This window comes from Hevea brasiliensis, chromosome 17 (assembly GCF_030052815.1).
Source record: "Hevea brasiliensis isolate MT/VB/25A 57/8 chromosome 17, ASM3005281v1, whole genome shotgun sequence".
Taxonomy (NCBI): Eukaryota; Viridiplantae; Streptophyta; class Magnoliopsida; order Malpighiales; family Euphorbiaceae; genus Hevea; species Hevea brasiliensis.
In genome coordinates, this window is record NC_079509.1 from 29,267,896 (window position 1) to 29,556,253 (window position 288,358).

The 288,358-nt window shown below is 35.7% G+C and overlaps 1 protein-coding gene and 1 non-coding gene across 2 annotated transcripts; one reads left to right on the forward strand and one right to left on the reverse strand.

Moving 5' to 3' along the window:
* Window positions 1–17,278: 17,278 nt before the first annotated feature.
* LOC131175732 (small nucleolar RNA R71) lies at window positions 17,279–17,385 on the reverse strand. The gene has a single exon (XR_009145921.1). It is a non-coding gene; the product is annotated as a small nucleolar RNA R71 (small nucleolar RNA).
* Window positions 17,386–29,552: 12,167 nt separating this feature from the next.
* On the forward strand, window positions 29,553–30,399 carry LOC131175411 (DNA-binding protein RHL1-like). The gene has a single exon (XM_058139643.1). It carries the CDS (start codon window positions 29,609–29,611, stop codon window positions 30,296–30,298), a length of 690 nt encoding a protein of 229 aa, XP_057995626.1. The 5' UTR covers window positions 29,553–29,608; the 3' UTR covers window positions 30,299–30,399.
* Window positions 30,400–288,358: the final 257,959 nt, after the last annotated feature.

Genomic DNA, 288,358 nt, shown 5'->3' on the forward strand with positions numbered 1-288,358 from the left:
TGTTTCAGTACTAAATTAAACTGTCTCTATCGATGGTGTTTGGTAAATAATGCACTGAACTCAATTATTCACTTAATCACCTAATATACCGACCCTCGCTATGCTTTTAGGTAAATTAGGTTTTAGTGTCGTTAATATGTCACATTCGATAGGGTTTTAGGTTTGGTATGTTTTACCAAAGTCATTTCCTTGCTTAGTGCACTTTAATGCAAATTCTTTGGATTAGGGATACTGGTTTGACCTAGCCGGACGGCCTAGTTCCCTCGGTTTTCGGGTTTCGTTCAAAACTACAAACTTGTAGATCTATGTCTTATTGCACGCGGGGCAAAATTTCAGGTCAATCCGAGTTAAGTAGACCAAGTTATGGTCATTACACTATTGCTGGTCAATTGGCATCAAATTAGGTCAATTTTAGGTCAATTTGGTCAACTTTGGTTCGGCCAGTTTTTGGACCCGAACTTGTGCAAGTTGTTTGACTTGCCTATGGTCATTTCTGGGCTTTGGTGTCCTCATAAGACTTGTAGGTATGGGTCTTAACTATTCATGGTTAAAATTTCAGGTCAATTGGACCTGGTTTGAGTGAGTTATGGCCTAAACACTCACTGCTGCCCAATTGGTCATTTTTCAGGTCCTAATTGCACCTAATCCGAATTGGTCATTTTCTTAGGTCACCTTGCAAGCAGAATTTTGGTATGTTTTCTCAATGAAAGTTGGCACATTTTGTGCCTAGTTCCACCTCCAATTGGTCTCATACCAATTGAGGTTACACATTTAAAGTTATAGGTCTATTTGCACACTGTCCTCTATATGTCTTTCAAACCCTAATTCAAACACACATATACCTTGCAATTTGGTTCACTTCCCTACCAATCTGTTTTGGTACCTTACCAAAAGCATTTTCTACTTTACATTAACATTACTTTGGGCAGATTACAATTACCCTCAACACACCAAATATAATTCACATTTACAAGTTCTAAATACCATTACATACACACCTAACCATTACAAATCTTACATACACTTTACAATATCAATCTACATACATATCCATCAATCCTTCTAGGTCAATATTCTGCCTATACTTCCATCAATACATACAATTATGCAAGGGTTCCCAAGCTGCCGAAATTGTCCTTCAACACCACATTTCCCTACAATCCATCAATTCTCATCCAAGTGCCAAAATCACCATATATATGTGAAACAATTCATTAGGATATTAATTTACCATGATCAACATTATTTCTCATCAATTATATGCATAATAAATCATCAAATGTGTGACCCCATGGCTGTCCAAAAATGGCTATCTCAATAACTATTTAAACTTCAAAATTTCCTTCACAAAACTAACACCCATAACATAAACATAAAGTTTAACAAGGAAATTCTCAAAAATGTAAACTTACCTTTATTTGTAACTTGCTAAACCTTCACCAAACTTCTCAAATTTGGTATCAATATCTTCCTTGTGATGTGTAGACCATTTTTTATGAAGGAACTTAAAGGATTGGAGTTGAAAATGGGGAGGTTAAGTGAGCTCATGCAAAACGTCAATGGTGGATTCTTTCATCTTCATTCACGGCATGGTTGAGCTAAGTGAGGAAGATGAGGTTTGAGTGGGAGAAATCTGCCCACTTATGAGTATTTTTAATCCATTTAATGTTCTTAGTGGTCCACTAAAAAAAATTATATCATATAATAAGCCAAATGTGCATTTATTCCACATTAACCCATGATTTTAGCTATTTGTATTAGGTACCACTAAACTAATTTTTCATTTCATTTTCTAAGTGTAATATTATTTATTTTTAATGGACATTTAGGTCAAAAGACAATTCGGGATGTCAAATGACCATAATGCCCCTGTTCGGGTTACGTTCCCGATTTTTCGATATTACTGGCTTTTGTCTGTTTTTCGATTTCTCACTTTTCTTTATACTATTTATTTAATTTTTCTTTTATATTTCTAATGATATTTATTCTTCAACAAGGGTCTATTTAAGTCCTAAAAATGTTTTCCAGGGTTCCCCGCAGTCCAGGGCTAGTCAACGGTTCACGCCGTGACTTCCTATGATCACCCATCGCTAGGTTTCCCGGCTCGCTTAACTTGATCACATTTCTTTGCTATTATTTTTCCTTTATTTTTCTTGTATTTTCTTTTCTTGTATTTCATTATTTTATGTCTCCTCACTCATTTTGAAATGTAGTTCTAGGCATCCTAGCTATCCGGACAGCACTGGTCACTGGAACAGCAGAACGCACTACCGAACTTAGGGGTGTTACATGCTGGCTCAGATGCAGGCCTCTGTGATGGTCCCACTGCCTCAGATTTGCCAAATTTCCTACCCCTTTGTGGTGCAGGAGCAAGTCTGTCTGTTTGTGTTGGAGCAGCTATAGTAGTTTTGCGTGGATAGTTCCTCAGCTAATGCTCTGTTAACCCACACCTTAAGCAGGCACCAGTCATTCTCCAACACTCCCCCTTATAACACTTCAGGCAATGTGGACATGCAGAAGATGCTGGAGCTAGTCCCTTGAACCCCGTCCTTGGAGAGCTGCCCACAAATGGTGTGGACTGACCTCTCCTAGGGGTGAATTGTGGCCTGGGCCCCTGAGACTGACCCTGACCTTGAGGTTGACTTGAACTCTGTGCAGATGGACCTTTGAAACTTTTTCTTGGTGCAGGAGATGAGCTAGACTGACCCGGGCCCCTCTTCTGCTGTCTCTCTCTTCTGGTCTGCTCACTTATTATAACCTTTTTAACTTTTATTGTAGCTTTCACTAACTTGGTCAAGTCTGTGATTCCCAAGGCAATAATCATGATCTTAATGTTGTCATTTAATCCCTCTTCAAATCTTTAACACCTCTCGGCTTCATTAGGGACTATCTCCCTTCCAAAACAACTCAGTCTGATAAATTCATTTTCATACTCTGCCACTGTCAGTTGTCTTTACCTTAAATTAATGAACTCTCTTCTTTTCTCTTCTAGGTATACACTACCCATATATTTCTTCTTGAATTCTTAGAGGAAGAAGTCCCAAGTTATTACTTCTGGCTGTACTTTACTAGACAACGTATCCCACTATTCATATGCATCATCTTGCAACAGAGATATAGCAGCTTCTAGGTTTTGCTCTGGAGTGCAGTGGAGTTGTTTTAAAACCCTTCCTGTTCTGTTTAACCAATTTTCAGCTGCAAAAGAATCATTTTCTCTCTTGCCAAAGAAATCCACTGCTCTAAATTTTCTCAGTCTTTCCAGGTGTGATTTCTGTTGTGGAGGTGGTGGTGGTGGCATTACCCCAGCCATTTGTCTGAAGAATTCGACCATTTGCTGGAACATGGCCTGTAGAGGCTGAGCAGGCTTTACTTGAGCTGGCGGAGCAGGTTCTCCCATACCCCCAGTCTCAGCTGCTACAGGTGGAGCATGACTCTCCACTTCCTCTTTAACTGCCCTCTGAGATGAAGGGTCCATATCCTATTTAACAAAGACAACAGATCTGCATTAGTGTCACATCGACTTTTACAAATGCAATGAATATTATGGACTCAATCTAGGCCCAGAAATGCCTAAACCGTGCTCTGATACCACTAAATGTGACACCCCTTACCCGTCTATAGTGTAGCCGAGCAAGATATGCCACGCAGTGTATCGGATCACCCTATTTTAATTCAATCATTTTTTATTCTTCCTAATTTATTTTTTTCATAGTTATGAAGTATAATTTATGAAATATAATTCATTTAAGTCATTTATTGAAATTATAATTTATTTGAGGTTCCAAAAATTTTATAGAAAATCCGGCAGAGTACCAGCTAAAAATGGAGAAAACAATTTTTCGAAACCTGTGAAAAACACTTTCAATAATCATTTCCAATCATTCTCAAACTGCAATAACCATCAACATGGACTCAACATTAGCAATCATTTCAAGTTCTCAACATTAATCCACAATTTCATGCAAATTCAAAATCAACTAAAATTTCATGAAGATATCCTCAAATTATATTAATTAACAAAATTCTTCAAATATGTACATCAACATATGATTACATAAATTTACTAATTTACATGAGTTCATAATTTACAAATCACAAACTACTACCTATTACAAAATGCAAAAACATAATTTCAGAAGGGACCTAGAGGTCCTACCACTGATGCACTGTAGATGAGAGGTGACTCTGACGCTAGGCAGATTTGTGACCTCACCTAGTCTGTGGTCTGCTGGGCTCTCTATCTGTCTCTCCAGAACCTACGCGTGGCAAAAAGCAATGCGCCAAGCAATAATACTTACTGGTGCCAATAATAAAATAAAAAGAGCTAATAAAAAAAAATGCAGTGAGTATATTGATGTCTCATGCAGACAAGATTTTGATAATTATTGGTAGTCTTATTTATTTGGTACTTGTTATATTCATTATTTCATTAAATTTATCAAATTTCATTTTTGGCTGCCCAAGTAACCTATACTGGATGACTGGATTGGATAAACGGGTAAACTGGCACTAGGTATCAAGTACCTCGGGCCTTCACACCATCGGTCACATATGTGTCTCCCGGTATGCAACAGAACAGCTAATAAGCTGTAATAACATTAGGCACAAGGCCAAGTCTCAACATAATGTCAGAATGGCTAAAAGCCATGAAATCATAGAATGGCATAATGCCATGTGCAGTACTGCTAACTGAACCCTATTGGCATTCCAACCTATCCAAACCAATCTTGCTAAGTGTACTAGGGCATGTTACATTTTTAAACTTTACAATTCTTGAAATTTAAGTTTAGGTGTTACTATTCATTTCATTAGTCAACTAAAATGTTGAATTTTGCATAGACATTAGGTACATTGGTTCTAATACTCTCAACATACCACATTTTGCATTCTAAAGTTGTTGGTATTGGTTGCCAATACCATTTCTAAGCTTAGTGTTAATTATTCACAATTTTCAGATTTCAAGCCTTATGTTTACTGTTCCATTGATTATTTATACAGTAGGAATTTGGCAAAGTTGTCTTCATGAAAATTGTTTCTTATTTTGTCTAGTTACATTTCCTTTTTTGAATCACTCCATTTGGAGTTTTGTAGCTCAAGTTATAGCCTAAATACCATAACTGGCCGGATTGGATAGAATCCAAATTTTTGGACAAAACTGGTTCAGCCAGATTTGGTAACCTAAGTTTGGTTGTCAATTTGACAAGGTTACGATCAGAATTTGGATTTGTGTTCTTCATGAAAGTTGTAGGTCTATGTCCCAGTTTTCTGCTGGTAAAATTTCAGGTCATTTGGACCTTTCTACACTGAGTTATCACCAAATGAATAAATTCTATTTATTTGGTCATTTTGCCCAGGGAGAATGCAAGTCGCCCGGATTATGGCAATTTTTAGGCCAAATTGGTTTTGTTTTCTGGGCAGGGTTTCTTCACCAAAGTTGTGCTATTATGTATCTAGTTTCATGCCCAATTATCCTTGTACCAATTGAACCTATACAACTCTATTTATGGCTGCTCAAACCTGCTGGACTCATGGTCAGTCCTACAGGTCAGCCAAGGCAGCTTACCATTCTCAAATACCAAGCCACAACTCTCTTCATTTCCTCATCATACATAGCTAAATGGTCACTAATTGACCATTTAAACTTTCATTCACCAACACATGAACAAAATTTAAGTTTTATTCCTCAAACCCTAACTCCAACAACTAAAATTTTCATACACATACAATCCATAGTTTACAACACCAACATCATGTTCAATGGCAGCCATACATAAAATTTTTAGAATAAATTGGCACTAACCTTGACTTAGGCACTTTCCAAGGCTTAAAAACTTCACTTTCATCTTTTCAAATTGTTGCACAAAGCTTGCTCTAGTGGTAGGGATAATTTTTAATGAAGGCAAGTGAGGGTTTTGAGGTGGTTTAAGGTGGGAATTGAAGCTTTGATAAGCTTTCAATGGTGGTTTGGGTGTGGAAGCGAAAACGGCTGGAAATGGGGAAGGAGATGAATCTGATTGCATTTATTTATTTTTGTCTCAATTATCCCTTTTTAATAGGCTAGCTTAATTATAATTGGTGGGGAAAGGATTGATGACATCATGTGATGTCAAGATTGTCATTTAATCTCATTTTCTTTCCTTTTCTTGTCTACTCATTTTTAATTTAATTTTTAGCAATATTTATTCACATTTTGTGCCACAATAATTATTTACTTAACTGGACAAGTCGGCCAAAAATCATTTCTGAAGACGAAATAACCAAAATGCCCTCCGTTTAGCTTAACAAACTAAAATTGTCTGTACCTATTGAAAAAATTTTCTAAGTATTTTCTTGGCATTCTAATGCCATAGAAACCTTAATGACCCTTCTCTAAAATCCCAAAAATTATTTTATGAATTTTCCCCTAGGTCTAGGGCTCCTAGTTGCAATAACCGCAACTTCCTACTAGGTTACCCATCACTTGGGCACGGGCTCATTTAACTTGGTTGTATTTTATTTCTAAAATTTTTTCTAAATTTTTCTTATTAATATTTGAGTTAATTATGGTTCCTCACTTTAGTTTAAATATTTTTCTGAATGTTCTAACTGTCCAGACCGACACTGGTCACCGGAATAGTAGAATGTACGGAGTTGCTATAGGGAGGGTGTTACAACTCTTCCCCTCTAATTTAAATTTCGTCCTCAAAATTTACCTGATGCAAACAGTTGAGGGATCTGTTGCCTCATCGTCTCTTCACTTTCCCAAGTTGCCTCCTCGGTGTTGTGGTGCCTCCAAAGCACTTTCACCAGTGGAATCTGCTTATTTCTCAACTTTTTCACTTCCTGAGCCAGGATCCGTATGGGTTCTTTTTCATATGTCAAATCCGATTGTGCTTCAATTTCTCCCATGGAGATGACATGTGAAGGATCTGAGCGGTAGCTTCTTAGCATAGATATGTGGAACACATTGTGGATCTTGTCCAGCTCTGGTCGTAAAGCTAGCCTGTAAGCCACTAGACCCACACGTTCAATGACTTCATATGGATCAATGAACCTAGGGCTTAACTTACCTTTTCTTCCAAACCTTCATACCTTCTTCCACGGTGACGCCTTGAGGAACACTTTTTCACTAACCGCATATTCTATTTCTTCTCTTCAGGTCAGCAAAAGATTTTTATCTGTCTGAGACAACCTTCAGATTGGCTTTGATTAGTTTTACCTTATCCTCAGTCTGTTTCACCAAGTCTGGCCCTACAAATTTATCTTTACCCATTTCAGTCCAGCACACTGGAGTTCTACATTTCCTTCCATACAGTGCTTCATATGAGGCCATTTGGATGCTAGCTTGGTAGCTATTGTTGTATGCAAATTCTGCCAGTGGGAGGTATCTATCCCAACTTCCCTCAAATTCAATGACACAACTCCTCAGCATAACCTCAAGGACCTGACATATATTTCACATTATTATTACAATTTCAGTTCAAAATGTGCATTAGTTCAATTGGTTTCAATTGTTTACCTGAATTCCTCTTTCTGATTTCCCATCCGTCTGAGGATGGAAAGCTGTGTTGAAGTGGAGTTGTGTACTCAAGGACTCATGCAACTTCTTCCAAAATCTCGATGTAAACCTTGGGTCTCGATCAGATATGATGGAAAGTGGAATTCCATGCAGTCTAACTATCTCACTGATATATAATTCTGCTAACTTCTCCAATGAGTAGTCTGTTCTTACTGGCAGAAAGTGTGCTGACTTTGTCAATCTATCTACTATCACCCATACTGCATCATGCTTCTTCTGCGTGAGAGGTAGACCACTTACAAAATCCATGGTGACCCAATCCCATTGCCATTCAGGTATGCGTATAGGTTATAGCAAACCTAATGGAACTTGATGTTCTGCCTTGACTTGCTGACATGTCAAGCATTTAGTCACATAGTCAGCTATGTCCTTCTTTATACCAGGCCACCAATACTGAAGTTTTAGATCATGATATATTTTTATACTTCCTGGGTGCATAGCATAAATACTAGTGTGTGCCTCTTTCAGAATATTGGCTTTCAATTCCCCATCATCTGGTACACATACTTGTCCTTTGTAGTACAAACACCCATTTGCTTTCATCTCATAGTTAGTTGCTTTCCCTTCTGAGATTTTACTCACAGTAGTCATTAATTTCTCATCTACATTTTGCCCATCTAAAATCTGTTGTAGCAGGTTTGGCCTCACTTGCAACTCAGCCAAAATAGCTCCATCTCGAGCCAAAGATAGATGGGCATTCAATGATCTCAAAGCTGTGATGGATTTTCTGCTCAAAGCATCTACAACTACATTTGCCTTCCAAGGATGGTAGTCAATTACACAATCATAGTCCTTTAGGAATTCAATCCATCACCTCTGTCTAAGATTGAGCTCCTTCTGGGTTGGCAAGTATTTCAGACTCTTGTGGTCTGTGTAAATGTAACACTTTTCACCATACAAGTAGTGCCTCCATATCTTCAGTGCGAAGATAATTGTTGCAAGTTCTAGATCATGGGTAGGGTAATTCTGTTCATGTGCCCTTAGCTGCCTGGAAGCATAAGCGACCGCCTTCGCCTTTTGCATCAATACACACCCTAACCCATTATGAGAGGCATCACTGTAGATCACAAAGTCCTTTCCCGATACTGGCTGTGTTAATACTGGTGCCTTTGTTAACATAGCCTTCAACTTCTCAAAACTAGCCTGACACTTGTCATTCAAGTCAAATATGACATTCTTGTGCAACAACTTGGTCATTGGAGTAGCTATTAACGAAAATCCCTTCACAAATTTTCTGTAATACTCAGCTAGCCCCCAAGAAACTTCTGATCTCAGTTGTATTTCTGGGAGGCTTCCATTCCATCACCGCTTCTATTTTCTTGGGATCCACCCTAATCCCATCAGGTGACACTATGTGTCCAAGGAATGCAATCTCATTCAACCAAAAGTCACACTTGGACAACTTAGCATACAGCTTCTTTTCTCTCAAGGTTTGCAGAGCAATCCTCAAGTGCTCATCATGTTCTTCACTAGTCTTGGAATATACCAAAATATCATCATTAAAGACCACTGCAAACCAATCTAGGTATGGATGAAAGATACGGTTCATAAGGTCCATAAATGCTTCTGGTGCATTTGTTAGGCCAAAGGGCATCACCAGAAACTCATAATGCCCATACCAGGTCCTGAATGGTTCCTCACTTTGGTTTAAATATTTTTCCAGACATTCTAACTGTCCGGACTGACACTGGTCACCGGAACAGTAGAATGTACGGAGTTATTACAGGGAGGGTGTTACACTTCCATTCTTCTTCATTGCAGGGACAACATTAGCTATCCACTAGGGGTATTTCACCACTTCTAGGAATCCAGCATCATACTGCTTTTCCACTTCATCCCTAACTTTAAGCAGCGTGTCGGGATTCATTCTTCTCAATTTCTATTTCACTGGGATCGTATCAGGAATCAGAGGGATTTTATGCGTTATTATCTGAGGATCCAATCCTGGCATGTCATCATAGCTCCATGAGAATACATCAATGAATTCCTTGAACAAACTAATCATACTCTCTAATTCTCTGTTATTCACGACCTTAAGTTCCCTTTTCATTTCCTCCGTCCCTAAATTTATGGTGTGCATTTCATCCCCACAAGGCACCAGGGAAGGCACATCTCTTTCGCCCTATTCTTCTACAGACTCTTCTTCAGAATCACTCGAATCAATGGCAGTTATGGGACTTTCAAAGTTAACATAAGGAATTTCAGAGTCCATTGAATTATTATGTTTAGATTGATCAATGGTCCTGAAGAAATAAAAGAGGAGTATATTAAAAAAATGGATTTTAATGGAGAAAGGAATTGGACAAAAAATGTGCTATTAATTTATTAATACTTGAATCATAAAAAAAGGGGTCCATTTACAGCATTACACTTATCACCATGGACAGAATAATCAAGTGTTAATAATAAAATGTACTTTACTCGAGATTAAGCATAGGGATATCTTCTGCTTCCCAATTATCAAGCTCTTGCCCTTCAGCGATTGGTGAAATCAGTGCCTTGGACATGAAGTTTAGCTGTATGACATCGATGGATGGTTCTAAAGGAGACTCCTCACTTTCTTCTGGAATCACAATGATTGGTTTGGTAAAAACATCTGTGATTTTCGGGATAACTTTCACTTTCCTGAATGTTTTGTCAAACCTTTTATCCCTGAGCATATTCCTCATTCAGAATCTTCCATCCACTAGAGCATCTTCTTCATATCCCAAGCTGAAGTGACCGATCTTCTGAATAGCTGGTATAGGTTCAACAATCCCCTGTAACGCAGTGCCTAATCCCTTGCCCTTTTCATAGTCACTTTTCAACATTACCTTTACAACCATTGCCGCAGCTCCTTCATCCCTCGGGATAGTTCCTTGTAATTCTAGTGCTTGGAAAGAACTTTCCAAGGATCTTTCGATTGCTTCTACATAGGGAACCTATCACAACCTACTCCTCGTAAGATGTAACATGCTCCCATAGTACACCTAATGAATTACCATACTTCGCCTACCGATAACCCATTAAATATACCACAAGGGATTTTAAAACAATTTTCATTCATTTTTAAATTGGTGGTAAAATTTTTTTTTAGATATTAAAAACCTTTATTTAAAGTCCAAACATAAATCAAATTTTTAGATATTTAAAATCTCTATAATTTTTATAAAAATTTTGGCAGAGTGCCGTCTATATTTTGATAAAACAGTTCTTCAAAACCTGAAAATAAAGACACTCTCAACATTTTTCTCAATCACAACTCCATTATTCAATCCCATTTCACAAATCAACACAAGCAACTCAATACACAGTTTAAATTAAATCAAACATTGAAATATCTCATTAAGATAACAAAATCAATATTTACATTCATGGGAGTATTAAAAATGTAATAGTGCAAAACTTTATAAATATATAAAATCTCAAGATAACCTTACAATAATTTGTATTTGATTACAATCCAAAAATATATTACAAAAGAGTTGGTACAACTTCTCAAAAGAAATTTCATACATATAATTACAAAATTATATCAAAATCTAAAGTACAAGGGTATACCTATGATATACCCGAAGACAGTCTCATTATGCCTTTCAGTAATCTTGCTCAGTTGCTTTATATTTTCTTTCACCTGTGACAGCGTACAAAGCTATCGCTGAGTGGTGAACTCAGCGGTGCACAAACTAATAATTTAAACTTAGTACAAGTTATGCTGGACAATTCATAACAAATAAAAATTTAAAATTTCTAAATTCTTTAAAATTCATAACATTTAGAAATCAATATTTTCATTCATGCAAATTATTCATTTGAATAACATTTTGATCAAATAGTAATTCTTTATCTACATTTCATTTAAATCTCAAAACAATACAAAAATATTTTGAATCACTGATAAATTATTAATTTCAACCATAATTTATCAAACTATGCACAATTTAAAAGGCGTTGCCAACAATTCACACAGTTGAATCCATGAACCAAAATTCAAATAGATGCCATGTTGTACACCACGACATTTCAAACTCTCCCAATAATCGAGGCTAAAAGAGAGGAACAAAGACTAGCTAGTATATATGAGAACTCATTCAAACTCTTCCCCAACTAGCAAGCCAGAGAGGAAGGAACTCGCCCCATCTAGTGGAGAGATATATCACTAGACAAGCTAATGAGAATTCACAATATATATTGTCATGTCAACTGTGGTTTCAAAACATATTCAAAACAATTTCTATTTACCAAGTATTTACAAACCATTAACATATTGAATCATTATAAATTCATGCTCAAGGTTGGCAACACAGCAAACCTAAAATTTACAATCCTCAAAACCATGCAATAGATCCTTAAATGCATAAGAAAATTTACATTTAATTTATACAATTTCATTCAATAAATTAAAATCCTCAACACAACAAAATTATAAATCATAAAATAAACTTGTTCAAATCAATTTTGAAGTGAAAAGTAACAAAATAGTTAGTTGTGCATAAACCATATACAAGTCGCCTCTTGGCCTTGACTCGATGTCTCGAGTTCTTTTTCGGTATTCTTTTCCACTGAAACACGTAGTTTCACAGTGTTTCAGTATCACAATTTATCATAACTCCACAAATAAATTCAACTCTACTTATACCTAGCTTTAATATACTAAACTTGACATTCTTTAAAATTTATATTTCGGGGTTACTATTCATGACACTATTCAAGTTAATTTGTTGACTTTCTAAGGCTTAATAGGTATGGGAATTCTATTTCCACTCACATACCACATTTTGGTTACCTAATTTATTGGTTTTGGTTCTTTTCTCAAATTTTAAGTCTTTTAGGCAAAATTACAAAATTTCAATTTTGGTGTCCTGTTTTGCACTCTTCTATTGATCATGTTACTATTAGAATTTGACTAAGTTTTCTTCATAGAAGTTTTTCCTTATTGTCTTAAATTTATTTCCATTTTTAAATCACTCCATTTGGATTTTTGTAGCTCAAGTTATAGCCATTTGAACATGGATGGCCGGATTGGTCTTACCCAGATTTTCTGGGCAACTAATTTAGTTTTGGCAGTTTTAGGTCACTAAATTTGGGTGGCTAAATGACTTGGTTAAGGGCATAATTTGGGCTTGTGTTCTTCATGAAAGTTGTAGGGCTATGTCTCAGTTTTTTATTGGTAAAATTTTAGGTCATTTGGACTTGCCTAGCCAAGTTATGGCCAAATGAACAAACACCGTTCATTTGGTCATTTTGTACAAGTCAGAACACCTAGTTTCAGATTTGGTCATTTTGTTCACTAGGTTTTGGTCACTTTTTAGGCATGATCCCTAAATGAAAAATGTGTCATTTTGTGTCTAGTTTCATTCCCAATTGGCTTCACACCAATTGGGTTCGTTAATTTTCAGTTTTGGTCCCTGAAAGGGACCTTGGTCATGCTGCCCATAGAATGACCATAAGCAATCCGAATTTAAACCTATTTCTAACACTTCCTACGCACCACAATTGGTCATACATGCCCATTTTTCAACTCAAGCAAGGTCAAACACATTATTTGGCTAATTCTCACATTTTTCCTCCCAAAACCCTAGGTGCCAAAATCCTAATTCTTCAATAGCTTCAAATCATGAAATCAAAGTGTATAAACATTATCTACACACTCAATCAAACATGCCTACATATTTAATTGCATCCAAATCCATCAATTCCTACTTACTACTATATTGGCTGAAATCTCTAGTTACCAATCATGCATAGTTTTTCACTTTTCTTCATATAATTTCATTCAATCCTATCCTAAATCAACCATTAATACCAAAAAGGGAAGGTTAGATTAGCTTACCTTTCATGGAGCTTTTCCAATTCTCAAAATCCTTCCAAATTTTGTTGTTTTTTTTGCTTCAATTCTTCCTATCAAGTGTCAATTGAATGTTTTCTATTAATTTAGCATGGGGTTTATGGAAGAAATGGGAGTGTTAGAGCTTGGTAGTGTTGTTAATGGTGGAAAGAAAGAGAGAAGAGAGAAATTAATGAAATGGGGCGGCAAGGAGGTTGAAGAAGAAGATAATATTTTCTTTTTCTTTTTTTTTATCCTTTAATTTTAATTGGTCCCTTTTGTATTGTATTTATCCCATAATTTCCTAAATTTTAATTATAGCTTTATGATGTCATGAATCCTTATTTTCTTTTCTTTCTCTTTTTTTTTCTTTTTTTTTTCGCAATTATTTGGCTATTTGACTTGGTCATAAAGGTTGAAAAATTAAAATTAATTTTGACATCATATATGATGTCATCATCATGATGTAATAAGTCCCATTTTTATTCTTTTTCTTTTTCTTTAAATTTTTAATAGTTCTTTAATTTAATTTTTGATTCTGAAATTTTCTTTTCTCTAATTTTATTGGACAGTTAGGTCAGGAGTCAGCTCTAGGGGTGAATTAACCAAATTGCCCCTCGCTGGTTCGATCCGATTTGCTAGTTATTTGATATTTCTTTCGGATCCCTGACCTAATTGTTTGACCGGCTTAACAATTCTTTTTCGTGATTTTTTCTTTTCCACTGTGTTCGCAATAGTCCTAAGGACCGCGGCATCACATTTTACGGTTTGAAATTTGAGTTTAAATTGACCTCATAGTCCTTCCCAAGTAGGTCACCCATCGCTGTAACTCTCGGTTTATTTAACGTTTTATGTTTTGTTTTTCTTATTCATACTTAACTAATTGATAATTACTAATTATTTGTGTTCAAGGCTTATCTAGTTGTCTTAGATGTGGTTCTAATCCCCTTAATTATCCGACCGACACCGATCACTGGAATAGTGAAATATACCAGGCTATGCAAATAGGGGTGTTACAGAATCGATTGAGGTTTAGTGACTAGCATGGCTTCCTCCCCTCTTACTGTGATGATTTTGCCGCTCATGATGTATTTGATCCTCTGATGTAAAGTTGAAGGTACCACATTTGCCGAATGGATCCAGGGTCTCCCCAACAATATGGTGTATGCTGGCTCAATATCCATTGCTTAGAATGTGACGTTAAAAGTGCATGCCCTGATCTGAAGCGGCCAAAATATGTGTACCTAATAATCTCACTAGAGAGAGAGACATCACCATAGAGAGAAAAAATGGTGAGGGCTTCAGCAGCATCATCATTGTCATCGATGAAAAGCTCAGAGGCAGAGGTCTTAGAGTGGAAGAGACTGAAGAAGCTTTCATTCTCCAACAATCTCTTATCAAAAACTCCAGCGAAGACCCATTCACCTCTCAACCCATCCAAGGTCGTCTTGAAGCACCATGGCAAAGATATTCTCAGAAAATCTCAAAGAAAGAATCGCTTCCTCTTTTCTTTTCCTAGTTTTCTTGCTCCTATTGTTGCTGGCGGCAAGATTGGAGACTGATGCATACATTTTGCATAGTCATTTAGGTCTAATTTTATAACCATTTTTATTTGATTATTAGTCATTTTTAGCTAATTTCATTAGTTAATTAGTTAGTTTTTCATAGTTGTCAATTTTGCATTAATTTCTAATTTTTACTTTGTTTTGTAGGAAAAATGGTGTTTTTGAAGGACTGAAGAGAATTTTGCCATTGAGGAGTGTCTTCTACAGCCAAAGATGTCAAAAACAAGTTTTCAAGCTGAAATATGCATTGACCAAACTGTGCATAACTTGCTGCATAAGCTATGCAGATCTGCATAAGGAGAAAGATCACTGTTCCAGAACCAGCCGAAATGTGCATAAGGAGACTGCATAGCTTATGCACATTCTCGCCTCCCTTATGCACCTTCACGGAATTGTGCATAACCTATGCACCAAGTCATGCAGTTTCGCATAAGTGACTCAGAACCAGCCGAAAACTGCATAAGGGACTGCATAACTTATGCACTCCACTTATGCAGTCCCATAAAGAGCTCATTAATGAGCTAGCAGGAGATTCCCTCAAATAATTCCTCCTAGAACATACCATTTTAGGGCTCCATGTCAGAAAAATGCTATAAATAGTCTCATTATCCCATTTTAGAGGAGAGACAAAGGGAGCAGAAAAGGAAAGGAGGGGCTGAGCAGAATTTGAAGAGTCACCTTCACCTTCTACACCATTTTCAACCAAGATTTGCAGATTTCTTTCTTTCCTTACATTTTTCTACATTTCTAGTGTTTAATTTCTTACTTCTTAGCTTAGATTAAAGCTTTATTTCCATTTAAACTCATCATATCTTGTAAGCATTATGGATAGTGAGTAGTTTACTTTTGATTCTGGAGTAAGGGTTGTAATATTTGAGATATTTTGTGGATTTTGATTGGGTAATCCATATTTTGTGGTCTTAATGAGTTTTATTCATTTCTTGTGTGCTTAATGACATGCTTAGTGTAGGATCCCATTAAGTAATGTTCTTGATCCATGGTTGAAGCACCGAAAGGAGAAGGCCTTGTGATAGATAATCAAGAAATTGGACTTAATTAACTTAGACCTAGAAATAGGCTAAGGATTAAGAGGATTCACAGATTAATTAAAGAACTTAATGGGTCTTAATTAATTCTAACTCCACGAAAGTAGGATTAGTTTGATTAAGGCACTCTTTGTCTCACTCGAAAGGGAATTCAAAGGATTTAAGAATTAATCTCCTTAAAACCCATAAGTTTCATAAAATTGGATAACCGATTTAAATCCCAAAATAGCTCAAATATGAAATCCCGAACTCCGGAATCGCCTTTTTACCATTGTTAATTTTCAATTGAATTTAATTGCTTGCCATTTTCAATATTGCCATATTTGAACTTGCTTATTTCAATTTGATGCAATTTTAGTTTAATGCAATACATTGTTGAATAGAATATTGATTTTGCACATATAGATTTCATGCTCCATTACCCATCAATTCATTACTTTAATTTCATAAATATTTTGATTTAGTCAACTTTTATATCAAAAATTCAATCATTAACACGACTCCTCGTGGGATCGATATCTTTTCTATACTACTTGTACGACCCGTGCACTTGCGGTAGGGACGCATCAAGTTTTTGGCGCCGTTGCCAGGGAGTTGTTTGTTTAATATTGAATTTTTGATTATTTTAGTTGTTTATAGTTTTATCTTTGTTATCTTTTCATTTTGTGTTTGTTTGTTCTTTTTCAGGTACTTTTAACCTTTTATGAGAAGAGCTAGAAGCACAAGTGACACATCCTTACTGTTTAATCCTGAAATTGAAAAGTTTTGTAAGGCAAACAAGAAAGAAACCAGAAAAAGGAAAGAAGCATTGAGAGAAACTGAATTAGAAGCAGACATGGCTGATGAAAGAATTAGAATTGGTGTTGGTAATGCTGGAAATGATCGAAACAACGAAAATGCAGCCCAAGGTGAAGAAGTTGTTAATGCTAATCTGCCTAGGGGAAGTATGATGGATCATGCTTTTCCTCGTTTTGATGACTTGAGAGAGAGCATAGCAAGACCAAGGATTGATGCAAATAGTTACAAGATGGATTTTGGAGTCCTTCAAATGATTCAAAATTCTCAATTCGGAGGTCATCCTTTTGAAAATCCACACACTCATCTGAAGAAGTTTGCTATGATCTGTGACATGCAAAAACAACCTGGAGTGTCTGATGATGTAGCAAGACTGAAGCTATTCCCATTCTCTTTGAAAGATAGAGCATTGGATTGGCTTGATTCTTTACCTCACAACTCCATCACAAATTGGGAGCAGCTCACTGATGCATTTCTTGCACAATATTTTCTACCTGGAAAAACTCAAGAACTGAGGAATCAAATGACAGCTTTCAGACCAAGAGAGGATGAAACTCTATATGAGTCATGGATGAGATGGAAGGAATTAGAGAGATTATGCCCACATCATGCCATTCCAAAATGGATGATAAATCAGAATTTTTACACAAATGTCACTCCTGCAATCAGAGGGATTATTGATGCTCAAACAGGAGAAGAATTTATTATAAAGCATGAAGATGAAGCTTATGAGCTATTGGAGAAAATTGCAAAGAATACTCATCTTTGGAGTAGTCCAAGAGGACTAGCTCAAACTCAAAAGAGGCAAGCTGCTGGAATGTATGATCTTGACCCATTCAACATGATTAATGCAAAATTTGATGCACTTACTAATGTTTTGGCTAAGAAGATGGAAGATTTGAGTATGTTGGTTAGTTCAACATCATCAGCTAGAAGTTCACAACAAGTGGCTTACGCAGAGGAAACTACCAGCTGTGGAGTAGATTATGGAGAACAAGCAGCATAAGTTGGTAATTATGGAAATAAGCAAATGGGGAATCCTTACTCTCAAACTTACAATCCAAATTGGAGGAATCATCCCAACTTTTCATGGGGAAATCAGCAAAATCAAGTTCAAAATCAGAATTTTCAACCACATCAGCAACAAGGAGTTCCATATCAGCAAAATAGGCAACCACTGCCTAATTTTCAGCAGAAAAATATGAACCCTCCACCAAAACAGCAAGAACGAAATTCCACCACTGAAGCTTTATTGCAACAGATTCTTGCTAACCAAAATAAGCATGATGAGGAGATGAGAGAGATGAAAGCAAGGAGGGAACAGATGCAAACACATAACAGAATGCTGGAAAACCAGATTGCACAACAAGCATCTTCCTCAAGTGCTAAATCTTTTGGAAAACTGCCAAGTCAACCAGAAAACCCAAGAGAGCAATGTCAAGCTATTACTTTAAGAAGTGGGAGAGTTGTAAATAATGATGGGAGTGAAAAACACGAGAAGAGAGAAAATGAGAAAGAAACTGATGAGAGTGAAAAACAAGAGAGTGTAGAAAAATGTAAAGAGAAAATTGAAGAGAAGGAAGAGAAATATATACCTCCTGAGCCCTACAAGCCACAACTTCCCTTTCCACAAAGATTTCACAAAGCCAAGCTTAATAGGCAATTTGGGAAGTTCTTAGAGGTTTTGAAGAAACTTTACATAAATGTGCCTTTTGTTGATGCTCTTTCACAAATGCCCTCTTATGCAAAATTCTTGAAAGAAATTCTCTCAAACAAGAGGAAACTTGAAGATGATGAAACTGTAGCTTTGACTGAAGAATGTAGTGCTATCCTCCAAAGGAAACTTCCTCCAAAGCTCAAGGATCCAGGGAGTTTTTCAATTCCATGCCACATTGGAGAGTCTTGTTCTACAAAATCTTTATGTGATTTAGGGGCTAGTGTTAGCCTTATGCCCCTCTCCATTTATGAAAAGCTCAACATGGGAGATCTTAAGCCAACCCATATTTCTCTTCAGTTAGCTGACAGGTCAATTAAGTATCCTGAAGGGATTTTGGAGAATGTGCCTCTGAAGGTTGGGAAGTTCTACATACCTGTTGACTTTGTCATCTTGGACATGGAGGAAGATTTTAATATCCCAATCATCTTGGGAAGGCCTTTCCTGGCTACAACAGGAGCATTGATTGATGTGAAAGGAGAAAAGCTGACTCTTAGGGTTGGTGAAGAGCAATTGGTTTTCAATATTAATAACACTATGAAAAAGCATCATTCTGAAGCTGATACTTGCTTGAGAGTTGATATCATTGATGAGTTGGTTGAAGAACACTTCAAAAAGAAATATCCAGAAGATCCACTTGAAAATTGTTTGGTTCATGGAGGAGGCATAGACTATGACAACCCTCATGTAGCTGCATATGCTCAATACTTAGAGGGAAGTCCACCATTCACTTCTGCTCCAGTTTTTCAACTCACACAAGAGGAAAAAGCAGAATCTAAGCAACCATCATTCAAGGAAGAAGATGCACCTAAGGTAGAACTTAAGCAACTTCCTTCTCAGCTCAGGTATGAATTTCTTGGCACTAATAACACTTATCTAGTAATTGTAAATGCAAACTTGAGTACCTTAGAGGCTGATAAGTTGTTAAGAGTGTTGAGACAATTTAGAAAAGTCTTAGGATGCACCATAGATGACATTAAGGGAATAAGCCCACACTTTTGCATGCATAGAATCATTTTGGAAGAAAATTGTAAGCCATCTATTGAACATCAGAGGAGGTTGAACCCAAATATGAAAGAAGTTGTTAAAAAGGAAATTTTGAAGTTGCTTGATGCAGGGATCATTTACCCTATCTCAGATAGTACTTGGGTGAGCCCAGTACATGTTGTCCCAAAAAAGGGTGGAATGACAGTGGTCAAAAATGAAAATAATGAATTAATTCCCACCAGAACAGTGACTAGTTGGCGTATGTGCATAGATTACAGAAAATTAAATGTTGCCACTAGAAAAGATCATTTTCCACTTCCCTTCATTGATAAGATGTTAGAAAGATTGGCTAGGCATTCTTACTTTTGCTATTTAGATGGATATTCAGGTTTTTTTCAAATCCCTATCCATCCAAATGATCAAGAGAAAACCACTTTTACTTGTCCATATGGAACCTTTGCTTATAGAAGGATGCCATTTGGGTTGTGTAATGCACTGGCCACTTTTCAAAGGTGCATGATGGCAATCTTCTCAGATTTCATTGAAGACATAATGGAGGTTTTTATGGACGATTTTTCTGTTTATGGATCTTCATTTGACATATGCTTGGCTAACCTTTCTAAAATTTTGCATCGATGTGTAGATACTGACCTTGTGTTAAACTGGGAAAAGTGTCATTTCATGGTTCAGGAAGGGATAGTGCTTGGACATTTGGTGTCTAACAGAGGAATAGAGGTTGATAAAGCCAAAGTTGAAGTGATAGAGAAGATGGCTCCTCCTACCAATGTCAAGGGAATTCGAAGTTCCTAGGACACGCCGGGTTCTACAGACGCTTTATCAAGGATTTTTCCAAAATAGCTAAACCTTTGTCTAATTTGTTAAGTAATGATACACCATTTATATTTGACAAAGAGTGTTTGGATGCCTTTTGCAGGTTGAAGCAAGCTCTTATCACTGCACCAATCATGCAACCACCTGATTGGAGCCTACCTTTTGAAATTATGTGTGATGCTAGCAACTATGCAATTGGAGCTGTTCTTGGTCAAAGAAAGGACAAAAGGCTTATGCTATTTATTATGCTAGTAGAACACTGGATGAGGCTCAAACAAATTATGCAACAACTGAAAAGGAATTTTTAGCAATTGTCTTTGCATTAGAAAAGTTCAGACCTTACATTATTGACTCAAAGGTGGTTATATTTTGGATCATGCGACCATCGGTATTTGCTCAAGTAAAAGGAAGCTAAGCCTAGGCTCATTAGGTGGATTCGATGTTAAAAGAATTTGAATTGGAGATTAGAGATAAGAAGAGAGCTGAAAATGTAGTTCTTGATAATCTTAGTAGGTTGAAATTGGATGGTGAAGAATTGGATGAAATCCCTATTGATGAGTTTTCTTGGATGAACAACTTTTCTCTCTTGTTGCTAAACTACCTTGGTATCTGAGACTTTGTGAATTATCTATCTTGTGGAGTTTTACCTCTAGGTATGACATGGCAACAAAAGAAAAAGTTTTTGCATGAAGTGAAATTTTATAGATGGGATGATCCTTTACTCTTCAGGAGATGTTGTGATGGTTTAATAAGGAGATGTATTCCTGAAGAGGAGATACAGAGTATTTTGCATCATTGCCATGCTTCTGATTATGGAGGACATTTTGGAATCTCTAAAACAGCTAGTAAAATTTTGCAAGCTGGTTTCTTTTGGCCAAATCTTTTTAAGGATGTGAGGAAATTTGTGTCGGATTGTGATAAATGTCAAAGGAGTGGAAATTTGTCAAAAAGAGATCAAATGCCCCTAAATAATATTCTTGAAGTGGAATTATTTGATGTTTGGGGAATAGATTTTATGGGGCCATTCCCTCCTTCATATGGTAATAAATACATCTTAGTTGGAGTTGACTATGTGTCAAAGTGGGTGGAAGCTATTGCAACTCCAACTAATGATGCTAGAGTGGTAGTGAAATTCTTGAAGAAATTTGTCTTGAGCAGATTTGGAGCTCCTAGGGCTATAATTAGTGATGGGGGTTCCCATTTTTGTAATAAGCAATTTGAGAGCCTAATGAGGAAGTATGGTGTAGTGCACAAGATAGCTACACCATACCACCCTCAAACTTCAGGACAAGTTGAAATTTCTAACAGAGAGCTCAAACATATTTTGGAGAAAACAGTGAACAATTCTCGGAAAGATTGGTCTATCAAACTAGATGATGCTTTATGGGCATATAGGACTGCCTACAAAACCCCTATAGGAACTACTCCCTTTAGGTTAGTGTATGGTAAGTCTTGTCATTTACCAGTGGAGCTAGAACATAGAGCATATTGGGCCATTCAAACCTTGAATTTTGATCTTAAGCAAGCTGGTGAGAAAAGGTTGTTACAACTTAATGAGCTTGAGGAATTGAGGATGGATGCTTATGAAAGTGCCCGTATTTACAAAGAAAGAACTAAAGTTTGGCATGATAAGCATCTGAGAAAAAAGGAATTCAAAGAAGGTGATTTAGTTTTGTTGTTTAACTCAATATTGAAATTGTTCCCCGGGAAACTCAAGTCAAGGTGGACTGGTCCATATAGAGTTTCTAAAGTTTTCCCTTATGGAGCAATTGAAATTTGGAGTGAAAAATCTGGGAATTTCAAGGTCAATGGGCATAGATTGAAACATTACATAACTGGAGACCCAATAATAGGAGCAAGCTGTTACAAGCTCTCCAATCCCTCACCTCTTTTCAGTGAAATTCATGAAGAGTCCAGCTAAGGACTATAAATTAGCCCTCTTGGGAGGCATCCCAAGTCCTTTTATTTTGCTTTTGCTAATTTACTCTCATTTTCATTGATTTAGTTTTTATCTTAAATCTCCCCAAATTCAATTTTTGACATTGTTAAATCTTGTCCCTTGTAGATGTAATTCCATGAAGAAAGGCTGGTGAACTGTTGGGGAAGTAATTCTTAACTTGAGAATTTTGTTCTTCAAAAGAACTGATTTGGTTTTTGCTGCATAACCTTTGCAGGAGCTGCAATCTGGTTTATGCAGAGGAAAAGTACATTCTGCAGCAAAAAGGGTGTCTGCAGCAAATGGCTTGTGTTTTTGGTGAGGTTGGGTGTGTAACTTTTTAATACTTGTGCTTATAATGTTAATATGGTGGTAAGTGAGTCATTTTTGCAGTTTTGAGCTTCTTTGGGTTATAGGATACAAGGTAGAAATGCTGCATTTTCTTGGCAAAACTTGGAGAGTTCATTTCTCATTTGTGGTTAGATGCAACTTCATGCAGATTTTATGGAGTTTTATGTGCTAAATGTTGATTTGCAGAATTTGACTTAAAATGGCATAGTTCTCAAAGGTCTTTTATGTAGGATCCATTTTTACATGCTTGTGTGATGCCTTTTTGATACACTTTGTATATATTGATGTGTTTTTAGTGAAAATTTCTCATGGTTTATGCTTCATGGAATTATATTTCTTCATTTTAGGGTATTTTTCACACTTGCAAATCATGTTCCATTGCAATCTTAATTTTGTTGAATTGTGCATAAGCAACTGCATAGCTTATGCAATCCTGTATAACCACAATTCTTGCCATTTTCCACCTTTATTGCAAGTGCATAAGGAGAGTGCATAGCTTATGCAACTCTGCATAACCTCATTTTGTCAAATTTCATATCTGTCAAAACTTGCATAAGGTGAGTGCATGACTTATGCACATTTGCACAACTTCAAATTCTGCATTTTCTCTCTCTGCCGAAGTCTGCATAAGCAACGTGCATGGCCTATGCACTTCTGCATGACCAGAAACTCCAAAAATTCAAACCTGCCGAGGGGTGCATAAGGAAGGTGCATAACTTATGCACTTTTGCATAACCAGAAACTCCAAAAATTCAAACCTGCCTAGGGGTGCATAAGCAACGCGCATGGCCTATGCACTTCTGCATGACCAGAAACCCAGAAAAACCAAAGTTACCGAGACCTGCATAAGCAGAGTGCATAGCTTATGCACTTCTGCATGACCTCATACTCTGAATCTCAAAACCTACCGAAGAGTGCATAAGCAGAGTGCATAGCTTATGCACATCTGCATGACCACCAACCCAAGTTCCAAAAATTACCGAAGAGTGCATGAGCAGAGTGCATGACCTATGCACTTCTGCATGACCCGATTTTCTGAAAAACCAATTCTGCCGAGAGGTGCATAAGGGGAGTGCATGACTTATGCACTCCCGCATGACTTCACTTCCCAATTTTCAAAAGTTGCCGAGACCTGCATAAACAACGTGCATGGCCTATGCACTTCTGCATGACATATTTTTCTGAACTTCAAAACAAGGAAACACTTGCATAAGCTGGTGCATAAGCTATGCACATGCACTTTCCCCTTATGCAGTCTTTCACAAAACCCATTTAAATCAATTTTTTTTTTCCTTTTTCTTTCCCACCTTCACCCCGATAAACCTGTTCACTGCCCTTCTTCTCTCACAATCCTCATTCCGGCATAACTCCTCCTCACGCCTTCTTCTCCATTTCGATTCTCACTACATTTGCCCTAATTCTCATTCTTCTTCGATTTTCTTCTTTCCCCATTACCTTTTCCATCTTCTTCATCGGCAATGGAGTCACCTCCCCACTCCCGTCCAGCTTCTCCTCTCGAAGTCTCTCCATTGTCATCGATACCCCCCACTTCCAATTCTCCTCCACAAGCGACACCCCCACCACCTCCCCCAACCACATACAAACGTAAAATCTGGTCCAAATCTGTGCGACCCATGTCCTCTGCCCCTCCTCTGTCCAAACGCAAAGACCCACCCACCCCATTGTCGGAACCGCCACCCAAAAAGCCAAAAGCTCCAGCCTCTACACCCTCTTCCAACAAAAAGACAATTTCGGCAGCCTCACATGTATCAAAGCTACCCTGGCCTCTTCCTGATACAATTCAAAAGGGAGCTTTTAAGCGACTCAAGGATAGGAGGGTCCAACCCACTAGGTATATATCTGCCGATTCTCTACAATCCCTTGGTTTATTTGACAATGTAGTTGCATATCTTGATGGGATGGGTTGGATGGAATTTGTGCATAAACAGGAGATAGTTTATCCAACTCTAGTTTTGGAGTTTATTTCTTCATTCTCTGCTACCCTTAAATTGCATGATGTAGACCATAAACCAATTATGAAATTTAGATGCTTGGGGCAAAATAGAGAGCTGTCATTGGACCAATTTCATAGCATTTTTGGTTTTGCTATTGATGGGTTATTTAGAGTACCACATACTGGAGTAGAGCTAGCCAACAAGGGCATTTGGAATGCTACCCAATTTTGGAGAATCATCACAAACCAACCTCAAACTTTCTCTGCTGGAAGATCAAAAACATCCCAAATACTTGACCCTGCACTTAGGTTTATTCATAAGCTGATTGCTAGCACAATATTGGGCAGAGGGACTAGTTCTGGTGCTGTAGGAAAATCTGAACTCTTTATGTTATGGTGTGCATTTAACAAAGTTAAGGTTTCTCCTGGTTATTTCTTTTGTGAACATGTGCTGCATATTGCCACCAAATCCATAGGTGACATTGTTTTGGGTGGCCTCATCACTGTCATAGCCAAGCATTTTGGTTTTAATCCTGCAGAGCACTCAATACCAGCACTTGTGGACACTTTATATTTTGATACTGCACACTTAACCAAAACAGGGTTCAATTTGTCATATTTTGATACTGCCCACCCTGCAGCAGAAACTGAGCCTATTGCACAACCAGAAACCCAACCTTTCACATCAGTCCCACAGCACCCTACTACACCTACCCCACCCCCTCAGCCTGCTCAGGACACCCCAGCAGCCTCTGCTCAGCCCATTCCTCCTACAGCTGAACCTACCTCATCCACAGCCCCTCCTGCATTCAACACTAAAGCCTTATTCACCTACCTTGATAGGCTTAGTGATGATATCTACTTTGTGGATAGGAAGCTTGACACTGGTCTTGATACACTCAAGGATCGTCATGATCACCTATTTGACCTTGTCATGGAAACCAAGGACAAACAGAAAGAATTGAAGGAAATGGTGAAGCAACTCATGATCTTTTTGGGCATGCCACCCCTACCTCCATCACCTCCTCCAGCACCATCATTTCGACAGCCAGCAGCAGCCACCAGCCCCTTAGCAACATCCTTGGACAAAGGCAAAACAATAGACATAGATTAGCTTCTGTTTTACTTTTGTTCAATCTTGTAGGACCTTTTCTTTGTAAATATGTTCAAACATTTATAGTTTGTTTCAAATTATGTTTGTTTGTTTTGAATTAGTTTGTTTTAAATTCTGTTTTTCTTGAAGTTTTTATTGGATAGCTATTACATTAGTCTTATTTAATTTTCATTGCACTTATTGCCCTTTTGTACATATTTGCCCATACTCTGTATATATTTCAATACTTCTACTGCTGGTTGTACATTTCCCTTGCCAATTCCCATGCAGCAGCTTTTGTATACACTGCACAGGTTTTATTTCCCTTATGCAACTGTTTTGCATAGCCTGTGTAACCCTTTCTGCTACTTATGCAGCACTGCACAGGTTGTATTCCCCTTATGCAACTGTCCTGCATAGCCTATGCAACATATATTGCCTCTTATGCAGCACCGCACGGCTTATGCACCTTACTTATGCACATGCTCTGGACTTAACTCTGCATAACACATGCGGTTTCTTATGCATCCCTTTATCTTGAATTCTCATCTGCTACATACCAGGTAACTCTTTCTTTTTGCTCTTAATCTTTACAATTCCTGGTAATTACCATTTACTTTGACTTTTGATAACACATTGCATGAGACATTGAGGAAAATGTCCAATTTTGAGTTTGGGGGTGCACATTCTGATTTTTGCTTAATTTTTGCTTCATTTTTCACATTTTGAGTATAGGAGCATCTCATCCCATTTCATTTACATATATTGTAAATATTTTACATATACATCCAGACATACATATACATAACACATTTACACACACATTATACACCACTTAGAATTGTACACATTGCATACAAATAGACAAATAGATTCACATGCATCCCATTTAGTTAATGCATTGCTCATTTTTAGGAATCATGCATCATGCATTAAAATCTTTTGCCAAATCCCTTGAGTTTTGAAAAGTTACCTATGAGAGTGATTTGACTCACCCTTTAGTTGGGTTTGTGGATTGAAAGTTCCTAAGAGGTGCAAAGTTTTGAAGTGTTATCCCTTGCCTATATCTTCTTAGCCAAAAAGCCACCCAACTAGTCATTTGGAGATGGAAGTGTTTAGAGGGAATTATTGGATATAAGGTAGTCAAATGATGTCTCACCAATCCTAGAACAAATTTTCTAAACCTTTCAAGGCGAAATACCAGCTTATACTTGAAAAGAGAAATGATTAGGCATTCTTTGATTTAAACCCTCTCATTTTAAACCTTTGGCCTTTTTCCTAATTAAAATTAACCCTTGCAAACCCCTTTGAGCCTTTTTATCCCTAATTTTTCTTGAAATCCTTATTACCACCTAGCCAATGAACCAAACACTCCAACCCTTTTCATGAGAATAATTATTCATAATATTAGGTACATAAAAAAATATAAAAAATAAAAAAAAGAAAAAGAAAAAAAATATACAATAAAAGGGAGAAGAAATGCTTGTCATCTTGTAAAAGTGCTAGTATATGTACTTTTCATTATTGTCATTCAAATTGAAAGAAATCCACCCAAAGTATTAAAAGAAATGAGTTTGGGGGTGGCATTTTTAGGGACAATCATCAAAAGAAAATACAAAATGCAAGTTTAAAAAATCAAATGTCCCTCATTTTTATGTGTTTTGTAAACTATGCTAGCACTTGACAATTCTCATTGTGTATTTCTCTCCTCCACTTATATATATAAAAAAAAAGAAGAAAAAAAAATGTAATAAAATAAAAAGGTGTACCCTATGTTGTCAAAATTGAAAATATTCTCATGCTTTGAACCCTTTTTACCCATTTTTCTTAGCCTCATTTTGAACCCCATGGCCCCATTACATCCCTAAAAAGACCTTTGATCTCTTGATAGTACTTGCTACATTAGTGGAGATGGGAGTAGGGAATTTGCCTATTGGATTGGAAAACTATTCACTCATTTATTCAACTCCATCATTCTATATAGAGACACTTTGGTTATTGATTGTCCATGAATTCCTTTTGAGCATGACTCTCTCTCTTTTGATTGGTTGGTTTGGGGATTTTGAATGATAATTGACTTGATGGCTAAGCGGTGAAAGCTTGGATAAGCATTAGATTCTTTGCATTTTGAAGGATGGGTACATGGATTGTTGGTATGGCTAAAGGTGTGTTTAGTTACTTTAGTAGGTAATTTTCATAGCTCTTTAGATAAGGCACCCCTAAAAAAATTTTTGCATTTCATTTTAAAGTTTGCTTGAGGACAAGCAAAAGCTTGAGTTTAGGGGTATTTGATGCATACATTTTGCATAGTCATTTAGGTCTAATTTTATAACCATTTTTATTTGATTATTAGTCATTTTTAGCTAATTTCATTAGTTAATTAGTTAGTTTTTCATAGTTGTCAATTTTGCATTAATTTCTAATTTTTACTTTGTTTTGTAGGAAAAATGGTGTTTTTGAAGGACTGAAGAGAATTTTGCCATTGAGGAGTGTCTTCTACAGCCAAAGATGTCAAAAACAAGTTTTCAAGCTGAAATATGCATTGACCAAACTGTGCATAACTTGCCGCATAAGCTATGCAGATCTGCATAAGGAGAAAGATCACTGTTCCAGAACCAGCCGAAATGTGCATAAGGAGACTGCATAGCTTATGCACATTCTCGCCTCCCTTATGCACCTTCACGGAATTGTGCATAACCTATGCACCAAGTCATGTAGTTTCGCATAAGTGACTCAGAACCAGCCGAAAACTGCATAAGGGACTGTATAACTTATGCAGTCCACTTATGCAGTCCCATAAAAAGCTCATTAATGAGCTGGCAGGAGATTCCCTCAAATAATTCCTCCTAGAACATACCATTTTAGGGCTCCATGTCAGAAAAATGCTATAAATAGTCTCATTATCCCATTTTAGAGGAGAGACAAAGGGAGCAGAAAAGGAAAGGAGGGGCTGAGCAGAATTTGAAGAGTCACCTTCACCTTCCACACCATTTTCAACCAAGATTTGCAGATTTCTTTCTTTCCTTACATTTTTCTACATTTATAGTGTTTAATTTCTTACTTCTTAGCTTAGATTAAAGCTTTATTTCCATTTAAACTCATCATATCTTGTAAGCATTATGGATAGTGAGTAGTTTACTTTTGATTCTGGAGTAAGGGTTGTAATATTTGAGATATTTTGTGGATTTTGATTGGGTAATCCATATTTTGTGGTCTTAATGAGTTTTATTCATTTCTTGTGTGCTTAATGACATGCTTAGTGTAGGATCCCATTAAGTAATATTCTTAATCCATGGTTGAAGCACCGAAAGGAGAAGGCCTTGTGATAGATAATCAAGAAAGTGGACTTAATTAACTTAGACCTAGAAATAGGCTAAGGATTAAGAGGATTCACAGATTAATTAAAGAACTTAATGGGTCTTAATTAATTCTAACTCCACGAAGGTAGGATTAGTTTGATTAAGGCACTCTTTGTCTCACTCGAAAGGGAATTCAAAGGATTTAAGAATTAATCTCCTTAAAACCCATAAGTTTCATAAAATTGGATAACCGATTTAAATCCCAAAATAGCTCGAATATGAAATCCCGAACTCCGGAATCGCCTTTTTACCATTGTTAATTTTCAATTGAATTTAATTGCTTGCCATTTTCAATATTGCCATATTTGAACTTACTTATTTCAATTTGATGCAATTTTAGTTTAATGCAATACATTGTTGAATAGAATATTGATTTTGCACATATAGATTTCACGCTCCATTACCCATCAATTCATTACTTTAATTTCATAAATATTTCGATTTAGTCAACTTTTATATCAAAAATTCAATCATTAACACGACTCCTCGTGGGATCGATATCTTTTCTATACTACTTGTATGACCTGTGCACTTGCGGTAGGGACGCATCAGAGACCTTAAGGATTTGGGAACTATAAATCCCATTCTCTATCTCCATTTTCCCTATGGTGAAATGAAGCTATTTGGGACCATTGTCTATCCAAAGAATAGATACCTAATGTTGCAGTTCTCTAGGGGTGGCAAGAATGTTTTGTGTGAAGATTACTTTGATAGCATGATTGTGTTTTCTGATGCATGGTGGATTGGAATGAAAGAAGAGAACCCAGAAGAGGCCCAACTTGATTTTCCCAAGCAAATGTTTGAGGGACAGAGACAAGAAGTTGAGTATGACTTTAAAGGTGGGGCAGGAGCGGCATCTGTAAATAAGGAAGTTGTTCACAAAAGTGGTATTAAATATGTAGAAAATGAGACCACTGAAACTGAGCTTGAAAATGATCTATCCGATGATAAAAGCAATTTGAATGATTTGATGGAAACTGCACAAACTCGACATTCTGAGCAAACTGTTGGGAAAACATTCAAGTTTGCAGAAGCTTCTTCTGGAGATGATTCTGTTGAAAGCATTGAGGCTAATATAGCTAAGGAAGAAGGAGAAGAAGAAAAGAATGTAAAATCTAATTCTTCTTCCGCCATACTTCTTGACTTTGAAAATGAGGGTGCTATTGAAGGGAATTATTCTTCTGGAAAAATTCAAGCTTATGCCATGTCGGGGACCAAGTTTAAGAAGCTGTTGGAATCTGCTGTATTAAGAACATCTAATGAACACTCTGAGTCACACAGTACTCATGGTTCACTCGTTTAAGCCACTATTTCTACATTATTCAATAAAGCACATGGTAAAAGGAAAGTAGAAGAAAAGAAAGAGCCAAGAAAGTCAAGGAAATCTCCATCATCAAAAGTTTCTGATCATATCCTCATCACACATCTCATTTGCTAGGACGCCCTCCCAGCCGCTAGACGGTAAACAGTTAAAGCAGCCCTGTCCATCTCAATCTACACCATTGATTATAATTGTAAGGATGGATCTGGAGCCCTCAAATCAAAAGCAGATGACAGATTCGGTGCCTTTTGTTCCCAGCCTTTGGATCCATTTTGTAAGGAAAGACCCTTGACCGTTGGATTAAGGGATAAAAGGACAAATATTCTGAATGGAATCCTGACCCTCCATTTTGATTCTCTTTAATTATCAGACATCAAATTATTTCCTTTTGATCCCTTTTAATGTGACGTTAGGCTGTAGACATCATATTTTGGCCGACCTTCAAAGACAAGGTTCTTTTAAAATTGAAACTTTATTATCCGTTCTCAACTGATGTCCCAATCATAGGTAGTTTTTTTGAACTTACCGATGGCTCGTCTCTGGAACAAATCGATCTTGCACTCAAGTTAGATTGCTTTCCCATCCCTTGGTCTTTATCAGATGAGTTCGAGTCAATATTGGATCTCCAGACCATCCAATCTTGCCTACTATTGTTCTCCGATCTCTCTATGTGCAAATACCGCAAAATTCCATTTGACTAATGTTGTGATTAGGCTTCTTGCTTGAATTGCCCAAATATTCCTCAAATGAAGTTAAGGTTTTATTCGGTCTCTAAATAATGGTTCTGATCTTAAAAATTCAAGTCATTTTCAAATCTTTGCAATTCTAATGTTCTAAAGTTCCATTCGATATGGCTTCGTCTGATCTCATGTTCACGTGTAATATTTTTTCGATCTCTTGGAGTAATTTGATATCTTATGATTAATAGTCACTCTCAGGTTTAATGTTCAACTGTTTTCAATCAATTAAGTACTCAGACAATTTGCTTTGGATACTTTTCGATCTTATCAAGAAATTGAACATAAAAGACTTCAATTCATTTCAAAATAAAATATACAAGTCAATTAGTAGGGGGGTCTTCTCTACCCTGCTCCCCAATTACATTCCTCTCTCTCTCCTCACCCTCGTGCTCCTCATCGCTGTCCTCTTCGACCACTGGGATGAGCTTATCCATCTAGGTAAAGTCCTCCTCAGGATAACGCTTCTTTAGTTTGGACAAGAGGTCGCTATGGGCGTTCACATATGCCCCAGCCTCTTTTGTAGTGCTCTCCTCTTCCTTTGCCTGGAGCTCATCCTCCTTTGCTCGAAGTTGCTTAGAAAAATGAGTGAGATTGGTAGATCGACCAGCTTGACAGATCGAACAAGTTCTCACTCCACTTCAGCTATCCTCTTTTTGTAATACTTCACCCGATCTTCTAGTTTAACAATGTAATCATTGGTAGTGGAGAGCTAAGCCTTTGCAGTCGACACATCCTGGACCACCTTAAGAATCTCCTTCTTTAAGACGTGGGCTTTTTCTCTAATCACCTATTGGTTTGTAATAGCCTCCAAGCCCAAACTCATTATCTAAGTTAGAATATCGTCAATATTCTCCTCAACTAATCGGTTTCGATCTTTTTGGAAACAAATGGAGGCAACCATGACCTTGGCTAGACCAGGATTCCCTCGGGTTGAGCAGTTTCTTTCCTGCGATTGGATAAGCATTTGGGCTCCTCGGAAGAGCATTCTAACAAGCCAGAAGACTTCCCTTCTACATTAGAAGAGATCAGAGGAGGTGGACATTCAATCTGCTGAGGTGGAGAGACAACGACCTCTACTTCTGAGACTGGCTGCTCCTGAGGTCAGGGAGGGGAGCACAGTACTTTTACCAAGTCTCGTCGAGGTGTCTGAGCTGTGGTGGCAGTAGCCTCTTTCATCGCTTGTACCTTTCGGGAGACCTCCCCTTTTCGCTTGTGGCTCTCTTTAGAAGCGTCACCACCTACCATACCCGCACAAAGAAGAAGTTAGTGAGTTTGATTGAGAGACTAGGGATCTAGATTATATCGGTCGCAGGACCGAGGTCAGAAAGCTGAAGCTCATAATCTTCATGGGAGATCAGCCGCATCATCCACCATTTTAGTTCGACCATGACCGCATCTAAGCATGAATATTTATGGGTGGCCGCCTGAGCTTTTAATTCTTTCACCATGGTGTCTTCATCTTTATTTAAAGTAACCTTCATAGTAACTTGGGGGACCAAATAATTCTAATTACATGGGATCCCATCAAAGCCGTTTCGACCCTTGCTCCTATGGATGAAAAACCGATCCTTCCAGTTCTTCAGAGAAAAAGGGAGATTAGTGAAAAGCCCATAGTTCGACTTTGCCTGAAAAAACCAAAAATTCGTCATCCTTTCTTCAGACAAGCCTATGCAGCTCGATAAAGACCCTAACCGTGGGCTCCAATCTCTTGGCTTGGTAGAGACCTCTGAAGGCTACTAAAGTCTGCTAGGAGTTTGGATGCACTTGAGCGACCGAGACATGGTGGAATTTCAAGACGGCCTTGTAAAATCCATCCAAGGGAAAATGGGGCCCGGACTTCAGCTGCTCCTCGTACACTATGATAAGATCGCCTTCTTCAAAGAAGTGATCGACCCGAAGATCATTATGGCATCTGATCAGTTCAAAAGAGTTGATCCGCAGATTATATTCTTGACTTATAGATTGGAGATCAATCTCTCTAAGGATTGACGGTAGTTCATCAACTGTCAAGTTCTCCTTTCTCGAAGATGTTCCTCGCTTCGGTCTGGTAGCTGGACCAGTAACCAGAATAATGGCTGTGCTGGATCGCCCACTTGGTCTAACGCGTCGCCTTCTTCCGAGGTCCATAAAATATAGACGGAAGGTGGGCTCACAGCTCTCTGACCCTCGTTACCACTCATTTTCAAGAAATAAAAAGGAAAATTGATTGAAAAAAGATTAAAGCTCTTACTGGAGTGTTAGTTGGTGCCGAAAAAACTTGGAAAACGAGAGAAATCTAAAAGTGGCATGATTTGTGAATGGCTACCCCCTCCCTATTTATACCCGCTAGTGCATTAAGTGCTGCATCAATAAGCGAGATTTGACTAGTGCCCCGAGAAAATTCTAGAACCGTGGAAAAGAGATCGGATAAAGGAGATCGGTTTATGAGTTCGTTTGTCAGGATTAGATCGGACACAATTAAAAGGGATCATAAAAATAATGCAATAATAAAACAAAATAAATATTCAAATAAAATTTCATTTCATTTCCAAAAGATCAGATTACATCATTTGGGTGATCTCTTAAGATCAACAATTACAAGTATCCCTACACTACATTCTACTAAACTCAGACTACTTCCGAACTCAAAATGTTGCACGATGGGCCTTTGTCAAAGCCTAGTCTTGTGGCTGAATCAAAGATGTGTTTGATCAAAAAACCAGCCACAAATATTGGATAGATGCACAGCTCAGATAGGGTGACTATGACTCTCATGATATTGAGTAGAGTCATCGTTGATGTCATTGACCAGAACCGAGCTGCAGTCGGGACGCCCGATATGGTTGGGAGGCAAATGAACTTCAAGAGGCGGTCACCTACATCAAGATTGAAATTAGCAGTCCTCTTGTCTGAGATCGGTCTACCGATCATACTGGTAGACCGATTCGAGATCGGCACAGTCATCACTTTCGACCTTGATTGTTCAATTAGTCCAGTTCTCTCGCTATTATTAGATGACGTTCTCATAGCTCTTTGATTGTCAGGGTCATAAATTTTTAGGCAAGGGGTGAAGGAAACAGTTGAAAAAAGATCAAAATGGCCATCATAATTAGAATTACCACCGGAAAAGCTAGAATTGGGGAACTAGTGCATTGGAAATAAACTAGAGAAGGAAAAGTGAAGTGTGAAGGTGATTTCCTATTACTGCATATATATAGGGCCCTGACATTTATCGCGAAACTCGAAGCGGGTTCATTGGTAATAGAAAAATTTATTGCTTTTACCGATACAGGTCAGATTGAGTAGGAGGTTGGAAAATAGAGAGATCGGGAAGTAAAAAGGACTAGATGCAAAAGAAGATAAAGATCAGAATAACAATCTTAAGATGAGTTAGTCACAATACGATTGGAAGAAACAGGGGACGACCTATAGAGATTAGAGAATTCAAAGGGGTTAAGTAACTTCCGGTCAGGACCTTCAATTAACTCCCTTCACCGTTAAATTCGAGTTAGTTAAAGCATTACAGGCATGATCAGATCCTCACCACACATCTAATTTGCTAGGATGCCCTCCCAGTCGCCAGACACCAAACGGTTAAAGCAGGCCTATACATCTCAATCTACATCGTTGATTATAACTGTAAGGATGGATCTGGAGCCTTCAGATCAAAAGCAAATAACAGATTCAGCACCTTTTATTCCCAGCCTTTGGATCCATTTTGTAAAGAGAGACCCTTGACCGTTGGATTAAGGGATAAAAGGACAGATATTCTGAATGGAATCCTGACCCTCCATTTTGATGCTCTTTAATTCTCAAACATCAAATTATATCCTTTTGAATCTAAACCTTTCGTTTCCCCCTGATAAGATCCTGACCCTTCATTTTGAACACCCATTCCCTATAAATACCTGCATGCAATACTGTAGGAAAGAAGGAGGTGGTGATTATCGTGGAAAGACTCTGGACTTCGATTTAGTCTTACTGCCTATCATTCAAAGTTCTCAAAGTGTTGAGAAACTTTAGAAACTAGTTTTTTGAAGTATTTCATTTCAAAGAGCTCCAAATCTTGTGATTTTCATTTTCAATACCTGTGCACTACCCTGTGAACCCAACTTCACTTCGCTTCATTCCCATCGTTTTAGTATCTGTGCATTATCCTCCGAGCTCAACTTCATTCCACTTTATTCCCATTACCTCGGGTAAACTCAGGTTCTTCACTCGTCTGCCTTCAGCTCTCTAAGATTTGTTAATATCGGAGTCGGCTCACCTGTCTTCCCAACTTTCTACAGGTGAGCGCCTAAACTGTCATTCTATTGAATATCCTTTGTTTGTTTTCTCATGTTTTTTTTTTTACATATCCAGTCACACTAAATCTCTTAATAGGTTATCTTAGCTCGTAGTTATTGCCTTTATCTTTTTTTATTCATTCATAAATTTCATTTATCATCACCCCATTTTCATTCCTTTCGAAAGTAGATGTTTGAGTCATTGGCGACTCGTAAATACTCTAAAGAGTATAGGTAGAAGTATGTTAACAAATCAATGAAAACAATAGGAAAATGAACGTAACTTCGGCGGTCATAGAAAGATTACAATAGGTTAGAGGGGCTGAAATGGAAAATAAGCTATGAGATCGGGGCCTAGAATAAGCTCAGATGATAAGACAAGAGATCGGAAATCAAGACGAAGTTCGGACCTTGGGCAGACAACCAGAAAAGGTATGGAGTCTGAAACCAAAGAGTTTGGATAAGACAATCATGTGGAATATCGACAAGGAGTTCTGCCTAACGTCTGCCATCTAATTATAAAATCCCGTAGGCCAGGAAAAGCTTTTCAGAGGGGTTTCCTGTGTCTTCGGTATTTCATTCCCATGTAAAAGGGATCAAGAAAGACCCTTTACCTGAATCCCTAGTTTGAAGTTCTTATAAAACGCCGTTCTTATAAATATATTAAGAGATCGGGGGAGAGTTTTTATCCGAACTCAGCCTAATTTTTAGCGTAATATATTAAGAGATCAGGGAGAGAGTTCTTACCCGAACTCAGCCTAATTTTTAATGCAATATATTAAGAGATTGGGGGAGAGTTCGGGTAACTTAGCCTAATTTTTAACACAATATATTAAGAGATCGGGGGAGAGTCCTTACCCGAATTCTCAGCCAAAATTTTAATGCAATATATTAAGACATCGGAGGAGAGTTCTTACCTGAATTTTCAGCCAAAATTTTAACAAAATGTATTAAGAGATCGAGGGAGAGTTCTTACTCGAATCCTCCTCTTAAACTTTAATAGAATACATTAAGAGATCGGGAGAGACTTACCCGAATTCTCTTAGCTTAAATTCAAATAAAAATATATGAAGAGATCAGGAGAGAATCTTTACTTGAATTATCTTAGCTAAAATCCTAATAGAACATTTTAGATCGAGAGAGAGCCCTTTTCCTTCTAACTCCATTATTATAATTAATACTCATCATACGTCCTCAATGGTGAGTCTATGGAAGAGTTCATCCAAAGTATCCCGAATATTATGTTGAGGCCCGATGGAGAGTCCTCTTCAAGGCACTCATATTTATAGGGCAAAAATTCCTCCTGAAAATATCACAACATCAATATTCATATTAATCCTTAAAAAACCTATTACACGACACCTATTCACTGAAGGGTCATCTCATGTACTCGTGTTCTCAGGCAACCAATAATAGTGAAATATCAAACATTCCTTTTATCCATATAAAGGATTAACATCATCATTCTAACCCCTAAATTATCAATTTTAATTTATAAAGTGCACAACATTAAATCTGCTTAACCTCATCAAGGGATGAGGTGGGGTGCCTAACACCTTCCCCACCCGTATACGAACCCCGAACTAAGAATCTCTGTTTTTGAAGTGGTTTTTAATCTTTACAAATGGTTTTTTTTTAATTTTCCTCAAAATTAAAGTGGCGACTCCTCACTTTTCCGACTTCGGTAAGAATCAACTGGCGATCGCAAAACCCTTGCGACAGCTTGGTGACTCCACTAGGGAGGGCATCCTTAACCCTGGTTTAGAGGTCCAAAAGTAGATTTAATTTTATGCTCATGTAAATTAAAATCATAATTAAGGGGCTTAACTTATAAAATTCTAAAGTCTTAATATATTGATTATTGTTATTCTTTCTAACCATTTTGCTTATTTTGATTATCTTGTTTATTATAGCAATCTTCGTCTAAAACCTCCCCCGTACAGGGAAAAGTTAAATATGTCCCTTCACACACTGATTATTTACATGATGTCCTCACACACTTCAGCCATATACCCGAGCTTTCTTACCCTTTACAAAATAGGAGGGAGTCATGTAGCGGTACCTGTGGGTTTTACCCCGTTAGTATTTGTGAAGGCTTCTGCTCAGATTGGAACTTGTTCCATCTACTCTGATACCTGTGGAATTCTCCCATTAGTATCATGGTGGTGGAATGAGGCCTTACAGTATACAGTAGGGACAATTTGGGAACCTTCGATCTTTTATAACTCGAGCTAAACTATCACATTAGCTGAAAGCCATAGCAAACTACCTCGTAGGATAGAAGTATCTAATTAGATAGTACTTACCCGGTATTAGGATTTTCCCTATTCATAGGACAAAAAGGACATAATTGCTTTTGCTCCACTCCTTCATTTACTTTTTAATTTTCTTATATAATTTAAAGGTAATTTTGAATTATGTTGATAAGATAATTTGCACACCTTCCTACCTTGATAGGTGTAAAGATATCATCACCTTAATTCAAAATTAATTACCTAAGTTTATCCTGCTGACCTACTTTCTACAAGTATTGTAAACTGGTGTCTGTAAAGGATAAATAGAAACTTTAAAATGGCATCCTCGAGTCAGTCAATTGAAGGAGTTTTAAGGCAAGAACAAAATGCTAAATAGTGGTCCAGACTAATTCATTGTTCAAAGTCCCTACAGATTGATGACATAGGAGCAGACATTTGCCCATGACCTCCATTTGATCCTAGTAAGGTTGAGGTTAGAATGACTGGTCTTAAGGATTTATCCAGCAGTTGGAAATCACTTCCCGATTATGTTAAAGTAAAGTTTAAGAAAAAGTGTGGGAGGATTACAACTTTGATACGAGTCAGAGTACAAGTTCCTGCATTAAAAACCATGCTATCAACTTGGAATCCCAGGTATAGGGTGTTCTCCTTCAGCGATATTAATACGATTCCCACTATAAAAGAATATAAAGCGCTGCTAAAGATCCCTTATGCGGTGCAAAATCAGATTTATCTACACCTTGAGCATAGGCAGACCTGGAAACAGCTCACGCATATACTTGGAATCTCTGCAGAGGAAGCAAAGGCAAAGGAAACCGTCAAGGGAAGCACACATGGGTGGTATTGGACTTACATCAAAAAGCATTTGGATCTGCATATTCAGGGAAAGTAATGGGAATAAGCTTCGTTGGCACTAGCTTTAGGAATTTACGGCCTGATCTTATTTCCCGGGCCTTTGGGAGTTATAACTTACAGCGTTACAGAGTTGTTTTAGGCAGTAGAGAAGTAAAATGTCAACCCAATACCTGCCATCCTCACGGAGACCTTTTTTACTCTAACGTATTACCGATGATAAGGTAAGGGAACCATCAAGTGTTATTCCCAATTGCTACATCTTTGGATCCTCTGCCATATTCAGTTAAGACCACTTGCTCCTCAAACCAACCCAAGACCACTAAGGAATCCCGATCTACCTCTCCCCCTTCCGCTCAGTGAAATCTATCGATACCTATTGGGTATAAATCAAATAGTGCCCATTCTCCTTGACCAGGTTCAGCCACCATATCCTAGGTGGTATGATACTAATGCCTAATGCGAATATCATGGTGGGCCAGTGGGGCATTCAACCGATAATTGTGGAGCTCTTCGGAGGAGGGTACAGGCTCTCATCAGAAATGGATGGTTAAAAATTGAGGGAAATGGCTCTCTTCCCAATGTCACTTCAAACCCATTACTTAATCATGATACAGAGAATGGCGTGAATGTGATAGAACCTTGGGATGAAAGATCAATATTGTAACAACCCTATTTGCATAGCCTGGTATATGTTACTGTTCCGGTGACCGGTATCGGTCTAGAAAATTAAGTGGATTAGAACTAAAAAAGCCCTGATCAAAAATAAATAGTGATTACCAGATAGGAAAGTAAAAATAAGAAAAACAGAATATAAAAGTTTAAATGAGTCAGGAGTCACAGCGATGGGTAACCTTCCCAGGAAGTGACTGTGAGGTTGATTTACACTTAAATTTCAAACCGTAAAATGTGACGCTGCGGACCTTAGGACTATTGCGAACATAGTGGAAAAGAGAAAATCACAAAAAAAATTGCTAAGCAGGTCAAATAATTAGGTCAGGGATCCGAAAAAAATATCAAATAACTTGCAAACCGGATCAGACCAGCGAGGGGCAATTTGGTCAATTCACCCCTAGAGCTGACTCCTGACCTAACTGTCCAATAAAATCGGAGAAATGAAAATTTTGGAATATAGAATTAAATTAAAGAACTAATAGAAAAATAAATGCAAAAGAAAAAAGAAAAGAAAACTTTAGTTATATCATGCTTACATCATTAGGTGACATCATGAACGATGTCAAAATTAAAATTATTTTACCTAAATTATTGACTAAGTCAATTATGGCATAAATCAAGATAAAAACAAAATTAAAAAGACAAAATCTTTTCTTCTTCTTCTCCAAATTCCCGTAGCTCTCTCCATGTGATTTCTTCTCTCACCAAAAACCTCCATTAAAGCATGCTTTAAGCTTGCTTCCAACCACTTAACCCACTTTGACCCCAAACTAGTCCATAAGAACTTATTAGATCAACTTGAAGAAGCTTTAGAGGAAGAAAAGAAAGGAATAAAAGAGAGGAAATTGAAGAGGTGGAAATCAAAGAAAGGTTAGTAATAAACTATAATTTATTTCTTTAAATTTCATGCAAATATGCTGTAATAAACTTAGAAATTGAAACAAATCAAAGGAAAACATGTTTGAGGGACCAAACATGAATTTTGGCTAGCCTTAGTTAGGGTTTGAAATGGGTGAATTTGATGCATTTGAATGGTTGCTTAAGTTGAATTAAGTATGTAAACTATGGATAGATGTTTAGAATGCTTTAGGTTTGAATTTTATGAGTTAGGGTTTTTGGCACCAAGGGTTTGGGGGGCAAAAATGTGAGAATTAATCAAATGGTGTGTTTGACCTTGTTTGAGATGAAAAATGGTCATTTGTGACCAATTGAGATGTGTTGGAAGTGTTAGAAGTGAGTTTAAATTCGGATTGAAAATGGACATTCTGCAGGCAGCAGGACCAAGGTCCCTTTCAGGGACCAAAACTGAAAATTTACAAGTCCAATTTGTGTTAGGCCAATTGGGAATGAAAATAGACACAAAATGAAACATTTTTCATTTAGGAATCATGCCCAAAAGGTGACCAAAACCTAGTGAACAAATTGACCAAATCCGGATTTATGCAGTCTGACCTGTACAAAAATGACCAAATAAACAGTGTTTGTTCAATTGGCCATAACTTGAGCTAGGTAGGTCTAAATGACCTGAAATTTTACCAGTAGATAGTTGAGATATATGTTAGTAGTATGCCCTAGAGCATATCATTTAGTATGTATCTTGTACATAATTTTATTAATAAAAGGCATTTCCACTTTTCCGTTTACATAATATATTTATGTGTAATAGAAAAGGTCCATTGATATTTTGTTAGAAATATTATTCTTAAGTTGTTAAGAATATGAGTGACAATATTTCTAGCACAAAGTATCATAAATAGGTTCACAATCGAGGATACTTCATAATAAGGACATGACTTATCCAGAAAGATTGTATTCATGTTTGTTCCCAAGTTATTTATATGAGATATAAATAAGATGGAATGGTGAGTCTCATGCCATATAACAAACATGATAGGCACTTATACATGATAAGTAGGCCGAACCAGTGACACTTATGACAAGCACATGGAGTTTACTCTTGTCAATGTTTTGTCATAAATCATATCGATGCATATAATCTTTAGACACTGAGATAGCACAGCTTATCTTGTATATAGGTAGTTTGAGTTTGATCTGCTTTCATACTTGTACTGTGTATGGGTATATGGGCATCTGTTGGCTCCTACTAGTTATATATGGAGGTAGGTGTTGATCAAGATGGAATCTGTTCCTCTAAGTAAATAGAGATAAAATCCTATGTTCATTTAATTGTTCTTGATGTTTCAAGTTCTGGCCAGACAGATAGATTTATTCAGTAAAAGAGTTTCGATGAGAAAACTTTTAATCAAGAACTGGAATTAAAAGAGAACATAATATTCATAGCAAATGGAGTTTGACATAAACCATGACTCCAGCTTGAGTTGGGATTTTGTATCAGAGAGATTCTAGTGCATGGTAACATATGATTATAGGTTCATTTAAGGTAAATCTTATTACTAATTGGGTGGCCATGGCATGCTATGCTAGGTGTTAACCATGGTCTATGAGGTTCATAAAATGATTTAGAGAAATCATTTATGGTAAGAAAGAGTTCTGATGATATTAAGAGTTGATATCATGTCTCATTGCCAATTAGTGATGAGCCTAGTAAGTCACACACATACACAAGTTATCACCTATTTAAAGATGATTTAATTAATTAATTAAAGAGTTTAATTGATTAATTAAATAGGTTTGGTTTGCAATTAAATTGCAAAGTCCCTAGCATTACTTGAAACCAAATCTAGATTATTGGATGTGTAGTATAAATTAAATTTTTATTTAAAGTGTTTAAATATGAATTTAATTGATGAGAAATTAATTAATAGAGATTAATTAATTAATTTATATTTGATATAAATTAATTAGAAGAAGAAAATAATTATTTTGGGTTAAGAACTCAAAATTAAGACACAGGGGCATTTTGGTCATTTCACAGTGTGACACGTGGCACCATGAGATGGTGACACATGGGATTACACATAAGCTTGCCAAATGTTTTTTTAATCATGTAAGATGATTAAAATCAAGATTAAATATAGGTTTGACACTTGGCACAATGTGATTGGGTCACTTAAACCTAGAGCTAATCAAAAGGTGACATGTGGCTAGGGTTTAATGTGTTAACCTAGCTATTTAAGTGTGGTTATAAAAAGAAAAAATAACCAGCAGCCTCTCCTCTCATTTTTCACGCCACTTTGAGCCTCTCCAGCCATTCTTCTTCATCTCTCATCAATTCAAAGAGATTAGCCATCAATCTCTTGAATTAAGAACACTAGAAATTGTTTCTAGTGTCCTGTTTACATCTCTAATCTCTTAAAAGGCAGAACTTGAATTTCTAATTAATAGAAAAAGCTTTAGAGGCTGTTCAAGGGCTTCCATAGGTGTTCTTGGTGTGGACAAGCTAGAGGGACAACATCTGGTGTCCTGAAGACGAATCTCAAAGGCGCAGACACGCTGCAGCCCATCAAGAGGTTAGTGTAATCGTTCTTGATTTAATCTAGGGTTCTAAAATTAATCTGATTAATTTTAAAATCTTAAATGGAAAATACAGATCCAAAAACATATTAAAAGAGTTTTAATATGTTGTTTATCATTGAAGTCAAATAGATAAAAATAAATCTTGCATGGTGCATGTGACCCTAGGCAAAATTTTTTTGAATTCAATGGTATAATCTTGTGTTTTTCACGCTTCCGTTCCTTCAATTGGTATCAGAGCCACTATATTTTCCATTTAGATTGTTGATTATATAATTTAATTGTGTGTTTGATCATGAGATCAAGTGATCCATTGCTGGTTGGATCAAGAGGTGTGGCGGCACACATGGTGAAGCCACCATTGGTGGCGGCAACAATGGTTCCATGGGTGGTTCAAGGTTTGGCTTTTAATTCTGCAATTGTTGTATGATCTAAGGCCTATTCTTTGACTAATTAAAGTGTTTAATTAGTTGTTTTAATCACACAATTAAATTATGATTCAAATCAGAATTTTAAAAATTGTTTGAATGTGATTCAAATCTGAATTTTAAAAGTTGTTTGAATGTGATTCAAATCTGAATTTTTAAAATTGTTTGAATCATATTTAAATCTGATTTTTTAAAATTGATTCAATAAAATTCAGATCTGATTTTTTAAAAAATATTTGAATGTGATTCAAATCTGATTTTTTAAAAAATGTTTGAATGAGATTCAAATATGAATTTTTGAAGTTGTTTGAATGTGATTCAAATCTGAATTTTTAAATTTGTTTGAATGAGATTCAAATCTGAATTTTTAAATTTATTTGAATCATATTCAAATCTGGATTTTTAAGTTGAATATGAGATATTCAATTTAATTTAAGTATGTATGTTTTATTTAATTGTTAAATAGTGATATGCATGATGGATGATCATGGACTATAAAAGACCAATGTGATTGGATTTATTTTTTTTATGTTTCTTTGGGATTGTAAATTAATTAATTTATTTTAATTTATTTTGGGCATGTATTATTAAGTTTGTAATAATTTTTGAGTTGTAATTTCATTTATTTAAGTTCTTGTAAATTCGCCTTGGTATGCCAAGGATTACTTTGTAATATTGGATTGCATGAAGTTCAAGGAGGTCAAGAGCATTGGTGGGACCAGTGGGAGGAATTCAAGATCAAGTGTTGATTATGTACTCCTTCAGCAACTCTTGTAAAATGAATGAATGAAATGCACCTAGGAATGCCCTGATTCAATTCTTGGTGGCTCAGAATTGAATCCCTTAGAAAGTCCATGATCATACCATATTTACTGCTTATCCATGAATGCATGAGATGTATGGGAATGTATGCAATTATATGATATATGCATGCTAAATGGATAATATGCAAAGTGAGACCTTAATAGTAATTAGGATGACCATAAAATCTTCCAAACAAATGATTAAGTTGGAAATGCTATAATTAAAGTAATTATAACATAGGCCCTCCATTGGGGCAATTATTTTAAGAAATTTTAAATAGTTGCATAAGATGCAATTAATTTAAGAGATTTTCTTAAGAATAATTGTTAAGCATGAGATGTTGTAAATATGTAAATGGTTTAGTGGCCAATATTGGATGTACCTGAGGACATTAAAATTATTTGCATAATTAATGGCTCAATGGGATCAACTTAACTAATGCAAGATAAGTCAATAATGGATGTACTGAGATTTTGAGCATTAGGGGCTAGGTAAAGGATTGAACCTCACATGAGATGTGATGGGCAAAGAGTTGCTCACTTATAGTTTATTGTAATTCCAATAATGGATGTACGAGGATGATCAATAGAATTATAAGAATTCAATCAGCAACTAGAAATCCATCCAACTAGGATTTCATTTATCTACTTTGGTAGTGTAGGATTATCTAAGTTCGTGGGAGGACCAAATTGATTAAAATAACATAATCATTTTTGTTATTTAAATGATTCATTTACTAATTAATCTGGTTATTTTCTGCGATTAATTTTACGATAAAAATGAGCACAAAGCAACCACCACCATCCAATATCCTTGCAAGCATACTTGATCACAATAGGTTGACAGACCAAATCATGTCTGATTGGCTAAGAAATTTGAAACTTGTCCTGAAACTTGAACATATAGGATATGTTCTAGATTCAAATGTTCCTGATACCTTACATCCGGAGGCCACACAAGAGGAACATGAAACTTTGGACAAGTGGAAGGAGCATGATATGAGAGCTAAGTGTTACATGCTTGCTTCCACGAGTAATGAGTTCCAGAAGCAAAATGAGAACATGCAGAGTGCTAGTGAGATCCTCCTTCACCTACAAGAGTTGTATGGTGAGCACAAAGAGAATGCTAGGTATGAGATATCTAGACAGCTATTCCGTATGAGGATGTCCGAGGGATGTAATGTTGGGGATCATGTCCACAAGATGATTCGGTGATTGAGCGGTTGGAACATCTTGACTTCAACATGGATTTCCAACTACAAACGGATTTGATCCTTCATCCCTTCCCCGAGTCTTTTGGGAATTTTGTGACAAATTTCCATATGACTAAACAGGAATGCACCTTAGCTGAATTACTCAACATGCTGGTTATTGCCCAAAAGAATATGCCAGGCAATAAAGGAAAAGAGGTAGCTTTGGTTGCATCTTCTTCTGCTGGAAAGTCCAACAAGAAGAAGGGCAATAAGAAAAAGAAACCTCAGATTCCTGGTCCTTCCAAGAAAATAGCTAGACAGAAAAGGAAGACCAAAGCTGACAAAGGCAAAGGAAAGTGTTTCCACTGCCAACAGGAAAGTGTTTCCATTGCCAGTAAGAAAGTGTTTCCACTAGCCAGAGTATAGCAATCTAAAAGAATACAATGTCATGGTGAAAACCAACTCAAGTTCAAAATATATTTGGCACTTAAGGTTATGTCATGTTGCAGAAGATTGGATTGCAAAATTGGAGAAAATGGGGATTCCATCCTCATTGGGCTCTGAACCTACTCCAACTTGTGAATCTTGCCTTCAGGGCAAAATGACTAGATCACCCTTTGTTGGACAAGGGCTAAGAGCCGAAAATATTTTGGAGCTAATACATAGTGATGTATGTTGTCCATTTAAAGAAATGGCTAGAGGGGGCTTTCATTATTTTATTATCTTTACTGATGATAAATCAAGGTTTGGGTATTTGTATTTGATGAAATACAAACATGAATCTTTTGAATAGTTCAAAGAATTTAAATCTGAAGTAGAAAATCAAACAGGAAAAAATATTAAAGCTCTTCGATCAGATCGTGGAGGTGAATATTTGAGTACTGAATTTGATGAATACTTGAGAGAGCATGGCATTGTTTCTCAGCTGACTCCTCCAGGAACGCCACAGCTGAATGGTGTATCTGAAAGGAGAAATCGTACCCTATTGGATATGATACGTAGTATGATGAGCTATACTGATATGCCAATCTCCTTTTGGGGATTTGCATTAGAATCAGCTTTATATATTCTGAATAGGATTCCATCAAAATCAGTTTCTTCCACACCTTATGAGATATGGCATGGAAGAAAACCAAGTCTTAAGCATGTTAAGATTTGGGGTTGTCCAGCTTATATCAAAAAGCTGAACACTGATAAATTGGAGACCAGATCAGAAAAAGGTCGATTTGTTGGATATCCAAAAGATAGTTTTGGATTTTATTTTTATTTGCCTACTTCACAAAAGGTTGTGATAAGTAGAGATGCCACATTTCTTGAACAACAGTTTGTTCAAGAAGGAGGCAAAGGAAGGCAAATAGAGTTAGAATTGGAGAATTCTGACCAACCAACAGATCAGATGGATATATATCCATCTAGTCAACCTATACCCATTGATGAAACATCTACAGCTGTTCCTCGTAGAACAACCAGGGTATCTCACCCACCAGTGAGATATGGTTTTCTTCATGAAGAAGAACAAGAGTTGTCTACTCATGAAGAAGTAGATCATGGAGATGATCCACTTACCTATGAAGAAGCTATATCAGATATAGACTCTCCAAAATGGATTGATGCTATGAAATCCGAGATTGATTCCATGTATAAGAATCAAGTTTGGGATCTTGTTGACCCACCTGAAGGTATTGTACCTATAGGGAACAAATGGGTTTTCAAGAAGAAAATTGGTTTTGATGGAAAGGTATAGACCTATAAGGCAAGGGTAGTAGCGAAAGGGTTTCGCCAAAGGCAAGGAATAGACTATGAGGAGACTTTCTCGCCTGTTGCCATGCTTAAATCAATTAGGATTTTATTAGCAATAGCTGCATACTATGATTATGAGATTTGGCAGATGGATGTCAAAACAGCTTTTCTCAATGGATACATTGAAGAAAACATTTTCATGGAACAACCTAGGGGATTTGAATCCCAATATGGTTCCAAGGTATGCAAGCTAAAGCGATCCATTTATGGGTTGAAACAAGCTTCGAGGAGTTGGAACATCCGTTTTGATGAAGCCATTAAATCCTTTGGTTTTATCAAAAATGAGAATGAGCCATGTGTATATAAGAAGGTTAGTGACAATGCTATCACTTTCCTTGTCTTATATGTGGATGACATACTGGTGATGGGTAATGACACAGGTATGTTGACAACTATAAAGGTATGGTTGTCAAATACATTCTCCATGAAAGACTTAGAGGAGGAAACCTATATTCTTGGGATTCGCATCTATAGAGATAGAGCGAAAAGAATAATTGGTTTATCCCAAAGTCTATACTTTGAAAAGGTGTTAAAGAGGTTTAACATGCTTGATTCCAAGAGAGGATTGTTACCAGTGAGACATGGTATCCATCTTTCTAAAGAGATGTCTCCAAAGACACCTGAAGAAAGAGATAAGATGGCCAGGATTCCATATGCTTCGGCTATTGGAAGTTTAATGTATGCAATGTTGTGTACTAGGCCGGATATCGCATATGCTGTTAGTTTGACTAGCAGGTATCAATCCAATCCAGGTTTGGAACACTGGATAGCTGTCAAGAATATCCTTAAGTACTTGAGAAGAACTAAGGATTTATTCTTGATTTATGGAGGTGGAGACTTGCAATTGGATGGTTATACTGATTCTAATTTCCAATCAGATATCAATGATAGAAAGTCTACCTCTGGATATGTGTTCATTTGTAATGGGGGTATAGTCAGTTGGAAGAGTTCCAAACAGAGCACGACTGCAGATTCCACTACAGAGGCTGAGTATATTGCTGCATCAGATGCTGCAAAGGAAGCTGTTTGGATAAAGAAGTTCGTTTCTGGAACTTACAGAGTTCCTTCCATTGAGTCGCCAGTTCTACTACCGTGACAATAATGGAGCGATCATACTGAGCTAAGGAAATAAGGTCTCACCCAAAATCCAAACACATAGAAAGGCACTACCACATTATCAGAGATATAGTTGGGCAAGGCGATATAGCCATGCAGAAAATAACATCAGCTGAAAATCCAGCTGATCCATTCACTAAGCCTATGTCACAGACTCAGTTAGACCGACATCTTGAGAAGATAGGTCTAAGATATTGTAATGAATGGCTCTAGTGCTAGTGGGAGATTGTTAGTAGTATGCCCTAGAGCATATCATTTAGTATGTATCTTGTACATAATTTTATTAATAAAAGGCATTTCCACTTTTCCGTTTACATAATATATTTATGTGTAATAGAAAAGGTCCATTGATATTTTGTTAGAAATATTATTCTTAAGTTGTTAAGAATATGAGTGACAATATTTCTAGCACAAAGTATCATAAATAGGTTCACAATCGAGGATACTTCATAATAAGGACATGACTTATCCAGAAAGATTGTATTCATGTTTGTTCCCAAGTTATTTATATGAGATATAAATAAGATGGAATGGTGAGTCTCATGCCATATAACAAACATGATAGGCACTTATACATGATAAGTAGGCCGAACCAGTGACACTTATGACAAGCACATGGAGTTTACTCTTGTCAATGTTTTGTCATAAATCATATCAGTGCATATAATCTTTAGACCTGAGATAGCACAGTTATCTTGTATATAGGTAGTTTGAGTTTGATACTGCTTTCATACTTGTACTGTGTATGGGTATATGGGCATCTGTTGGCTCCTACTAGTTATATATGGAGGTAGGTGTTGATCAAGATGGAATCTGTTCCTCTAAGTAAATAGAGATAAAATCCTATGTTCATTTAATTGTTCTTGATGTTTCAAGTTCCTGGCCAGGACAGATAGATTTATTCAGAAAAGAGTTTCTGATGAGAAAACTTTTTAATCAAGAACTGGAATTAAAAGAGAACATAATATTCATAGCAAATGGAGTTTGACATAAACCATGACTCCAGCTTGAGTTGGGATTTTGTAACAGAGAGATTCTAGTGCATGGTAACATATGATTATAGGTTCATTTAAGGTAAATCTTATTACTAATTGGGTGGCCATGGCATGCTATGCTAGGTGTTAACCATGGTCTATGAGGTTCATAAAATGATTTAGAGAAATCATTTATGGTAAGAAAGAGTTCTGATGATATTAAGAGTTGATATCATGTCTCATTGCCAATTAGTGATGAGCCTAGTAAGTCACACACATACACAAGTTATCACCTATTTAAAGATGATTTAATTAATTAATTAAAGAGTTTAATTGATTAATTAAATAGGTTTGGTTTGCAATTAAATTGCAAAGTCCCTAGCATTACTTGAAACCAAATCTAGATTATTGGATGTGTAGTATAAATTAAATTTATATTTAAAGTGTTTAAATATGAATTTAATTGATGAGAAATTAATTAATAGAGATTAATTAATTAATTTATATTTGATATAAATTAATTAGAAGAAGAAAATAATTATTTTGGGTTAAGAACTCAAAATTAAGACACAGGGGAATTTTGGTCATTTCACAGTGTGACACGTGGCACCATGAGATGGTGACACATGGGATTACACATAAGCTTGCCAAATGTTTTTTAATCATGTAAGATGATTAAAATCAAGATTAAATATAGGTTTGACACTTGGCACAATGTGATTGGGTCACTTAAACCTAGAGCTAATCAAAAGGTGACATGTGGCTAGGGTTTAATGTGTTAACCTAGCTATTTAAGTGTGGTTATGGAAAGAAAAAATAACCAGCAGCCTCTCCTCTCATTTGTCACGCCACTTTGAGTCTCTCCAGCCATTCTTCTTCATCTCTCATCAATTCAAAGAGATTAGCCATCAATCTCTTGAATTAAGAACACTAGAAATTATTTCTAGTGTCCTGTTTACTTCTCTAATCTCTTAAAAGGCAGAACTTGAATTTCTAATTAATAGAAAAAGCTTTAGAGGCTGTTCAAGGGCTGCCATAGGTGTTCTTGGTGTGGACAAGCTAGAGGGACAACATCTGGTGTCCTGAAGACGAATCTCAAAGGCGCACACGCTGCGGACATCAAGAGGTTAGTGTAATCGTTCTTGATTTAATCTAGGGTTCTAAAATTAATCTGATTAATTTTAAAATCTTAAATGGCAAATACAGATCCAAAAACATATTAAAAGAGTTTTAATATGTTGTTTATCATTGAAATCAAATAGATAAAAATAAATCTTGCATGGTGCATGTGACCCTAGGCGAAATTTTTTTGAATTCAATGGTATAATCTTGTGTTTTTCACGCTTCCGTTCCTTCAATATAGACCTAAAACTTTCATGCAGGACACAAATCCAAATTATGCGATTAACCAAGTCATTTGGCTACCCAAATTTGATGACCTAAAACTGTCAAAACCAGTTTGGTGCCCAGAAATCTGGGTTAAGTCCAATCCGGTAGCTATGATTCAAATGGCTATAACTTCAGCTACAAAACTCCATTTTGAGTGATTCAAAAAGGAGAATAAATTTAAGACAATAGAGAACATTTTCTATGAAGAAACTTTTATCAAATTCTAACAGTAAAATGACCAATGGAGCAGTGTAACTTAAGACACCAAAACTGAAAATTTGCAATTTTGCCTAAAAGACTTAAGTTTTGAGAAAACAACCAAAACCAGCAAAATTGGTGACCAAAATGTGGTATGCGAGTATAGTTGGGGTTCCCACACCTTTTAAGCATAAGAAAGTCAATATTTTGACTTAAATAGTGTCATGAATAGTAACCCCGAAATACAAATTTTAAAGAACATCAAATTTACCATATTAGAGCTAGGTATAAGTACATTTGAATTTTTTTTTTTGAGTTATGATAAATGGTGACACTGAAACACTGTGAAACTATGTGTTTCAGTGGAAAAGAACACTGGGAAAGAACCCGAGACATCGAGTCAAGGCTGAGAGGCGACTCGTATAAGGTTTGTTCACAACTAACTATTTTGTTACTTTTCACTTCTAAATTGATTTGAACAAGTTTATTTTTTGATTTTTAATTTTGTTGTGTTGAATATCTTAATTTGTTGAATGAAATTGTATAAATTAAATGTAAACTTTTTTTATGCATTTAAGGATTTATTGCATGGTTTTGAGGATTGTAAATTTTAAGTTTGATGTGTTGCCAACCTTTAGCATGAATTTATGATGATTAAATATGTTGATTTGTAAACACTTTGTAAATAGAAATTGTTTTGAATATGATTTGAAACCACAGTTGACATGGCAAAATATGTTGTGAATTCTCATTAGCTTGTCTAGTGAGATATCTCCTCCACTAGATGGGGCGAGTTCCTTCCTTTCGGGCTTGCCAGTTGGGGAAGAGCTTGAAGGAGCACTCATATATACTAGCTAGTCTTTGTTCCTCCCTTTTAGTCTCGGTTATTGGGAGTGTATGAAATGTCATGGTGTATAACACGGCATCTATTTGAATTTTGGGTCATGGGTTCAACTGTGTGAATTGTTGGCAACGCCCTTTAAATTATGCATAGTTTGATAAATTGTGATTGAAATAAATAATTTGTCAGTGATTCAAAATATTTTTGTATTGTTTCGGGATTTAAAAGAAATGTAAATAAATAGTTACTATTTAATCAAAATGTTATTCAAATGAATAATTTGCATGAATGAAAATATTGATTTCTGAATGTTATGAATTTTGAAGAATTTAGAAATTTTAAATTTTTATTTGTTATGAATTATCAAGCATAACTTGTATTAAGTTTTAAATTATTAGTTTGTGCACCACTGAGTTCACCACTCAGCGATAGCTTTGTATGCTGTCGAAGGTGAAAGAAAATAAAAAGCAGCTGAGTAAGATTACTAAAAGGCATAGTGAGACTATCTTCGGGTATATCATAGGTATACCCTTGTACTTTAGATTTTGATGTAATTCTGTAATTGTATGTATGAAATTTACTTTGAATAGTTGTACCAACTCTTTTGTAATATATTTTTGGATTGTAATGAAATACAAATTATTCTAAGGTTATCTTGAGATTTTATATATTTATAAAGTTTGCAGCACTAAATTTTTAATACTCCCATAAATGTAAAAATTCATTTTGTAATCTTAATGAGATATTTCAATGTTTGATTTAATTTAAACTGTGTATTGAGTTGCTTGTGTTGATTTGTGAAATGAGATTGAATAATGGAGTTGTGATTGAGAAAAAGATTGGGAGCGTCTTTATTTTCAAGTTTTGATAACTGTTTTCTCAAAATATAGACGGCACTCTACCGAAATTTTTATAAAAATTATGGAGATTTTAAATATCTAAAAATTTAATTTATGTTTTGACTTTAAATAAAGGTTTTTAAAGTCTGAAAAAAAAATTACCCACCAATTTAAAAATGAACGAAAATTGTTTTAAAATCTCTTGTAGTATATTTAATGGGTTACCGGTAGGCGAAGTACGGTAATTCATTAAATGTACTACGGAAGCATGTTACATCTTACGAGGAGTAGAGTGTGATATGTTTTAGTGGTATCAGAGCAAAGGTTTTAAAGAAAATTTTGAACTGTAAATTTGAAATATTTTTTGATAAGTACAACTGCTCAAATGTTTGATACATATAGTACATTTACATCATAAATATGAACTAACAGGGAGAAATCTCCTTGTGTTGGTTGTACATGAAATAGAAAAAAAAAATCCTGTGAATAGATATGGACAAGGGGGATAAAACAAGAGAGCGATTTGATACTGACTAACGTGTGAGAGGCCCGATTTCCAGAGCGTTGGAGGTCCAACTACACCAGTACCTCACAAACAGCTCAGCAGATGGCCATATTCTTTCAGCGAATGGCTGATAATCTATCAGCCCAGGCCCAAGTACAAACCAACCCCCTAAAGAGCAGCACGAAAAAGAGAAAATTGGGAAACCCATCAGTCAAAGTTCGAGTAGTAATTTGGGAAAGAGAAAAGATTTTGAGGGACTTCGAGCTCCTAAGTATGACAGAAGCGGATCTTCAGGGCGGAAGCAATTAAGAACCATTCGTCAAAGAACCAGAAGTTCCTACCCTATCCGTATCTGTGACGTTTGTGAAAAATTTCATGGGGGTATTTGCCATAGGGTCACTGGAGCCTACTCCAATTGTGGTGGAATTGGACATTTTGCTCGAGATTGTACTAGCGCACTTCGATTTATGCCACATACTACACCAGAGGAATCAGTCCAAGATTCTGATTTTAGAGGCTCATTAATAGTCAGTAGGGGCAGAGGCAGAAGTAGAGATAACACTTCGGGTAATCCTCGCACAATGGACCAACTCGAGCATAGGAATACACTAGAAAGAGGGAACGCCATGCATCGAGGGGAAGAAGCAGAGACTTCAGATGTAGTTGCCAGTATGTTCTTAACTTGTGAAATGAATAATTATGTACTATTTGATTCTGGCTCTACTTATTTATATGCTAATGCAAAATTATATGTTCTACTGCTATTCTCTTGCATGGAGATAAATTTTAATGTGTTAGTAATTAGTCTTTTAGGATAAGAATTGTGATAATAAGCATGATTGGAATTAATTTTGGAAAAGTTTCTAGTGAGAGACATCTCCTAGACTATGATAAATTATAAAGTTAATTAGTAAGCCTAATTAGGTAAGGCAAGAGGACCAAAAAGTAAGTTATAGCAACATATCTGCCCTAGATGGAAGTAAAGGTATTACTATTGATAGATGTCAGTAAGTACCATAATCAAAATAAGTTTAAGATATTAGTGGATTCGAAAGAAATAAGACATAGGAATGTTTGATCTATTGGAATGTATCGTAGTAACTATGCAATATTCTTGATGTTTGTGCTGTAAGCTGCAGATTACAGTACTGACTTGAGATTTATTGTGTAGAGCTACGTACTACCCAATAGTACATAAGGATAAGAATAGTTATAAATGACTTTCGTTCTGGTAAAAATATACCAGAGTAGAGTTTTATTACTAGAACTGAGTTTGAAAATCCTAATTCAGGATTTAAAACTCTATAATTAGAATATCAAAAGATCATGGTTGCAAGGTAGTGAGAGTTCAAGACTCCGTTACCCTAGCATGAATTACAGTACATCAAGAATTGTTATGGGACTAGAGATTTTAGCATGGCAAAAATTTAAAAATAACACCTATAGGGCTAAGTCAGCCAGTCTCCGATATGGGGTTTATAGTTGTTTTGATATTGCAATCGATCTTTTGCTCAAAGTTTATTAAGGAACAGTATTCTATTTGTGTAGCAGCAAGACACAAAATATAATTTTATTCCCCTAGAAGAGACAGGATGCTATGGATGACAATTATAACTTATAAAACAGTTAAGAAATGATATTCTACTGATAACAGTAATTCGATAAGAACTAGTTGGCCAGGTATTCTTTCGGAAGAGCACAATTTTATTGTGCGAATCATAAGGATTAGATTAGAATTAAAGCGAAACTTTTGAATAACATGGGAAACAGAAGAGTCTGGTAGACTCCCTTCTTAAGATTAAAGAATTGTTTGTGGTTGAAAAAAAAAGTGTCACACCCTACCCCTCTGTAAGGCATAACATGATCCCATAGTATACTTAATGAATTACCAACTTCGCCTACTGATAACCCATTAAATACACTACAAGGGATTTTCAAAAGCTTTTCTTACTTCTTTTACAGTGGTGAGCACTATTTACAGGTGTTAAAAACCTTTTTGAACTGAGGTGAATTAACTAACACATTTAGACTATTAGTAATTTCTGTAAAAAAATTTTGGCAGAGTGCCCTCCGTAATTTGGATAAAACAGTTCTTCAAAAACCTGTAAAAAGCACTTCAATATTTTTCTCAATCTCAAACTCTAGCATAATTCAACACAAATCCACAATAATTTTTCAAAGACTGAGATACAAGAAATATAATACAATTTTTACAAGTCCAAATAACTCAAAATTTATTTTACAACTTTAATGTACAATTTTAATTTACAACTGCTCAAACCAAGAACACTATATACATACAGTGAACATACATTACAATATAAAATGCAGAATATGGTATACTCAATATACCCGATGATTTCTCGCTGAATGTACTAGTCTCTGCCTGTCACATCGATCTGTCTACTGCGACAAAGAATGAAAAGCTATCGCTGAGTAAAATTTACTCAGTGGTGCAAAATAACAATTTGAAATGCGATATATAAATCTTTTATTGACAGTTCACAAATCAAATGATTCAAAATTCCATTTCACAATTTACAAAATTCATCTTACACAAATTTGATCAAGTAATTGAATAATACCGTTTTGCAAATCAATAACACAATTCGATCAAATAACTGAATAATACCATTTTGCAAATCAATAACACAATTCGATCAAATAACTTAATAATACCGTTTTGCAAATCAATAACACAATTCGATCAAATAACTGAATAATACAATGTTGCCAATCGATAACATAATTTAGGCCATGACACAATTTTTTCCACACATGCCGTGTTGTACACCACGACAAGACACACTCACCCCAATAATCGAAATCAATGAGGGAGGAAGCTAGCTGAATAATGAGTACTCATCCACACTCACCTCAAACTGGGAAGTCAAAGAGGGAGGAACATAATTATACTCACCCCAGACTGATAAGTCAAAGAGGGAGGAATATATCACACTCACCCCATAAATGGAGGAGGAACATAGTAACAGTGTCATGCCAAGTGTGAATCAAAACAATTTCAAATCACAATATTTCATACAAACCATAAATCACATTTTATCTCAAAATTTCCATTTGCAAAGTTGGCAACACAATAAGTTCCAAATAATATTCCCAAAACCAAAGCAATCAAAAATTATTCATAACTCATTTCTCCAAATAAATTTGCTAGTAAAAGCAATGACTATCAAAATTATTGTGCACAAACACAATTTAAAACAATAACGTACAAATAATCATAATTTATTTCAATTGAAAAATTCAAAAGAAATAAATATTGTGCACAAACACAATTTAAAACAATAACGTACAAATAATCATAATTTATTTCAATTGAAAAATTAAAAAGAAATAAATATTGTGCACAAACACAATTTAAAACAATAACATATAAATAATCGTAATTTATTTCAATTGAAAAATTCAAAAGAAATACTTATTGTGCACAAACACAATTTAAAATAATAACATAGAAATAATCATAATTTATTTCAATTAAAAATTTCAAAAGAAATACTTATTATGCACAAACACAATTTAAAACAATAACATATAAATAATCGTAATTTATTTCAATTGAAAAATTCAAAAGAAATACTTATTGTGCATAAACACAATTTAAAACAATACAAATAATCATAATTTATTCCAATTGAAAAATTCAAAAGAATTAATTATTGTGCACAAACATAATTTAAAACAATAACATACAAATAATCATAATTTATTTCAATTGAAAAATTCAAAAGAAATAACTATTGTGCACAAACACAATTTAAAATAATAACATATAAATAATCGTAATTTATTTCAATTGAAAAATTCAAAAGAAATACTTATTGTACACAAACACAATTTAAAACAATAACGTACAAATAATCATAATTTATTTCAATTGAAAAATTCAAAAGAAATAAATATTGTGCACAAACACAATTTAAAACAATAACGTACAAATAATCATAATTTATTTCAATTGAAAATTTTAAAAGAAATAAATATTGTGCACAAACACAATTTAAAACTATAACGTACAAAAAATCATAATTTATTTCAATTGAAAAATTCAAAAGAAATAAATATTGTGCACAAACACAATTTAAAACAATAACGTACAAATAATCGTAATTTATTTCAATTGAAAAATTCAAAAGAAATACTTATTGTGCACAAACACAATTTAAAACAATAACGTATAAATAATCATAATTTATTTCAATTGAAAAATTCAAAAGAAATAAATATTATGCACAAACACAATTTAAAACAATAACGTACAAATAATCATAATTTATTTCAATTGAAAAATTCAAAAGAAATAAATATTGTGCACAAACACAATTTAAAACAATAACGTACAAATAATCATAATTTATTTCAATTGAAAAATTCAAAAGAAATAAATATTGTGCACAAACACAATTTAAAACAATAACGTACAAATAATTATAATTTATTTCAATTGAAAAATTCAAAAGAAATAAATATTGTGCACAAACCTCTGATAACTGTCTCTTGGCTCTGACTCAGTGTTTCCTTCCCCTCCCTGAGTCTTTGCTAACTGAGAAGCACAATTTGAAGTGTTTTAGTACTCATTTAAACTGTCTCTAACGATAATGCTTGATAATTAATTCACTGAATTCATTTATTCGCTTAGTCAACCTACTATGTCGACCCTTGGTACATTCTAGGTAATTTAGGTTTTAATGTCATTAATATGTCACATTCGATAGTCTTTTAGGGTTGGTACATGTTACCAAATTCATTTCCGTGTATACTGCATTTTCTTGCGATTTGCTAGATTCCGGGATACTAGTTTGACCTAGCCGGACAACCTAGTTCCCTCGGTTTTTGGGTTTCGGTCAAAACTACAAACTTGTAGATCTATGTCTTATTGCACGCAGGGCAAAATTTCAGGTCATTCCGAGTTATATAGACCAAGTTAGTTATGGTTATTTTACTATTGCTGGTCAAATTGCATCAAAATTGATCATTTTAGGTCACTTTAGGTCATTTTAGGTTCGGCCAGTTTTTGGACCCGAACTTGTGCAAGCTGTTTGACTTACTTATGGTCATTTCTGGGCTTTGGTGTCTTCATAAGACTTGTAGATACGGGTCTTAACTATTCATGGTTAAAATTTCAGGTCAATTGGACCTGTTTTGAGTGAGTTATGGCCTAAACACTAACTACTGCCCAAATGGTCAGTTTTCAGGCCTCAATTGCACTTAATCCGGATTTGGTCATTTTTCAAGCTACCTTGCAAGCAGAATTTTGGCAAGCTTCCTTCATGAAAGTTGGCACATTTTGTGCCTAGTTTCACCTCCAATATGTCTCATACCAATTGGAGCCACACACTTAAAGTTATAGGCCTAAAATACAAACTACTTTATTGCAATTCTTGCATACATATCAAACATCACTTTTAACACTCACCAAACTTAACATTCAAACTAATTCTGGTTGTACCATGACCTAAACATAATTCACAACACATTATAGGTCATTTTGGCAGCTTACAATTACATTCAATGTGCACTAACAAGTGCAGAATTTGCCCAACTCAATTTACAATAATTTAACTCCATAACCAAGCTCATTCACATGTCCAACCTTCACACCACTATACATACATTCAAACTGCCATAACAACCAACACATTTTAACATCATTATTCCATAAACCAAGCATGAATTCCAGCATTCTTCAAGAGTTAGCAAACTGCCACAATGGTACACTTACATTCCATTACTTTCCAAGCTTTAAATCTCATTTTACATTTACATACACTAAGTATACATCACCTAAACAATTTCCTACACAATATACATTTAATCAATCATTTAATTCACCATTTACAAGTACAAATAACCTGCCTTCAAGGTATTTCCATGGCTGCCAAAATTACACATTCCCATTCAACATCAAACCTCAAAATTCTTTCCACAATTCAAGTACTCATAACATCCTCACAAGTTTTAATGAAGCAAAAATGGAAAATATGCACTTACCTATCTTTGAAGCTTACTAAATCTTCTTCAAACCTCTCCCTTTTTGCTCTCAAATGGCTGCCCAAGTTGTATAGACCAACTTTGATGAAGACTCTTACAAGAAATTGTTGCTTGATCATGGGAGCATGGAGCATGCAAATGGGGCGGCCATGGATGAACTTTGGGAGAGATTTTCATTCGGCCAAATGAAGTTTAATTGAAGAAGAAGATGAATGCAGAGATATAGTGGAAGGAACCTGGTTTTTAATACTTAATATAATGTTTAGTGGTCCACTAACACAATTAAAACATTAAGTTAATGTTAAACTTTTAATTATTCAACATTATACCCCATAATTTTTCTTATTTATACAACACATAAAATTTTATTTTTCATGGCATTTTCAAACATTAATATCATTTATTTTTAATGGACATTTAAGTTAAAAGACAATTCAGGATGTCAATGACCACAATACCCCTGTTCGGGTTGCATTCCTGATTTTTCGGTAACACCGGGTTTTGTCCATTTTTCGATTTCTCACTTTTCTTTATACTAATTATTTAATTTTTCTTTGATATTTCTAATGATATTTATACTTCAATAGACGTTTATTTAAGTCCTAAAAATATTTTCCAGGATTCCCCGCGGTCCAAGGCTAGTCAACGGTCCACGCCATGACTTCCCGGTGCGGTCACCCATCGCTAGGGTTCTCGGCTCGCTTAACTTAGTTGCATTTCTTTACTATTATTTTTCCTTTATTTTTCTTGTATTTTCTTTTCTTGTATTTCATTATTTAATGTCTCCTCACTCATATCGAAGTGTAGTTCTAGGCATTATAGCTGTCCGGGCAACACTGGTCACCGAAACAATAGAACGCACTACCGAACTTAAGAGTGTTACAATTCTCCCCCCCTTAAAATAAATTTCGTCCACAAAATTTTTCCCAATAGCCATCTTACAATAGTCATACGTTTATTTTCTCCTTTCTATATGATCGTATAATCTTCTTTCTCTCGAATTTGTATAAGACTTTTAACAATCTAATACAACATTTAATTTGTTTGTATAACACCAATCTTCTCTTACTATTGTCCTGTCTAATATTTCGATTCATGTTCCTTCTTGAATGACCCTTGAGGTCATGTTAGAATGATTTATCTACTCATTGGTCCTCTGACCATTCTAGTCCATAGTCTTCCTCACATTCGTAACATTTCTTTGTTATATTTGAACCAACTGTTCGAATTTTTACTTCCATATCTCTTTTTATCTGTCAATATTCTATAACTTACTTTCTTTTGTACTGAACTATAACCTTTCGATATTCTAAACTTTGAGTTTTAGATCCCTAAGTAGGATTTTCAAACTTATTTCTAACAATTAAATTCTATCATGGCATAACTATACCAAAACAGATGCCATTGGCAACTATTCTTATCTAGGTGTACTATCGGATAGTACGTAGCTCTACACAATAATCTCAAGTCAGTACTGTAATCTACAGCTTACAGTATAAACATCAAGAACATTGCATAGTTACTACGATACATCCCAATAGATCAAATTTTCCTATCTTTTATCCTTTTCGAATTCACTAATATCCCGAACTTATTATGATTACAATATCCATTAAAAATTACTAACAGTGACATCCTTGCCCTCATCTAGAGCAATTCCATTACTGCATCTTACTTTTACGTCCTCTTGCCTTACATTAAGTAGGCTCGCCAATTAGCTTTATAATTTATGGTGTGTTAGAAAATACTTTTCGCCAATAAACTCTTTCAAAACTAATTTCACTTATTATCACAATCCTTATTTTAAAGGTCTAATCACTAATGCATCAAAATTTATTCCCCTGTAAAGGAATAACAATAGAACATATAGTTCTAACACTAACATAAAAGTATGCAGACCCCAGGTCAAACAATACATATATATATCTTAGTTACTATTTGAGAAAGTACCAGCAATAATATAAAAAGTCTAAGTCTCTTCTCTCTGCCGTATAGCGTATACTCCAGCTAGAGCATCACCTTGTTCTGGCTGATTCACAGTACTCTGACTTCTAGGTGTACTACCCCTACCTCTACCTTTGCCTCTACTAACTGATGGTGAACTCTTTGGGGTAGAAACTTGGGTTGATCCCTTTAGTGTAGTAAATGATCTAGAACGACCTGGATTTACACAATCCCTAGCAAAATGGCCAGTCTCTCCACAGTTAAAACATGCTCCTACGGCTCTATAACATACCCCACTATGTGGTTTACCACAAGTTTCACAAAGTCGATCTGACAACGCATTCCTGGGTTTCTGTTGAGTTTTCTGATTGGATCGAGGTGGTTCTGTCCAGAAGATCTATCTCTACCGGACTTCTTACTATCTCTATTGTATCCCCCAAAGTTTTTTCTCTTTCCAGTAAGACCACTAGAACTCTGTTCTACTGACTTTCCCTCTTTTTCTGTCTTCTCTGATTTCTTTTTCTCAGAAGCTGCTTCAGATTCAATTCTTTCTAATTATAGTGCTTGAGAAATAAGTTCAGAGAAGTTGTTATGTTTGAATCCGACCACTTGTAATATGATACTAGGCTTTAAGCCGGTTTCAAACCTCTTACATCTCTCCCTACTGGTAGAAAGTAGATTTACTGCATAGTGGCTCAGGCGGAAAAATTCCCTTTCATATTTAGCCACCGATCTACTCCCCTGTTTTAGACTTAGGAACTCTTGCAGTTTCTGATCTACATAAGCATCAGGGACATATTTTTGTCTGAATTCCCTGAGAAAGTCACTCCAGGTTAGCACTGCAGGTTCTACCAAATTGTGGGGAATGGTTTTCCACCAGTCATAAGTATCCCCCTGTAGCAAAGATACTAAGTATTCAAATCTGAGCTCCTCTGTGCAGTGCAGTTTCTTGAATACCCTATTCATCCTTTCTAGCCACTGTTCTGCCTCTAGAGGATCTACTGTCCCCTTGAACTCTGTAGCCCCATATTTCATCAATTTGTCATATCGCTTGCGTAAGACCGTGGTTGTACCACCGTGTCTCAGATTGGGACTTGAGTAGGCATGTTACCACCATCTGTTGGAACATTGCAGCAATCACGAGCGAATCGAGTAGGAATCGCGCAGATCGCGGAGCTGGTGTCTTGAACCATCGACATTATGTAGGGTCAGCATCCCCTTGCACCTCAGCCTCTATAGATTGATCGACTGAACGATCACCCTCTTCCATAGTCAATGCGAGGATCTTAAACCTCCTAAACAAATAACACAAGAAGATTTCCTCCCGTTAGTGCATATTTATAATGTAATGTACTGTATATATCAGACAATGATATTGAGCAGTTGTACTATGAAGAAAGAATATTCAAGTAACATGTGAAAATAGAATTTAAAAAAAACTAGCTCTGATACCATTAAAACATGTCACACCCTACCCCTCTGTAAGGCATAACATGATCCCGTAGTATACCTAATGAATTACCAACTTCGCCTACTGATAACCCATTAAATACACTATAAGGGATTTTCAAAAACTTTTCTTACTTCTTTTACAGTAGTGAGCACTATTTACAGGTGTTAAAAACCTTTTTGAACTGAGGTGAATTAACTAACACATTTAGACTATTAGTAATTTCTGTAAAACAATTTTGGCAGAGTGCCCTCCGTAATTTAGATAAAACAGTTCTTCAAAAACCTGTAAAAAGCACTTCAATATTTTTCTCAATCTCAAACTCTAGCATAATTCAACACAAATCCACAATAATTTTTCAAAGACTGAGATACAAGAAATATAATACAATTTTTACAAGTCCAAATAACTCAAAATTTATTTTACAACTTTAATGTACAATTTTAATTTACAACTGCTCAAAACCAAGAACACTATATACATACAGTGAACATACATTACAATATAAAATGTAGAATATGGTATACTCAATATACCCGATGATTTCTCGCTGAATGTACTAGCAGCCTAGTCTGGCCTGTCACATCTTCTACTGCGATAAAGAATGAAAAGCTATCGCTGAGTAAAATTTACTCAGTGGTGCACAATAACAATTTGAAATGCGATATATAAATCTTTTATTGACAGTTCACAAATCAAATGATTCACAATTCCATTTCACAATTTACAAAATTCATCTAACACAAATTTGATCAAGTAATTGAATAATACCGTTTTGCAAATCAATAACACAATTCGATCAAATAACTGAATAATACCGTTTTGCAAATCAATAACACAATTCGATCAAATAACTGAATAATAAAATGTTGCCAATCGATAACATAATTTAGGCCATGACACAATTTTTTCCACACATGCCGTGTTGTACACCACGACAAGACACACTCACCTCAATAATCAAAATCAATGAGGGAGGAAGCTAGCTGAATAATGAGTACTCATCCACACTCACCTCAGACTGGGAAGTCAAAGAGGGAGGAACATAATCACACTCACCCAAGACTGATAAGTCAAAGAGGGAGGAATATATCACACTCACCCCATAAATGGAGGAGGAACATAGTAACAGTGTCATGCCAAGCGTGAATCAAAACAATTTCAAATCACAATATTTCATACAAACCATAAATCACATTTTATCTCAAAATTTCCATTTGCAAAGTTGGCAACACAATAAGTTCCAAATAATATTCCCAAAACCAAAGCAATAAAAAATTATTCATAACTCATTTCTCTAAATAAATTTGCTAGTAAAAGCAGTGACTATCAAAATTATTGTGCACAAACACAATTTAAAACAATAACGTACAAATAATCATAATTTATTTCAATTGAAAAATTCAAAAGAAATAAATATTGTGCACAAACACTGTCACACCCTACTCCTCTGTAAGGCATAACATGATCCCGTAGTATACCTAATGAATTACTAACTCCGTCTACTGATAACCCATTAAATACACTACAAGGGATTTTAAAAACTTTTCTTACTTCTTTTACAGTGGTGGGCACTATTTACAGATGTTAAAAACCTTTTTGAACTGAAGTGATAGAACTAACACATTTGAATTATTTGGAATTTCTGTAAAAATTTTTAGCAGAGTGCCATCTATATTTTGGATAAAACAGTTCTTCAGAAAAACCTGTAAAAAGCACTTCAATATATATTTCCAAATCTCAACTCCAACATGTTTCTCAACACAAATCCACAATAATTTTTCAAAGACTGAGATACAAGAAATATAATATAATTTTCACAAGTCCAAATAACTCATAATTTATTTTACAATTTTAATGTACAATTTTAATTTACAACTGCTCAAAACCAAGAACACTATATATATACAGTGAACATACATTACAGTACAAAATGCAAAATGTGGTATACTCAATATACCCGATGATCTCTCAATCTAGTACTAGCAGCCTAGTCTGCTGCCTATCATCGATCTGTCTGCGGCGAAGAATGAAAGCTATTCTTTGAGTAAAATTTACTCAGTGGTGCACAATAACAATTTGAAATGCGATATATAAATCTTTTGTTGGCAGTTCACAAATCAAATGATTCACAATTCCATTTCACACTTTACAAAATTCATCTAACACAAATTTGATCAAATAATTGAGTAATACAGTTTTGCCAATCAATAACACAATTTGATCAAATAACTGAATAATATAGTTTTGCCAATCAATAACACCATTTGATCAAATAATTGAATAATACAGTTTTGCCAATCAATAACACCATTTGACCAAATAACTGATTAATACAGTTTTGCCAATCAATAATACAATTTGATCAAATAACTGAATAATACAATGTTGCCAATCGATAACACAATTTAGGCCATGATATAATTTTTCCACACATGCCGTGTTGTACACCATGACAAGACACACTCACCCCAATAATCGAAATCAATGAGGGAGGAAGCTAGCTGAATAATGAGTACTCATCCACACTCACCTCAGACTAGGAAGTCAAAGAGGAAGGAACATAATCACACTCACCCCAGACTGATAAGTCAAAGAGGGAGGAATATATCACACTCACCCCATAAATGGAGGAGGAACATAGTAAGAGTGTCATGCCAAGTGTGAATCAAAACAATTTCAAATCACAATATTTCATACAAACCATAAATCACATTTTATCTCAAAATTTCCATTTGCAAAGTTGGCAACACAATAATTTCCAAATAATATTCCCAAAACTAAAGCAATAAAAAAATTATTCATAACTCATTTCTCCAAATAAATTTGCTAGTAAAAGCAGTGAATATAAAAGTATTGTGCGCGGACACAATTTAAAACTATAATGTTCAATTAAATTTTTAAGTAGAAAATGAGAAGTCAAAATTATTGGGCACAAACACAATTTAAAACAATAACGTACAAATAATCATAATTTATTTCAATTGAAAAATTCAAAAGAAATAATTATTGTGCACAAACACAATTTAAAATAATAACATATAAATAATCGTAATTTATTTCAATTGAAAAATTCAAAAGAAATACTTATTGTGCACAAACACAATTTAAAACAATAACATATAAATAATCGTAATTTATTTCAATTGAAAAATTCAAAAGAAATACTTATTGTGCACAAACACAATTTAAAACAATAACATATAAATAATCGTAATTTATTTCAATTGAAAAATTCAAAAGAAATACTTATTGTGCGCAAACCTCTGATGACTGTCTCCTGGTCTGGACTTAGTGTTTCCTTCCCTTTTCCTGAGTCTTTGGTAACTGAGAAACATAATTTGAAGTGTTTCAGTACTAAATTAAATTGTCTCTAACGATAATGTTCGATAAGTAATTCACTGAAAGCTATTATTTGCATAATCACCTAATATACCGACCCTCGATGCGTTCTAGGTAAATTAGGTTTTAGTGTCACTAATATGTCACATTCGATAGTGTTTTAGGGTTGGTACACGTTACCAATTTCATTTCCTTGTTTAGTGCATTTTATTGCAACTTGCTGGATTTCGGTATACTAATATGACCTAGCCGGAAGACCTAGTTCCCTTGGTTTTTGGGTTTCGGTCAAAACTACAAACTTGTAGATCTATGTCTTATGGAATGCGGGGCAAAATTTTAGGTCATTCTGAGTTATGTAGACCAAGTTATGGTCATTTTACTATTGTTGGTCAAATGGCATCAAATTAGGTCATTTTAGGTCAAATTTGGTCAACTTTGGTTCGGCCAGTTTTTGGACCCGAACTTGTGCAAGCTGTTTGACTTGCTTATGGTCATTTTTGGGCTTTGGTGTCTTCATAAGACTTGTAGGTATGGGTCTTAACTATTCATGGTTAAAATTTCAGGTCAATTGGACCTGTTTTGAGTGAGTTATGGGCTAAACACTAATTGCTGCCCAATTGGTCAATTTTCAGGTCTCAATTGTACTTAATCCGGATTTGGTCATTTTTCAAGCTACCTTGCAAGCAGAATTTTGGTATGTTTTCTTCATGAAAGTTGGCACATTTTGTGCCTAGTTTCACCTCCAATTGGTCTCATACCAATTGGAGTTACACATTTAAAGTTATAGGCTAAAATGCATACTGCCCTTAAATACATTGCATAAACATGTATCAATTACACATTTGCCTTGCTACAAGTCCACTTCTCTTACCAATTCTGTTTTGGTACATTACCAAAACCATATGCCACCTTACCTTAAAGTCATTTTGGGCAGAATACAAATATCCTCAACACACCAAATGAAACTCTAATTCACAAAGTCCAAATACAACCACATATACACATAAACATTTCTAATTCTTACATACACTTTACACAACCAATTTACATACATATTCATCAATCCTCAATATCACAATTTATCCAATATCTCCATGAATTCAAACATTCATTAAGGAGTCCCAAAGCTGCCAAAATGCTCCACAAAGCCAAAGTGTCCCATAATTCGTCAACTTCCATCCCAATTGCACAATCACCACATATATACATGGAATTAACTTACTAGGACATTAATCACCCTACTCAACATAATTTCCCATCAAATAAATGTAAGAATAAATCATCAATTATACAACTCCATGGCTGTCCAAACTGGATATATCAAGAACTTCTCAAAACTTAAAAATTCCTTCACAAAGCACACACCCATAACATGTATACAAAGTTTAACAAAGCAATATTCAAATTCTCAAACTTACTTATTGTTAGGACTTGTTTAATCTTCACTAAAACTTCTTAATATTAGTATCAAGCTCTTCCTTGTGATGTGGGGACAATTTTTAATGAAGAAACCTAGATGATTGGAAGTGAAATGAGGAGATTAATGGAGCTTCATGCAAACGGCAATGGAGGTTTTATCTTTCTTCATTTCGGCAAGGTTGAGGGAAATGGAGAAGATGAAGATTTCAGCTTGTATTATGGACTTACACCTGCCATTTAGTGTTTAATTTAATCCCTAGTGGTCCACTCACACAATTTAAATCATATAATAAGTTTAACTCCCATTTATTCCACATTAAACCCTTCATTTTTGCTATTTACTTTAGGTGCCACCAATTTAATTTTTCATTATATTTTCCAAGTGTAATATTATTTATTTTTGATGGAAATTTAGGTCAAAAGACAATTCAGGATGTCAAATGACCATAATGCCCCTGTTCGGGTTGCATTCCCGATTTTTCGGTAACACCGGGTTTTATCCGTTTTTCGATTTCTCACTTTTCTTTGTACTAATTAATTAATTTTTCTTTGATATTTCTAATGATATTTCTACTTCAATTGATGTCGCTTTAAGTCCTAAAAATATTTTCCAGGGTTCCCCGCAGTCCAGGGCTAGTCAACGATCTACGCCGTGATTTCTCGGTGCGGTCATCCATCGCTAGGGTTCTCGGCTCGCTTAACTTGGTTACATTTCTTTGCAATTATTTTTCCTTTGTTTTTCTTGTGTTTTCTTTTCTTGTATTTCATTATTTTATGTCTCCTCACTCATAACGAAGTGTAGTTCTAGGCATCTTAGCTGTTTGGACAACACCGCTCACCGGAACAGTAGAACGCACTACCGAACTTAGGGGTGTTACAAACACAATTTAAAATAATAACGTACAAATAATAATAATTTATTTCAATTGAAAAATTCAAAAAAAATAAATATTGTGCACAAACACAATTTAAAACAATAACATATAAATAATCGTAATTTATTTCAATTGAAAAATTCAAAAGAAATACTTATTGTGCACAAACACAATTTAAAATAATAACATAGAAATAATCATAATTTATTTCAATTGAAAAATTCAAAAGAAATACTTATTATATACAAACACAATTTAAAACAATAACATATAAATAATCGTAATTTATTTCAATTGAAAAATTCAAAAGAAATACTTATTGTACACAAACACAATTTAAAACAATACAAATAATCATAATTTATTCTAATTGAAAAATTCAAAAGAATTAATTATTGTGCACAAATATAATTTAAAACAATAACATACAAATAATCATAATTTATTTCAATTGAAAAATTCAAAAGAAATAAATATTGTGCACAAAAATAATTTAAAACAATAACGTACAAATAATCATAATTTATTTCAATTGAAAAATTCAAAAGAAATAAATATTGTGCACAAACACAATTTAAAACAATAACGTACAAATAATCATAATTTATTTCAATTGAAAAATTCAAAAGAAATAAATATTGTGCACAAACCTCTGATAACTGTCTCTTGGCTCTGACTCAGTGTTTCATTTCCCTCCCTGAGTCTTTGCTAACTGAGAAACACAATTTGAAGTGTTTCAGTACTCATTTAAACTGTCTCTAATGATAATGCTTGATAATTAATTTACTGAATTCATTTATTCGCTTAGTCAACCTACTATGTCGACCCTTGGTACATTCTAGGTAATTTAGGTTTTAATGTCATTAATATGTCACATTCAATAGTCTTTTAGGGTTGGTACATGTTACCAAATTCATTTCCGTGTATACTGCATTTTCTTGCGATTTGCTGGATTCCAGGATACTAGTTTAACCTAGCCGGACGACCTAGTTTCCTCGGTTTTTGGGTTTCGGTCAAAACTACAAACTTGTAGATCTATGTCTTATTGCACACAGGGCAAAATTTCAGGTCATTCTGAGTTATGTAGACCAAGTTATGGTCATTTTACTATTGCTGGTCAAATTGCACCAAAATTGGTCATTTTAGGTCACTTTAGGTCATTTTAGGTTCGGCCAGTTTTTGGACCCGAACTTGTGCAAGCTGTTTGACTTGCTTATAGTCATTTCTGGGCTTTGGTGTCTTCATAAGACTTGTAGATATGGGTCTTAATTCATGGTTAAAATTTCAGGTCAATTGGACCTGTTTTGAGTGAGTTATGGCCTAAACACTACTTCTTTGCCCAAATGGTGCATTTTGTGCCTCAATTGCACTTAATCCGGATTTGGTCATTTTTCAAGCTACCTTGCAAGCAGAATTTTGGCAAGCATCCTTCATGAAAGTTGGCACATTTTGTGCCTAGTTTCACCTCCAATATGTCTCATACCAATTGGAGCCACACACTTAAAGTTATAGGCCTAAAATGCAAACTGCTTTATTACAATTCTTGCATACATATCAAACATCACTTTTAACACTCACCAAACTTAACATTCAAACTAATTCTGGTTGTACCATGACCTAACATAATTCACAACACATTATAGGTCATTTTGACAGCTTACAATTACATTCAATGTGCACCAACAAGTGCAGAATTTGCCCAACTCAATTTACAACAATTTAACTCCATAACCAAGCTCATTCACATGTCCAACCTTCACACAACTATACATACATTCAAACTGCCATAACAACCAACACATTTTAACATCATTATTCCATAAACCAAGCATGAATTCCAGCATTCTTCAAGAGTTAGCAAACTACCACAATGGTACACTTACATTCCATTACTTTCCAAGCTTTAAATCTCATTTTACATTTACATACACTAAGTATACATCACCCAAACAATTTCCTACACAATATACATTTAATCAATCATTTAATTCACCATTTACAAGCACAAATAACCTGCCTTCAAGGTATTTCCATGGCTGCCAAAATTACACATTCCCATTCAACATCAAACCTCAAAATTCTTTCCACAATTTAAGTACCCATAACATCCTCACAAGTTTTAATGAAGCAAAAATGGGAAATAAGCACTTACCTATCTTTGAAGCTTACTAAATCTTCTTCAAACCTCTCCCTTTTTGCTCTCAAATGGCTGCCCAAGTTGTATAGACCAACTTTGATGAAGACTCTTGCAAGAAATTGTTGCTTGATCATGGGAGCATGGAGCATGCAAATGGGGCAGCCATGGATGAATTTTGGGAGAGATTTTCATTCGGCCAAATGAAGTTTAATTGAAGAAGAAGATGAATGCAGAGATATAGTGGAAGGAACCTGGTTTTTAATACTTAATATAATGTTTAGTGGTCCACTAACACAATTAAAACTTTAAGTTAATGTTAAACTTTTAATTATTCAACATTATACCCCATAATTTTTCTTATTTATACAACACATAAAATTTTATTTTTCATGGCATTTTCAAACATTAATATCATTTATTTTTAATGGACATTTAAGTCAAAAGACAATTCGGGATGTCAATGACCACAATACCCCTGTTCGGGTTGCATTCCTGATTTTTCGGTAACACCGGGTTTTGTCCATTTTTCGATTTCTCACTTTTCTTTGTACAAATTATTTAATTTTTCTTTGATATTTCTAACGATATTTATACTTCAATAGACGTTTATTTAAGTCCTAAAAATATTTTCCAGGTTCCCCGCGGTCCATGGATAGTCAATGGTCCACGCCGTGACTTCCCGGTGCGGTCACCCATCGCTAGGGTTCTCGGCTCGCTTAACTTAGTTGCATTTCTTTACTATTATTTTTCCTTTATTTTTCTTTTATTTTCTTTTCTTGTATTTCATTATTTAATGTCTCCTCACTCATATCGAAGTGTAGTTCTAGGCATTCTAGCTGTCCGGACAACACTGGTCACCGAAACAGTAGAACGCACTACCGAACTTAAGGGTGTTACAAAAAGGGTAATGATCACAAACTAGCGGAAAATAAGCTATAGAATATTGATAGATAAAAGAGTTGTAGAAGTAAAAATTAGAATAGTTGGTGCGAATGTAATAAAGAAACGCTATGAATATTAGTTAAAGTGTTAACTAGAATGGTTATAGGACCAAATCAAAGTAATATTATAGTATAGTGGATTTATTAGGGATGATAAGAGGTGCTAAATCATGACTCGACTGTCAAGTTAAGGAAGAAGATAAGACCAAAGAATAAAATAAGATCGAGGAATAAAATAATTAAAGTTAAGCTGTGAAAAAAATAAAAATAAAAACAAAAACAAATAGAACAGTAAGAAATGAGAAAAACACTAGATGAGGAATTGCCACTAGGGAAAACGACCTACTTAAGACGCATAACGATATCCCAAACTATATTATCAAGAAGGAAATAAGTTAAACAAAAGCAAATAAGATAGTGCAAAATGGCACATAGGCTTTAGTCATAAATGGAGATAGTAAGATAATGGCTATGGACTTATGGCCAAGAAAGACATAAGCAGTTCATATATGACCAACAAGGTCATTTAAAAAAAAAAAAAGACTATAAAGGAAAATAATTGCTAAAACAACAACAAGAAGTGACTAAAATATTCTAAGCTAAACTGAAGGTTACGTCAAATGATTAAGAGATTTGATAAGAAAAGAGTAAAACTAAGTTCTCACCCATAGGATCATACGAGGTCCTAAAAAGAGTGGATCCATTAGCACACAGATTTGCTTACCTCTAAAATTGAAATGAATCTAAATCTAACTTATGACAAAAGCTCATAAGAAACTTGGCACACGAGGTGAGCAATCGATGAGTAAATAGTATTGGTTAAAGTGCTAAGGAATCATTATTCAGGCCAAGAAGCTACTTAGGAGTGTGAATAGGACATGAGGAGATAGCACCCACAACTGTTCAAAGACTAATACCAGGTAAAATTTCGAGGACGAAATTATTTTAAGGGGGGGGAGAATTATAACATCCCTATTTGCATAGCCTGGTATATGTTACTGTTCCGGTGACCGGTATCGGTCCGGACAATTAAGAGGATTAGAACTATGTTTAAGACACCTAGAAAAGCCCTGATCGAAAAAAAAAGTGATTACCACATAGAAAAGTAAAATTAAGAAAAATAGAATATAAAAGGTTAAATGAGCCGGGAGTCACAGTGATGGGTGACCTTCCCGGGAAGTGACTGCAAGGTCGATTTAAACTCAAATTTCGAACCGTAAAATGTGAAGCTGCAGTCCGTAGGACTATTGCGAACACAGTAGAAAAGAGAAAATCACAAAAAAAGAATTGTTAAGCAGGTCAAATAATTAGGTCAGGGATCTGAAAGAAACATCAAATAACTTGCAAACCGGATCAGACCGGCGAGGGGCAATTTGGTCAATTCACCCCTAGAGCTGACTCCTGACCTAACTGTCCAATAAAATCGGAGAAATGAAAATTTTGGAATATAGAATTAAATTAAAAAACTAATAGAAAAATAAATGCAAAAGAAAAAGAAAAGAAAACTTTATTTATATCATGCTTACATCATTAGGTGACATCATGAACGATGTCAAAATTAAAATTATTTTACCCAAATTTTGGACTAAGTCAATTATGGCATAAATGAAGATAAAAACAAAATTAAAAAGTCAAAAATTTTTTCTTCTTCTTCTCCAAATTCCCGTAGCTCTCTCCATGCCATTTCTTCTCTCACCAAAAACCTCCATTAAAGCATGCTTTAAGCTTGCTTCCAACCACTTAACCCACTTTGACCCCAAACTAGTCCATAAGAACTTGTTAGATCAACTTGAAGAAGCTTTAGAGGAAGAAAAGAAAGGAAGAAAAGAGAGGAAATTGAAGAGGTGGAAATCAAAGAGAGGTTAGTAATAAATTCTAATTTATTTCTTTAAATTTCATGCAAATACGCTTTAATAAACTTAGAAATTGAATCAAATCAAAGGAAAAAATGGTTGAGGGACCAAACATGAATTTTGGCCAGCCTTAGTTAGGGTTTGAAATGGGTGAATTTGATGCATTTGAATGGTTGCTTAAGTTGAATTAAGTATGTAAACTATGGGTAGATGTTTAGAATGCATTAGGTTTGAATTTTATGAGTTAAGATTTTTGGCACCTAGGGTTTGGGAGGCAAAAATGTGAGAATTAGTCAAATGGTGTGCTTGACCTCGTTTGAGATGAAAAATGGTCATTCGTGACCAATTGAGATGTGTTGGAAGTGTTAGAAGTGAGTTTAAATTCGGATTGAAAAAGGACAATTCTGTAGGCAGTAGGACCAAAGTCCCTTTCAGGGACCAAAACTGAAAATTTACAAGTCCAATTGGTGTTAGGCCAATTGGGAATGAAAATAGACACAAAATGGAACATTTTTCATTTAGGAATCATGCCCAAAAAGTGACCAAAACCTAGTAAACAAATTGACCAAATCTGGATTTATGCAGTCTGACCTGTACAAAAATGACCAAATGAACAGTTTTTGTTCATTTGGCCATAACTTGGGCTAGGTAGGTCTAAATGACCGGAAATTTTACCAGTGGACAGCTGAGATATAGACCTAAAATTTTCATGAAGAACACAAACCCAAATTATGCCCTTAACCAAGTCATTTGGACACCAAAATTTGGTGACCTAAAACTGCCAGAATCAGTTTGGTGCCCAAAAATCTGGGTTAAGTCTAATCCGGTAGCTATGATTCAAATGGCTATAACTTGAGCTACAAAACTCGAATTGGAGTGATTCAAAAAGGAGAATAAATTTAAGACAATAGGAAACATTTTATATGCAGAAAAGTTTGCCAAATTCTAACAGTAAAATGACCAATGGAATAGTGCAACTTAAGACACCAAAACTAAAAATTTGCAATTTTGCCTAAAAGACTTAAGTTTTGAGAAAATAACCAAAACCAGCAAAATTGGTGACCAAAATGTGGTATGTGAGTATAGTTGGGGTTCCCACACCTTTTAAGCATAAGAAAGTCAATATTTTGACTTGAATAGTGTCATGAATAGTAACCCCGAAATACAAATTTTAAAGAACATCAAATTTAGCATATTAAAGCTAGGTATAAGTAGATTTGAATTTATTTTTGGAGTTAAGATAAATGGTGATACTGAAACACTGTGAAACTTTGTGTTTCAGTGGAAAAGAACACTGGGAAGGAACCCAAGACATCGAGTCAAGACCGAGAGGCGACTCGTATAAGGTTTGTGCACAACTAACTATTTTGTTACTTTTCACTTCTAAATTGATTTGAACAAGTTTATTTTATGATTTATAATTTTGTTGTGTTGAAGATTTTAATTTGTTGAATGAAATTATATAAATTAAATGTAAATTTTTTTTATGCATTTAGGGATTTATTGCATGGTTTTGAGGATTGTAAATTTTAAGTTTGATGTGTTGCCAACCTTTAGTATGAATTTATGATGATTAAATATGTTGATGATTTGTAAACACTTTGCAAATAGAAATTGTTTTGAATATGATTTGAAACCACAGTTGACATTGCAAAATATGTTGTGAATTCTCATTAGCTTGTTTAGTGAGATATCTCCTCCACTAGATGGGGCGAGTTCCTTCCTCTCTGGCTTGCCAGTTGGGGAAGAGTTTGAATGAGTACTCATATATACTAGCTAGTCTTTGTTCCTCCCTTTTAGCCTTGGCTATTGGGAGAGTATGAAATGTCGTGGTGTACAACACGACATCTATTTGAATTTTAGGTCATGGGTTCAACTATGTGAATTGTTGGCAACCCCCTTTAAATTATGCATTGTTTGATAAATTGTGGTTAAAATAAATAATTTGTCAGTGATTCAAAATATTTTTGTATTATTTCAGGATTTAAAAGAAATGTAGATAAATAGTTACTATTTGATCAAAATGTTTTTCAAATGAATAATTTGCATGAATGAAAATATTGATTTCTGAATGTTATGAATTTTGAAGTATTTAGAAATTTTAAATTTTTATTTGTTATGAATTGTCAAGCATAACTTGTGTTAAGTTTTAAATTATTAGTTTGTGCACCACTTAATTCACCACTCAGCGATGGCTTTGTATGCTGTCGCAGGTGAAAGAAAATATAAAGCAGCTGAGTAAGATTACTAAAAGGCATAGTGAGACTATATTCGGATATATCATAGGTATACCCTTGTACTTTAGATTTTGATGTAATTCTATAATTGTATGTGTATGAAATTTACTTTGAGCAGTTGTACCAATTCTTTTGTAATATATTTTTGGATTGTAATGAAATACAAGTTATTATAAGGTTATCTTAAAATTTTATGTATTTATAAAGTTTGCACTACTAAATTTTTAGTACTCCCATAAATGTAAATATTCATTTTGTTATCTTAATGAGATATTTCAATGTTTGATTTAATTTAAACTGCGTATTGAGTTGCTTGTGTTGATTTGTGGAATGAGATTGAATAATGGAGTTGTGATTAAGAAAAATATTGGGAGTGTCTTTATTTTCAGGTTTTGAAGAACTATTTTCTCAAAATATAGACGGCACTCTGCTGAAATTTTTGTAAAAATTGTGGTGATTTTAAATATCTAAAAATTTAATTTATGTTTGGACTTTAAAGAAAGGTTTTAAAATCTGGAAAAAAAAATATTTACCCACCAATTTAAAAATGAAAGAAAATTGTTTTAAAATCTCTTGTAGTATATTTAATGAGTTACCGGTAGGTGAAGTATGGTAATTCATTAGGTGTACTATGGGAGCATGTTACATCTTACGAGGAGTAGGGTGTGACAAATATTGGAGGTGAATCAGTTGATTCCCCATTTCAATGAGATTTTTACAAGTGCGGTAAGAGAGGGATATGTATGCCCTCAGGGATCTGGGTCAAGAAGTGATCGGTATAATTCAGGATGCCCTTAACTTGGAGCGACGACCGATCATGAGTTGTAAAACTGTGATGAATTCGAGCAAGAAGTTCGGAGAATGCTATCACTCAGAATTTTGAGATGTCAGCAGAGGTCAAGGATAGAGGATGAAGTGGGAGATGTTACGGAAATGATGAAACAGAAAAGAAGAAGGGGCAAGTAAAAATGGGAGAGTCACCAGAAAATATGGATGACGGGGCTGTAAGGGTTGAGAAAGGGGAATATATTGAAAAGAAAGAAAAAGATGAATTGCTGCTGCAGATCATGAAACAAAGTGAAAATGACATCATCGAGCAGTTAAGAAAGACACTCGCTCGAATTTCCTTGCTGTCATTGATATTGAGTTCGGATGTGCATCGCCATGCCTTACAAAAAGTTCTGGACCAGGCCTTTGTGACCCCTGACATTACACTAGCGTAATTTGAGAAGATAGTTAGGCAAATTGTAACACCCCTCACCCGACTACAGTGTAGCCGAGCAAGGCGTGCTACATTCGGTGCCAGAGCACCCTAACTTATCTTACTTTATTTCTTTTAAAAGTTTTGTTCTCATTATATTTAATATCGATTATTTTTCCACAGAGAAACTAATGGAGTTTTCCCTATTTTATTATCGTTTAACGTGTTTTACTATTCACCTATTTGAAAATTTCAATAATATTTTAAAATAAAAATCTCATCAATTATTCTCATAACCATCTCATAATTCACATCTCATTCATATATCTCAATTTCATATTCATTTCCATGCATTTCTATTCATGCACAATTTATATATAAAAATTCTCAAGTTTCATTAATTTACATGATTTACAAATTAATTACAGTTCCATAATCTAAATTTTAACATACAATTCATAGTTTACATTACAAATAATAGCTAATTATAATGTACAAAATATATAATATGATCTATATGGGCTCTATCTACATGCATTGCTGAGGAGGTGACAACCTTGAACACTCTGCAGATCAGAACTCCAAAATCTCTGTTTGGTATTCGCTGAGCTTTAACTTTAGTACCTGCATGAAGAAACAAATCTATCGCTAAGCATTGCTGCTTAGTGGTGCAATAATATAACAAGGAAATAATATAATAAGTAAAAATAATTGTAGCATATTTTCTATACTCAAGAATTTTACTGGGTTCATATGAAATTTTTCATACAATATATATTTCGTCATTTATGTTGCTATCTAGAATCACTTCTTTCATAAGTTTACAATAATAATTTATATCATGTACAAATAAATCTAAAATTTATACTTATACTTATATTCTTATGAAAGTCAAATTTGTAATGTTATATTAAGTTATAATTCTTCTACTAGTCTTTTATCACTTTCTTTATACTTTCTAAGCTGTTTACAATCATTTTCTAATATTTAAAATTTTTAAAACTAGTTTAATTTAGTTTAGATCATTCTAAGGAACAAATTTTTTGAGCTAATCTAATTTATTTCATAACTTCTTCTCATTTATTTACTTTCTAGCATTTTTAATTGCTAATACTCATAACTTATTTTAATAAATTAGACTGCCCAAGTAACCTAAGACAGGATGACTAAACTGGATAACGGGTCATTGGCACTGGACATCGCGGTGCCTCAGGCCATCATACCATGGGACGCAGAACGTCAACCACGTATGCAGTCAGAATGGCTAAAAGGCCATGATAACACATAATTGGATATAAAAGCTATGAGTGCGGGAATAAAGCGATGAGTACGGGCATAAAGCCATGAATACAGGCATAAAGCCTTTCGCAGTACTGCTAAAACAATACCCTATTGGCATGCCAATCTATCCAATCTGACACACATGTCTAGGTAATACAAGGCCACATAATATCATTAAATATTAAGATATTGTGTTTTATGACTTCATTATTTCATGACAAATTCCATAATTTATACATTCATCATAATATTCATACATTCCTTACATAATTCGTATTGATCACAATTCACAATAATGGTGTTCATGTACCATTGTACTCAAAACATTTTTCCTTTCTCTCCTAAAGAAAACTAATGTTCCATTCATATTTTCATGTGATTCATTTATTTATTACAATATTTATATGAATTCATAACTCATACAAGGTGTTATTATCTTATTTGTAATGGAAACATAAGTCCTAATGCAAACCTCATCCTATTCATACTCAACAATCCATCTAGGATAATTTCATTTCATATTTCAAGTGGTATTACTTATGTTTTATTAGACCTATTAGTAATGGGAATACAAATCTTAACTATACACTCACATAACTTAAATGTTCATTTAGTCATTTAGGTGAATTACTATTTCTAATCCAAGTAATCCATGAACATTTAATGGACTCCAAATTCTATACCTTAATTTTCTCTACCAATTTAGTTCTTACACTTTGTGTCTTTGTATTACTATTCACATTGCTATTCACTCAAATTGTTGACCTTTTAATGCATAATAAATTTATTGAACCTAAGTTCACCAAGATACCACATTTTGCATTTTATTATTGTTGGCATTGATTTCCAATACTGTTTCAAAGCTTATTTTATGTTATTCAAAATTTTCAGATTTCATACCTTAAGTTTACTGTTCCATTAGTCATTGTTACAGTGGAAATTTGGCAAAATTTTCTTCATCAAAGTTGTTCCTTTATGTGTCTTCTTTAATTTCCCTTTTGAATCACTCCAATTGGAGTTTTTTTAGCTCAAGTTATGGTCATTTTACTATAACTAGTGGGATTGACCTGTACCCAGAATTTATGGGCAATTTGGTTCTGCCAGATTTGGTGACCTAAGTTTGGTTGGCAATTTGACTAGGTTATTTTTAGAATTTGGATTTATATTCTTCATGAAAGTTGTAGGGCTATATCTCAGCTTTCTACTGGTAAAATTTCAGATCAATTTAACTTTCCTACACTAAGTTATGACCATTTGAACAAATACTATTCATTTGGTCATTTTCCAGGGACAGCCTGTTGATCACCCAGATTAGGGTAATTTTTAGGTCAACTTGGTTTGGTTTTCTGGGTAGAGTTTCTTCACCAAAGTTGTGCCATTATGTGTCTATTTTCATGTCCAATTAGCCTTATACCAATTGAACCTATACAACTCCATTTATGGCTACTCAAACATGCTAGACTCACATCCAGACCTGTAGGGCCACTCAAGGTAACATACCGTTTCAATTCCAATACCACAATGGTCTCCAATTTAAGTTCAAAATTCATCAAATGGTCACTAATTGACCATTAGAATTTAATTTAAACATCTAAACATTAAACCCTCAATTAAATCTCAAAACCCTAACCCTAACAATCCATCACTTTATCTAACATACACAAATCAACTTCTAACTCTAATATAATTATCTAACATCATTCCTAAGTAATTTATTTCAATTAATTCAACAATTCTCAACCTTCCCCCATGGCTGCCAAAAATTAGAATGTTCATAACATACATATTTTCTTCAAATTTTCTCCATTTTCTAACTTAACTCAAGGTTCAAATAAAAAATATAAAGAGAGAAGTAAGAGATTTAGCACTAACCTTATGTAGAGACTTTTCCCAACACTCGAAAGTTCACTTTTCTTGGTTTTCTTGGCTGCCAAACACCTTCCCAAGTGGTGTAGATAAATTTTAATGAAGGTATCTTAGGGTTTGGTGGAGAGAAATCAAGTTTTTGAAAGGGAAAAATGAAAGAAATTTTTAATGGATAAGAGGAGTTCCGGCTGGTTTTTGGGAAGAAGAAGAAGACAGATTTTTCTTTCCAATTTTTCCTCATTTAACTCTTTTTAATTGGCTTGCTGAGTTGTGATTGGTGGAGACCTAACTAATGACATCATGTGATGTCATAATTCTACTTTTCTTTTAGTTTTCTTTCCCTTTCTTTTCTACTTATTTTCAATTAAATTTTTAGCAATATTTATTCATATTTTAGATCATAATAATTATTTACTTAACTGAACAAGTCGGCCAAAAATCACCTCTGAAGGCGGAATGATCAAAATGCCCTCCGTTTGGCTTATTTAGCCAAAATCGTCTGTACCGATTGAAAAATTTTTCTAAGCATTGTCTTGGCATTCTAATGCCATAAGAACCTCAATGACCCTTCTCTGGAGTCCCAAAAATTATTTTATGAATTTTCCCTTGAGTCTAGGGCTCCTAGTTGCAAGAACCGCAACTTCGCACTAGGTAACCCATTGCTAGGGCACCGGCTCATTTAGCTTGGTTGTATTTTATTTCTAAAGTTTTTTCTAAATTTTTCTTATTAATATTTGAGTTAATTATGGTTCCTCACTTTAGTTTAAATATTTTTTCGGAAGTTCTAGCTGTCCGAATAGACACTGGTCACCGGAACAGTAGAATGTACAGAGTTGCTACAGGGAGAGTGTTACATAAATTCAAGCGTCCAATTTCATCACTTTCTTAGAAGATGAAGTAGACTCGGCTGGCTTGAAGCATACCAAAGCTCTGCATGTGACAGTTAAGTGTAAGGGATGCATAGTTGCTAAAGTTCTGATTGATAATGGATTTGCCCTCAATGTCTTGCCTAATGCCACCTTGGCGAAACTATCTGTTGATCCATCAGACGTATGCCAAAATGCCATGGTAGTAAGAGCCTTTGACAGTACGAAGAGAGAGGTACTAGGGGACATCGATTTACAGCTTTAGGTTGGGGCATGCACTTTTAACGTCACATTCCAAGTAATGGATATTGAGCTAGCATACACCATGTTGTTGGGGAGACCTTAGATCTATTCAGCAAATGCTGTACCTTCAACTTTGCATCAGAGGATCAAACACATCATGAGAAGCAAAATCATCACAGTAAGAGGGGAGGAAGCCATACTAATCACTAAACCTTAATCAGTTCCTTATGTAGAAATAACTAAAAGATCCTTGGAAAGTTCTTTCTAAGCACTAAAATTACAAGGAACTATCCCGAGGGATGAAGGAGCTGCGGCAATGGTTGCAAAGGTAATGTTGAAAAGTGGATAGGAAAAGGGCAAGAGATTAGGCATCGCGTTACAGGAGATTGTTGAACCTGTACCAGCTATTCAGAAGATCGATCGCTTTAGCTTGGGATATGAAGATTCTAGATAAGGAATATGCTCAGGGATCAAAGGTTTGACAGAACATTTAGGAAAGTGAAGTCCAAAAAATCACAGATGTTTTTACCAAACCAATCATTGAGAATCCAAAAGAAAGTGAAGAGTCTCCTTTAGAACCATCCATCGATGTCATACAGCTAGACTCCATGTCTAAGGCGCTGATTTCACCAATGGCTGAAGGGCAAGAGCTTGATAAGTGGGAAGCAGAAGATATCCCTATGCTTAATCTCGAGTAAAGTACATTTTGTTATCAACACTTGATCATTCTGTCCATAGTGACAAGTGTAATGTTGTAAATGGACCCTTTTTTTATGATTGAAGTATTAATAAATTAATAGCGCATTTTGTGTCCAATTCCTTTCGCCATTAAAATCCATTTTTTTTAATATACTCCTCTTTCATTTCTTTAGGACCATTGACCAATCCAGACATAACAATTCAATTGACTCTGAAATTCTTTATGTTAACTTTGAAAGTCCCATAACTGCCATTGATTCGAGTGATTCCGAAGAAGAGTCTGTAGAAGAATAAGGCAAAAGAGATGTGCCTTCCTTGGTGCCTTGTGGGGATGAAATGCACACCATAAATTTAGGGATTGAGGAAATGAAGAGGGAACTTAAGGTCGTGAATAATGGAGAATTAGAGAGTATGATCAGTTTGCTCAAGGAATTCATTGATGTATTCTCATGGAGCTATGATGACATGCCAGGATTGGATCCTCAGATAGTAACGCATAAAATCCCTCTGATTCCTGGGACGATCCCAGTGAAATAGAAATTGAGAAGAATGAACCCCGACATGCTGCTCAAAGTTAGGGATAAAGTCAAAAAGCAGTATGATGCTGGATTCCTAGAAGTGGTGAAATACCCCCAGTGGATAGCTAATGTTGTTTCTGTAATGAAGAAGGATGGAAGAGTAAGGGTATGTGTTGATCATAGAGATCTCAACAAGGCAAGCTTGAAAGATGATTTTCCTGTCCCATACATAGATGTGCTAGTAGACAATGCTACAAGGTTGGGAAGATGTTCATGTATTGACCGGGCATTAGGGTATAACCAAATTCCCATGGACAAGGGGGATAAAGACAAAACTACTTTTATCACCCAGTGGGGGGTATTTTGCTATCGGGTGATGCCCTTTGGATTAAAGAATGTAGGAGTTACCTACCAACACGCCATGGTCACATTATTCCATGACATGATGCTTAAAAAGTAGAAGTATATGTGGATGATATGATCATCAAATCCAAAGGGCCAGAAAGTCACGTACAGGTGTTGAGAAAGGTGTTCGAAAGGCTCAGGAAGTATCAACTGAAGCTAAACCTGGCAAAATGTGTGTTTAGGGCCAGGTCTGGTAAGCTATTGGGATTCATAGTAATCGAGAAAGGAATAGAAGTGGATCCAAACAAAGTTCGAGCCATTCAAGAAATGCCATCCCCAAAGACAGAAAGGGAGGTGCATAGTTTCCTGAGAAAACTGAACTACATTTCAATATTCATCTCCAATCTCACTGCTAAAGCTGAGCCAATTTTTAAACTACTCAAGAAGAATAACACAGCCCAATGGAATCAAGTTTGTCAAGAGGCTTTTGAAAAGATTAAACAATACCTATCAAATCCACTGATATTGGTTCCTTTAGTGACGGGAAAGCCATTGATTTTGTTCATGGCAGTTCAACAAAGTTCGATGGGATATGTGCTCGGACAACACGATGACACGGGGAGAAAGGAAAGAGCCATTTACTATCTAAGCAAAAAATTCAATGAATGCACGTCGAGATACTCATTCCTAGAGAAAACTTGTTGCTCATTGGCATAGACAACAAATCGACTCAAGCACTACATGTTGAATCATAAAACATGGCTCATCTCTAGAATGGACCCAATCAAGTATGTATTTTAAAGCCCGTTCGTGCCAGGGAGGATAGCAAAATGGCAAGCCATACTTTCTCAATATGACATTGTCTACATGACCAGAAAGGTAGTAAAAGGAAGCGTAATTGTTGATCTCGTAGCAGAAAACCTGATCAAGGTTTATGAAGCTCTGGATTTCGAACTCCTCGATGAGTATGTTAATGAAGTCAGCAGTGATGACAAAGAACCAAAGGACGTATGGGAATGTATTTCTTCGGAGCAGTCGATTTTTCTGGTAATGGGATTGGAGTAGTTTTGATATCCCCAGATGGAAAACATTTCCCAATAGTTATCAAGCTAAGGTTTGACTGCACCAATAATGTTGCAGAGTATGAAGCCTGTGTGATGGGTTTACAAGCTGCCATAGAAATGAAGATCAAGAAATTAGAGGTGTACGGAGATTCGGCCTTGATCATTTACCAAGTCAAAGGGGAATGCCAAACTAAAGACCCGAAACTGATCCTGTATCAAAAGTATCTCCTATAATTGATCAAGAAATTCGAAGAGATTTCCTTCACTCACCTCAACCGTGACAAGAACTAATTCACTGATGCCTTAGCTACTCTAGCTGTTATGACTCAGATGGAAGAATGACAGACAACACAGATGTTACAAATTAAAGTAAGGAGTGAGCCGGCGTACTGCTTCATGATCGAAGAAGAAACAGATGGTAAACCCTGGTATCATGACATCCAGGTCTATATCAAAACCAGGGAATACCCTCCCGGGGCAAGCAGAAATGAAAGAAGAATGATCAGGAGGTTAGCACTAGGATACTTCCCCAGTGGTGAAATTTTGTACAAAAGGAGCTCCAATGGCGAGTTATTGAAGTGCGTGGATGCAAAAGAAGCAAGGAGGATCCTTTTTGAAACTCATGAGGGGAATTGTGCTACTCACACCAATGGGCATATGATAGCCAAGCAAATCACGAGACGGGGATACTTCTGGACTACTATGGAAAAAGACTGCATTGAGTACTTTCAGAAGTGTCATAAATGTCAAATTTATGCTGATCCGATAAATGTCCCGCCTCATCAGCTTTTTAATCTCATCTCATCTTGGCCTTTTGCAATGTGGGGCATCGATGTAATCTGTCCTATTAATCCCAAAGCATCCAATGGGCACAGGTTCATCTTGGTGGCTATTGATTACTTTTCCAAATGGGTTGAGGCAACGTTATATGCTCATATCACACAAAATACATTCCTTAAATTTTTTAAGAATAATGTTATCAGCCGATATGGCCTTCCTAGTGAGATTGTCACTGACAATGCTAAGAATTTGAATGGCCTGAAGATCCAAAATTTATGTGACCAGTACAAAATTCGGCATCTCAATTCATCACCATACCATCCCCAAATGAACGGAGTGGTGGATGCCGCTAATAAAAATCTCAAGAGAATAATCAGGAAAATGACCGTCACTTATAAAGATTGGCATGATATGCTTCCCTTCGCCCTTCATGCTTATCGAACCTCCATAAGGACATCGACTGGGGCAACTCCATATTCATTGGTCTACGGAATGGAAGTTGTTCTACCTATAGAGGTGGAAATTCCCTCCCTGAGAAATCTTGTAATACCCCTATTTATATAGCCTAGTATATTTCACTATTCCGGTGACCGGTGTCGGTCCGGACAGTTAAGGGGATTAGAACCACATCTAAGACAACTAGATAAGCTCTAAACACAAATAATTAGTAATTGTTAAATAGTTAAGTATAAATAAGAAAAACAGAACATAAGAAGTTAAATGAGCCGAGAGTCACAGCGATGGGTGACCTTCTCAGGAAGGATTGTGAAGTCGATTTAAACTCAAATTTCGAACCGTAAAATGTGACATCACAGTCCTTAGGACTATTGCGAACACAACGGATACTACCGTCGATTTGTGAAAGGGTTCTCCATGTTGGCATCTCCATTGACTAAGCTACTTTGAAAAGATGTGAAATTTCAGTGGACAGATAAATGCCAGCAGAGTTTTGATGAATTGAAGAGGTGTTTGACTTAGGCTCTAGTCCTGACTTTACCTACACCAGGTAAAGAATATACAGTTTATAGTGATGCTTCTCACAATGGGTTAGGCTGTGTATTGATGCAAGATCGAAATGTTATTGCCTATACATCACGTTAGCTAAAACCGCATGAGAGGAATTATCCAACACATGACTTGGAGCTTGCAGCTATTGTGTTTGCTCTTAAGATCTGGAGACACTATTTATATGGGGAAAAGTGTTACATCTATACAGATCATAAGAGTTTGAAGTATTTGGGCACTCAGAAGGAGTTGAATTTGAGATAAAGGAGATGGTTAGAATTAATAAAAGACTATGATTGTCTGATAGACTATCAGCCAGGAAAAGCTAATGTTGTGGTTGACACCTTAAGTCGCAAGACTACGGCAAGTCTACGGGTTACTCCTTTGTCTATGGTACATGAGTTGAGATCATTACATGCCAGTTTAGAGATTAATGATGAGGGGCAGATAGTAGTTGCATGGCATGTACAACCAGTGTTGATTGATCGGTCGAATGGTGCTCGGTAATGATCGGAAGTATCGAGGTCGTTGGAATATGTAACATCCCATCATGCGTGTGCATGCGTTACGTTGCTCGATGGCCAAATAACAGTCCAGGCAAGTCAGGATGTCTGGAACTACACTTCAGTGATAGTGAATAGACATATAATGAGGAAATAAATAAAAAGAAAATACAAGAAAAAAAAAAAAAATGAAAGAGAGAAAATGAAGCTAAGTTAAACGAGCCGGCACCGTAGCGATGAGTGACCGCACCGGGAAGGCCGTTGCCGACCCCAAGACGGCGGGGAACCCTTGAAATTTAATTTTGAGACATAAATAAAGGTTTACTGAAATATAATTGAGACTAGAAATATCAAAGAAAAATTAATAAATTAGTACAAAGAAAAATAAAAAATAGAGAAACAGACAAAAATCGGTGTTATCGAAAAATTAGGAAAATAACTCAAAGTGGGGCATTTTGGTCATTTGACACCTAGAATTGCCTTTTGACCTCAATTTCCATTAAAAATAAATGATATTACACTTAGAGAATGTCATGAAAAATTAAATTGTGATACATTATAAGAATAGTGAAAGAAATGGGGGATAAAATCCAATTTATGAAACTTTGAATAATTAACATTAAAATCCATGTTAGTGCTCCACTAACTCTTAATTTGGGACACCTAAATATGCCTTTGGGACAGCAGAACCATCATCTTCCACCTTGAGAAATAACAAGCTGAGAGAAATGAAGTTCACCATGGACATCACCATGGACGCCCCACATGCAACCTCCATGGGTGCATGATTAAGCCACCATTTCTACTTAGTTAGGTCATAAGTAACAAACTTTGAACCCAATTGGTATGAGACCAATGGGGGGTGAAACTAGACACCAAATAGGCCAACTTTCATGTAGAAATGTTGCCAAAATTCTACCTAGAAACTGACCTTAAAAATGACCAAATCCGGAATAGCAACCTTGCAACCCAGATTTTTGACCATATGAACAGTAGTCCTTGGGATGACCATAACTCACACAAAACAGGTCCAATAGACCTGAAATTTTTATCATGATTAGTTTAGATATATATCTACAATTCTTATGAAGACACCAAAGCCCAAAAATGGCCAGAACCAAGTCAAATGGCTTGCACAAGTTCGGGTACAAAAACTGCCGAACCAAAAGTGACCTAAAATTGACCAAATTTTGCACTAAAGGTGCAATCTGTCCAGCTTTAGAAAATTGACCATATCTTGGTGTATACAACTCAGAATGACCTAAAATTTTGCTCTGCGTACAATAAGACAAAGATCTACAACTTTGCTTCTTTGACCAGAAGCTAAAAACCAAGAGAAATAGGATTTTAAGCTAGACCAATCTATCACATAAAAATTGAGAATTTGACATTTTATAAATAATGATGCTTGAAGCATTTTGGCAATGAATGCCAACTTGTAAAAATGGTAAATTGCACTATATTGGCAGCATATTGAGATATAAATTGTGACATATTGATGCTCAAAACAACTTTTCCATATTACCTAAAAAGGTCAACATATGCATTGACTTGTGAATTATATAATAGTTAGTAAACTCCAAAAAAATTGAAGAATTAAATAATTAATTTATAATGTGCCCTAGTTTGCCTAGTTGACTAGTATGGACAGGTTGGCATGCCAATAGGATTTTGACAGCTGTTCTGTAAATGGCTTCATGCCATACTGTGTTTTTACGGCTTATTATGCCGCACTGTGACTTTAATAGCCTACGGCTATACATATTGTGTATTTATTATTGGCTTATCGCCAGATTGACTATATGGCTTTTTAGCCACACTAGTTATACACCAAGAGACACTTTTGTGACCGATGGTGTGACAGCCCGAGGTACTAGATGTAAAATCCCCACTGTATGTGTTTTGTACGTTCTGTTACTCCAGTGGTCAAATAACAGTCTAGGCAAGTCAGGATGTCTGGAACTACACTCCGGTGATAGTGAACAAACATATAATGATGAAATAAATAAAAAGAAAATACAAGAAAGATCAAGGAAAAATGAAAGAGAGAAAATGAAGCTAAAAGTTAAACGAGCGGGCATCGCAGCGATGGGTGACCACACTAGGAAAGCCGTTGCCAACCCCAGGACTGCGGGGGACCCTTTGTGGCATAAATAAAGGTTTATTGAATTGTAATTGACCCTAGAAATATCAAAGAAAAATTAATAAATTAGTACAAAAAAGAATAAAAAATTGAGAAACAGACAAAAATCGGTGTTACCGAAAAATCGGGAATATAATTCGAAGTGGGGCATTTTGGTCATTTGACACCTAGAGTTACCTTTTTACCTCAATGTCCATTCAAATTAAATGATATTACACTTTATAAATGTCATGAAAAATTAAATGGTGGTACATTATGTAAATAGTGAAGGAAGTGAGGTAAATGTGCAAATTAGGAAAATTGGAATAATTAAACATTAAGTTAAAGTGAGTGCTCCACTAACTCAAGTCTTGGGACACTTAATTAAGTCATTTTGGACAGAAATTCAGTCCATCTTCTTCCTCCCAAATGACCAGCCGAATTGATCCTCCCAAAACCTCCATGGAAGTCCACCATGGCCAAACTCCCTCCATCACCATGCACCATTGATCAAGCCATCCTTTCCTCTTGATTCCTTCATTAAAGCTTGCCTACTTACCTTGGGGAAGATATTGGCAAAAAGAGAAACAATATTTGGTGAAGTTTTGATAAGCTTCAAAAGTGGTAAGTGTCCAAAACCTCTCCCTTGCATTAGTAAACCTTGTGTTTAGGTTGAGGTGAGTATTTTGGTTAAGAGAAATGAAGAAAATCTTGTGAAATGAAATGGTCCATTTTCGGCAGCCATGAATATATGTTGTAGTTGAATTTTTCTTACCTATAATGGATGGAAACTAAGGTTGAATAACTTAAATGGAGGAAGTAGTAAGTTAAAATCTAAGTATGTGCATGCAGTGCTTGAATTAAGGGTGTGTAATGGAACCTTAATGCTTTGGGCAAACTACCATGTTTGGCAGCCTATTAAACCATGAATTGTTGTGTGAACATGTAGTTATTAATGAAATATGTTAAGGTTAAATTGTGGGCAGCAAGTGTAACTGATATTGAAGTATGATTATGTTGAAGTGTATGTGTAATATTGACATTGAGATATGTTGAATTTTGGTGGAAGTGAATGTTGAACTTAATGGTGAATTGTGTGCATTGAGCACTTGAATATTCTACCCAAAATTGTCGCTAGAATTGTGTATAATATATATATGGAAGTGTCATTGATTGAATATTGAAGTAATGAGGAGGAGAAGGAATATCAAATTGGAAGTGTATGTGCTTTGTGCAGGTTGTGTATTGGAGGCAGTATCTAAATTAGGCTACAAGTGCCAAACTATGAACCCAATTGGTATGAGGCAAATGGGGGGTGAAACTAGACACCAAATAGGCCAACTTTCATGTAGAAATGTTGTCAAAATTCTGCCTAGAAACTGACCTTAAAAATGACCAAATCTGGATTGGCAACCTTTTAACTCAGATTTTTGACCATATGAACAGTACTCCTTGGGATGACCATAACTCACTCAAAACAAGTCCAATTGACCTGAAATTTTTACCATGGTTAGTTTAGACATAGATATACAATTCTTATGAGGACACCTAAGCTAAGAAATGGCCAGAACTAAGTCAAATGGCTTGCACAAGTTCGGGTGTAAAAATTGCCGAACTAAAAGTGACCCAAAATTGACCAAATTTTGCACAAAAGGTGCAAACTGTCCAGCTTTAGTAAATTGACCATAACTTGGTCTATACAACTTAGAATGACCTGAAATTTTGCCCCACGTGCAATAAGACATAGAGCTACTATTTTGCTTCTTTGACCAGAAGCTAAAAACCAAGAGAAATAGGACTTTAAGTTAAACCAATCTAGCACACAAAAATTAAGAATTTGACATTTTACATGCAATGATGCTTGAGGCATTTTGGCAATGAATACCAACTTGTAAAAATGGTAAATTTCACTATATTGGCAGCATATTGAGATATGAATTGTGACATATTGATGCTAGAAACAACTTATCCATATTACTAAAAAGGTCAACATATGCATTGACTTGTGAATTATATAATAGTTAGTAAACTCCAAAAAAATTGAAGAATTAAACAATTAATTTATAATGTGCCTTAGTTTGCCTAGTTGACTAGTATGGATAGGTTGGCATGCCAATAGGATTCTGACAGCTGTTCTGTGAATTGCTTCATGCCATATTGTATTTCTAGGGCTTATTATGCTGCACTGTGACTTTAATAGCCTACGGCTATACATATTGTGTTTTTATTCTTGGCTTATCGCCAGATTGACTATATGGCTTCTTAGCCACACTATTTGCACATCGGGAGACACTTTGCGACCGATGGTGTGACAGCCCGAAGTACTAGGTACCCAGTGCCAGTATATCCATTTATCCAGTCTAGTCAGTATATAGGCTACACGGGCAGTAATTCAAGTACTATTAAATTCAAATAGCTAAATCCAGTCTACTGGCATACAGCATCACCAAAAATTCGTAAACACTTTATTTTCTTTATTTTAGTGTATATTTCTTTATATTTGGCACCACTAAGAAAAATTGCTTAGCGCGTTGCTTTTGTAACTCGTAGGAATTGGAGACACAGCTGGGGAGCCCAGCAGACCTACGACCTGGTGAGACAACAGATCTGCATAGGAGTCCAGAGTCTTCTGCACTGCATTGCATACATGGTAGGACTTAGGATATCTTGTATTTTGTATTTTTATTGTATTTTTGAAATTCGGCCTTGTATTTTGTAATATTATGAAAGCCTTAAAGTTTGTAATATCTTGTACATATTAAATAACATGGAGATTTTTTGGATATATTTAAATTATTATGGACCGTATTATGGAACTGTTTAATGACTGTAAAAGTCTATTGACTTTACTGAGAAATAGAGACTGTGAAATATTTGAGATTTTGATATTATCATATTAAACTGTTTTTAACAGGTTTGGAAGGACAGTTTGTTCGAAATACAGATGGCACCTTGCCAAATTTTTATTACCATTTTTAAAATACTGATTTTATTAAAGTATGAAAATAGAATCAGTATGCTATGAATAGCACATAAAAGACTTCTTAAAATCAAATTGAGTTTAGGAAATGAAATAATCACAGAGTAGGTGTTCCAGCACGCCGTGTAGCATGCCTTGCTCGGCTATTCTATAGACGGGTGAGGGGTGTTACATTTAGTGGTATCAGAGCACGATTTAGGCGTTTCTAGACCTAGATAGATTTCATATCATGCATTGCATTGTAAGTGTTAAGATGACTCTAATGCAGATCTTTTGATTTGTTATTTTGATTAGAATATGGATTCCACATCGCAGAGAGCGGTCGATGAGGAGGTAGAAAGTCATGCTCCATCTATGACTGAGCCTGGAGATAGGAGGGAACCTGCTCCACCCATACCTGAGGCACTAGTATAGCCTCCACCAGCCACATTTTAGCAAATGGCTGAGTTCTTTAGACAGATGGCAGGAGTTATGCCACCACCACCACCTCCACATCAAAAATCTCATATGGAGAGACTCAGGAAGTTTGGAGCAGTGGATTTTCTGGGCAAAAGGGAAGATGATTCTGTCATAGCTGAAAGCTGGTTGGATAGAACTGGAAGAGTCTTGAAATAACTTCATTGTACTCTAGAGCAGAATTTGGAAGCTGTTGTATCACTACTGCAAGATGATGCATACTAATGGTGGGATACAGTAACTAGTGAGGTGCCACCAGAATAGATAACTTGGGATTTCTTTCTCACTGAGTTTAGAAAGAAGTATATGGGCAGTGTATACCTGGAAGAGAAGAGAAGGGAAGGGAGTTTATTACCCTATGCCAGAGACAGCTGACAGTGGCTGAATATGAAAGAGAATTTGTCAGACTGAGCCGCTATGGGTGGTAAATTGTCCCTAATGAGGCAGAGAGATGCAAGAGATTTGAGGAAGGGCTCAATGAAAATATTAAAATAATGATTACAGCATTAGGGATTACTGACTTTGCCAAGTTAGTTGAAGCTGCACTGAAAGTAGAGAGAGTCAGAATAAGTGAACTGGACCAGGGCAGTCCAGTAGATCAACTGATAATAAGAAGTTTAAAGGCTCATAGGACCAGACACAGAGTCAGAGAAGTCAGTTTGGAATATCTGTAGCTAGCTCCCCGGACATAGTAACAAGGGGATCAACCCTAGTGCTAGAATGTATGCACTGTGGTAAGAGACACAGAGGAGAATGTCGACTGTTAAAGGGAGAGTATTTCAAGGGTGGGGCTATGGATCATTTTATAAGAGATTGCCCCTAGAGGAGTGACGTAACAACTCCAGTACAAGCTGATGGACCTGCCCCCACAATGCAAAAAGTAGAAGATCTGGTAAAGTAGAGACGGCTGAAATTTCACAGAAGGCTATTTCTGAGATGGTCGAAAAATCGAAAGTCAGGGTGACACCAAAAGTGTATGCCATAGAAGCTAGAGAGGAGCCAGACCTAGACATTGATAAAACAACATAAGGAAATGAAGAAGCAAGGAAATAACAGACACATCAGGTAAATATACTATATTATCTATAAAGAAAGAAATTCAAATTTAAATGGATAAATCTGAACAAGATATTCTAGTTATTAATCATTAGACCATAGTATGATGGGAAATAGGATCTGGCTTCTGAAAAATTGACCCGAGATGGGAGGTATGGTTATTATTAGATGGAATTAGAGTGGATTTTAAGACGATAGTAACCATAGTAGAATGAAAATCACATACAAATATTAGGTTGAGTGGAATAGTAAAAATTTAAAAGGTAACTCAGTTCTAAAAAGTGAAGTCAAGAAAGATAAGATGTTAGAAAATTTGATCTATTGGGATATACCATGGTAACTATGCAATATTCTTGATGTTTGTCCTGTAAACTGCAGATTACATTACCGACTTGGGACTATTGTATAGAGCTACGTATTTCCGATAGTAAATCAAAATAAGGATAAAATTATAAAACTAAGACTAGTGAGATAGATTAAAGAGGAAGTAAAGTATTATGATACACAAAAAAGTGAAAAGACAAAGAGATAGCTGTTACTAGATTATTTACACTGAGTAAATTTCGAGGACGAAATTTTTATTTAGAGGGGAAGAGTTGTAAAATTCCCACTGTACGTGTTCTGTACGTTCTGTTGCTCCAGTGGTCAAATAACAATGTAGGCAAGTCAGGGTGTCTGAAACTATACTTTGGTGATAGTGAACAGACATATAATGATGAAATAAATAAAAAAAAAATACATGAAAAATCAAGGAAAAATGAAAGAGAGAAAATGAAGCTAAGTTAAACGAGCCGGCATCGCAGCGATGGGTGACCGCACTGGGAAGGCCGTTGCCAACCCCAGGACTGTGGGGGACCCTCGGAATTTAATTTTTAGGCATAAATAATGGTTTATTGAAATGTAATTGACACTGGAAATATCAAAGAAAAATTAATAAATTAGTACCAAAAAAGAAAACAAAAAATCGAGAAACAGACAAAAATCGGCGTTACTGAAAAATCGGGAATATAATCCGAAGTGAGGCATTTTGGTCATTTGACACCTAGAGTTGCCTTTTTACCTCAATGTCCATTAAAAATAAATGATATTACACTTTATAAATGTCATAAAAAATTAAATGGTGGTACATTATATAAATAGTGAAGGAAGTGAGATAAATGTGCAAATTAGGAAAATTAGAATAATTAAACATTAAGTTAAAGTGAGTGCTCCACTAACTCAAGTCTTGGGACACTTAATTAAGTCATTTTGGATAGAAATTCAGTCCATCTTCTTCCTCCCAAATGACCAGCCGAATTGATCCTCCCAAAACCTCCATGGAAGTCCACCATGGCCAAACTCCCTCCATCACCATGCACCATTGATCAAGCCATCCTTTCCTCTTGATTCCTTCATTAAAGCTCGCCTACTTACCTTGGGGAAGATATTGGCAACAAGAAAAACAAGATTTGGTGAAGTTTTGATAAGCTTCAAAAGTGGTAAGTGTCCAAAACCTCTCCCTTGCTTTAGTAAACCTTGTGTTTAGGTTGAGGTGGGTATTTTGGTTAAGAGAAATGAAGAAAATCTTGAGAAATGAAATCGTCCATTTTCGACAGCCATGAATATATGTTGTACTTGAATTTTTCTTACCTATAATGGATGGAAACTAAGGTTGAATAACTTAAATGGAGGAAGTAGTAAGTTAAAATCTAAGTATGTGCATGCAGTGCTTGAATTAAGGGTGTGTAATGGAACCTTAATGCTTTGGGCAAACTACCATGTTTGGCAGCCTATTAAACCATGAATTTATGTGTGAACATGTAGTTATTAATGAAATATGTTAAGGTTAAATTGTGGGCAGCAAGTGTAACTGATATTGAAGTATGATTATGTTGAAGTGTATGTGTAATATTGACATTGAGATATGTTGAATTTTGGTGGAAGTGAATGTTGAACTTAATGGTGAATTATGTGCATTGAGCACTTGAATATTCTGCCCAAAATTGTTTCTGGAATTGTGTACAATATATATGTGGAAGTGTCATTGATTGAATATTGAAGTAATGAGGAGGAGAAGGAATATCAAATTGGAAGTGCATGTGCTTTGTGCAGGTTGTGTATTGAAGGAAGTACCTAAATTAGGCCATAAGTGCCAAACTATGAACCCAATTGGTATGAGGCCAATGGGGGCTGAAACTAGACACCAAATAGGCCAACTTTCATGTAGAAATGCTGTCAAAATTCTGCCTAGAAACTGACCTTAAAAATGACCAAATCCGGAATAGCAACCTTGCAACTCAGATTTTTGACCGTATGAATAGTAGTCCTTGGGATGAGCATAACTCACTCAAAACAGGTCCAATTGACCTGAAAATTTTACCACGGTTAGTTTAGACATAGATCTACAATTCTTATGAAGACAACTAAGCTAAAAAATGGCCAGAACTAAGTCAAATGGCATGCACAAGTTCGGATACAAAAACTGCTGAACCAAAAGTGACATAAAATTGACCAAATTTTGCACTAAAGGTGCAAACTGTCCAGCTTTAGTAAATTGACCATAACTTGGTCTATACAACTTGGAATGATCCGAAATTTTGCCCCTCGTGCAATAAGACATAGAACTACAATTTTGCTTCTTTGACCAGGAGCTGAAAACCAAGAGAAATAGGACTTTAAGCTAGACCAATCTAGCACAAAAATTAAGAATTTGACATTTTACATACAATGATGCTTGAAGCATTGTGGCAATGAATGCCAACTTGTAAATATGGTAAATTGCACTATATTGGCAGCATATTGAGATATGAATTGTGACATATTGATGCTAGAAAAAACTTATCCATATTACCTAAAAAGGCAACATATTCATTGACTTGTGAATTATATAATAGTTAGCAAACTCCAAAAAAATTAAAGAATTAAACAATTAATTTATAATGTGCCCTAGTTTGCCTAGTTGACTAGTATGGAAAGGTTGGCATGCCAATAGGATTTTGACAGCTATTCTATAAATGGATTCATGCCATACTATGTTTCTACGGCTTATTATGCTGCACTGTGACTTTAATAGCCTACGGCTATACATATTGTTTATTTATTATGGCTTCTTAGCCACACTATTTGCACACCGGGAGACACTTTGTAATCGATGGTGTGACGGCTTTTGTTACTAGGTACCCAGTGCTAGTATATCTGTTTATCCAGTCTGGTCAGTATATAGGCTACACGGGTAGTAATTCAAGTACTATTAAATTCAAATACCTAAATCCAGTCTACTGACATACAGCACCACCAAAAATTTGTAAACACTTTATTTACTTTATTTTATTGTATATTGTATTTGGCACCACTAAGCAAAATTGCTTAGCTCGTTGCTTTTGTAACGCGTAGGTATTGGAGACACAACTGGGGAGCCCAGCAGACCTACGACCGGGTGAGACATCAGATCTGCATAGGGGTCTAGAGTCATCTGCACTGCATTGCATACATGGTAGGACTTAGGATATCTTGTATTTTGTACTTTCATTGTATTTTTGAAATTCGGCTTTGTATTTTGTAATATTATGAAAGCCCTAAAGTTTGTAATATCTTGTACATATTAAATAACATGGAGATTTTCTGGATATATTTTAATTATTATGGACTGTATTATGGAACTGTTTAATGACTGTAAAAGTCTATTGACTTTACTGAGAAATGGATACTGTGAAATATTTGAGATTTTGATATTATCATATTAAACTGTTTTTAACAGGTTTGGAAAGACAGTTTGTCCGAAATACAGGTGGCACCTTGCCAAATTTTTATTACTATTTTTAAAAGACTGATTTTATTAAAGTATGAAAATGGAATCAGTATGCTATGAATGGCACATAAAAGACTTCTTAAACTCAAATTGAGTTCAGGAAATGAAATAATCACAGACTAGGTGTTTCGGCACGCAGTGTTGCATGCCTTGCTCTGCTATTCTGTAGACGGGTGAGGGGTGTAATATTTAGTAGTATCAAAGCACGGTTTAGGCATTTCTGGACCTGGATAGATTGCATATCATGCATTGCATTGTAAGTGTTAAGATGACTCTAATGCAGATCTTTTGATTTGTTTTGTTATTTTGATCAGAATATGGACTCCACATCGTAGAGGGCGGTCGATGAGGAAGTGGAAAGTCATGCTCCTTCTATGACTGAAACCAGGAGACAGGAGGGAACTTTTTCCACCAGTACCAGGCACATCAACCACATTTCAGCAAATGGCTGAGTTCTTTAGATAGATGGCAGGAGTTATGCCACCACCACCACCTCCACATCAAAAATCTCACATGGAGAGACTTAGGAAGTTTGGAGCAGTGGATTTTCTGGGCAAAAGGGAAGATGATTCTATCACAGCTGAAAACTGGTTGGATAGAACTGGAAGAGTCTTGAAATAACTTCATTGTACTCTAGAGCAGAATTTGGAAGCTGCTGTATCACTACTGCAAGATGATGCATACCAATGGTGGGATACAGTAACTAGTGAGGTGCCACCAGAATTGATAACTTGGGATTTCTTTCTCACTTAGTTCAGAAAGAAGTATGTGGGAAGTGTATACCTGGAAGAGAAGAGATGGGAGTTTATTACCCAATGCCAGAGACAGCTGACAGTGGCTGAATATGAAAGAGAATTTATCAGACTGAGCAGCTATGGATGGGAAATAGTCCCTAATGAGGCAGAGATATGCAAGAGATTTGAGGAAGGACTCAATGATAACATTAAAGTAATAATTACAGCCTTGGGGATTACAGAGTTTGCCAAGTTAGTGGAAGCTGCACTGAAGGTTAAAAAAGTTAGAATGAATGAGCATAACAGAAGGGACAGACAGCAGAAAAGAGGTTAGGGTCCGACCGGTACATCTTCTGCCCCTACTAAGAAATTCAGAGGTTTGCCTACTCAGAGTTTCAGTAGAGCACCAAGTCAGGGTCAGTCACAGAGGCCCAAATCTCAGTTTGCACCAAGGAGAGTCCAGTCCACCCCTTCAATGGCTAGCTCTCCAGGGATAGGGTACAGGGGACTAGCCCCAACAGTATCTGTTGCTTGCACACATTGCCAAAAATGGCATAAGGGTGAATGTTGGAGGATGATAGGTGCTTGTTTACAGTGTGGGTCTACAGACCACCTAGTCCGAGATTGTCCTCGCAGAACTACTACATCCACTCTAGTATCAACTGTTAGGCCTGCCCCTCCAGCTCCAAGGGGTAGAAAGCCGGGTAAGGCTGAGGCAGCCGGTACTTCACGTAAACACGTGTCAGTGCATGGAGAGAGCAGAAGGTAGAAAACCAGTCAGAGCCTATGCTATAAGGGCACAGGAGGAACAGGATGCTCCAGATGTCATCAAGGGTACGTTCCTCCTCTATAATACTTTCGTGCATGCATTAGTGGATCCTGGATCTACTCATTCATATATTTGTATCAAGCTGCCCGTAGAAAAGGGTATACCAGTAGAGGAAAGTGACCAAGACATCCTGGTCACAAATTTGCTAGGCCACAGTGTGGTAGTAAACAAGGTGTATATGAGCTGTCCATTAAAGATTCAAGGGAAAGAGTTCTCAGCAGACTTAATCGAACTGCCTTTCCATGAGTTTGATATGATTTTGGGAATGGAATGGTTATCCTATTATCAAGCAATATTAGATTGTAAATTGAAGAGAATCTCTCTGAAAACTGCTGAGAACAAAGAAATAACAATTGTGGGTGGAAGGATAGATTTCTTGTCCAATGTCATCTCAGCTACAATTGCAACGAGATGGTTGAGAAAAGGGTGTGAAGCCTGTCTAGCACACGTGGTTGACACTAGGCATGGTAAACTTAACTTATCTGACATACCCACAATCAGGGATTTCTCAGAGGTATTTCCTAAGGAATTGCCTAGTTTGTCACCAGAAAGGGAAGTTGAATTTGCTATTGAGATTATGTTGGGTGCAACTCCGATTTTAGTTGCTCCGTATAGGATGGCACCTGCTGAATTGAAAGAATTGAAAATCCAGCTACAAGAATTACTAGACAAGGGGTTCATACGCCCTAGTGTGTCACCGTGGGGAGCTCCGGTACTATTTGTTAAGAAGAAAGATGGGACACTGAGGTTATGTGTTAACTATCGGCAGTTAAGCAGAGTAACAGTGAAGAACAAGTATCTATTGCCTAGAATTGACGATCTGTTTGATCAGTTGAAGGGAGCTGGAGTGTTTTCTAAGATTGATCTCAGATTAGGATATCATCAGCTAAGGGTTAAGGATGCAGATGTGCCTAAGACTGCATTTAGAACTTGGTATGGGCATTATGAATTCCTGGTGATGCTATTTGGGTTAACAAACGCTCCAGCAGCATTCATGGACCTTATAAACCGTATCTTCCATCAATACTTAGATCGGTTCATAGTGTTCTTCATTGATGACATCCTGGTGTATTCCAAGGATAAAGCAGAACATGAAGAGCATTTGAGAATTGTTCTGCAGACTCTAAAAGAGAAGAAATTGTATGCTAAATTATCCAAGTGTGAGTTCTGGTTGAATGAGATTGCATTCCTTAGACATGTAGTATCAGCTGAAGGGATTAGAGTGGATTCTAAGAAGATTGAAGCAGTAATGGAATGGAAACCTCCCAGAAATACAATTGAGATCAGAAGTTTCTTGGGGTTAGCTGGATATTATAGAAGATTTATAAAGGGATTTTCCCTGATAGCTGCTCCAATGACCAAATTACTACACACGAATATGAAATTTGATTGGAATGACAAGTGTCAAGACAGTTTTGAGAGGCTGAAGGCTATGTTGACAGAGGTACCACTGTTAACACAGCCAATGTCTGGAAAATACTTTGTAGTCTATAGTGATGCCTCGCACAATGGGTTAGGGTGTGTACTCATACAAGAAGGGAAAGTGGTGACATATGCTTCCAGGCAGTTAAGGCCACATGAAAAGAATTACCCTACTCATGATTTAGAGTTAGCTGCAATTTTCTTCGCATTGAAGATATGGAGGCATTACTTGTATGGAGAAAAATGCTACATATACACAGACCATAAGAGTCTGAAGTATCTGCCAACCCAGAAGGAACTTAATTTGAGACAGAGGCAATGGATTGAATTCCTGAAAGATTATGATTGTGTGATTGATTATCACCCTGGGAAGGCAAATATAGATGCTGATGCTTTAAGCAGAAAATCTATTGTAGCATTAAGATCTCTGAATTCCCAACTGTCCTCAACTCATGGTGGAGTTATTTTGGCTGAGTTGCAAGTGAAGCCGAATTTGTTACAACAGATACAGGATGGGCAGAAAACATATGAGAAATTAATAGCTATTATGGGCAAAATCACGGAAGGGAAAGAAACTGAATATGAAGTGAAAGAAAATGGGTGCCTGTACTATAAAGAAAGAGTGTGTGTTCCAGATGATAAAGAGTTGAAAACCAGTATGCTGAGAGAAGCACATAACAGTGTGTATGCTATGCACCCAGTAAGCACAGAAATATACCATAACCTAAAACTCCGATACTGGTGGTCAGGTATGAAGAAGGACAAAGTTGACTATGTAACTAGATGCTTGACATGTCAGCAAGTCAAAGCAAAACATCAAGTTCCATCAGGTTTGTTACAGCCCATAAACATACCTGAATGGAAATGGGACCGAGTCACTATGGACTTTGTCAGTGGTCTACCTCTCACTCAGAAGAAGCATGATGCAGTATGGGTGATTACGGATAGGTTGACCAAATCAGCACATTTTCTGCCAGTCAGAACTGACTAATCACTGGAAAAGCTAGCAGAATTGTACATCAGTGAGATAATTAGACCACATGGAATTCCAATTTCTATTATATCTGATAGAGACCCGAGGTTTACATCTAGATTTTGGAAGAAATTACAAGAATCCTTGGGCACACAACTCCATTTTAGTATGGCTTTTCATCCTCAGACGGATGGACAATCAGAAAGAATAATCGAGGTCCTTGAGGATATGCTGAGAAGTTGTGTTATTGAGTTTGAAGGAAGCTGGGACAGATACCTTCCACTGGCAGAATTTGCATACAATAATAGCTATCAATCTAGCATACAAATGGCACTCTATGAAGCACTGTATGGGAGAAAATGCAGAACCCTGTATGTTGGACTGAATTGGGTGAAGATAAGCTAGTGGGGCTAGACCTGATAAAACTAACAGAGGAAAAGGTGAAACTGATAAAGGCTAATTTGAAAGTTGCCTCAGACCGACAGAAATCTTATGCTGACTTGAGGAGAAAAGACATTGAGTATGAAGTTGGCGAGAAGGTATTTCTCAAAGTATCACCGTGGAAGAAAGTGTTGAGATTTGGGAAAAAGGGAAAATTAAGCCCTAGGTTCATTGGCCCATATAAAGTTATTGAACGTGTGGGACCAGTAGCCTACAGATTAGCCTTACCACCTGAGCTGGACAAGATACATAATGTGTTCCATGTCTCGATGCTCAGAAGATACAGATCAGATCCTTCACATGTCATCTCAATAAAAGAAATTGTGGTATAACCTGATCTGACATATGAAGAAGAACCGATTGAAATCTTGGCACGAGAGGTAAAAGAGCTCAGAAACAAGACAATTCCACTAGTGAAAATCCTATGGAGACACCACAACACAGAAGAGGCAATATGGGAGAGCGAGGAGACAATGAGGCAACAGTTCCCTCAGCTCTTCACATCAAGCAAATTTTGAGGATGAAATTTTTATTTAGAGGGGAAGAGTTGTAACATCCCCATCATGCGTATTATATGCGTTACATTTGCTCGATGGCCAAATAACTTGATCCGAGCAAGTCAGGATATCTAGAACTACACTTCGATGATAGTGAACAGACATATAATGATGAAATAAAAAAAAAAAGAAAATACAAGAAAAAAAAATGAAAGAGAGAAAATGAAGCTAAGTTAAACGAGACGGCACCACAGCGATGGGTGACCACACCGGGAAGGCCATTGCCGACCCCAGGACCACGGGGAACCCTCGTAATTTAATTTTGAGACATAAATAAAGGTTTATTGAAATATAATTGACACTAGAAATATCAAAGAAAAATTAATAAATTAGTACAAAAAAAATGAAAAATCGAGAAACAGACAAAAATCGGTGTTATCGAAAAATTGAGAAAATAACCCAAAGTGGGGCATTTTGGTCATTTGGCGCCTAGAATTGCCTTTTGACCTCAATTTCCATTAAAGATAAATGATATTACACTTAGAGAATGTCATTAAAAATTAAATTGTGATACATTATAAGAATAGTGAAAGAAATGGGGGATAAAATCCAATTTATGAAACTTTGAATAATTAACATTAAAATCCAAGTTAGTGCTCCTCTAACTCTTAATTTGGGACACCTAATTATGCCTTTGAGACAATAGAACCATCATCTTCCACCTTGAGAAATAACCAACTGGGAGAAATGAAGTTCACCATGGAAATCACCATGGACGCCCCACATGCAACTTCCATGGGTGCATGATCAAGCCACCATTTCTACTTAGTTCCTTCATTAAAGCTTGCCTACTTACCTTGGGGAAGATATTGGCAATAAGAAAAACAAGATTTGGTGAAGTTTTGATAAGCTTCAAAAGTGTAAGTGTCCAAATCTTCTCCCTAGCTTTAGTAAAAGTTGTGTTTAGGTTGAGATGAGTAGTTTGGTGAAGAGAAATGAAAGAAATAGTGAGATTGTAACACCCCTAAGTTCGGTAGTGCGTTCTGCTGTTCCAGTGACCAGTGCTGTCCGGACAGCTAGGATGCCTAGAACCACACTTCAATGAGAGTGAGGAGACATAAAATAATGAAATACAAGAAAAAAAAGTACAAGAAAAACAAAGGAAAAATGATAGCAAAGAAATGTGATCAAGTTAAGCAGTAGGAAACCTAGCGATGGGTGACCGCACCGGGAAGTCACGGCGTGGACTGTTGACTAGCCTTGGACTGCGGGGAACCCTGGAAAACATTTTTAGGACTTAAATAGACCCTTATTGAAGAATAAATATCATTAGGAAGATCAAAGAAAAATTAAATAAATAGTACAAAGAAAAGTGAGAAATCGAAAAACAGACAAAACCAGTATCTGAAAAATCGGGAACGTAACTTGAGCAGGGCATTATGGTCATTTGACACCCCGAATTGTCTTTTGACCTAAATGTCCATTAAAAATAAATAGTATTACACTTAGAAAATGAAATGAAAAATTTGTTTAGTGGTACCTAAAATAAATAGCCAAAAATGGAGTGGAAATGGTGTAAATAACACATTAAACTTATAATATGGTTAAATAATGTGAGTGGGCCACTAAGGGAATAAACTAAAGACATAATGGGGCAGGTGTACACCCATTATCACATCTGCACTTCACCTTCTTCATTTGAGTTCCTTCATGCCGATTTGAGAAAGAAAAGTACCACCATTGACGTTTCTCTCAAGCTTCACTTAACTCTCCATTTTCAACTCCAACCTCTTAGGTTTCTTCATTAAACTTTGTCTACACATCACAAGGAAGATATTGATACCAAATTTGAGAAGTTTGGTGAAGGTTTAGCAAGTTACAATCAAAGGTAAGTTTACATTTTGAGAATTCCTTTGTTAAACTTTATGTTCATGTTATGGGTATTAGTTTTGTGAAGGAAATTTTAAAGTTTAAATAGTTATTGAGATAGCCATTTTGGACAGCCATGAGGTCATGCATTTAATGATTTATTATGCATATAATTTATGAGAAATAATGTTGATCATGGTGATTTAATGTCCTAGTGAATTATTTCACATTTATATGGTGATTTTGGCACTTGGATGAGTATGGATGAATTGTAGGGCAATGTGGTGTTGAAGGACAATTTTCGGCAGCTTGGGAACCCTTGAATAATTGTATGTATTGATGGAAGTATAGGCAGAATATTGACCTAGAAGGATTGATGGATATGTATGTAGATTGATATTGTAAAGTGTATGTAAGATTTGTAATGGTTAGGTGTGTATGTAATGGTATTTAGAACTTGTAAATGTGAATTATATTTGGTGTGTTGAGGGTAATTGTAATCTGCCCAAAGTAATGTTAATGTAAAGTAGAAAATGCTTTTGGTAATGTACCAAAACAGATTGGTAGGGAAGTGAACCAAATTGCAAGGTATATGTGTGTTTGAATTGGGGTTTGAAAGACATATAGAGGACAGTGTGCAAATAGACCTATAACTTTAAATGTGTAACCTCAATTGGTATGAGACCAATTGGAGGTGGAACTAGGCACAAAATGTGCCAACTTTCATTGAGAAAACATACCAAAATTCTGCTTGCAAGGTGACCTAAGAAAATGACCAATTCGGATTAGGTGCAATTAGGACCTGAAAAATGACCAATTGGGCAGCAGTGAGTGTTTGGGCCATAACTCACTCAAACCAGGTCCAATCGACCTGAAATTTTAACCATGAATAGTTAAGACCCATACCTACAAGTCTTATGAAGATACCAAAGCCCAGAAATGACCATAAGCAAGTCAAACAACTTGCACAAGTTCGGGTCCAAAAACTGGCCGAACCAGAGTTGACCAAATTGACCTAATTGGTACTATTTGACCAGCAATAGTATAATGACCATAACTTGGTCTAATTAACTCGGATTGACCTGAAATTTTGCCCCACGTGCAATAAGACCTAGATCTACAAGTTTGTAGTTTCGACCGAGACCCGAAAACCGAGGGAACTAGATCGTCCGACTAGGTCAAACCAGTGTCCCGGAATCCAGCAATTTGCATTAAAATGCACTAAACAAGGAAATGACTTTGGTAAAACGTACCAAACCTAAAACCCTATCGAATGTGACATATTAATGACACTAAAACCTAATTTACCTAAAACGCAACGAGGGTCGGTATATTAGGTGATTAAGTGAATAATTGAGTTCAGTGCATTATTTACCAAACACCATCGACAGAGACAGTTTAATTTGGTACTGAAACACTTCAAATTGTGTTTCTCAGTTAACAAGGACTCAGCAAAAGGGAAAGAAATACTGAGTCAGGACCAGGAGACAAATATCAGAGGTTTGTGCACAACAACTATTTCTCTTGAATTTTTCAATTGAAATAAATATTGACTATTTGTATATTATTGTTTTAAATTGTGGAAATGTGTTTGATGGACACTTATTGATTGAAAAAAACATTGTGAATGGTTTGAAACTGTGAAAAATTGTTTGAATGATATTGATGGATACTTATTGATTGAAAAGCACTGTAAATGGTTTTTGTGGAAATTGAAGTGAATTACGAATTGTGTTGCCATTTTGTGAATGAAATTATAACTTTGGAAATTTATTGGATTCTTACGGATCATTTGAATAAAATGTTTGGAATTGTTTTGACTCACAATTGGCATGACACTGATACTATGTTCCTCCTCCATTAATGGGGTGAGTGTGATTATTCCTCCTCTTTGACTTATCGATGCAGGGTGAGTATGATTATGTTCCTCCCTCATTGACTTCCCAGTCTGAGGTGAGTGTGGATGAGTACTCATTATATAGCTAGCTTCCTCCCTCATTGATTTAGATTATTGGGGTGAGTATGTCTTGTCGTGGTGTACAACACGGCATATATGGAAAAAATTTGTGTCATGGCCTAAATTGTGTTATTGATTGGCAACATTATATTATTCAGTTATTTGATCGAATTGTGTTATTGATTTGCAAAACGATATTATTCAGTTATTTGATCGAATTGTGTTATTGATTTGCAAAACGATATTATTCAGTTATTTGATCGAATTGTGTTATTGATTTGCAAAACGATATTATTCAGTTATTTGATCGAATTGTGTTATTGATTTGCAAAATGATATTATTCAGTTATTTGATCGAATTGTGTTATTGATTTGCAAAACGATATTATTCAGTTATTTGATCGAATTGTGTTATTGATTTGCAAAACAATATTATTCAGTTATTTGATCAAATTGTGATATTGATCGGCAACACTGTGTTATTCAGCAATTTGATCAAATTGTGTATGAATTGGCAATACGGTATTCTTAAACTATTTGACTAAATTGTGTTATTATGAATTTTGATAATTTGTGAATTGGAGTTTAAATTCCTTATGACATTCATTGTCTTGAATTTAACTATGGTTTTAACTATCCACTATTGATATGATTTATGAATTGTGATTTAAAATTGTATTTGGTTAATGTTGTGCACCACTAAGACATTGTCTCAGCGATAGCTTTTCATTGTCACAGCAGTAGAGACAGAGGCAGAGCAGATTAGGCTGCATATACATCCAGCGAGGGATTACCTGGTATAATGAGTATACTAGTATTTTGCATTTTGTACTGTAATGTATGACACTGTATGTACATTTTGCTTTTGGTTTTGAGCAGTTGTAAATTCAAATTGTGCCTTGAAGTTGTAAATTAATTATGAGTTATTTGACTTGTGAAAATTGTATTATATTTCCTTATCTCAGACTTTGAAAAATTTCTATGGAATTGAGTTGATAAATGGTTGTGTCGAGAAATGTATTGGAGTTGAGATTTGGAAAATTATTGAAGTGCTTTTTACAGGTTTTCTGAAGAACTGTTTTGTCCAAAATACAGATGGCACTCTGCTAAAATTTTTACAGAAATTCCAAATAAACCAAATGAGTTAATTGTTTCACTTCAGTTCACCAAAGTCTTTAACACCTGTAAATAGTGCTCACCACTGTAAAATAAGTAAGAAAAGTTTTTAAAATCCCTTGTAGTGTATTTAATGGGTTATCAGTAGACGAAGTTGGTAATTCATTAGGTATACTACGGGATCATGTTATGCCTTACAGAGGGGTAGGGTGTGACAGAGATATGGACTTGTCCATTTTTGGCAGCCATGAACCTATGCTGAGCTTGAGTTATTTTTACTTCTAATGAATGGAAATGAAGGTTGATTAATTCAAATGAAAGTTGTAGTAAGTTTATATCCAAGTATGTGCATGCTCATGCTTGAATTTAGGGTTTGAAATGGGATTTTGATGCTTGGGCAAACTGCTATGTTTGGCAGCCTATTAAATCATGAATTTGTGTGTGAATATGTAGTTTAATAATGAAATATGCTAGTGTTAAATTGTGGGCAGTACGTGTAAGTGATATTGAAGTATGATTATGTTGAAGTGTATGTGAAATATTGACATTGAGATATGTTGAATTTTGGTGAAAGTGAATGTTAAACTTAATGGTGAATTGTGTGCATTGAGCACTTGAATATTCTACCCAAAATTGTTGCTGGAATTGTTACCATATATATAATGAAAGTTTCATTGATTGAATATTGAAGTAATGAGGAGGAGAAGGAATATCAAATTGGAAGTGTATGTGCTTTGTGCAGGTTGTGTATTAAAGGCAGTTCATAAATTAGGTCATAAGTGACAAACTGTGAACCAAATTGGTATGAGACCAATGGGGGGTGAAACTAGACACCAAATAGGCCAACTTTCATGTAGAAATGTTGCCAAAATTCTGCTTAGAAACTGGCCTTAAAAATGACCAAATCCGGAATAGCAATCTTGCAACCTAGATTTTTGACCATATGAACAGTAGTCCTTGGGATGACCATAACTCACTCAAAATAGGTCCAATTGACCTGAAATTTTTACCATGGTTAGATTAGACATAGATCTACAATTCTTATGAAGACACCAAAGCCCAGAAATGGCTAGAACCAAGTCAAATGGCTTGCACAAGTTCGGGTACAAAAACTGCCGAACCAAAAGTGACCCAAAATTGACCAAATTTTGCACTAAAGGTGCAATCTGTCCAGCTTTAGTAAATTGACCATATCTTAGTCTATACAACTCAGAATGACCTGAAATTTTGCCCCGCGTGCAATAAGACATAGAGATACAATTTTGTTTCTTTGACCAGAATCTAAAAACCAAGAGAAATAGGACTTTAAGCTAGACCAATCTAGCACACAAAAATTGAGAATTTGACATTTTACATACAATGATGCTTGAAGCATTTTGGCAATGAATGCCAACATATAAAAATGGTAAATTGCACTATATTGATAGCATATTGAGATATAAATTGTGACATATTGATGCTTGAAACAACTTTTCCATATTACTTAAAAAGGTCAACATATGCATTGACTTGTGAATTATATAATAGTTAGTAAACTCCAAAAAAATTGAAGAATTAAACAATTAATTTATAATGTGCCCTAGTTTGCCTAGTTGACTAGTATGGATAGGTTGGCATGCCAATAGGATTCTGACAGCTGTTCTGTAAATTGCTTCATGCCATACTGTGTTTTTACGGCTTATTATGCCGCACTGTGACTTTAATAGCCTACGGCTATACATATTGTGTATTTATTATTGGCTTATCTCCAGATTGACTATATGACTTCTTAGCCACACTATTTGCACACCGGGAGACACTTTGTGACTGATGGTGTGATGGCCCGAGATACTAGGTACCCAGTGCCAGTATATCCATTTATCCAGTCTAGTCAGTATATAGGCTACACGGGCAGTAATTCAAGTACTATTAAATTCAAATACCTAAATCTAGTCTACTGACATACAGCACCACCAAAAATTCATAAACACTTTATTTACTTTATTTTTGTGTATATTTCTTTATATTTGGCATCACTAAGCAAAATATCTTAGCACGCTGCTTTTGTAACGCATAAGTATTGGAGACACAGCTGGGGAGCCCAGCAGACCTATGACCGGGTGAGACATCAGATCTGTACAGGAGTCTAGAGTTATCTGCACTGCATTGCATACATGGTAAGACTTAGGATATCTTGTATTTTGTACTTTTGTTGTATTTTTGAAATTCAGCCCTATATTTTGTAATGTTATGAAAGCTCTAAAGTTTGTAATATTTTGTACATATTAAATAACATGAAGATTTTCTGGATATATTTAAATTATTATGGACTATATTATGGAACTGTTTAATGACTGTAAAAGTCTATTGACTTTACTGAAAAATAGAGACTGTGAAATATTTGAGATTTTGATATTATTATATTAAACTATTTTCAACAGGTTTGGAAAGACAGTTTGTCCTAAATACAGATGGCACCTTGCCAAATTTTTATTACCATTTTTGAAACACTAATTTTATCAAAGTATGAAAATAGTATCAGCATGATATGAATATTACATAAAAGACTTCTTAAAATCAAATTGAGCTCAGGAAATGAAATAATCACAGATTAGGTGTTCCAGCACGCCATGTAGCATGCCTTGCTCGGCTATTCTGTAGACGAGTTGAAGGAACGGAAGCGTGAAAAACACAAGTTTATACCATTGAATTCAAAAATTTTCATCTAGGGTCACATGCATCATGCAAGATTTATTTTTATCTATTTGATTTCAATGATAAACAACATATTAAAACTTTTTTAATATGTTTTTGGATCTGTATTTGCCATTTAAGATTTTAAAATTAATCAGATTAATTTTAGAACCCTAGATTAAATCAAGAACGATTACACTAACCTCTTGATGCACTTATAGGCACTTATAAATGATAAGTAGGCCGAACCAGTGACACTTATGACAAGCACATGGAGTTTACTCTTGTCAATGTTTTGTCATAAATCATATCAGTGCATATAATCTTTAGACCTGAGATAGATCAGTTATCTTGTATATAGGTAGTTTGAGTTTGATACTGCTTTCATACTTGTACTGTGTATGGGTATATGGGCATGTGTTGGCTCCTACTAGTTATATATGGAGGTAGGTGTTGATCAAGATGGAATCTGTTCCTCTAAGTAAATAGAGATAAAATCCTATGTTCATTTAATTGTTCTTGATGTTTCAAGTTCCTGGCCAGGACAGATAGATTTATTCAGAAAAGAGATTCTGATGAGAAAATCTTTTTAATCAAGAACTGGAATTAAAAGAGAGCATAATATTCATAGCAAATGGAGTTTGACATAAACCATGACTCTAGCTTGAGTTGGGATTTTGTAACAGAGAGATTCTAGTGCATGGTAACATATGATTATAGGTTCATTTAAGGTAAATCTTATTACTAATTGGGTGGCCATGGTATGCTATGCTAGGTGTTAACCACGGTCTATGAGGTTCATAAAATGATTTAGAGAAATCATTTATGGTAAGAAAGAGTTCTGATGATATTAAGAGTTATATCATGTCTCATTGCCAATTAGTGATGAGCCTAGTAAGTCACACACATACACAAGTTATCACCTAATTAAATATGATTTAATTAATTAATTAAAGAGTTTAATTGATTAATTAAATAGGTTTGGTTTGCAATTAGATTGCAAAGTCCCTAGCATAACTTGAAACCAAATCTAGATTATTGGATGTATAGTATAAGTTAAATTTATATTTAAAGTGTTTAAATATGAATTTAATTAATGAGAAATTAATTAATAGAGATTAATTAATTAATTTATATTTGATACAAATTAATTAGAAGAATAAAATAATTATTTTGGGTTAAGAACTCAAAATTAAGACACAGGGGCATTTTGGTCATTTTGCAGTGTGACACGTGGCACCATGAGATGGTGACACATGGCATAACACATAAGCTTGCCAAATGTTTTTAATCATGTAAGATGATTAAAATCAAGATTAAATATAGGTTTGACACTTGGCACAATGTGATTGGGTCACTTAAACCTAGAGCTAATCAAAGGGTGACATGTGGCAAGGGTTTAATGTGTTAACCTAGCTATTTAAGTGTTGTTATGAAAAGAAAAAGCAACCAGCAGCCACTCCTCTCCTTTGTCACGCCACTTTGAGGGTTTTTATCTCTTCTTCTTCATCTCTTATCAATTCAAAGAGATTAGCCATCAATCTCTTGAATTAAGAACACTAGAAATTGTTTCTAGTGTCCTGTTTACATCTTTAATCTCTTAAAAGGCAGAACTTGATTTTCTAATTAATAGAAAAAGCTTTAGAAGCTATTCAAGGGCTGCCATAGGTGTTCTTGGTGTGGACAAGCTAGAGGGACAACATCTGGTGTCCTGAAGACGAATCTCAAAGGCGCAGACACGCTGCAGTGCATCAAGAGGTTAGTGTAATCGTTCTTGATTTAATCTAGGGTTCTAAAATTAATCTGATTAATTTTAAAATCTTAAATGGCAAATACAGATCCAAAAATATATTAAAAGAGTTTTAATATGTTGTTTATCATTGAAATCAAATAGATAAAAATAAATCTTGCATGATGCATGTGACCCTAGGTGAAAAATTTTGAATTTCAATGGTATAAACTTGTGTTTTCACGCTTCCGTTCCTTCAGGTGCCACGTGTCACACTGCAAAATGACCAAAATGCCCCTGTGTCTTAATTTTGAGTTCTTAACCCAAAATAATTATTTTCTTCTTCTAATTAATTTATATCAAATATAAATTAATTAATTAATCTATATTAATTAATTTCTCATTAATTAAATTCATATTTAAACACTTTAAATATAAATTTAATTTATCCTACACATCCAATAATCTAGATTTGGTTTCAAGTCATGCTAGGGACTTTGTAATTTAATTGCAAACCAAACCTATTTAATTAATCAATTAAACTCTTTAATTAATTAATTAAATCATATTTAAATAGGTGATAACTTGTGTATGTGTGTGACTTACTAGGCTCATCACTAATTGGCAATGAGACATGATATCAACTCTTAATATCATCAGAACTCTTTCTTACCATAAATGATTTCTCTAAATCATTTTATGAACCTCATAGACCATGGTTAACACCTAGCATAGCATGCCATGGTCACCCAATTAGTAATAAGGTTTACCTTAAATGAACCTATAATCATATGTTACCATGCACTAGAATCTCTCTGTTACAAAATCCCAACTCAAGCTGGAGTCATGGTTTATGTCAAACTCCATTTGCTATGAATATTATGTTCTCTTTTAATTCCAGTTCTTGATTAAAAGATTTTCTCATCGTAAACTCTTCAATAAATCTATCTCGCCTGCCAGGAACTTGAAACATAAAGAACAATTAAATGAACATAGGATTTTATCTCTATTTACTTAGAGGAACAGATTCCATCTTGATCAACACCTACCTCCATATATAACTAGTAGGAGCCAACACATGCCCATATACCCATACACAGTACAAGTATGAAAGCGATCAAACTCAAACTACCTATATACAAGATAATCGTGCTATCTCGTGTCTAAAGATTATATGCACTGATATGATTTATGACAAAACATTGACAAGAGTAAACTCCATGTGCTTGTCATAAGTGTCACTGGTTCGGCCTACTTATCATTTATAAGTGCCTATCATGTTTGTCATATGGCATGAGACTCACCATTCCATCTTATTTATATCTCATATAAATAACTTGGGAACAAACATGAATACAATCTTTCTGGATAAGTCATGTCCTTATTATGAAGTATCCTCGATTGTGAACCTATTTATGATACTTTGTGCTAGAAATATTGTCACTCATATTCTTAACAACTTAAGAATAATATTTCTAACAAAATATCAATGGACTTTTTCTATTACACATAAATATATTATGTAAACGGAAAAGTGGAAATGCCTTTTATTAATAAAAATATATACAAGATACATACTAAATGATATGCTCTAAGGCATACTACTAACAATCTCCCACTAGCACTAGAGCCATTCATTACAATACCTTAGACCCATCTTCTCAAGATGTCGATCTAACTGAACTTGTGACAAAAGCTTAGTGAATGGATCAGCAGGATTTTTCAGCTGATGTTATTTTCTGCATGGCTATATTGCCTTGCCCAACTATATCTCTGATAATATGGTAGTGCCTTTCTATGTGTTTGGATTTTGGTGAGACCTTAGTTCCTTAGCCTGTATGACTGCTCCATTATTGTCACAGTGTAGTGAAACTGCTGACTCAATGGAAGGAACTACTGTAAGTTCTGTCACGAACTTCTTTATCCAAACAGCTTCCTTTGCAAGATCTCGATGCGAATATACTCAGCCTCTGTAGTGGAATCTGCAGTCGTGCTCTGTTTGGAACTCTTCCAACTGACTGCACCTCCATTACAAATGAACACATATCCAGAGGTAGACTTTCTATCATCGATATCTGATTGGAAATCAGAATCAGTATAACCATCCAATTGTAAGTGTCCACCTCCATAAATCAAGAATAAATCCTTAGTTCTTCTCAAGTACTTAAAGATATTCTTGACAGCTATCCAGTGTTCTAAACCTGGATTGGATTGATACCTGCTAGTCAAACTAACAGCATATGCGATATCCGGCCTAGTACACAACATTGCATACATTAAACTTCCAATAGCGGAAGAATATGGATTCCTGGCCATCTTATCTCTTTCTTCAGGTGTCTTTGGAGACATCTCTTTAGAAAGATGGATACCATGTCTCACTGGTAACAATCCTCTCTTGGAATCAAGCATGTTAAACCTCTTTAACACCTTTTCCAAGTATAGACTTTGGGATAAACCAATTATTCTTTTCGCTCTATCTCTATAGATGCGAATCCCAAGAATATAGGTTGCCTCCCCTAAGTCTTTCATGGAGAATGTATTTGACAACCATAACTTTATAGTCGTCAACATACCTGTGTCATTACCCATCAACAGTATGTCATTCACATATAAGACAAGGAAAGTGATAGCACTGTCACTAACCTTCTTATATACACATGGCTCATCCTCATTTTTGATAAAACCAAAGGATTTAATGGCTTCATCAAAATGAATGTTCCAACTCCTCGAAGCTTGTTTCAACCCATAAATGGATCGCTTTAGCTTGCATACCTTGGAACCATCTTGGGATTCAAATCCCCTAGGTTGTTCCATGAAAATGTTTTCTTCAATGTATCCATTGAGAAAAGCTGTTTTGACATCCATCTGCCAAATCTCATAATCATAGTATGTAGCTATTGCTAGTAAAATCCTAATTGATTTAAGCATGGCAACAGGCGAGAAAGTCTCCTCATAGTCGATTCCTTGCCTTTGGCGAAACCCTTTCGCTACTAGCCTTGCCTTATAGGTCTCTACCTTTCCATCAGAACCAATTTTTTTCTTGAAAACCCATTTGTTCCCTATAGGTATAATACCTTCAGGTGGGTCAACAAGATCCCAAACTTGATTCTTATACATGGAATCAATCTCGGATTTCATAGCATCAATCCATTTTGAAGAGTCTATATCTGATATAGCTTCTTCATAGGTAAGTGGATCATCTCCATGATCTACATCTTCGTGAGTAGACAACTCTTGTTCTTCTTCATGAAGAAAACCATATCTCACTGGTGGGTGAGATACCCTGGTTGTTCTTCGAGGAACAGCTGTAGATGTTTCATCAACGGGTATAGGTTGACTAGATGGATCAATATCCATCTGATCTGTTGGTTGGTCAGAATTCTCCAATTCTAACTCTATTTGCCTTCCTTTGCCTCCTTCTTGAACAAACTGTTGTTCAAGAAATGTGGCATCTCTACTTATCAAAACCTTTTGTGAAGTAGGCAAATAAAAATAATATCCAAAACTATCTTTTGGATATCCAACAAATCGACTTTTTTCTGATCTGGTCTCCAATTTATCAGTGTTCAGCTTTTTGATATAAGCTGGACAACCCCAAATCTTAACATGCTTAAGACTTGGTTTTCTTCCATACCATATCTCATAAGGTGTAGAAGAAACTGATTTTGATGGAATCCTATTCAGAATATACAAAGCTGATTCTAATGCAAATCCCCAAAAGAAGATTGGCATATCAGTATAGCTCATCATACTACGTACCATATCCAATAGGGTACGATTTCTCCTTTCAGATACACCATTCAACTGTGGTGTTCCTGGAGGAGTCAGCTGAGAAACAATGCCATGCTCTCTCAAGTATTCATCAAATTTAGTACTCAAATATTCACCTCCACGATCTGATCGAAGAGCTTTAATACTCTTTCCTGTTTGATTTTCTACTTCAGATTTAAATTCTTTGAACTTTTCAAAAGATTCATGTTTGTATTTCATCAAATACAAATACCCAAACCTTGATTTATCATCAGTAAAGGTAATAAAATAATGAAAGCCCCTTCTAGCCATTTCTTTAAATGGACCACATACATCACTATGTATTAGCTCCAAAATATTTTCAGCTCTTAGCCCCTGTCTAACAAAGGGTGATCTAGTCATTTTGCCCTGAAGGCAAGATTCACAAGTTGGAGTAGGCTCAGAGTCCAACAAGGATAGAATCCCCATTTTCTCCAATTTTGTAATCCTATCTTCTGCAACATGACATAACCTTAACTGCCAAATATATTTTGAACTTGAGTTGGTTTTCACCACGGCATTGCATTCATTTAGATTGCTATACTCTGGCCAGTGGAAACACTTTCTTACTGGCAATGGAAACACTTTCCTGTTGGCAATGGAAACACTTTCCTGTTGGCAGTGGAAACACTTTCCTTTGCCTTTGTCAGCTTTAGTCTTCCTTTTCTGTTTAGCTATTTTCTTGGAAGGACCAGGAATCTGAGGTTTCTTTTTCTTATTATCCTTTTTCTTGTTGGACTTTCCAGCAGAAGAAGATGCAACCAAAGTTACCTCTTTTCCTTTATTGCCTGGCATATTCTTTTGGGCAATAACCAACATGTTGAGTAAACCAGCTAAGGTGCATTCCTGTTTAGTCATGTGGAAATTTGTCACAAAATTCCCAAAAGACTCAGGAAGGGACTGAAGGATCAAATCCGTCTGTAGTTGGAATTCCATATTGAAGTCAAGATGTTCCAACTGCTCAATCAACCGAATCATCTTGTGGACATGATCCCCAACATTCTGTCCCTCAGACATCCTCATACGGAATAGCTGTCTAGATATCTCATACCTAGCATTCCTGTTGTGCTCACCATAGAACTCTTGTAGGTGAAGGAGGATCTCACTCGCACTCTGCATGTTCTCATGTTGCTTCTATAACTCATTACTCATGGACGCAAGCATGCAACACTTAGCTCTCATATCATGCTCCTTCCACTTGTCCAAAGTTTCATGTTCCTCTTGTGTGGCCTCTGGAGGTAAGGGACCAGGAATATTTGAATCTAGAACATATCCTATATGTTCAAGGTTCAGGACAAGTTTCAAATTTCTTAGCCAATCAGACAGATTAGGTCCTGTCAACCTATTGTGATCAAGTATGCTTGCAAGGATATTGGATGGTGGGGGCTGTTTTGTGCTCATTTTTATCAGAAAATTAACTGCAGAAAATAACCAGATTAATTAGTAAATGTATCATGTAATTAACCAAAATGATTATGGTCTTTTAATCAAATTGGTCCTCCCACTAACTTAGCGAATCCTACACTTCCAAAGTAGAAAACGGAAATCCTAGTTGGATGGATTTCTAGTGGGTGATTGAATTCTTATAATTCTATTGATCATCCTCAGGTACATCCATTATTGGAATTACAATAAACTATAAGTGAGCAACTCCTTGCCCATCATATCTCATGTGAGGTTTAATCCTTTACCTAGCCCCTAATGCTCAAAATCTCAGGTACATCCATTATTGACTTATCTTGCATTAGTTAAGTTGATCCCATTGAGCCAGTAATTATGTAAATAATTTTAATGTCCTCAGGTACATCCAATATTGGCTACCAAACCATTTACATATTTACAACATCTCATGCTTAACAATTATTCTTAAGAAAATCTCTTAAATTAATTGCATCTCATGCAACTATTTAAAATTTCTTAAAATAATTGCCCCAATGGAGGGCCTATGTTATAATTACTTTAATTATAGCATTTCCAACTTAATCATTTGTTTGGAAGATTTTATGGTCATTCTAATTACTATTAAGGTCTCACTTTGCACATTATCCATTTAGCATGCATATATCATATAATTGCATACATTCCCATACATCTCATGCATTCATGGATAAGCAGTAAATATGGTATGATCATGGACTTTCTAAGGGATTCAATTCTGAGCCACCAAGAATTGAATCAGGGCATTCCTAGGTGCATTTCATTCATTCATTTTACAAGAGTTGCTGAAGGAGTACATAATCAACACTTGATCTTGAATTCCTCCCACTGGTCCCACCAATGCTCTTGACCTCCTTGAACTTCTTGCAATCCAATATTACATAGTAATCCTTGGCATACCAAGGTGAATTTACAAGAACTTAAATAAATGAAATTACAACCCAAAAATTATTACAAACTTAATAATACATGCCCAAAATAAATTAAAATAAATTAATTAATTTACAATACCAAAGAAACATAAAAGAAATAAATCCAATCACATTGGTCTTTTATAGTCCATGATCATCCATCATGCATATCACTATTTAACAATTAAATAAAACATACATACTTAAATTAAATTGAATATCTCATATTCAACTTAAAGATCCAGATTTGAATATGATTCAAATAAATTTAAAAATTCAGATTTGAATGTCATTCAAACAAATTTAAAATTTCAGATTTGAATCACATTCAAACAACTTTAAAAATTCAGATTTGAATCACATTCAAACATTTTTTAAAAAATCAGATTTGAATCACATTCAAATATTTTTTAAAAAATCAGATCTGAATTTTATTCAATCAATTTTAAAAAATCAGATTTAAATATGATTCAAACAACTTTAAAAATTCAGATTTGAATCATATTCAAAGAACTTTTAAAATTCAGATTTGAATCACATTCAAATAATTTTTAAAATTCTGATTTGAATCAGAATTTAATTGTGTGATAAAAATTCTAATTAAACAATTTAATTAGACATAAAATGGATCTTAAATCATACAACAATTGCACATTCACCATCCATTTACCTTTGCACACCATTGTGATGCATCAACCATACGCACCATGGTGTTCATCATTTGTGCCGCCACTTTGACTTTGCAACCAGCAATAAACTCTTGATCTCATGATCAAACACACAATTAAATCATATAAACATCAATCTAAATGGCAAATATAGTGGCTCTGATACCAATTGAAGGAACGGAAGCGTGAAAAACACAAGTTTATACCATTGAATTCAAAAATTTTCATCTAGGGTCACATGCATCATGCAAGATTTATTTTTATCTATTTGATTTCAATGATAAACAACATATTAAAACTCTTTTAATATGTTTTTGGATCTGTATTTGCCATTTAAGATTTTAAAATTAATCAGATTAATTTTAGAACCCTAGATTAAATCAAGAACGATTACACTAACCTCTTGATGCACTGCAGCGTGTTTGCGCCTTTGAGATTCGTCTTCAGGACACCAGATGTTATCCCTCTAGCTTGTCCACACCAAGAACACCTATGGCAGCCCTTGAACAGCTTCTAAAGCCTTTTCTATTAATTAGAAATTCAAGTTCTGCCTTTTAAGAGATTAGAGATGTAAACAGGACACTAGAAACAATTCCTAGTGTTCTTAATTCAAGAGATTGATGGCTAATCTCTTTGAATGGATAAGAGATGAAGAAGAAGAGATAAAAACCCTCAAAGTGGCGTGACAAAGGAGTGTGGCTGCTGGTTGTGTTTTATTTTCTCATAACAACACTTAAATAGCTAGGTTAACACATTAAACCCTTGCCACATGTCACCCTTTGATTAGCTCTAGGTTTAAGTGACCCAATCACATTGTGCCAAGTGTCAAACCTATATTTAATCTTGATTTTAATCATCTTACATGATTAAAAAACATTTGGCAAGCTTATGCGTTATGCCATGTGTCACCATCTCATGGTGCCACGTGTCACACTGCAAAATGACCAAAATGCCCCTGTGTCTTAATTTTAAGTTCTTAACCCAAAATAATTATTTTCTTCTTCTAATTAATTTATATCAAATATAAATTAATTAATTAATCTCTATTAATTAATTTCTCATTAATTAAATTCATATTTAAACACGTTAAATATAAATTTAATTTATCCTACACATCCAATAATCTAAATTTGGTTTCAAGTCATGCTAGAGACTTTGCAATTTAATTGCAAACCAAACCTATTTAATTAATCAATTAAACTCTTTAATTAATTAATTAAATCATATTTAAATAGGTGATAACTTGTGTATGTGTGTGACTTACTAGGCTCATCACTAATTGGCAATGAGACATGATATCAACTCTTAATATCATCAGAACTCTTTCTTACCATAAATGATTTCTCTAAATCATTTTATGAACCTCATAGACCATGGTTAACACCTAGCATAGCATGCCATGGTCACCCAATTAGTAATAAGGTTTACCTTAAATGAACCTATAATCATATGTTACCATGCACTAGAATCTCTCTGTTACAAAATCCCAACTCAAGCTGGAGTCATGGTTTATGTCAAACTCCATTTGCTATGAATATTATGTTCTCTTTTAATTCCAGTTCTTGATTAAAAATATTTTCTCATCAGAAACTCTTTTCTGAATAAATCTATCTGTACTGGCCAGTAACTTGAAACATCAAGAACAATTAAATGAACATAGGATTTTATCTCTATTTACTTAGAGGAACAGATTCCATCTTGATCAACACCTACCTCCATATATAACTAGTAGGAGCCAACACATGCCCATATACCCATACACAGTACAAGTATGAAAGCGAGATCAAACTCAAACTACCTATATACAAGATAAGCGTGCTATCTCGTGTCTAAAGATTATATGCACTGATATGATTTATGACAAAACATTGACAAGAGTAAACTCCATGTGCTTGTCATAAGTGTCACTGGTTCGGCCTACTTATCATTTATAAGTGCCTATCATGTTTGTCATATGGCATGAGACTCACCATTCCATCTTATTTATATCTCATATAAATAACTTGGGAACAAACATGAATACAATCTTTCTGGATAAGTCATGTCCTTATTATGAAGTATCCTCGATTGTGAACCTATTTATGATACTTTGTGCTAGAAATATTGTCACTCATATTCTTAATAACTTAAGAATAATATTTCTAACAAAATATCAATGGACTTTTTCTATTACACATAAATATATTATGTAAATGGAAAAGTGGAAATGCCTTTTATTAATAAAAATATATACAAGATACATACTAAATGATATGCTCTAGGGCATACTACTAACATGAGTGAGGGGTGTTACAGAAGAAGTCCAGCAGGGCAAGAAACTAGAATTCTCAATAAGAGATGATGGTCTATTGCTACACCAGGGCAGAATGTGTGTTCCTAATGATGTTGATTTGAGGCAGATCATTTTGAAGGAAGTACATGAGTTTCCTTTTGCCATGTACCCTAGTGGTATAAAAATGTATAGAGGGCTAAAGGAGCACTACTAGTGGATGGGTATGAAAAGAGATGTGGCAGAGCTTATTTCCAAATGCCTTACTTGTCAGCAAGTGAAGGCAGAGCATCAAGTACCAACTGGTTTGTTACATCTATTAATGGAAATGGGAGAGAATAACTATGGACTTTGTTATGGGACTTCCGAGGACACAGAAGGGTCATGATGCAGTATGGGTCATAGTTGACAGATTGACCAAGTTTGCCCATTTTCTGCGAGTTCGAATGGAATACAGTTTGGAAAGATTGGCCAAGTTGTACATTGATGAGATAGTAAGACTGCATGGAGTGCTAGTATCCATCGTATCAGACAGAGATCCTAGGTTCACTTCTAGATTCTGAGGTAGTCTTCAGAGAGCCCTAGGAACTAAATTGAACTTCAGTACGACATTTCACCCACAGACAGATGGACAGTTTGAAAGGGTCATTCAGATCTTGGATGACATGCTACGGGCTTGTGTGATTGAATTTGAGGGCAGTTGGGACACACACTTGCCTTTGATTGAGTTTGCTTACAACAATAGCTACCAATCAAGCATTGGAATACTTTCATATGAAGCTTTTTATGGCAGAAAATGTAGAACTCCCTTGTGTTGGGATGAAGTAGGTGAAAGGAAGATGATTGGGCTCGAAATTATTCAGCAGACCGAGGAGAAGATCAGGGTGATCAGAGATTGACTTAAGACTGCATCAGACCGTCAGAAGTCCTGTATTGATTTAAAGAGAAGGGATATTGAGTATGCAGTGGGTGAGAAAGTATTCCTCAAGATTTCCCCTTGGAAGAAAATTATGAGATTCAGCAGAAAGGGGAAACTGAGTCCCCGTTTCATCAGGCCATATGTGGTTTTGGAAAGAGTAGGTCCTTTGGCATATCGTTTGGCACAACTTCCAAAGTTAGAAAAGATACATAATATCTTCCATGTGTCTATTTTGAGGAGGTATCGATCAGACTCATCTCATGTACTACCAGTCGAAGAAATTGAAGTAAATCCAGACCTCACATATGAGGAAGAACCAATAGAGATTCTGGCTTATGAGGTGAAGTAACTACGAAACAAGTAAATACCGTTAGTGAAAGTGCTGTGGAACCATCATTTAGGCCAGGAGGCTACTTGGGAACGAAAGGAGGACATGAGGAGACAACACCCACAGCTATTTAGAGACTGATACAAGGTAAAAATTTCGAGACGAAATTTATTTTAAGGGGGGGGGGGGGGAGAATTGTAAAACCCTTATTTGCATAGCCTGGTATATTTCACTATTCTAGTGACCCGTGTCGGTCCAGACAATTAAGGGGATTAGAACCACATCTAAGACAACTAGATAAGCCCAAAACACAAATAATTAGTAATTGTTAAATAGTTAAGTATAAATAAGAAAAACAGAACATAAGTTAAATGAGCCGAGAGTCACAGCGATGGGTGACCTTCTCAGGAAGGATTGCAAAGTCGATTTAAACTCAAATTTCGAACTGTAAAATGTGATGCCGCGGTCCTTAGGACTATTGTGAACACAGTGGAAAAGAGAAAATCACGAAAAAAAATTGTTAAGCTAGTCAAATAATTAGGTCAAGGATCCAGAAGAAATATTGAATTATTTGTAAACCGGGTCGAAGCAACAAGGGGCAATTTGGTCAATTAACCCCTAGTGCTGACTCCTAACCTAACTGTCTAATAATATTAGAGAAATGAAAATGTCAGAAGTGAGAATTAAATTAAAGAACTAAGGAAAAATGAATAAAAAAAAAGAGAAAAGAAAAAGTTTATTACATCATCCAAGTGACCCCACCATAACATCACAAATGATTTTAATTTATTGCAAAGTTTGACCAAGTAAAACTTAAGATAATAATGCATAAAACAAAGAAAAGAAAAAAAAAATAAATTCATTTTCATTTCTTCTTCTTGGACGTCCAAACTCTCTTTCTCCCTCTCCATTACAAAACCACCATGGAAGCTTGATCTCAAGCTTGAGTTCACCCAACTTAACCCTACCTTACCCCAAATTCTTCCATAAAAACTTGTTAGAACAACTTAAGGAAGTGATTTAGTAAGAAAGAAAGGAGAAAAGAGGAGAAGAATTAAAGACTGAACTTCAAAGTTTAAGGTTAGTGAGTTAATTAAAAATTCTAGTTTATTACTTGTGTTCTTGGTGTAAGTAACTTAGAAATTAACTTAAAATCAAACAAAAATATTTGTTGAGGGACCAAATATGAAGTTCATCCAGCTAGGGTTAGGGTTTGTTATAAATGATTTTGATGGCTTTAAATGGCTATTTGAGGTGAATTAGGTTTGTAGAACATGAATACACACTTTAAATTGCATTAGATTGAGTTTTGTGTGTAACTAGAATTTTGAGCGTGTGAAAAATTAAAGAAAAATTTGAGAATTGGCCAAATGATGTTATTGACCTTATTTGAGTTGAGAAATGGTCAATTGTGACCATTTGTGATGTGTAGGAAGTGTTAGAACCAAATTGAAATTCGGATTGGATATGGTCAATCTACAGGCAGTAGGATCAAGGTCCTTTTCAGGGACCAAAACTGAAAATTTACAAGCCCAATTAGTGTGAGGCCAATTGGGAATGAAACTAGACACAAAATGACACTTTTTTTTTTTTAGGAATCATGCCCAAAAAGTGACCATAGCATAGTAAACAAATTGGCCAAATCCAGATGTGAGTGTTATACCCTATACAAAAATGACCAAATGAACAGTGTTTGTTCATTTGGCCATAACTTGGGCTAGGCAGGTCTAAATGACCTGAAATTTGCCAGTAGAAAGACAAGATATAGACCTAAAACTTTCATGAAGAACAAAAAACCAAATTATGCCCTTAACCAAGTCATTTAGCCACCATAATTTGGTGACCTAAAACTGCCAGAACCCATAAATTTACCCAGAAATCTGGGTAAGTCCAATTAGGCAGCCATGATTCAAATGGATATAACTTGAGCTACAAAACTCCAAATGGAGTGATTCAAAAAGGAGATAAAGTTAAGACAATAAGGAACGATTTCTATGGGGAAAACTTAGTCAAATTCTAACAGCAAAATGACCAATGGAATAGTACAACATAAGACACCAAAACTGAAAATTTAAAAATTTGCCTAAAAGACTTAAGTTTTGAGAAAACAACCAAAACCAACAAAATTGGTGACCAAAATGTGGTATGTGAGTATAGTTAGAATTCTCGTACCTATTAAGCATTAGAAAGTCAACAAATTGACTTGAATAGTATAGTGAATAGTAATCTCGAAACACAAAGTTTAAATAACGCCAAGTTTAGCATATTAAAGCTAGGTATAAGTGAATTTGAATTTATTTTTGGATTTATAATGAGTTATAATACTTAAACACTGTGAAACTGTGTGTTTCAATGGAAAAGAACACTGGGAAAGAACCCAAGGGATCGAGTCAAGGCCAAGAGGTGACTCATATAAGGTTTGTGCACAACATCAATATGCTTTAAAATTCATTTACAAAGTGCATGAAATGTGTATTATGCTTTTGCTTTGAATTGCTGAAAGCTTATTTGTGTATGTTTGAAATGGCAATAAATGTTTAAAGTAAATTGTTAAGATAAGTTTTGAAACCACAGTGTCATGACCTTATATTTGAACACCTCACTAGCATGACTAGTGGGGGAAATTACTTTCGAATTTTGATTCCTTCTCTGGCTGAAGTGTTGAGGCGTGTGCCAGTAGAAGAAGAAAAAGAATGGGTTCCTGTAACACCCTCCCTGTACCAACTCCGTACATTCTACTGTTCCGGTGACCGGTGTCGGTCCGGACAGCTAGAACGTCCGGAAAAAATATTTAAACTAAAGTCGGGAATCATAATTAACTCAAATATTAATAAGAAAAATTTAGTAAAAATTTTTGAAATAAAATACAACCAAGTTAAACGAGCCGGTGCCCTAGCGATGGGTAACCATAGGGAAGTTGCGGTTCTCGCAACGAGGAGCCCTAGACCCGGGGGGAAAATTATAAAATAATTTTTGGGACTCCAGAGAAGGGTTATTGAGGTTCCCATGGCATTAGAATGCCAAGAAAATACCTAGAAAAATTTTTCAATCGGTACAGACAATTTTGACCCGTTAAGCCAAACGGAGGGCATTTTGGTCATTTCGCCTTCAGAGGTTATTTTTGGCCGACTTGTCCAGTTGAGTAAATAATTAATATGACATAAAATATGAAGAAACATTACTAGAAATTAAATTGAAAATGAGTAGTGGAGGAAAGGAAAGAAAATAAGGAAAAAGCTTATTTATGACATCATGGTGATGTCATTAAGAAAATTTTGACCAATCACAATTAAGCCATCAATTGACTAACTAATAAAAAGACTAAATGAAGATTAAATAACCAAAAATTGCAGCAGCCACCCCTCCTTCCTCATGCAGCCGAAACCCTAGTCCCATAGCCACCCTCCATTAAAGCTTTTTCAAGCTTTAGATTTCCATCATTTCCACCATATTTCCCTAACCCCCTTTCATTAAACCTTGACCATATCACTTGGGGAAGCTTTTGGCAGCCAAGAAGAAGAAGGAAAGTGAAGTTTTGAGCTTGAGAAAAATCTCCCTACAAGAGGTTAGTGCATATATGTAGTTAAAACTCATTAATTCCATGATTGAGGCTTGTAATGGATGAGAAATTGTGAAATAAATGAAACAAATTCATGTGTATGTCCACCAAAGAATTCGGCATCCCTAATAGAGGAATGGTTTTGATTGTTTTAATAGACTTAAAGTGAGTTAGAAAGGGTGTTTAAGGTGTGAATATGCATGGATGTTGAACTAGTGTGCTAATTGAGGTTTATGGGTAAATTGCATTGGACATTAGGGTTTTGAGAAGTAAAAATTGACTTGGCTTATCAAACTGTTAAAGAACACTCTAATGGTCAATAAGTGACCATTTGAGGTATGTTGACCACAATTTGGACTGAAAAATGGTATGGCAAAGTCAAGGTGTAAGCTGCCCTAGGATAGCAGCAAATGGACTGAAATTTCAGTCCAATTACACAGCCATAACTTTGGCTGTGTTAGTCCAATTGGTGTTTGGCCAATTGGACATGAAACTAGGCTTATAATGGCACATTTTTGCTGAAGAAACCATGCGCAAAAGACCAAAGCAAGAGGACCAAAACTTGGCCCCAATCCGGATACCCTGCAACTGATTCTGCAGAATTGACCAAATGAACAGTGGCCATAACTCACTGTAGATATGGTCAATTGACCTGAAATTCTTACAGCAATAATTTAAGACATAGAAAAACAACTTTCATGAAGGAACCTACCGCAAATTATGGCCAGAACCCATCCAACCAAGTGACTCTAGTTACTGTTCCTGTTACTGTAGATATGGTCAATTCTGCAAATTGGCAATCCGGCCAGCTGTGGTTTTTGAGCCATATTTGGAGCTACAAAACTCCAAATGGAGTGATTCAAAAAAGAAAATTAAACTAGACAAAATAAGGAACAACTTTCATGTTTGTCATTTCCTCAAATTTCCACTATAACAGCTCCTAATGGAACAGTGAAGTTATGGTACAAAATCTGAAAAATCTGCTCATTTGGTTTAATGCTTAGAAATGGTATTAACGCTCAATGCCAACAAGTTTTAAATACAAAATGTGGTATGTTGGGAGTGCCAAAGTCAATGTACATATTTTCTATCCAAAAGTCAACATTTTTGTTGACCAATGAGGTGAATAGTAACACCAAAACACGAAATTCACAAATTGAAGAATTTAAAAGTTTCAAATCCCTAGTATACCTAACAAGATTGGTTTGGATAGTTTGGCATGCCAATAGGGTTCAGTTAGCAGTACTGCACATGGCGATATGCCATTCTGTGATTTCATGGCTTTTAGCCATTCTGACTTTGTATTGAGACTTGGCCTTGTGCCTGATATTATTTACAGCTTGTTAGCTGTTCTGTTGCACACCGGGAGATGCATATGTGACCGATGGTGTGACGGCCCGAGGTACTAGGTACCCAGTGCCGGTTTACCCGTTATCCAGTCCAGTCGTCTAGTGTAGGTTACTTGGGGCAACCAAATGAATAAAAGTGAACAAAGTTAATGAAATAATGAATATACCAACACCAAACAAAGAAAGCATACACATTCTATACACATTTATTTTCTTGCTATTTTCTTTTATTATATTATTGCACCACTAAGCATTATTGCTTAGCGCATTGCTTTTGCCACGCGTAGGTACTTGAGATCCCGATCGTGAGCCCAGTAGACCACAGACTGGGTGAGTCCATCCTACAGTTCTGCACAGTGTCCTTGTCACCTCAACTTCTGCAGTGCATTGGTAGGACACTAGGTGTCATTTTGGCATTCTGTAATTAATTTTGATTTTCATATATGTAATTAAACTTGTGTAATGTATATTGATGTTCATATAAATTATGAAAATTGTATTTGTAAATGGAAAAGTAAATGTTTATTTGTGATATATATGTGAGCATCACATGTGATGGATGACTGAGAATTGAAATTAAAATGTTGAGATTTTGGATATTGGAGTTTGAGATGATGGAATACAAATATTGGAAGTGTTTTTAACAGGTTCCGAAGAACTGTTTTCTCCATTTTTAGCCGGTACTCTGCCGGATTTTCTTTAAAATCTTCGGAACCTCAAATAAATAATACTTTTGATAAATGGCTAAAATAAATTATATTTCATAAATTATATTCACAAGCTTGGAATCAATTAATTAAGGTACATTAGAATGTGTCGGTACACCGTGTGGCATTACTTACTCTGGTATACTGTACACGGGTAAGGGGTGTCACAGTTCCCATATATTTGAGCTAGCTAGCCTTGTGATGTAACTTCTTCTTAGCCACTGGCTATTGAGATGATATTTGTTTCGAATGGCATGATATAATTGTGTGTTTTTATGAAATTTGTTTTGAGACTTTTGAAATGAAATTTTTTTGATTAAAATCTTATAAATCATGTTTTGAATTTATATTGCATGTTCAGTTTAATTTTTGAATAAATATGATTTAAATTCCGCATAAAGATTATTTTAGTATGTTATGCACCACTGAGTCCTAGTACTCAGCGATTGCTGTTATTGCTGTCATAGATATAGAGACTACAGGAGTAGCAGAGTAAGCTGCTGAGGATTAAGGAGCTACCTGCCTTGAAGTCTATCGGGTATATTTTATACCCTGATTGTAAAAACTATTTTGATATATGTAAATGTATGTAACTGTATGGACATGCAAAATTGATTATGAGCAGCTGTATAAAGTTGTATAAATTTGTATAGAGTTGTATAAAGCTTGTAATTAATTTTGGTTTGGATTTTTTCCAATGTAAATTTTTGTAATGATGTATATAAATTGTTTTATCTTCAATTACATATGAATGGAAGTATTGTGTTTTAATTTGAATAAAATTAATTAATAGTATTTTGCTGATGCTGAATTTTGAAATTTGAGAAATGATGTTGAAATTGGTTGGGATGGTTGTGAAATTGATGAAGTTGTTGAGATAAATATTTGGAAGTGCTTTTTATAGGTATTTAAAGAACCGTTTTCTCAAAATACAGACGGCACTCTGCCGAAATTTTTATAAAATTTGCAGAAAAATAAAATGGGATAAAAATTTTTAACTAGTTTTCAAACTCTAATTAAATATTTTAATATCTATTAGAAAATGCTCACCACTTATAAAAATAAGAAAATCATTTTAAAATCTCTTGTAGGGTACTTAATGAGTCATCGGTGGGTGAAGTTCAGTAGTTCATTAGGTATTCTATGGGATCATGTTATGCCTTACAAAGGGGTAAGGTGTGACAATTCTAAAAGAGTCGAAACTTGATGAGTCAGAATGGATTCAATCGAGGTTAGATCAGCTGAATTTAATAGATAAGAGAAGACTAATAGCAGCGTCTCATGGGCAATTATACCAAAGGAAAAAGGCTAAAGCATTTAATAAAGACGTTCACCCGCGAGAATTCCAATCGGGAGATCTGGTTTTAAAAAAGATCCTCCCAAATCAAAATAATCCCCGAGGCAAATGGTCACCAACTTACGAGGGACCGTATGTGGTTAAAAAGGCATTTTCTGGCGGTGCACTGATCTTGACTCATATGAACGGAGAAGAATTCCCAAAACTTGTGAATGTACAAGCTGTAAAATGATATTATGCCTAAAAAAAAAAGTTAGGAGTGAAAACCCAAAAGGGCGCTCCTAGCAAAATGTGTGAAAGAGGGCGAAAAGCCGCAAGGGACTTTCTACAAAATGAGTAAGGGGTGAAAACCCAAAAGGGCATCCTAAAAAAGTGCCTAAAAAGAAAGTTAAAAAAAAAAAAAAAGATCATCCTCTAGGGGTGAAAACCCGAAAGGGCACTTCTAGGTACAGAAAATGGAGAAATAAAGAAGGAGGCCTGAGACCAAAAGAGGTAATAAGTCACCATGGCACAAACGTTCATCAGAAGATTACTTGAAATGGTGGCAATTAAGGGAGTTCAAAGTTAGCTAAAAGGAATTTGTGAGATCTATTATTGTACCCTTTTCCTTTGAAATTGTACCTTTGTTTTTAATCCATAATAAAATTGTTCCCTCACTCTAATTTGATTTTTCAATTATATACCTTGATTTATGCGCTATTAATTTGTTAAAACTTTACTATAAGATAAAGATTTAAATATTGGTAACCTCATATACTTTGCTATGAGATTTGCAGGGGATAAACGATGGTCGGGCGATTGGTGCAAAAAAAAAAAATGGAGGAGTGAAAACCTGAAAAAGCACTCCTAGCAAAATGTGTGAAAGAGGGCGAAAACCCATAAGTGCACTTTCTACAAAATGAGTAAGGGGTGAAAACCCAAAAGGGCATCCTGAAAAAGTGAGTAAAAGGAGGAAATTGTAAGCCAAGCCTTGAGACTCGTTCAGACCCTCTCTATTAATCATCTATCTTCGGGACCTTGTTAAGTACACTTTGATTGGAGGAACATCTTGTGTCAGGTTTGCTTTGTGATCATTAAAGGTACAAACATAACATTTCATATGTGCTTGTCATATACGTCACTGGTTCGGCCTACTTATCATGTATAAGTGCCTATCATATTTGTTATATGCCATGAGACTCACCATTCTATCTTATTTATATCTTATATAAATACCTTGGGAATAAACATGATTACAATCTTTTTGGATAAGTCATGTCCTGTGTGAAGTATCCTCGATTGTGAACCAATTTATGATACTTTGTGCTAGAAATACTGTCACTCATATTCTTAACAACTTAAGAATAGAATTTCTAACAAAATATCAATGGACCTTTTCTATTACACATAAATACATTATGTAAATGGAAAAGTGAAATTGCCTTTTATTAATAAAATATGTACAAGATACATACTAAATGATATACTCTAGGGCATACTACTAACAATCTCCCAGTAGCACTAGAGCCATTCATTACAATATCTTCGACCCATCTTCTCAAGATGTCAGTCTAACTGAGCTTGTGACATAGGCTTCTTGAATGGATAAACTGAATTTTCAGCTGATGCTATTTTCTACATGGCTACATCACCTCGCCCAACTATTTCTCTGATAATGTGGTAGCGCCTTTCTATCTGTTTAGATTTCTGGTGAGACGGGGGTTCCTTAGCCTGTATGACCGCTCCATTATTGTCATAGTAAAGTGGAACTACTGACTCAATGGAACGAACTACTGCAAGTTCTATCATAAACTTCTTTATCCAAATAGCTTGCTTTGCAGCATCTGATGCAACAATATACTCAGCTCTGTAGTGGAATCAGCAGTTTTACTCTGTTTGGAACTCTTCCAACTGATTATGCCTCCATTACAAATGAACACAAACCTAGAGGTAGACTTTCTATCATCGATATCTAATTGGAAATCAGAATCAGTATAACCATCCAATTGCAAGTCACCGCCTTCATAAATCAAGAATAAATCCTTAGTTCTTCTCAAGTACTTAAGGATATTCTTGACAACTATTCGGTGTTCCAAACCTGGATTAGATTAAAATCTGCTAGTCAAACTAATAGCATGTGCGATATCCTGCTTAGTACACATCATTGCATACATCAAACTTCTAATAGCTAAAGCATATGGAATCCTAGCCATTTTATCTCTTTCTTCAAGTGTCTTTGGAGACATCTCTTTAGAAAGGCGGATACCATGTCTCACTGGTAACAATCCTCTCTTGGAATCAAGCATGTTAAACCTCTTTAACACCTTTTCCAAGTATAGACTTTCGGATAAACCAATTATTCTTTTTGCTCTATCTCTATAGATGCGAATTCCAAGAATATAGGTTGCCTCCCCTAAGTCTTTAATGGAGAATGTATTTGATAACCATACCTTGACAGTTGTCAATATACCTATGTCATTACCTATCAACAGAATGTCATCCATATATAAGACAAGGCAAATGATAGCACTATCACTAACCTTCTTATATACACATGGTTCATCCACATTTTTGATAAAACCAAATGACTTAATGGCTTCATCAAAATGGATCTTCCAACTCCTTGAAGCTTGTTTCAACCCATAAATGGATCGCTTTAGCTTGCATACCTTAGAACCATATTGGGATTCAAAACTCCTTGGTTATTCCATGAAAATGTTTTCTTCAATGTATCCATTGAGAAAAGCTATTTTGACATCCATCTACCAAATCTCATAATCATAGTATGCAGCTATTGCTAATAGAATCCTAATTGATTTAAGCATGGCAACAGAAGAGAAAGTCTCCTCATAGTCGATTCCTTGCCTTTGGCGAAACCCTTTCGCTGCTAGCCTTGCTTTATAAGTCTCTACCTTTCCATCAGAACCAATTTTCTTCTTGAAAACCCATTTATTCCCTATAGGTATAATACCTTCAGGTGGGTCAACAAGGTCCCAAACTTGGTTCTTATGCATGGAATCAATTTCGGATTTCATAACTTCAATCCATTTTGAAGAGTCTACATCTGATATAGCTTCTTCATAGGTAAGTGGATCATCTCCATGATCTACCTCTTCATGAATAAACAATTCTTGTTCATCTTCATGAAGAAAACCATATCTCACCGGTGGGTGAGATATCCTGGTTGATCTGCGAGGAATTACTATAGATGTTTCATCAATAGGTGTAGGTTGACTAGATAGATCTATATCCATTTGATCTGTTGGTTGGTCAGAATTCTCCAATTCTAACTCTATTTGCCTTTTTTTGCCTCCTTGAATAAACTGTTGCTTAAGAAATATGGCATCTCTGCTTACTACAACCTTTTGTGATGTAGGCAAATAAAAATAATATCCAAAACTTTCTTTTGGATATCCAACAAATTGACCCTTTTCTGATCTGGTTTCCAATTTATTAGTATTCAGCTTTTTGATATAAGCTGGATAACCCCAAATCTTAACATGCTTAAGACTTGGTTTTCTTCCATGCCATATCTCATAAGGTGTGGAAGAAATTGATTTTGATGGAATCCTATTCAGAATATGCAAAGCTGATTCTAATGCAAATCCCTAAAAGGAGATTGGCATATCAGTATAGCTTATCATACTACGTACCATATCTAATAGGGTACGATTTCCCCTTTCAGATACACCATTCAGCTGTGGCATTCCTAGAGGAGTCAGCTGGGAAACAATGCCATGCTCTTTCAAGTATTCATCAATTTCAGTACTTAAGTATTCACCTCCACGATCTGATCGAAGAGTTTTAATACTTTTTCCTGTTTGATTTTCTACTTTAGATTTAAATTCTTTGAACTTTTTGAAGGATTCATGTTTGTATTTCATCAAATACAAATACCCAAACCTTGATTTATCATCAGTAAACGTAATAAAGTAATGAAAACCGCCTCTAGCCATTTCCTTTAATGGACCACATACATCACTATGTAATAGCTCCAAAATATTTTCAACTCTTAGTCCTTGTCCAACAAAGGGTGATCTAGTCATTTTACCTTGAAGGCAGGATTCACAAGTTGAAGTAGGTCCAAAACCCAATGAGGATAAAATCTCCATTTTCTCCATTTTTGCAGTCCTATCTTCTGCAACATGACCTAATCTTAAGTGCTAAATATATTTTGAACTTGAGTTGATTTTTATCATGGCATTACATTCTTTTAGATTGCTTGCATTCAATTTGTGTTTATCATTATTATCCAAATAATAAAGACTATCATGCATATAACCCGAGCCAACATATTTATTTTCAAAATAAATATTGCAAACATCATCTGTGAACTAAAATTCATAACCATTTCTAGTCAAACTATATATAAAAATGATATTCTTAAAAGCAGCAGGCACATACAAAATATTATTTAAACACAAAACATGTATACACATGTAAAAAGATTTAGATCTTATGGCTAAAGCTTTAACAGTTGAGCCATCGCCAATCTGGAGTCTAACATCTCTATCATGCAAGTTGCTACTGTTTGCTAGTTCCTACATATCGTACGAAATGTGAGAACTGGCACCAATATCTAAAACCTAAGCTGTAGATGAACTATGAGCATCATTGGCATCTAAATAACAAGATATAGACATACCTTATGAAGGTGTTTCCTTCTTGTCCTTTTGAGAAGCAAGATACTCTGGGCAGTTCCTTTTCTAGTGCTCATCTTTCTGGCAGTGGAAACACTTTCCTTTGCCTCCATCAGCTTTGGTCTTCCCTTTCTGTTTGGCTATCTTCTTGGAAGGTCCTGGAACTTGGGGTTTCTTATTCTTATTGCCCTTCTTCTTTTTAGACTTTCCAACATAAAAAGAAGATTCAATCAAAGCTACCTCTTTTTCTTTATTGCTTGGCATATTCTTCTGGGCAATAATAAGCATGTTAAGTAAACCAGCCAAGGTGTATTTTTGCTTAGTCATATGGAAATTTGTCACAAAATTCCCAAATGACTCAAGTAGGGACTGAAGGATCAAATCCGTGTGCAGTTGGAAATCCATGTGAAAGTTATGATGTTCCAGCTACTCAATAAGCCAAATCATCTTGTGGACATGATCCCCAATATTCTGTCCCTCAGACATCCTCATGCAGAATAGTTGTCTAGATATCTCATATCTAGCATTCCTGCTATGCTCACCATACAACTCTTGTAGGTGAAGAAGGATCTCACTTGCATTTTGCATGTTCTCATGCTGCTTCTGTAACTCATTACTCATAGAAGCAAGCATGTAACATTTGGCTCTCATATCATGCTCCTTCCACTTATCTAAAGTATCATGTTCCTCTTTAGTGGCTTCTGGAGGTAAGGGACCAGGAACCTTTGAGTCTAGAACATATCTAATACGTTCTCGGTTCGGGACAAGTTTTAAATTTCTTAGCCAATCAGAAATATTAGGTCCCGTTAAACTATTGTGATCAAGTATGCTCGCAAGGATATTGGATAGTGGTGGTTATTATGTGCTCATTATTATTAGAATATTAACTGCAGAAAATAACTAGATTAATTAGTAAATGTATCAAGTAATTAACCAATGTGATTATGGTCTTTTAATCAAATTGGTCCTCCTACTAACTTGGCGAATCCTACACTTCCAAAGTAGGAAACGAAAATCCTAGTTGAATGGATTTCTAGTGGGTGATTGAATTCTTATAGTCTTATTGATCATCCTCAAGCACATCCATTATTAGAATTACAATAAACTATAAGTGAGCAACTCCTTGCCCATCATGTCTCATGTGAGGTTCAATTCTTTATCTAGTCCCTATTGCTCAAAATCTCAGGCACATCCATTATTGATTTATCTTGCATTAGTTAAGTTGATCCCATTGAGCTAGTAAACATTCAAATAATTTTAATGTCCTCAGGCACATCCATTATTGGCCATCAACTATTTACATATTTATAACATCTAATGCTTAATAATTGTTCTTAAGAAAATCTCTTAAATTAAATGCATCACATGCAAGTATTTAAAATTTCTTAAAATAATTGCCTCAATGGAGGGCCCATAATATAATTACTTTAATTATACCATTTCCAACTTAATTATTTGTTTGGAAGATTTAGTGATCGACTTAATTACTATTATGGTCTCACTTTGCACATTATCCAATTAGCATGCATATATCATATACTTGCATATATTCCCATGCATACATGGATAATCAATAAATATGGTATAATCGTTGGCTTTCTAAGAGATTCAATTCTAAGCCATCAAGAATTGAATCAGGGCATTCTTAGTTGTATTTCATTCATTCATTTTACAAGAGTTGTTGAAGGAGTACATAATCAACACTTGATCTTGATTTCCTCTCACTAGTCCCACAAATACTCTTGACCTCCTTGATCTTCTTGCAATCCAATTACATTGTAATCCTTGGCATACTAAGGCGAATTTATAAGAATATGGACTTTAAAGTCCTCAAATAAATGAAATTACAATCCAAATTATTACGACACTTTATATGCCACCAAAATAAAATTAATTATTTTACAACTCAAATAAAAATAAAAGAAATAAATTCAATTACATTGGTCTTTTATTGTCCATGATCATCCATCATGCATATTAAAATTTAACAATTAAATGAAACATGCATACTAAAATTAAATTCAATATCACATATTCAACCGAAAAATTCAAATTTGAATTTCATTCAAACAAATTTAAAAATTAAGATTTGAATCTCATTCAAAGAAATTTAAAAATTCATATTTGAATCTCACTCAAACAAATTTAAAAAATTCAAATTTAAATCTCATTCAAACAAATTTAAATTTAGAAACTTTTTCCAAATTTAATACCATGAAAATAATTTTTAAAATTTATTTGTGTGATTAAAATTCCTAATTAAATAATTTAATTAGTCATGGGCCTAATTATGGGCCTTAAATACACAACAATTATATATTGAAGCCCAAACCATGCGCACCCATGGGTACTCAAACATACCGCCACATTGATGAACACTTACATTCATGTGGCCGTCATGTGATGCTCAACCAGCTTTGAATCAATCATAATTTGATCAAAATCACACAATTAAATCTCAATATTCAATCTAAATGGCAAATATAGTGGCTCTAATATCAATTAAAGGAGCGAAACCATGGTGATTTGTTCATTAGAGCATTAAATTTCAAAATTTTTTTTCTAGGGTTACATGCATTATGCCACATCTCTTATGTGCCTGATTAATTCAAGATTGTGAATTAACAAATTAATTCATTTAAACCCTAGTTTAAAAGAGGAGTTTGAGCACTAACCTCTTTGATGCAATATGGATGCAATTGACACCTTTAGGAAGCACCAAGGACCCCAAGTGTTGTCTCTCTAGCTTGTCCACACCAATATCACCAATGGGCAGCCCCTAATTTGCTTCTCAAGCCTTTGCCAACCAATTATAAATTAGGTTTTTGCCTTTAGAGAGGTTGTATGTGTGTAGGACACTAGAAATAATTTCTAGAAGTTTTAATTCAAAGGGAATGGAGTGATTCTCTTTGAATTGATGAGAAAAGATGAAGAGAAGAGAGGGAGAGAGGTGTGTCGCCACCTTTAGACAAGAGAGAATGTTGTATTTTATTCTTCTTTCTTTTCCCTTTTATAATTAGGTCATTAAGTCACTTAAACCCTATGCCACATGTCACCACCACACTGCATCTTATTTTTTTAATTGACTTAATCGCATTAAGCCAAGTGTCAAAGCTAGACTTAATCTTAACTTTGATCACCTTGCATGCTAGGAAGACAAATGGCAAGCTTATATGATGTCATGTGTCACCATCTCATGGTGCCACATGTTACCATGTGATGACCAAATTACCCTTATGTTGTAATTTTGATTTCTCAACCCAAAATCATTATTTCTCCTCTTTAAATCAATTTATATCAAATATAAATTAATTAATTAATCTCTATTAATTAATTTCTCATAATTAAATTCATATTTAAACACTTTAAATATAAATTTAACTTATACTATACATCCAATAACCTGGATTTGGTTTTAAGTCATGCTAGGGACTTTACAATCTTATTGCAAACCAAACCTATTTAATTAATTAAACTCTTTAATTAATCAATTAAATCACATTTTTCTTGGTGATTATCTTGTGTATGTGTGTGACTTACTAGGCTCATCATTAATTGGCAATGAGATATGATATTAACTCTTAATATCATCATAACTCTTTCTTACCATAAATGATTTCTCTAAATCATTTTAGGCATCTTATAGACCATGGTTGACACCTAGCATAACGTGCCATGGTCACCCAATCAGTAACAAGAAATACCTTAAATGAACCTATAATCATATGTTACCATGCACTAGAATCTCTCTGTTACAAAATCTCAATTTGAGCTGGAGTCATGGTTTATGTCAAACCCTATTTGCTATGAATATTATGTTCTCTTTTAATTCTAGTTCTTGATTAATTATATTTTCTTGTCAGAAACTCTTTTCTGACTAAATTTGTCTATCCTGGTTAGGAACTTGAAACATCAAGAACAATTAAATGAACATAGAATTTTACCCCTATTTACTTAGGGTAACAAATGCCATCTTGATCAACACCTATCTCCATATATAACTAGTAGGAGCCAACACACGCCCATATACCCATTCACAGTACAAGTATGAAAGCAGTATCAAACTCAAACCACCTATATATAAGATAACTGTGTTATCTTAGGTCTAAAGATTATATGCACTGATATGATATATGACAATGCATTAACAAGAGTAAACTCCATGTGCTTGTCATATGCGTCACTGGTTCGGCCTACTTATCATGTATAAGTGCCTATCATGTTTGTTATATGGCGTGAGACTCACCATTCCATCTTATTTATATCTCATATAAATACCTTGGGAACAAACATGATTATAATCTTTCTAAATAAGTCATGTCCTGTGTGATGTATCCCCAATTGTGAACCAATTTATAATACTTTATGCTAGAAATTGTAACACCCCTATTTGCATAGCCTGGTATATTTTACTGTTTCAGTGACCAGTGTCGATCCGGACAATTAAAAGAATTAGAACATTGTCTAAGATACCTAGATAAGCCCTGAACGTAAATAATTAGTAATTGCCAAATAGTTAAGTATAAAGAAGAAAAATAGAACACAAAATGTTAAATGAGCTGGGAGTCATAGCGATGGGTGACCTTCTCGAAAATGACTATGAAATCAGTCTAAACTCAAATTTCGAACCATAAAATGTGATGCTGCAGCCCTTAGGACCATTGCGAACAGAGTGGAAAAGAGAAAATCATGAAAAAGAATTGTTAAGCAGGTCCAATAATTAGGTCTGGGATCCGAAAGAAATATTGAATAACTTGCAAATCGGATTGAACCAGCGAGGGGCAATTTGGTCAATTCACCCCTATAGTTGACACCTGATTTAGCTGTCCAATAAAATCAGAGAAATGAAAATTTTGGAATGTTGAATTAAATTAAAGAAGAATGTGGAAATAAAAAAAAAAAAGAAAAAGAAAAGAGAAAAGTTTATTACATCTTCCAAGTAACCCCACCATGACATTGTAACACCCCGAGCCTCCGAGTTATGAATAGTACTATTTTTGGTTCGTGACTAGTGCTATTCAAAGACACCTTGAGGACCAAAAATAAATAGAAAATTAATTGAAATAGACACAATAAAAATTCAAGTGACCCAAAAATATAAGGATTCACCAATTATATTGTAAAAGAGGGATTATGACCCGATAAGGGGCATTTTGGTCAATTCACTTTAAGAGTTAATTTTTTTTTTTTTACCAAAAGGTCAATTTAATTAAATAAAAATAAATTATTGAATTATGAAGAAATATTGAGGAAAATTTAGTGTAAATATAAAAAGAAAAGAAAGGAAATAAAATTGTAAGTTTTATGACATTTTTGACACAATTAAAATTTTTAATTGAAATAAACTAATTTGGGAATAAATATGTATAAAAGATAAGACAAATTAAAAAGCCATTTCTTCCTTTTCTTTCCCATTTAGTTATCACCCACTCTCTCTCCTTCTCTCTTTCTTTCTTTCTTCTTCTTCCTTCTTTCTCCATTGACACCCATTCTCAAAACTCAATTCCTTACTTTTCCTCTATGGGTTTTGCATCTAATTGGTAGAGAGCATCAACTTAATATTTGATTTAGAGATTAAAAGCAAGGGGAAACAAGAGATTAGAAGAAAATTGAAGATTTGGGAAGTTGGAAGAAAGTCATCAAGAGGTAAGTTCTTTAATGCTCATTTTGTTATACAAACCTTAAATTAAGTTAGATTATGATGAAATTTCATAAGAAAATGAAAGAAAACATGCATGGAACCTAAACTAGGGTTTTGGCCAAATTGGAGAAAAATTAGGGTTTGATATATTTCAGTGAAAATGATGATGAAATCAAGCTTAGTTGAAGTAGTATGCATGATTAGAGTAAAGAAATTATATGAAATATGTATAAATTTAATTATGGGAGATTAGAGTTCATAGGAAGATTGGAGTTTTGGTGCTAGAGAGTAAAATTGGAGTGTGTAGTATTAAATTATGGACTTAACCCAATCAAATTGCTGAGTAAAGTTGAATCACTGAATCTGCAGAAATCTAGAAATCTGTAGATTTACCATATAAATAGTAAAATATGCATGGCCATAACTCTCTCTAGAAAACTCCGATTTAGGCGATTCTTAAACTGATGGAAACCTAAGACATAGTATAACATTTCGTATGAAGAACATTAGACCAAATTATGGACTTAACTTGATCAAATTGCTGAACAAAGTTGGATCAATAAATTTGCCAGAACTGAATCTGCAGGATAAATAGTGACGTGAACAGTAACTTTGTTTTGGTAATAACTTGAGCTACACAGCTCCGAATTAGGCGATTCAAAAAGGAAAATAAAGTTAAGACCTAAATGAACAATTTTCATGAAGAATACCTCACTAAATTATGATCGAAACTAGGTAAAAATTGGGTTCAAAGATTGGGGCACCAAGTTGTCCCAAAACCAAAATATTTTAAAATTTTCAAAGCTAACTTGGGATGCATTAGACATGCATGTAATGAGTTCTTAGCAGTAATTGAGATTGGTATTGAGGTATTCTATTTGTGTATTTTCAGTAGAAAAAGAAGTTGGAATGAACAAGGAGAAGTAGGTAACAAGAAAGGAGAATTATCGAAGGTTTGTGCACAACTAACCTTTTCTTTGTTTTTAAACTTGTAAATTGCTTGGAATGTGTTAAATTGAATGAGTTTGCTTTGAACAAGTTTACTTTGACTGAAATATGGTTTTTCTCTTGCATTTAAGAAATTTGAGTGTTGCCACCTTTATATGGATATTATGATGAATTTAAATGTGTTTATTGGTTTATAAATATGATTGTTGAGTCGGAAATTTTTGGAAACTATTTTGAAATCATAGTTAGCATGATAGTCCCTTTCGGAACTCCCCAGTAGTAATGGCTACTTGGGGTTGATAATTGATGTTGATTATGTCTCCCATTAATAATGGTTAGTGGGGTAAGACTACACGAGTACTCATTAGCTAGCTAGCCCTTCCCTCATTACTAATGGTTAGTGAGGTTGAGATTGCTTTGTCGTGGTGTACAACACGGGACTGATTGTGAAATTTTGTGTCATGGCTTAAACTGTGTGTTGATGTTGGCAACACTAATGCTTTGTGAATTGTGATTTATGAAGTGTGATTTCTCTTTTGAAATGTTATTCCAATAAATGGCTCTTATGGACTTAGAACTATTGTGAAGTTTTCATGCTTAAGAAAAATGTGATTTATTATGCTTTGACAAATTGTGTTTTACCTTAAGTTTGAAAGTTATTAGTTGTGCACCACTGAGTGACATACTCAGCGATAGCTTCTTTATGCTATCCCAGGTAAAGGAAAGGAGAAGGCTGCCAAGTCAGAGACTTGGAAGCAGAATTTTGGTATTTATTGTGGGTATTTACGTTAGGTATATCCTTGTGATTCCTTTGGATGTATTTTGTACCTATATGTATGGATGTACAGACATTGACAGTTTGTATTAAAAAGTACTGCATTACTAAAGTATTTTGAGTTTGTAACTATTTGTATTTTATTTTGAGACTTATGAAAATGTAACTTTTGCAATATTTAGTCTATCATTATTTCCAATGAATGTTTACATAGAATTTTAACTATTCTCATGCAGTTTTCTGCAAAAGAATTGATAAGATAAAAAGCTATGATTTGTTTTAAAATCATTTCTAACATAACTAATGGGTTATCGATAGATGGAGTTAGGTAATTCATTAGGTATGCTACGGGAACATGTCATGCCTTACCAGGGATAAGGTGTGACAGACATCATAAATGATTTTAATTTATTACAAATTTTGACTAAGTAAAAATTAAGATAATTATAAATAAAACAAAGAAATGAAAAAAAAAAATCATTTCATTTCTTCTTCTTTGGTTGGCCAAGCTCTCTCTCTCCCTCTCCATTACAAAACCACCATGGAAGCTTGATCTCAAGCTTGAGTTTACCCAACTTAACCCTACCTTGCCCCAAATTCTTCCATAAAAACTTGTTAGATCAACTTGAGAAAGAGATTGAAGAAGGAAAGAAAGGGAATGAGGGAGTGAAATTGAAGAATTGAAATTCAAGTGAGGTAAGCAATTTACTTTGAAAATTTTGATTTCTTATTTGTGTGTTTAGCTCAAGTAACTTAGATATTAACTTAAAATCAAAAGAAAATAATTATTAAGGGACCAAACATGAAATTCGTCTAGCTAGGGTTAGGGTTTGATATGAATGAGTTTGATGGTTTTGAATGGTTATTTGAAGTGAATTAAGTGTATAAATCATGAATATACACTTTAAATTTGCATTAGAGTTGAAATGCATGTAACTAGGGTTTGGAGATTGTGAAAAATTGAAGAAAATTTTGAAAATTAGCCAAATGATGTTATTGACCTTATTTGAGTTGAGAAATGGTCAATTGTGATCATTTTTAGTGTGTATGAATTGTTGGAACCAAGTTCCAATTTAGATTGGTGATGGTCAATCTGGAGGCAGCTTGACCTAGGTCTCTTTTAGGGACTAAAACAGAAAATTTACCAACCCTATTTGTATGAGGCCAATTGGGAATAAAACTAGACAAAAAATGGCACATTTTTCATTTAGGAATCATGCCCAGAAAGTGGCCATAACTTAGTGAACAATTAGGCCAAATCCAGAATTGGCACACTAACCTGTACAAAAATGACCAAATGAATAGTAGTTATATAAATGACCATAACTTGGTCTAGGAAGGTCCAAATGACCTAAATTTTTACCAGTAGAAAGCGAGACATAGGCCTACTACTTTTATGAAGAAAACAAACCCAAATTTTGACCATAACCTATTTGAAGATCCACCTACAGTCAACCACAAAAATTGCCAAAATCCAGAATTTGCCTAGAATTCTGGGTAACCCCAAATCCGGCCAGCTATGTTCAAAAGGCTATAACGTAGGCTAAAAAACTCCAAATGGAGTGAGTCAAAAAGGCAAAAAAAGTTAAGACAATAAGGAACAACTTCTATGAAGAAAACTTAGTCAAATTATCACAGCAACATGACCAATGGAACAGTGCAAACTGAACACCAAAACTAAAAATTTAAAATTTGTGCCTAAGGGACATGAAGTTTGAGAAAACAACCAAAACCAACAAATTAGGTAACCGAAATGTGGTATGTGGGTGAAATTAGAATTCCCATACCTATTAAGCATTAGAAAGTCAACAAATTGAATTGAATAGTGTCGTGAATAGTAACTCTAAAATACAAATTTCAAAGAACATCAAATTAAGCATTTTAAAGTTAGATTTGAAATTATTTTTAGACTTATGATAATTTATGTCACACCTTACCCCTCTGTAAGGCATAACATGATCCCGTAGAATACCTAATGAACTACCAAACTTCACCTACTTATAACTCATTAATTACCCTACAAGGGATTTTAAAATAATTTTGTGAGCATTTTCTAATTGGTATTAAAACATTTAATTAAAGTTGGAAACTAGTTAAAATTTTTGGCCCATTTTATTTTTTCGTAAATTTTATAAAAATTTCGATAGAGTACTGTCTGTATTTTGAGAAAACAGTTCTTCAAATACCTGTAAAAAGCACTTCTAATTATTTATCTCAACCACTTCATCAAATTCACAATCATCCCAACCAATTTCAACATCATTTATCAATTTCCAAAAATTCAAATCCTCATTTCTCAATTTCCAAAATTCAACATTCATCAAAATACCATTAATCAATTTCAATCAATTTAAAACAAAATACTTTCATTCATATTTCATTAAAGATAAAACAATTTATATACATCATTATAAAAATTTACATTAAAAGAAATTCAAACTAAAATTTATTACAAACTTTATACAAGCTGCTCAAGACCAATTTTACATGTCCATGCATTTACGTTCATCACATACATCAAAATAAATTTTTACAATCAGGGTATAAAATATACCCGATAACTTCAAGGTAAGTCGCTCCACAATCCTCAGCAGCTCACTCTGCTGCTCCTTTAGTCTCTAAATCTGCGACAGCAATAACAGCCATCGCTGAGTACTAAGACTCAGTGGTGCACAATATACTAAAATATTCTTTATGCATAATTTAATTCACATTTATTCAAAAATTGGACTGAGCATCAGAGTTAAACATGAAACATGAATTATGAGATTTTAATCCAAACAATTTCATTTTGAAGTGTCAAAACCAGTTTCATAAAAACCACAATTATATCATGCCATTCGAAATAAATATAATCTCAATAGCTAGAGGCTAAGGAGAAGTCACATCACAATGCTAGCTAGCTCAAATATATGGATATCCATTCAATTTCTTCTTCTACTTGCACACACCTTAACACTTCAGCCAGAGAAGGAATTAAAATTCAAAACTGATTACCCCCACTAGTCATACCAGTGAGGTGTTCAAATATATGGTCATGACACTGTGGTTTCAAAACTTATCTTAACAATTTACTAAACATTGCCATTTAAAATATACACAAATAACTTTCAACAATTTAAATAAAAAACATCATAAATACTTTATCATAGTAATGTCACAATTCAATATTTCAAATTATTCAAAACAATATGCCGAAGACAATTTATAAAAATTATACGTTGTGCACAAACCTTAAGCGAGTCGCCTCTTAGCCTTAACTCGATTCCTTAGGTTCTTTCCCAGCTTTCTTTTTCATTGAAACACACAGTTTCACAGTGTTTCAGTGTCATAACTCATCATTAGTCCAAAAATAAATTTACATTCACTTATACCTAGCTCTAATGTGCTAATCTTGACGTTCTTTAAATTTTGTGTTTTGGGGTTACTATTCATTACACTATTAATGTCAATTTGCTGACTTTCTAAGACTTAATAGGTATGGGAATTCCAACTTCACCCATATACCACATTTTGGTCACAAAAGTTGTTGGTTTTGGTTATTTACTCAAATTCTAAGTCTTTTAGGCAAATTTGCAAATTTTCAGTTTTGGTGCCTTAAGTTGCACTTTTCCATTGGTCATTTTTCTGTTAGAATTTGGCAAAACTTCCTGCATAGAAAAGGTTCCCTATTGTCTTAACTTTATTCTCCTTTTTGAATCACTCCATTTGGAGTTTTGTAGCTCAAGTTATAGCCATTTGAATCATGGCTGCCGGATTGGACTAAACCCAGATTTCTGGGCACCAAACTGGTTCTGAGAGTTTTAGGTTACCAAATTTGGGTGGCCAAATGACTTGGTTAATGGCATAATTTGGGTTTGTATTTTTCGTGAAAGTTTTAGGACTATATCTCAACTGTCCACTAGTAAAATTTTAGATCATTTATACCTGCCTAGCTCAAGTTATGGCCAAATGAACAAACACTGTTCATTTGGTCATTTTGTACAGGTCAGACTGAGAAAATCCGGATTTGGTCAACTTGTTCACTAGGTTTTGGTCACTTTTTGGGCCTGATTCCTAAATGAAAAGTGTGTAATTTTTGCGTCTATTTTCATTCCCAATTGGTCTCATACCAATTGGACTTGTTAATTTTCAATTTTGGTCCCTCAAAGGGACCTTGGTCCTGCTGCCAGCAGCATAACCACATTGAATCCGAATTTAAACTCAACTCCAACACTTCTAGCACACTTCATTTGGTCACAAATGACCATTCGCACCTCAAACTAGGTCAAACACATCATTTCACCATTTCTCCAAATTTTGTCTCCTAAACCATAAGTGTCCAAAACCCTAGTTCACCAATTCATTGCCTTTAGCTAATTCAAAGCATTTAACCATAATCATTCAACCCAATCAAGCTCACATACACTTTTCAATCCACCAAATTCATGCATACATATATCAAAAACCTAGTTGATCGAAATTCAATTTGGTCCTTCACAATTATTTTTATTTCATTTCTTTAATTTCTAAGTTCATTTAAGTAACTAAACATGCATTTAAATAGAAAATTGAAAGTTAGAATACTAACCTTAGGTGACGTCTTTGATCTTCACTTTTTCCTTCAATTTCTCATTTTTTTTCTTTCCTCAATTCTTCCTTTCTAGGGTAATTTAGAAGTTTTCTAGGGTTCAAGGTTAAAATTTATGGGAGGGATTCAAGTTTTTCAAGCTTGAATAACTCTTTAATGGTGGAAACTATGGAGTTTAGAGAGAGAGGGGAGTTCGGCCGGCTTTAAGAGAGAAGAAGGAAATGAAATTTTTTTCTTTATTTTATATATTTATCTTCTAATTGACTTAGTCAAATTATCAAGTAAATAAAATTATTTATGACCTCATGTATGATGTCACCATGATGATGTCATAATCCTTTATTAAATTTGTTTTCTTTTCCTTTTGTTTTTCCATAATTTCTTCAATTTAATTATATATTTCAAAATTCTCTTTTCTCTAATTTTATTTGACAGTTAGGTCAGGAGTTAGCTCTCAGGGTCAATTGACCAAATTGCCCCTCGCCGATTCAACCCGGTTTGCAAATAATTCAATATTTCTTCCGGCTCCATGACCTAAATTTTTGACTGGCTTAACAATTCTTTTTTGGGATTTTCTCTTTTCCACTATGTTCGTAATAGTCCTAAGGACCATGGTGTCATATTTTACAGTTTGAAATTTGAGTTTAAATCGACTTCGTAGTACTTTCTGAGAATGTCACCCATCGCTGTGACTCTCGGCTCGTTTAACTTCTTTTATTATGTTTTTCTTATTTATACTTAACTAATTGGCAATTACTAATTATTTGTGTTTATGCCTTATCTAGTTGTCTTAAGTGTGGTTCTAATCCCCTTAATTGTCCGGACTGACTCCGATCACCGGAATAGTGAAATATACCAGGCTATACAAATAGGGCTGTTACAATTCTCCCCCCTTAACATAAATTTCGTCTCGAAATTTTACCTGGTATCAATCTCTGAACAGTTATAGGTGCTGTCTCCTCATGTCCTCCTCTCATTCCCAAGTAGCCTCCTGGCTCGAATGATGGTTCCACAGCACTTTTACCAATGGTACCTACTTGTTCCGTAACTGCTTCACCTCATAAGCCAGAATTTCTATGGGTTCTTCTTCGTATGTGAGGTTTGGATTCACTTCAATTTCCTCTACTGGTAGTACATGAGATGGGTTTGATCGATACCTCCTCAACATAGACACATGGAAGACATTATGTGTCTTCTCTAACTCTGGAGGTAGTGCCAAACGATATGTCAAAGGACCATCTATTTCCAGAACCTCATATGACCCAATGAAATGAGGACTTAGTTTCCCCTTCCTGCCAAATCTCATAATTCTCTTCCAAGGAGAAACCTTGAGGAATATTTTCTCACCCACTACATACTCAATATCCCTTCTCTTCAGATCAATGTAGGACTTCTGACGGTCTGATGTAGTCTTAAGTCGATCTCTGATCATCCTGATTTTCTCCTCAGTTTGCTGAACAATTTCGGGTCTAATCATCTTTCTTTCACCCACATCATCCCGACACAAAAGGGTTCTATATTTTCTGCCATCCAAAGCTTCATATGGAGGCATCCCAATGCTTGATTAGTAGCTGTTGCTGTAAGCAAACTCAATCAAAGACAAGTGTGTGTTCCAACTGCCTTCAAACTCAATCACACAAGCCCGTAGCATGTCCTCCAAGATCTGAATTACCCTCTCGGTGGCCATGCATGCGTGGGTGGAATGCGATCGAAGTTCAATCTAGTTCCTAGGGCTCTCTGAAGACTACCCTAGAATCTAGAAGTGAACCTAGGATCTCTGTCTGATACGATGGATATTGGCACTCCATGCAGTCTCACAATCTCATCAATGTACAACTTGGCCAATCTTTCTAAACTGTAGTCCATCTGGACTGGTAGAAAATGAGCAGACTTAGTCAATCTGTCAACAATGACCCAAACTGCATCATGACTCTTCTGTGTCCTCGGAAGTCCCATTACAAAATCTATCGTTATTCTCTCCCATTTCCATTCTAGTACTGGTAGTGGATGTAACAACCCAGCGGGTACTTGATGCTCTGCCTTCACTTGCTGTCAAGTTAGGGATTTGGAAATAAACTCTGCCACATCTCTTTTCATACCCATCCACCAGTAATGCTCCTTTAGCCCTCTATACATTTTTGTGCCACTAGGGTGCATGGCAAAAGGAGACTCATGTGCTTCCTTTAAAATGATCTGCCTGAAATCAATATCATTAGGAGCACATATTCTGCCCTGGTGTAGCAGTAGACCATCATCTCTTACTGAGAATTCTGGTTTCTTGCCCTGTCGGACTTCTTCCAACAGCTTCTGATACCTTTCATCATTCTGAGCAGCCATTCTGATTAGATCAATCAACACTGGCTGTACATGCCATGCAACTGCTGTCTGCCCCTCATTATTAATCTCTAAGCTGGCATGTAATGATCTCAACTCATGTACCATAGACAAAGGAGTAACCCGTAGACTTGCCATTGTCTTACGACTTAAGCCGTCAGCCACAACATTAGCTTTCCATGGCTGATAGTCTATCAGAGAATCATAGTCTTTTATTAACTCTAACCATCTCCTCTGTCTCAAATTTAACTCTTCCTAGGTGCCCAAATACTTCAAACTCTTATGATCTGGGTAGATGTAGCATTTCTCCTCATACAAATAGTGCCTCCAAATCTTAAGAGCAAACACAATAGCTGCAAGCTCCAAATCATGTGTTGGATAATTCCTCTCATGTGGTTTTAGCTGGTGTGATGCATAGGCAATGACATTTTGATCTTGCATCAACACACAGCCTAACCCATTGTGAGAAGCATCACTATAAACTGTGTATTCTTTACCCGTAGTAGGTAAAGTCAGGACTGGAGCTTCAGTCAAACATTTCTTTAATTCATCAAAACTCTGTTGGCATTTATCCGTCCACTAAAATTTCACATCTATTCTAAGCAGCTTGGTCAATGGAGATGCCAACATTGAAAATCCCTTCACAAATTGACAGCAGTATCCATCTAAACCCAGAAAGCTACGAACCTCCGTAATATTTCTGGGTGGCCTCCAATTAAGGACAGCTTCTACCTTACTTGGATCTACCTTGATTCCCTCTTCTGATACTACATGCCACAAGAAAGATATTTTCGTTAGCCAAAATTCACACTTCGACAATTTGGCATATAGCTATTTCTCCCTCAAAGTCTGCAGTACAATCCGCAGATGTCTATCATGCTCTTCTGCACTCCACGAATAGACCAATATATCATCTATGAATACCACAACAAACTAGTCGAGGTATGGTCTGATGATAGTGTTCATCAGATACATAAAAGCAGCCGGAGCATTAGTTAACCTGAATGGCATTACCAAGAACTCATAATGGCCATAGCGGGTCCTGAAGGTAGTTTTAGGAATACTCTGCTCTTGTACTTTCAGCTAATAATAACCTGATCTCAGGTCAATTTTGGAGAACACAGCTGCACCCCTCAACTGATCAAATAAGTCATCGATGCGGGGCAATGGGTATCTGTTCTTTATTGTCACCTTATTCACCAGTCGATAGTCAATGCATAACTGGAGAGTGCCATCCTTTTTCTTTACAAACAACACTGGCGCTCCCCAAGGTGACACACTAGGGCAGATAAAGTGTAACACCCTCCCAGTAGCAACTCCGTACATTCTACTGTTCCGGTGACCGGTGTCGGTCCGGACAGCTAGAACGTTCGGAAAAATATTTAAACTAAAGTGAGGAACCATAAATAACTCAAATATTGATAAGAAAAATTTAGTAAAAATTTTAGAAATAAAATACAACTAAGTTAAATGAGCCGGTGCCCAAGCGATGGGTAACCCAGAGGGAAGTTGCGGTTCTCGCAACTAGGAACCCTAGACCCGGGTAAAAATTCATAAAATAATTTTTGGGACTTCAGAGAAGGGTCATTGAGGTTCCTATGGCATTAGAATGCTAAGAAAATATTTAGGAAAATTTTTCAATAGGTACAGACAATTTTGACCCGTTAAGCCAAACGGAGGGCATTTTGGTCATTTCGCCTTTAGAGACGATTTTTGGCCGACTTGTCCAGTTAAGTAAATAATTATTATGATCTAAAATATGAATAAATATTACTAAAAATTGAATTGAAAATGAGTAGAAAAGAAAAGAAAAAAAAATGAATTAAATGAGAATTTATGACATCACATGATGTCATTAGTGTGCCTTTACCCACTCAAGTGTTGACACATTGCATAAATGTGTTTAAAAAGCCAAAATGGGCTGGAAAATGGAAAGAAAATCAGACTTCTCTTTCTTTTTCTTCCTCTTGCCGTGAACCTCCACCATTGTTACCTATTTGCAAGCTTTTTCAAGCTTGATTTTCCCTAGCTTTCTTCCACCAAAAGCCCTAGTTGTCTTCACTAAAATTTGTCACCCAACCTTGCTAAAGTGTTTGGCAGCCAAGAAAATAAAAGAAAGTGAAGTTGAAGCTTGGAAAATTCTACCCTACAAAGAGGTTAGTGCACATATATACTTAAGCTCTTTATTTCCATGTTAGTAACTTGAATTGAGTAAGAATTTGTAACTTAAATGAACCAAAATTATGTGTATACACACTATGGATTTCGGCAGCCCTATTGAAGGAATAGGAATGAGTATTTTTGATGAACTTGGAGTGAACTAGAAATCATGTTTGAAGTTTATAAACATAAGAATAATGAATTAGTAGCTAACTAAAGTAAATTGTGTAAACCATGAATTTGAACTAGGGTTTTGGGAGTAAAATGTGGACTTGGCTTATGAAATGATTAATGGACAATCAAATGGTCAATTAGTGACCATTTGAGGCAAGTTAATCATAATTTGAAGTGAACTAATGCATGGCAAAGTGAAATGTGTAGGCTGCCTAGTGACAGCAGCAATGAGGCTGTGATTCCAGCCCACTTAGACAGCCATAACTTTGGCTGTGTAGGTCCAATTGGTATTTGGCCAATTTTACATGAAACTAGACTTATAATGGCACATTTTTGCTGAAGAAACCATGCCCAAAAGACCAAAGCAAGTGGACCAAAAGTTGGCCCCAATCCGGATACCCTGCAAACTGATTCTGCAGAATGACCAAATGAACAGTAACTGTTCATTTGGCCATAACTCACTGTAGATACGGTCAATTGACCTGAAATTTTACAGTAACAAGTTAAGACATAGAAAAAAAACTTTCATGAAGAAACCTACCCCAAATTATGACCAGAACCTAACCCAAATGGCAGTCACAATCACTGTTCATGGTACTGTAGATTTGGTAATTCTGTAGTTTTTCCAATCCGGCCAGCTGTGGTTTTTGAACAATATCTGGAGCTACAAAACTCCAAATGGAGTGATTCAAAAAAGGAAATTCAACTAGACAAAATAAGGAACAACTTTCATGTTTACCATTTCCTCAAATTCCCACTGCAATAGTGCTTAATGGAACAGTAAAGTTAGGCTTCAAAAACTGAAAATTCTGCCCTCTTGGTTTTAAGTTTAGAAATGGTATGGGTGCTCAATTCCAACAAGTTTTAAATGTAAAATGTGGTACATTGGGAGTGTTAAAACCAATGCATCTATTTTCTATCCAAAAGTCAACTTTTTTTGTTGATCGATGAAGTGAATAGTGACACCAAAACTTGAAATTCACAAATTGAAGAATTTTAAAGTATCAAATGCCCTAGTATACCTAACAAGATTGGTTTGGATAGTTTGGCATGCCAATAGGGTTCAGTTAGCAGTACTGCACATGGCAATATGCCATTCTGTGATTTCATGGCTTTTAGCCATTCTGAACTTTTATTGAGATGTGGCCTCGTGCCTAATATTATTTACAGCTTGTTAGCTGTTCTGTTGCACACCGGGAGATACATATGTGACCAATGGTGTAACGGCCCGAGGTACTTGATACCCAGTGCCAGTTTACCCATTTATCCAGTCCAGTCGTCTAGTATAGGTTACTTGGGCAACCAAATGAATGAAAATGGACAAAGTTAAAGAAATAAATGAATATAATAAATACAAAACAAATAAGACACATACATTCATTACATGTTTATTTTCTGCTATTTTCTTTTATTTTATTATTGCACCACTAAGCATCATTGCTTAGCGCGTTGCTTTTGCCACGCGTAGGTTCTGGAGATACAGATCGTGAGCCCAGTAGACCGCAGACTGGGTGAGTCCATCCTGCAGCTCTGCACAGTGTCCGTGTCACCTCAACTTCTGCAGTGCATTGGTAGGACACTAGGTGTCATTTTGGTATTTTGTAACTAAATTTCTATTTTCTCATATGTAAATGAACTTATGTAATGTATTTTGAGGTTCATGTAAATAATGAAGATTTATGGTTATGTATGGAAGTAATTTGAGTATTTATTTGTTGTTTATATATGAGTACCCTGAGAAATGATGATTGAGAACATGATGTTGAAAAATATTGAGTTTGTGATGATATTGGGGTTTGAGATGATTGAATATGGTTATTGGAAGTGTTTTTCACAGGTTCCGAAGAACTGTTTTCTCCATTTTTAGCCGGTACTCTGCCGGATTTTCTTTAAAATTTTCGAAACCTCAAATAAATTATAATTTCGATAAATGGCTCAAATACATTATATTTCACAAGTTATATTCAAAAGCATGATAAAAATTAATTAAGGTATATTAGAGTATGCCGGTACACCGTGTGACATTGCTTACTCGGGTATACTGTACACGGGAAAGGGGTGTCACATAAAGCCCTTGTCAAGCAGCTCTTGCAACTGTACTTTTAACTCTTTCAATTCTGCTGGTGCCATTCTATGTGGCGTTATGGAGATTGGGTCACACCAGGCATAACATCAATCTCAAACTGCACCTCTCTTTCTGGAGATAATCCTGGCAATTCCTTAGGAAACACATCTGGAAAGTCACATACAGTAGGGATGTCCTTCAGTGCTGCACTCCCCACTTGGGTGTCTGTCACCTGTGCCAAGTATGCTTCACACCCCTTTCTGATCATTCTTCTGGCTAGTGCAGCCGAAATGATGTTTGATGGCAGTAAATGCCTCTCCCCATGTATTACCACATCACCGTACAGAGGGAGACTAAAAGTGACTGTCTTCAGTCTACAGTCAATCATGGCGTGATGCCTTGCTAACTAATCCATGCCCAAGATAATATCATAATCTCTGAAGGGCATTTCAATCAAATCTGACAGGAAAATATGCCCTTGGATCACCAAAGGATAGTCTCTATAGATTCTGTTTACTCGAACCTCTTGTCCTAACGGACTAGTTACTAGCACTTCAAAACCCATTTGGACACATGGAACAGCAAGTGAACTGACTATGCTAGCACTAACATATGAATGGGTTGTGTAACACCCCTCACCCGACTACAGTGTAGCCGAGCAAAGTGTGCTACATTCCGTGCCGGAGCACCCTATCTTATCTTACTTTATTCCTTTCATATTTTGATCTCGATATATTTTAATATTAATAAATTTTTTGATGGAGAAACCAGCAGAGTTTCCCCTATTTTATTACCAGTTGACGTATTTTACTATTTACCTGTTTGAAAGTTTCAATAACATTTTACAAAAAAAATCTCATTAATTATTTTCATAACCATCTCATAATTCACATCTCATTCATATATCTCAATTTCATATTCATTTCCATGCATTATCTATATATTTCAAATCTGTCTTCGAATCCATACAATCTCATGAAGGAACGGAAGCGTGAAAAACACAAGTTTATACCATTGAATTCAAAAATTTTCACCTAGGGTCACATGCATCATGCAAGATTTATTTTTATCTATTTGATTTCAATGATAAACAACATATTAAAACTCTTTTAATATGTTTTTGGATCTGTATTTGCCATTTAAGATTTTAAAATTAATCAGATTAATTTTAGAACCCTATATTAAATCAAGAACGATTACACTAACCTCTTGATGCACTGCAGCGTGTCTGCGCCTTTGAGATTCGTCTTCAGGACACCAGATGTTGTCCCTCTAGCTTGTCCACACCAAGAACACCTATGGCAGCCCTTGAACAGCTTCTAAAGCCTTTTCTATTAATTAGAAATTCAAGTTCTGCCTTTTAAGAGATTAGAGATGTAAACAGGACACTAGAAACAATTCCTAGTGTTCTTAATTCAAGAGATTGATGGCTAATCTCTTTTAATTGATAAGAGATGAAGAAGAATAGATGAAAACCCTCAAAGTGGTGTGAAAAAGGAGTGTGGCTGCTGGTTGTGTTTTATTTTCTCATAACAACACTTAAATAGCTAGGTTAACACATTAAACCCTTGCCACATGTCACCCTTTGATTAGCTCTAGGTTTAAGTGACCCAATCACATTTTGCCAAGTGTCAAACCTATATTTAATCTTGATTTTAATCATCTTACATGATTAAAAAACATTTGGCAAGCTTATGTGTTATGCCATGTGTCACCATCTCATGGTGCCACGTGTCACACTGCAAAATGACCAAAATGCCCCTGTGTCTTAATTTTGAGTTCTTAACCCAAAATAATTATTTTCTTCTTCTAATTAATTTATATCAAATATAAATTAATTAATTAATCTCTATTAATTAATTTCTCATTAATTAAATTCATATTTAAACACTTTAAATATAAATTTAACTTATATTATACATCCAATAATCTAGATTTGGTTTCAAGTCATGCTAGGGACTTTGCAATCTAATTGCAAACCAAACCTATTTAATTAATCAATTTAAACTCTTTAATTAATTAATTAAATCATATTTAATTAGGTGATAACTTGTGTATGTGTGTGACTTACTAGGCTCATCACTAATTGGCAATGAGACATGATATCAACTCTTAATATCATCAGAACTCTTTCTTACCATAAATGATTTCTCTAAATCATTTTATGAACCTCATAGACCATGGTTAACACCTAGCATAGCATGCCATAGCCACCCAATTACTAATAAGGTTTACCTTAAATGAACCTATAATCATATGTTACCATGCACTAGAATCTCTCTGTTACAAAATCCCAACTCAAGCTGGAGTTATGGTTTATGTCAAACTCCATTTGCTATGAATATTATGTTCTCTTTTAATTCCAGTTCTTGATTAAAAAGATTTTCTCATCAGAAACTCTTTTCTGAATAAATCTATCTGTCTGGCAGAACTTGAAACATCAAGAACAATTAAATGAACATAGGATTTTATCTCTATTTACTTAGAGGAACAGATTCCATCTTGATCAACACCTACCTCCATATATAACTAGTAGGAGCCAACAGATGCCCATACACCCATACACAGTACAAGTATGAAAGCAGTATCAAACTCAAACTACCTATATACAAGATAACTGTGCTATCTCAGGTCTAAAGATTATATGCACTGATATGATTTATGACAAAACATTGACAAGAGTAAACTCCATGTGCTTGTCATAAGTGTCATTGGTTCGGCCTACTTATCAATTATAAGTGCCTATCGTGTTTATTATATGGCATGAGACTCACCATTCCATCTTATTTATATCTCATATAAATAACTTGGGAACAAACATGAATACAATCTTTCTGGATAAGTCATGTCCTTATTATGAAGTATCCTCGATTGTGAACCTATTTATGATACTTCGTGCTAGAAATATTGTCACTCATATTCTTAACAACTTAAGAATAATATTTCTAACAAAATATCAATGGACCTTTTCTATTACACATAAATATATTATGTAAACGAAAAAGTGGAAATGCCTTTTATTAATAAAAATATGTACAAGATACATACTAAATGACATGCTCTAGGGCATACTACTAACATCTCATTCATGCTCAAATCACATAAGTAAAATTTTCAAATTTCTTTAATTTACATAATTTCATAATTTACATGATATATAAATTAATTACATATGAAAAAGCTAATTTATTAAATTACATTACATTTCTATTAATTACCTGCTCATAATCTACATTATAATACAATATCTAGCATTTTATACTAAATACAAAATATGATCTACATGGGCCCTATCTACATGCATTGCTGAGGAGGTGACAACCTTGAATACTCCAGCCACTTCTGCAGATCTGGACTCCAAAAATCTTAGTCAAAGTACCTGCGCGAGGAAACAAATCCATCGCGCTAAGCATTGCTGCTTAGTGGTGCAATAATAGAACAAGAAAATAAAATATACAAATAAAGAAAGAACGAAGCATAATTTGAATATTTAAGAATCAATTTAATTTAATACAATGTGTCTAATATTAATTATCTTTTGTTCTCATTTGTTTCGCTTTGAAAGCGTTTAATTCCAAAATTCACAGGGATAATGTACAACATACAGAATTAATAAAAATACTCAGTTTATATTTATATGGCAATAGAAGGTACATTTAAAATATTTAGTTAAGTTATACCTATTTTTGCAACTCTTTTATCATTTTACTTAACAATTTTTACGTGGTTTGGATCGTTTCATAATTGTAACTAATTCTTTTGAAGTCTTATTAACTCATTTATTTGATTTCTAATATTTTTAATTAATAATAGTCTTAATTTATTTTAATAAATTACACTGCCCAAGTAACCTACGACAGTGACTAAAGCGGATAACGTCGTTGGCTCGACACCGATTGCCTCGGGCCGTCATACCATGGGACGCAGAACGTCAACCACGTATGCAGTCAGTATGGCTAAAAAGCCATGATATCACATAATCGGGCATAAAAGCCATGAATACGGGCATAAGAGCCATGAATACGGGCATAGAGCTATGAATATAGGCATAAAGCCTTTTGCAGTACTGCTAAAACAATACCCTATTGGCATGCCAAACTATCCAATCTGACACACATGTCTAGGCAATACAAGGGCACATAATATCATTAAATATTAATATGTTGTGTTTTATGATTTCATTATTTCATGATAAATTTCGATTATAATTCATACATTCATTTGATCATTTATATGATCACAATTCACATCAATTATCCTTTTATACCATTGTACTCAAAACATTTTTCTTTTCTCATTTATACATTCAAGAATCTACTCATGTAATTATAATTTTTATATTTCAAGTTGAGTTATTAATATGTTATGACTTCCATTTGTGATGGGCATATAAGCCCTAACTAATTATTCACATCAATTTGGTGACTTATTTTTCATGTTTCAAGTAATCCATAAATATTTCATTGATTTAAAATTTATGGCCTTAATTTCTTTTTAACAATTTTCACTAGGATGCATAGTCCACATTTGTCATACAATTCTAAGCATTTAAGCTTAGAATTGGTTCTAGGTCTTCATCTTAATTTACTAATCATTTTGATTACTATTCACCTTACTAGTCAACCCAAATGTTGACCTTTTTATACTTAATGGATATATTAATTCTAATTACACCAAGATCCCACATTTTTAGTTTTACATTTGCTAGTATTAATTGCCAATTGCAATTTAAAGTCCCCTAGATGCATTTCTAATTTCAAATTTTGAATTTTCAAGTTTTGGTGCCACTATTCACCTTATTGGTCAACAAAAATGTTGACTTTTGGATAGAAAATAGGTGGTTTTAACATACCCAACATACCACATTTTGCATCAAAAACTTGTTGGCATTAAGCATTAATACCATTTCTAAACTTAAACCAAGGGAAGCAGAATTTTCAGTTTTTGAAGCCTAATTTTACTGTTCCATTAAGCACTGTTGCAGTGGGAATTTGAGGAAATAGTAAACATGAAAGTTGTTCCTTATTTTGTCTAGTTGAATTTCCTTTTTTGAGTCACTCCATTTGGGGTTTTGTAGGTCCAGATATGGTCCAAAAACCACAGCTGGCCGGATTGCCAAAACTGCAGAATTACCAAATCTACAGTACCATGAACAGTGACTGTGACTGCCATTTTGGTTAGGTTCTGGTCATAATTTGGGGTAGATTTCTTCATGAAAGTTGTTTGTCTATGTCTTAACTTGTTGCTGTAAAACTTTCAGGTCAATTGACCATTTCTACAGTGAGTTATGGCCAAATGAACAGTTACTGTTCATTTGGTTATTTCTGCAGGTGCTATTGCAGGGTATCCGGATTGGGGCCAACTTTTGGTCCACTTGCTTTGGTCTTTTGGGCATGGTTTCTTCAGCAAAAATGTGCCATTATAAGCCTAGTTTCATGTCCAATTGGCCAAACACCAATTGGACCAACACAGCCAAAAATATGGCTGTCTAAGTGGGCTGGAATCACAGCCTCATTACTGCTGTCTCTAGGCAGCCTGCACATTTCACTTTGCCATGCATTAGCTCACTTCAAATTATGATTAACTTGCCTCAAATGGTCACTAATTGACCATTAGAATGTCCTTTAATCATTTCATAAGCCAAATCAAATTTTCACTCCCAAAACCCTAACCCTAATTGACCAAGCCTCCAATTCATGCATCCCACTCCTAATTTGCTATACTAATCATATAATTTATAAGAGGGGCAGCAATATGTCACTTTAAACCAAAGATTTCTTCTAACCCTAACTCATGTCAAGGCTGCCAAAACTTCATGGAATATAACCATGCTTCATTAATTCAATTTTTGTCAAATTTTTAACTTAACTTAGCTCAAATTCAAGATTAGAAAGATGTAAAAGCAAAGGTTATGGCACTAACCTCTTGGATGAATTTTTACCCTTCACTTTCCTTCACTTTCTTCTCTTCTAATGGCTGCCCAAATTTAGCTCTAGTGATAAGGGAAATTTTTTGTGAACAGAGGGTGAGGTTTTGGTGTAGTTGGCTAGGGAATTAAGCTCATTTGGAGCTTTAATGGTGGTCTTCCTCTTTTTGTTTTCTTTGGTGCGGGAATGAAATGAAGGAGCTGCTGGAATTGTTTCATTTTTATCTCTTGTTATTTCATTTTTTTTTCTTTAGTTAATTAGTTAAATGGTGATTGGTGGATAGGTTCTTAATGACATCATATGATGTCATAATTAGGTATTTTCTTTCATTTTCTTTTTTTCTTTTCTCTACTCATTTTCAATTCAATTTTTAGCAATATTTATTCATATTTTAGATCATAATAATTATTTACTTAACTGGACAAGTCGGCCAAAAATCATCTCTGAAGGCGAAATGACCAAAATGCCCTCCGTTTGGCTCAACGGGTCAAAATTGTCTGTGCCGATTGAAAAAATTTTCTAAATATTTTCTTAGCATTCTAATGCCATAGGAACCTCAATGACCCTTCTCTGGAGTCCCAAAAATTATTTTATGAATTTTTCCCCAGGTCTAGGGCTCCTCGTTGCGAGAACCGCAACTTCACTCTGGTTACCCATCGCTTGGGCACCGGCTCGTTTAACTTGGTTGTATTTTATTTCTAAAATTTTTCCTAAATTTTTCTTATTAATATTTGAGTTAATTATGGTTCCTGACTTTAGTTTAAATATTTTTCTGGACGTTCTAGCTGTCCGGACTGACACCGGTCACCGGAACAGTAGAATGTACGGAGTTGCTACCGGGAGGGTTTTACAGGTTGAACCCGAATCAAACAACACAAATACTTCTTGATTAGAGATAGAAAATGTACCAGCCACCACATTGGAAGTCTCTGCCTGTTCTCGCTGTCTCATCGTGTAGACTCTGGCTGAAACACTTCCTTATGCTGACTGACCAACAGTGCCCTGACTGCCAGAAGCTGTGCCTCTACCTCTGCCTCTTCCTCTGCCAACAGGTTGTGAACTTTTGGGGGCAGGACTCTGAATAGATCCTTTTGCAGCCGTAGGAGCTGGACCATATTTAGGAGCACTAGTGCAGTCTTTAGCAAGATGGCCCTTGCCTCCACAGTTAAAACAGGCTCCAATAGCCCAATAGCATTCCCCCCCAATGAATCTTGCCACAAGTCTCAAAGGGGCGGGCAGGATATGAACCCCTCCTCGACTGCTGACAAGGCCTAGGGGGTCTCTGCCTAGAGAATCAACCCCTTCTAAATCTTCCACCTCGACCTCTGCTAGGTCCACCAAATTTATTCCTCTTCCCAGAAGTACCACCAAAACTTGGCTCCATTGACTTTTCACCCTTATCTTTCTCTGTTTTCTCAGTCCTCTCTGATTTTTCTTGTACAGGTATCGCTTTTGTTTCAATTCTCTCTAACTCGAGTGCTTGAGACATGAGTTTTGAAAAATTGTTGTGTCTGAATCCCTCCACTTGCATTCTTAACTGGGCTTCAAACCAGTCTCAAATCTCTTGCACCTTTCCTTGCTGGTAGAAAGGAGACTCCCAGCATAGTGGCTTAAGTGGGAGAACTCCCTCTCATATTCTTCCACTGATTTACTCCCTGGTTTCAGACTCAGAAATTCTTGCAACTTTTGATCCACTTATAAATCTGGGATGTATTTTTGTCTGAATTCTCTGATGAAATCATCCCAAGTCAGTACTGGTGGTTCAGCTAAGCTGTGGGGGATGGTCTTCCACTAATCATACGCATCCCCTTGCAGAAGTGACACAGAATATTCAAACTTTAGTTCATCTTGGCAGTGCAGCTTCTTAAATACTCTATCTATCCTTTTAAGCCATTGCTTTACCTCTAGCGGGTCTACTGTACCCTTAAATTCAGTAGCTCCATACTTCAATAACTTATCATACTGTCTGGCTGGAGGCAATGGTTGTGCCACAGGTGTCTGGGGTGGAGCTTGAGCAGGCATAGCCCCAGCCATTTGTTGAAACATCGCAGCCATCTGTTGTGCAAACTGTGCAGGAAACTGCGACATTTATGGGGCTGGTGCTATTGATCCACTGACATTCTATAGAGCTGGGGCTTCCCCTTGTGCCTCAGCTTCAACAGATTGCTCGACTGAGCGATCCCCTTCTTCCATTTCAGTCTAAAGTTAGGGTATCTCTTGAATAAATAACACAAGGAGATTCCCTCCATTAGTTCATGTTTATGATGTAATGCACTGTATGTAACAAATATGGCCATTGAGCAGTTGTACTTAACAAAGAAAAGACACAAATTCATAAGTAAAACATACTTTAAAAATTTGCTCTGATACTACTAAAATATGTCACATCTTACCCCTCTTTAAGGCATAACATGATCCCGTAGAATACCTAATGAGCTACCGAACTTCACTTACCGATAACTCATTATGTACCCTACAAGGGATTTTAAAACAATTTTCTTACTTTTCATAAGTAGTGAGCAATTTCTAATAGGTATTAAAACATTTAATTAAAGTTGGAAACTAGTTAAAATTTTTGGCCAATTTTATTTTTTCACAAATTTTATAAAAATTTCGGCAGAGTGCCATCTGTATTTTGAGAAAACAGTTCCTCATATACCTGTAAAAAGCACTTCCAATTATTTATCTCAACCACTCCTTCAAATTCACAATCATTCCAACCAATTTCAACATCATTTATCAATTTCCAAAAATTCAAATCCTCATTTCTCAATTTCCAAAATTCAACATTCGTCAAAATACTATTAATCAATTTCATTCAATTTAAAACAAAATACTTCCATTCATATTTCATTAAAGATAAAACAATTTATATGCATCATTACAAAAATTTTCATTAAAAGAAATTCAAACTAAAATTTATTACAAACTTTATACAAGCTGCTCAAGACCAATTTTACATGTCCATACATTTACATGTATTACATACATCAAAATAAATTTTTATAGTCAGGGTATAAAATATACACGATAACTTCAAGGTAAGTCGCTCCACAATCCTCAGCAGCTCACTTTGCTGCTCCTCTAGTCTCTAAATCTGTGACAGCAATAATAGTCATCGCTGAGTACTAGGACTCAATGGTGCACAACATACAAAAATATTCTTTATGTAGAATTTAAATCACATTTATTCAAAAATTGGACTGAGCATGAGAGTTAAACACGAAACATGAATTATGAGATTTTAATCTAAACAATTTCATTTTGAAGTGTCAAAAACAATTTCATAAAACCCACAGTTATATCATGCTATTTGAAACAAATATAATCTCAATAGCCAGAGGCTAAGGAGAAGTCACATCACAATGCTAGCTAGCTCAAATATATGGATATCCATTCAATTTCTTCTTCTACTGGCACACACCTCAACACTTCAGCCAGAGCAGGAATCAAAATTCGAAACTGATTACCCCTACTAGTCATGCTAGTGAGGTGTTCAAATATATGGTCATGACACTGTGGTTTCAAAACTTATCTTAACAATTTACTAAACATTGCCATTTAAAATATACACAAATTGTAACACCCTCCCGGTAATCATTCCATACATTCTACTGTTCCGGTGACCGGTGTCGGTCCGGACAGCTAGAACGTCCGGAAAAAATATTTAAACTAAAGTCAGGAACCATAATTAACTCAAATATTAATAAGAAAAATTTAGTAAAAAAATTTTAGAAATAAAATACAACCAAGTTAAGCAGTAGGTGCCTAGCGATGGGTAACCAGAGGGAAGTTGCGGTTCTCGCAACGAGGAGCCCTAGACCCGGGGGAAAAATTATAAAATAATTTTTGGGACTCCAGAGAAGGGTTATTGAGGTTCCCATGGCATTAGAATGCCAAGAAAATACCTAGAGAAAATTTTCAATTAGTACAGACAATTTTGACCTGTTAAGCCAAACGGAGGGCATTTTGGTCATTTCGCTTTCAGAGGTGATTTTTGGCCGACTTGTCCAGTTGAGTAAATAATTAATATGACATAAAATATGAATAAACATTACTAGAAATTAAATTGAACTTGAGTAGTGATGAAAAGAAAAGAAAAATCAAAGAAAAGCTTATTTATGACATCATGGTGATGTCATTAAGAAATTATGACCAATCACAATTAAGCCATCCTTTGACTAACTATTAAAAGAGATAATTGAGACTAAGAAATAAAAGAAAAACCAGCAGCCACCCCCTTTCCCATTCCAGCCGAAATCCCTATCCTTTCTCCCTCCATTAATCTTCAATCAAAAGCTTGATTTTTCCCTTGTTTACACCACAAAACCCTAACTTCTCTTCAATAAAGCTTTACCCCACATCTTAAACAAGCTCTTGGCAGCCAACAAGAGGAAAGAAATTGAAGTTTGGGGCTTGGAAAAATTCTGCCACTTGAGGTTAGTGCACCTATATCCATTAAACTCTTTATTTTCATGGTTTGGGACTTGAAACTAGTAAGAATTGTGATTTAAATTAACAAAAACTTATGTGTATAACATCTTGAATTTTGACTGCCCTAGCTATGGAATAGGGGGAAGTGTTTTGATGAGCTTAGAGTGAAATAGAAACCATGTTGAAGTGATAAACATATGAGCAATGCATTGGTAGCTACTAAGATACATGGTATAAACCATGAATTTAAATTAGGGTTTGGAAAGGTGAAAATGTGACTTGGCTTAGGAAATTATTAGAGAGCATTTTAATGGTCAATTAGTGACCATTTTAGGTAATTTGACCAACAAAGGGACTGAAAAATAGGATTCCAAAGTGGGGTTGCAGGCTACCCTAGGACAGTAGCATAGGGACTGAAAATTCAGTCCATTTGCACTGCCTTAACTTGGGCTGTGTTAGTCCAATTGGTGTTTGGCCAATTGAACATGAAACTAGGCTTATAATGGCACATTTTTGCTGAAGAAACCATGCCCAAAAGACCAAAGCAAGAGGACCAAAATGTGGCCCCAATCCGGATACCACAAACTGGTTCTGCAGAATTGACCAAATGAACAGTAACTGTTCATTTAGCCATAACTCACTGTATATTTGGTCAATTTACTTGAAATTTTTACAGCAACAATTTAAGACATAGACAAACAACTTTCATGAAGGAACCTACCCCAAATTATGGCCAGAACCCATCCAAACAAGTGACTCTAATTACTATTCATGTTACTGTAGATATGGTCAATTCTGCAGATTGGCAATCCGGCCAGTTGTGGTTTTTGGACCATATCTGGAGCTACAAAACTCCAAATGGAGTGATTCAAAAAAAGGAAATTCAACTAGACAAAATAAGGAACAACTTTCATGTTTTACATTTCCTCAAATTCCAACAGTAACAGTGTCCAATAGAACAGTGAAGTTGACTCACCAAAATTGAAAAATCTGTTTGTGTTGAGTTACACTTTGGAATGGCAAAAACACTTAATGCCAACAAGTTTTAAACACCAAATGTGGTATGTTGGGAGTGCCAAAGTTGATGTACACATTTTTATTCTAAAAGTCAACATTTTTGTTGACCAATGGTGAATAGTGACACCAAAAAAGTTGAAATTCACAAATTGACAAATTTAAGAGTTTCAAATGCCCTAGTATACCTAACAAGATTGGTTTGGATAGTTTGGCATGCCAATAGGGTTCAGTTAGCAGTACTGCACATGGCAAAAATGCCATTCTGTAATTTCATGGCTTTTGGCCATTCTGACTTTGCATTGAGACTTGGCCTTGTGAATGATATTATTCTGACTTGTTACATTACATTGCACACCGGAGATGCATATGTGACCGATGGTGTGACGGCCCGAGGTACTAGGTACCCGGTGCGGTTACCCGTTATCCATCCGATCGCCTAGTGTAGGTTACTTGGGGCAACCAAATGAATAAAAGTGAACAACGTTAATGAAACAATGAATATATCAATACCAAACAAAAAAGCATACACATTCTCTACACATTTATTTTCGTGCTATTTTCTTTTATTATATTATTGCACCACTAAGCAGTATGGCTTAGCGCGTTGCGTTTGCCACGCGTAGGTCCTGGAGATCCCGATCGCGAGCCCAGTAGACCACGGTGGGTGAGTCCATCCGCGATTCTGCTCGATGTCCGTGTCACCTCGTCACTGCGATTGCATTGGTAGGACACTAGATGTCATTTTGTCATTTTGTAATTAAATTTTTATTTCTCATATGTATTTGGGATTTATGTAATGTATTTTGAGCTTATTGTAAATAATAAAGATTTATGGTCATGTATGGTATTAATTTGAGTATTTAATGGTTGTTTATATATGAGAACCCTGAGAAAGGGATGTTTTGATAAATGAAAAGGTTGTTGAGACCTGAAATTGACAAATTATTGAGATATTGATATTGAGTTTGGTGTTGATATTGGAGTTTGAGATGATGGAATAAAAATATTGGAAGTGTTTTTAACAGGTTTCGAAGAACGGTTTTCTCCATTTTTAGCCGGTACTCCGCCGGATTTTCTTAAAAATTTTCGGAACCTTAAATGAATGATACTTTTGATAAATGTTTTAAATAAATTGTATTTCATAAATTATATGCAAAAGCATTGTCTAAATTAATTGAGGAATATTAGAGTGTGCCGGTACACCAGGTGGCATTACTTACTCGGGTATACTGTACACGGGTAAGGGGTGTCACATTTAGTGGCATCAGAGCACGGTTTAGGCATTTCTGGTCCTAGATTGAGTCCATACCATGCATTGCATTTGTAAGAGTCGAGGTGACACTAACGCAGATCTGTTTATCTTTCTTATTTTGAATAGGATATGGACCTTTCGTCTCAGAGGGCAGTCGAGGAGGAAGTGGAGAGTCATGCTCCACCTGCAGCAGCAGCTGAGACTGGGGGCATGAGAGAATCTGCTCCGCCAGCTCAAGCAGAGCCTGCTCAGCCTCCACAGGCCATGTTCCAGGAAATGGCCGACTCCTTTAAACAAATGGCCGGAGTAATGCCAGCACCACCACCACCACTAGCTCCACAGCAGAAATCACACCTGGAAAGGCTAAGGAAGTTTGGAGCTGTGGACTTCTATGGCAAGAGAGAAGATGACTCTGTTGTAGCCGAGAATTGGTTGAACAGAACAGGCAGAGTACTAAAACAACTTCACTGTACTCCAGAGCAAAACCTGGAAGCTGCCATCTCTTTACTGCAAGATGATGCATATGAGTGGTGGGACACCGTGTCCAGTGAAGTGCAGATAGAAACTGTAACTTGGGACTTCTTTCTTTCAGAATTTAAGAAGAAATATGTGGGTACTGTATATCTGGAAGAGAGAAGAAGAGAGTTTATTAACTTTGGCGAGGCAGTGTCGGTGGCGAATATGAGAAGGAGTTTGTTCGATTGAGCGGCTATGGAAGGGAGATAGTCCCAAATGAAGCTGAAAGATGCAAGAGATTTGAAGAGGGACTAAATGACAACATCAAGATCCAGTTCACTGCCTTGGGAATCACAGAATTTACCAAGTTAGTGGTGAAGGAACGGAAGCGTGAAAAACACAAGATTATACCATTGAATTCAAAAATTTTCACCTAGGGTCACATGCACCATGCAAGATTTATTTTTATCTATTTAATTTCAATGATAAACAACATATTAAAACTCTTTTAATATGGTTTGGGAGCTGTATTTGCCAGTTAAGATTTTAAAATTCATAAGATTAATTTTAGAAAAATAGATTAAATCAAGAACGATTACACTAACCTCTTGATGTCTTTGCAGCGTGTCTGCGCCTTTGAGATCGTCTTGAGGACACGGATGTTGTCCCTCTAGCTTGTCCACACCAAGAACACCTATGGCAGCCCTTGAATAGCTTCTAAAGCCTTTTCTATTAATTAGAAATTCAAGTTCTGCCTTTTAAGAGATTAGAGATGCAAACAGGACACTAGAAACAATTTCTAGTGTTCTTAATTCAAGAGATTGATGGCTAATCTCTTTGAATTGATGAGAGATGAAGAGAAATAGCTGGAGGCTCAAAGTGGCGTGACATATGAGAGGAGAGGCTGCTGGTTATGTTTTCTTTTCATAACCACACTTAAATAGCTAGGTTAACACATTAAACCCTAGCCACATGTCACCTTTTGATTAGCTCTAGGTTTAAGTGACCCAATCACATTGTGCCAAGTGTCAAACCTATATTTAATCTTGATTTTAATCATCTTACATGATTAAAAAAAAAACATTTGGCAAGCTTATGTGTTATGCCATGTGTCACCATCTCATGGTGCCACGTGTCACAATGCAAAATGACAAAAATGCACTTGTGTCTTAATTTTGAGTTCTTAACCCAAAATAATTATTTTCTTCTTCTAATTAATTTATATCAAATATAAATTAATTAATTAATCTCTATTAATTAATTTCTCATCAATTAAATTCATATTTAAACACTTTAAATATAAATTTAACTTATATTATACATCCAATAATCTAGATTTGGTTTCAAGTCATGCTAGGGACTTTGCAATTTAATTGCAAACCAAATCTATTTAATTAATCAATTAAACTCTTTAATTAATTAATTAAATCATATTTAAATAGGTGATAACTTGTGTATGTGTGTGACTTACTAGGCTCATCACTAATTGGCAATGAGACATGATATCAACTCTTAATATCATCGAACTCTTTCTTACCATAAATGATTTCTCTAAATCATTTTATGAACCTCATAGACCATGGTTAACACCTAGCATAGCATGCCATGGCCACCCAATTAGTAATAAGATTTACCTTAAATGAACCTATAATCATATGTTACCATGCACTAGAATCTCTCTGTTACAAAATCCCAACTCAAAGTGAGTCATAGTTTATGTCAAACTCCATTTGCTATGAATATTATGTTCTCTTTTAATTCCAGTTCTTGATTAAAAGATTTTTCTCATCGAAACTCTTTTACGAATAAATCTATCTGTCTGGCCAGAACTTGAAACATCAAGAACAATTAAATGAACATAGGATTTTATCTCTATTTACTTAGAGGAAGATTCCTTCTTGATCAACACCTACCTCCATATATAACTAGCGAGAGCCAACACATGCCCATATACTCATACATAGTACAAGTATGAAAGCGATATCAAACTCAAACTACCTATATACAAGATAAGCGTGCTATCTCAGTCTAAAGATTATATGCATCGATATTATTTATGACAAAACATTGACAAGAGTAAACTCCATGTGCTTGTCATAAGTGTCACTGGTTCGGCCTACTTATCATTTATAAGTGCCTATCATGTTTGTTATATGGCATGAGACTCACCATTCCATCTTATTTATATCTCATATAAATAACTTGGGAACAAACATGAATACAATCTTTCTGGATAAGTCATGTCCTTATTATGAAGTATCCTCGATTGTGAACCTATTTATGATACTTTGTGCTAGAAATATTGTCACTCATATTCTTAACAACTTAAGAATAATATTTCTAACAAAATATCAATGGACCTTTTCTATTACACATAAATATATTATGTAAACGGAAAAGTGGAAATGCCTTTTATTATTAAAAATATGTACAAGATACATACTAAATGATATGCTCTAGGGCATACTACTAACAATCTCCCACTAGCACTAGAGCCATTCATTACAATATCTTAGACCTATCTTCTCAAGATGTCGGTCTAACTGAGTCTGTGACATAGGCTTAGTGAATGGATCAGCTGGATTTTCAGCTAATGCTATTTTCTGCATGGCTACATCGCCTCGCCCAACTATTTCTCTGATAATGTGGTAGTGCCTTTCTATGTGTTTGGATTTTGGGTGAGACCTTAGTTCCTTAGCCTGTATGACTGCTCCATTGTTGTCACGATTGTAGTTGAGCTAACGACTCAATGGAAGGAACTACTTGTAAGTTACATCACGAACTTCTTTATCCAAAGCGACTTCCTTTGCGACATCGATGCGGAATATACTCGACCTCTGTAGTGGAATCTGCGATGCGTGCTCTGTTTGGAACTCTTCCAATGTCGCACCTCCATTACAAATGAACACATATCCAGGTAGACTTTCTATCATCGATATCGATTGGAAATCGAATCGTTATAACCATCAATTGCAAGTCTCCACCTCCATAAATCAAGAATAAATCCTTAGTTCTTCTCAAGTACTTAAGGATATTCTTGTGACTATCGATGTTCCAAACATGGATTGGATTGATACCTGCTAGTCAAACTAACAGCAAATGCGATATCTGGCCTAGTACACAACATTGCATACATTAAACTTCCAATAGCCGAAGCATATGGAATCCTGGCCATCTTATCTCTTTCTTCAGGTGTCTTTGGAGACATCTCTTTAGAAAGGTGGATACCATGTCTCACTAGTAACAATCCTCTCTTGGAATCAAGCATGTTAAACCTCTTTAACACCTTTTCCAAGTATAGACTTTGGGATAAACCAATTATTCTTTTCGCTCTATCTCTATAGATGCGAATCCCAAGAATATAGGTTGCCTCCCCTAAGTCTTTCATGGAGAATGTATTTGACAACCATAACTTTATAGTTGTCAACATACCTGTGTCATTACCCATCAACGATGTCATCCACATATAAGACAAGGAAAGTGATAGCACTGTCACTAACCTTCTTATATACACATGGCTCATCCTCATTTTTGATAAAACCAAAAGATTTAATGGCTTCATCAAAACGGATGTTCCAACTCCTCGAAGCTTGTTTCAACCCATAAATGGATCGCTTTAGCTTGCATACCTTGGAACCATCTTGGGATTCAAAACCCCTAGGTTGTTCCATGAAAATGTTTTCTTCAATGTATCCATTGAGAAAAGCTGTTTTGACATCCATCTGCCAAATCTCATAATCATAGTATGCAGCTATTGCTAATAAAATCCTAATTGATTTAAGCATTGCATAAGGCGAGAAAGTCTCCTCATATTCTATTCCTTGCCTTTGGCGAAACCCTTTCGCTACTAGCCTTGCCTTATAGGTCTCTACCTTTCCATCGTAACCAATTTTATTCTTGAAAACCCATTTGTTCCCTATAGGTACAATACCTTGAGTGGGTCAACAAGATCCCAAACTTGATTCTTATACATGGAATCAATCTCGGATTTCATAGCATCAATCCATTTTGAAGAGTCTATATCGATATAGCTTCTTCATAGGTAAGTGGATCATCTCCATGATCTACTTCTTCATGAGTAGACAACTCTTGTTCTTCTTCATGAAGAAAACCATATCTCAGTGGGTGAGATACCCAGTTGTTCGACGAGGAGCAGTGTAGATGTTTCATCAGCGGGTATAGGTTGACTAGATGGATCTATATCCATCGATGCATTGGTTGGTCGAATTCTCCAATTCTAACTCTATTTGCCTTCTTTTGCCTCCTTCTTGAACAAAGCTGTTGTTCAAGAAATGTGGCATCTCTACTTATCACAACCTTTTGTGAAGTAGGCAAATAAAAATAATATCCAAAACTATCTTTTGGATATCCAACAAATCGACCTCTTTACGATCTGGTCTCCAATTTATCGGTGTTCACTTTTTAATATAATTTGGACAACCCCAAATCTTAACATGCTTAAGACTTGGTTTTCTTCCATGCCATATCTCATAAGGTGTGGAAGAAAGCGATTTGATGGAATCCTATTCGAATATACAAAGTGATTCTAATGCAAATCCCAAAGGAGATTGGCATATCGGTATAGCTCATCATACTACGTACCATATCCAATAGGGTACGATTTCTCCTTCGGATACACCATTTAAGCGTATGCGTTCTGGAGGAGTCGGATGAGAAACAATGCCATGCTCTCTCAAGTATTCATCAAATTCGATTACTCAAATATTCACCTCCACGATCGATCGAAGAGCTTTAATACTCTTTCTGTTTGATTTTCTATTTGATTTAAATTCCTTAAACTTTTCAAAGGATTCATGTTTGTATTTCATCAAATACAAATACCCAAACCTTGATTTATCATCGATGAAGGTAATAAAATAATGAAAACCCCTCTAGTCATTTCTTTAAATGGACCGCATACATCACTATGTATTAGTTTCAAAATATTTTCACTCTTAGCCCTTGTCCAACAAAGGGTGATCTAGTCATTTTGCCTTGAAGGCAAGATTCACAAGTTGGAGTAGGCTTAGAGCCCAATGAGGATAGAATCCCCATTTTCTCCAATTTTGCAATCCTATCTTACGCAACATGACATAACCTTAAGTGCCAAATATATTTTGAACTTGAGTTGGTTTTCACCATGGCATTGCATTCATTTAGTTTGATATACTCTGTCAAATTGAATCACTTTCCTATTGGCAATGGAATAACTTTCCTGTTGGCAGTTGAAACACTTTCCTTTGCCTTCATCTGCTTTAGTCTTCCTTTTCTGTTTAGCTATTTTCTTAGAAGGACCCGGGAATCGAGGTTTCTTTTCTTATTGCCCTTCTTCTTGTTGGACTTTCCAGAGAAAAGATGCAACCAAAGCTACCTCTTTTCCTTTATTGCTGGCATTTTCTTTTGGGCAATAACCAGCATGTTGAGTAAACCATTAAGGTGCATTCCTATTTAGTCATATGGAAATTTGTCACAAAATTCCCAAAAGACTCGTGAAGGGATGAAGGATCAAATCCGTTTGTAGTTGGAAATCCATGTTGAAGTCAAGATGTTCCAAGCTGCTCAATCACCAATCATCTTGTGGACATGATCCCCAACATTACATCCCTCAGACATCCTCATACGGAATAGCTGTCTAGATATCTCATACCTAGCATTCCTGCTGTGCTCACCATACAACTCTTGTAGGTGAAGGAGGATCTCACTCGCACTCTGCATGTTCTCATGTTGCTTCTGTAACTCATTACTCATGGAAGCAAACATGTAACACTTAGCGCTCATATCATGCTCCTTCCACTTGTCCAAAGTTTCATGTTCCTCTTAAGTGGCCTCTGGAGGTAAGGGACCAGGAACATTTGAATCTAGAACATATCCTATATGTTCAAGGTTCAGGACAAGTTTCAAATTTCTTAGCCAATCAGACAGATTAGGTCCTGTCAACCTGTTGTGATCAAGTATGCTTGCAAGGATATTGGATGGTGGTGGTTGTTCTGTGCTCATTATTATCAGAAAATTAATTGCAGAAATAACCAGATTAATTAGTAAATGTATCATGTAATTAACCAAATATGATTATGGTCTTTTAATCAAATTGGTCCTCCCACTAACCTAGCGAATCCTACACTTCCAAAGTAGAAAACGAAAATCCTAGTTGGATGGATTTCTAGTGGGTGATTGAATTCTTATAATTCTATTGATCATCCTCAGGTACATCCATTATTGGAATTACAATAAACTATAAGTGAGCAACTCCTTGCCCATCACATCTCATGTGAGGTTCAATCCATTTACTAGACACTAATCCTCAAAATCTCGGTACATCCAATATTGACTTATCTTGCATTAGTTAAGTTGATCCCATTGAGCGATAATTATGCAAATAATTTTAATGTCCTCAGGTACATCCAATATTGGCCACCAAACCATTTACATATTTACAACATCTCATGCTTAACAATTATTCTTAAGAAAATCTCTTAAATTAATTGCATCTCATGTAACTATTTAAAATTTCTTAAAATAATTGCCCCAATGGAGGGCTTATTTTATAATTACTTTAATTATAGCATTTCCAACTTAATCATTTGTTTGGAAGATTTTATAGCCATCCTAATTACTATTAAGGTCTCACTTTGCACATTATCCATTTAGCATGAATATATCATATAATTTCATACCTTCCCATACATCTCATGCATTCATGGATAAGCGATAAATATGGTATGATCATGGACTTTCTAAGGGATTCAATTACGAGCCACCAAGAATTGAATCGGGGCATTCCTAGGTGCATTTCATTCATTCATTTTACAAGAGTTGCTGAAGGAGTACATAATCAACACTTGATATTGAATTCCTCCCACTGTTCCCACTAATGCTCTTGACCTCCTTGAACTTCTTGCAATCCAATATTACATAGTAATCCTTGGCATACCAAAGGCGAATTTACAAGAACTTAAATAAATGAAATTACAACCCAAAAATATTACAAACTTAATAATACATGCCCAAAAAAATTAAAATAAATTAATTAATTTACAATCCCAAAGAAACATAAAAAAAATAAATCCAATCACATTGGTCTTTTATAGTCCATGATCATCCATCATGCATATCACTATTTAACAATTAAATAAAACATACATACTTAAATTAAATTGAATATCTCATATTCAACTTAAAAATCAGATTTGAATATGATTCAAATAAATTTAAAAATTCAGATTTGAATCTCATTCAATCAAATTTAAAAATTCAGATTTGAATCACATTCTAACAACTTCAAAAAAATTCAGATTTGAATCACTTTCAAACATTTTTTAAAAATCAGATTTGAATCACATTCAAATATTTTTAAAAATCAGATCTGAATTTTATTGAATCAATTTTAAAAATCAGATTTAAATATGATTCAAACAACTTTAAAAATTCATATTTGAATCACATTCAAACAACTTTTAAAATTTAGATTTGAATCACATTCAAACAATTTTTAAAATTCTGATTTGAATCATAATTTAATTGTGTGATTAAAACAACTAATTAAACACTTTAATTAGTCAAAGAATAGGCCTTAGATCATACAACAATTGCAGAATTAAAAGCCAAACCTTGAACCACCCAAGGAACCATTGTTGCCGCCACCAATGGTGGCTTCACCATGTGTGCCGCCACACCTCATGATCCAACCAGCAATGAATCTCTTGATCTCATGATCAAACACACAATTAAATTATATAATCAACAATCTAAATGGCAAATATAGTGGCTCTGATACCAATTGAAGGCAGGCGTGAAAAACACAAGATTATACCATTGAATTCAAAAATTTTCACCTAGGGTCACATGCACCATGCAAGATTTATTTTTATCTATTTAATTTCAATGATAAACAACATATTAAAACTCTTTTAATATGTTTTTGGATCTGTATTTGCCATTTAAGATTTTAAAATTAATCAGATTAATTTTAGAACCTTAGATTAAATCAAGAACGATTACACTAACCTCTTGATGTCTTTGCAGCGATATGCGCCTTTGAGATTCGTCTTGAGGACACGGATGTTGTCCCTCTAGCTTGTCCACACCAAGAACACCTATGGCAGCCCTTGAATAGCTTCTAAAGCCTTTTCTATTAATTAGAAATTCAAGTTCTGCCTTTTAAGAGATTAGAGATGCAAACAGGACACTAGAAACAATTTCTAGTGTTCTTAATTCAAGAGATTGATGGCTAATCTCTTTGAATTGATGAGAGATGAAGAGAAATAGCTGGAGAGGCTCAAAGTGGCGTGACATATGAGAGGAGAGGCTGCTGGTTATGTTTTCTTTTCATAACCACACTTAAATAGCTAGGTTAACACATTAAACCCTAGCCACATGTCACCTTTTGATTAGCTCTAGGTTTAAGTGACCCAATCACATTGTGCCAAGTGTCAAACCTATATTTAATCTTGATTTTAATCATCTTACATGATTAAAAAAAAACATTTGGCAAGCTTATGTGTTATGCCATGTGTCACCATCTCATGGTGCCACGTGTCACACTGCAAAATGACCAAAATGCCCCTGTGTCTTAATTTTGAGTTCTTAACCCAAAATAATTATTTTCTTCTTCTAATTAATTTATATCAAATATAAATTAATTAATTAATCTCTATTAATTAATTTCTCATCAATTAAATTCATATTTAAACACTTTAAATATAAATTTAACTTATATTATACATCCAATAATCTAGATTTGGTTTCAAGTCATGCTAGGGACTTTGCAATTTAATTGCAAACCAAATCTATTTAATTAATCAATTAAACTCTTTAATTAATTAATTAAATCATATTTAAATAGGTGATAACTTGTGTATGTGTGTGACTTACTAGGCTCATCACTAATTGGCAATGAGACATGATATCAACTCTTAATATCATAGAACTCTTTCTTACCATAAATGATTTCTCTAAATCATTTTATGAACCTCATAGACCATGGTTAACACCTAGCATAGCATGCCATGGCCACCCAATTAGTAATAAGATTTACCTTAAATGAACCTATAATCATATGTTACCATGCACTAGAATCTCTCTGTTACAAAATCCCAACTCAATTTGAGTCATGGTTTATGTCAAACTCCATTTGCTATGAATATTATGTTCTCTTTTAATTCCAGTTCTTGATTAAAAGATTTTTCTCATCGAAACTCTTTTACGAATAAATCTATCTGTCTGGCCAGAACTTGAAACATCAAGAACAATTAAATGAACATAGGATTTTATCTCTATTTACTTAGAGGAACAGATTCCTTCTTGATCAACACCTACCTCCATATATAACTAGCAGAGCCAACACATGCCCATATACCCATACATAGTACAAGTATGAAAGCGTTATCAAACTCAAACTACCTATATACAAGATAAGCTGTGCTATCTCAGGTCTAAAGATTATATGCACTGATATGATTTATGACAAAACATTGACAAGAGTAAACTCCATGTGCTTGTCATAAGTGTCACTGGTTCGGCCTACTTATCATTTATAGGTGCCTATCATGTTTGTTATATGGCATGAGACTCACCATTCCATCTTATTTATATCTCATATAAATAACTGGGGAACAAACATGAATACAATCTTTACGGATAAGTCATGTCCTTATTATGAAGTATCCTCGATTGTGAACCTATTTATGATACTTTGTGCTAGAAATATTGTCACTCATATTCTTAACAACTTAAGAATAATATTTCTAACAAAATATCAATGGACCTTTTCTATTACACATAAATATATTATGTAAACGGAAAAGTGGAAATGCCTTTTATTATTAAAAATATGTACAAGATACATACTAAATGATATGCTCTAGGGCATACTACTAACAAGTGGAAGCTGCAATAAAGGTGGAAAAAGTAAGAATCAGTGAGCAGACCAGAAGGGATAGACAGCAGAAGAGGGGCCCAGGTCAGTCTAGTTCAGCCCTTGCATTTGGGAAGAAGTTCAAGGGTCCTCTGCACGAGTTGGTTCAGCCACGGGGCGAGTCGATCTCGGGGCCCGGGCCACGATTCACCCCTAGGAGAGTCGGTCCACACCATCGGTGGGCAGCTCTCCGAGGATGGGTTCAAGGGATCAGCCCGGCATCTTCTGCGTGTCCACCGCCGAAATGGCACAAGGAATGTTGGAGAGTAATCGGTGCACGCTTGAGGTGTGGGTCAACAGAGCATCAGTTAAGGAACTGTCCACGCAGAACTACTACAGCTGCTCCAACACAAGCAGAAAGACCTACTCGTGCACCACAGAGAGGTAGAAAATCGCGAATCGATGCGGTGGGACCATCACGAGGCCTACATGAGCAGCAGAGAGGCGGATAACGGACCACCTGCCGAAATTATGCCTTGAGAGCTCGGGAGGAGCAAGATGCCCGGGCGTCATCGAGTGCGTTCTCCCTCTACAATACTCTGTGCATGCATTGGTGGATCCGAGATCCACTCATTCCTACATTTGCATCAACCTACCCGTAGAAAGGGGATACTAGTAGGGAGAGTGACCAAGACATTCTGGTCACTAATCCATTGGGCCACGATGTAGTAGTGGTGAATAAGGTATACAAGGGTTGCGTTAAGGATTCAAGGGTATGAATTCTCGGCGGACCTAATTGAGTTGCCTTTTCACGAGTTTGGCGTGATTTTGGGAATGGACTGGTTGTCACGTCATCGGCAATAGTTGATTGCAAATTGAAGAGAATTTCTCTAAAAACTTGAGGGTAATGAGATCACGATTGTGGGGAAAGAATGATTTCTTGTCCAATGTCATCTCACCACGATTGCAAGAAGAATGATGAGAAAAGTGTGAAGCCTACCTAGCACATGTGGTGGATACTAGGCGAGCTAAGCCAAACTGAGAGATATACCCACTGAAGAGACTTCCCAGGTATTTCTGAAGAGTTGCACAGGTTACCACGAGAAAGGAAGTCGAATTTGCTATTGAGACAACTGGGTACAACACCCATTTCCATTGCTCCTTATAGGATGGCACCATTGAATTGAGAGAGTTGAAAACTTCGATTTGCAAGAGTTGCTTGATAAGAGGTTCATACGCCCGATGTGTCACCATGGGGAGCTCGGTCTTTGTTGTGAAAAAGAAGGATGGGACTTTGAGACTTTGTATTGACTACCGGCAGTTGAATAAAGTGACTGTGAAGAACAAATATCCGTTGCCTAGAATTGATGATCTGTTTGATCGGTTGAAGAAGCGAGAGTATTTTCTAAGATTGATCTCGGTCGAGGTATCATCAGTTGAGGGTGAAGGATATAGATGTGCCCAAGACTGCATTTAGGACCCGATATGGGCATTATGAGTTCCTAGTGATGCCCTTTGGCCTAACAAATGCACCAGCAGCATTCATGGATCTTATGAACCGTATCTTCCATCCATACTTGGATCGGTTCGTAGTGGTTTTTATTGATGATATTCTGGTGTACTCCAAGACCAGGGAAGAACATGATGAACATTTGAGGATTGTTCTGCAAACCCTGCAGGAAAAGAAGCTGTATGCTAAGTTGTCCAAGTGTGACTTTTGGCTGAATGAGATTGCATTCCTTGGACACATAGTGTCAGCTGATGGGATTAGGGTAGATCCCAAGAAGATAGAAGCAGTAATGGAATGGAAGCCTCCCAGAAACACAACTGAGGTCAGAAGCTTCTTGGGGCTAGCTGGGTATTACAGGAGATTTGTGAAGGATTTTCCCTAATAGCTGCTCCAATGACCAAGTTGTTACACAAGAATGTCGATTTGGTGGAATGACAAGTGTCGGACAGTTTGAGAAATTGAAGGCTATGTTGTGAGGCACCGGTGTTAACACCGGTGTCGGAAAGGACTTTGTGGTCTATAGTGATGCCTCACATAATGGGTTAGGTGTGTATTGATGCAAGAGGGGAAGGTGGTCGCTATGCTTCCGGGCAGCTAAGGCCACATGAGCAGAACTACCCTACCCATGATCTAGAGCTCGCGGCAATTATCTTATGCGAAGATATGGAGGCATTACTTGTATGGTGAAAAGTGCTACATTTACACGGACCACAAAAGCACGAAATATTTGCCAACCCGAAGGAGCTCAACCTTAGAGCGAGCGATGGATTGAGTTCTGAAGGATTATGACTGTAATTGACTACCATCACAGGAAGGCAAATGTAGTTCTTGATGCTTTGAGCGAGAAAGTCCATCACGACTTTGAGATCATTGAATGCCCGTCGACTTTGATTCGAGATGGAGTTATTTTGGTGAGTTGCTAGCGAGGCCAAACACCTTCTGACAGATTTTAGATGGGCAAAGGTAGATGAGAAGCTAATGGCTATTATGAGCAAAATCTCAGAAGGAAAAGCAACTGACTATGAGGTGAAAGCAGATGGGTGTCTGTATTACTGTGACACCCCTTACCCGCCTACAATGTAGCCGAGCAAGTTATGCCACTTTCGGTGTCTTGAGCACTCTATTTTATCGATTTCATTCTGATCCTTGATTTATTTATTCAAAAACTTTATTGAAGATTTAGGCTATTTTTACTTTTATCAAAATCTAACTAAGGTGGAAATTTCAAAAATTTTAACGATACTCCGACAACGTGTCGGCTGTAAATTGGACTAACAGTTCTACTGAACTTGCCAAAGACAATTTCAATATATATTCAATTTCTCAAACTTAATAGTCTCAAAAAATTTCAAACATAATGTATCTCAATGCGATATCAGTTTCTCAAATCTCATTAGATTTTCAATATCTCAATATTCACAAGTATAATCTCATTATAACTCAAATTCAATTCACATACTAAAATACTTACTTTGAATAGCTTCCATAATTCATAGGTTAATTACATGAGTTTATTTTGTACAAGATATACAAATAATTTACAATGTGCTAGGAATGAACAATATACATAACATGTATAAAATGAGCCCTATCTACATGCATTCTTTGAGAGGTGACAATCTTGAACTCTTACGACATACGGATCTGGACTCCAAAAATCTCAGTCGACAGTCTACTGGTTTTACCTTCAGTACCTGCGCGAGGAAGCAATTCCATCGCGCTAAGCATTTCTGCTTAGTGGTGCAATAATATAACCAGAAATAATATATACAAGTAAAGAAAGAAATAAATGATAATTCAGATACTCAAGAATCAATTTAATTTGGTATGGTATTTCTAGTATCAACGATCTTATATACTAGTTTGTTCCTCTTTGGAAGTGCTTAGTTTATAACTTTTTAGTAATACTAGCAGGTATATAATTTATTCTATCTGTATTGTATTTCAAGTCTGTACGGTTCTGCAACTTATATTTTTGTTATGTTTCTTTTGCTAATCTCTTTTGCTTATTCATTCAATACTTAATTTAATTGTACTGGATTTTCATTATACTTAACTTAACTTAGCTGCCTGAATTGAATAATACTTTAATTGTTGCCCAAGTAACCTATACTAGGCATTGGGTGGATAGCGAATTGGTTGCACTTTGGACACCGCGGTGCCTCGGGCCGTCATACCATGGGACGCAGAACGTCAACCATGTATACAGTCAGTATGGCTAAAAAGCCAAGATATCACATAATCGGGCATAAAAGCCATGCATACGGGCATAAAAGCCATGAATACGGGCATAAAGCCATGAATACAGGCATAAAGCCTTTCGCAGTACTGCTAAAACAATACCCTATTGGCATGCCAAACTATCCAAACCAATCTTGTTAGGTATACTAGGCATTTGATACTTTAAAATATTAATATATTGTGCTTTATGACTTCATTATTTCATGATAAATTTCAATCATAATTCATACATTCATTTGATCATTTATATGATCACAATTCACATCAATTATCCTTTTATACCATTGTACTCAAAATACTTCTCCTCTTTACAATAATGAGAACTAATGTCTCATTCATACATTAATATGGTTTATTTATCTATTCATTATGTTATTCATATTGATCCCAATTCTAAACAATGGTTCACATGTACCATTGTATTCAAAACATTTTTCCTTTCTCATTTATACATTCAAGAGTCTACTTATGTAATTACAAATTTTATATTTCAAGTTGAGTTACTAATATTTTATGAATTCCATTTGTGATGGGCATATATGCCCTAACTATCTATTCACATCAATTAGGTGACTTATTTTTCATGTTTCAAGTAATCCATGAATATTTCATGGATTTCAAATTTATGGCCTAAATTTCTTTTTAATAATTTTGACTAGGATGCATAGTCCATATTTGTCATACAATTCTAAGCATTTAAGCTTAGAATTGGTTCTAGGTCTTCATCTTAATTCACTAATCATTTTGATTACTATTCACTATACTAGTCAACCAAAATGTTGACCTTTTTATACTTAATGGATATATTAAATCTAATTAAACCAAGATCCCATATTTTGAGTTTTACATTTACTAGTATTAATTGCCAATTGCAATTTAAAGTCCCCTAGATGCATTTCTAATTTCAAATTTTGAATTTCAAGTTTTGGTGTCACTATTCACCTCATTGGTCAATAAAAATGTTGACTTTTGCATAGACAATAGGTACATTGGTTTTAACACTCCCGATGTACCACATTTTGCATTTAAAACTTGTTGGAATCAATTACCAAATCCATTTCCAAGCTTATTTCAAGTTTTCATGTCACTATTCACTTCATTAGTCAACTAAAATGTTGACTTTTGCATAGAAAATATGTACATTGACTTTGGCACTTCCAACATACTACATTTTTCATTTAAAACTTGTTGGTTTTGGTCACTTTCTCAAAGCTTAGGTCATTTTGGCAAAATTGCCAATTTTCGGTTTTGGTGCTCCGAAGTTGCACTGTTTCATTGGTCGATTTACTATTGGAATTTGACAAAACTTCCTTCATAGAAAATGTTCCTTATTTTGTTTAGTTGAATTTCTTTTTTTGAATCACTCCATTTGGAGTTTTGTAACTCAAGTTATGGCCAAAATAAGTTTACTATTCACGGGTACTGTTCCTGCTGAAATTTTGGGTTTTGGCAGATTTTGGTCCAACTTTGGTCAGTAATTTGACCAAGTTAAGTTCATAATTTGGTCTAATTTTCTTCATATGAAATTTTCTACCATGCCTTAGGTTTCCATCGGTTCAAGAATCGCTTAAATCCGAGTTTTCTAGAGAGAGTTATAGCCATCCAAACATTACTGCTCAAATGAAAATCTGCAGAGTTGCAGGTTTGAACAGTAACTGTGACTGCCATTTGGGTTAGGTTCTGGTCATAATTTGGGGTAGGTTTCTTCATGAAAGTTGTTTGTCTATGTCTTAACTTGTTGCTGTAAAAATTTCAGGTCAATTGACCAAATCTACAGTGAGTTATGGCCAAATGAACAGTTACTGTTCATTTGGTCATTTCTGTAGGGGCTGTTGCAGTGTGTCCGGATTGGGGCCAAGTTTTGGTCCTCTTGCTTTGGTCTTTTGGGCATGGTTTCTTCAGCAAAAATGTGCCATTGTAAGCCTAGTTTCATGTCCAATTGGCCAAAAATCAATTGGACCTACACAGCCAAAGTTATGGCTATGCAAGTGGACTGAATTTTCAGTCCTCTGCACTAACAAGGCAGCCTACACATTCACTTGGCTATACTATTTTTCAGTCCAATTCATGGTCAACATACCTAAAATGGTCACTAATTGACCATTATAATGTTCTTTCACAATTCCATAAGCTAAATCCAAGTTTCACTTCTCAAAACCCTAATGTCCAATTTAAATTATCCATAAACCTCAATTAGCACACTAATTCAACATCCATGCATATTCATACCTTAAACATCATTTCTATCCATTCTAAATTCATTAAAACAATCAACCTCATCCTTCCTTAGGGCTGCCAAAAATTAAAGATGCCCTAACACATATAACTTACTTCAAACTCTTACAATTTCTTAACTTAAAATGATGCTTTAACAAGGATTAAAGTGAGAGTGAAAGGATAGCACTAACCTCACTTTAACCTCTTGTAGGGCATATTTCTTCAAGCTAAAACTTCTCTTTCCTTCTTCTTCTTGGCTGCCAAAAGCTTCCCCAAGTGATATGGTCAAGCTTTGATGAAAGGGTTTATGGTTTAGTAGTGGAAACAAGAGAGAAATGAAGCTTAAAGGAGCTTTAATGGTGGAACCTCTTCTCTCTCTCTCTCTTAACGTTTTTTTAGGCTGCCCAAGGTTGAAGATGCAGATTGGTTTTTCATATTTTTGGTCTCTTTTATCTCTTTTAATAAGTTTAACAAATTGTGATTGGTGGAGGAAATTTAAATGACATCATATGATGTCATAATTAGCATTTTCTTTCATTTTCTTTTCTTCTCTTCTCTACCACATTTCAATTTAATTTTTAGCAATCTTTCTTCATATTTTATGTCATATTAATTATTTACTTAACTGGACAAGTCGGCCAAAAATCACCTCTGAAGGCGAAATGACCAAAATGCCCTCAGTTTGGCTTAATGGGTCAAAATTATGCCTGATTGAAAAATTTTTCTAAATATTTTCTTGGCATTCTAATGCCATAGGAACCTCAATGACCCTTCTCTGGAGTCCCAAAAATTATTTTATGAAATTTTTCCCGGGTCTAGGGCTCCTCGTTGCGAGAACCGCAACTTCCTCTGAATTACCCTTTGCTTGGGCACTGCTCATTTGACTTGGTTGTATTTTATTTCTAAAATTTTTACTAAATTTTTCTTATTAATATTTGAGTTAATTATGGTTCCTGACTTTAGTTTAAATATTTTTCGGACATTCTAGCTGTCCGGACCGACACCGGTCACCGAAACAGTAGAATGTACGGAGTGCTACCGGGAGGGTGTTACAATTACAAAGGAAGACTGTGTGTACCAGATGATGGGAAATTGAAAGCTAATATTCTGAAAGAGGCACACACTAGTGTATATGCTATGCACCCAGGAAGTACAAAGATGTATCATGAACTGAAGCTTCAGTATTGGTGGCCTGGTATGAAGAAGGACATAGCTGACTATGTGACTAAATGCTTGACATGTCAGCAAGTCAAGGCAGAACATCAAGTTCCATCGGGTTTGCTACAGCCTATACGCATACCTGAATGGAAATGGGATCGGGTCACCATGGATTTTGTAAGTGGCCTACCTCTCACCCGGAAGAAGCATGATGCAGCATGGGTAATAGTGGATAGATTGACCAAGTCAGCACACTTTCTGCCAGTTAGGACTGACTACTCACTGGAGAAGTTAGCAGAATTGTATATCAGTGAGATAGTTAGACTGCATGGAATTCCACTTTCCATCATATCTGATCGAGACCCAAGGTTTACATCGAGATTTTAAAAGAAGTTGCATGAGTCCTTGGGTACACAACTCCACTTCAGCACAGCTTTCCATCCTCAGACGGATGGGCAATCGGAAAGAGTTAAATAGGTAAACAATTGAACCAATTGAATTAATACAAATATTGAACTGAAATGATAACAATAACATGAAATATATGTCAGGTCCTTGAGGATATGCTGAGGAGTTGTGTCATTGAGTTTGAGGGAAGTTGGGATAGATACCTCCCACTGGCAGAATTTGCATACAACAATAGCTACCAAGCTAGTATCCAAATGGCCCCGTATGAAGCGCTGTATGGGAGAAAATGTAGAACTCGGTGTCTTTGGACTGAATTGGCGAAGACAAGCTGGTAGGGCTGACACAGTGAAACAGTGAGGAGAAGGTGAAATCAATCAAAGCCAACTTAAAGGTTGCCTCGCATGACAGAAATCTTATGCCGACCTGAAGAGGAAAGAAATAGAATATGTGGTTGGCGACAAAGTGTTCCTCAAAGTGTCACCATGGAAGAAGGTATTGAGGTTTGGAAGGAAAGGTAAGTTAAGCCCTAGGTTCATTGGCCCATATGAAGTTATTGAACGTGTGGGTCCAGTGGCCTATAGGCTAGCTTTACCACCGTGAGTGGACAAGATCCACAATGTGTTCCATGTATCCATGCTCGAAGATACCGCTCAAATCCTTCGCATGTCATCTCCGGAGAAGAAATTGAAATACAATGGATTTGACATATGAAGAAGAACCTCTACGGATCCTTGCTCGGGAAGTGAAAGAGTGGAGGACCAAACAGATTCCATTGGTGAAAGTGCTTTGGAGGCACCACAACACCGAGGAGGCAACTTGGGAAAGTGAAGAAACGATGAGGCAACAGTTCCCTCAACTGTTTGCATCGGAGTAAATTTCGAGGACGAAATTTAAATTAGAGGAAGAGTTGTAACACCCTCTCGGTAATCATTCCATACATTCTACTGTTTGGTGAGGTGTCGGTCGGACGGCTAGAACGTCGGAAAAATATTTAAACTAAAGTCAGAACCATAATTAACTCAAATATTAATAAGAAAAATTTAGTAAAAATTTTAGAAATAAAATACAACCAAGTTAAGCAGTAGGTGCCCTAGCGATGGGTAACGAGAGGAAGTTGCGGTTCTAACGAGGAGCCCTAGACAGGGGAAAAATTATAAAATAATTTTTGGGACTCCAGAGAAGGGTTATTGAGGTTCCCATGGCATTAGAATGCCAAGAAAATACCTAGAGAAAATTTTCAATTAGTACAGACAATTTTGACCTGTTAAGCCAAACGGAGGGCATTTTGGTCATTTCGCTTTCAGAGGTGATTTTTGGCCGACTTGTCCAGTTGAGTAAATAATTAATATGACATAAAATATGAATAAACATTACTAGAAATTAAATTGAACTTGAGTAGTGATGAAAAGAAAAGAAAAATCAAAGAAAAGCTTATTTATGACATCATGGTGATGTCATTAAGAAATTATGACCAATCACAATTAAGCCATCCTTTGACTAACTATTAAAAGAGATAATTGAGACTAAGAAATAAAAGAAAAACCAGCAGCCACCCCCTTTCCCATTCCAGCCGAAATCCCTATCCTTTCTCCCTCCATTAATCTTCAATCAAAAGCTTGATTTTCCCTTGTTTACACCACAAAACCCTAACTTTTCTTCAATAAAGCTTTACCCCACATCTTAAACAAGCTCTTGGCAGCCAACAAGAGGAAAGAAATTGAAGTTTGGGGCTTGGAAAAATTCTGCCACTTGAGGTTAGTGCACCTATATCCATTAAACTCTTTATTTTCATGGTTTGGGACTTGAAACTAGTAAGAATTGTGATTTAAATTAACAAAAACTTATGTGTATAACATCTTGAATTTTGACTGCCCTAGCTATGGAATAGGGGGAAGTGTTTTGATGAGCTTAGAGTGAAATAGAAACCATGTTGAAGTGATAAACATATGAGCAATGCATTGGTAGCTACTAAGATACATGGTATAAACCATGAATTTAAATTAGGGTTTGGAAAGGTGAAAATGTGACTTGGCTTAGGAAATTATTAGAGAGCATTTTAATGGTCAATTAGTGACCATTTTAGGTAATTTGACCAACAAAGGGACTGAAAAATAGGATTCCAAAGTGAGGTTGCAGGCTACCCTAGGACAGTAGCATAGGGACTGAAAATTCAGTCCATTTGCACTGCCTTAACTTGGGCTGTGTTAGTCCAATTGGTGTTTGGCCAATTGAACATGAAACTAGGCTTATAATGGCACATTTTTGCTGAAGAAACCATGCCCAAAAGACCAAAGCAAGAGGACCAAAATTTGGCCCCAATCCGGATACCCTGCAACTGGTTCTGCAGAATTGACCAAATGAACAGTAACTGTTCATTTAGCCATAACTCACTGTATATTAGGTCAATTGACTTGAAATTTTTACAGCAACAATTTAAGACATAGACAAACAACTTTCATGAAGGAACCTACCCCAAATTATGGCCAGAACCCATCCAAACAAGTGACTCTAATTACTATTCATGTTACTGTAGATATGGTCAATTCTGCAGATTGGCAATCCGGCCAGTTGTGGTTTTTGGACCATATCTGGAGCTACAAAACTCCAAATGGAGTGATTCAAAAAAAGGAAATTCAACTAGACAAAATAAGGAACAACTTTCATGTTTTACATTTCCTCAAATTCCAACAGTAACAGTGTCCAATAGAACAGTGAAGTTGACTCACCAAAATTGAAAAATCTGTTTGTGTTGAGTTACACTTTGGAATGGCAAAAACACTTAATGCCAACAAGTTTTAAACACCAAATGTGGTATGTTGGGAGTGCCAAAGTTGATGTACACATTTTTATTCTAAAAGTCAACATTTTTGTTGACCAATGGTGAATAGTGACACCAAAAAAGTAGAAATTCACAAATTGACAAATTTAAGAGTTTCAAATGCCCTAGTATACCTAACAAGATTGGTTTGGATAGTTTGGCATGCCAATAGGGTTCAGTTAGCAGTACTGCACATGGCAAAAATGCCATTCTGTAATTTCATGGCTTTTGGCCATTCTGACTTTGCATTGAGACTTGGCCTTGTGCTCGATATTATTTACACTTGTTAGTGCTCATTGCACACCGGAGATGCATATGTGACCGATGGTGTGATCCCGAGGTACTAGGTACCCAGCGCGCTACCCGTTATCCATCCATGCCTAGTGTAGGTTACTTGGGGCAACCAAATGAATAAAAGTGAACAACGTTAATGAAACAATGAATATATCAATACCAAACAAAAAAAGCATACACATTCTCTACACATTTATTTTCTTGCTATTTTCTTTTATTATATTATTGCACCACTAAGCATTATTGCTTAGCGCGTTGCTTTTGCCACGCGTAGGTACTGGAGATCCCGATCGCGAGCCCGTGAGACCACAGATCGGGTGAGTCCATCCGCAGCTGCTCGATGTCCGTGTCACCTCGTCACCTGCAGTGCATTGGTAGGACACTAGATGTCATTTTGTCATTTTGTAATTAAATTTTTATTTCTCATATGTATTTGGGATTTATGTAATGTATTTTGAGCTTATTGTAAATAATAAAGATTTATGGTCATGTATGGTATTAATTTGAGTATTTAATGGTTGTTTATATATGAGAACCCTGAGAAAGGGATGTTTTGATAAATGAAAAGGTTGTTGAGACCTGAAATTGACAAATTATTGAGATATTGATATTGAGTTTGGTGTTGATATTGGAGTTTGAGATGATGGAATAAAAATATTGGAAGTGTTTTTAACAGGTTTCGAAGAACGGTTTTCTCCATTTTTAGCCGGTACTCCGCCGGATTTTCTTAAAAATTTTCGGAACCTTAAATGAATGATACTTTTGATAAATGTTTTAAATAAATTGTATTTCATAAATTATATGCAAAAGCATTGTCTAAATTAATTGAGGAATATTAGAGTGTGCCGGTACACCAGGTGGCATTACTTACTCTGTATACTGTACGGGTAAGGGGTGTCACATTTAGTGGCATCAGAGCACGGTTTAGGCATTTCTGGTCCTAGATTGAGTCCATACCATGCATTGCATTTGTAAGAGTCGAGGTGACACTAACGCAGATCTGTTTATCTTTCTTATTTTGAATAGGATATGGACCTTTCGTCTCAGAGGGCAGTCGAGGAGGAAGTGGAGAGTCATGCTCCACCTGCAGCAGCAGCTGAGACTGGGGGCATGAGAGAATCTGCCCGCCACTCAAGCGAGCTCGGCCTCCATGTGCCATGTTCCAGGAAATGGCTGACTCCTTTAAACAAATGGCCGGAGTAATGCCAGCACCACCACCACCACCAGCTCCACAGCAGAAATCACACCTGGAAAGGCTAAGGAAGTTTGGAGCTGTGGACTTCTATGGCAAGAGAGAAGATGACTCTGTTGTAGCCGAGAATTGGTTGAACAGAACAGGCAGAGTACTAAAACAACTTCACTGTACTCCAGAGCAAAACCTGGAAGCTGCCATCTCTTTACTGCAAGATGATGCATATGAGTGGTGGGACACCGTGTCCAGTGAAGTGCAGATAGAAACTGTAACTTGGGACTTCTTTCTTTCAGAATTTAAGAAGAAATATGTGGGTACTTGTATATCCGGAAGAGAGAAGAAGAGAGTTTATTAACTCGAGGCGTAGACAATGTCGGTGGCGAATATGAGAAGGAGTTTGTTCGATTGAGCGGCTATGGAAGGAGATAGTCCCAAATGAAGTCAAAGATGCAAGAGATTTGAAGAGGGACTAAATGACAACATCAAGATCCAGTTCACCGCCTTGGGAATCACTGCATTTACTAAGTTAGTGGAAGTGCAATAAAGGTGGAAAAAGTAAGAATCGGGAGCGTACTGTAAGGGATAGACAGCAGAAGAGGGGCCCAGGTCAGTCTAGTTCAGCCCTTGCATTTGGGAAGAAGTTCAAGGGTCCTCCTGCACAGAGTTCGGTCACCACAGGCCGTGGTCACCTCGGGGCCTGTGCCACGCTTCACCCCTAGGAGAGGTCACCCACACCATCGGGGCGCCTCCAAGGATGGGGTTCAAGGGATCACCCAAGATCTTCTGCGTGTCCACACCGCCGAAATGGCACAAGGGGGAATGTTGAGAGTAACCGTGCTCGCTGAGGTGTGGGTCAACAGAGCATCAGTTAAAGAACTGTCCACGCAGAACTACTACAGCTGCTCCAACACAAGCAGAAAGACCTGCTCGTGCACCACAGAGAGGTAGAAAATCTGGCAGATCTGATGCAGTGGGACCATTACAGAGTCCTACATCTGAGCCAGCAGAGAGGCCAGATAACAGACCACCTGCCAGAAATTATGCCTTGAGAGCTCAGGAGGAGCAAGATGCCCCGGACGTCATCAGGGGTACGTTCTCCCTCTACAATACTCCTGTGCATGCATTGGTGGATCCAGGATCCACTCATTCCTACATTTGCATCAACCTACCCGTAGAAAGGGGGATACTAGTAGGGGAGAGTGACCAAGACATTTTGGTCACTAATCCATTGGGCCACAGTGTAGTGGTGAATAAGGTATACAAGGGTTGCCCGTTAAGGATTCAAGGGTATGAATTCTCGGCAGACCTAATTGAGTTGCCTTTTCACGAGTTTGATGTGATTTTGGGAATGGACTGGTTGTCACGTCATCTGGCAATAGTTGATTGCAAATTGAAGAGAATTTCTCTAAAAACTTCAGAGGGTAATGAGATCACAGTTGTGGGGGAAAGGACAGATTTCTTGTCCAATGTCATCTCAGCCACAGTTGCAAGAAGAATGATGAGAAAAGGCTGTGAAGCCTACCTAGCACATGTGGTGGATACTAGGCAGGCTAAGCCAAACCTGAGAGATATACCCACAGTAAGAGACTTCCCAGAGGTATTTCCTGAAGAGTTGCCTGGGTTACCACCAGAAAGGGAAGTCAAATTTGCTATTGAGACACTGCCGGGTACAACACCCATTTCCATTGCTCCTTATAGGATGGCACCCACTGAATTGAGAGAGTTGAAAACTCAGTTGCAAGAGTTGCTTGATAAGAGGTTCATACGCCCCAGTGTGTCACCATGGGGAGCTCCAGTGCTGTTTGTGAAAAAGAAGGATGGGACTTTGAGACTTTGTATTGACTACCGGCAGTTGAATAAAGTGACTGTGAAGAACAAATATCCGTTGCCTAGAATTGATGATCTGTTTGATCAGTTGAAGGGGGCAGGAGTATTTTCTAAGATTGATCTCAGATCAGGGTATCATCAGTTGAGGGTGAAGGATATAGATGTGCCCAAGACTGCATTTAGGACCCGATATGGGCATTATGAGTTCCTAGTGATGCCCTTTGGCCTAACAAATGCACCAGCAGCATTCATGGATCTTATGAACCGTATCTTCCATCCATACTTGGATCGGTTCGTAGTGGTTTTTATCGATGATATTCTGGTGTACTCCAAGACCAGGGAAGAACATGATGAACATTTGAGGATTGTTCTGCAAACCCTGCGGGAAAAGAAGCTGTATGCTAAGTTGTCCAAGTGTGACTTTTGGCTGAATGAGATTGCATTCCTTGGACACATAGTGTCAGCTGATGGGATTAGGGTAGATCCCAAGAAGATAGAAGCAGTAATGGAATGGAAGCCTCCCAGAAACACAACTGAGGTCAGAAGCTTCTTGGGGCTAGCTGGGTATTACAGGAGATTTGTGAAGGGATTTTCCCTAATAGCTGCTCCAATGACCAAGTTGTTACACAAGAATGTCAGATTTGACTGGAATGACAAGTGTCGCACAGCTTTGAGAAATTGAAGGCTATGTTGACAGAGGCACCAAAGCAGCCGGTGTCCAAAGGACTTTGTGGTCTATAGTGATGCCTCACATAATGGGTTAGGTGTGTATTGATGCAAGAGGGGAAGGTGGTCGCTATGCTTCCTGCATACCTAAGGCCACATGAACAGAACTACCCTACCCATGATCTAGAGCTCGCAGCAATTATCTTCGCACTGAAGATATGGAGGCATTACTTGTATGGTGAAAAGTGCTACATTTACACAGACCACAAAAGCCTGAAATATTTGCCAACCCAGAAGGAGCTCAACCTTAGACAGAGGCGATGGATTGAGTTCCTGAAGGATTATGACTGTGTAATTGACTACCATCCTGGGAAGGCAAATGTAGTTGCTGATGCTTTGAGCAGAAAGTCCATCACAGCTTTGAGATCATTGAATGCCCGTCTAACTTTGATTCGAGATGGAGCTATTTTGGCTGAGTTGCTAGCGAGGCCAAACCTGCTACAGCAGATTTTAGATGGGCAAAAGGTAGATGAGAAGCTAATGGCTATTATGAGCAAAATCTCAGAAGGAAAAGCAACTGACTATGAGGTGAAAGCAGATGGGTGTCTGTATTACTGTGACACCCCTTACCCGCCTACAATGTAGCCGAGCAAGTTATGCCACTCAGTGTGCCGGAGCACTCTATTTTATCTGATTTCATTACAGTCCTTGATTTATTTATTCAAAAACTTTATTGAAGATTTAGGCTATTTTTACTTTTATCAAAATCTAACTAAGTTGGAAATTTCAAAAATTTTAACGATAATCCAACAAAGTGTCGGCTGTAATTTGGACTAACAGTTCTTCTGAACTTGCCAAAGACAATTTCAATATATATTCAATTTCTCAAACTTAATAGTCTCAAAAAATTTCAAACATAATGTATCTCAATGCAAGATTCAGATTTCTCGAAATCTCATTAGATTTTCAATATCTCAATATTCACAAGTATAATCTCATTATAACTCAAATTCAATTCACATACTAAAATACTTACTTTGAATAGCTTCCATAATTCATAGGTTAATTACATGAGTTTATTTTGTACAAGATATACAAATAATTTACAATGTGCTAGGAATGAACAATATACATAACATGTATAAAATGAGCCCTATCTACATGCATTGCTGAGGAGGTGACAATCTTGAACTCTTCTGACACTTCGCAGATCCGACTCCAAAAATCTCACGATACCATCGGTTTTACCTTTCAGATTACTGCGAGGAAGCAATTCCATCGCGCTAAGCATTTCGCTTAGTGGTGCAATAATATAACCGTAAATAATATATACAAGTAAAGAAAGAAATAAATGATAATTCGGATACTCAAGAATCAATTTAATTTGGTATGGTATTTCTAGTATCAACGATCTTATATACTAGTTTGTTCCTCTTTGGAAGTGCTTAGTTTATAACTTTTCAAGAATACTAGCGGTATATAATTTATTCTATCTCGTATTGTATTTCAAGTCCTGCATTGCTCGCAACTTATATTTTTGTTATGTTTCTTTTGCTAATCTCTTTGCTTATTCATTCAATACTTAATTTAATTGTACCGATTTTCATTATACTTAACTTAACTTAGCTGAATTGAATAATACTTTAATTGATCGCCCAAGTAACCTATACTAGACGATCGGATCGATAACGGGTCGTTGGCACCGACACCGCGTGCCTCGCCGTCATACCATGGGACGCAGTAACGCCAACCACGATGCGATCAAGATGGCTAAAAAGCCATGATATCACATAATCGGGCATAAAAGCCATGCATACGGGCATAAAAGCCATGAATACGGGCATAAAGCCATGAATACAGCATAAAGCCTTTCGCGATCGCTAAAACAATACCCTATTGGCATGCCAAACTATCCAAACCAATCTTGTTAGGTATACTAGGCATTTGATACTTTAAAATATTAATATATTGTGCTTTATGACTTCATTATTTCATGATAAATTTCAATCATAATTCATACATTCATTTGATCATTTATATGATCACAATTCACATCAATTATCCTTTTATACCATTGTACTCAAAATACTTCTCCTCTTTACAATAATGAGAACTAATGTCTCATTCATACATTAATATGGTTTATTTATCCATTCATTATGTTATTCATATTGATCCCAATTCTAAACAATGGTTCACATGTACCATTGTATTCAAAACATTTTTCCTTTCTCATTTATACATTCAAGAGTCTACTTATGTAATTACAAATTTTATATTTCAAGTTGAGTTACTAATATTTTATGAATTCCATTTGTGATGGGCATATATGCCCTAACTATCTATTCACATCAATTAGGTGACTTATTTTTCATGTTTCAAGTAATCCATGAATATTTCATGGATTTCAAATTTATGGCCTAAATTTCTTTTTAACAATTTTGACTAGGATGCATAGTCCATATTTGTCATACAATTCTAAGCATTTAAGCTTAGAATTGGTTCTAGGTCTTCATCTTAATTCACTAATCATTTTGATTACTATTCACTATACTAGTCAACCAAAATGTTGACCTTTTTATACTTAATGGATATATTAAATCTAATTAAACCAAGATCCCATATTTTGAGTTTTACATTTACTAGTATTAATTGCCAATTGCAATTTAAAGTCCCCTAGATGCATTTCTAATTTCAAATTTTGAATTTCAAGTTTTGGTGTCACTATTCACCTCATTGGTCAATAAAAATGTTGACTTTTGCATAGACAATAGGTACATTGGTTTTAACACTCCCGATGTACCACATTTTGCATTTAAAACTTGTTGGAATCAATTACCAAATCCATTTCCAAGCTTATTTCAAGTTTTCATGTCACTATTCACTTCATTAGTCAACTAAAATGTTGACTTTTGCATAGAAAATATGTACATTGACTTTGGCACTTCCAACATACTACATTTTTCATTTAAAACTTGTTGGTTTTGGTCACTTTCTCAAAGCTTAGGTCATTTTGGCAAAATTGCCAATTTTCGGTTTTGGTGCTCCGAAGTTGCACTGTTTCATTGGTCGATTTACTATTGGAATTTGACAAAACTTCCTTCATAGAAAATGTTCCTTATTTTGTTTAGTTGAATTTCTTTTTTTGAATCACTCCATTTGGAGTTTTGTAACTCAAGTTATGGCCAAAATAAGTTTACTATTCACTGCATCGTCTCGCTGAAATTTTGGGTTTTGGCAGATTTTGGTCCAACTTTGGTCAGTAATTTGACCAAGTTAAGTTCATAATTTGGTCTAATTTTCTTCATATGAAATTTTCTACCATGCCTTAGGTTTCCATCGGTTCAAGAATCGCTTAAATCCGAGTTTTCTAGAGAGAGTTATAGCCATCCAAACATTACTGCTCAAATGAAAATCTGCAGAGTTGCAGGTTTGAACAGTAACTGTGACTGCCATTTGGGTTAGGTTCTGGTCATAATTTGGGGTAGGTTTCTTCATGAAAGTTGTTTTTCTATGTCTTAACTTGTTGCTGTAAAAATTTCAGGTAAATTGACCAAATCTACAGTGAGTTATGGCCAAATGAACAGTTACTGTTCATTTGGTCATTTCTGTAGGGGCTGTTGCAGTGTGTCCGGATTGGGGCCAAGTTTTGGTCCTCTTGCTTTGGTCTTTTGGGCATGGTTTCTTCAGCAAAAATGTGCCATTGTAAGTCTAGTTTCATGTCCAATTGGCCAAAAATCAATTGGACCTACACAGCCAAAGTTATGGCTATGCAAGTGGACTGAATTTTCAGTCCCTCTGCTGCACTAACAAGGCAGCCTACACATTCACTTGGCTATACTATTTTTCAGTCCAATTCATGGTCAACATACCTAAAATGGTCACTAATTGACCATTATAATGTTCTTTCACAATTCCATAAGCTAAATCCAAGTTTCACTTCTCAAAACCCTAATGTCCAATTTAAATTATCCATAAACCTCAATTAGCACACTAATTCAACATCCATGCATATTCATACCTTAAACATCATTTCTATCCATTCTAAATTCATTAAAACAATCAACCTCATCCTTCCTTAGGGCTGCCAAAAATTAAAGATGCCCTAACACATATAACTTACTTCAAACTCTTACAATTTCTTAACTTAAAATGATGCTTTAACAAGGATTAAAGGAGTGAGAGTGAAAGGATAGCACTAACCTCACTTTAACCTCTTGTAGGGCAGATTTCTTCAAGCTAAAACTTCACTTTCCTTCTTCTTCTTGGCTGCCAAAAGCTTCCCCAAGTGATATGGTCAAGGTTTAATGAAAGGGGTTAGGGTTTAGTAGTGGAAACAAGAGAGAAATGAAGCTTAAAGGAGCTTTAATGGTGGAACCTCTTCTCTCTCTCTCTCTCAACGTTTTTTTAGGCTGCCCAAGGTTGAAGATGCAGATTGGTTTTTCATATTTTTGGTCTCTTTTATCTCTTTTAATAAGTTTAACAAATTGTGATTGGTGGAGGAAATTTAAATGACATCATATGATGTCATAATTAGCATTTTCTTTCATTTTCTTTTCTTCTCTTCTCTACCACATTTCAATTTAATTTTTAGCAATATTTCTTCATATTTTATGTCATATTAATTATTTACTTAACTGGACAAGTCGGCCAAAAATCACCTCTGAAGGCGAAATGACCAAAATGCCCTCCGTTTGGCTTAACGGGTCAAAATTGTCTGTACCGATTGAAAAATTTTTCTAAATATTTTCTTGGCATTCTAATGCCATAGGAACCTCAATGACCCTTCTCTGGAGTCCCAAAAATTATTTTATGAAATTTTTCCCGGGTCTAGGGCTCCTCGTTATAGAACCGCAACTTCCCTCTGGTTACCCTTTGCTTGGGCACCGGCTCATTTGACTTGGTTGTATTTTATTTCTAAAATTTTTACTAAATTTTTCTTATTAATATTTGAGTTAATTATGGTTCCTGACTTTAGTTTAAATATTTTTCGGACATTCTAGCTGTCCGGACCGACACCGGTCACCGAAACAGTAGAATGTACGGAGTGCTACCGGGAGGGTGTTACAATTACAAAGGAAGACTGTGTGTACCAGATGATGGGAAATTGAAAGCTAATATTCTGAAAGAGGCACACACTAGTGTATATGCTATGCACCCAGGAAGTACAAAGATGTATCATGAATCAAGCTTGAGATTGGTGGCACAGTATGAAGAAGGACATAGCTGACTATGTGACTAAATGCTTGACATGTCAGCAAGTCAAGGCAGAACATCAAGTTCCATCAGGTTTGCTACAGCCTATACGCATACCTGAATGGAAATGGGATCGGGTCACCATGGATTTTGTAAGTGGCCTACCTCTCACCCGGAAGAAGCATGATGCAGCATGGGTAATAGTGGATAGATTGACCAAGTCAGCACACTTTCTACCAGTTAGGACTGACTACTCATTGGAGAAGTTAGCAGAATTGTATATCAGTGAGATAGTTAGACTGCATGGAATCCCACTTTCCATCATATCTGATCGAGACCCAAGGTTTACATCGAGATTTTAAAAGAAGTTGCATGAGTCCTTGGGTACACAACTCCACTTCAGCACAGCTTTCCATCCTCAGACGGATGGGCAATCGGAAAGAGTTAAATAGGTAAACAATTGAACCAATTGAATTAATACAAATATTGAACTGAAATGATAACAATAACATGAAATATATGTCAGGTCCTTGAGGATATGCTGAGGAGTTGTGTCATTGAGTTTGAGGGAAGTTGGGATAGATACCTCCCACTGGCAGAATTTGCATACAATAATAGCTACCAAGCTAGTATCCAAATGGCCCCGTATGAAGCACTGTATGGGAGAAAATGTAGAACCCCAGTGTCTTTGGACTGAATTGGGCGAACAAGCGGTAGGGCGGACACAGTGAAACAGTGAGGAGAAGGTGAAATCAATCAAAGCCAACTTAAAGGTTGCCTCGCATGCATGTAAATCTTATGCCGACCTGAAGAGGAAAGAAATAGAATATGTGGTTGGCGACAAAGTGTTCCTCAAAGTGTCACCATGGAAGAAGGTATTGAGGTTTGGAAGGAAAGGTAAGTTAAGCCCTAGGTTCATTGGCCCATATGAAGTTATTGAACGTGTGGGTCCAGTGGCCTATAGGCTAGCTTTACCACCAGAGCTGGACAAGATCCACAATGTGTTCCATGTATCCATGCTCAGAAGATACCGCTCAGATCCTTCGCATGTCATCTCCAGAGAAGAAATTGAAATACAGCCGGATTTGACATATGAAGAAGAACCTCTACGGATCCTAGCTCGGGAAGTGAAAGAGTTGAGGAACAAACAGATTCCATTGGTGAAAGTGCTTTGGAGGCACCACAACACCGAGGAGGCAACTTGGGAAAGTGAAGAAACGATGAGGCAACAGTTCCCTCAACTGTTTGCATCAGGTAAATTTCGAGGACGAAATTTAAATTAGAGGGGAAGAGTTGTAACACCCTCTCGGTAATCATTTCATACATTCTACTGTTTCGGTGACCGGTGTCGGTCCGGACAGCTAGAACGTCCGGAAAAATATTTAAACTAAAGTCAGGAACCATAATTAACTCAAATATTAAAAAGAAAAATTTAGTAAAAAAATTTTAGAAATAAAATACAACCAAGTTAAGCAGTAGGTGGCCTAGCGATGGGTAACAGGAGAGAAGTTGCGGTTCTCGCAACGAGGAGCCCTAGACCCGGGGGAAAAATTATAAAATAATTTTTGGGACTCCAGAGAAGGGTTATTGAGGTTCCCATGGCATTAGAATGCCAAAAAAATACCTAGAAAAATTTTTCAATTGGTACAGACAATTTTGACCCGTTAAGCCAAACGGAGGGCATTTTGGTCATTTCGCCTTCAGAGGTGATTTTTGGCCGACTTGTCCAGTTGAGTAAATAATTAATATGACATAAAATATGAATAAACATTACTAGAAATTAAATTGAACTTGAGTAGTGATGAAAAGAAAAGAAAAATCAAAGAAAAGCTTATTTATGACATCATGGTGATGTCATTAAGAAATTATGACCAATCACAATTAAGCCATCCTTTGACTAACTATTAAAAGAGATAATTGAGACTAAGAAATAAAAGAAAAACCAGCAGCCACCCCCTTTCCCATTCCAGCCGAAATCCCTATCCTTTCTCCCTCCATTAATCTTCAATCAAAAGCTTGATTTTTCCCTTGTTTACACCACAAAACCCTAACTTCTCTTCATTAAAGCTTTACCCCACATCTTAAACAAGCTCTTGGCAGCCAACAAGAGGAAAGAAATTGAAGTTTGGGGCTTGGAAAAATTCTGCCACTTGAGGTTAGTGCACCTATATCCATTAAACTCTTTATTTTCATGGTTTGGGACTTGAAACTAGTAAGAATTGTGATTTAAATTAACAAAAACTTATGTGTATAACATCTTGAATTTCGGCTGCCCTAGCTATGGAATAGGGGGAAGTGTTTCGATGAGCTTAGAGTGAAATAGAAACCATGTTGAAGTGATAAACATATGAGCAATGCATTGGTAGCTACTAAGATACATGGCATAAACCATGAATTTGAATTAGGGTTTGGAAAGGTGAAAATGTGACTTGGCTTAGGAAATTATTAGAGAGCATTTTAATGGTCAATTAGTGACCATTTTAGGTAATTTGACCAACAAAGGGACTGAAAAATAGGATTCCAAAGTGAGGTTGCAGGCTGCCCTAGGACAGCAGCATAGGGACTGAAAATTCAGTCCATTTGCACTGCCGTAACTTGGGCTGTGTTAGTCCAATTGGTGTTTGGCCAATTGAACATGAAACTAGGCTTATAATGGCACATTTTTTGCTGAAGAAACCATGCCCAAAAGACCAAAGCAAGATGACCAAAATTTGGCCCCAATCCGGATACCCTGCAACTGGTTCTGCAGAATTGACCAAATGAACAGTAGCTGTTCATTTGGCCATAACTCACTGTAGATTTGGTCAATTCACCTGAAATTTTTATAGCAACAAGTTAAGACATAGAAAAACAACTTTCATGAAGGAACCTACCCCAAATTATGGCCAGAACCCATCCAAACAAGTGACTCTAGTTACTGTTCATGTTACTGTAGATATGGTCAATTCTGCAGATTGGCAATCCGGCCAGCTGTGGTTTTTGGACCATATCTGGAGCTACAAAACTCCAAATGGAGTGATTCAAAAAAAGGAAATTCAACTAGACAAAATAAGGAACAACTTTCATGTTTTACATTTCCTCAAATTCCAACAGTAACAGTGTCCAATAGAACAGTGAAGTTGACTCACCAAAATTGAAAAATCTGTTTGTGTTGAGTTACACTTTGGAATGGCAAAAACACTTAATGCCAACAAGTTTTAAACACCAAATGTGGTATGTTGGGAGTGCCAAAGTTGATGTACACATTTTTATTCTAAAAGTCAACATTTTTGTTGACCAATGGTGAATAGTGACACCAAAAAAGTTGAAATTCACAAATTGACAAATTTAAGAGTTTTAAAGTGAATTTCGAACTGTGAATTTGAAATCTTTTTGTCAGAACTACAACTGCTCAAATGTTTGATACATATAGTACATTTACATCATAAATGTGAACTAATGGAGAGGAATCTCCTTGTGTTGGTTGTACAGGAATAGAAAATTCTGTGAAAAGAATGGAAGAGAAGAATGAGACAATAGAACAGTCTGTGATGGCAGAAGAACAAGTTGAGGCCCCAGCTCCACAAAATGTCGAAGGCCTAACTGTACCAGTTTTACCGGTACAAATTACTGCACAAATGGCCCAGCAAATGGCCACTTTCTTTCAACAACTGGCTGATAATCTGTCAGCCCAAGCCCAAGTACAGACCCAACCCCCACAAGGGCAGTGTGAAATGGAAAAGAGGGAGAAACCTATGGGTCAGAGTTCGACGATAATTTGGGAAGAAAAGAATTTGAGGAAACCCGAGCTCAGAAATATGATAGAGGCGGATCATCAAGGCAGAGACCACTAAGATCTAGTCGTCGAACAACTAGAAGTTCCTACCCTTCCCACCAATGTGAAGCTTGTAGAAGATATCATGGAGGTATTTGTCGTAAGGCCTCTGGAGCCTATTACAATTGTGAAAACTTGGGCACTTTGCTAAAGATTGTGCTAAACCACCTCAATCTGCTCTCCGGAGTTCACAGACCGTCAGTCAGAGTCAAGATAGAAATAGAGTTGATACTCCTCACCACTTTAACACAGTGAATCAACCCGAATATAGTAGCGCACCAGTCGGAGAGTCCACTATGTGCCAAGTAAAAGGAGCAGAAACTTCAGATATAGCTGCTGGTAAGTTCTTAATTTTTGGAAAGAAACAATTAGTTATTATTTGATCCCAGCACTACTTAGTTGTGTGTTAGTGTCAGAACTATATGTTCTGTTGTTATTCCTTTACATGGAAATGAATTTTGATGTATTAGTGACTAGTCCTTTAGGATAATAACTATAATAATAAGTATGGTTGACATTAATTTTGGAAGAATTGTTAGCTAAAAGTATTTTCTAACATACCGTAAATTATAAGGCTAATTGGCGAGCCTACTTAATGTAAGGCAAGAGGACCTAAAAGTAAGTTACAGTAATAGAATTGCTCTAGATGAGGACAAAGATGTTACTGTTAGTAATTGTCAAAGGAAATTGTAATCAGAATCGGTTTGGGATATTAGTGGATTCGAGAAAGATAAGATGTTAGAAAACCTAGTCCATGAGGTTATAACGTAGTGACTATGTAATGTTCTCGATGTTTGTATTGTAAGCTACAGATTACAGTACCGACACGGGATTATTGTGTAGAGCTACGTACTTCCTCGTGGTATAATAAATTAAGAATATTTGTAAGTAATCTATAAATTGATACAGTTGCACCCGAATAGAGTACTATTACTGGAAATAAATGTGAAAATTTTAGTCAGAAATGTAAAACTTCAGAACTAGCCTATCAAACGACTACACTTGTAAGGTAGCTAGAGTCAGTGACTCAGTTATATTAATGTGAATTACCTGTACCATAGTAATTGCTATAAGCTTAAAGATATCAGTACGACTTATCATCCTTAAACGGATGGACAGTCGAAACAAGTAATTCAGGTAAATTCGGAAACTCATTGAGTTCCTATAAATAATGAAATGAAATGATAATAATAACCTGTAAAATGTAATAAGCCCTCAAGAATATATTGAGAACTTGTGTCATTGAATCCGAGAGGAGATGGGACAGATACATCCCACTAACAGAATTTGTATACATTAATAAGTGTCAAGCTAGCATACGAGTGGCACCCTATAAAACATAGTAAGGGAACAGATAACTATGGATTTTATGATGAAACTTCCGAGGACACAGAATAGTCAAGATGTAGTATAGGTCATAATTGACAGACTAACCAAGTCTGCTCACTTTTTGCCAGTCCGGATGGACTATAGCCTGGAAAGATTGGCCAGATTGTACGTATATGAGATTGTAAAACTGCATGGAGTGCCAGTATCAATTGTATTTGACAGGGATCCTAGGTTCACTTCTAGATTCTGGGGTAGTCTTTAGAGAGCCCTAGGAACTAGATTGAACTTCAGTACAGCATTCCACCCACAGACAGATGGCCAGTCTGAAAGGGTAATTCAGATATTGGAGGATATGCTATGGGGTTATGTGATTGAATTTGAAGGTAGTTGGGATACACACTTGCCTTTGATTGAGTTTGCTTATAACAACAGCTACCAATCAAGCATTGGAATGCCTCCATATGAAGCATTGTATGGCAGGAAGTGCAGAACTCCCTTATGTTGGGATGAAATAGGTGAAAGAAAGATGATTGGGCCAGAAATTGTTCAGCAGACAGAGGAAAAGATCAGATTAATTAGAGATAGACTCAAGGCTGCATCAAACCGTCAGAAGTCCTATGTTGATTTGAAAAGAAGAGATATTGAATATGCAGTGGGTGATAAGGTATTCCTCAAAGTTTCTCCTTGGAAGACGATTATGAGATTTGGCACAAAGGGGAAACTGAGTCCTCGTTTCATCGGACCATATGAGGTTCTGGAAAGAGTGGGTCCTTTGGCATATCGGTTGGCATTACCTCCAGAGTTAGCAAGGATACACAATGTCTTCCATGTGTCCATGTTAAGGAGGTACAGATCAGACCCATCTCATGTACTATTAGTTGAAGAGATTGAAGTAAATCCAGACCTCTCATACGAGGAAGAACCCATAAAAATTCTGGCTTATGAGGTGAAGTAGCTGAGGAATAAACAGATATACCTGGTTAAAGTGCTGTGGAACCATCATTCAGGCCAGGAAGCTACTTGGGAACGTGAAGAGGATATGAGGAGACAGCACCCAAAGCTATTCAGAGACTAATACCAGGTAAAATTTCGAGACAAAATTTATTTAAGGGGGGGAGAATTGTAACACCCCTAAGTTCGGTAGTGCGTTCTGCTGTTTCGGTGACTAGTGCTGTCCGGACAGCTAGGATGCCTAGAACTACACTTCGTTATGAGTAAGGAGACATAAAATAATGAAATACAAGAAAAGAAAATACAAGAAAAACAAAGCAAAAATAATAGCAAAGAAATGTAACCAAGTTAAGCGAGTCGAGAACCCTAGCGATGGGTGACCGCACCGGGAAGTCACGGCGTGGACCGTTGTCTAGCCCTGGACTGCGGGGAACCCTGGAAAATATTTTTAGGACTCAAATAAATATTTATTGAAGTATAAATATCATTAGAAATATCAAAAAAAAATTAATTAATTAGTGCAAAGAAAAGTAAGAAATCGAAAAACGGACAAAACCCGGTGTTACCGAAAAATCGGGAATGCAACCCGAATAGGGGCATTGTGGTCATTTGACATCCCGAGTTGTCTTTTGACCTAAATGTCCATTAAAAATAAATAATATTACACTTGGAAAATGTCAAAGAAAAATTAGTAAGTCAATATAAATAAAAATGAAAATTTAGAAATCGATGGGTCAAGGATTTAATCGGTAACACTAAAAATTTCGAAATACAAACCGAATAAGGGCATTTTGGTCAATTGATACCCCGAGTTGACTTTTGACTTAAATGTCCATGAAAAATTAGTAGTGTTAAAAATTTAATAATGCAAAAAAAAAAAAATTTGAAGTCAAATGTGTGGAGTAATTAAGAGGAATTAAGGGTAAAATATGGAATAATTAAAAATTTAGATTATTTAAATGTTAATTATGTTAGTGGAGCACTATGGATTATTTAAACTCATTAAGTGGACAGAATTTCCACTAACCAAGTCACCTTCTTCAACCTTTGAAACCCATTGCCGAATTCAAATCTCTCTCTCCAAACTTCCATAGCCAACTTTCATGCAAAGCTTAATCTCTCCCCTTTCATGCCATAAATCAAACAAGTCCCTTCATGAAAGTTTATCCTCACATCAAGAACAATCCTTGGGCAGCCATTAGGAGAGGAAATAGTGGAGTTGTCAAGGGCAGCAAGGGTCACACATATGAGGTAAGTGCAAAGAACCCCACCCTTCCTTCTTTAAAGTTGATGAGCTTCATGAGGTGAGTTGAATTCTCTTGAGATTTAAGAGAAATGATAAGTCTACACTCCTTCTAATTTCTGGTAGCCTTGAGGAGAGCTAGGTTTAGATGGTTTTGAATGATTAAACTTGTTGAATGATGCTTGAGAGTGAATATAGACATGTATATAGGTTGAATTGTATGTATAATTGAAATTGAAAAATTATTAGGGTTTTAATGTTAAATTGGGGCTGTTTAATTATGATGAAATTTTGATGATGACTTGATGAAATTGAGACTATTTAATGAGTATTAGAAGTACCATGTATGCTTATTTGGAGTTTGGAAGAAGGAGGATTGCCAAATTGGAAGTGCAAATTGTGTGCAGGTTGTGTGATTGATGAATGCAGTGTATAAATTAGGTTATAAGTGTAAAGTTGTGACTCCAATTGGTATGAGACCAACTGGAGGTGAAACTAGGCACAAAATGTGCCAACTTTCATTGAGAAAGCATACCAAAATTCTGCCGCAAGGTGGCATAAAAAAATGACCAATTCGGATTAAGTGCAAGTGAAACCTGAAAACTGAGCATTTGGGCAGCAGTTAGTGTTTAGGCCATAACTCACTCAAAACAAGTCCAATTGACCTGAAATTTCAACCATGAATAGTTAAGACCCATACCTACAAGTCTTATGAAGACACCAAAGCCCAGAAATGACCATAAGCAAGTCAAACAGCTTGCACAAGTTCGAGTCCAAAAACTGGCCGAACCAAAGTTGACCAAAATGGACCTAAAATGACCTAATTTGATGCCATTTGACCAGCAATAGTAAAATGACCATAACTTGGTCTACATAACTCAGAATGACCTAAAATTTTGCCCCGCGTTCCATAAGACATAGATCTACAAGTTTGTAGTTTTGACCGAAATGCGAAAACCGAGGGAACTAGCTCGTCCGACTAGGTCAAACTAGTATCCCGGAATCCAGCAAGTTGCATTAAAATGCACTAAACAAGGAAATGAGTTTGGTAAAACGTACCAACCCTAAAACACTATCGAATGTGACATATTAGTGACACTAAAACCAAAATTACCTAGAACACATCGGGGGTCGATATATTAGGTGATTAAGCAAATAATAGATTTCAGTGAACTACTTATCAAGCATTATCGATAGAGACAATTTAATTTAGTACTGAAACACTTTAAATTGTGTTTCTCAGTTAGTAAAGACTCAGGAAAAGGGAAGGAAACACTGAGTCCAGACCAGGAGACAGTCATCAGAGGTTTGTGCACAACTAGTTTTCAACTGATTTTGCTCTGAATAATATTTCATATGATTAATTGTATGTTATTGTTTTAAATTGTGTTTGTGCACAACTAGTTTTTAACTGATTTTGTTTTGAATATTTCATATGATTAAATGACATATTTTTCTTATGTATTATGTTTAACAAGCATTGGATTTAATTCAATGATTATTGAAAATTGTTATAGTATGTATGAATTTAGCTTTGTGAAATGGTATTTCCACAAGTATTAAGCATTGTTATGGATTGAATAAATTATGTTTTGGAAAATTGTGATAGAACATGTTTTGAATTGTGATAGTAATTTTCATGGATAATGCAAATTTATGATTTGAATTGTGATGAGCATAAAAATTATTGGATATTGGAATTGACTTTGAATCGAATTATATTATGATTTATGCTCACTAAAAGGATTGTGATATTGTTTTATATCTCACTATAGATGCTTGGCTAGGTTATTACCCGTCTCTCTCATTTGTTGAGACGACAATGGAGTTAGTTGTGTTTTGATTACCATGGTACGTGCACAGGCTTAGATTTTCCTCTGATTTGAGGTTAGATCTAAGTTTAATTTATCGTTATGGCCCTTGCGGAAGATTCATTATTGTGATGGTACTGTGCACGATGATTCGACCTCCCCGACCATAGGGAGTTAGAATCTGATTCGACCTCCCCGACCATAGGGAGTTAGAATCACATCGAAGATGGCCCTATCGGATTAGTCTTGCATAGTTACTGAGATAAAGAATGGCTTTTGAGATAAAGAATGATTTGTGAGATACAGCATGGTTTTTGAGCTACAACGTGGTTTTTGAGATACAACATAGTTTTGAGATAAAGATTGATTTTTGAGATACATATTGTTTTTTGAGATACAGAATGGCTTTTGAATGGTAAAGAATTGTGATTTCAATTATGGTTTATGTATAATTGATTTTGTTGGAATTACTTAAATGGTTAGTCATGATTTGATAAATTGAATTTTGTGATCAAAGTCATTTATACAAATGATTTACATTATTGGCAATGAATATTTTGAGTTTTGGAATTTAATGAGTATTCAGATTTCCAAATTATTTACTGTAAATTTTGTCAATGTATATTGTACTATGTTTTAAATTATAGTTGTGCACCATTGAGTTCACCACTCAGCGATAGCTTTGTATGCTGTCACAGGTAAGAAGAGCATAGAGCAGTGAGTAAGTTTCTTTGAAGACACTTTCAGACCAGCTCCAGGTATATTATAGGTATACCCATGTACATAGGTCTGATGTATGCATGTAATAATATGTATGTAAATTATTTGAGCAGTTGTAAATTAAAATTGTACATTGAAGTTGTAAAGTGAATTATGAGTTATTTTGACTTGTAAAATTTCTATTATATTTCTTTTATCTCATTCTTTGAAAATACTAAAAAATTGTTGTGGATTGAGTTGAGAAAAATATTGTGTTGAATTTTGTTGGAGTTGATATTTGGAAAAATATTGAAGTGCTTTTTACAGGTTTTCTAAAGAACTATTTTATCTAAAATACAGATGGCACTCTGCCAAAATTTTTACAGAAATTCCAAATAAGTTAAATGTGTTAGTTCTATCACTTCAGTTCACAAATGTTTTTAACACCTGTAAATAGTGCTCACCACTGTGAAAGAAGTAAGAAAAGTTTTTAAAATCCCTTGTAATGTATTTAATGGGTTATCAGTATACGGAGTTGATAAATCATTAGGTATACTACGGGATCATGTCATGCCTTACAGAGGGGTAGGGTGTGACAAATACTTTCTCACCCATTACATACTCAATATCCCTTCTCTTCAGATCAATGTAGGACTTTTGATGGTCTGATGCAGTCTTAAGTCGATCTTTGATCACTTTGATCTTCTTCTCAGTTTGCTGAACAATTTTGGCTCCAATCATCTTTCTTTCACCCACGTCATCCCAACACAATGAGGTTCCACATTTTCTGCCATACAAAGTTTCATATGGAGGCATCCTAATGCTTGATTAGTAGCTGTTGTTGTAAGCAAACTCAATCAAAGGCAAGTATGTGTCCCAACTGCCCTCAAACTCAATCACAAAAGCCCGTAGCATGTCCTCCAAGATATGAATTACCCTCTCAGACTAGCCATCTGTCTATGGGTGGAATGCAGTACTGAAGTTCAATCTAGTTCCTAGGGCTCTCTGAAGACTGGCCCAGAATCTAGAAGTGAACCTAGGATCTCTGTTTGATACGATGGATACTGGCACTCCATGCAGTCTCACAATCTCATCAATGTACAACTTGGCAAATCTTTCTAAACTATAGTCCATCCGGACTAGCAAAAAATGAGCAGACTTGGTCAATCTGTCAATAATGACCCAAACTACATCACTACTCTTCTGTGTCCTCAGAAGTCCCATTAAAAAATCCATTGTTATTCTCTCCCATTTCCATTCTGGTACTGGTAGTGGATGTAACAACCCAGCGGGTACTTGATGATCTGCCTTCACTTGCTGACAATTTAGGCATTTGGAAATAAACTCTACCACATCTCTTTTCATATTCATCCACCAGTAATGCTCCTTTAGCCCCCTATACATTTTTGTGCCACCAGAGTGCATGGCAAAAGGAGACTCATGTGCTTCCTTCAAAATGATCTGCCTCAAATCAACATCATTAGGAACACATATTCTACCCTGGTGTAGCAGTAGACCATCATCTCTTACTGAGAATTCTGGTTTCTTGCTCTGCCAGACTTCTTCCAACAGCTTCTGATACCTTTCATCATTCTGAGCAGCCATTCTGATTTGATCAATCAACACTGGTTGTACATGCCATGCAACTGCTGTCTGCCCCTCATCATTAATCTCTATGCTGGCATGTAATGATCTCAACTCATGTACCATAGACAAAGGAGTAACTCGTAGACTTGCCATAGTCTTGCGACTTAAGGGGTCAGCCACAACATTAGCTTTTCCTGGCTGATAGTCTATCAGACAATCATAGTCTTTTATTAACTCTAACCATCTCCTCTGTCTCAAATTCAACTCTTCCTGGGTGCCCAAATACTTCAAACTCTTATGATCTGTGTAGATGTAGCATTTCTCCTCATACAAATAGTGCCTCCAGATCTTAAGAGTAAACACAATAGTTGCAAGCTCCAAATCATGTGTTGGATAATTCCTCTCATGCGATTTTAGCTAGCGTGATGCATAGGCAATGACATTTCGATCTTGCATTAACACACAACCTAACCCATTGTAAGAAGCATCATTATAAACTGTGAATTCTTTACCCGGAGTAGGTAAAGTCAGGAATGGAGCTTCAGTCAAACATTTCTTTAATTCATCAAAACTCTGTTGGCATTTATCCATCCACTGAAATTTCACATCTTTTCTAAGCAGCTTGGTTAATGGAGATGCCAACATTGAAAATCCCTTCACAAATCGATGGCAGTATCCATCTAAACCCAGAAAGCTGTGAATCTCCGTAATATTTCTGGGTGGCCTCCAATTAAGGACAACTTCTATCTTACTTGGATCTACCTTGATGCCCTCTTCTGATACTACATGCCCCAAGAAAGATATTTCCTTCAGCCAAAATTCACACTTCGACAATTTGGCATATAGTTGTTTCTCCCTCAAAGTCTGCAGTACAATATGCAGATGTCTATCATGCTCTTCTGCACTCCTCGAATAGACCAATATATCATCTATGAATACCAAAACAAACTGGTCGAGGTATGGTCTGATGATAGTGTTCATTAGATCCATAAAAGCAGCTGGAGCATTAGTTAACCCGAATGGCATGACCAAGAACTCATAATGGCCATAGCGGGTCCTGAAGGCAGTTTTAAGAATACTCTCCTCTTGCACTTTTAGCTAATAATAACCTAATCTCAGGTTAATTTTGAAGAACACAGCTGCACCCCTCAACTGATGAAATAAGTCATCAATGCGGGGCAACGGTATCCATTCTTTATTGTCACCTTATTCAACTGCTGATAGTCAATACGTAATCGGAGAGTGCCATCCTTCTTCTTTACAAACAACACTGGCTCTCTACATGGTGATACACTAGGGCGGATAAAGCCCTTGTCAAGCAGAATTGTACTTTCAACTCTTTCAATTCTGCTGGTGCTATTCCATATGGCGTTATGGAGATTGGGTCCACACTAGGCATAACATCAATCTCAAACTGTACCTCTCTTTCTGGAGGTAATCCTGGTAATTCCTCAGGAAACACATCCGGAAAGTCACATATAGTAGGGATGTCCCTCAGTGCTGGACTCCCCACTTGGGTGTCTATCACATGTGCCAAGTATGCTTCACATCCCTTTCTGATCATTCTTCTAGCTAGTGCTATCAAAATGATGTTTGATGGCCATAAATGCCTCTCCCCATGTACTACCATATCACCATACAGAGGGAGACCAAAAGTGACTGTCTTCAGTCTACAGTCAATCATAGCGTGATGCATGGCTAACCAATCCATGCCCAAGACAATATCATAATCTCTGAAAGGCATTTCAATCAAATCTGATAGGAAAACATGCCCTTGGATCACCAAAGGATAGTCTCTATAGATTATGTTTACCCGAACCTCTTGTCCTAACGGACTAGTTACTAGCACTTCAAAACCCATTTGGACACATGGAACAACAAGTGAACTGACTATGCTAGCACTACCATATGAATGGGTTGAACCCGGATCAAACAACACAAATACTTCTTGATCAGAGATAGAAAATGTACCAGCTACCACATTGGAAGTCTCAGCCTCTTCTCGCTGTCTCATCGTGTAGACTCTGGCTGAAACACTTCTTTGTGCTGATTGATCGATAGTGCCCTGACTGCCAGAAGCTGCGCCTCTACCTCTGCCTCTTCCTCTGCCAATAGGTTGTGAACTTCTGGGAGCAGGACTCTGAATAGATCCTTCTGCAGTCGTAGGAGCTAGACCATATTTAGGAGCACTAGTGCAGTCTTTAGCAAGATGGCCCTTGCCTCCACAGTTAAAATAGGCTCCAGTGGCCCAATAGCATTCCCTCCCATGAATCTTGCCACAAGTCTCACAAGGGCGTGTAGGATATGAACCCCTGCTTGGATGCTAACTAGACCTAGGGGTCTCTGTCCAGAGAATCGGCCCCTTCCAAATCTTCCACCTCGACCTCTGCTAGGTCCACCAAATTTCTTCCTCTTCCCAGAAGTACCACCAGAACTTGGCTCTACTGACTTTTCACCTTTATCTTTCTCTGTTTTCTCTGTCCTCTCTTATTTTTCTTTTACAGGTATCGCTTCTATTTCAATTCTCTCTAACTCGAGTGCTTGAGACATGCGTTCTGAAAAAGTGTTATGTCTGAATCCCACTACTTGCATTCTCAAACTGGGCTTCAAACCAGTCTCAAATCTCTTGCACCTTTCCTTGTTGGTAGAAAGGAGACTCTCAGCATAGTGATTTAAGCGGGAGAACTCCCTCTCATATTCTGCCACTGATTTACTCCCTGGTTTCAGACTCAGAAATTCTTGTAACTTTTGATCCACATATGCGTCTGGGACATTTTTTTGTCTGAATTCTCTGATGAAATCATCCCAGGTCAGTACTGGTGGTTCAGCTAAGTTGTGGGGGATAGTCTTCCACCAATCATACGCATCCCCTTGCAGTAGTGACACAGAATATTCAAACTTCATTTCATCTTGGCAGTGCAGCTTCTTAAATACTCTGTCCATCTTTTCAAGTCATTGCTCTGCCTCTAGCGGGTCTATTGTACCCTTAAATTCAGTAACTCCATACTTCAACAACTTATCATACTATATGGCTGGAGGCAGTGGTTGTGCCACAGGTGTCTGGGGTGGAGCTTGAGCAGGCATACCCTCAGCCATTTGTTGAAACATCACAGCCATCTGCTGTGCAAACTGTGCAGGAAACTGCGGCATTTGTGGGGCTGGTGCTACTAATCCACTGACATTTTGTAGAGCTAGGGCTTCCCCTTATCCCTCAGCTTCAACAGATTGCTCGACTGAGCAATCCCCTTCTTCTATTTTAGTCTGAAGTTAGGGTATCTCCTGAAAAAATAACACAAGGAGATTCCCTCCGCTAGTTCATATTTACGATGTAATGCACTGTATGTAACAAATACGGACATTGAGCAGTTGTAATTAACAAAGAAAAGACATAAATTCATAAGTAAAACATACTTTAAAAATTTTCTCTGATATGACTAAAACATGTCACACCTTACCCCTCTGTAAGGCATAATATGATCCCGTAGAATACCTAATGAACTACCGAACTTCACCTACCGATAAATCATTAAGTACCCTACAAGGGATTTTAAAATAATTTTCTTATTTTTGATAAGTGGTGAGCATTTTCTAATAGGTATTAAAACATTTAATTAAAATTGGAAACTAGTTAAAATTTTTGGCCCATTTTATTTTTCCACAAATTTTATAAAAATTTCGGCAGAGTGCCATCTGTATTTTGAGAAAACAGTTCTTCAAATACCTGTAAAAAGCACTTTCAATTATTTATCTCAACCACTTCTTCAAATTCACAGTCATCCCAACCAATTTAAACATCATTTATCATTTTCCAAAAATTCAAATCCTCATTTCTCAATTTCTAAAATTCAACATTCATCAAAATACCATTAATCAATTTCATTCAATTTAAAATAAAATACTTCCATTCATATTTCATTGAAGATAAAACAATTTATATACATCATTACAAAAATTTACATTAAAAGAAATTCAAACTAAAATTTATTACAAACTTTATACAAGCTGCTGAACACCAATTTTACATGTCTATACAATTACATGCATTACATATATCAAAATAAATTTTTACAGTCTGGGTATAAAATATACTCGATGACTTCAAGGTAAGTCGCTCCACAATCCTCAGCAGCTCACTCTGTTGCTCTCTAGTCTCTAAATCTGCGATAGCAATAATAGCCATTGCTGAGTACTAGGATTCAGTGGTGCACAACATATAAAAATATTCTTTATACATAATTTAAATCACATTTATTCAAAAATTGGACTGACCATGAGAGTTAAACATGAAACATGAATTATGAGATTTTAATCCAAACAATTTCATTTTGAAGTGTCAAAACCAATTTCATAAAACCCACAGTTTTATCATCCCATTCGAAACAAATATAATCTCAATAGCCATAGGCTAAGGAGAAGTCACATCACAATGCTAGCTAGCTCAACTATATGGATATCCATTCAATTTCTTCTTCTACTGGCACACACCTCAACACTTCAGCCAGAGAAGGAATCAAAATTCGAAACTGATTACCCCCACTAGTCATGCTAGTGAGATGTTCAAATATATAGTCATGACACTGTGGTTTCAAAACTTATCTTAACAATTTACTAAACATTGCTATTTAAAATATACACAAATAACTTTCAACAATTTAAATCAAAAACATCATAAAGACTTCATCATAGTAATGTCACAATTTAATACTTCAAATTATTCAAAACAATATGCCGAAGATAATTTACAAAAATTATACATTGTGCACAAGCCTTAAGCGAGTCGCCTTTTGGCATTGACTCGATTCCTTGTGTTCTTTCTCGGTATTCTTTTTCACTAAAATACACAGTTTCATAGTGTTTCAGTATCATAACTCATCATTAGTCCAAAAATAAATTTACATTCACTTATACCTAGCTCTAATGTGCTAATCTTGATGTTCTTTAAATTTTGTGTTTCGGGGTTACTATTCACTACACTATTCCAGTCAATTTGTTGACTTTCTAAGGCTTATTTGTGACACCCCTTTACCCGTGTATAGTACATCCGAGTAAGCAATGTCACACGGTGCATCGGCACACTCTAATTTTACCTTAATCAAATTTTGTGTCATATTTATGAATATAATTTATGAAATATAATTTATTTAAGCCTTTTTTCGAAATTATAATTTATTTGAGGTTCTGAAAATTTTATAGAAAATCCGGCAGAGTACCGGCTAAAAATAGAGAAAACCGTTCTTCGGAACTTGTGAAAAACACTTCCTATGTTCTTATTCATTCATCTCAACTCCATTTATCAAAATCTCAATATTTTTCAGTTCACATGCATTTCTCAATCATTCATCTCATTTGTTAATCATGTACAAGTCATAAATAGACATTCACTCTTCCATTCACAAATACAATTTTCATTATTGACATAAACATCAAAATACGTTACATACGTTCAATTACATATGAGAAAATAAACATTAGTTACAAAATACCAAAATGAAACCTAGTGTCCTACCAATGCACTGTAGCCTGTGAGGTGACACGGACACTATGCAGAACTGAGAACTGCCTTACCGAATCTGTGGTCTACTGGGCCCTCTGTCCAAATCTTCAGTACCTACGCGTTGCAAAAGCGACGCGCTAAGCATAAAGCTTAGTGGTGCCAATAATACAAGAAAATATAATATGCAAATAAAAATAATAATTTCCTTGCTATTGTGTTCATAAGAGATGAATAATTACTAACTTATTGTTTAGTCGAGGGCTAATCATGTTTTATGATATTAACTTCTTCATGCATTTCGTTAATTATTTTCTTCATGATCTTAAGCTTCTTTGTATTTTTGTAATCATTCCTGATACTTAATTTTCGTATTTTCTTTAATAATCAGTTCAATCACAGTTATACTTTTCCATGCCCAAGTAACCTATCTTTGGATGACTGGATCGATAACGGGTCGTTGGCACTGGACACCGCGGTGCCTCGGGCCGTCATACCATGGGACGCAGAACGTCAACCACGTATGCAGTCAGTATGGCTAAAAAGCCATGATATCACATAATCGGCATAAAAGCCATGAATACGAGCATAAAAGCCATGAATACGGGCATAAAGCCATGAATACAGGCATAAAGCCTTTCGCAGTACTGCTAAAACAATACCCTATTGGCATGCCAAACTATCCAAACCAATCACATTCGGCCTACTAGGGCATTTTGCATTTTTAAGTTTCACATTTTTGAATTTCAAGTTTTCATGTCACTATTCACTTCATTAGTCAACTAAAATGTTGACTTTTGCATAGACAATAGGTGCATTGGTTTTAACACTCCCAATGTACCACATTTTGCATTTAAAATTTGTTAGTTTTGGTCACTTTCTCAAAGCTTAGGTCATTTTGGCAAAATTGCCAATTTGCGATTTTAGTGCTCCGAAGTTGCACTGTTCCATTGGTCGATTTACTGTGGGAATTTGATAAAACTTCCTTCATAGAAAACGTTCCTTATTGTCTTAAGTGTATTATCATTTTTGGATCACCTCAATCGGAGTTTTGTAGCTCAAGTTATAGCCAAAATAAGTTTACTGTTCACGCAATCGCTTATCTTTGAGATTTTGGGTTCTGGCAGATTTTGGTCCAACTTTGGTCAGTAACTTGACCAAGTTAAGTTCATAATTTGATCTAACTTTCTTCATATGAAATGTTCTACTATGCCTTAGGTTTCCATCAGTTCAAGAATCGCCTAAATCCGAGTTTCCTAGAGGGAGTTATAGTCATCCAAACATTACTGCTCAAATGAAAATCTGCAGAGTTGCAGGTTTGATAACTTAAATTTGCTCAATAATTTGAATGGGTTAATGGCATAATTTGGGGTGATGTTCTTCATGAAAGTTGTTTGTCTATATCATATCTTGTTGCTGTAAAAATTTCAGATAAATTGACCATATCTACAGTGAGTTATGGCCAAATGAACAGTTACTGTTCATTTGGTCATTTCTGCAGGTGCTGTTGCAGGGTATCCAGATTGGGGCCAACTTTTGGTCCTCTTACTTTAGTCTTTTGGGCATAGTTTCTTCAGAAAAAATGTGCCATTATAAGCCTAGTTTCATGTCCAATTGGCCAAACATCAATTGGACCAACACAGCCAAAGATATGGCAGTCCAAGTGGGCTGGAATCACAGCCTCCCTACTGGTTACCCTAGGCAGCCTACCAATTCAGTTTGCATCACTCTAAATCTCTTCAAATTATGGTGAACTTACCTCAAATGGTCATTAATTGACCCTTATAAGGTTCACTTACCACTTCATAAGCCAAAACCAAATTTCACTCTCCAAAACCCTAGTTTCCCATTGTGATTCACACTAGTTACCCTAGTTAATACACTAACTCATTATCCATGTATATAAATACCTTAAACATCATATTTAGTCCACTCTAAGTCCATCAAAACAATCAATCCTATTCTTTCCTTAGGGCAGCCGAAATTCATGGTATAGATACACATGAGTTTAGTCCATTTAATTTACAATTTCATACTAAGTTCAAGTCCCTAACATAGAAATAAAGAAATATTTGTAAAAGTAAGCACTAACCTCTTGTAGGCAGATTTTTCCCAACTCAAAACTTCACTTTCCTTCACTTTCTAGGCTGCCAAACACTTCCCAAGAGGTAGAGACAAGCTTTTAGTGAAGGGACTTAGGGTTTTATAGTGCAAATTCATGGGAAAATGGAAGTAATTAAAGAAAACTTCCATGGAGGGTTATGGAGGAGAGGATCACGTTTTGAAGAAGAAGATGGCTGCTTGTTTTTGGTCTTCCTTGGTCTTTATTTATCTCTTTTATTAATTAGTCAAATGGTTACTTAATTGTGATTGGTGGACAATTTTAAATGACCTCATAATATGTCATAATTGGCATTTTATTGTATTTTCTTTTCTTTTCTCTTCTACTAACTTCAAATTAATTTTTCATCTACATTAATTCATATTTTATGTCATAATAATTATTTACTCAACTGGACAAGTCGGCCAAAAATCGTCTCTGAAGGCAAAATGACCAAAATGCCCTCCGTTTGGCTTAACGGGTCAAAATTGTCTGTACCGATTGAAAAGTTTTTCTAAATATTTTCTTGGTATTCTAATGCCATAGGAACCTCAATGACCCTTCTCTGGTGTCCCAAAAATTATTTTATGAATTTTTCTCCGGGTCTAGGGCTCCTCGTTGCGAGAACCGCAACTTACCTCTGATTACCTATCGCTTGGGCACCGGTTCATTTGACTTGGTTGTATTTTATTTCTAAAATTTTTACTAAATTTTTCTTAGTAATATTTGAGTTAATTATGGTTCCTCACTTTAGTTTAAATATTTTTCCAGAAGTTCTAGCTGTCCGGACCGACACCGATCACCAGAACAGTAGAATGTACGGAGTTGCTACCGGGAGGGTGTTACATTATTAGGTATGGGAATTCCAACTTCACTCATATACCACATTTTGGTCACTAAAATTGTTGGTTTTGGTTGTTTACTCAAATTCTAAGTATTTTAGGCAATTTTGCAAATTTTCAATTTTGGTGTCTTAAGTTGCACTTTTCCATTAGTCATTTTTCTGTTAGAATTTAGCAAAACTTCCGTCATAGAAAATGTTCCCTATTGTCTCAACTTTATTCTCCTTTTTGAATCACTCCATTTAGAGTTTTGTAGCTCAAGTTATAGCCATTTGAATCATGGCTGCTGGATTGGACTTAACCTAGATTTCTGAGCACCAAACTAGTTCTGATAGTTTTAGGTCGCCAAATTTGGGTGGCCAAATGACTTGGTTAATGGCATAATTTGGGTTTGTGTTCTTCATGAAAGTATTAGGTCTATATCTCAACTATCTACTGGTAAACTTTCAGGTCATTTATACCTATCTAGCTCAAGTTATGGCCAAATGAACAAACACTGTTCATTTGGTCATTTTGTACAGGTCAGACTGAGAAATTCCGGATTTGGTTAATTTGTTCACTAGGTTTTGGTCACTTTTTGGGCCTGATTCCTAAATAAAAAATGTGTCATTTTGTGTCTATTTTCATTTCCAATTGGTCTCATACCAATTGGACTTGTAAATTTTCAGTTTTGGTCCCTAAAAGGGACCTTGGTGCTGCTGCCAGCAGCATAACCACATTGAATTCAAATTTAAACTCAACTCCAACACTTCCAACGCACTTCATTTGGTCACAAATGACCATTTCTCATCTCAAACTAGGTCAAACACACCATTTCACCATTTCTCCAAATTTTGTCTCCTAAACCCTAAGTGTCCAAAACCCTAGTTCACCAATTCATTGCCTTTAGCTAATTCAAAGCATTTAACCATAATCATTCAACCCAATCAAGCTCACATACACTTTTAAATCCACCAAATTCATGCATATATTTATCAAAACCCTAGTTGACCGAAATTCAATTTGGTCCTTCACAATTATTTTTATTTCATTTCTTTAATTTCTAAGTTCATTTAAGTAACTAAACATGCATTTAAATAGAAAATTGAAAGTTAGAATACTAACCTTAGGTGAAGTCTTTGATCTTCACTTTTTCCTTCAATTTCTCATTTTTTCTTTCCTCAATTCTTCCTTTCTAGGGTAATTTAGAAGTTTTCTAGGGTTCAAGGTTAAAATTTGTGGGAGGGATTCAAGTTATTCATGCTTGAATAACTCATCAATGGTGGAAACTATGGAGTTTAGAGAGAGAGGGGAGTTCGGCCGACTTAGAGAGAGAAGAAGGAAATGAATTTTGTTTCTTTATTTTTTATATTTATCTTCTAATTGACTTAGTCAAATTATCAAGTAAATAAAAATTATTTATGACCTCATATATGATGTCACCATGATGATGTCATAATCCTTCATTAAATTTGTTTTCTTTTCGTTTTGTTTTTCCATAACTTCTTCAATTTAATTATATATTTCAAAATTTTCTTTTCTCTAATTTTATTTGACAGTTAGGTCAGGAGTCAGCTCTCGGGGTCAATTGACCAAACTGCCCCTTGCCGGTTCAACCCGGTTTGTAAATAATTCAATATTTCTTCCGGCTCTCTAACCTAATTATTTGACTGGCTTAACAATTTTTTTTTTTCAGGATTTTCTCTTTTTCACTGTGTTCGTAATAGTCCTAAGGACCGCAACGTCACATTATACGGTTCAAAATTTGAGTTTAAATCGACTTCGCAGTCCTTCCCAAGAAGGTCACCCATGGCTGTGACTCTCGGCTCATTTAACTTCTTATGTTCTGTTTTTCCTTATTTATACTTAACTAATTGGCAATTACTAATTATTTGTGTTTATGGCTTATCTAGTTGTCTTAAGTGTGGTTCTCATCCCCTTAATTGTCCAGATCGACTCTGGTCACCGGAACAGTGAAATATACCAGGCTATACAAATAGGGGTGTTACAATTTATGGTACTGAAGCACTATGAAATTGTGTATTTCAATGGAAAAGAATAGCGAGAAAGAACCCAAAGCATCGAGTCAAGGCCAAGAGGCAACTCGTATAAGGTTTGTGCACAATATAGAATTTCTGTAAATTTTCTTCTGCAAATTATTTTGAATGAATTGAGATATTAAATTGTGACTCAATTGTATTGAAATGTTTATTACGCTTTTGACTTAAATTGTTGAAAGATTACTTGTATGCGTTTGAAAGGGCAATAAATGTTTAGTAAATTGCTAAGACAGTTTTGAAACCTCAGTGTCATGACCATATATTTGAATGCCTCACTAGCATGACTAGTGGGGGAAATTAGTTTTGAATTTTGATTCCTTGTCTGGCTGAAGTGTTGAGGTGTGTGCCAATAGAAGAAGAAATTTGAATGGATATTCATGTATTTGAGCTAGCTAGCCTTGTGATTTCTCATAAGCCCCCGGCTATTGAGATGAATATGTTTCGAATGGCATAATATAACTGTGTGTTTTTATGAAATTGATTTGAGAATTCCTAAATGAAATTGTTGGACTAAAAGTTTATAAATCATGTTTTGCATATGTCTTCCATTTTCAGTAATGTGTTTGAATAAGTATGATTTAAATTATGCATAAATGTTATTTGAGTATGTTATGCACCACTGAGTTATAGTACTCAGCGATGGCTATTATTGTTGTCGCAGATATAGAGACTAGAGGAGCAGCAGAGTGAGCTGCTGAGGATTTTGAAGCTACCTTTCCTGAAGTTTTATCGGGTATAAATTTATACCTTAAATGTAATGTTTATATTTGTATATGTAACTATATGTATATGTAAAAACTGGCCATAAGCAATTGCATAAAGTTATAATAATATCATTTTGGATTTGCTAATATAAAGTGGTTGATAAATGCAATTTGTTTTTACTTTAATGAAAAATGAATGGAAATATTGAGTTGTGAATTATTAATTTGAATTTTGGAGTTTGAGAAATGATGTTGAAGTCTGTTGTGGTAGTTGTTGAGCTGATGAAATAAATTATTGAAAGTGTTTTTATAGGTTTGTGAAGAACCATTTTCTTAAAATACAGACGGCACTCTGCCAAAATTTTTCTAAAATTTGCGTAAAAATAAAAGTGGACAAAAAAATTTTAACTAGCTTTTAAACTTCTATTAAATATAAGAAAATGCTCACCACTTCCAAAAAGTAAGAAAATGGTTTTAAAATCCCTTATAGGGTACTTAATGAGTTATTGGTAGGTGAAGTTCGATAGTTCATTAGATATTCTATGGGATCATGTTATGCCTTACAGAGGGGTAAGGTGTGACAGAAATACTGTCACTCATATTCTTAACAACTTAAGAATAGAATTTCTAACAAGTATCAATAGACCTTTTCTACTACACATAAATATATTATGTAAACGGAAAAGTAAATTTACCTTTTATTAATAAAATATGTATAAGATATATACTAAATGATATGCTCTAGGACATACTACTAATAATACTACCCATAGGAATAATCATTAACAGATAAAATCTGTCTGACATGATTGTTCTATAAACTTTATACATGTCCGTTGGCCATTGTGCCTAATATTATATTTGGCTTAAATGCCTGCCCGTAAGCTTCATGCTTGACATGACCAATGTATAATGGATAGACATATGACTGTCTAACTAGTATACTCCCATTTATCTAGCTTTTATAATTTGTTATAGGTTTCTTGGGCATTGATAATGATTAATTAAGATTGAATATATAATAAGTGAACAGAAAAGATCCCAATAATCTTAATTGTTTCAAAAGTGCAATAAAAATGTAAAAGACCCAGAAATTATGAATTGCCATTATTATTTCAATTGTTAGTTTTTGTTATTATAAATTATGCACCACTAAGCATTATGTTTAGAGTGTTAGTTTTCCATCGTGTAGGTATTGGAGACCAGTCTGAGCAGCGGCAGCATCAGTAGTGCCCTGACAGAGCTCTGACTAGATCTGCCACCGTCCAGAGTCACCTCAGTCTTTTGTATTTTGTTGGTAGGTCCTATGTATGTCTAGATTTTATTCTTTTGTTCATTGTACACAAACACTTGATGTATTTCATTTTGGATTGTTATTAAACTTTGAGATTGTAATGAAAATTTGTAATTTATTATCTATGAATTTCTATATAAATGCAATAGATGATACTTTTGAGATCTCATAAATAATTGTGAATGATATGATAAAAGAGAATATAATATGGAAATGTATGAAATGAATATGGACATGTTAACGGGTGGTTAGTAGAACCCACCAGATGCTAAAAAAACAGAGGAGGCTCTGTCCGGATTTCTATATAAAAAAAATATTTCTACACATGGATCACCTATTTTAAATGAAATAAAAATTCACAATGGATATGATAAGACAAGATAGGGTGCTTCGGCGCCGAATGTGGCACTTCTTGCTCTGCTATACAGTAGACGGGTAAGGGGCATCACACTCTCCACATCCAGAGCTGATGCTACTAACAAGGAGAAATCTGTGAAGTGGTGAGATGTAACTATCAATCTAATGTTGTTATTTAGTCAGTCCTTAAACCTCCTGCATGTATCAGCCTCTATGGGCATGATCTCCCATGCATATCTGCTAAGTCTCACAAATTCCTGCTCATATTCAGAGATTGTAAGCTGCCTTCGTCTGAATGCCAGGAATTCTCTCCTTCTAGCCTCTAAGTACACATGGCTGATATATTTCTTTCTAAACTCAGCCAAAAAGAAATCCTAGGTGATCTGTGCAGGCTGGGCCACTCTCGACAATGTCACCCGCCACTGATACGTATCCTCTTGAAGCAGTGACAGAGCATACACCAACTGCTGCTTTAGAGTGCAGTATAGCTGCTGTAATACCCTTTCTGTCCTCTCCAGCCAGTACTCTGTGGTAGTTGGGTCATCCTCCTTCTTGCCCTTAAAATTAATGGCCCCGTACTTTCGCAATTTCTCTAGTGGGGACCTCTGCACTTGCTATGGCTATGGAGGTGGTGGTGGTGGTGGCTGTGGCTGTACAGGTGGTGGTGACGGTGACTGGCTATGGAGGTGAAGGTGGTTGTGGCTAAGGTATGGCTCCGGTAATGAGATGGAGCATTTGAGTTATGTGCTCTAGGAAGGCCTACTGTGCTCTCCCCACAGCACTACATGATGACTCTGCTCTACTACTTCTCTCCTAACTAGGAGCAGGTGCGGGTGTATGAGACACTACCTCCTCCTCAATCGGTCTAGGAGACCCGTGCTCTGAGGGATCGAATGCCATCAATCCTATAAAATAAACAAAGAATAGATCTACATTAGTGTTACCTCGACTCCTAATTAAAGGCCCATGCATGTTATGCACGTTATCTCTTTCTATTTTTCCAAGTCTAAGACCGCCTAAACCGTTACTCTAATACCACTAAATGTGACGCCCTTACCCGTCTATAGTGTAGCTGAGCAAGATGTGCTACATTCAATGCCAGAGTACCATATCTTATCTTGTCATGTATATTATAAATTTAAACTCTATTTATTCATGTTATCCATAATGTGGAATTTTTTTTTGTCACAATTTTTTTTTATGGAGAGCTGAACAGAATCCCCTCTATTTTATAAACATTTGATGGGTTTCACTATTTGCCTATTAAAATAATTCATATTTATTTCATTTTCTTATGTGTCTTGCCATTCAATAATAATCATATAAATGTCAAGAAATATAGAAATTTGATACATATAAAATCATGTACAATATTTACAATTTATTTACAATTCAAAATGATTTACATCCTGTACTTATATACAATAAACAAAAAGATACAAAACTTGATATGCATGGGCCCTACCTAAAACTGACTGCAGAGGTGACTAGCAGATCTACACAAATCTCTGTCAGAGCACTAATGCTGCGACTACTGCTGTTGCAGTAGCTGATCTCCAGTACCTATGCAATGGAAAACCAACGCGCTAAGAGAATTGCTTAGTGGTGCATAAATTCAAATAAAAATAGCAGAATAATTAAAATAACTATTCTATGTGAAATTTTCATAAAATTTGAGTTATTGATGTATTGATTGAACTTTGGAACAATTTAAAGTTATTGAATTTTTTTTTGGTTTACTTATTCCCTATTCAGTCTTGTTTAATTCATATCAATACCCAAGCAACCTATAACAGACTATGCAAGCTAGATACACGGGAGTATACTAGTTAGACATCCCTATGTCTATCATGTATACATCTGTCATATCAGGCACAAGGCCAGTGAGCAGGCATTTAACCCAAAATTTAAAACAGGCACCATGGCCAATGGGCAAGCATAAAGCCTATAGAACAACCATATCAGATAGATATTGTCTATCAATGATTATTCATATGGGCAGTACTACTATTTGTAGTCCCTAATTGGTATACTAATTGATCCAAGCTATATACATAAGTCTAGGTATACATTGTGCAATTTACTATAGTTATGTGGTCAACAAATTATTTTGGTTGATTTCATATCATGTAACAAGTCATTTTAAGAACCTTTCTCAAGGTCCAGATTTAGTGTCTTAATTTCACCTAGCAAATTGATCAAAATGTAGCCACTATTTGGCTACACTTCCTTCATGGAAACTGTTCCCCTATGTCTTATCTTTGTTTTCCTTTTTGAATCATGTCATTTGGAGTTTTAGAACTCAAGTTATGGTCAAATAACAAAAATTGGTTCATTATCTCTTTTTGGTTCCAGAACCAGGCAGATTCTGGAGACAAATTTTATCTAATTATTTAGACATGTTACAGCTACTTTTAGTGTCACACCTTATCCCTCCATAAGGCACAACATGATCCCATAGTATACTTAATGAATTATCGAACTTCACCTATCGATAACCCATTAAATACAATCTAAGGGATTTTAAAATAATTTTTCTTCTTTTGAAGGTGGTGAGCACTTTTGACAGGTATTAACAACTTTTAATTTCATTTTAAAGACTATGTGAAAATTTTGACAAATTTTATTTTTTCACAAATTTTATAAAAATTTCGGCAGAATGTCGTTTGTAATTGGAAAAAAAAAACCCAAATTTTAAATAGCTATAAAAAGTACTTCCAAATGATTTTCAATCACACCCCAACCTCCAATATCTCAACACAACTCAATTCAACATAGTCAACCACAATTCAAATCAAAATTCACATTTCAAAATATTGTCAAAATAAATCCATGAAATCATAAACATTGCATTAAAGTTTATTTACATACACAAAATTCAAAAATAATATTATTACAATTTTTACTGTACAACTGCTCAATTTACATCAATACATATGAACAATTCTATATTTACATAAAAATAAATACATTGGGTATGAATAAATACCCAAACAAAAGGGTCAATGAAGTCCTTATCACTCAGTAGTTCACTCTGCTGCTTTTTCCTTCCCTTATATGCGACAGCAAAATAAGCTATCGCTGAGTATAATTTACTTAGTGGTGCATAATAAAACTTTAAAATGCTAAACATAAAACATTCACTGATAAATCATAATTCAAACATTTCACAATTACATTTCACAATTTTCAAATCACATTTATAATATAATTTGGTCAAATAATTTAATAAACATAGTGTTTCCAATCCATACACAACTTAGGTCATGACACAATTTTCGATCAATGCCGTGTTGTACACCACGACAAAGCAATCTACAACCTCACTAATCGAAATCAATGAGGGAGGTGGCTAGCTAACTATATGAGTACTCATCCGATCTCAACCTCAACTGGCTAGCCAGAGAGAAAGGAAAATAATTGATCTCAACCCCATAAATGGAGAAGGAATAACATGGTACTGTCATGCTAAGTGTGAATCCGAAATTAATTCAAAACAATTTATTCAAATATTGCATACAAAATCTAATCAATTTCCAAAGGCCAATTTACAGTCATAAAGTGGCAACACAATAGTTCTCGGAATTCATAATTAAAACAATACATTTACAATGCGTAATAAATCAAAGTTTCAATGTTAAAATAATAGTTTAAAGTTATTGTGCACAAACCTGATTTGAGTCGCCTCTAGACCTTGACTCAATTTGCTTTATCCTTGTCCATCTCTTTTTCAACTGAAATACACAATTTACAGTATTTCAGTATTATATCTCATAATAATTCCAACAATTTATTGCATACTTATTTAATTATATCTCTACATAGGCTTAAAATGGCATTCTCTAGACTTTGCATTTTAGGGTTACTATTCATAGCACTATTCAAGTCAAAATATTGACTTTCTCATGCTTAATAAGTCTGTGAATTTCAATTACATCCACATACCATATTTTGAGTGTCTAATTTGTTGGCCTTAGTTCCCATTTCAATTTCTAAGTCTCCTAAGAGAAATTTCAAATTTTTAGTTTTGATCCACTGTTTTGCACTATTCCATTGGTGTGGTTACTGTGAGAATTCTTTAACATCCTTCACCCGACTACAGTGCAATCGAGCAAAGCATGTCACACTTGGTGCCAGAGCACCCCATTTTATCTTACTTTATTCCTTTAAAAATTTTGTTTTCGTATATTTTAATATCAATTATTTTTTTTATGGAGAAATCAGCGGAGTTTCCACTATTTCTATTACCATTTGGTGTATTTCACTATTCACCTGCTTGAAATTTCAACAATATTTTCAAAATAAAATCTAATAATCATCTCATATTTCAATATCATTCATTTATTTCAATTCTCACATTCATTTCCATCCACTTTCCTTCATACTCCATTCACATATCAAAATTCTCATATTTCCATTAATTTACATAATTTGCAAACTAATTGAATAAATTTACAATTTAGATGATATATAAATTAATTACATATGAACTAATCAATTTATTAATTTACATCGCATAAATATTAGTTACAAATTCTTAGTTTACATTACAACATACAAAATATTTATAATATACAAAATACATAAAATGACTTATATGGGCCCCATTTACATGCATTACTAAGGAGATGACAATTTTGAACAATTCTGACACTTCTGCAGATCTGGACTTCAAAATCTTAGTCTAATATCTAATGAGTTTTACCTTCAGTACCTGCGCGAAGGAAACAAATCCATCGCGCTAAGCATTTCTGCTTAGTGGTGCAATAATATAATAAGAAAATAATATATACAAATAAAAAAAGAAATGGATCATAATTTGGTCAACTATCCTTTGTTCTAATTTATTCCTCTTCAGAAGCGTTTAATTCTTAAATTCACAGTACCATCCCCAAAAATTCCAAGAAACTAAGTTATATCTCTATTGCAAATCTTTTTATCATTTCTTTCAATAATTTCTAGGTTGTCGCAGTTTATTTCATAATAATTAAATTTTAATATCATTCCAATTCATTTCAATCTTTATACTAAATAACTAATCTAATTTATTTTAAACATTCTTACTCTTTTATTTAATTGCTAATATTTTCAATTGCTATTATTCTTAACTCATTTCAATACATTTCACTACCCAAGTAACCTATGATAGGCTGACTAAACTAGATAACGGGTATTGGCACTGGACACCGCGGTGCTTCGAGCCGTCATATTTTCTTTTATTCTTCAACAAATTGAACTCAATTTAGCTTTCTAAAGAAAACATAGGAAGGAAGGCAAGAAGTATATGCACTAACTTCTTTAAGCAAAGATCTTGAGATGTCCAATCTTCACTTTCTTTTAATTTCTTAGTAGCCAATTACTTCACCAAGGCCTAATTATTAATTTTTGTGTTGGAGGTTATGAGTTTTGTGGTGTGTTTGCATGGGTTATATGAAGAAAAATGGTGAGGAGCTTTGCAAAAATGGAGTTCAGCCAAGGCTAAAAAAAATGAGAAAGACGACCATTTTCTTCCTTTTTAATAGATTTTTATCTCTTATTTATGTGTTGTCAAGTTCTAATTGGGTGGGAGACTTTAATTACATCATGCATATGTAATAACTCTAATTAAATTTTAATTTGTTTTGTTTTCTTTTTCTTCTTTCTCTTATCAATTTTTGATTAAATTTTTAGCAATATTTATTCATATTTTATGTTACAAATCTTACTTACTTGAATGGACAAGTTGGTCAAAAATCATCTCTGAAGGTGAAAATGCCCTTCGTTTTGCTCAACGGACTAAAATTGTCTGTATCAATCTAAAAATTTTTCTAAGCATTTTCTTGGCATTCTAATGCCATCGACACCTCAATGACTCTTCTCTAGAGTCCGAAAAATTATTTGATGAATTTTTCCCCGGGTTTAGGGCTTCTAGCTGTGAAGACAGCAAGTTCCCGTTAAGGTCACCAATCGCTAGGATACTGGCTCATTTAACTTTATTTTATTTTATTTCTTAAATTTTTATAAATTTTTTCTTGTCATTATTTGGGTTATTTATGACTCTTCACTTTAGTTTACAAATAGTTCTAGACATTCTAGCTGTCCGGACAGACATTGGTCACTGGAATAGTCGAATATACGGACTAGCTAAAGTGAGGGTGTTACAATTCTTTCCCTCTAACAAAAATTTCATCCTTGAAATTTACCAAGTGTAGGCATCTGAGATAATTCCTTTACTTTTCTATTGCTCCCTTTGTCTACTCCTTTATATATATGGTATTATTTAGTCTTTTCAAATCTATCATTATACACTTAGGCGTATCATAAAGGAAGCATACTTTATCTCAAATTCACATCTGGGGCATTTTGCTCCTCTCTGGCTTGGGTGACATTTGCAAGTGGTGTTACTGTTGCACCTGATCCTTCGACGACCTCTGTCTGGGTTCATGGTAAATTCCTCTTAGGACAATCTTTTAGACGATGGTCCATGGCCCCACATCTATAACAGGCTCCAGTCAATCCCCTACATTTGCCTTGATGCCAATTGTTACAATGGCCACATTCTCTTGCTAGTCTTGGTGCACTCACTACTAGTATCTCTGGTTAACCTCTTTTGGGTATAGGCCTGGGCCTCTGTCTCCTACTCTGATCCAATGTCTGACTTAACTATTCTCTAGGTCTTTTGTTACTAGACTGTCCAAATTCCCTCGTTTGCTGATCACCACTCTTATTCTATTCCTCTTCATGAACATAGCTAATATATTTCTTTCTGAACTCTATCAGAAAGAATTCCCAAGTCACCTCGGCTGCTGGCACTACCTTGGTTATGACATCCCACCACCGATATGCAGCTTCTTGTAGTAGTAAAACTGCACTCTCCAAACTCTGTTCTGGTGTGCAATGGAGCTGCTGCAGGACTCTTTTAGTCCTTTCTAACCAATACTCTATAGCTAAAGAATTGTCTTCTTTTCTACCATTGAAATCTACAGCTCCATACTTCCTAATTTTTCCCAAAGGTGATTTTTGCTGAGGCAGTAGTGGTGGAATTGCCCCAGTCATTTGCCTAAAGAACTCAGTCATTTGTGTAAATAAGGTTTGTTGGGGTTGTGCAGGCCCCTCTGGCACTTGCACAACAGGATCTACCCTATTTGCAGCATCACTCCCAGTCGGGATACGGCTTACTACTTCTTCCTCTACTGCCCTCTGCGATTCTAAGTCCATACCTTAAACTAAAATAACCAAAGAAAATAGATTTGCATTAGTGTCACCTCGACTCTTATGAATGCAATGCATGTTATGCACACGATCTTATTCTATCTATTGATGCCTAGGAATGCCTAAACCATGCTTTCATACCAATAAATGTCACACGCCTCACCCGACTACAGTGTAGCCGAGCAAAGCATGTCACACTTGGTGCCGGAGCACCCCATTTTATCTTGCTTTATTCCTTTAAAAATTTCATTTTTGTATATTTTAATATCAATTATTTTTCCATGGAGAAACTAGTGGAGTTTCCCTATTTCTATTACCATTTGGCATATTTTACTATTCACCTGCTTGAAATTTCAACAATATTTTCAAAATAAAATCTCATAATCATCTCATATTTCAATATCATCCATGTATTTTAATTCTCACATTTATTTCCATCCACTTTCCTTCATACTCCATTCACATATCAAAATTCTCATATTTCCATTAATTTACATAATTTGCAAACTAATTGAATAAATTTACAATTTACATGACATACAAATTAATTACATATGAACTAATCAATTTATTAATTTGCATCACATAAATATTACTTACAAATTCTTAGTTTACAATTCTTAGTTTAAATTACAACATACAAAATATTTATAATATACAAAATATATAAAAAGACTTATATGGGCCCTATCTACATGTATTGCTGAGGAGGTGACAACCTTGAACCCTTCTGACACTTCTGCAGATCTGGACTTCAAAATCCCACTCTAATATCCAATGGTTTTGCCTTCAGTACCTGCCCGAAGGAAACAAATCCATCACTCTAAGCATTTCTGCTTAGTGGTGCAATAATATAACAAGAAAATAATATATACAAATAAAGAAATAAATGGATCATAATTTGGTCAACTATCCTTTGTTCTAATTTATTCCTCTTCAGAAGCGTTTAATTCTTAAATTCATGGTACCATCCCTAAAAATTCCAAGAAATTAAGTTATATCTCTATTGCAAATCTTTTTATCATTTCTTTCAATACTTTCTAGGTTATCGCAGATTATTTCATAATAATTAAATTTTAATATCGTTCCAATTCATTTCAATTCTTTATACTAAAAAACTAATCTAATTTATTTCAAATATTCTTACTCTTTTATTTAATTGCTAATATTTTTAGTTGCTATTATTCTGAACTCATTTCAATACATTTCACTGCCCAAGTAACTTATGACAAGCTGACTAAATTGGATAACGGGTTGTTGGCACTGGACACCGCGGTGCCTCGGGTCGTCATACTATGTGACGCGGAATGTCAGCCACATATGCAGTCAATATGGCTAAAAAGCCATGATAACACATAATCGGGCATAAAAGCCATGAGTGCGGGCATAAAGCCATGAATACAGTCATAAAGCCTTATGCAGTACTGCTAAAACAATACCCTATTGGCATGTCAAACTATCCAGTCTGACACACATTTCTAGGCGATATATGGGCACATAGTACCATTAAGTGTTCATAAATTTCATGATTTCATTATGGGTTCTAATTATAATTTCTAACATTTTAATATTTTTCATAATAAAAACGTAAATCTCTAAGTTTATTATTTACATAATTTATGTATTCATCGTAATTTATATATTCATTATGTTATCCATAATGATCATAATTCAAAACAATGGTTCCATTGTACCATTGTACTCAAAATATTTTTCCCATCTATAATAATGAGAACTCATGTCTCATTCATACATTAATATGGTTCATTTATTCATTACACTATTTATATAATTTATCATTTGAAATTCAAAAAATGTTTTTGCTTACTAAGTATTTATGATTAATCTTAATTTCACTTATGTACCATTAAGTGTCAATAGGTTTTATTTTATTTCCTAGTGAGAATACAATGTCCAAATTCATTTTTATGTAATGCATATGTTCATAAATTTCATTTGTATAGTTTATTTATAATTTCATCTCTAATCTATTACACCAATTGACATGTACCTAGGTTCCAGCAAATTTTCATTTTTATTCAATAAAAAGGGAAAGTCCCCAAGTATTATTTACACATCATTTATACCTTTAATATTTCATTTATAGTAATTTACAATTCACATTTCAAATTAAATCAACTATTTCTTCTAAGTTCTATTTGTGAAGAGCCTACAAATCCTATTAAACTAATCACAAGATTTAAACAAACCTTAAATCATTTAAGTGAGGTATCATTAGCAATTTAAGTTTTGGTCCTTTGCATTCATTTCATTGAGGTTACTATTCACTTAACTATTCCTACACAAAAGTTGACTTTTTAATACATAATAGATTTATTGAAGCTAAGTTCACCAACATACCACATTTTGCATTTTATTTTTATTGGCATTAATTTCCAATACCATTTCAAAGCTTATTTTATGTTATTCAAAAATTTCAGATTTCATACCTTAAGTTTACTGTTCCATTAGTCATTATTACAGTGGAAATTTGATAAAATTCTCACCATCAAAGTTGTTCCTTTATGTGTCTTCTTTAATTTTCTTTTTGAATCACTCCATTTGAAGTTTTGGGTTGCTATTCTTCATGAAAGTTGTTCTAAATTGTCTAAGCTTTCCATTTCCACAAAAATCATGTCATTTGGACCTCTCTACACAAATTTATGGCTAAATGAACAAATATTGTTCATTTAGTGAATTTTTCCAAGTCCAGAATTGGTTATCCGGATTTGGCAAATTTTTAAGTCATCCTAAGTTGGCTTTTTGGGCAGGCCTTCTTCATCAAAGTAGTGCTATTGTGTGTCTAATTTCACCTCCAATTGGCCTTTCACCAATTGAAACTACACAAACCAAGTTATGGCTGCCCAAACACACTGAACTCAAGTCTAAACCTGCTGGCACAATAGGGCAGCATACCAAATCCCTAATCTAATACAATAATTCACTTCATTTTGTCGTCAAGCCTTACCAAATGGTCACTAATTGACCATTAAAACACCAATTGAACCTCCAAGCACAAAATTCCCAATTTAGTCCCAAAACCCTAACTTCTAACTTCCTACTCATGCATAACACTTGGACTTCAACCTATAATCCATACACACTCCTCAAACACCAATATTAAACCAATTTAATTCAGTCTAAATCATCAAAATTATCACTCACTTAAAGCTGCCAAAATTCATGGGTGGTTATACATACATATTTTCTTTTATTCTTCAACAAATTGAACTCAATTTAGCTTTCTAAACAAAAGATAGGAAGGAAGGAAAGAAGTATACACACTAACCTCTTTGAGCAAAGATCTTGAGATGTCCAATCTTCACTTTCTTTTAATTTCTTGGCAGCTAATCACTTCCCCAAGGTCTAACTATTAATTTTTGTGTTGGAGGTTATGAGTTTTGTGGTGTGTTTACATGGGAATTCAAGTTTGTATGAAGAAAAATGGTGAGGAGCTTTGCAAAAATAGAGTTCAGCCAAGGCTAAGAAAAATGAAGAAGAAGACTATGTTCTTCCTTTTTAATAGATTTTTATCTCTTATTTAACGTGTTGTCAAGTTCTAATTGGGTGGGAGACTTTAATTACATCATGCATATGTAATAATTCTAATTAAATTTTAATTTGTTTTGTTTTCTTTTTCTTCTTTCTTTTATAAATTTTTGATTAAATTTTTAGTAATATTTATTCATATTTTATGTTACAAATCTTACTTACTTGAATGGAAAAATTGGTAAAAAATTATCTCTGAAGACAAAATGACCAAAATGCCCTTCGTTTTACTTAACGGACTACAATTGTCTATACCAATCTAAAAATTTTTCTAAGCATTTTCTTGGCATTCTAATGCCATCGAAACCTCAATGACTCTTCTCTGGAGTCCCAAAAATTATTTTAATAAATTTTCCCCTTGGTTTAGGGCTTTTAGTTATGAAGACAGAAAGTTTCTGTCAAGGTCACCCATCGCTAGGGTACTGGCTCATTTAACTTCATTGTACTTTATTTCTTAAATTTTTCTAAATTTTTCCTTACCATTATTTGGGTTATTTATGACTCCTCACTCTAGTTTACAAATAGTTTCAAACATTCTAGCTGTCCAAACAGACATTGGTCACCAGAATAATCAAATGTACGGACTAGCTAAAGTGAGAGTGTTACAAATTTGGCTGAGTGTTCTTCATCAAAATTGTTCCTTACTGTCTTAGCTTTCATTTCATATTTGAATCACTCCATTTGGAGTCTTGTAGCCCAAGATATGGCCATTTTACTAAGGCTAGCCAGATTGGTTCAAACCCAAAATTTTTAAGCACTTTCTTGATTCTAGCAGTTTTGGGCAACCAAATTTGGGCGGCAAATTGACCTAGGTCCCTTTCAGGGACCAAAACTGTAATTCTGCCACCCCAATTAGTATAAGGTCAATTGGGGATGAAAATAAACACATAATGACACAATTTTCATGTAGAAACCATGCCCATAATTCTCAATGGTTTAAGAACCCTAATTTCACCATTAACACAATTAATGAAATTAAAGTATTCTAATCACATTTACTACCTCAATTCAACTTGTCTACACATTTAATTATATCAAAAACCATTAAATCCTACTTGTCTCTAGCATGGCTGAATTTCACTCTTGGCCCCAACATGTTATTTTTGTTTCTTTTTCTTCAATTCTAAGTGAATTCAATTAGCTAAGCATGCCTTTAACTAGAAAATGGAAAGTTTAAACACTAACCTCTTTCTTTGAATTTCAATCCTTCAAATCTTTCCACTTTCCTTCACAATTTTTTCTTCAATCTTCTTTTCAAGTTGTGATAGCAAGGTTTAATTAAGAAATTCGGGGAATTTGTGGGAAATTTTGGAGTTTTAAAAGCTTAAACATAAGCTTTATGGAGGTTTTGTAGAGAGAAATTTTGGAGAGAGAGAGGTCGGCTACTTATTGAGAGAAGATGACTAATTTTGTTTTAATTTTTTTTTTATATTTATCTTATAATTGACTAGTCAATAATTTAATTAAATAAAATTTATTTTTGAGGTCATGCATGATGTCACACACATGATGTCATTATTCTATTTTCATTTCTTTTTCTTTTTCCTTTGTTTTTCCATACTACTTTAATTTAATTCTATATTTCAAAATTTTCATTTTTCAAATTTTAATGGACAGTTAGGTCATGAGTCACCTCTAAGGGTGAATTGACCAATTTGCCCCTCGTCGGTGTGATCCAGTTTGTCAATAATTCAGTATTTCTTCCAGAACCCTGACCTAATTATTTGACTTACTTATCAACTCTTTTCTGTGATTTTCTCTTTTCCACTAGGTTTGTAATAGTTCTTAGGATTGCGGTGTCACAATGTCCCATTCAAAATTAGGCTTGGGACTAACCTAGCAATCACTTCCCGGTAAGGTCACCCATCGCTGTGACCCCTAGCTCATTTAACCTTTTATGCTTTGTTTTTCTTATTTATACTTGACCTTCTGGTACTCACTATTTATTTTTCATTTAGGGCATTTCTAGGTGACTTAAATATAGTTCTAATCCCCTTAATTGTCCGGACCAACATCATTGACCAAAACAGTGAAATATACCAAGCTATGCATATAGGGGTGTTACAATTCTCCCCCCCTTAAAATAAATTTCATCTCGAAATTGTACCTGGTGTCAGTCTCCGAACAGCTGTGGGTACTGCTTCTTCGTATCCTCCTTACACTCCCAAGTAATTTACTGGCCTAAATGATGGTTCCACAGTACTTTTATTAGTGGTATTTGCTTGTTTCTCAGCTGCTTCACCTCATATGCCAGAATTTCAATAGGTTCTTTCTAATATGTTAGGTCTGGATTCACCTCAATCTCTTCTACTGGTATTACATGAGATGGGTATGATCGATACCTCCTCAACATAGACACATGGAAGACATTATGTATCTTCTCCAACTTTGGAGGTAGTGCCAATCGATATGCCAGAGGACCCATTCTTTCCAGAACCTTATATTGTCCAATGAAATGAGGACTTAGTTTCCCCTTTCTACCAAACCTCATAATTTTCTTCTAAGGGGAAACCTTGAAGAATACCTTATCACCCACTATATATTCAATATCCCTCCTCTTCAGATCAATATATAACTTTTGACGGTTTGATGCAGCCTTGAGTCGATCTTTGATTAGTCTGATTTTCTCCTCTGTCTGCTGAACAATTTATGAGCCAATCATTTTTCTTTCACCTACGTCATTCCAACATAGAGGAGTTATGCACTTTTTGCCATACAAAGCTTCATATGGAGGCATCCCAATGCTTGATTGGTAGCTGTTGTTGTAAAAAAACTCAATCAGAGGCAAGTGTGTATCCCAACTACCTTCAAACTCAATCACACAAGCCTGTAGCATATCCTCTAATATCTGAATTACCCTCTTAGACTGGCCATCTGTCTGTGGGTGGAATGCCGTACTGAAAGTCAATCTAGTTCCTAGGGCTCTCTGAAGACTGCCCCATAATCTAGAAGTGAATCTAGGATCTCTGTCAGATACAATAGATACTGGCACTCCATGCAGTCTTACTATCTCATCAATGTATAGTTTAGCCAATCTGTCCAGACTATAGTCCATCCGTACTGGCAAAAAGTGAGTAGACTTGGTTAATCTGTCTACTATGACCCATACTACATCATGGCTCTTCTGTGTTCTTAGAAGTCCCATCCCAAAATCCATAGTTATTCTTTCCCATTTCCATTCAGGTATTGGCAATGGATGTAATAATCCAGCTGGTACTTGATGTTCTGCCTTCACTTGCTAACAAGTTAGGCATTTAGAAATAAAATCAGCTATATCTCTTTTCATACCCATCCACTAGTAATGCTCCTTTAGCCCTATATACATCTTAGTGCCACCAGGGTGCATAGCAAAAGGAGACTCATGTGCTTCCTTTATAATAATTTTTCTCAATTCAACGTCAATAATTTTGCACATTATGCCCTGATGTAATAGTAAGTTGTCATCTCTCACAGAAAATTCAAGTTTCTTGCCGTCCTGAACTTCATTTATCAATTTCTGATACTTCTCGTCATTCTATGCTGCCATTCTAATCTGATCAATCAACACTGGCTGTACATGCTATGTAACTACCATCTGTCCCTCATCATTAAACTCTAAACTAGCTTGTAGTGCTTTCAACTCATGTACCATGGACAAAGGAGAAACTCTAAGACTTGCCATAGTCTTACAACTTAAGGAATTAGCCACTACATTTCCTTTCCCTGGCTGATAGTCTATCAGACAATCATAGTCTTTAATCAGTTCTAACAATCTCCTCTGTCGCAAATTCAATTCTTTCTTGGTGCCCAAGTACTTCAAACGCTTATGATCTGTGTAGATGTAACACTTCTCCTCATATAAATAGTGTTTCCAGATCTTAAGAGCAAATACTATGGCTGCTAGCTCTAAATCATATGTCAGATAGTTTCTCTTATGCGGTTTCAGCTAGAGTGATTCATATGCAATAACATTTCGATCTTGCATCAGTACACAGCCTAATCCATTGTGAGAAGCATCGCTATAAACTGTATATTCTTTACCCGATGTAGGTAAAGTAAGGACTGGAACTTCAGTCAAACATCTTTTCAACTTATCAAAACTCTGCTGGCATTTATTCATCCACTGAAATTTCAAATCTTTCCAAAGCAGCTTGGTCAGTGGAGAAGCCAACATGGAAAATCCCTTCACAAACCGATGGTAGTATCCAGCTAAACGTAGAAAACTGTGAATTTTTGTGATATTTTTAGGTGGCTTCCAACTAAGGATAGCTTCAATTTTACTAGGATCTACCTTAATACCCTCTACTGATACTATGTACCCTAAGAAAGCAATTTCTTTTAGCCAAAATTCGCATTTCGATAATTTGGAGTACAACTGTTTTTCCCTCAAAGTTTGTAGCACAATCCGTAGATATCTATCATTCTCCTCTGCACTCTTAGAATAGACTAATATGTCATCAATGAATACCACCACAAACTAATTTAGGTATGACCTGAAGATAGTGTTCATTAGGTCCACAAATGCAGCCAGAGCATTAGTTAACCTGAATGGCATGACCAGGAACTCATAATGGCCATTTCGAGTTTTAAAAGCAGTTTTTGGGATACTCTGCTCTTGCACCTTCAGCTGATAATAACCCGACCTTAAGTCAATTTTGTAGAACACAACTGCGCCCTTTAGTTGATCAAACAGGTCATCAATGAGGGGCAACGGATATCTGTTCTTTATTGTCACCTTATTCAACTGCCGATAATCAATACACAAGCGGAGAGTGCTATTTTTCTTCTTAACAAACAACACTGGTGCTCCCCAAGGTGACACACTAGAGTGAATAAAGCCCTTTTCAAGCAATTCTTCTAACTTCACCTTTAACTCCTTCAATTCATTAGGTGCCATTCTGTATGGTGTTATGGAGATTGGGTCCACATTAGGCATAACATCAATTTCAAACTGCATCTCTCTTTTCGGAGGTAATCCTGGCAACTCATCAGGAAAAAAATCCAGAAAGTCACATACTGTAGGGATGTCCATCAATGTTGGACTCCCCACTTAGGTGTCTACCACATGGTCCAAGTATGCTTCCCATCCCTTTTTTGATCATTTTTCTGACCAGTGCAGCCGAAATGATGTTTGATGGCAATAACTGCCTATCCCCATGTATTACCACAACATCGTACTAAGGGAGACCAAAAGTGACTATCTTCAGTCTATAGTCAATCATGGTGTGATGCCTAGCTAACTAATCCATGCCCAAGATAATATCATAATCTCTGAAGGGCATTTCAATTAGATCTGATAGAAAAGTATATCCTTGGATCACCAAAGGACAATCTCTATACATTCTATTGGCCCTGACCTCTTGTCCTAGCGGACTCATTACTAGCACCTCAAAATCCATTTTCACACAGGTAACAGCAGTAAGGCAAGTAATGCTTGCACTAACATATGAGTGTGTAGACTCGGGGTCAAACAAAATATACACATCTTGATTAAAGATTAAGAAGGTACCAACAACTATGTCAAAAGTCTCAGCCTCTTCTCGCTGTCTCATGGTGTAGACTCGGGCTAGAGCACTGCCTTGTTCTACTTGATTCACTATGTTCTAACTCCCTGGGGTACTACCCTTACCTCTGCCTCTGCCTCTGCCTCTGCCTCTGCTAGCTGGCTGTGGACCCCTTGGTGTAGAGACTTGGGCATATTTCTTTGATGTGGCGGATGGTCTAGAGCGGCATGGACTGGTACAATCTTTAGTAAAATGCGCAATCCCTTCACAGTTAAAACATGTCGTTGTCTCTCTGAAGCATACCCCACCATGTGTTCTGCCACAGGTCTCATATTGATGGACCGATAATGCCCCTCTAGGTGTTTGCTGGGTCTGCTGACCAGATCGGGGTGGTCTCTGGCAAAAAAATTTGCCTCTGCCAAATTTACGGGAGCTGGATCCCCCAAAATTCTTCCTCTTCCCTGAACCACTTTCAGGTGCTTGACCAGTGGCCTTTTTAGTCTTCTATTTCTTTTGTGTACCCTTCTTAATTGATCCTTCATTTTCAGTTCTTTCTACTTCAAGGGCTTGTGAGATTAATTCTGAAAAATTCTGGTGTCTGAACCCCACCACTTGAATTCTCAAGCTAGGCCTCAACCAGGCCTCAAAACGCTTACACTGGTCTCTGGGAGTGGAAATTAAGCTTCCAGCATAGTGGCTTAGCTGAGAGAAGTCTCTCTCATATTCTGCTATTGTTCTGTCCCTTTGCTTCAGACTCAGAAATTCTTGCAGTTTCATATCCACATAAGTGTTAAGGACCCATTTCTGCTTGAATTCCCTTAGAAAATCTGCCCATGTAAGGACTGAAGGCTCTACTAGGCTATGGGGCATGGTCTTCCACTATTCATAGGCATCCCCTTGCAGTAGAGAAATAGAGTATTCGAATTTCAACTCTTCTGCACACTGTAATTTCCTGAACACCCATTCCATTCTTTCTAACCATTGTTCTGCTTCTAGTGGATCCACTGTTCCCTTTAATTCTATGGCCCCAAACTTCATCAATTTCTCATATTGCCGGGCTGGGGGCTGTGGTTGTGCTGCTGATGCTTGAGTTTGGGCTAGTGTTGGCAAGTTCCCATCCATTTGTTGAAATAAGGCAGCTATTTACTGTGCAAATTGAGCAGAAAACTACGGTACTTGAGGAGCTGGAGTGGCTAACCCACTCACATTCTGGAGTGCTGGGGCTTCCCCTTGTGCCTTAGCCTCTACAAACTGTTCCATGGAATGATCTCCTTCTTCCATTCCAATTCCAATAATTTTTTACTCACTGATAACAAACACAAAGAGGTTGACCTCCGTTAGTTCACATTCATGATGTAAATATGTCATATGTATCAATTTAGGACACTTGAGCAGTTGTACTTATCAAAAGAAATATTCACATGCATAGTCAAAACTCATTTCAAAACCATGCTCTGATACCACTAAAACATGTCACACCTTACCCCTCCATAAGGCACAACATGATCCTGTAGTATACTTGATGAATTATCGAACTTCGCCTATTGATAACCCATTAAATACACTATAAGGGATTTTAAAATAAATTTTCTTCTTTTGAAGGTGGTGAGCACTTTTGACAGGTATTAACAACTTTTAATTTCATTTTAAAGACTAGGTAAAAATTTTGATAAGTTTTATTTTTCCGTAAATTTTGTAAAAATTTCAACAGAAATTTTTAAAGAGTTGTAAAAAGCACTTCCAAATGATTTTCAATCACAGCCCAACCTCCAATATCTCAACACAACTCAATTCAACATAGTCAACCACAATTCAAATCAAAATTCATATTTTAAAATATTGTCAAAATAAATCCATGAAATCATAAACATTGCATTAAAGTTTATTTACATACACAAAATTCAAAAATAATATTATTACAATTTTTACTATACAACTGCTTAATTTACATCAATACATATGAACAATTCTATATTTACATCAAAATAAATACATTGGGTATAAATAAATACCCGTACAAAAGGGTCAACGAAGTCCTTATCACTCAGTAGTTCACTCTGCTGCTTTTTCCTTTCCCTTATCTGTGACAGCAAAATAAGCTATCGCTGAGTATAATTTACTCAGTAGTGCACAATAAAAATTTAAAATATTGAACATAAAACATTCACTACAAAATCATAATTCAATCATTTCACAATTACATTTCACAATTTTCAAATCACATTTATAATACAATTTTGTCAAATAATTTAATAAACATAGTGTTGCCAATCCATAAACAACTTAGGTTATGACACAAAATTTCCGATCAATGCCGTGTTGTACACCACGACAAAGCAATCTATAACCTCACTAATCGAAATCAATGAGGGAGGTGGCTAGTTAGCTATATGAGTACTCATTTGATCTCAACCTCTACTAGCAAGCCAGGGAGGGAGGAAAATAATCGATCTTAACCCCATAAATAGAGGAGGAATAATATGGTACTTTATGCTAAGTGTGAATCCGAAATCAATTTAAAATAATTTATTCAAATATTACATGCAAAATCCAATCAATTTCCAAAGTCCAATTTACAGGCATAAAGTGGTAACACAATAGTTCTTGGAATTCATAATTAACACAATACATTTACAATGCGTAATAAATCAAGGTTTCAATGTTATAATAATAGTTTAAAGTTATTGTGCACAAACTTGATTTGAGTCACCTCTAGGCTTTGACTCAATTTGCCTTATTCTTGTCCATCTCTTTTCAACTAAAACACACAATTTATAGTGTTTCAGTATTATATCTCATAATAATTCCAACAATTTATTGCATACTTATTTAATTATATCTCTAAATAGGCTTAAAATGGCATTCTCTAGATTTTTCATTTTAGGGTTACTATTCATAGTATTATTTAAGTCAAAATATTGACTTTCTCATGCTTAATAAGTATGTGAATTCTAATTAAGCCCACATACTACATTTTGAGTGTCTAATTTGTTGGCCTTAGTTCCCATTTCAATTTCTAAGTCTCCTACGAGAAATTTTAATTTTTTAGTTTTGGTCTCCCATTTTGCACTGTTCCATTAGTCTGGTTACTGTAAAAATTCATCAAAATTGTTCCTTATTGTCTTAGCTTTAATCCCCTTTTTGAATCACTCCATTTAGTGTTTTGTAGCCCAAGATATGGCCATTTTCCTAAGGCTGGCCGGATTGGTTTAAACCCAAAATTCTGGGCACTTTCTTAGTTCTTGCAGTTTTGGGCAACCAAATTTGGGTGGCAAATTGACTTAGTTATGGGCAGAATTTAGGTTTGTGTTCTTCATAACAGTTGTAGTCCTATGTCATATCTTTCCAATGCCATAACAATCAGGTCATTTGAACCTTCCCATACCAAGTTATAGCCAAATGAACTGACACTGTTCATTTGGTCATTTTTGTACAGTGATAGTGTGCATTATCGGGATTTGACCTAAATGTTCACTATCTTAATGTCATTTTATGGGCATGCTTTCTACATGAAAATTGTGTCATTATGTGCCTATTATCATCCCTAATTGACCTCATACCAATTGGGGTGGCAGAATTACAGTTTTGGTCCCTGAAAAGGGACCTAGGCAAACTGTCCAAAAGTGAACCCTCACTAATCCAAATTGCCTTGCAATTCTCATCACTCCCACACATCCAATTGGTCCCAATTGACCATTTCTAACCTCAATTAGGTTCAATTGCATCAATTGACCATTTCCCCCAAATTTTCCCCTAATTCTCAATGGTTCAAGAACCCTAATTTCACTATTAACACAATTAATGAAATTAAAGTATTCTAATCACATTTACTACCTCAATTCAACTTGTCTACACCTTTAATTACATAAAAAACCATTAAATCCTACTAGTCTCTAGCATGGCCGAATTTCACTTTTGGCCCCAACATGTTATTTTTGTTTCTTTTACTTCAATTCTAAGTGAATTCAATTAGCTAAGCATGCCTTTAACTAGAAAATAGAAAGTTTAAACACTAACCTCTTTCTGTGAATTTCAATCCTTCAAATCTTTCCACTTTCCTTCACAATTTCTTCTTCAATCTTCTTTTCAAGTTGTGATAGCAAGGTTTAATCAAGAAATTTGGGGAATTTATGGGAAATTTTAGGGTTTTAAAAGGTTAAACGTAACCTTTAATGGAGGTTTTGTAGAGAGAAATTTTGGAGAGAGAGAGGCCGGCTACTTGTTGGGAGAAGATGAGTAATTTTGTTTTAATTTTTTTGTATATTTATCTTATAATTGACTAGTCAACAATTTAATTAAATAAAATTCATTTTTGAGGTCATGCATGATGTCACACACATGATATCTTATTCTATTTTCATTTCTTTTTTCTTTTTTTCTTTATTTTTCTATACTACTTTAATTTAATTTTATATTTCAAAATTTTCATTTCTCAGATTTTATTGGACAGTTAGGTCATGAGTCACTTCTAAGGGTGAATTGACCAATTTGTCCCTCGTCGGTGTGATTCGATTTGCCAATAATTTGGTATTACTTCTGGAACCCTGACCTAATTATTTGACCTACTTATCAACTTTTTTCTATGATTTTCTCTTTTTCACTAGGTTAGTAATAGTTCTTAGGACTGCGGTGTCACAATGTCCCGTTCAAAATTAGAGTTGGGACTGACCTCGTAGTCACTTCCCTGTAAGGTCACCCATCGCTGTGACCCCCGGCTCATTTAACTTTTTTTGCTTTGTTTTTCTTATTTATACTTGTCCTCTATTACTCACTATTTACTTTCATTTAGATCTTTTCTAGGTGACTTAAATATAGTTCTAATCCCCTTAATTGTTCAGACTAACACCGGTCACCAAAACAGTGAAATATATCAGGCTATGCATATAGGGGTGTTATATTTAGGCCTAATGTTCTTCATAAGAGTTGTTACCCTATGTCTTAAGATTACTTAGATTTAAGATTTACAATTTTTCAAGCTATATAGAATGAGTTATAGTCAATTAATTAGCCTGGACTCATGTATCTTGTGTCTTCAGGAATCCAGGTTCAGGTCAGTGGCATTTTTGTCAAAACTGGTCGGATAGGCCTAAGTTCAGAATTTCAAGTCAGTTTGGTTCTTCACAAAATTTGGTGATCTAAATTTTGCTAGCAATTTGGTTGGGTTAGGGGCAGAATTAGGCTCTCTGTTCTTCATGAAAAATGTGCTTCTATGTCTAACTTTCCAATGGTTTAAGAATCAGGTCATTCTAACCTTTCTAGAGTAAGTTATGGCCATTTGAACATTTATTGTTCATTTGGTCATTTTTCTGGTTCCAAATTAAGGTTACCTGGATTCAAACAGATTTTAAGTTAAGGTAGGGACAGTTTTTAGGAATGGTCTCTTCATGAAAAATGGAACACTATGACCCTAGTTTCATTTCCAATTGGCCTCATACCAATTGGAGCAATACAACTCTAGTTATGGCTCAATAATAACACTGGACTCATAAGTCCCAAAACCTGTATGAAAATATAAGACTCCCAATTTTAATTCCTCTAACTCCCAAACTTCATTTGACATACATGGCACTTCTAATGGTAAAAAATCATCTCAATAATACTAATTTCAAGGCATAATACAAAAATCCCAAAGTTAGGTCAAAACCCTAACTCAAAATCACAATTTCATACATAGCACATGTAATGCATAATCTCACTTCTTTATACTTATTACATGCCATCACTAACCAATTCAAAACCATCAAAACCATCAATTTATCACACTTCCTATGGCTGTCAAAATTAGGGTTTCCCCTACTCATGGTATTCATTTTGATTTCATGGCAATTTACTTTAATTTACTATACTAATCATACTTAGAGAAGGAAAGAAGTATGTATAGTGCACAAACCTTTATGGACCCTTCTTCAACTTGATAAAACTCCACTAATCCTTAATTTCATGGCTGCCAATATCTTCCTTATGGTGTGGGAGTAATTTTTAATGAAGATGACTTAGGGTTTTAGTGTCAGAAAAGGGAGGAATTTCAAGCTAAAAGCTTGAAAATGGTGGAGTGGATATGGCTATGGTGGACGGCCAAAGGTGGAAGAAGAAGAAAAAAATGTTTTGATTAATGCCATTTTGTCTCTTATGTTATATTTATCCTATGGTTAATTTCACATAAGTTTTTATTATGTCTTTTTATGATCATCCTTACATCATGCTTAGGTTAGCATGAGGTAATGCTTGTGTAATTATTCTATTTTCTTTTCCTTTTCTTTTATTTCCCATTTCCATCAATAAAATCACAATTTTAATTCATTTTATGTGTTTTAATTTCTCTAATTTAATTGACATTTAGGTTAAAATTCAATACTGAGGGTGAAATGACCAAAATGCCCTCCGTTACGCCTATCGGGTTAAAATTTCCTTTACGGATTAGCTAATTTTCTTGAATTTTCTTTGACATTTTTAATGTCATTTAAAATTCATAAAGCCTTCAATTTAATCCAAAATATTTATTTCACAGGGTTCCTCGCGGGTCTGGGGTAGGCAATTGTCTTCACAGTCGCTTCTCGGTACGATCACCCATCGCTAGAGTCCTGGCTCCTTTAACCTATTGGCATTTCATTTTTTTTTTATTTTTCATTAATTTTACTTGGTCTTTATTTCATCAATTTATGTCTCCTCACCCTAGTTTTAGTTTAGTTCCAGACATTCTGGCTATCTGAGTAGACGTTAGTCATCAGAACAGTATAATGTACAGACTACCTAAAGTGAGGGCATTACAATACCTCCCCAAATTATGACTATAACTAAATTGAAATTGTGTTCCAAAGACAGGGCATAAATCTATCCAGAATCCAAACTAATTGAAATTTGCTTAAGTAACTTAGGCATTTAATTGATTAGCTATTAGTGGTAATTGAATTAAATATTAAGACATCTCCATTGTGTATTTTCAGTGGAGAAAGAAATATCAAAGGACAAGGAGAAGTTGAATTGAATAAGAAGAAGATAAGAGGTTTGTGCACAATAACTACTACCCGTTTTGTTTTTCAAATTGAAATTTTGTTTTAAATGAGTTGTGTGAATGGTTTGTGACTTTTATGGTATTGAAAATTTTAAATTGAGAAATGATATGTTGTTAACCCATTTTGGATAATTGTTTTGAATGGGATATTATTATGAGTTGACAAATGCAATTGAGGAATGGAAAATTATTGAAATGGTTTGAAACCATAGTTCACATGACTATAGGTTTTGTAGTCCTCACTAGCTTGCATAGTGGGACAAATTGGATTTATATTCCCTCTCTGTCTGAAGTATTGAGGTGTGTGTTAGTTGAGGATGAATTAAAAGAGTACTCATATATGTGCTAGCTAGCCCTTGCATTCCCCATTAGCCTTTGGTTATTGGGATGAATTGGATAATTATGTCATGTTCTAAACTGTGTGGTTTTCAAAAAATTTATGTTTTATGGATGTTTGAAATAAGAATATGTTTTTATTAATTGATCCTCTTGTTTTAGAAATATTGTGAAATTTTATATGTGTTTGAAATTATAATTGAATTAGTTTTGATAAATTATGACTTATCTTAATGTTTAAAATTTTAAGTTGTGCACCACTGAGTGTTTGCTCAGCGACAGCTATTTCATGCTGTCGCAGGTAAGAAAAAGGAAGGAGCTACAGAGTAAGCAACGTTGATCAGATTAGGACAAATTTCAAGTATACATTTTAGGTATACCCTTGTATATTTATTTTGATATAAATGTATCTGTGTGTATGTATGTAAAGGACTTAAGCAGTTGTATGAAAAGTTGTAACTTTATTTTGGTGTGACTTAAGCGGGATCATGTCATGCCTTATGTAGGGATAAGGTGTGACATGTTTTAGTGGTATCATAGCTAGTTTTCAGAGAAAGTTTTGAATTATGAATTTGAATATTTTTCGAGATAAATACAACTGCTCAATATAACAATCAGGCTCCAACCACTAGAGAAATTGTCTACTTTGGTCGTAAGCCTCATGGTTTTATCTTATAGGTGGAGTAGAGAACTTCCCAGGAGGTCACCAATCCTAGGATTTCTCTCAAGCAAACATACTTAACCCTGGAGTTCTTCCAAATCTTCAAGCCATTCTACCAAAAGGCACTTCTAGTGATTAGTTTTCCTATTTTATACATCATTACTTTTTGAACCCAAGACCATCTTCGTGCTTCGCAGATGTAGGATTTGCCTAAGGGACATTTCTCCCCCCCTTTGGGGACTCAGCGTCTTCGCTTAGGTTTTTCCCACTATCACCCAAGAGGACATGTAAGTGGCTCTGATACCAATTGTAACGGTCGGGCTCCAACTACTAGAGAAATTATCCACTTTGGCTGTAAGCCTCACGATTTTATCCCATAGGTGGAGTGGAGAATTTCCCAAGAGGTCACTCATCCTAGGATTTCTCCCAAGCGAGCACACTTAACCCTGGAGTTCTTCTAACTCTTTAAGCCATTCCAATAAAAGACGCCTCTAGTGATTACTTCCCCTATTTTATATATCATTACTTTTTGAACCCAAGACCATCTTCGTATTTTGCCGATGTGGGATTTGCCTAAGTGCTTTGCCGATGAGGATTTGCCTAAGGAACCTTTAATAAATATAACCCCCCTCACCCGGTCTACAGTGTAGCCGAGTAAAGCGTGCCACATTCGGCACCGGAGCACCTTCTCATATCTTACCTTATTCTTTAATAATTTTTACTCTCATTATATTTTAAAATCAATTAATTTTCTAAGGCGAAACTGACGGAGTTTCCCCTATTCTAATACCGTTTGGCATGTTTCACTATTTACCTGTTTAAAAATTTTAACAAATATTTTCAATAGTAATCTCATTCATACTCATCTTAATCATTTCATCATTTCGAATATCATCTATATATTTCAATTTCACATTCATTTTCATACATTTCCATTCATGTTCAACTCATATACATAAATTCTCAAATTTTAATAATTTTCAAAATAATTACAAAAGTTCATAATTTACATGATATACAAATTAAATTACATACGAAAGAGCCAATTTGTTAATTTACATCACATACGTATTAAATACAATTTCATAATTTACATTACAATATAATAACTAAGTATATTATACAAAATACAAAATATGACCTATATGGGTCCTATCTACATGCCTTGCTGAGGAGGTGACAATCTTGACACTTCTGCAGATTCGGACACCAAAATCCCAGTCTAATATCCACTGGACTTTATCTTCAGTACCTACGCGAGGAAACAAATCCATCGTGCTAAGCATTTCTGCTTAATGGTGCAATAATATAATAGGAAAATAAAATATACAAATAAAGATAAAAAAAATGGAGTCTAATTTGCATAATCAAGAATTGTTTTAATTTCATATGGAATTCCTAATATTAATTATCTTTAGTTATATTATATTATTCTTTGGAAGCGCTTATTTCCTAAGTACAGAGTAATAATATACAATATTCACAATTTATAAAACAAATATTGAATTTATGTTCATGTTTTTACAGAAGATGCAGTCGTAATTATTTATTTAAATTATATCTATTTTGCTAATCTTTTTGTCATTTCACTCAACATTTTCTAGTTGTTTTGATCATTTCACAATAATTAAAATTTCTTTAAAGCTAATTTAGTTTCTTTCTTATTCATTTTTTTTTTAATTCTCACTATTCTTAACGAATTTTACTACCCAAGTAACCTAAGACAGGCTGACTAAACTAGATAAGTGGGTCCTTGGCATTGGATACCGTGGTGTCTCAGGCCATCATACCATGGGATGTAAAACGTCAATCACGTATGCAATCAATATAGCTGATATAGAGCATCGTAGTGCCTCGAGCAATCATACCATGGGATGTGAAAGCGCAAAATGTCAATCAAGTATGCAATCAATATTGCTAAGAAGCCATAATAATAAATAATTGGGCATACAAGCCATAAATACAGGCATAAAGGCTTACGCAGTACTGCTCAGACAATCCTCTATTGGCATGCCAATCTATCCAATCTGGCACATGTGTCTAGGCAATACATGGGCATATTAGTACCATTAAGTGTTAATATATTTTATTATTTCATTATAAGTTCCAATTATAATTTTTATCATTTAAACTCTGTTCCTAATAGAAGCATAAATTTCTAAATCACAATTCTACATAATTTATGTATTCATCATAATTTATACATTCATTATATCATCCATATTAATCATAATTCACAACAATGGTTCTAATGTACAATTGTACTCAAATATTCTTCTTGTCTCTCATGTGCCATTAATTATGCAAGGTATTATTTCCTATTTGCAAAAGAGACATAAGTCGTAACAATAGTTTTACCTCATTTATACATTTAACAATCCATTTATGTAAATCACATTTTATATTAACAATCATAATGGCTTCTCTAATTTATTATACTATTTCCTATGTCATTGGGGTTACTATTCACTCAAAATATTGACTTTTTCATAAATAGTAGGAATATAAATCTTAAGTTCATGGTAGTACCACATTTTGGGTTATAAACTTGTTGGCACTGGTTGCCAACCACAAATCAAGGCTTACTAGAAATATTTCATAATTTTCAGTTTTTGTCACCTATGTTTACTGTTTCATTGGACCAACCTACAGTGGGATTTTGGCTAACCTTATTTCATAAAGTTGTTCCTTAATGTCTCTACTTTAAATTCCCTTTAGAATCACTCCATTTGGAGTTTTTTAGCTCAAGTTATGGCATTTTTACCATAACTAGCCGGATTGGTCATTGTCTTGAATTTTTAGGCAATTCTGATTCTGGCAGTTTTGATGAGCTAAATTTGGTTAGTAATTTGAATAGGTTATGGTCAGAATTTGGGTTTTTATTCTTTACTAAAGTTGTTCTAATATGTCTAAGCTTTCCATGGTTTTAAGAATCAGGTCATTTGGACCACTCTACACAAAGTTACGGCCATTTGAACAAATATTATTCATTTGGTCATTTTTTCCAGGTCTAGATTTTGGTTACCCAGAATTAGGTAAATTTTAGGTCACTCTAAGTTGGTTTTTTAGGCAGGGTCTCTTCATAAAAAATGTTGCATTATGTCCCTAGTTTCACTTCCAATTGGCCTTACACCAATTGAAGCTACACACTTCAAATTATGGCTGCCCAAACTCACTGGACTCAAAGTCCAAAATTTCCAGCAATTGGGTAGCACCCCTAATTCTGAATTCAATGCCACAATCAATTTCATTTTATGGTCAAATCCTATCAAATGGTCAGTAATTGACCATTTGAACATCAAATCACCATCAATTTAGCAAAACCCTAATTTAGCTCAAACCCTAATTCCCAATTTCTCCATCTTGCGCCACACATAGAAATTAAAGTTCTAAGTCTTATATTCTCATCCAAGATCATCAATAAACAACTTTAATTCAATTTAAACTTATCATACACTTCTGTACTCATGGCTGCCAACAATCGAGATTACTCATATATGTGTATTTTTACTACAATTTCAACAAATCCTAGCTTAACTTAAGTCCTTAACCATGAATAAAGTGAGAGAGAAGTGGAGAATAGCATTAACATTGAATTGGTGAAATTTCCCCACTTTTTAAACCTTCACTTCTCCTCTTCTTTTTGCTCCCAAAGTGTTAAGCAAGGTTAAAAATCAATGTTTTGTGTTGGGAGTTATGGAAATTATAGTGAAAACCTAAGGGAAACTAAACTTAAGGAAACAAAAATGGTGGATGAGTGTAGAAAGAATGGTTCGGCCAACTTTAGAAAATGGAAGAAGATGAGTGAATTTTGGGTTTTATTTATCTCCTTTTAGCTTTTTTATAAGTGGTTATCTTATGTTGATTGGTTAATAGATTTTAATTACATCATCTTTACATGTGCATGATGTTATAAGTCTAATTTAATTTCATTTTTCTTTTATGTTTCATTCTTCTTTCTTTTACTTATTTTTAATTAAATTTTAAGCAATATTTTATAACACCCCTATGTTTATTAGTTCCGTATATTCCATTGTTCCGGTGATCAGTGTTCGGGTGGACAATTGGGATGTGTAAAATCATATTTAAGTCACCTAGAAAAACCACAAACAAAAATTAATAATAATTACATGAAGGTAAAATAGAAATCAAGAAAAAAAGGCATAATGGGTTAAATGAGTCGAGGCCACAGCGATGGGTGACCAAACCAGGAAGTGACTGCGAGGTTAGTCGCTGCCCTATTTTCAAATGGGACCCTATGACACCCCAGGCCTAGGGATAATTGCGAACTTAGTGGAAATGTAAAAACTATAGAAAAGAATTGAGAACAAGTTCGAATAGTGAGATCAAAGTTTAGGAAGCAATCTAGCATTATTGGTAAAACAGATCATACCGGTAGGGGGCAATTTGATCCTAAATGTCCAATAAAATATAGGAAATTAATATTTTGAAAAATAGATTAAAAGAGGAGAGGTGTATGGAAGAAAATGAAAAATGAAAATTCAAATTTAAAAAGGTTTTATGACATCATCCTATGAAGTAAGCATGACTTAATTAAAATTTTTAATTTTTAATTTTTAATTATTTAATTATGGGGATAATTACACATAAATAAAAACCAAATTTAAAAGAAAAGAAATTGGTCTTCTTCCCTAAAAGCTACCCGTCCCTCTCTCTTTCATTTCTTTCCTCTATTGAAGCTCACTTTGAAGCTTTTCTAACCCTAAATTCAACCATAAATCTTATAGTTTCCTTAGTTAAACCTTGTGTTTGGGTCTTGATTTGAAAATTTGGAGTCAAAATAGAAGAGGAAAAGTGAAGAGTTGGAAGATTTAAAGTGATCTAGTTGAGGTAAGCTTATATTTAAGCTTACTTACTTTAAGTTTCTTGAAATTAAGCTTGAGTAAGATGAATTAGCATTTGAATGAATGAAATCAATTTTGAATTGGGGAGAAACCAATTTCGGCAGCCATGGGGTATGGGAGGATTAATGTGTTTTATTCAATTAGGCATGTGTGCAAACCCAAATAAGTAAGTAGATGCAAATGGTACACTTTAATTTTATGAATTGAGGAAATTGAAAAGTTAGGGTTTTTGACAATTAGGAAATTGGGGAAAAAGTGAGGATTTTGATGAATTGATGCATAATTGGCATAATTGATGCTTAAATTGGTCAATTGGTGTGTTTATGAGTGTGGTTGAATGCATGGAATGAATTGAAGTGTGAATGTGGTAATGTCCAATTCTATACAGCTTGACCTTGGCCAACTCAAATGGCTATAACTAAAATTATGTTGTTCCAATTGGTGTAAGGCTAATTGGAAATGAAAATTAAGACCCAAAGCAACAATTTTCATGCAGAAGCTTTGCCTTAAAACTAACTACAAGTTGGTGTAAAATTTGGTTAAATCTGGATTAGGTACCCTGCCACTGAACAAAACTAACCATATGAACAGTACATGTTCAAATGGTCATAACTTGGTGTAGAAAGGTCCAAATGACCTGATTTTTATACCATTCGAAATATTATACATAGTAGAACGAATTTCTTGAAGAATACAAACCCAAATTCTGACCATAACTTGGTCAAATTGCCAACAAAACTTAGGTCACCAAATCTGCCAAAACCCTAATGTGCCCAGTGTCACACCCCGGCTTAGCGGGCCCCAGCTCAAGCCCCTCATTGGGTGGCCATCTTGCCGGCGTACCCCCCTAGAGGCCTGGCGATGCGACTCACAAGGTACTGTCCGCTTTAGTGGAGTTCAATCCCTTCGCCCTGCAGAGCTAGGATTCAAACCCATATCACCTCACGGGTTTGCTTCGCCTCTTACCAATTGAGCTGATTCGAAATGGATAAAAGATAGGAAAGTTTGATCTATTGGGATGTATCGTAGTAACTATGCAATGTTCTTGATGTTTATACTGTAAGCTGCAGATTACAGTACTAACTTGAGATTATTGTGTAGAGCTACGTACTAACCGATAGTACACCTAGATGAGAATAGTTGCCAACGGCATCTGTTTTGGCATAGTTATGCCGTGACGTAATTTAATTGTTAGAAATAAGTTTGAAAATCCTACTTAGGGATCTAAAACTCAAAAGTTAAAATATCGAAAGGTTATAGTTCAGTACAAAAGGAAGTAAGTTATAGAACATTGACAGATAAAAAGAGTTATGGAAGTAGAGACTTGAACAGTTGATTCATATGTAACAAAGAAATATTCCGAATGTGAGGAAGACTATGGACTAGAATGGTCAGAGGACCAATGACTGATGAATGATTCTAACATGACCTCAAGGGTCATTCAAGAAGGAACGTGAACCGAAATATTAGACAACACAATAGTAAGAGGAGATTAGTATTATACAAACAAATTAAACGTGGTATTAGATTGTTAAAAGTCTTATACAAATTTGAGGAAAAGAAGATTATACGATCATATAGAAAGGAGAAATAAACGTATGACTATTGTAAGATGGCTACTAGGTAAAAATTTCGTGGACGAAATTTATTTAAGGGGGGGAGAATTGTAACACCCCTAAGTTCGGTAGTACGTTCTGCTGCTCCGGTGACTAGTGTTGTCCGGACAGCTAGGATGCCAAGAATCGTACTTCAAAATGGGTGAGGAGACATAAAATAATGAAATACAAGAAAAGGAAATACAAGAAAAACAAAGGAAAAAATCATAGCAAAGAAATGTAACCAAGTTAAGCGAGCCGAAAAACCTAGCGATGGGTGACCGCACCGGGAAGTCACGGCGTGGACCGTTGACTAGCCCTGGACTGCGGGGAACCTTGGAAAACATTTTTAGGACATAAATAGAACCTTATTGAAGTATAAATCTCATTAGAAAGATTAAAGAAAAATTAAATAATTAGTATAAAGAAAAGTGAGAAATCGAAAAACAGATAAAATACGGTTTTACCGAAAAATCGGGAATGCAACCCGAACAGGGGCATTATGGTCATTTGACATCCCAAAGTATCTTTTGACCTAAATGTCCATTAAAAATAAATAGTATTACACTTAGAAAATAAAATGAAAAATTAAATTGGTGGTACCTAAAATAAATAGTGGAAATAATGGGTTAAATGTGGAATAAATGGGAATTTGGCTTATTATATTGTTAAATGGGTGAGTGGTCCACTAATGAATAAATTAAACATGTAATGGGGCAGGTGTAACTCAAAAATGCCATCTGAAATTCCATCTCCCTCAAATCCTCTCAAATGGCCGAATTGAAGAATCCTTGAAATCTCCATGAACGTTTTCTTTGAGCTTGATTTCCTCTCTCCATTTCAATTCCATTCACTTAGGTTCTTTCATGAAAAATGGTCTAAACACCACAAGGAAGATATTGATACCAATTTTGAGAAGTTTGGTGAAGGTTTAGCAATTTACAATTAAAGGTAAGTTTGCATTTTTGAGAAGTTCTTTGTTAAAGTTTATGTTTATGTTATGGGTGTTAGTTTGGTGGAGGAAAATTTTGAGTTTGAAGGGTTATTATTGTTTCCATTTTGGACAGCCATGGGGTCACGTTTTTGATGATTTAATATGCACATAATTGATGAGAAATAATGTTGATCATGGTGATTTAGTAACCTAGTGATTTACTTCATGTTTATATAGTGATTTATGCACTTGGATGGGAAATTGTATATTGGTACGGCAATGGGATGTTGAAGAATGGTTTGTGGCAGCTTGTGGACACTTGAGTGATGGTATATATTGAAGGAAGAGTGGGCAGAATATTGACCTAGAAGGATTGATGATATGTATGTGAATGAATGTTGTAAAGTGTATGTAAAGTTTGTAATGTTTAGGTGTGGTTGTAATGGTATTTAGAAATTGTAATTGTGATTGATATTTGGTGTGTTGAGGGTGATTGGAATCTGCCCAAAATAATGCTAATGTAATGTAGAAAATGCTTTTGGTAATGTGCCAAAACAGTTTGGTAGGGTATGGAAGTAAACTTTGCAAGGTGAGTATGTGTTTGAAGTTGGGGTGTGAAATGCATATTGAGGGCAGTGTATATTTTAGCCTATAACCTTGAATGTGTAACCTCAATTGGTATGAGACCAATTTGAGGTGAAACTAGGCACAAAATGTGCCAACTTCCATTGAGAAACCATGCCAAAATTCTGCTTGCAAGGTGACCTAAAAAAAATGACCAATTCGGATTAGGTGCAATTAGGACCTGAAAAATGACCAATTGGGCAGCAGTGAGTGTTTAGGCCATAACTCACTCAAACCAGGTCCAATTGACCTGAAATTTTGACCAAGAATAGTTAAGACCCATACCTACAAGTCTTATGAAGACACTAAAGCCCAGAAATGACCATAAGCAAGTCAAACAACTTGCACAAGTTCGGGTCCAAAAACTGGCCGAACCAGAATTGACCAATTTGACCTAAAATTGACCTAAAATGGTACCACTTGACCAGCAATAGTGTAATGACCATAACTTGGTCTACTTAACTCGGATTGACCTGAAATTTTGCACCGCGTGCAATAAGACCTAGATCTACAAATTTGTAGTTTCGACCGAGACCCGAAAACCGAGGAACTAGATCGTCCTGTTAGGTCAAACCAGGTCCCTGATCCAAAGAATGTGCATTAAAATGCACTAAGCAAGGAAATGACTTTGGTAAAACATACCAAACCTAAAACCCTATCAAATGTGACATATTAACGACACTAAAACCTAATTTACCTAAAACGCAATGAGGGTCGGTATATTAGGTGATTAAGTGAATAATTGAGTTCAAGGCATTATTTACCAAACACCATCGATAGAGACAGTTTAAATTAGTCTCAAACACTTCAAATTGTGTTTCTCGCTACCAAAGACTCAGAAAAGGGAAGGAAACACTGAGTCCAGATCGAGGGGATACCATCGAGGTTTGTGCACAACAATCAAGCTTTCTTTTGAATTATTTTCAATGGAAATAAATATTGACTATTTGCATATCATTGTTTTAAATTGTGGAAATGTGTTTGGTGGACACTTATTGATTGAAAAACATTGTGAATGGTTTGAAATCAGAAAAATTGTTTGAATGGTATTTGATGGATACTTATTGATTGAAAAGCACTGTAAATTGTTTTTTTGGAAATTGAAGTGAATTAAGAATAGTGTTGCCATTTTGTGAATGAAATTATAACTTTGGAAATTTATTGGATTATTACGGATCATTTGAATAAAATGTTTGGAATTGTTTTGACTCACAATTGGCATGACACTGATAATATGTTCCTCCTCCATTAATGGGGTGAGTGTTATTATTCCTCCCTCTTTGACTTATTATTCTGGGATGAGTATTATTATGTTCCTCCCTCTTTGACTTCCCACCGAGGTGAGTATGGATGAGTTCTCGTTATATAGCTAGCTTACTACCTCATTGATTTCTATTATTGGGGTGAGCATGTCTTTTCGTGGTTTACAACATGGCATATATTGAAAATTTGTGTCATGACCTAAATTGTGTTATAGATTGGCAACACTGTATTCTTCAGTTATTTGATCGAATTGTGTTATTATGTATTGTGAGATTGTGAAATTGATTTAAACTCTTATTGACATATACTATCTATTGAATTCAACCATGATCTGACTTATTGAAAATTATTGTGATATTAACAAATGGAGTTTAAATTCTTGTTGACATTTATTGTCTTGAATTTAACTATGGTTTTAAGTATCCACTATTGATATGATTTATGAATTGTGATTTAAAATTTGTATTTGGTAAATGTTGTGCACCATCGAGACATTGTCTCAAATGATAGCTTTTATTGCCGCAGTAGAGAGACAGACAGAAAGAAAGCTAGGTCGCTAGTATCGCCAAATGAGAGATTTTTGGGTATAGTGAGTATACCACATGTGGCATTTTGTAATCAGAATGTATATTCACTGTATGTATATTTTGTTCTTGGTTTTGAGCAGTTGTAAATTTAAGTTGTACAGTAAAGTTGTAAAATAATTATGAGTTATTTGGCTTGTAAAAATTGTGTTATATCTTTGTATCTTAGTCTTTGAAAATCACTGTGGATTTGACTTGAGAAATGTGTTGTGTTGATAAAAATGTTGGAGTTGAGATTTGAAAATATATTGAAGTGTTTTATGTGTTTTCAAGAACTGCTTTGTCCAAAATACAAATGGCACCTTGCCAAAATTTTTGCAGATATTCCAAATAAATCAAATGAGTTAGTTGTTTCACTTGATTCACCAAAGTCTTTCACACTGTAAATAGTGCTCACCATCGTAAAAGAAGTAAGAAAAGTTTTTAAAATCCCTTGTAGTGTATTTAATGGATTATCAGTAGACGGAGTTGGTAATTCATTAGGTATACTACGGGATCATGTTATGCCTTACAGAGGGGTAGGGTGTGACACCCAGAATTTATGGGTTTTGACCAATTTGGCCAGCCTTAGTAAAAATGGCATAACTTGAGCTACAAAACTCCAAATGGAGTGATTCAAAAAGGGAATTAAAGCTAAAACATTAAGGAACAACTTTAGTGCAGAAAAGTTGGCCAAATTTCCACTGTAGATAGGTCTAATGAAACAGTAAACCCAAGTGACCAAAACTGAAATTTTGGAATTTCTCTTAGGGAGTTTTGAATTTCAATTACAAATCAATGCCATCACAATTGTAACCCAAAATGTGGTATGTGGGTGTAATTAGAACTAGTATATCCTTTAAGTATGAAAAAGTCAATATTTTGAAATGAATAATGAGGTGAATTGTAACACCCTTATTTGCATAGCCTGGTATATTTCACTATTCCAGTGACCGGTGTCGGTCCAGATAATTAAGAGGATTAGAACCACACTTAAGACAACTAGATAAGCCCTAAACACAAATAAGTATAAATAAGAAAAATAGAGCATAAGAAGTTAAACGAGCCAAGAGTCACAGTGATGGGTGATCTTCTCGGGAAGGACTGCGAAGTCGATTTAAACTCAAATTTCGAACCATAAAATGAGATGCTACGGTTCTTAGGACTATTATGAACACAGTGAAATAGAGAAAACCATGAAAAAGAATTGTTAAGCCAGTCAAATAATTAGGTCAGGGATCTGAAAGAAATATTGAATTATTTGCAAATCGGGTCGAACCGGCTAGAGGTAATTTGGTCAACTGACCCCGAGAGCTGACTCCTAACCAAACTGTCAAATAAAATTAGAGAAAAGAAAATTTTGGAATCAGAAATTAAATTAAAGAACTAATAGAAAAATAAATAGAAAAAAAAAAGAAAATTGAAAAAGTGAAAAGAGATGACATCATGCATGATATCATGCATGATGCCATAAATACTATAATTAAAAATTTATTTAATTTGATTTTTTGGACTTCCTAACGAATAAATTAATAAAAGAAAAAGAAAAAAATAATAATAAAAAAAAACACTCATCTTCTTTCAATTGCCGTCCCTCTCTCTCCCAAGCTCTCTCTCTCAAAATCCTCCATGGAAACTTACCCAAGCTTTCCAGAACCCTAAAAGTAACCATCAATTGTAGACTTTCCTTAACAAAAAATTATCCTTGAGTCTAAAGGAACGGAAGCATGAAAAACACAAGTTTATACCATTGAATTCAAAATTTTTCACCTAGGGTCACATGAATCATGCAAGATTTATTTTTATCTATTTGATTTCAATGATAAACAACATATTAAAACTATTTTAATATGTTTTTGGATCTGTATTTGCCATTTAAGATTTTAAAATTAATCAGATTAATTTTAGAACCCTAGATTAAATCAAGAACGATTACACTAACCTTTTGATGTACTGCAGCGTGTCTGCGCCTTTGAGATTCGTCTTCAGGACACCAGATGTTGTCCCTCTAGCTTGTCCACACCAAGAACACCTATGGCAGCCCTTGAACAACTTCTAAAGCTTTTTCTATTAATTAGAAATTCAAGTTCTGCCTTTTAAGAGATTAGAGATGTAAACAGGACACTAGAAACAATTTCTAGCGTTCTTAATTCAAGAGATTGATGGCTAATCTCTTTGAATTGATAAGAGATGAAGAAGAAGAAGAGATAAAAACCCTCAAAGTGGTGTGACAAATGAGAGGAGTGGCTGCTGGTTATTTTTTCTTTTCATAACCACACTTAAATAGCTAGGTTAACACATTAAACCCTTGCCACATGTCACCCTTTGATTAGCTCTAGGTTTAAGTGACCCAATCACATTGTGCCAAGTGTCAAACCTATATTTAATCTTGATTTTAATCATCTTACATGATTAAAAAAACATTTGGCAAGTTTATGTGTTATGCCATGTGTCACCATCTCATGGTGCCACGTGTCACACTGCAAAATGACCAAAATGCCCATGTGTCTTAATTTTGAGTTCTCAACCCAAAATAATTATTTTTCTTCTTCTAATTAATTTATATCAAATATAAATTAATTAATTAATCTCTATTAATTAATTTCTCATTAATTAAATTCATATTTAAACACTTTAAATATAAATTTAATTTATACTACACATCTAATAATCTAGATTTGATTTCAAGTCATGCTAGGGACTTTGCAATTTAATTGCAAACCAAACCTATTTAATTAATCAATTAAACTCTTTAATTAATTAATTAAATCATATTTAAATAGGTGATAACTTGTGTATGTGTGTGACTTACTAGGCTCATCACTCATTGGCAATGAGACATGATATCAACTCTTAATATCATCAGAACTCTTTCTTACCATAAATGATTTCTCTAAATCATTTTATGAACCTCATAGACCATGGTTAACGCCTAGCATAGCATGCCATGGCCACCCAATTAGTAATAAGGTTTACCTTAAATGAACCTATAATCATATGTTACCATGCACTAGAATCACTCTGTTACAAAATTCCAACTCAAGCAGGAGTCATAGTTTATGTCAAACTCCATTTGCAATGAATATTATGTTCTCTTTTAATTCCAGTTCTTGATTAAAAAGATTTTCTCATCAGAAATTCTTTTCTAAATAAATCTATCTGTCCTGGCCAGGAACTTGAAACATCAAGAACAATTAAATGAACATAGGATTTTATCTCTATTTACTTAGAGGAACAGATTCCATCTTGATCAACACCTACCTCCATATATAACTAGTAGGAGCCAACACATGCCCATGTACTCATACACAGTACAAGTATGAAAGCAGTATCAAACTCAAACTACCTATATACAGGATAACTGTGCTATCTCAGGTCTAAAGATTATATGCATTGATATGATTTATGACAAAACATTGACAAGAATAAACTCCATGTGCTTGTCATAAGTGTCACTGGTTCGACCTACTTATCATTTATAAGTGCCTATCATATTTGTTATATGGCATGAGACTCACCATTCCATCTTATTTATATCTCATATAAATAACTTGGTAACAAACATGAATACAATCTTTCTGGATAAGTCATGTCCTTATTATGAAGTATCCTCGATTATGAACCTATTTATGATACTTTGTGCTAGAAATATTGTCACTCATATTCTTAACAACTTAAGAATAATATTTCTAACAAAATATCAATGGACCTTTTCTATTACACATAAATATATTATGTAAACAGAAAAGTGGAAATGCCTTTTATTAATAAAAATATGTACAATATACATACTAAATGATATGCTCTAGGGCATACTACTAACAATCTCCCACTAGCACTAGAGCCATTCATTACAATATCTTAGACCTATCTTCTCAAGATGTCGGTCTAACTGAGTCAGTGACATAGGCTTAGTGAATGGATCAGCTGGATTTTCAGTTGATGCTATTTTCTGCATGGCTACATCGCCTCACCCAACTATTTCTCTGATAATGTGGTAGCGCCTTTCTATGTGTTTGGATTTCTTATGAGACCTTGGTTCCTTAGCTCAGATGATCGCTCCATTATTGTCACGAGGTAGTGGAACCGCTGACTCAATGGAAGGAACTACTGTAAGTTCTCACACGAACTTCTTTATCCAAATAGCTTCCTTTGCAGATTCGATGCAAAGAATATACTCACTTCAGAGTGGAATCTGCAATGTGCTCGCTTGGAACTCTTCCAACCGATCGCACCTCTATTACAAAAGAACACATATCCAGAGGAAGACTTTCTATCATTGATATCCGATTGGAAATCGTAATCAAGATAACCATCCAATTGCAAGTCTCCACTCCATAAATCAAGAATAAATCCTTAGTTCTTCTCAAGTACTTAAGGATATTCTTGACTATCCAGATGTTCCAAACCTAGATTGGATTGATACCGCTAGTCAAACTAATAAAGATATGCGATATCCGGCCTAGTACACAACATTGCATACATTAAACTTCCAATAGCCGAAGCATATGGAATCTTGGCCATCTTATCTCTTTCTTCAGGTGTCTTTGGAGACATCTCTTTAGAAAGATGGATACCATGTCTCACTGGTAACAATCCTCTCTTGGAATCAAGCATGTTAAACCTCTTTAACAACTTTTCCAAGTATAGACTTTGGGATAAACCAATTATTCTTTTCGCTCTATCTCTATAGATGCGAATCCTAAGAATATAGGTTGCCTCCCCTAAGTCGTTCATGGAGAATGTATTTGACAACCATACCTTTATAGTTGTCAACATACCTGTGTCATTACCCATCAACAGTATGTCATCCACATATAAGACAAGGAAAGTGATAGCACTGTCACTAACCTTCTTATATACACATGGCTCATCCTCATTTTTGATAAAACCAAAGGATTTAATGGCTTCATCAAAACGAATGTTCCAACTCCTCGAAGCTTGTTTCAACCCATAAATGGATCGCTTTAGCTTGCATACCTTGGAACCATCTTGGGATTCAAATCCCCTAAGTTGTTCCATGAAAATGTTTTCTTCAATGTATCCATTGAGAAAAGCTGTTTTGACATCCATTTGCCAAATCTCATAATCATAGTATGCAGTTATTGCTAATAAAATCCTAATTGATTTAAGCATGGCAATAGGCGAGAAAGTCTCCTCATAGTTGATTCCTTGCCTTTGGCGAAACCCTTTCGCTACTAGCCTTGCCTTATAGGTCTCTACCTTTCCATCAGAACCAATTTTCTTCTTGAAAACCCATTTGTTCCCTATAGGTATAATACCTTCAGGTGGGTCAACAAGAACCCAAACTTGATTCTTATACATGGAATCAATCTAGGATTTCATAGCATCAATCCATTTTGAAGAGTCTATATCTGATATAGCTTCTTCATAGGTAAGTGGATCATCTCCATGATCTACTTCTTCATGAGTAGACAACTCTTGTTCTTCTTCATGAAGAAAACCATATCTCACTGGTGGGTGAGATACCCTGGTTGTTCTACGAGGAACAGTTGTAGATGTTTCATTAACGGGTATTGGTTGACTAGATGGATCTATATCCATCTGATCTGTTGGTTGGTCAAAATTCTCCAATTCTAACTCTATTTGCCTTCCTTTGCCTCCTTCTTGAACAAACTGTTGTTCAAGAAATGTGGCATCTCTACTTATCACAACCTTTTGTGAAGTAGGCAAATAAAAATAATATCCAAAACTATCTTTTGGATATCCAACAAATTGACCTTTTCTCGATCCGGTCTCCAATTTATCAGTGTTCAGCTTTTTGATATAAGCTGGACAACCCCAAATCTTAACATGCTTAAGACTTGGTTTTCTTCCATGCCATATCTCATAAGGTGTGGAAGAAACTAATTTTGATGGAATCCTATTCAGAAAATACAAAGCTGATTCTAATGCAAATCCCCAAAAGGAGATTGGCATATCAGTATAGCTCATTGTTAGTAGTATGCCCTAGAGCATATCATTTAGTATGTATCTTGTACATATTTTTAATAATAAAAGGCATTTCCACTTTTCCATTTACATAATATATTTATGTGTAATAGAAAAGGTCCATTGATATTTTGTTAGAAATATTATTCTTAAGTTGTTAAGAATATGAGTGACAATATTTCTAGCACAAAGTATCATAAATAGGTTCACAATCGAGGATACTTCATAATAAGGACATGACTTATCCAGAAAGATTGTATTCATGTTTGTTCCCAAGTTATTTATATGAGATATAAATAAGATGGAATGGTGAGTCTCATGCCATATAACAAACATGATAGGCACTTATAAATGATAAGTAGGTCGAACCAAAGGACACTTATGACAAGCACATGGAGTTTACTCTTGTCAATGTTTTGTCATAAATCATATCAAGGCATATAATCTTTAGACCTGAGATAGCACGCTTATCTTGTATATAGGTAGTTTGAGTTTGATATCGCTTTCATACTTGTACTATGTATGGGTATATGGGCATGTGTTGGCTCCTCGCTAGTTATATATGGAGGTAGGTGTTGATCAAGATGGAATCTGCTCTCTAAGTAAATAGAGATAAAATCCTATGTTCATTTAATTGTTCTTGATGTTTCAAGTTCCTGGCCAGACAGATAGATTTATTCGTAAAAGAGTTTCGATGAGAAAAATCTTTTAATCAAGAACTGGAATTAAAAGAGAACATAATATTCATAGCAAATGGAGTTTGACATAAACCATGACTCAAATTGAGTTGGGATTTTGTAATGTAGAGATTCTAGTGCATGGTAACATATGATTATAGGTTCATTTAAGGTAAACCTTATTACTAATTGGGTGGCCATGGCATGCTATGCTAGGTGTTAACCATGGTCTATGAGGTTCATAAAATGATTTAGAGAAATCATTTATGGTAAGAAAGAGTTCGATGATATTAAGAGTTGATATCATGTCTCATTGCCAATTAGTGATGAGCCTAGTAAGTCACACACATACACAAGTTATCACCTATTTAAATATGATTTAATTAATTAATTAAAGAGTTTAATTGATTAATTAAATAGATTTGGTTTGCAATAAAATTGCAAAGTCCCTAGCATGACTTGAAACCAAATCTAGATTATTGGATGTAGTATAAATTAAATTTATATTTAAAGTGTTTAAATATGAATTTAATTGATGAGAAATTAATTAATAGAGATTAATTAATTAATTTATATTTGATATAAATTAATTAGAAGAAGAAAATAATTATTTTGGGTTAAGAACTCAAAATTAAGACACAGGGCATTTTGGTCATTTTATACAGGACACGTGGCACCATGAGATGGTGACACATGGCATAACACATAAGCTTTAAATATTTTTAATCATGTAAGATGATTAAAATCAAGATTAAATATAGGTTTGACACTTGGCACAATGTGATTGGGTCACTTAAACCTAGAGCTAATCAAAAGGTGACATGTGGCTAGGGTTTAATGTGTTAACCTAGCTATTTAAGTGGGGTTATGAAAAGAAAACATAATCAGCAGCCTCTCCTCTCATATGTCACGCCACTTTGAGCCTCCAGCTATTTCTCTTCATCTCTCATCAATTCAAAGAGATTAGCCATCAATCTCTTGAATTAAGAACACTAGAAATTGTTTCTAGTGTCCTGTTTACATCTCTAATCTCTTAAAAGGCAGAACTTGAATTTCTAATTAATAGAAAAGGCTTTAGAAGCTGTTCAAGGGCTGCCATAGGTGTTCTTGGTGTGGACAAGCTAGAGGAACAACATCCGTGTCCTCAAGACGATCTCAAAGGCGCAGACACGCTGCAAAGACATCAAGAGGTTAGTGTAATCGTTCTTGATTTAATCTAGGGTTCTAAAATTAATCTGATTAATTTTAAAATCTTAAATGGCAAATACAGATCCAAAAACATATTAAAAGAGTTTTAATATGTTGTTTATCATTGAAATCAAATAGATAAAAATAAATCTTGCATGGTGCATGTGACCATAGGTGAAAATTTTTGAATTCAATGGTATAATCTTGTGTTTTTCACGCTTCCGTTCCTTCACTCATCATACTACGTACCATATCCAATAGGGTACGATTTCTCCTTTCAGATACACCATTCAGCTGTGGCATTCCTGGAGGAGTTAGCTGAGAAACAATGCCATGCTCTCTCAAGTATTCATTAAATTCAGTACTCAAATATTCACCTCCACGATCTGATCGAAGAGCTTTAATATTCTTTCCTGTTTGATTTTCTACTTCAGATTTAAATTCTTTGAACTTTTCAAAAGATTCATGTTTGTATTTCATCAAATACAAATACCCAAACATTGATTTATCATCAGTAAAGGTAATAAAATAATGAAAACCCCCTCTAGCCATTTCTTTAAATGGACCACATACATCACTATGTATTAGCTCCAAAATATTTTCAGCTCTTAGCCCCTGTCCAACAAAGGGTGATCTAGTCATTTTGCCCTGAAGGCAAGATTCACAAGTTGGAGTAGGCTCAGAGCCCAATGAGGATAGAATCCCCATTTTCTCCAGTTTTGCAATCCTATCTTCTGCAACATGACATAACCTTAAGTGCCAAATATATTTTGAACTTGAGTTGGTTTTCACCATGGCATTGCATTCTTTTAGATCACTTGCATTCAATTTGTGTTTGTCATTATTATCCAAATAATAAAGACCATCATTCATATAACCCGAACCAATATATTTATTTCCAAAATAAATATTGCAAACATCATCAGTGAACTGAAATTCATAGCCATTTCTAGTCAAACTAGATATAAAAATGATGTTCTTAAAAGCATCAGGTACATATAAAATATTATCCAAACACAAAACATGTCCAAACATGTAAAAAGATTTAGATCCTATGGCTAAAGCTTCAACAGTTGAGCCATTGCCAATCCGGACTCTAACATCTTGAGAACGCAAGCTGCTACTATTTACTAGTTCCTGCATATCATTAGAAATGTGAGAACTGGCACCAGTATTTAAAACCCAAGCTGTAGATGAACTATGAGTATCATCAAAATCTAAATAACAAGATATGGACATACCTTCTGAAGGTGTATCCTTCTTGTCCTTCAGAGAAGCAAGATACTCTGGGCAGTTCCTTTTCCAGTGCCCATCCTTTTGGCAGTGGAAACACTTTCCTTGCCACCATCGCCTTTAGTCTTCCTTTTCTGCTTAGCTATTTTCTTGGAAGGACCAGAATCTGAGGTTTCTTTTTCTTATTGCCCTTCTTCTTGTTGGACTTTCCAAGAGAAGAAGATGCAACCAAAGTCGCCTCTTTTCCTTTATTGCCCGGCATATTCTTTTGGGCAATAACCAGCATGTTGAGTAAACTAGCTAAGGTGCATTCTGTTTAGTCAAATGGAAATTTGTCAAAAAATTACCAAAACACTCAGAAGGGATCAAGGATCAACCGCTTGTAGTTGGAAATCCTTGTTAAAGTCAAGGTGTTCCAACTGCTCAATCAGCCGAATCATCTTGTGGACATGATCCCCAACATTCTGTCCCTCAGACATCCTCATACTGAATAGCTGTCTAGATATCTCATACCTAGCATTCCTGCTATGCTCACCATACAACTCTTGTAGGTGAAGGAGGATCTCACTCGCACTCTGCATGTTCTCATGTTGCTTCTGTAACTCATTACTCATGGAAGCAAGCATGTAACACTTAGCTCTCATATCATGCTCCTTCCACTTGTCCAAAGTTTCATGTTCCTCTTGTGTTGCCTCTGGAGGTAAGGGACCAGGAACATTTGAATCTAGAACATATCCTGTAACACCCTCCCGGTAACCACTCCGTACATCCTACTGTTCCGGTGACCGGTGTCGGTCCGGACAGCTAGAATGTCCGAAAAAATATTTAAACTAAAGTCGGGAATCATAATTAACTCAAATATTAATAAGAAAAATTTAGTAAAAATTTTAGAAATAAAATACAACCGAGTTAAATGAGCCGGTGCCCTAGCGATGGGTAACCGGAGGAAAGTTGCGGTTCTCGCAACGAGGAACCCTAGACCCGGGGGAAAAATTATAAAATAATTTTTGGGACTCCAGAGAAGGGTTACTGAGGTTCCCATGGCATTAGAATGCCAAGAAAATACCTAGAAAATTTTTTCAATCGGTACAGACAATTTTGACCCGTTAAGCCAAACGGAGGGCATTTTGATCATTTCGCCTTCAGAGGTGATTTTTGGCCGACTTGTCCAGTTGAGTAAATAATTAATATGACATAAAATATGAATAAACATTACTAGAAATCAAATTGAAAATGAGTAGTGGAGGAAAGGAAAGAAAATGAGGAAAAAGCTTAATTATGACATCATGGTGATGTCATTAAGAAAATTTGGACCAATTATAATTAAGCCATCCTTTGACTAACAAATAAAAAGACTAAATGAAGACTAAATAACTAAAAATTTCAGCAGCCCCTCCTCATTCTCTTACCAGCCGAAACCCTAGGGTACCCCAAACCACCATTGACAACCTAATCAAAGCTCAATTCCCTCCTTTATTTCACCCTAAAACCCATAAGTCCCTTCATAAAAAATTAATCCCACACCTAGACAAAGCTTTTGGCAGCCAAGAAAAGGAAGAAAAGTGAAGTTTAGGGGCTTGGAAAATTCTGCCACTTGAGGTTAGTGCTACAATTTCATTCTCTTTCTTTTAAATCCTAGTTAGAACATCATTTTGAGCTAAGAAATTTTAAGGAATTGAAGTAAATTACATGTGTTATGGTACCTTAAATTTTCGGCAGCCCTATGGAAGTATGAGGTTAATTGTTTTAATAAAATTAGAGTGGCTAGAAATGATGGTTAAGGTATTAATATACATGGACATTAAACTAAGTATGTTAACTAAGGTTATGAGTAAATTTAGTTGGACATTAGGGTTTGGAAAGGTGAAAATGTGACTTGGCTTAGGAAATTATTAGAGAACATTTTAATGGTCAATTAGTGACCATTTTAGGTAATTTGACCAACAAATGGACTGAAAAATAGGGTTCCAAAATGAGGTTGCATGTCGCTCTAGGATACAAAGATAGGGACTGAAAATTCAGTCCCTTTGCACTACCATAACTTGGGCTGTGTTAGTCCAATTGGTTTTTGGCCAATTGGACATGAAACTAGGCTTATAATGGCACATTTTTGCTGAAGAAACCATGGCCAAAAGACCAAAGCAAGAGGACCAAAACTTGGCCCCAATCCGAATACTCCTGACCGATTCTCAGAATTGACCAAATGAACAGAACTGTTCATTTGGCCATAACTCACTGTAGATTTGGTCAATTGACCTGAAAGTTTTACAGAAACAAGTTAAGACATAGAAAAACAACTTTCATGAAGGAACCTACCCCAAATTATGGCCAGAACCAAACCCAAATGGCAGTGGCAGTCACTGTTCATGTTACTGTAGATATGGTAATTCTGCAGATTTGGCAATCCGGCTAGCTTGGGTTTTTGGGCCATATCTAGAGCTACAAAACTCCAAATGGAGTGATTCAAAAAAGGAAATTCAACTAGACAAAATAAGAAACAACTTTCATGTTTTACATTTCTTCAAATTCCCACAGTAACAGTGTCCAATGGAACAGTGAAGTTGACTCACCAAAACTAAAAATTCTGCTTGTGTTGAGTTACACTTTGGAATGGTATTAACGCTTAATGCCAACAAGTTTTAAACACCAAATGTGGTATGTTGGGAGTGCCAAAGTCAATGTACACATTTTTATTCTAAAAGTCAACATTTTTGTTGACCAATGATGAATAGTGACACCAAAAATTTGAAATTCACAAATTGAAGAATTTAAAAGTTTCAAATGCCCTAGTATACCTAACAAGATTGGTTTGGATTGTTTGGCATGCCAATAGGGTTCAGTTAGCAGTACTGCACATGGCAATATGCCATTCTGTGATTTTATGGCTTTTAGCCATTCTGACTTTGCATTGAGACTTGGCCTTGTGCCTGAGATTATTTACAGCTTGGTAGTCGCTCAAGGCACACCGGTGATGCATATGCGATCGATGGTGTGCCCGAGGTACTAGATACCCAAAGTGCGCTTTACTGTTATCCAAATTACTGCCTAGTGTAGGTTACTTGGGCAACCAAATGAATGAAAGTGAACAAAGTTACTGAATTAATGTATATATAACCATACTAAACAAATGAATCATACACATTCACTATATATTCGTTTTCTTGCTATTTTCTTTTATTATATTATTGCACCACTAAGCATTATTGCTTAGCGCGTTGCTTTGCCACGCCGTAGGTACCGAGATCCCGATCGTGAGCTCACAGACCACGCATCGGGTGAGTTCATCCCGTAGATCTGCAAAGGTCCGTGTCACCTCACTACCTGCAGTGCATTGGGAGGGCACTAGGTGTCATTTTGTCATTTTGATATTTTGTAGCAGATTTTTACTTTCTCATATGTATTTGAACTCATGTAATATATTTTGATGTTCATGTAAATAATGAAAGTTATGACTATGAATGCAAAATTTGAGCATGTGTTTATCGCTTGTATATGAGAAATGGATGTTTGAGAAATGAAAAGATTATTGAGAATTGAAATTGAGAAATATTGTTGAGATTTTGGATATTGGAGTTTGAGATGATGGAATAAAAATATTGGAAGTATTTTTAACAGGTTCCGAAGAACGGTTTTCTCCATTTTTAGCCGGTACTCCTGTCACATCCCGACTTAGCTGCCCCACCAAGCCCTCTCTGGTGGCCATCTTGCCGTGATACCCCCTAGAGGCCACGGCGACTCACAAGGTACCGTCCGCTCGTGGAGTTCAACCCTTCGCCTGCAGAGCTAGGATTCAACCCTTATCACCTCACGGGTTTGCTTCGCCTTACCATTGAGTCGCCACTGGTAAGAGGCGAACCCGCGAGGTGATAGGGTCTAATCTGCAGGCGAAGGATTGAACTCACTGCAGCGACAAGACTGTGAGTCGCACGCCTCTGGGTATGTCAAGAAGATGGCCACTCAGAGGGCTTGAGTCAGCTCAAGTCGGGATGTGACAATAAAAGGCGCCTTTATTGTCACACCCCGACTTAGTGGGCCCCACCAAGCCCTCTATGGGTGGCCATCTTGCCGCTGCACTTCTAGAGGCCGGCTATGCAACTCAAATCAGTACTGTCCGCTTTGGTGGAGTTCAATCCCTTCGCCCTGCAGAGCTAGGATTCGAACCCATATCACCTCACGGATTTGCTTCGCCTCTTACCAATTGAGCTGGAAGCGTGGTGGGCCCATAACCCACAGGTCCCAGGATCGAAACCTGGCTCTGATACCACTAAATGTGACACCCCTTACTCGTGTACAGTATACCCGAATAAGTAATGCCACACGGTGTACTGGCACACTCTAATATACCTTACTTAATTTGTGTCATGCTTTTGAAATTAATTTATGAAATATGATTTATTTTAACCATTTATCAAAAGTATTATTTCATTTGAGGTTCCGAAAATTTTTAAGAAAATCCGGCGGAGTACCGGCTAAAAATGGAGAAAACCGTTCTTCGGAACCTGTTAAAAACACTTCCAATATTTTTATTTCATCATCTCAAACTCCAATATCATCAATAAAACTCAATATCAATATCTCAGTAATTTGTCAATTTCAGGTCTCAACAACCTTTTCATTTTTCAAAACATCCCTTTCTCAGGGTTCTCATATATAAACAACCATTAAATACTCAAATTAATACCATACATAACCATAAATCTTTATTATTTACATGAACCTCAAAATACATTACATAAATCCTAAATACATATGAGAAAATAAAAAGTTAATTACAAGATGACAAAATGGCATCTAGTGCCCTACCGATGCAATCGCAGTAGTGAGGTGACACTGACATCGAGCGTAATCTGCCGGATGGCCTCACCTACTGTGGTCTACTGGGCTCACGATCGGGTCTCCAGACTCACGCGTGGCAAGCAACGCGCTAAGCAATAATGCTTAGTGGTGCAATAATATAATAGAAGAAAATAGCAAGAAAATAAATGTGTATACAATGTGTATGCTTTCTTTGTTTGATCTTGGTATATTCATTAATTCATTAACTTTGTTCACTTTTATTCATTTGTTGCCCTAAGTAACCTACACTAGACGATCGGATCGATAACGGTAACCGCACCGGGTACCTAGTACTCGCCGCCACACCATCGGTCACATATGCATCTCCTGGCAATGTAATGCCTAACAAGTCAGAATGATATCGTGCACAAGGCCAAGTCTCAATGCAAAGTCGAATGGCTAAAAGCCATGAAATCACATAATGGCATTTTTGCCATGTGCGATCGCTAATCGAACCCTATTGGCATGCCAAACTATCCAAACCAATCTTGTTAGGTATACTAGGGCATTTGAAACTCTTAACTTCACAATTTGTGAATTTCAACTTTTTTTTTTGTGTTACTATTCATCATTGGTCAACAAAAATGTTGACTTTTAGCATAAAAATGTGTACATCAACTTTGGCACTCCCAACATACCACATTTGGTGTTTAAAACTTGTTGGCATTAAGTGTTTTTGCAATTTCAAAGTGTAACCCACACTAGCAGAAAATTTCAGTTTTGGTGCCCTAAATTCACTGTTCCATTGGACACTGTTACTGTTGGAATTTGAAGAAATGTAAAACATGAAAGTTGTTCCTTATTTTGTCTAGTTGAATTTCCTTTTTTGAATCACTCCATTTGGAGTTTTGTAGCTCCAGATATGGCTCAAAAACCCAAGCTGCCCGGATATGCAGTCTGCAGAATTTTACCATATCTACAGTGCATGAACAGTGACTTGAGTCACTTGGTTGAATGGGTTATGGCCATAATTTGGGGTAGGTTCCTTCATGAAAGTTGTTTGTCTATGTCTTAACTTGTTGCTGTAAACATTTCAGACCAATTGACCAAATCTACAGTGACTTATGGCCAAATGAACAGTTACTGTTCATTTGGCAAATTCTGCAGAATTCAGTTTCAGGGTTCCGGATTGTGGCTGGGTTTTGACCCTTTTGCTTTGGTCTTTTGGGCATGCTTTCTTCAGAAAAAATGTGCCATTATAAGCCTAGTTTCATGTCCAAATGGCCAAACACCAATTGGACTACCACTGCCCAAGTTATGGCAGTGCAAAGGACTGAAATTTCAGTCCCTATGTCTGTCCATAGGGCAGTTTTCACCTTGAGTTTGCCATCCAATTTTTCAGTTCTAATTAGGGTCAACCTACCTAAAATGGTCATTAATTGACCATCAAAAAGTTCCCTAACCATTTCCTAAGCTAAGTCACAATTTCACCTACAAAAACCCTAATGTCCAAACTCATTACTCATACACTTTGATTAACATACTTACTTAAGTCTCCATGCATATTAATATCATAACCATGATTTCCAACCATTCTAAGCTTATCAAACAATCAACCTCAATCTCCCATAGGGCTGCCTAAATTCTTTGGTAGAGCTACACATGGATTTGTTTCATTATTTCACAATTTTTCATTCATTACAAGCATAGATCATGGAACTAATGAGTTTTAAACTTCATATATGCACTAACCTTGATTAGGGAAGATTTTTCCCCACTCAAAACTTCACTTTCCTTCACTTTCTAGGCTGCCAAACACTTCCCTAAGATGAGTGGACAACTTTTAATGAAAGGGGTTTAGGGTTTATGGTGAAAAGAAGAGAGAAAGTGAGCTTTGGTTGAAAATCAATGGAAGTTTGGCTATGGGATTTGAGAGCTACGGGTGAGCATTTGTGAAGGTGAGGGCTGCTGGAAATTTTAGTGATTTTGGTCTTCATTTTGACTCTTTTAAGTGGTTTAAGAAGGCTTGTCAAATTTTGATTGGTTGGGGTATGTTAATGACATCACATTATGTCAAAATTGGCTTTTATTTCATTTTTCTTTCCTTTTCTTTTCTACCACATTTCAATTTAATTTTTAGCAATATTTATTCATATTTTGGGTCATAATAATTATTTACTTAACTGGACAAGTCGGCCAAAAATCACCTCAAGGCGAAATGACCAAAATGCCCTCCGCTTGGCTTAACGGTCAAAATTGTCTGCACTGATTGAAAAATTTTTCTAGGTATTTTCTTGGCATTCTAATGCCATGGAAACCTTAATAACCCTTCTCTGGAGTCCCAAAAATTATTTTATAATTTTTCCTGTGTCTAGGGCTCCTCGCTGCAGAACCGCAACTTCCTCCTGCTACCCTCGCTGGGCACCTACTGCTTGACTTGGTTGTATTTTATTTCTAAAATTTTTACTAAATTTTTCTTATTAATATTTGAGTTAATTTTGGTTCCTGACTTTAGTTTAAATATTTTTCCGACGTTTCTAGCTATCCGACCGACACCGTCACCGAATAAGAGGATGTACGAGTGGTTACCGGAGGGTGTTACAACTCTTCCTCTAATTTAAATTTCGTCCTCGAATTTACCCGATGCAAACAGCTGAGGGAACTGTTGCCTCATCGCTTCTTCACTTTCCCAAGTTGCCTCCTCGGTGTTGTGGTGCCTCCAAAGCACTTTCACCATGGAATCTGCTTGTTCCTCAACTCTTTCACTTCCCGAGCCAAGATTCGTAGAGGTTCTTCTTCATATGTCAAATCCGGTTGTATTTCAATTTCTTCTCCGAGATGACATGTGAAGGGTCCGAGCGGTATCTTCCGAGCATGGATACATGGAACACATTGTGGATATTGTCCACTCGGTGGTAAAGCTAGCCTATAGGCCATCGACCCACACGCTCAATGACTTCATATGGGCCAATGAACCTAGGGCTCAACTTACCTTTTCTTCCAAACCTCAATACCTTTTCCACGGTGACACCTTGAGGAACACTTTATCGCCAACCACATATTCTATTTCTTTTCTCTTCGTGTCGGCATAAGATTTCTCTGTCTCGAGGCAATCTTAAGTTGGCTTTGATTGATTTCACCTTCTCTCACTGCTTCACCTGTGTCTAGCCCTACCAGCTTGTTCACTCAATTCAGTCCAAAGACACTGAGTTCTACATTTTCTCCCATACAAGGCTTCATACGGCCATTTGAATACTAGCTTGGTAGCTATTGTTGTATGCAAATTCCGCTGGGAGGTATCTATCCCAACTTCCTCAAACTCAATGACACAACTCCTCAAAGATATCCTCAAGGACTCGACAAGTATTTCACGTTATTGTTATCATTTCAGTTCAATATTTGTATCAATTTCATGGGTTTCAATTGTTTACCGATTACTCTTTTCGCATTGCCCATCCGTCTGAGGATGGAAAGCAGTGCTGAAATGGAGTTGTGTACCCAAGTATTCATGCAATTTCTTCCAAAATCTCGATGTAAACCTGTGGTCTCGATCAGATATGAAGGAAAGAGGGATTCCATGCAGACTAACGATCTCACTCTATATAATTCTGCTAACCTCTCTAGTGAGTAGTCACCCTAATCGCGTAAAGTGTGCCGACTTTGTCAATCTATCCACTATTACCCATGCCGCATCATGTTTCCTCCGGGTGAGAGGCGCACCACTTACAAAATCCATGGTGACCGATCCCATTTCCATTCGTGTATGCGATAGGCCGAGCAAACCCGATGGAACTTGATGTTCTTCCTGACTTGCTGACATGTCAAGCATTTAGTCACATAGTCACCGTTATCTCTCTTCATGCCAGGCCACCAATACTGGAGTTTCAGATCATGATACATCTTTGTACTTCCTGGGTGCATAGCATATACACTGGTGTGTGCCTCTTTTAGAATACTGGTCTTCAATTCCCCATCATCTTGTACACACGCCTTCCTTTGTAATACGCATACCCATCCGCTTTCACCCCATAGTCAATCGCTTCCCCGGGATCTTGTTCATAATAGCCATTAACTTTTCATCCGCTTTGCCTATCTAAAATCTGCCAGAGGTGTTTGGCCTCACTTGCAACTCACCAAGATAGCTCCATCACGAACCAAAGATAGACGGGCATTCAATGATCTCAAGGTCGCTATGGATTTCTCGCCAAAGCATCAAGAATTACATTTGCCTTCCTGTGATGGTAATCAATTACACAAATATAGTCCTTCAGAACTCAATCCATTGCCTCTGCCTAAGGTTGAGCTCCTTCGGTTGGCAAATATTTCGTGCTCTTGTGGTCTGTGTAAATGTAGCACTTTTCACCATACAAGTAATGCCTCCATATCTTCAAGGCGAAGATAATTGCCGCAAGCTCTAGATCATGGGTAGGGTAGTTCTGCTCAGGTGGCCTCAATCGCTCGGAGGCATAGGCGACCACCTTCCTCTTGCATTAATACACACCCTAACCCATTATGTGAGGCATCACTATAGACCACAAAGTCCTTCCCGACATTGGCCGTGTTAACACCGTGCCTCACAACATAGCCTTCAATTTCTCAAACTGGTCCGACACTTGTCATTCCAACAATCGACATTCTTGTGTAACAACTTGGTCATTGGAGCAGCTATTAGGGAAAATCTCTTCACAAATCTTCTCAGAATACCCAGCTAGCCCCAAGAAGCTTCGACTCGCTTGTATTTCTCGGGAGGCTTCCATTCCATCACTGCTTCTATTTTCTTGGGATCCACCCTAATCCCATCAGCTGACACTATGTGTCCAAGGAATGCAATTTCACTCAGCCAAAAGTCACACTTGGACAACTTAGCATACAGCTCCTTTTCTTTCAGGGTTTGTAGAACAATCCTCAAATGCTCATCATGTTCTTCCCTAGTCTTGGAATACACCAAAATATCATCAATAAAGACCTTATGAACCGATATTTCACCTACACAAACCCTAATGTCCAAACTCATTACTCATACACTTTGATTAACATACTTACTTAAGTCTCCATGCATATTAATATCATAACCATGATTTCCAACCATTCTAAGCTTATCAAACAATCAACCTCAATCTCCCATAGGGCTGCCTAAATTCTTTGGTAGAGCTACACATGGATTTGTTTCATTATTTCACAATTTTTCATTCATTACAAGCATAGATCATGGAACTAATGAGTTTTAAACTTCATATATGCACTAACCTTGATTAGGGAAGATTTTTCCCCACTCAAAACTTCACTTTCCTTCACTTTCTAGGCTGCCAAACACTTCCCTAAGATGAGTGGACAACTTTTAATGAAAGGGGTTTAGGGTTTATGGTGAAAAGAAGAGAGAAAGTGAGCTTTGGTTGAAAATCAATGGAAGTTTGGCTATGGGATTTGAGAGCTACGGGTGAGCATTTGTGAAGGTGAGGGCTGCTGGAAATTTTAGTGATTTTGGTCTTCATTTTGACTCTTTTAAGTGGTTTAAGAAGGCTTGTCAAATTTTGATTGGTTGGGGGTATGTTAATGACATCACATTATGTCAAAATTGGCTTTTTATTTCATTTTTCTTTCCTTTTCTTTTCTACCACATTTCAATTTAATTTTTAGCAATATTTATTCATATTTTGGGTCATAATAATTATTTACTTAACTTGACAAGTCGCCAAAAATCACCTCAAGGCGAAATGACCAAAATGCCCTCCGCTTGGCTTAACGGGTCAAAATTGTCTGCACTGATTGAAAAATTTTTCTAGGTATTTTCTTGGCATTCTAATGCCATGGAAACCTTAATAACCCTTCTCTGGAGTCCCAAAAATTATTTTATAATTTTTCCCTGTGTCTAGGGCTCCTCGTTATAGAACCGCAACTTCCTCCTACTCCTCGCTGGGCACCATTGCTTGACTTGGTTGTATTTTATTTCTAAAATTTTTACTAAATTTTTCTTATTAATATTTGAGTTAATTTTGGTTCTGACTTTAGTTTAAATATTTTTCCGACGTTTAGCTGTCCGACCGACACCTGGCCACCGAACAAAGAGGATGTACGAGTGGTTACCGGAGGGTGTTACAACTCACGATTTTCTTTAAAATTTTCAAACCTCGATAAATAATAATTTTGATAAATGGCTTAAATAAAGTATATTTCACAAATTATATTCAAAAGCATGGTATAAAATAATTAAGGTATATTAGAGTGTGCCAGACACCGTGTGGCATTACTTACTCTGCATATCAGACACTGTAAGGGGTGTCACATTTAGTGGTATCGAGCACGGTTTAGGCGCTTCGTCCTAGATTGAGTCCATACCATGCATTGCATTTGTAAGAGTCGAGGTGACACTAATGCAGATCTGCTTGTTTTTCTTATTTTGAATAGGATATGGACCCTTCATCTCGAGGGCGCTTGAGGAGGAAGTGGAGAGTCATGCTCCACCAGAGCAAATGAGACCGGGGGTAGGGGAGAACCTACTCGCCACCAGTGCAGCTCGCCCTCCACAGCCATGTTCCAACAAATGGCCGATTTCTTTAGACAAATGGTCGGGTAATGCCAAGACCACCACCACCACCACTCCACAGTAAATCACACCTTGAAAGTCTAAGAAAGTTTGGGGAAGTGGATTTCTATGGCAAGAGAGAAGATGACTCATGGTAACCAAAATTGGTTGAATGTAATGTGCAGAGTCCTAAAACAACTTCATCGCACCCTGCAGCGTAACTTAAAAGTCAGATCCTTGTTACAAGACGATGCCTACGTATGGCGGGACACTGTGTCCAGTGAAGTGCAAATAAGTCAGAATTTGGGATTTCTTCCTCTCTCAATTCAAGAAGAAATATGTGGGTACTGTATACCGAAGAGAGAAGAAGAGAGTTTATTAACTCGAGGCAGAGACAAATGGCCAAATATGAGAAGGAATTCGTAAGATTGAGCCGCTATGGAAGGGAGATAGTCCCTAATGAAGCCAAAGGTGCAAGAGATTTGAAGAGGGACTAAATGACAACATCAAGATCCAGCTCACCGCCTTGGGAATCATGCACTTAGCAAGCTAGTGGAAGTCGCAATAAGAGTTGAAAAAGTGAGAATCGGAGCGTGCACTGTAAGGGAGAGACAAAGAAGAGGGGACCCTGGCCGCCTAGTTTAGCCCCTCGTGATTTGGGAAGAAGTTCAAGGGTCCTCCCGCATGCAGTTTGGGTCAATCACAGGTCGTGGTCGGTCGGGCCTCAGGGCCCAGTGCCCCGCTCACCCCTAGGAGAGGTCACCCACACCATCGCGCGCCTCCCGGATGGGGTTCAGGGACCAGCCAACATCTTCTCGCATGTCCGCATTGCCCGAAATGGCACAAGGGGGAATGTTGGAGAGTAATCGTGCTCGCTAAGGTGTGGGTCAGAACATCGCTTGAAGAACCGCCCACGCAGAACTACTACACCGCTCCAACACAAGCGCATGCACTGCCTCGCACTACTAAGGGGTAAAAGGTCCGTAAATCCTGCCGTGGGACCATCTCGCAGGCTCAGATTCGAGCCGCCAGAGAGGCCGAGCAATGTACCACCGCCGTAAATTATGCCCCGAGAGCTTAGGAGGAGCAAGATGCCCCTGACGCCATCGTGGGTACGCTTTTCCTCTACAATACTCCTGCAGATGCATTGGTGGATCCAGATCCACTCATTCCTATAGTTGCATCAACCTACCCAGAGAAAGGGGGATACTATTATGGGAGAGTGACCAAGACATTCTGTTCAATAATCCATTAGGCAACACAGAGGTAGTGAACAAAGTATACAACGGATGCGCGTTAAGGATTCAGGGGTATGAATTCTGGCGCACCTAATTGAGTTGCCCTTCCATGAGTTTGACGTGATATTGGGAATGGACCGTTGTCACGCCATCGTGCAATAGTTGATTGCAAATTGAAGAGAATTTCTAAAAACTTCAGAGGGTAATGAGATCACGCTTGTGGGGAAAGGACAGATTTCTTGTCCAATGTCATCTCACCACCGCTGCAAGAAGAATGATGAGAAAGGTCGTGAAGCCTACCTAGCACATGTGGTGGATACTAGGCGTGCTAAGCCAACCGAGTGACATACCCACGTGAGAGACTTCCTGCAGGTATTTCCTGAAGAATTGCCCGGTTTGCCACCGTAAAGGGAAGTTGAATTTGCTATTGAGACACTGCCGGGTACAGCACCTATTTCCATTGCTCTTTATAGGATGGCACCCACTGAATTGAGGGAGTTGAAAACTCAGTTGCAAGAGTTGTTAGATAAGGGGTTCATACGCCCCAGTGTGTCACCATGGGGAGCTCCAGTGCTGTTTGTGAAAAAGAAGGATGGGACTTTGAGGTTATGTATTGATTACCTAGCTTGAATAAAGTGACAGCTTAAGAACAAATATCCGTTGCCTAGAATTGATGATCCGCTTGATCGCTTAAAGGGAGCATGAGTATTTTCTAAGATTGATCTCATCGTGGTATCATCGCTGAGAGTGAAGGATGTAGATGTGCCCACATCAGATTCAGACCCGGTATGGGCATTATGAGTTTCTGGTGATGCCCTTTGGCCTAACAAATGCACCAGCGGCATTTATGGACCTTATGAACCGTATCTTCCATCCATACCTAGATCGGTTCGTAGTGGTTTTTATTGATGATATTTTGGTGTATTCGAAGACCAATGAAGAACATGATGAGCATTTGAGGATTGTTTTGCAAACCTCATGGAAAAGAAGTCAGATGCTAAGTTGACCAAGTGTGAAATTTGGCAGAATGAGATACCATTCCTAGGACACATACAGTCAGCTGATGGGATTAGGCTGCATCCCCAGAAAATAGAAGCAGTGATGGAATGGAAGCCTCCCAGGAATACAACTGAGGTCAGAAGCTTCTTGGGGCTAGCTGGGTATTACAGAAGATTTGTGAAGGGATTTTCCCTAATAGCTGCTCCAATGACCAAGTTGTTACACAAGAATGTCAGATTTGAATGGAATGACAAGTGTCAGACCAGTTTTGAGAAGTTGAAGGCTATGTTGACAGAGGCACCAGCACACGCTTAGTGTCGTGAAGGACTTTGTGGTCTACAGTGATGCCTCTCATAATGGGTTAGGGTGTGTGTTGATGCAAGAGGGGAAAGTGATCGCCTATGCTTCCAGGCAGCTAAGGCCACATGAGCAGAACTACCCTACCCATGATCTAGAGCTTGCAGCAATTATCTTCACACTAAAGATATGGAGGCACTACTTGTATGGTGAAAAGTGCTACATTTACACGCACTACAAAAGCCTCAAATATTTGCCAACCTGCATGAGCTCAACCTTAGACAGAGGCGATGGATTGAGTTCTGAAGGATTATGACTGTAATTGACTACCATCCCGGGAAGGCAAATGCAGCTTGCCGATGCTTTGAGCAGAAAATCCATGACACTTTGAGATCATTGAATGCCCGTCTATCTTTGGTTCGAGATGGAGCTATTTTGGCTGAGTTGCTAGTGAGGCCAAACCTGCTACAGCAGATTTTAGATGGGCAAAAGGCAGATGAGAAGCTAATGACTATTATGAAAAAAATCTCAGAGGGAGAAGCAACTGACTATGGGGTGAAAGCAGATGGGTGTCTGTACTACAAAGGAAGACTGTGTGTACCAGATGATGGGGAATTGAAGACCAAGATTCTAAAAGAGGCACACACCAAAGGTGTATGCTATGCACCTGTGAAGTACAAAGATGTATCATGATCCAAGCTTCAGATTGGTGGCCTGGTATGAAGAAGGACATAGCCGACTATGTGACTAAATGCTTGACATGTCAAGAAGTCAAGGCGTAACATCAAGTTCCATCGGTTTGCTACAACCTATATGCATACCGAATGGAAATGGATCGGTCACCATGGATTTTGTAAGTGGTCTACCTCTCACCCTAAGAAACATGATGCAAGATGGGTGATAGTTGATAGATTGACAAAGTTAGCACACTTTCTCGCGCTTAGGACCGACTACTCACCGAGAAGTTAGCGTATTGTATATCGCTGAGATAGTTAGATCAGATGGAATTCCACTTTCCATCATATCCGATCGAGACCCAAGGTTTACATCAAGATTCGAAGAAGTTGCATGAGTCCTTGGGTACACAACTCCATTTCAAAGATGCCTTTCCATCCTCGACTGATGGGCAATCGTAAAGAGTAATCTGTAAACAATTGAAACCTATGAAATTGATACAAATATTGAATAGAAATGATAACAATAACATGAAATATATATCAGGTCCTTGAGGATATGCTGAGGAGTTGTGTCATTGAATTTGAGGGAAGTTGGGATAGATACCTCCCACTGGCAGAGTTTGCATACAACAATAGCTACCAAGCTAGCATCCAAATGGCCCCATATGAAGCAATCGTATGGGAGAAAATTTAGAACTCCAGCAGGCCGGACTGAATTGGGCGAAGACAAATCAGTAGGCTGCACTGTGAAACAGCCGAGGAGAAGGTAAAGATAATCAAAGCCAACTGAAAGTTGCCTGCATGTATAGAAATCTTATGCCGACCAAGAGAAAAGAAATAGAATATGTAGTTGGCGACAAAGTGTTCCTCAAGGTGTCACCATGGAAGAAGGTATTGAGGTTTGGAAGGAAAGGTAAGTTAAGCCCTAGGTTCATTGGCCCATATGAAGTCATTGAACGTGTGGGTCCAATGGCCTATAGGCTAGCTTTACCACCAGAAATGGACAAGATCCATAATGTGTTCCACGTGTTCATGCTTAGAAGATACCGCTGCACTCTTCACATGTAATTTCCAGAGAAGAAATTGAAATACAACCTGATTTGACATATGAAGAAGAACCTCTACGGATCCAGGCTCGGAAAGTAAAAAAGTTGAGAAACAAGCAGATTCCACTAGTGAAAGTGCTTTGGAGGCACCACAACACCGAGGAGGCAACTTGGGAAAGTTAAGAGACGATGAGGCAACAGTTCCCTCAACTGCTTAGACGTAAATTTCGAGGACGAAATTTAAATTAGAGGGGAAGAGTTGTAACACCCTCCCAGAACCAATTCCGCACATCCTACTGCTCCGGTGGATCGGTGTCGTCCTGATAGCTAGAATGTCCTAAAAATATTTAAACTAAAGTCGGAAACATAATTAACTCAAATATTAAAAAGAAAAATTTAGTAAAAATTTTAGAAATAAAATACAACCGAAGTTAAATGAGCCTGCCCTAGCAATGGGTAAATCGAGGGAAGTTGCGCTCGCAACGAGGAACCCTAGACCCTGGGAAAATTGTAAAATAATTTTGGGACTCCAGAGAAGGGTTACTGAGGTTCCCATGGCATTAGAATGCCAAGAAAATACCTAGAAAAATTTTTCAATTCCAGATGCATAATTTTGACCGTTAAGCCAAACTGAGGGCATTTTGGTCATTTCTTCAGAGGTGATTTTTGGCCGACTTGTCCAGTTGAGTAAATAATTAATATGACATAAAATATGAATAAACATTACTAGAAATCAAATTGAAAATGAGTAGTGGAGGAAAGGAAAAAAAATGAGGAAAAAGCTTAATTATGACATCATGGTGATGTCATTAAGAAAATTTGGACCAATTATAATTAAGCCATCCTTTGACTAACAAATAAAAAGACTAAATGAAGACTAAATAACTAAAAATTTCAGCAGCCCCTCCTCATTCTCTTACCAACCGAAACCCTAGGGTACCCCAAACCACCATTGACAACCTAATCAAAGCTCAATTCCCTCCTTTATTTCACCCTAAAACCCATAAGTCCCTTCATCAAAAATTAATCCCACACCTAGACAAAGCTTTTGGCACCTAAGAAAAGGAAGAAAAGTGAAGTTTAGGGGCTTGGAAAATTCTGCCACTTGAGGTTAGTGCTACAATTTCATTCTCTTTCTTTTAAATCCTAGTTAGAACATCATTTTGAGCTAAGAAATTTTAAGGAATTGAAGTAAATTACATGTGTTATGGTACCTTAAATTTTCGGCAGCCCTATGGAAGTATGAGGTTGATTGTTTTAATAAAATTATAGTGGCTAGAAATGATGGTTAAGGTATTAATATACATGGACATTAAACTAAGTATGTTAACTAAGGTTATGAGTAAATTTAGTTGGACATTAGGGTTTGGAAAGGTGAAAATGTGACTTGGCTTAGGAAATTATTAGAGAACATTTTAATGGTCAATTAGTGACCATTTTAGGTAATTTGACCAACAAATGGACTGAAAAATAGGGTTCCAAAATGAGGTTGCATGTCGCTCTAGACAAGAAAGATAGGGACTGAAAATTCAGTCCCTTTGCACTGCCATAACTTGTTGTGTTAGTCCAATTGGTGTTTGGCCAATTGGACATGAAACTAGGCTTATAATGGCACATTTTTGCTGAAGAAACCATGCCCAAAAGACTAAAGCAAGAGGACCAAAACTTGGCCCCAATCCGATACCCTGCACTGATTCTGCAGAATTGACCAAATGAACAGTAACTATTCATTTAGCCATAACTCACTGTATATTTGGTCAATTAACCTGAAAGTTTTACAGCAACAAGTTAAGACATAGAAAACAACTTTCATGAAGGAACCTACCCCAAATTATGGCCAGAACCTAACCCAAATGGCAGTGGCAGTCACTGCTCATGTTATCAGAGATATGGTAATTCTGCAGATTTGGCAATCCGGCCAGCTTGGGTTTTTGGGCCATATCTGGAGCTACAAAACTCCAAATGGAGTGATTTAAAAAGGAAATTCAACTAGACAAAATAAGAAACAACTTTCATGTTTTACATTTCTTCAAATTCCCACAGTAACAGTGTCCAATGGAACAGTGAATTTGACTCACCAAAACTGAAAATTCTGCTTGTGTTGAGTTACACTTTGGAATGGTATTAACGCTTAATGCCAACAAGTTTTAAATACCAAATGTGGTATGTTGGGAGTGCCAAAGTCAATGTACACATTTTTATTCTAAAAGTCAACATTTTTGTTGACCAATGATGAATAGTGACACCAAAAATTTGAAATTCACAAATTGAAGAATTTAAAAGTTTCAAATGCCCCAAAGATACCTAACAAGATTGGTTTGGATAGTTTGGCATGCCAATAGGGTTCGCTTAGCAAGATCGCACATGGCAATATGCCATTCTGTAATTTTATGGCTTTTAGCCATTCTGACTTTGCATTGAGACTTGGCCTTGTGCCTGAGATTATTTACAGCTTGGTAGCTGTTCTGTTGCACACCGAGTGATGCATATGCGACCGATGGTGTGACGGCCTGAGGTACTAGATACCCAAAGGCCATCTGCTATCCACCCAAATGCCTAGTGTAGGTTACTTGGGCAACCAAATGAATGAAAGTGAACAAAATTATTGAATTAATGTATATATAACCATACTAAACAAATGAATCATACACATTCACTATATATTCGCTTTCTTGCTATTTTCTTTATTATATTATTGCACCACTAAGCATTATTGCTTAGCGCTGCTTTTGCCACGCCAGAGGTACCGAGATCCCAATCGTGAGCCCAGCAGACTACGTGATCGGGTGAGTTCATCCCGTAGATCCGCATAGTGTCCGTGTCACCTCACTACCGCAGCATTGGTAGGGCACTAGGTGTCATTTTGTCATTTTGATATTTTGTAGCAGATTTTTACTTTCTCATATGTATTTGAACTCATGTAATATATTTTGATGTTCATATAAATAATGAAAGTTATGACTATGAATGCAAAATTTGAGCATGTGTTTATCGCTTGTATATGAGAAATGGATGTTTGAGAAATGAAAAGATTATTGAGAATTGAAATTGAGAAATATTGTTGAGATTTTGGATATTGGAGTTTGAGATGATGGAATAAAAATATTGGAAGTGTTTTTAATCGGTTCAAGAACGGTTTTTCCATTTTTAGCCAGATTCACGATTTTCTTTAAAATTTTCGAAAACTCAAATAAATAATAATTTTGATAAATGGCTTAAATAAAGTATATTTCACAAATTATATTCAAAAGCATGGTATAAAATAATTAAGGTATATTAGAGTGTGCTTAAGACACCGTGTGGCATTACTTACTCTGTATACAGACACTGTAAGGGGTGTCACATATCCTATATGTTCAAGGTTCAGACAAGTTTCAAATTTCTTAGCCAATCGCATGATTAGGTCCTCACAACCTATTGTGATCAAGTATGCTTGCAAGGATATTGATGGTGGTGGTTGTTTTGTGCTCATTTTTATCGTAAAATTAATCAGAGAAAATAACCAGATTAATTAGTAAATTTATCATGTAATTAACCAAAATGATTATGTTCTTTAATCAAATTGGTCCTCCCAGTAACTTATCGAATCCTACACTTCCAAAGTAGAAAACGGAAATCCTAGTTGGATGGATTTCTAATGGGTGATTGAATTCTTATAATTCTATTGATCATCCTCAGGTACATCCATTATTGGAATTACAATAAACTAAAAGTGAGCAACTCTTTGCCCATTACATCTCATGTGAGGTTCAATCCTTTACCTAGCCCCTAATGCTCAAAATCTCAGTACATCCATTATTGACTTATCTTGCATTAGTTAAGTTGATCCCATTGAGCCGAATTATGCAAATAATTTTAATGTCCTCAGTACATCCAATATTGGCCACTAAACCATTTACATATTTACAACATCTCATGCTTAACAATTATTCTTAAGAAAATCTCTTAAAAATTGCATCTTATGCAACTATTTAAAATTTCTTAAAATAATTGCCCCAATGGAGGGCCTATGTTATAATTACTTTAATTATAGCATTTCCAACTTAATCATTTGTTTGAAAGATTTTATGGTCATTCTATTTACTATTAAGGTCTCACTTTGCACATTATCCATTTAGCATGCATATATCATATAATTGCATACATTCCCATACATCTCATGCATTCATGGATAAGCAGTAAATATGGTATGATCATGGACTTTCTAAGGGATTTAATTCTGAGCCACCAAGAATTGAATCAGAGCATTCCTAGGTGCATTTCATTCATTCATTTTACAAGAGTTGCTGAAGGAGTACATAATCAACACTTGATCTTGAATTCCTCCCACTAGTCCCACCAATGCTCTTGACCTCCTTGAACTTCTTGCAATCCAATATTAAATAGTAATCCTTGGCATACCAAGGCGAATTTACAAGAACTTAAATAAATGAAATTACAACCCAAAAATTATTACAAACTTAATAATACATGCCCAAAATAAATTAAAAATAATTAATTAATTTACAATCCCAAAGAAACATAAAAGAAATAAATCCAATCACATTGGTCTTTTGTAGTCCATGATCATCCATCATGCATATCACTATTTAACAATTAAATAAAACATACATACTTAAATTAAATTGAATATCTCATATTCAACTTAAAAATCCAGATTTGAATATGATTCAAATAAATTTAAAAATTCAGATTTGAATCTCATTCAAATAAATTTAAAAATTCAGATTTGAATCACATTCAAACAACTTTAAAAATTCAGATTTGAATCACATTCAAATATTTTTTAAAAAATCAGATCTGAATTTTATTCAATCAATTTTAAAAAATCAGATTTAAATATGATTCAAAAAACTTTAAAAATTCAGATTTGAATCACATTCAAACAACTTTTAAAATTCAGATTTGAATCACATTCAAACAATTTTTAAAATTCTGATTTGAATCATAATTTAATTGTGTGATAAAAATTCTAATTAAACAATTTAATTAGACATAAAATGGATCTTAGATCATACAACAATTGCACATTCACCATCCATTTACCTTTGCACACCATTGTGACGCATCAACCATGCGCACCATGGTGTTCATCATTTGTGCCGCCACCTTGACTTTGCAACTAGCAATAAACTTTTGATCTCATGATCAAACACACAATTAAATCATATAAACATCAATCTAAATGGCAAATATAGTGGCTCTGATACCAATTGAAGGAACGGAAGCGTGAAAAACACAAGTTTATACCATTGAATTCAAAAATTTTCACCTAGGGTCACATGCATCATGCAAGATTTATTTTTATCTATTTGATTTCAATGATAAACAACATATTAAAACACTTTAATATGTTTCTGGATCTGTATTTGCTATTTAAGATTTTAAAATTAATCAGATTAATTTTAGAACCCTATATTAAATCAAGAACGATTACACTAACCTTTGATGTAATCGCAACGTGTTCGCGCTTTGAGATTCATCTTCGTGACACCAGATGTTGTCTCTCTAGCTTGTCCACACTAAGAACACCTATGGCAGCCCTTGAACAGCTTCTAAAGCTTTTTCTATTAATTAGAAATTCAAGTTCTGCCTTTTAATAGATTAGAGATGTAAACAGGACACTAGAAACAATTTCTAGCGCTCTTAATTCAAGAGATTGATGGCTAATCTCTTTGAATTGATAAGAGATGAAGAAGAAGAGATAAAACCTCAAAGTGGCGTGACAAAGGAGATGAGTGGCTGCTGGTTATTTTTTCTTTTCATAACCACACTTAAATAGCTAGGTTAACACATTAAACCCTTGCCACATGTCACCCTTTGATTAGCTCTAGGTTTAAGTGACCCAATCACATTGTGCCAAGTGTCAAACCTATATTTAATCTTGATTTTAATCATCTTACATGATTAAAAACATATGGCAAGCTTATGTGTTATGCCATGTGTCACCATCTCTTGGTGCCACGTGTCACAATCGCAAAATGACCAAAATGCCCTCGTGTTTTAATTTTGAGTTCTCAACCCAAAATAATTATTTTTCTTTTTCTAATTAATTTATATCAAATATAAATTAATTAATTAATCTCTATTAATTAATTTTTCACTAATTAAATTCATGTTTAAACACTTTAAATATAAATTTAATTTATACTACACATCCAATAATATAGATTTGATTTCAAGTCATGCTAGGACTTTGCAATTTAATTGCAAATAAACCTATTTAATTAATCAATTAAACTCTTTAATTAATTAATTAAATCATATTTAAATAAGTGATAACTTGTGTATGTGTGTGACTTACTAGGCTCATCACTAATTGGCAATGAGACATGATATCAACTCTTAATATCATCAAAACTCTTTCTTACCATAAATGATTTCTCTAAATCATTTTATGAACCTCATAGACCATGGTTAACACCTAGCATAGCATGCCATGGCCACCCAATTAGTAATAAGGTTTACCTTAAATTAACCTATAATCATATGTTACCATGCACAAGAATCTCTCTCATACAAAATTCCAACTCGCCGAGTCATGGTTTATGTCAAGCTGCATTCGCAATGAATATTATGTTCTCTTTTAATTCCAGTTCTTGATTAAAAAGATTTTCTCATCAGAAATTCTTTTCTAAATAAATCTATCTGTCCTGGCCAGGAACTTGAAACATCAAGAACAATTAAATGAACATAGGATTTTATCTCTATTTACTTAGAAGAACAGATTCCATCTTGATCAACACCTACCTCCATATATAACTAGTAGGAGCCAACACATGCCCATGTACCCATACACAGTACAAGTATGAAAGCAGATCAAACTCAAACTACCTATATACAAGATAATCGTATATCTCAGTCTAAAGATTATATGCACTGATATGATTTATGACAAAACATTGACAAGAGTAAACTCCATGTGCTTGTCATAAGTGTCACTGGTTCGGCCTACTTATCATTTATAAGTGCCTATCATATTTGTTATATGGCATGAGACTCACCATTCCATCTTATTTATATCTCATATAAATAACTTGGTAACAAACATGAATACAATCTTTCTGGATAAGTCATGTCCTTATTATGAAGTATCCTCGATTATGAACCTATTTATGATACTTTGTGCTAGAAATATTGTCACTCATATTCTTAACAACTTAAGAATAATATTTCTAACAAAATATCAATGGACCTTTTCTATTACACATAAATATATTATGTAAACAGAAAAGTGGAAATGCCTTTTATTAATAAAAATATGTACAATATACATACTAAATGATATGCTCTAGGGCATACTACTAACAGAGTCTTGATTTGAAGATTGGAAGAGAAAAAAAAAAGGGAAAATTTAAGAATTAGAGAAGATAGAAAAGCTTCATTAAGGTAAGTTTTCTTTTAAGTTAAATTAGTTATGTATGCATGGAAGTGGACTTGAAGATGAGGATTTAAATTTAGAAATCTCAAAAATTATGCATGTCTTGTTAAACATGAATTTTAGTCAACTAGGGTTTTGATGTGTGTATGCATGAATTTGATGGACTTAAAAGTGTATGTGAGCTTGATTGGTTTGAAGAAGCATATATATAGGCATTGAATTGGTTAAATGCAACAATTTAGTGAGTTAGGTTTTGGGCACTTAGGTTTGGGAGCCAAAATGTGGGAATTGGTCAAATGTTGTGTTTGACCTTGTTTGAGATTAAAAATGGTCATTTGTGACCAATTGAGGTGTGTTGGAACGTTAGAAGTGAGTTTAAATTCGGATTGAAAATGGTCAAGCTGCAGGCAGCAGGACCAAGGTCCCTTTGAGGGACCAAAACTGAAACTTTACAAGTCCAATTGGTATGAGACCAATTGAGAATGAAAATAGACACAAATGACACAATTTTCATTCAGGAATCATGCCTAAAAAGTGACCAAACGTAGTTAACAAATTGACTAAATCTGGATTTTTGCAATCGACTGCATAAAAATGACCAAATGAATAGATTTGTTCATTTGGCCATAACTTGGGCTAGGCAGGTCTAAATGACCAGAATTTTATTAGTGGATAGGTGAGATATAAACCTAAAACTTTCATGAAAATATAAACTCAAATTTTGCACTTAACTAAGTCATTTGGCCACCCAAACTTGGTGACCTAAAACCGCTAGAATCGCTTGGTGCCCGTAAATGTAGGTTAAGTCCAATCAGCCATGATTCAAATGGCTATAACTTGAGCTACAAAACTCCAAATGGAGTGATTCAAAAGGAGAATAAAGTTAAGACATTAAGGAACAATTTATATGGAGAAAACTTGGCCCAATTCTAACAGCAAATGACCAATGGAATAGTGCAACCTAAGACACCAAAATCAAAACTTGCAATTTTGCCTAAAAGACCTAAGTTTTGAGAAAACAATCAAAACCAACAAAATTGGTAACCAAAATGTGATATGTGGGTGAAGTTGGAGTTCTCATACCTATTATTCCTAGAAAGTCAATAAATTGACTTGAATAGTACCATAAATAGTAACCTCAACATGAAATTTGCAAGAATATAAGTTTAAACATAATGGAATTAGTTATTGAATCAAGTATGAAGTAAAGATAATCGAGACACTATAAATTTTGTGTTTCAGCTGAAAAGACTAAGAAAGTTTAAGAGACTAAGTCAAGGCCTAGAGGCGACTCATGTCAGGTTTGTGCACAATAAACCCTATTTAAGCTTTTTATGGTTGAAAAATGGATTTAGAATGCATTATGAGTTTAAGAACTTTAGTGTTGCCACTTTGTGAATGAAAATGTAACTTTGGAAATTGATTTGATTTTTGTATGCAATAATTGAATAAATTGTTTTAAATTGATTTCAGATTCACACTTAGCATGACAGTACCATATTATTCCCCCATTTATGGGGTTGAGATCGATTTTTTTCCTCCCTCTCTAGTTTACCAGTTGAGGTTATAGATCGGATGAGTACTCATTAGCTAGCTAGCCACCTCCCTAATTGATTTTGATAAGTGGGGTTATAGATTGCTTTGTCGTGGTGTACAATGCGGCATTGATCGGAAATTTTGTGTCATGGCTTAAGTTGTGTATGATTTGGCAACACTGTGTTTATTAAATTATTTGACCAAATTATGCTATTATGAGTTTTGATAATTTGTGATTTGTCAATGAATGTTTTATGTACTACATTTCAAATTTTTATTGTACACCATGAGTATTTTTATACTCAGCGATAGCTTATTTTGCTGTCGGAGAAAATGGCAAGGAGAAAACAAAGAGAGTGAGCTACTACTAAGATAGTGGACTTCACTGATCACTTTTGTATGGGTATTTATTTATACCCTTGTAATTAATTGATGTAAATATTGTAATGTTTTATGTATCAATGTAAAGTTGAGTAGTTGCATCATAAGTTGTAATAATATTATTTATGTATTTTATATCTATAAATTAAACTTGTGAATGTAAATTAGTTTTGTTGAATGAAATGATGAAATATTTTGAGATGACAAACTTGGATTAAATTGTGGAATTATTTTGAGGTGGTTTGATTTGAGAATTGGGATTAATTGGAGGTTGGGAGTTGTGAAAAAATTTATTTGAAGTGTTTTTCTGTGTTTTTGAAGAACTGCTTTCTCAAAATACAGATAAGATCACTAAATTTTTATAAAATTTGCAAAAAAATAAAAATGGACAAAAATTTTTACTAGTTTTAAACTTTGAATAAATGATTTTAATTCCTACTAAAATGGTCACTACTTCCAAAATGTAAGAAAATGGTTTTAAAATCCCTTGTAGGATATTTAATGAGTTATCGGTAGGTGAAGTTCGGTAGTTCATTAGGTATTCTACGGGATCATGTCATGCCTTACAGAGGGGTGAGGTGTGACATGTTTTAGTGGTATCAAAGCATGGTTTTGCAATAAATTTTGACTATTTATGTGAATATTTCTTTGATAAGTACAACTCAAGTGTCTTTAATTGATACATATGACATATTTACGCCATGAATATGCACTAACGAGGTCAACCTCCTTGTGTTTGATCTCGTGAAGTAGAAATTTTGGGAAATAGAATGGAAGAAGGAGATCATTCTGTGGAATAATCTGTTGAGGCTGAGGTTCAAGGGGAAGCCCCTGCACTCCAGAACGTGAGTGGGTCAGCCACTCCAGCTCCTACTCTAGCACCGCAGTTTCCTGCTCAGTTTGCACAGTAGATAGCTGCATTTTTCTAACAAATGGCAGGAAATGTGCCACCCCAAGCTCAGATGCAAGCACCTTCAAAGACAACCACAAATTTCTCACTGACAATATGAAAAATTGATGAAATTTGGGGCCACCGAGTTTAAGGGCACTGTGGATCCACTGGAGGCAGAATAGTGGTTGGAAAGAATGGAACGGGTTTAGAAAGTCGCAGGCATCAAGAATTAAAATTTGACCACCGTGTTGACTCGTTAGACTTTTGAGGGAGTTTCAGGTATGGGTTCCCGATGATTATGTGGATATGATGTTACAGGAATTCTTGAGTCTGAAGCAAGGAGACAGAACAATAGCAGAGTATGAATGGGACTTTTCAAGGCTAAGCTACTATGTCAGAAGTTTAGTCTCCACCCCCAGAGACAGATGTAAGAGGCTTGAGTCCGGGTTAAGGCTGAATCTGAGGATGCAAGTTGTGGGATGTAGACACCAAAATTTTTCTGAGCTAATTTCACAGGCCCTGGAACTGGAAAGGATAGAATTAGAAGGGGCAGTGAAGAAGGACACACAAGAGAAAGAGAAGACTACTAGTCAAGCACTTGAAAGTGGTTCAGGGAAGAGGAAACACCTGGGATGTAGCTCTCACAGATCCGCAGAGGCAATTGAAGGAACTAAGCGTGAAAACACAAGATTATACCATTGAATTCAAAAATTTTCACCTAGGGTCACATGCACCATGCAAGATTTATTTTTATCTATTTGATTTCATGATAAACAACATATTAAAACTCTTTAATATGTTTTTGGATCTGTATTTGCTATTTAAGATTTTAAAATTAATCAGATTAATTTTAGAACCCTAGATTAAATCAAGAACGATTACACTAACCTCTTGATGCATCGCAAATGTCTCGCGCTTTGAGATTCGCCTTCGTGACACCGCATGTTGTCCTCTAGCTTGTCCACACCAAGAACACCTATGGCAGCCCTTGAACAGCTTCTAAAGCCTTTTCTATTAATTAGAAATTCAAGTTCGCTTTTAAGAGATTAGAGATGTAAACAGACACTAGAAACAATTTCTAGTGTTCTTAATTCAAGAGATTGATGGCTAATCTCTTTGAATTGATGAGAGATGAAGAGAAATAGCTGGAGAGGCTCAAAGTGGCGTGACAAATGAGAGGAGAGGCTGCTGGTTATTTTTCTTTTCATAACCACACTTAAATAGCTAGGTTAACACATTAAACCCTAGCCACATGTCACCCTTTGATTAGCTCTAGGTTTAAGTGACCCAATCACATTGTGCCAAGTGTCAAACCTATATTTAATCTTGATTTTAATCATCTTACATGATTAAAAAAACATTTGGCAAGCTTATGTGTTATGCCATGTGTCACCATCTCATGGTGCCACGTGTCACATCGTGAAATGACCAAAATGCCTCGTGTCTTAATTTTGAGTTCTTAACCCAAAATAATTATTTTCTTCTTCTAATTAATTTATATCAAATATAAATTAATTAATTAATCTCTATTAATTAATTTTCATCAATTAAATTCATATTTAAACACTTTAAATATAAATTTAATTTATACTACATATAGATTTATCTAGATTTGGTTTCAAGTCATGCTTGTGACTTTGCAATTTAATTTCAAACAAAATCTATTTAATTAATCAATTAAACTCTTTAATTAATTAATTAAATCATATTTAAATAGGTGATAACTTGTGTATGTGTGTGACTTACTAGGCTCATCACTAATTGGCAATGAGACATGATATCAACTCTTAATATCATCGTAACTCTTTCTTACCATAAATGATTTCTCTAAATCATTTTATGAACCTCATAGACCATGGTTAACACCTAGCATAGCATGCCATGGCCACCCAATTAGTAATAAGGTTTACCTTAAATGAACCTATAATCATATGTTACCATGCACTAGAATCTCTCTCATAAAATCCCAACTCAAGCCGGAGTCATGGTTTATGTCAAACTCCATTTGCTATGAATATTATGTTCTCTTTTAATTCCAGCTTGATTAAAAGATTTTCTCATCGTAAACTCTTTCAATAAATCTATCTCTCCCTGCCAGAACTTGAAACATTAAGAACAATTAAATGAACATTGGATTTTATCTCTATTTACTTAGAGGAACAGATTCCATCTTGATCAACACCTACCTCCATATATAACTAGTAGGAGCCAACACATGCCCATATACCCATACATAGTACAAGTATGAAAGCAGATCAAACTCAAACTACCTATATACAAGATAACTGTATATCTCGTGTCTAAAGATTATATGCACTCGATATGATTTATGACAAAACATTGACAAGAGTAAACTCCATGTGCTTGTCATAAGTGTCACCGGTTCGCCTACT

Excerpts from the sequence above, each read along its gene's own strand:
- LOC131175411 (XM_058139643.1), top strand. The coding sequence starts at position 29,609 with ATGAAGCTATTTGGGACCATTGTCTATCCAAAGAATAGATACCTAATG.